Source organism: Podarcis erhardii, assembly GCF_964252035.2.
Source record: "Podarcis erhardii genome assembly, chromosome: 4".
Lineage (NCBI taxonomy): Eukaryota > Metazoa > Chordata > Lepidosauria > Squamata > Lacertidae > Podarcis > Podarcis erhardii.
Genome location: NC_138508.1, coordinates 10830952 through 11114344, shown reverse-complemented (window position 1 = coordinate 11114344; position 283393 = coordinate 10830952). Strand labels below are relative to the sequence as shown.

At 46.0% G+C, this 283393-nt stretch overlaps 11 protein-coding genes, 2 long non-coding RNA genes and 1 pseudogene across 30 annotated transcripts in view; 9 read left to right on the top strand and 5 right to left on the bottom strand.

The window, feature by feature from the left end:
* USP35 (ubiquitin specific peptidase 35) overlaps positions 1 to 28132 on the bottom strand; it is a 46020-nt gene extending 17888 nt beyond the window's left edge. The window contains exons 1-4 of one of the 4 annotated variants that reach the window (XM_081860161.1): positions 18452 to 18610; positions 16990 to 17131; positions 5922 to 6621; positions 1717 to 1852 (exon numbers count right to left, since the gene is read on the bottom strand). In XM_081860161.1, coding sequence (XP_081716287.1) covers positions 1717 to 1852; positions 5922 to 6603 — 818 coding nt within the window. In that variant the 5' untranslated portion in view covers positions 6604 to 6621; positions 16990 to 17131; positions 18452 to 18610. Of the gene's footprint in view, positions 1 to 1716; positions 1853 to 5921; positions 6622 to 16989; positions 17132 to 18451; positions 18611 to 20680; positions 20792 to 27735 lie in introns of those variants that run through there. The other 3 variants (XM_081860159.1, XM_081860158.1, XM_081860160.1) reach the window with 3 other exon arrangements.
* Positions 1 to 63502, bottom strand: part of LOC309341306 — an 89133-nt gene extending 25631 nt beyond the window's left edge. Inside the window, exon 1 of the long non-coding RNA XR_014156189.1 lies at positions 62847 to 63502. This is a non-coding gene — a long non-coding RNA (uncharacterized lncRNA). The remainder of the gene's footprint in view (positions 1 to 62846) is intronic.
* KCTD21 (potassium channel tetramerization domain containing 21) lies at positions 19332 to 31402 on the top strand (the record flags this gene model as incomplete). Its single annotated transcript, XM_081860594.1, is given in 4 exon segments — positions 19332 to 19356; positions 19359 to 19573; positions 19576 to 19699; positions 30122 to 31402. Coding segments are annotated over 4 exon segments (1176 nt in total). The 3' UTR covers positions 30934 to 31402.
* Positions 38187 to 51786, top strand: ALG8 (ALG8 alpha-1,3-glucosyltransferase). 3 transcript variants are annotated; one of them, XM_081860484.1, is made up of 13 exons: positions 38187 to 38296; positions 42126 to 42193; positions 42634 to 42827; positions 43157 to 43266; positions 43522 to 43589; positions 43748 to 43878; positions 44167 to 44248; positions 44990 to 45110; positions 46798 to 46937; positions 48066 to 48205; positions 48802 to 48899; positions 50153 to 50225; positions 51000 to 51786. In XM_081860484.1, exons 3-13 carry the CDS (start codon positions 42724 to 42726, stop codon positions 51229 to 51231), a joined length of 1299 nt encoding a protein of 432 aa, XP_081716610.1. In that variant the 5' UTR covers positions 38187 to 38296; positions 42126 to 42193; positions 42634 to 42723; the 3' UTR covers positions 51232 to 51786. The 3 variants fall into 3 exon arrangements, with proteins under 3 accessions (XP_081716610.1, XP_081716609.1, XP_081716611.1); XM_081860483.1 differs by having other exon boundaries at positions 38188 to 38296; positions 43748 to 43874; positions 44145 to 44248; XM_081860485.1 differs by having other exon boundaries at positions 38190 to 38296; positions 42115 to 42193; positions 43748 to 43874; positions 44145 to 44248.
* On the top strand, positions 59389 to 63725 carry NDUFC2 (NADH:ubiquinone oxidoreductase subunit C2). Its single transcript, XM_081860870.1, has 3 exons — positions 59389 to 59626; positions 60619 to 60762; positions 63516 to 63725. Exons 1-3 carry the CDS (start codon positions 59473 to 59475, stop codon positions 63563 to 63565), a joined length of 348 nt encoding a protein of 115 aa, XP_081716996.1. The 5' UTR covers positions 59389 to 59472; the 3' UTR covers positions 63566 to 63725.
* Positions 63726 to 71633: 7908 nt separating this feature from the next.
* On the bottom strand, positions 71634 to 73120 carry LOC309340273 (mid1-interacting protein 1-B pseudogene; annotated as a pseudogene). The gene is made up of 2 exons (XR_014161669.1): positions 72592 to 73120; positions 71634 to 71838 (listed from the first exon to the last, which is right to left on the bottom strand). The product of XR_014161669.1 is annotated as a mid1-interacting protein 1-B pseudogene (transcript).
* An 18604-nt stretch (positions 73121 to 91724) lies between these two features.
* LOC309340655 (uncharacterized protein) lies at positions 91725 to 99400 on the top strand. Its single transcript, XM_081859539.1, has 2 exons — positions 91725 to 92246; positions 98805 to 99400. The coding sequence occupies exons 1-2, from the start codon at positions 91854 to 91856 to the stop codon at positions 99300 to 99302; spliced, it is 891 nt and encodes a 296-aa protein (XP_081715665.1). The 5' UTR covers positions 91725 to 91853; the 3' UTR covers positions 99303 to 99400.
* An 8748-nt stretch (positions 99401 to 108148) lies between these two features.
* Positions 108149 to 128479, top strand: KCTD14 (potassium channel tetramerization domain containing 14). Of its 4 annotated transcripts, none has more exons than XR_014156161.1 (3): positions 108149 to 108560; positions 110986 to 112177; positions 127880 to 128479. XR_014156161.1 is itself a non-coding variant. In XM_081860793.1 (2 exons), the coding sequence occupies exons 1-2, from the start codon at positions 108501 to 108503 to the stop codon at positions 111658 to 111660; spliced, it is 732 nt and encodes a 243-aa protein (XP_081716919.1). In that variant the 5' UTR covers positions 108149 to 108500; the 3' UTR covers positions 111661 to 113403. The 4 variants fall into 4 exon arrangements, 2 of the variants coding, with proteins under 2 accessions (XP_081716919.1, XP_081716918.1); XR_014156162.1 differs by lacking the exon at positions 127880 to 128479 and adding an exon at positions 127677 to 127698 and having other exon boundaries at positions 110986 to 111988; XM_081860793.1 differs by lacking the exon at positions 127880 to 128479 and having other exon boundaries at positions 110989 to 113403.
* INTS4 (integrator complex subunit 4) lies at positions 119028 to 153405 on the top strand. Its single transcript, XM_081860191.1, has 23 exons — positions 119028 to 119178; positions 121210 to 121407; positions 121674 to 121791; positions 122794 to 122900; positions 124619 to 124804; positions 126982 to 127032; positions 130179 to 130267; positions 131062 to 131182; positions 133645 to 133716; positions 135162 to 135336; positions 135537 to 135742; positions 137755 to 137897; positions 139039 to 139154; positions 140389 to 140522; positions 141096 to 141253; positions 142886 to 142979; positions 145135 to 145215; positions 145744 to 145874; positions 146809 to 146868; positions 147527 to 147686; positions 149484 to 149627; positions 151298 to 151418; positions 152664 to 153405. Exons 1-23 carry the CDS (start codon positions 119122 to 119124, stop codon positions 152855 to 152857), a joined length of 2916 nt encoding a protein of 971 aa, XP_081716317.1. The 5' UTR covers positions 119028 to 119121; the 3' UTR covers positions 152858 to 153405.
* A 554-nt stretch (positions 153406 to 153959) lies between these two features.
* LOC309341349 lies at positions 153960 to 156073 on the top strand. Its single transcript, XR_014156247.1, has 3 exons — positions 153960 to 154753; positions 155242 to 155593; positions 155949 to 156073. It is a non-coding gene; the product is annotated as an uncharacterized lncRNA (long non-coding RNA).
* On the bottom strand, positions 156029 to 169492 carry AAMDC (adipogenesis associated Mth938 domain containing). Of its 5 annotated transcripts, none has more exons than XM_081860861.1 (4): positions 169468 to 169492; positions 162659 to 162811; positions 158409 to 158504; positions 156029 to 156344 (listed from the first exon to the last, which is right to left on the bottom strand). In XM_081860861.1, exons 2-4 carry the CDS (start codon positions 162788 to 162790, stop codon positions 156204 to 156206), a joined length of 369 nt encoding a protein of 122 aa, XP_081716987.1. In that variant the 5' UTR covers positions 162791 to 162811; positions 169468 to 169492; the 3' UTR covers positions 156029 to 156203. The 5 variants fall into 5 exon arrangements, with proteins under 5 accessions (XP_081716987.1, XP_081716986.1, XP_081716985.1 ...); XM_081860860.1 differs by lacking the exon at positions 169468 to 169492 and adding an exon at positions 169288 to 169419; XM_081860859.1 differs by lacking the exon at positions 169468 to 169492 and adding an exon at positions 169244 to 169367.
* A 314-nt stretch (positions 169493 to 169806) lies between these two features.
* RSF1 (remodeling and spacing factor 1) lies at positions 169807 to 212193 on the top strand. Of its 2 annotated transcripts, XM_081860072.1 has the most exons (16): positions 169807 to 170055; positions 185181 to 185272; positions 186242 to 186334; positions 189326 to 189531; positions 191158 to 191309; positions 192000 to 193699; positions 196214 to 196417; positions 198066 to 198170; positions 199532 to 199611; positions 199991 to 200045; positions 200727 to 200836; positions 203686 to 203753; positions 204311 to 204518; positions 206068 to 206297; positions 210431 to 210622; positions 211543 to 212193. In XM_081860072.1, exons 1-16 carry the CDS (start codon positions 169830 to 169832, stop codon positions 212106 to 212108), a joined length of 4287 nt encoding a protein of 1428 aa, XP_081716198.1. In that variant the 5' UTR covers positions 169807 to 169829; the 3' UTR covers positions 212109 to 212193. The 2 variants fall into 2 exon arrangements, with proteins under 2 accessions (XP_081716198.1, XP_081716199.1); XM_081860073.1 differs by lacking the exons at positions 210431 to 210622; positions 211543 to 212193 and adding an exon at positions 206445 to 206578.
* A 12602-nt stretch (positions 212194 to 224795) lies between these two features.
* On the top strand, positions 224796 to 234676 carry CLNS1A (chloride nucleotide-sensitive channel 1A). 3 transcript variants are annotated; one of them, XM_081860790.1, is made up of 7 exons: positions 224796 to 224937; positions 227177 to 227313; positions 228208 to 228333; positions 230246 to 230356; positions 230748 to 230921; positions 232085 to 232173; positions 234076 to 234676. In XM_081860790.1, the coding sequence occupies exons 1-6, from the start codon at positions 224819 to 224821 to the stop codon at positions 232150 to 232152; spliced, it is 735 nt and encodes a 244-aa protein (XP_081716916.1). In that variant the 5' UTR covers positions 224796 to 224818; the 3' UTR covers positions 232153 to 232173; positions 234076 to 234676. The 3 variants fall into 3 exon arrangements, with proteins under 3 accessions (XP_081716916.1, XP_081716915.1, XP_081716914.1); XM_081860789.1 differs by having other exon boundaries at positions 228205 to 228333; positions 232085 to 232168; XM_081860788.1 differs by having other exon boundaries at positions 228205 to 228333.
* A 2093-nt stretch (positions 234677 to 236769) lies between these two features.
* Positions 236770 to 255584, bottom strand: AQP11 (aquaporin 11). 2 transcript variants are annotated; one of them, XM_081860779.1, is made up of 4 exons: positions 249000 to 249376; positions 243135 to 244037; positions 239652 to 239774; positions 236770 to 238731 (listed from the first exon to the last, which is right to left on the bottom strand). In XM_081860779.1, exons 2-4 carry the CDS (start codon positions 243721 to 243723, stop codon positions 238670 to 238672), a joined length of 774 nt encoding a protein of 257 aa, XP_081716905.1. In that variant the 5' UTR covers positions 243724 to 244037; positions 249000 to 249376; the 3' UTR covers positions 236770 to 238669. The 2 variants fall into 2 exon arrangements, with proteins under 2 accessions (XP_081716905.1, XP_081716904.1); XM_081860778.1 differs by lacking the exons at positions 243135 to 244037; positions 249000 to 249376 and adding an exon at positions 254391 to 255584.
* Positions 255585 to 283393: the final 27809 nt, after the last annotated feature.

The following is a 283393-nucleotide window of genomic DNA, read 5'->3' as shown; positions in this document are numbered from 1 at the left end:
GATTGGCCTACAGGAGAATCCCGGAATTAGCCAATCACGTGGGGCCCATTGTGTAAATAATGTATATAAAGCAGACATTCTGGGGGAACTTCCATTCCTCCTCACCACTATGAGTTGAATAAAGAGCATGAAATCCACTCTCGACTACAAGTATATTTCATCAGGGTTGTGGGTTCGAGTCCCACGTTAGGCGAAATCAGTGCTTTTTTTAAAAAAAAAAAGTGTTTAGGGGTACTCTCATTTTGACTCAAGAAAACCACCATTTTATAGTTCTGGCTGGGGCTGATAAGAGCTATAGTTCAAGACACACATACAACACCACATACCGGCTACTCCTGCCCTAGAAGAAGAACAGCCCTCTCCAACCTGGTGGGATCTTACTGAACTACAACTCCCAACATCTCTTACTACAGGTCAAAAGGGTTGGGGGGCTCTCCCTCTGTGCCTGCCGGCTACTGCCTCCCGTATCTGTCCGGCTGCTAGGAAACAACCATTTGCCAGGAACGGGTCGCTTGCTGCGTTGACGTCATTTGGACGACTGCCCAGAGTCTGCGCAGTCTACGCAGGAGGAGGCGAGTGCCTGGAAAGGAGCCCCAGACGCAAGGACGATCTGGCAGGCGCTATCTGGCCTGCCGGCTGGCTCTCAAAGCCTCCTCCAAACCACCCGCCCAGCCCTCGCGTGAGCCTAATTGCATTTCGTGGGCTCTGCTTCATGTCTCTCCCAATTCTGCCCCAGAGCGGGGGCTGTTTTAAAAAGGGAAAGGGAGGCCATCGATCTTCCGAGGGCTAATTATAGAATCCAGATGCCTTTAAGTAGCAACATCACTAGCAAGCATCTGCCATTAGCTGCCCAGGGAAAGAAGAAGGAGAAAGAACAATAATTGAACCAAGTTGAGAGGTGTGCATGTTCTCTGCAGCACTTTTAGCTTTGCTGGACACAGCAAAACAAAGAATTGAGTGTTCCCAGAAAAGAACCGGGAGGAAGAGGAGGACTCCTGTCCTGAGAAAACCAAGAGCATTATGAGTAGAGATGGGTGCATCTACCATATAAGACGCACCAGACCATAAGACGCACCAGGTTTTTAGAGGAGGAAAACAAGAAAAAAAATATTCTGAATCCCAGAAGCCAGAACAGCAAGAGGGATAGCTGCGCAGCGAAAGCAACGATCCCTCTTGCTGTTCTGGCTTCTGGGATAGCTGCGCAGCCTGCATTCACTCCGTAAGATGAACACACATTTCCCCTTACTTTTTAGGAGGGAAAAAGTGTGTCTTATAGAGCGAAAAATGCGGTATTTCCCAAATCCGTGCCGTTTTTGCATGTGTTCAGCCACAAACCCATCCCACTCGGTTCTCACAATCTATTGTTTTTAAAAGAAATCTGCAGGGGAATATGCATCATATTTATAAACGCTTTATAAATACATATTTATATATTTATAAATATATTTATATATTTATAAACGCTTTATAAATACATATTTATAAACGCTTTAGTGACTTCTGTCTGTTGGGACTGGTGGGGTGGAAGGCAGGCTGGCCTAAGCACAAAAACACACAGAGAATTCTACAAGGGGTAACCACTGGCCTTATCCTTGCAGGACCCTCTTCTGTTCCTTTGCACGCACCACAAAAAAAGTATTATTAGTACCATTTGTGAAAGCAACCCACCCTGCAAATACTCTCTGGGGAACACTTCTCTCCCTCGGCATTCCTTACCTGCCAATTGCCATCATCATCTGTACATCCGTTATGCTGTCGTCGTTGGTGAGGTTTCTAAGGATGCCATCCATGAGTTCTAGGGGAACGTACTGGACCACGCTGGCTAAGGCAATCGATGGTGGGTCCTGCTCATCTACAAGACCGTCCAAGGGAGAGGCAGTCCAAAAAACAAGTGGCATCAAGAATTAAGACAGTGTACTTCGCAGGTAAAGGTAAAGGGACCCCTGAAAATTAGGTCCAGTCGCGTACAACTCTAGGGTTGCGGTGCCGTGTGTTTCTACCTATGCAGGGACTTCCAGGCAACTCACAAATCAAACAAACAAACAAACACATACACACACACACACACACACCAGAAAAGGGAAACAGAGGCCAGGGCAAACCTAAATGAGCATACCAGTCTGGATAGCTGGCCTTGGTGAAGATTAGACGTTTTCAACCCCAAAACGTTTTTGATTTGAGTTTCTACTGAAATGAGGCCACATTTTAATGTTGTGTTTTAATCTTGTTTTTAAGTTGTATTTTAACCAATTGTTTTTATACCTGGTGTTAGCCGCCCTGAGCCCAGTCTTGGCTGGGGAGGGCGGGGTATAAATAAAATTTATTCTTATTTTTTATTATTATATCTGAAATGTGTATGGCTCCGCCAGTTATACTGAGAGACAATGGAGTGTGCCTCCGGGGGATGAAGTCAAACTGGGACACAAGCCTGGGCAGTGTGTGTGGAGGTCCTGGGCTGCCCAGGTGACAAGACCCCCCTCTCAGCCTCGCTGATGGGGTCTAAAGGAAAGCAGAGCAATGTGCTTGGCACGAGCTTGGCTGCAGGAATTCCTGGAAGGAGGCGTACAAGGTACCATCCAACCATCATAAGAGACTGCACTTGTGTAGGGTTTATTCCAGGCATAGGCAAACTCAGCCCTCCAGATGTTTTGGGACTACAAATCCCATCATCCCTAGCTAACAGGACCAGTGGTCAGGGATGATGGGAATGGAGAAGAATGGAGAATGAAATTAATGGACTACGCAGAATTAGATAAATTAACAGGAAGGATCCAAAACCGACGAGATCACAAGTTTACCAAGGACTGGAGTAAATTTGTGGACTATATGAAAAGCGTTTGTGATACGCAAATAACATTTGTGGGTTTACAGGAAGCTTTGTGAAGAAATAATATTAGAAACTCTGCAAAAAAGGGAATAAGGGAGTAGGTTTTATTTAAAACAAAAGGCAATGTTAAATTTGGAATTGCAGATAGAAGATTAGAAAACGGAAGATTCGCGGATGAGCTGAAGTCAAAATTATGTATCTGTGATAATACTGAAAATGTATGTTTAAATCTTGTACTGGAAACTGAATAAAAATATTTTTTTATTTTTTTTAAAGGGAAGGCCGAGTTTGCCCTTGCCTGGTTTATTCCTTAGCCAAATATATCCCACAAGGCAGCCAGGTTTTAGTATCAGTGTTTTCCTTCTCCTAGTTGGGCTCCCTACCCAGGTAGACCCATCTGCCCCTCACTTCCCTCTGCAGTATCTACAGAAATCGCCTTCTTGACCGTTGCACCCACTCTTGGTCCTGTCCACTCAATCCGTGGGACCCTGTCTTCTCATGAAGTCCCTAACTCCCTGAGGGTTTAAGACCCATCAGCTACCCTCACCTGGTTTAGCCGGCCAGCTGAAGCTGTTTCCCAGATATGGCCGCTGTTGCACGCTGGCAGCTTCTACAAGCTACAGGTGAAGGGTGAGTGCAGAGTGGGGACCAAAGGTGGACAAACTACCCGAGAAGGAGCATGTCATGTCCTCCAACAGAGGTACTAAAGGTAAAGGTAAAGGACCCCTGACAGTTAAGTCCAGTCGCAGACGACTCTGGGGTTGCGGCGCTCATCTCGCTTTACTGGCCAAGGGAGCTGACGTTTGTCCACAGACAGCTTTTGAGTCATGTGGCCAGCATGACTAAGCCGCTTCTGGCGAAACCAGAGCAGCGCACAGAAATGCTGTTTAGCCACTTCTGCCCTGCAGAGGAGGTGGGGTTGCGGGCTTCACAGCTCAGCCCCCGCGCGATTGGGGGAATCCCTGGCCGTGTCACCCCCTGGCCAGCCAATCGGCTGGCTCTGGGGGCATGGCCTGCCCTATATAAGGCAGGCGCGGCCCCGGGATCTCCCTCTTTGGCCGCCTACAAGCTGTTCTTGAAGGGTAGTCCGATAAAGGATTGGGGGGGGTGGCCCTGTCCGAAGCCTAAGGAGGTGAGGGCCTAAGGCACACCCCCAAGTGGTGACCCCAGGGGAGTTCCTAGATGATGTGCATCAGCAGGATTCCCCCTACGGGTGGTTAACTCTTCCCGGACTTCAAGCGGATGAGCTGAGGCCGGATATAGTCGGTTAGGACCAATGCCTAAGCCAATATCGCTCATCATCAGTCACCAATAAAGTTGTAGCCTTATTTAGCCCATTAACCTTAATAATTGTGTCATGTGTCTTTATTTCCACTGGGGGGGGGCAGGAACTCGCCATGCAAACCTTCCTGCCGGAAGGGTACCTATTTATCTACTTGCACTTTGACGTGCTTTCGAACTGCTAGGTTGGCAGTAGCTGGGACAGAGAAATGGGAGCTCACCCCATCGCGGGGATTCGAACCGCCGACCTTCCGATAGGCAAGCCCTAGGCTCTGTGGTTTAGACCACAGCACCACCCGCGTCCCTGCAACAGAGGTACTATCCCTCCCCAAACACCCCCATCATAATCTATAACACTGGTCAACAACAAATTTGTTGTCTGCATTTTTTCAGCTGATTTAGGACGAATCTGATGCGCTGAACTAAAAAATCACATTGGTTTTGCTCAGTCAGGTCAAGTTTTTGAGCTATGGCCACATGTCTTTTTTTTACATTTTTGTTCACATGTCCGCTTGTGTGGAGCATTTTAGAAGAAGTTGGTGGGGGTAAAATGCCATGTCGAATAATTGTTTTGATTGGAAATGATTATTTTAATGACAAGCAGTATTCAGGTCCGATAGTTCTGGGTGATTATGTCGAAAAGGGATCAGTTTGAAGTCATAAAACCTCGAAATCTTCCATAAATTGGTGCTCAGCATTACACGAAGAAGGACTGGCCTGTGCAGAAGGAATTGGTGCCTTGCAAAGAAAGGAACGTCATCAACGACCCTCTGGTGGACAGAGACAGAATATTCTTCCCACCGCGACACATCAAGCTCGGCTTAATCAAGCAGTTCACCAAGGCTCTGGACAAGGATGGTGACTGCTTCACTTACTTGTGCCAGGCTTTTCCAGGATTGACCATGGAGAAGTTGAAAGCTGGCATCTTTGACGGTCCTCAGATCCGTCAGCTCATCAGAGATCCAGAGTTTGGAAAGTCAATGAACGAAATGGAACTGGAAGAGTGGAAGGCATTTGTTCTGGTAGTGAAGAACTTTCTTGGCAACAATAAGGCCAGAAACTACGCAGAACTTGTCAACAACATGCTGACTGCTTTCAGAAACCTGGGCTGCAACATGAGCGTCAACATGCACTACCTATTTTCACATATGGACCGGTTTCCTGAGAACCTGGGTTCAATGAGTGATGAGCAGGGGGAGAGATTCCATCAGGACATGAAAGAGATGGAGACCAGATATCAGGGTCGCTGGGATGCAGTCATGATGACTGACTACTGTTGGACTCTGAAGAGAGAGCTCCCTGCCGCTGAGCATTCCAGGAGTTCCAAGAAACGGAAGTTCAAGTCCTGAAGTTTGAAAAATGGTGAAGCAACATGCAATTTACGTGTACTTACCATTCAGTTTACAGTAATCGATGTTTCTATCAGATAATCAATATATGTTGTTGGAAAAACATTTTTTTCTCTTAAAAACATATTTAGGATGATATGTGTTGACAAAAATCAGCTGAGAATGCCACAGAAATGTAACAGATTTTGTCACAAGATCTGATTTTTTTCAAATCAACATAGCACAAAAACCTGACCTGATGGAGAGAAACGGATGTCATTTCCTGATTCAGCAGTGCAAAAATACCCTAAATCAGTTGTAGAAATCTAGACAACATTCAAAAAGTAAAAAAAATTTTGCCCAGTGTAATCTAATAATAATAAAATCAAAACTCTCCGAAATAATGAACACACACATCACCACAAACCATGATTGTCACTAGCACTGATGCTACGAAACATGTTCCGCCGGTGCAGCCCCCTCACCTGTCGACGAGATGATAGTGAAGAGCTCTTTCAGGGATGGGAGAATGGAAGACACCTGAGTCTTCCAGATCTTCTGCAGCAAGGTGCTGACTTTGATCACCTGGTCCAGGAAGTCGACAATGGCCTCTTCCCTTCCGGAGGCAGGGCGGAACTGCCCGATGCACCTTACAAGCTGCTGGCAAAAGAGGGCCTGGCGCTTGCCCATGGGGATACATTGCGGGTACTGGGTTAAGAGCTTGCTGATTCGGACACACTGCTTCAAACCCGGCCTCTCGCAGACCTTCCGGAGAACCTCCGTCCTGAGCAGGCTGAAGATGTCGTTGGCCGAGGGGCCGTCCGAGACAAAGGGCAGCCCCAGGTGGATATAATCTAGCACGTAAATGCTCCTCTTCCCAAGAGGCCCATAACCCTCTTGCAAGAGGCTCAGAAGGAAACGGGCGTTGAAGAACTCTTCGAAGGCTTCCCGGTGGTAATGGCCGTAGGCTTCCAGGACCTCTTTGCCGACGGACCTCTTGAACTTTGTGTCGCCCACCAGGAACAGCTTCGTCGAGAGCTCCAGCATCAGCCAGCACTGCTCGCTGTCCATCGACTGCTTCGAAGCCTCGATGACTCGCCGCACCAGCCCTTGTTTCATGTGGTCGGGGTAGGAGGACATCAGAATGGCTTCAAGAATCTTGTCCATGCTGGCGCACCTCGTGTGCTGAAAGAGAATCAAATAACGACAAGTTTAGTTTACGAGTTTGTTTCTCCCTAGGGCAGAAATAAAATCAGAATGCCGTAGGCCAGGGATTGCCAACACAGCACCCGTGGGCACTGTTAGAATTCCTGCTCCATGATTGCAGTCATGGGATTGTTGTCTATCACATGACGGTATACGTTTTGACTCCACCGAGTGGGAAGTGATGGAGACAGGATGTTTGTGTTGCTGTGTTCCATGAAGTGGGACTATTGTCCTTAGTTTTTTTTCCTCTTTGCTGTCTGATGCTAGAGAGAGAGGGAGCCATGTTGCAGTGTTCTGTGTGTGTTTATAAGTAAATAAAGTAGATTAGCCAAAATGCTGAGTTCCTGAGGTCTGTAACGCGGGATGCGCAAACTGTGCGGATCCCTAAGTGTGCCAATGTCGGTTGGCATCGGTCGCTGTGATGTTTGGGCTGAAGAAAGCTTTTGAAGCTCCCGAACGATCGACCAGGAGGGAGGGAACATGTGTCTCTGCCAGGGTCCTAATCAAGTGCAGGCTGATGGGTGTAGGCACCAGATGGGTGGCCCTCGTGTATTTGCTGTTGTAGGGGAGTCAGGATTTATTTATTTTAATAAGAGGGTTGAAACGGCAAGTACTTCCTTCACTGGTAGAGATTTTCTGAATGGGGTGCACAAGTGTGCTCTGTGTGTGTGACTGAGAGAGATGCATTTGGGAATTAGAATCATAGAATTGTAGGGTTGGAAGGGACCCCGAGGGTCATCTAGTCCAACCCCCTGCAATGCAGGAATCTCAGCTCAAGCATCCATGAGAGATGGCCATCCAACCTCCAAAGAGGAAAGTCCACAACCTCCTGAGGGAGACCACTGCTGAACAGCTCTTACAGTCTGAAGGTTCTTCCTGATGTTTAGTCAGAATCTCATTTGTTGCAACTTGAAGCCATTGATTCGAGTCCTGCCATTCACAGCAAGAGAAAACAAGCTTGCTCCATCTCAATGTGACCCTTTAGATCAGGCTTCCTCAACCTCGGCCCTCCAGATGTTTTTGGCCTAAAACTCCCATGATCCCTAGCTAGCAGGACCAGTGGTCAGGGATGGTGGGAATTGTAGTCTCAAAATATCTGGAGGGCCGAGGTTGAGGAAGCCTGCTTTAGTACGCTTCCGAGCACAATTCAGAGTGTTGGTGCTGACCTTTAAAACCCTAAATGGCCTCAGCCCAGTATACCTGAAGCAGCGTTTCCACCTCCATCGTTCTGCCTGGACACTGAGGTCCAGCACCGAGGGCCTTCTGGCCGTTCCCTCATTGCGAGAAGCCAAGTTACAGGGAACCAGGCAGAGGGCCTTCTTGGTAGTGGCACCCGCCCTGTGGAACGCCCTCCCACCAGATGTCAAAGAGATGAACAACTACCAGACTTTTAGAAGACATCTGAAGGCAGCCCTCTTTAGGGAAGCTTTTAATGTTTAACAGACTACTGTATTTTAATACTTTGTTGGAAGCCACCCAGAGTGGCTGGGGAAACCCAGCCAGATGGGCAGGGTATAAATAATAAATTATTATTATTGTTGTTGTTGTTGTTGATGATGATGATGATGATGATGATGATGGCTATCATCTCTCTCTCTCTTCTCACCCTCCTCTTTTCCAGGCTAAACATACCCTTCATTACCGTCTCCTGTGTGGGTGAGCCCGGATGGGTTCACCTGGTAGTGATAACACAGTGTTCCAGTTGACTCTGGGGAGCCGAGAGAAGTTATCTGCATTTCCCATAATGCCCTTGGCCAATTCTCTATCATTGGCATTTGTGGGGAAAGTAAATGGCGGCTCCCATATCGATCCCCACAGTGCTGATGAGAGAACTAGGGAAAACAGTAGATCCCGCTGGGCACTGGCACCAAGGCCGGGCCAAGACACTTTGCTGCCTGAGGCAAAAACAAGATGGCACATAACAGAAGCTAACCAGACAGTCAAACCTTACTTAAAAGTTGAGGGGACAGCACCCTCTTTTGGAGGCCAGCCGGCCATGTAGCACAACACAGTTCTGTCCTTCAAACCCTCTCTGCGTCACTGCCTGTCCCTTGGCACGTGCCACCTGAGGCAGCTGCCTCACTCTGTCTAACGGCAGGGCCGGCCCAGAGCACCGCGGACCTGCTCCCATTTGGCCTGCCAAAATGCCAGCTGCACAGCTCCCTCCCCACCCACATCAAGACCATGAATCCCCAGATGGGCGCTCATGTTTCAAAGGCAATTACTGGCTCCTCGTTAGGAAAGTCTGGGCTTTCTGCTGATCGCGCACCGTCACTCAGATGAGAGGATAATTCTGCTGCATCATGCAGCATGAGCCGCCTGTCCTTGCCAAAATTCATCGGTGCTCCAGGGCTAGGAATGAAACCATTGTGTTTCTTTCCAATTAAAGTATGAAGTGGCGGCGGGGGAGGGAAGTGAAAATGGGGAAACGCTTTCATTAATTAGCAACGAAAGCAGAAGAGGGGGGAGGTAATAAATCTGCTGAAAACGCTGGGATTTCACTAGAACTACTAGTCAGAACGAAGCCCTCGCTTGACGGGGAGTTTGAACTGCGTACAAAAGGCCAAAATATTATTTTTGCCACTGTGAACTTTCCTTTCAGGAAGCCGGTAAATGTGAGCAAGCTTTTTAGGGGAAGGGATGCGGGGCGGCAGCAGCAGCAGAACATCTGCTTTGTATGTCAGAGGTTCCAGGTTCGATTCCCAGCTCCCATCGGAAACCCCGGAAAGCCACTTTCAGTCAAGTTCCATTCACACGGCAGTTTATCCCCTTTTCCTAACGCTTCCCTAGTTGTTGATCTCCACATTCTACTGGAGCTTTAGGTAAAGGTAAAGGGACCCCTGACCATTAGGTCCAGTCGTGACCGACTCTAGGGTTGAGGCGCTCATCTCGCTTTATTGGCCAAGGCAGCCGGCATACAGCTTCCAGGTCATGTGGCCAGCATGACTAAGCCGCTTCTGGCGAACCAGAGCAGCGCATGGGAACGCCGTTTACCTTCCCGCTGGAGCGGTCCCTATTTATCTACTTGCACTTTGATGTGCTTTTGAACTGCTAGGTTGGCAGGAGCAGGGACCGAGCAACGGGAGCTCACCCCGTTGTGGTGATTCGAACCACCGACCTTCTGATCGGCAAGTCCTAGGCTCTGTGGTTTAACCCACAGCGCCACCTGCGCCACCGGAGCTTTAATAGGATGTAAAAACCGCTTTTTGGAAAACAGACGGAATACAGAGAATGCTTAGCGCTCATTTCCATAATAGAAGGAACAACCATTTTGTACACATCCAATGCATGCGCAACCGCTAACATGCACGCCGCTTTTTGCCCCGGATGTGGGCGGGAATGGGGCAGGACTGCCTTACGCATGCTCTGTCGATATGCACGATGACCCAGAACAAGATCCCCACACAAGCAGGGAGTTGCCTGTATTTGATCAGGAAGTTTTTAATGTTTGACGTTTTATTACGTTTTTATACGTGTTGGAAGCCACCCAGAGTGGCTGGGGCAACGCAGCCAGATGGGCGGGGTATAAATAATAAAATTATTGCTGTCGTGTTTTACAGGGGAGATAATCCTCATTTGCAGCCTCCTTAACCCAGAAAATTGCGGGAGAAATGTGAGAAAACATGAGGCAGTATATCAGCATGCAGTCCTTTCCTGCTATTTTCTTTTTTTCTTTTTTCATTCTAGAACACAAAATTTTATCGATACAACTGCAAAAAGGAAAGAAAGCAAAAAAAAATACAAGCAAAAATAACAATAAACACAAAATCTTCTTGACAAAATAATAAAACAAAAATTGGTCTTAGAACTATAGACCCAACCTCCCGTCCATTCCTTATTTCATTTATGTATTACAGTACTTGTTGCCCATACACACTTTTATCATGATTGAACTAATTCTAGATATGTCTTAGGTCTCATATCTAACTTGAAACTATTACTGAAATTCTTCGAATGCTGCAACAGACTTTAAACGACTATAATTATATTGCAAATATACTTTAAAGACCTCCCATTTCGAAACAAATTCATGTTTTGGTTTACTTTTTATTTTTTCTGCTAGACCATCTACTTCCACATATTCAGTCAGCTTTTGAGTCCATTCTTGCTGTTTTCATGGGGGGGGGGGTCACTGAGGGAAGGGAGACACATACTTGCAGAAAGGATTGGGGATTAGTGACCTTGGCCAATGACGTCTGTTGCTATGTCACACCTGTGTCGCTCCACCTGCAAGCCAGGTTTTGAGCATCACGGATGATAAAGCTATCAATGGCTACGGGTCATGGTACCTACGTACTGCCTCCTCCAGGTTCAGAGGCGAAGTGCTTCTGAATACTAATACTAATAATTTATTATTTATACCCCGTCCAACTGACTGGGTTGCCGCAGCAACTCTTGGGTGGCTTCCGACAGAATATTAAAAACACGAAAAAACATCAAACATTAAAAACTTCCCTAAACAGGGCTGCCTTCAGATGTCTTCTAAAAGTCAGAGAGTTGTTTATTTCCCTGACATCTGATGGGAGGGCGTTCCACAGGCGGGCACCACTACCGAGAAGACCCTCTGCCTGGTTCCCTGTAACCTCACTTCTCGCAGTGAGGGAACCACCAGAAGGCCCTCAGAGCTGGACCTCAGTGTCCGGGCTGAACGATGGGGGTGGAGACGCTCCTTCAGGTCTACTGGGCCGAGGCCATTAATCAGAAAATGTGCATAGGATTGTTGATCTTCAGTTTTTGATTCAAATTATAACCTTCCTTCTAGGCACTGGCGGAGGAAGAGGAGTGCAGGCGCCACCACTGAGAAGACCCTGTGCCTGGTTCCATGTAACCTCACTTCTCACAGTGAGGGAACCGCCAGAAGGCCCTCGGAGCTGGACCTCAGTGTCTGGGCTGAACGATGGGGGTGGAGACGCTCCTTCAGGTCTACAGGGCCGAGGCCGTTTAGGGCTTTAAAGGTCAGCACCAACACTTCGACCTTACGGTCTTTCTCTTGTTGATGTACAATTATCCTCTTATTACTGCAAAGCTATTCAGACACATTCAGCCATGTTTATCCCTCCCCCCAAAAAAATTTTACTCATTTGAAAGGTTCGTAGGACACCTTCATGCCAAATGGCATTCAAGCTGGCTTAGTGACATTTCTTTAAAACACACACACAGCTATACAGAAGGCCTTCTCGGTGGTGGCGCCCGCCCTGTGGAACGCCCTCCCACCAGATGTCAAAGAGAGAAACAACTACCAGACTTTTAGAAGACATCCGAAGGCAGCCCTGTTCAGGGAAGCTTTTAATGTTTGATGTATTTCTGTATTTTAATATTTGGTTGGAAGCCGCCCAGAGTGGTTGGGGAAGCCCAGCCAGATGGATGGGGTATAAATATATTATTATTATTATTATTATTATTATTATTATTATTATTATTATTACAGTGGTACCTTGGGTTAAGAACTTAATTCATTCTGGAGGTCCGTTCTTAACCTGAAACTGTTCTTAACCTGAAGCACCACTTTAGCTAATGGGGCCTCCCACTGCCGCTGCGCCACTGCTGCACGATTTCTGTTCTCATCCTGAAGCAAAGTTCTTAACCCGAGGTAATATTTCTGGGTTAGCGGAGTCTGTAACCTGAAGCGTATGTAACCCGAAGTGTCTGTAACCTGAGGAATCACTGTATACAATTGGATCTACAGTAGTCTGGCAGATGTTTTGGACTATGGGTGGCTTCCTACTCAAGAGTAGGCCACACTGAAATTTCAGTGGGTTAAACTTAGTTGGGTTCCCCTTTCATTGCTGGGCTGATCAGAGTTGTGGTTTGAAACAGATGGAGGGTACAAAGTTGGGGATTAGGATCTCAGACAGCCTGGGTTTATGGGGGGGGGTGCCCATAAAATGAACACATGCACAATGACCCAGCAGCCTTGGAATAAAATACTTCTCTGTTTCAACTTTGCTCATCTTTATGGCCTGCCATTATCTCAGCCCAAGTATGCTGTTCCTTTAAGAAGAAAAACCAAATACAGTAAAATCAAAACATATCCTGAAGACAGAAGTGTTTGCTTGCTTCCTTGCTTACATAGTCAATTTTCTGCATGGGGTTGAGGTTGAGGGGGTGTGCGGGGAGAAGAGAGTCTTTTGCTAGCTTTTTCCACCCCCTTCCATTCTGCAGCAGCAAAGAAAAGAGCCAAGAGGAAATTTCAACGTGACCCTCCCTGTCCTTCAATCCTTTTCCAAAGCCACCTCCTGCTCTGCCAGCCAAGCTATTACATCACTGACTTTCTGCATCGTCGAGATTGCTGGGCAATCTGGACTCACTGAGAGAACTGGACTCCCAAGGGAATTATGGGCAGCGCTGCTGGCTTAAACCCTTGGGAACTTTGGGGTGCTGCAAAGGAGGAAGTGAGAAACAGTGTTCATCTCAAGGGCCACATTCCCTTTTGGGCAGCGTTTCGGGGGCCGCATGTCACTGCTGGGTGGGGCCAAAGGAGAAAGTGGGCAGGGCTACGAATGCGAATTCTGACACCGTTCAGTAGGCTCGCTTCTACACAAAATGAGATATGGGAGTCAAAAGCACAAGGTGGGGGAAAGGAATGGGGGATTGTCAAACACACTTCTATACACATTCAGACAACCAAGAAGCATCCTCAGAGTTCAAGGGGACATTCCAGTTGGGCAAAACCCCTTATGGAAGGTCGAAAGCAGGACTGGTGGCTCCAGAGGATGAGCCCTCAGGGACAGATGGTGAGGTCCAGAGTTTCCCCACCCCTGACCTTGCAAGTTGAAGGTGCAGCTATGCAGACATGTTGTCCTTTTTGCCTGGTCAACAATGGTTGCAAATCTGTGGGGTTTTTAGTGCCCTCTCAAGTGGCATGGTCTGGCCACTAAACCTTGGAAACCAGTGTGGGATCAATCAGTCTCATATAATCAAGATGCTTAACTCTAGTTAATGCATGAAGGGGTTAAGACCATAGAGTAAGCTGTCCTACCAGGCTTAGCTAGGTCACTCCTCCTACCAATCTCTTTGTTCCCTCTCTTCCACCATGTGAACCCTATCAGTAAGGGGGTCTAACCAAGATGTGCCAAGCTTAGATTGCATGGCTTAAGCAAGCCATCTTTGTTTTTCTATACAAATCATTTAGAAGCATTTACTATTTTACTGCCGGTCTTTTCTTGCTGCTGTATGGAAAAGCACATGAATCTGACCTTTGAAGAGTTTGTAAGTATACCATTTTTCAACTTGTCGAAAGTGTGGTCTCTTCCTATGCTAAGCGAAGTGGGGGACTTTGGAAGAAGGGAATATTTTAAAGGTTTCAACAGGCTATATTTCCACGCTTTACTTTGCTGCATGTTTTGTGATTTTGATTCTCTGCTGGGGTTCTCTCATCAAAGAGTACTTGCCCCGAACTCGTATCTCGGCATCCAGGAAATTCTATTTTTTATTATTATACCTAGCATTCCCCCCTTTAACCAACAAACAATTTAAACCAACAAACAGCACATCCCAGAGTGGCCATACATTTGCACTCCAAAAGAGGAAACATCTACAGTAGTCTGTGCTTTTCAAATGTGAAGCTTTGAAAGAAGGTTGCATCCAAAATTTATGATCAGGACTGTGGCATCACCATTTCCCCTAGGCCTTATCCTGTGCCACTAACTGCAAAATGATGCACAAAGCTTTCCCTTCATTACCTATCCTTGCCAAGAAAAGAAAAACCTTTATTAATTTCCTCTCTCTTAATACCCTAGTAGAGTGTATGGGTTGTTTGCGGAGGGGTAGTACCTCTGGTGGGGGGTACATTTTGCTCCTTCTGGGTAGTTTGTCCACCTTTGGTCCTCATCCTGAACATAGCTCTCACCTGTGGCTCCTAAAAGCTGTCAGTATGTGACAGCAGCCGCACTCTGGAATGGCTTCGACTGGCCAGCTAAACCAGGTCTCAAACCCTCATTGAGTTAGGGCAGGGGTCAGCAAACGTTTTCAGCAGGGGGCCAGTCCACTGTTCCTCAGACCTTGTGAGGGGCCAGACTATATTTTGAAAGAAAAAATGAACGAATCCCTATGCCCCACAAATAACCCAGAGATGAATTGTAAATAAAAGCACACATTCTACTCATGTAAAAACACCAGGCAGGCCCCACAAATAACCCAGAGATGCATTTTAAATACAGTGGTACCTCGGGTTACAGATGCTTCAGGTTACAGACTCCGCTAACCCAGAAATAGTACCTCGGGTTAAGAACTTTGCTTCAGGATGAGAACAGAAATTGCACGGAGGACCCATTAGCTAAAGTGGTACCTCAGGATAAGAATAGTTTCAGGTTAAGAACAGACCTCCAGAACGAATTAAGTTCTTAACCCGAGGTACCGCTGTAAAAGGACACATTCTACTCATGTAAAAACACGCCGATTCCCGGACCGTCCGCAGGCCGGATTTAGAAGGTGATTGGGCCGGATCAGGACCCCGGGCCTTTGTTTGCCTACCCATGAGTTAGGGGTTTCCCTTGCAAGCAAAGACAAGCTCCAGAGGATTGAGGAGGGAAGACCAATAGTGGTTGGGTCCAACGATCAAGAAAGCAATTTCTGCCTGTGCTGTAGAGAGAAGTGAAGGGCTTGTCAGCCTGGGAAGGGAGCCCATCTAGAAGAAGGAAAACTCTGGCCCTAAACCTCCACTGCCTTGTGGGATATCTCTGGGAGACTAAAAGGCTCAGGAGCAACTGCTGCACAAATTCAGAGTGGCGTTCCACAGGGCGGGTGCCACTACCGAGAAGGCCCTCTGCCTGGTTCCCTGTAACTTGGCTTCTTGCAGTGAGGGAACCGCCAGAAGGCCTTCAGAGCTGGACCTCAGCGTCCGGGCAGAAGGATGGGGATGGAGATGCTCCTTCAGGTATACTGAGCCAAGCCCATTTAGGTCTTTAAAGGTCAACACCAACACTTTGAATTGTGCTCGGAAACACGCATAGGACTGGACTGAAAGAATGCTTAACTCAAGACAGATCGTCCCATGCTTTCAGGATATTTTACTTCACATTCTGTACGATTTCGTTCCCATTACATTCCTTGACTACTGCCAACTTGTATTAAGGATTTTAATTTTTTTTAAATTAGCAGTCTTCACAAAATAAAGTTTTGCAAAAGGCAGACTCTTTCATAATAAGCAAAGGCAGAGACAAGGCGTTCCTGAAAAATGACACCCACTTCCTTTGGGAGAAAGGGCAGGATATAATTGTAATATACGAACAATAAATTAAAAATAAAAGCGATTTCATATCATAACTCTGAGACAAAGAAAGCACCCTAGATCCATTCCCTCCTTTGCATCCTAGAAGCAGTGGCGGACCTTCATGCTCCAGCACCGGAGGGGGGGGCAGGGGGGGCTGGTGCATTTCCTGGGGGCGTGGCATGCATCCTGGGGGCGTGACACGTGCCTGTGGAGTGGGGTGCCCAGTGCAGGGGGGCGGAGCCACGATAGCACCCCACCGGGATCGCACTGCCGGGGTTACTGCGCTCCCCCCACACCCCTCTTTCTCCACCAGTGCCTAGAAGGAAGGTTAGAATTTGAATCAAAAACTGAAGATCAACAATCCTGTTCACATTTTCTGATTAATGGCATTGGCCCAGTAGACCTGAAGGAGCGTCTCCGCCCCCATCGTTCAGCCCGGACACTGAGGTCCAGCTCTGAGGGCCTTCTGGCAGTTCCCTCACTGCAAAAATTGAGGTTACAGGGAACAAGGCAGAGGGCCTTCTCGGTGCTGGCGCCTGCCCTGTGGAACGCCCTCCCATCAGATGTCAAGGAAATAAACAACTGTCTGACTTTTAGAAGACATCTGAAGGCAGCCCTGTTTAGGGAAGTTTTTAATGTTTGATGTTTTATTGTGTTTTAAATATTTTGTTGGGAGCTGCCCAGAGTGGCTGGGGCAACCCAGTCAGATGGACAGGGTACAAATACAAGAAGAAAAAGATGATGATGATGATGATGATGATGATGATGAAGTAGTTAAGTCCCACAGTGGTGGGCTTTTCCCTCCCAAGCAAGTCTGCATATGATCACAAGTTTTTATTGCTACCATTTCTGAATAATCAATTTGCTTTGCCTCACAAAGCCATCATTTTCTTTCATCAAACAGACCTGCAAGAAATCTCTGCGGATTCCACAAACACAACAAATGAGAAGGAGTGAATATGGAACACTTGCACAACTTGAAATGAAAGGATTTTATACCATAATTATATGACACTTCTGGCGAAGAGAAAGTGTGTATCATAAAAAAAGAGGGCGAGTATTTTGTTCAGTATAAAGCTGAGTACCAGATCTCAGAAATACCATAACCGTCATGCTGAATCGGGTCAAAGTCCTACCACTCCCAGATTTATGTCTCCGGCAGTGTGCAGTCAAATGACTCAGAGAAGCCTACAAGTCAGGTATAATGAAAATGGCCAGTCTCAGTCTCTCTCTCTCTTACCCTGCTGGTGCCCAGTAATGACAGGTATACCGATGCCCCTATTTACAGAAACACAATTTTAGTTAATATAGTCAATGGCAGACCTAGCCTTCATGAAAGCACCCAAGTCATCTTAATAACAGCCATAACACCTATGCCAAGACAGTCAATAAGTTCAAAGTGTGGTGGCTTCTTTTCGTTGGCCTACACTCATCTTCCCCAACCTGGTGCTCTCCAGATGTTTGGGACTGCAGCTCCAAGCTGGAGGACGGCCAGTGAACTTAAGAACAGTGGCATAGCGTGGGTTGCTGGTGCCCGGGGCAAGCAAGACACCGATGGCACCAGAAGATACCCCCCACTCTAAGCCAAGCGGGGCCATGTCACACAACCCACCCACCAGTACAGGGAGGAGCCTGGCCAGCCCATGCAGGCCTTGGTGGGAGACTCATCCTGACACCCACGAAGAAGAGTGCTGGGCCGGGCTGCGCTGGGGTTGCCCACTGTTGGCTTGGGCTGCTCTGCTGCCTTTGCCGGGGTAGAGCGAGGATCCCCCAAAAGCTAGCGCCTGCACGGGGGCACCTGGTTGCACCCCCTCAGAATTTTGAACCCAGGGGCATGGCCCCCAGGACCTCCCCGCTCCCCTAAACCATGCCACTGCTTGATCAGACCAGTGGCCATCTAATCCAGCACCCTCACAGGAGACTTGACTTAGAGCTGGTGTTTGTACAGTGGTTAGTATCCCAGAGAGCTCCGGGTTCAAATCCCCACTCGTCACATAGCTCACTGGGGGACCTCGCGCCAATCACTCTCTCTGCCCGACCAACCCAAGAGATTATTGCAAGGATAAAACGTACAAGTGCACATCTATTTCTTATTGCATTGACATCCTGACTGTCCTTCAATTTGCTCAAGGCGACACGCACTTCCCAATTCACAACAACCTTGCCAGGTAGGTTAGACAGAGACTGGAATCCCAGTGAGCTTCAAGGCTGCATGGGGATTTGAACCCGTCTCCCACGTCCTAGTCTGACACACTAACCACTACTAAAGAACCTTTCACAATACTGTGCGCTCCTTAAAGAAATGGCAGAATGTAATAAATAATTGCATCTATTTACTGCACCACAACTGCACTTCTCTGATGGCTCTAATTCTGCAGCAGTTCTTATTACAGAAGTACGTGGCGGTGACAGAATGAAGAGAGCATAAATTTCAGTCTGAGTTAGCAACGAGGCAGCCTCACCACCGGCGTTCCCCCGGGACTTCTTCTTGCATCATGTCAAGAAGCCTGACAACTTTTTTGCTTTTGCCAAGGGTTTGTTCTGCTGCAGGAACAATCCTCCATCTTTCCACACTTGCTATTCCCTTCGCGGACTCACCTGTCTCGCCCAAACCTGACCACACGGTTACTTGGTTCACAAGAGGGCGGCAGCCCCAGGGGAAAGGACAAGTGACCGGAACAAAAAATCAAGAACTGGTGCTCCAAAATCGGTTCCCAAAACCACATCTCGGCCTTGAAAGAGATGAAGTTCCTGCATTGCAGAGCAGCACTGAGCATGTGCAGAGTGCATCTTAAGCAGCTAGGAGACAACACAGAAAGAGCGCAGCTGCATTAACCCAAAGATCGATGGTCACTTTCCCTGCCGGACCCCTCCGGAAAGACCACAAAGTGGGGGCAACAGGGCAACTGCCCTCTTCTGTTATTTGCCACCCAGCCTCAAGCACTCAGGGGTATACTGCCGCTAAACATGGCTAGCAGAGCCGCATCTAACCTCCATGAATTCAGCTGTGATCCCTGCATTGCGCGGGGTTGGTCTAGATGACCCGTCGGCTCCCTTTCCAACTCTACGAAGAAAGAGGGGTCAAAAAGAGGGGTTCGCACGAAGGACCAGATGGGGCCACCCTGCGCCCATTTCCCTGGCAGCAATTTCCCCTCCCGCTTGCAAAACCCAGCGGCGCTTCATCGCAGGGGAACCTTCCGCACTGCACGCGCGCGTTACCATTGCGCAAAACAGGGATGCAAGCAAGCGAGGAAGGGAGGGAGGCGGCCGTTCACTTACTTCTCTCTCCAGGTGCTGAAGACGCCTTTGCAAATAATAATAATAATAATAATAGCAACGCCCCACTTTTCCTCCAGCGCCCCGCTTGCAAAAAAACCAACCAACCCAGATTTGGTGGTGCAGAGGGAAAGCGCCCCAGGAGCTGCTTTGCTGCAGCCGGCGCGCATCACCAGGGAACCACCTCCGGCTGCTTTCGGAGATGGGCTCGCTCTGTGGGTTTGTTTTTCTCCCCCCTCCCTCCCCCCGAGTCACAATTCCAGGGCTGCGTCCCCTTTAACACCAGCTGATCGCCGGCCGCCTTTGCCCCGGAGCCAGCTGGGAGTTGTAGTCCCGTCCCCGGCCCGCGGCGCTGGCACCGGAGGCGCCCAGGAAATACAGTTCCCACGGAGCATTGCGGCCGGCTGGGGTTTCCCTTCGTCTCCTAGGCAGGGCAGATCCACCTCTCTCTCTCTTCCCCCCCTCCCCAGTCCACCCAAGCTTTCCCATCGTGTTTTTTTCCTCTCTCTCCCCTTCCCCACCCCAAAGAAGCATCTGCGACAGCGGTCCAGCAGGTGGGCAGCGCGACAGGTAAGTGATGCGAAAGATCCAGGTGCGCAAAAGAGGGCGGAGGATGCAGGGGGGAAGCCCTCCAATGAATGGGATGCTGGCTGGTCGCAGGAGAGATCAACAGAGGGATCCCAAAGGCTGGGCCCCTCAGATGCATGCCTTTGGCTCAAGGTTCATGATACACCTTGATGGGGTTTTTGGTTTGTTTGTTTGTTTGGGGAGGGGGGGGGCTTTAAAACCCAGCTGGCTCAGAAGTCACATTTCTAATGAAAACTGTTGGAAAGTTCCTCTGGCGCTAGGGAAAGGAGAGCTGCATCTGTTGAGTTTTCGCCTGTCAGGCAGTTAAAGGTGACAAGGTAGCAGACGTGTGCCAGGTCCTTTTCCGGTTTGACACTGTCCTTCTACTTTGGTACCCAAAGGTGCTCCCAAGCCGACCGTGTATACACGCTTACATAAACTGTTGATATCAAGGCAACATGTCCTTATCTAAACGTCTTCCAACATTATGTACAAGTTTGTAAACCGCTCTTAAATTATACAGAGCAACAAGGCCCCTACACAACAGTAAAAGGTATATTCGTATTATTTCCCCCACCGTAAGTTATCTTACAATAGTCAGTAAAAGGACCCAGCTCTATTACAAAGTCTGCTGACATCCCATAATCTTAAAACCTCGTTGTTTTTAGACTTTGTGCTGTCTGATCATTTTTTTTATTCAATCTCTGCATGCAAATGCCTTTACTTTTCTCCAGGTCTTTGCAGTACTTATTTCTGCTCTAAGTTACTGAGATTGTTCAGATGTGTGTTTGCGTAGAGACATAAACATATACCATTTATAACCTAGACTCTCTTCTTTCTTTTTTACTCATTATAGGGAGTTTTGATAGTCCAGTGGCTAAAGAGATGGCCTTGGAAGTTTGAAACACAATTTTATGCCATAGCTTTAGCTGTGAAGGTGACCGGGGGCTTTGGGGTCAGTCACTATTTTTCTGCCTAGCCTACCTCGCAAAGTTGTTGTTGCATGAAAATGCCATCTGTTTTGGAGGAGAGGCAGGCAGGCAGGCATGAATGAGACATAAATATACCCTCTGCAGTAGGCCATATTATTTCTGTTTTGGAGAAGGGAAACCATGTTTAAAAATTGCCCAGAGCCTCTCAGCAATTTCCATTGTCGAGTTGGGACTGAGATCCAGGTCTCTCATTCCGCTCACAACACCATCCTAACTCTAGGGAGAGGCCAGCTCATTTGTACAACACCTGTCTCACATGCAGAAGGCCCTAGGCATCTCCTGTTTTGAAAAAGGAATTGGATAACAGGTAATGTGAAAGAACCTTTTCACACGTACTACTGTCAAGTCAGATGTCTCCCATCTTATATTTGTGCAGCTGGTTACTCCTGCCTAAGTTTAGAACAGGCACCCTCAACCTTTGGCCCTCCAGATGTTTTGGACTACAATTCCCATCATCCCTGACCACTGGTCCTGTTAGCTAGGGATCATGGGAGTTGTAGGCCAAAACATCTGGAGGGATGCAGGTTGGGGATGCCAAAGTTTAGAACCTTAGATTTGTCCCTACTGAAATGCATTTTGTTACTAAGTTTTGGCCTAGTTCACCAATCTTTTCAGGGCATCTTGAATTCAAATTCTGTCTTCTGCGGTGTCATCTGCCAATTGGAAGAGCATCCCCTCAATTCCTGCTTCCAAGTCATTTATAAAGCCGTTGAACAACAACGGGCCCTGGACAAAACACAGCAGCACCTCCATTTGTCACTTTTTCCAGGATGATATGAGGAACCATTAGCGAGCGGTCTTTGGGTTTGGTCAGTAAATCAACTACAAATCAACCTAACAGTTACCTCGTCCAGCCCATATTTTACCAGCTTTAACACGAGTATATCATGGAGGACTTTGTCAAGGTCTGAAATCAAGATACACTATGTCCACAGCATTCCCCTGATCCACCAAGCTTGTATCTCTATCAAAGCTTGTAACTCTATCTTCTGGCATGACTTGTTTTTGAGAAACCCATGCTGGGTCTTAGTAATCAAGGCATCCTTTTATAAGTGCTCACAGACCGACCGACCATTCAATTATCTGTTCTAGGACTTCTCCTAGTATCGACGTCAAGCTGATCTCTCACTAGTTATCAGGATCAACACTGGCCTATCTCTAGTCTCTAGTCTGCAGAAACCTCACCTGTTCTCCAATAATTCTCGAAGATTGTAAACAGAGGCTCTGAGATTATATCCGCAAGTTCCTTTAGTACCCTTGGGTGCAGCTTGGGTGGAGATTTGAATTTTTTAGTAGTATGTTCCCTTCCCTCTTTCACCCAATAGTATTTCTCTGTCTTCTCCATGCAGAGGACCTACTGCTTGCTTGTTCTTCCTCTTGCTTTGAACCTATCCGAAGAAACATCATCATCATTATTATTATTATTTGAAAGTTTGAGCTCATTCTGAGCTTTAGCCCGCCTGACCTTCTCCCTGCGACTGTTTGCTGTTTTCATAGTAGTACAATGAAGTCAGACGTGAGTGGCGCTGTGGGTTAAACCACAGAGCCTAGGGCTTGCCGATCAGAAGGTCGGTGGTTCGAATCCCCGCGACGGGGTGAGCTCCCGTTGCTCGGTTCCTGCTCCTGCCAACCTAGCAGTTCGAAAGCATGTCAAGGTGCAAGTAGATAAATAGGTACCGCTCCGGCGGGAAGGTAAACGGTGTTTCTGTGCGCTGCTCTGGTTCACCAGAAGCAGCTTAGTCATGCTGGCCACATGACCCGGAAGCTGTACGCCGGCTTCCTCGGCCTATACAGCGAGATGAGCGCCGGTCACGACTGGACCTAATGGTCAGGGGTCCCTTTACCTTTACCTTTACAATGAAGTCATAAATGCACTTCTGTGAGGACGGAATTTCATAGTTTAGGGGCCGCCACAGAGAAGACCCTGTCCCTTGCTACACCCACTACCACCACCTCGATCCTGCAAGGGCAGCAAAATTACCAAGAGGATTCTCTCTGCAGATCATAACACACAAGAGGATCTGTAGGGAAGGAGAAGGCCTTTCAGATATTTGGAGCTTAAGTCATTTAGAACTTTTAAACACTAATGGGATACTGCCAGGTTACATGTTACAGGTGAGGGTAAAGATGCTCTGTCTGAGACGATGAAGCGATGTTCCTAGTCAGAGTAGGAAATAGTAGCTAATGGGCAAATAGTCTGACAACTTCTTCTATCTTAGGGAGAAAGAGGGATGCGATACCTTCTGGCAGATCTGTTTCGATATGACTTTTGTCTGCTGGGTCCACATTAGAATTTCTTCTAAATGCGAAGTTGTTGAAAGCCAAGATAATCGCAAGACCTGAGCTGCACGCAAAGCCTTTTGCAGGACCTCAGCTCCTTGGGAAGATGAATGTAGCTAGATCAGGCTTGTTTGAGGCTGCTGTTGTTTAGTCGTTTAGTCGTGTCTGACTCTTTGTGACCCCCTGGACCAGAGCACGCCAGGCACTCCTGCCTTCCACTGCCTAACGCAGCTTGGTCAAACTCATGCTGATAGCTTCAAGAACAGGACCTTTGTCGGCAAGGTGATGTCTCTACTTTTTAAGATGCTGTCTAGGTTTGTCATTGCTTTTCTCCCAAGAAGCAGGCGTCTTTTAATTTTGTGACTGCTGTCACCATCTGCAGTGATCATGGAGCCCAAGAAAGTAAAATCTCTCACTGCCTCCATTTCTTCCCCTTCTATTTGCCAGGAGGTGATGGGCCCAGTGACCATGATCTTCGTTTTTTTGATGTTGAGCTTCAGACCATATTTTGCGCTCTCCTCTTTCACCCTCAATAAAAGGTTATTTAATTCCTCCTCACTTTCTGCCCTCATGGTTGTGTCACCTGCATATCTGAGGTTGTTGATATTTCTTCTGGCAATCTTAATTCTGGCTAAGGATTCATCCCACCCAGCCTTTCGCATGATGAATTCTGCATATAAGTTAAATAAGCAGGGAGACAATATACAGCCTTGTCGTACTCCTTTCCCAATTTTGAACCAATCAGTTGTTCCACATTCAGTTCTAACTGTAGCTTCTTGTCCCATGTAGATATTTCTTGTTAGAGGCAAGGTAAAATTAAATTAAGGTTGCAACGATCTCTGCACTTAATTGAGAGTAAGCTTGGCTGAATTCACGGAAACTTCCTTCTGAGTAATCATGATTGGGATCGGGCCAGGGGGCAGACCCTGATGGCTGAACCAGTTTTTTAGTTTTTGTGTCTGAAGGCAGACGGCAAGCCAGAATTGGTAAATCATCTGTTAATACACGGCTGGTTCCTTTTATCTAAGAGCACCAACCTGGATTACCTATGATCTTATCTTTAAAGGTAGGACTGGTTTTAAGGGATTAAAGGTATAACGAGATGGGGCCAAAAATATCAGACAGGATATGTGCAAATATACCTTGATTAACTGCGCCTTGCCTTACGATACAACCCCAAAGATAAACATGGAAGATATTTTGGAAGGAAGGTTTTTTTTAGGGTGGGTTTTAAAGTGTGGTTGAGGCTGTGGTGGCCTTAATGTTGCTTATGTATTTACATGTCTAACCCTCTTTTGTACACCCCAGGGCTCAGGGGGAACTTACATCAACGTCTGTAGGTTGTTATTGCAGGTGGCACTTCTGTAACAAGGCTTTTGACAATTTGACATCCTCCAGATATATTGGACTGCAACTACAACTCCCATCAGCACCAGACACCATGGCCAGTGGTGGTGTCAGGGATGCTGGGAGTCAGTCCAGCAATATCTGGAGTGCCGCAGGTTACTCACCTGGTCTGCACTGACTGACAATGACTCCAGGGATTTCTGAACATAAGAATATACAGTCGCACCTTGTTTTTCGAGCAGTTAGTTCTCGAACGTTTTGACTCCCAAACCCTGCAAACCCAGAAGTGAGTGTTCTGGTTTGCAAACTATTTTTGGAAGCCAAATATCCGATGCGGCTTCTGATTGGCTACAGGAGCTTCCTGCAGCCAATCAGAAGTTGCGCTTTCGTTTCCGAATGTTTTGGAAGTTGAATGGACTTCCAGAATGGATTCCGTTCGACTTCCAAGGGACGACTGTAGTAAGAGTCTTCTGTATCCAGCCATTCACCCTTACCCTCCAACATTGTCGTCTTCTTCTTCTTCTTCTTCTTCTTCTTCTTCTTCGTCTTCTTCTTCTAAACCTCACCCATCTGACTTGGTTGCCCCAGCCACTCTGGGTGGCTTCCAACATATATAAAAACATACTAAAATGTTAAACTTCAGATAACTATATGCATACAAGTCTCATTCCTTTTTCACTGAGCTATGGCTCTTTCATAGCTTTTCCTATGTAGACAGGCACAAAATCGTCCACCAAGTTAGCCGTCACTCCACACAGAGGTGTATCCTTGCTTCAGGTTAAATATACAACGACTCTGACCAGTTGTTTGACATTTTTTCAAGGTCAGTTAAGCCCCTGCTTTGCAGATAGTTATTTTAAAAACAAAGGGGGTGGAATTTGCGCAGGAGCAAAAGTTCATCAACGCAGCCACTTGTTTCAAAGCTGGGCCGTCGGGTCGGACCACAAGCGCAGAGCAGGTCAAGGAAGCAAATATCCACATAGGACTCAAAGGTCCTTCACCAGCGACTTTTGACTCATATGCACACCAACATTCTTCACCCAAGGAGGCCAGTTTCCTACCTGTGATTCAGTTTTCCTCCAGGTATTATGTAGGCCTCAAGTCAGGGATGGCTAAACTTCAGTATACCTGAAGGAGCATCTCCACCCCCATCGTTCAGCCTGGACACTGAGGTCCAGCGCCGAGGGCCTTCTGGCAGTTCCCTCACTGCGAGAAGTGAAGCCATAGGGAACCAGGCAGAGGGCCTTCTCGGTAGTGGCGCCCGCCCTGTGGAACGCCCTCCCACCAGATGCCAAGGAGATAAACATCTGCAGTCATACCTCGGGTTACAGATGCTTCAGGTTTTGTTTTTTCAGGCTACAGACGTGCCAAAACCCGGAAGTACCGGAACGGGTTACTTCCGGGTTTCGGCGGTCACGCATGTGCAGAAGTGCAATATCGTGCTTTGCGCGTGCGCAGAAGTGCCGAATTGCAATCTGCACGTGCGCAGATGCGGTGCTGCAGGTTACAAATGCTGCAGGTTGCGAACGTGCCTCCCGCACAGATCACGTTCACAACCCGAGCATCTACTGTACCTGACTTTTAGAAGACATCTGAAGACAGCCCTGTATTGTGAAGTTTTTAAACGTTTGACGTTTTATTATGTTTTTATATTTTTCTGGAAGCTGCCCAGAGTGGCTGGGAAACCCAGCCAGATGGGCGGGATATTATTATTATTACAGTGGTACCATAGTTCTTGAACTATGGTTCATGATAGCCATGTTCAAATATATAAAAGGATGTCACATAGAGGAGGGAGAAAGGTTGTTTTCTGCTGCTCCAGAGAAGCGGACACAGAGCAATGGTTCCAAACTACAAGAAAGAAGATTCCACCTAAACATTAGGAAGATCTTCCTGACAGTAAGAGCTGTTTGACAGTGGAATTTGCTGCCAAGGAATGTGGTGGAGTCTCCTTCTTTGGAGGTCTTTAAGCAGAGGCTTGACAACCATATGTCAGGAGTGCTCTGATGGTGTTTCCTGCTTGGCAGGGGGTTGGACTCAATGGCCCTTGTGGTCTCTTCCAACTATAGGATTCTATGATTCTATGATTCAATGAACTTAATCTGTTCCGGGAGTCTGTCCGACACTTGAAACCATTTGAAAACCAAGGCGCGGCTTCCGATTGGGTGCTCCTGCACCCAAGCAGAAGCCGCATCAGACGTTTGGCTTCCAAAAATCATTCACAAACCGGAACATTTATTTTCTGGTTTGCGGCATTCCGGAGCTGATTTGTTTGACAACTAAGCCGCTCAGGAACCAAGGTTCCACTGTATATGCCTCTTAATTATGCACCAGCATAATGGCATTTTGTCCCCTTGGCAATGGGCACCTATTATTTTGCGCTTCAGAGGCTTAACAACAACAACTCAGGTCGTCTCCAGCTGAATTGTTGTTTATCAGTTTACGGCTGATACAACGTACAACGAAGGGTTTTTGTTATTATGATTTCTAATTTTCTTCGATGATTGGTCCTACATATTTTTACATGCCTTTCCTCGCCACTTAGATGCTTTCCTTTGAGCAGTATACGCATTTTTCACATTGTTTTATTTATTTGTTATTTGTTCATTTATTAATCGCTTCCTCTAAAACATTTAGAAGCAATTTAACAATAAAAGCATAAACAAAGCAAAAATCAGACCCAGCTTCCTGACTTCCCATAAGAGGCATCTATCTGTTTGGTCACTGTGAGAATTAGATGGTGGAATACCTTCTTAGGAATATATGGCTGACCACTATTGGACTTAGGACACAGCTACATTAGTTTTTGGGACGCGGATGGCGCTGTGGGTTAAACCACAGAGCCTAGGGCTTGCCGATCAGAAGGTCGGCGGTTCAAATCCCTGTGACGGAGTGAGCTCCCGTTGCTCAGTCCCTGCTCCTGCCAACCTAGCAGTTCGAAAGCACCTTAAAGTGCAAGTAGATAAATAGGTACCACTCCAGTGGGAAGGTAAACGGCGTTTCCGTGCGCTGCTCTGGTTCGCCAGAAGCGGCTTAGTCATGCTGGCCACATGACCTGTACAACGGCTCCCTCGGCCCATAAAGCGAGATGAGCGCCGCAACCCCAGAGTCAGTCACAACTGGACCTAATGGTCACGGGCCCCTTTACCTTTTACATTAGTTTTAAATGTGTTATAACACCATGACACCAGATGGCACTGTAGAGTTCGATCCTTCGCTAATGTGATTTCCCATTATGATCTGTGCAATGTGTTTTCCCAAAACGTTTTTTTTTTTAATGTGTCTAGATCCAGCCTTAGAATGCAGACGGAAATTGCTCATCCAGCAAAACAATTCTTGCATTTCTTATCCCTCATGTTTCCCTTGACACCCTAATTGGCTTACTCCCTCCAAGATCACTCTTTGCCCAAGTGGTCTTACCTCACGGATAGGTCGGTGAAATGGTCTTTCCAGCCTCAGATCTCACCTGACACAGTGAAAAAAGAGTCGTGAGGAAAGGCCCATCCACGCAGCCAACTGTTATTCTTCTCTTCCATAACATGCAAGGGTTCAGCACACCGTGTCATAATGGATTGAAGAGGGCCTGAAAGTTCTGACTCCTAACACACCTTTCCGTAACCTGATACAGTGATGCCTTGGTTCACAAACTTAATCCGTTCCAAAACCAAGGCGCGCTTTCCCATAGAAAGTAATGCAAAACGGATTAATCCGTTCCAGACTTTTAAAAACAACCCCTAAAACAGCAATTCAACATGAATTTTACTAACGAGACCATTGATCCATAAAATGAAAGCAATAATCAATGTGCTGTACTATAAAATAAATAAGTCAGTATTGTAGATGATTAAAAAAAAAAATCTTCCCTGCACTGATGATAGTCATTGTTTGGATGGGGGGCTTTTATGCATTCCCCAGTCACACAATCAATCAATCAATCAATCAGTAGCTGAACTGGGTTCCACACAGTCACAAAAACAGATTAACTGAAAAAGCCTCAAAAACAAAAACACAAAATACATAGCAAAAACAAAAGCACTAAACTTAATCCCTTCCGAAATGTTCAAAAACCAAGGCGCAGCTTCTGATTGGTGCAGCCGCCCCTGAAACAATAGCCGACAGCCACATCGGACGTTAGTCTTTCGAAAAACGTTAGAAAACCGGAACACTTACTTCCTGGTTTTTGGTGTTTGAGAACCAAGGCATTTGAGAACCAAGGCCCCTAAGTAGGGTCCTCAGATTGTCATTGTACTCCAACACCCATCAGATCAGTCCCAGCCAAGAAGGGGTGATGGGAGTTTCGTTAGCAAATTTCTCTTCCTTTCTTCCTGACATGTATACCCCACAAGAGCTCAAGGCGGCACACGTAGTTTTCATTCCTCTGTTTCATCCTCACAATAACCCTGTGAGTGAGGATTTGAACGCAGGTCTCCCAAGTCCTAGTGTGACTTTCTAACTACGCTGGCTTTGTGCCGATTAATAAATTAGCAGACGTTGTAAAGGTACCTTGTCTCCAAATGGTATCTGCTCTCGGCAGAAGACCTAGTGGTAGACTTGAGTGCAGCTTCTTGAATTTACAGCCCTGAGATTTCCAACGGGGAAATTGTCGTTGACTTTGAGGCAAACTGGCGTTCCAGGCTGATGACCAGTTACTACGGGTCTCCATTTCCCTGTACCCAAGAACTCATTCACACAAATTCATACCATCAGATGATTTCCTCTTCACTGCGTTACTCAGAAGTTGGAAGCCTGATGACATCTGAACGTGCAAAGTAGCTATGCTGAAAAGTGTTGTTTTCTGGAGACGTAGAAGTTCTACCTGTAAGAGTTTTGTTCTCACTTGCAAGCCGACGCTGAAAGCTGCAGTTACGATCTTGCACTTGGGAACCAAATACCTAGAAAGTGGGTCCTCAGGTTGTTTGACAGTGGAACGGTCTCCCTCAAGAGGTGATGATCTTTCCTTCCTTGGGAGGTTTTTAAGCAGAGGTTGGGTGGGCATCTGTCCTCGATGCTTTAGCTGAGATTCCCAACTCTACAATTCTATGATTCCATAATGCAACCTTCTAGGTGCTAATACAGGTGTGCGAAGCCCTAATCAGCTTCTAAAATAAGAAGAGTTCGGATTTGATATCCCGCTTTATCACTACCCTAAGGAGTCTCAAAGTGGCTAACATTCTCCTTTCCCCCACAACAAACACTCTGTGAGGTGAGTGAGGCTGAGAGACTTCACAGAAATGTGACTAGCCCAGGGTCACCCAGCAGCTGCATGTGGAGGAGCGGAGAAGCGAACCCGGTTCACCAGATTACGAGTCCACCGCTCTTAACCACCACACCACACTCGGTCTCAAAAGATCATCTCACCCCTTACATACCCAACTAGTTATTGTGCTCTGCAGGAGAAGACTTCCTGCTGATACTGTCAGGGACTGGCTGGAGACTGAGGAGTGGTGGCTAGCGAAACTGAGGAGTGGGGCGCTGGGGAAAAGGGGATTAGAAGCTGAAGGAAGAAGGGATCTGGGAGAGCCTGTAACAGCCAGGAGACAAGAGTCAGGCAGGATCAGCTGAAGGGTTGGAGAGTGAAGACCAGGTCAAGGAGGACAAGAGGGATGGGTCCTTCTGGTGGAGAGTCAAGGGCTTTCACACCACCTTCTCATCCTCATGTTCCTTCACCTTTCCTGCTCCACCAGAAGAGGGTTGAAGAGGGAGGGAAAGAAGAATTTTAATGCACTCGAGTTTCTCCCCCTCCAAAAAACCCCCACCCCTAAACGATGCATGTGCTAATGTCTGATACTCATTCCTTCCATCCCAGATCTGCTCCGGACGTCCCTTCCTCCCACCATGTCAGAGCCTATAACGCTAAACGTTGGTGGGAAGCTGTACACAACATCCCTGTCCACCTTGACCAGCTTCCCAGACTCCATGCTGGGTGCTATGTTCAGTGGCAACCTGCCAACCAAGAGGGACAGCCAAGGCAACTGCTTCATCGACCGGGACGGCAAGGTTTTCCGCTACATCCTCAACTTCCTGAGAACCTCCCACCTGGACCTCCCAGAGGACTTCCAAGAAATGGGCCTGCTCCGCCGAGAAGCAGATTTCTACCAGGTCCAGCCGCTGATCGAGGCCTTGCAAGAGAAGGAGGTGGAGCTCTCTAGGGCGGAGAAGAACGCCATGCTCAACATCAGCTTGGACCAGAGGACTCAGACGGTTCACTTCACTGTCCGGGAAGCTCCCCAGATCTACAGCTTGTCCTCTTCCAACATGGAGGTGTTCAACGCTCACATCTTCAGCACCTCCAGTTTGTTCCTCAAACTTCTGGGCTCCAAGCTCTACTACTGTTTCAACGGCAACCTGTCCTCGATCTCCAGCTACCTGCAGGATCCCTACCACGTGACCTTGGATTGGGTTGCCAGCGTGGAAGGGCTGCCGGAAGAGGAGTACACCAGGCAGAACTTAAAGAGGTTGTGGGTCCTGCCAGCCAAGAAGCAGATCAACAGTTTCCAGGTGTTTGTAGAGGAGGTACTGAAAATCGCCATGAGCGATGGCTTCTGCGTCGACTCCTCTCACCCGCACGCCTCGGATTTTATGAACAATAAAATTATCCGGCTAATACGGTACAAGTAGGCAGGGCCTCTTCGCCCCCCTTTCCACTACACATAGCAACGATGCGCTGAGGTTCGTGTCTGGACACAGGTGTCCTTTTCCGAGCCCGCTTCACAAATCGTGCGCCAATAACCAGAATTACGAAGCTAGATTTCTGCTTAACAGACTAACCAGTGTATGTCGAAACTCCAGATTAGGGATGTGTGACAGATTGGTTTGTGGGCCAGGTGGTAGCAGGGACTGAGGAAGATCTCTGGTTCCGTGTCAACCAATTGCCTTTCTTCTAAGATGCATCATCGGAAAGGGATGAGTCTCTTCCTATGGGCACCGGCAATGACATCAGCACTGGGGGCATTATGTACTGCCCTTGTTTGCCCCCCTTGCATGTTCGATGCTATATTGTGCCCGGTGAGGAAGAGGCAGAAAGGGCGAGGGAGGGGGAATGTTGATGGATAAATCTGTTTCCCAAACGGCACAATGCCAGAATGAAGCTGTTCATCCCTTATCTGTGGGGTTGACAGGGCAAAATAGCAATATTGAACTGTTTACACAGAGACTGGGAGTTGTGAAGAGATCCCACATTTTGTTTAATGACGGGTGACTCATCATTTTAACCTCTCTGCCTCATTTTTCCCACTGGGAAGAGACTTGTGCAATCTTAACTTACTATAAAGGGCAGCCGAGCGGCTAAAGGCGGTTAAGGATGTCTGTGTTTGTGCAAGAGCTGGAGGATTCGGGGCGAGAGAGACTTTCTGACCCGAGCAGGGCATGATAGCCATTGGAGTTGATTCCCTCCTCAGTCACATCACAACGTCTCTGGCACGTAGATAGGAAATTGCCCAAGTTTCCCCAGTGCAGCAGTTTGCCTCCATGCTGTCGCTCTTTCCTTTAATGTGATTGGCCAGTTGTAAGATTCAAACGGTCTGAAGAGGCGGCCTCCGGGATATTTGGGTCTTTTGCCTGTGGTACAAAATGGAGCATGGCTTCATGGTACTAGGCTATTGGGGGGTATCTGTCTCTGCTAGCTGGCTGCTAGGTAGAAGGTTCTGCATGCAGAAGGTTCCAGGTTCAGTCCCCAGCATCTGCAGATAGGACTGGGAATATCCCCAGCTGAAGTGCCACTGCTGGTATGTGTGGATGATACCGCGCTAGGGAAACAAATGGTCTTGGTAAAACGCCAGCTTCCTATGACCCTGTTTGTTCCAAAGGAGAAAGGAAGCATCTGAAAACTGCCTAGTGTCTATGTGGAGAGTGCAGCTAACAGGCACTAGACAAATGCAACATCATGGAATCATAGAATTGCAGAGTTGGAAGGGACTATGTGGGTCATCTAGTCCAACCCCCAACTGTGGGGCTCAAACCCATAATCCTGAGATTAAGAGCTACATGGCTCAGGGCTGAGCTACATGGCTTAGGGCCACGATATCTCCTTCCAGCGTTTCCAGAACCAGCCAGCAAACGGAGCATTTTGCAGCTGGTTACCCCAGCACTCAGAATAATAATAATTTATTACTTACACCCTGCCCATCTGGCTGGGTTTCCCCAGCCACTCTGGGCAGCTCCCAACAAAATATTTAAAACACAATAAAACATCAAACATTAAAAACTTCCCTAAAGAGGGCTGCCTTCAGATGTCTTCTAAAAGTCAGACAGTTGTTTATTTCCTTGACATCTGGTGGGAGGGCGTTCCACAAGGCAGGTGTCACTACCAAAAAGGCCCTCTGCCTGGTTCCCTGTAACTTGGCTTCTCTCAGTGAGGGAATCGCCAGAAGGCCCTCAGCGCTGGACCTCAGTGTCCAGGCTGAACAATGTGGGTGGAGATGCTTCTTCAGATCTACTGGGCCGAGGCCGCATAGGGCTTTGAAGGCCAGCACCCACACTTTGAATTGTGCTCGGAAACGTACTGGGAGCCAATGTAGGTCTTTCAGGACCAGTGTAATATGTTCTCGGCGGCCACTCCCAGTCTAGCTGCCACATTCTGGATTAGTTGTAGTTTCTGGGTCACCTTCAAAGGTAGCCCACGTAGAGCGCATTGCAGTAGTCAGATTGAGAAGGCGTGTTGGACATGGTTTCTCCTCAGAGCAAAAAGAAAAAAGCATAAAGGGGCCTAGGTTTAGATCAGGCCTGCACAACTTGTGATACCCTCACCCCCAAAGAAAACATAGCTCACTAGCCCTGTGCTCCATTTTGGAGTTGATTGCATTCCTGCATTGCAGGGGGTTGGACTGGAGGACCCTCGGTGTCCCTCCCAACTCTGCAATTCTATTATTTATTCATTTGAGGTGGCAATCCCACTCCCACTTATCTGGGAGTGAGCCCACTGAACACAGCGGGGACTTAACTTCCGAATAAACGTGCGTAGGAGGGCGCTGTTAGGAATTTACTGCCCATCTTTTGCATAAGTCTCCAGAGGGCTTAACGAAAAAATAAATATATTGCCTAATGGAAAGCAGTAGAAGCAACAGAGCAGCAGATTGTTTTAAAGCCATAGTGACTAAAATGCACGAAAGCAATTAATAAAAGCAGGAGTGTTTTTAGGGCATGGGTGCCTATGGCCAGGTCATCTCTCTCTAGGAAGGCATGCAACTGACGCCAATAGTGGTAGCTAATAATAATAATAATAATAATAATAATAATAATAATAATAATAATAATATATTATTTATTTGTACCCCATCCATCTTATTGGGTTGCCCCAGCCACCTTGGGCGCCTTCCAGCATATATAAAAACATTTAATAATAATAGCATGGTACCCTACGCTTGTTGTTGGACTACAACTCCCATCATCCCTGGCTATCAGCCATACTTCCTGGGGCTGTAGTCATAGTCCAGCAGTGATCTTGGTCCCCTGGGCAATGGTATAACAGCAGAGTGGGCAGTCAGGATAGAGGGAGCTTGTCTCAGGATGGACCAAAGATGTCTGTAGAAAATTGGTTGCAATCATTGTAAAAACATCTGACTTTTTTGTGCACAGAAACTGGTCCTGTAAAAACTCTTTTGAGATTTCAGCTCACCACTTCTTGGAAAGAATTCAGAGCCAGGTAGAGGGTGACTTTGAAATCTGCTTCATCGGGATGCCAAAGTGACCCTTTGAAAGGTGTCCTTAGACGTTGACACTCGATACTCTGTGGGGGATTATTACGAATGGCGTTCAGTTCTGCAATAAATGCCAAACTCCATGACAGATCCTGTAAAGACATCTTATTGCAGAGTTACAGGGTCTTTGGGACTCTCTCTAAAAGCATATTGGGTTTAACAGATGTTTATAATAAATGTGCTTGTTAACTTTAGAAACATGCCTCTGAGAATTCCGCATGTGTGTCTGGGCTTGGTTTATGACAGATTGCAATATCCCACAAGTAGTTATTGCATGACAAAAGTAGAAGATGGAGCGTGACCTCTGTCCTCAACCCACCCCCAAGTTGCATGGCCCTCGTTGACTAAAAGGGTGATCAGATTTGTTAAAGAGCATTTTTCAGACACACAGACTGGCATGGCAGCCTCTTACAGATAGATTGTGGTTTTCTATGCATCAGGGGCATTGTGATCATGTTGAACAACACTGCCTTTCCGTTAAACTGACATCTAGGATAGATGACTGTAATAAATTGTACATATGGGTCTGTCTTTGGAGAGTCTCCAGAAAACTGAAGTTAATTCCGAATACAGCCCCTGCATCACTAACCGTAAACTGCCCTGTGATTTTTGGAAGAAGGGTGGAATCAGACAACAGGAATATTATCTGGGCATACAATAGTGCTGGCATAGGCAAACTTGGCCCTCCCAATATTTGAGGACTACAATTCCCATCATGCCTGACCACTGGTCCTGTTAGCTAGGGATGGTGGGAGTTGTATTCCAAAAACATCTGGAGGGCCGAGTTTGCCTATGCCTGCAATAGTCTCTGGGTACAAAAAAACAAAGCGATGATTGGTTTTCAAGCCGCTAGGGCACAGGTGGGGAACCTGTGGCCCGCGAGATATTGTTGGACTCCAACTCCCATCTGCTTCAGGCAGATTGGCTCTTTAGTCAAAAATAAACTATGGAGGTTGTACTCCAGAAACAACTGGAGGGCTTCAGGTTCCCCCCACCCCTCTCAATAATCATTTCCCGATATTCAACTGAAACCTACCATCTTATAATTTCACCCATTCTATCTTTCCAGACACTTTATCATCTTGGTCACCTTTGTTGTAGTTCAACAAAAACCTGGAGAGCCAAAGATTCTCCACAGCTGGCTGAAATGAAACCAGGAAGGTTAAAAGAGAAAGCAAGCTAAACACCTGCAGGATAAGTCTTCAAATCATGGGGTGTCAGTTCCAATCACAGCTTTCCAGGACTTGCTCATTCAGACAGACAATAAATTTGTCAGGGTGCTTCCCCATTAGACAGTTGAGACAACTTTGTATATTTCTGGTGTGCAATGTTTCGCACCAATTTTCAGATCCTAGGTTTGCGTGGAATTCAAGCGGCTCTGGCAAAATGAAGAATGATAACAGCAATAATTTATCTAGCACATATGAAGCTGTGAGGGGTTTCGAGCTCACGTTACTATTTATTTGTTTATTATATTTATCAGTCCTTCATGCAATGAGCTTGCAATCAATCCTCAGCGTGAATACAAAAAAAGAATTAAAGCACAAGCATTCTCAATAACAGCTTGCTATGGTCTGCGGGTGGCGCTGTGGTCTAAACCACAGAGCCATGACTTGCCGATCAGAAGGTTGGCGGTTCAAATCCCCACGACGGGGTGAGCTCCCGTTGCTCGGTCCCTGCTCCTGCCAACCTAGCAGTTTGAATGCAAGTCAAAGTGTAAGTAGATAAATAGGGACCGCTCCAGCGGGAAGGTAAATGGCGTTTCCATGTGCTGCTCTGGTTCACCAGAAGCGGCTTAGTCATGCTGGCCACATGACCCAGAAGCTGTACGCCGGCTCCCTCGGCCAGTAAAACGAGATGAGCGCCGCAACCCTAGGGTCACCCGCGACTGGATCTAACGGTCAGGGATCCCTTTACCTTTCTATGGTCTGCATGCAAAGTGTGAAAGTTTCATTCATTCCTCTTATTACAGCTTCTTGTGCCCCAGTGCTGTGCTCTGCCAGTCAAGAAACAGCTTTTTCACGACACAAATTAAGGTGGCAACACTATTCATTTAAATTTAGGAATATGTCCAGTGGGACTGAAGAGTAAACATGCTGCAAGTTCCTTTAACACTTCCAGTTCCAAACCAGTGAGATCCATATAGTAAAAGCCTGCAACCCCATGTTTAACCCGATACACTGTCTGCCAGGAATAACTCCCATAAAATTATTATTATTATTATTAAATGAATTTATATACAGTAATACCTCCGCGAACGTCTACCTCGTCAAGCGTCCGTTCCGGCGAATGTCTGTGGCAAACCCAGAATACCAGAACGGGTTACTTCTGGGTTTGCCACTCGCGCACAGACAGACAGACAGTCTGTGTGTGCACAGACGCGGCGCTTTTTACTGCATCCTTTTTGGCTAGCGGCCGGGGCTCTGGAACGGATCCCGGGTGCAAAACAAGGTACAACTGTACTGCCCTATACCCAGACACTGAGCCTCTTGGGCTTGCTGATCAGAAGCTCAGCGGTTCGAATCCCCGTGACTGGGTGAGCTCCCGTTGCCCGGTCACAGCTCCTGCCAACCTAATAGTTCGAAAGCACGCCAAAAAAGTGCAAGTTGATAAATAGGTACCGGTGCGACGGGAAGGTAAATGGTGTTTCCATGTGCTGCTCTGGTTTCGGTGTTCCGTTGCGCCAGAAGCGGCTTAGTCATGCTGGCCACATGACCCAGAAAAACTGTCTGCAGGCAAACGCCAGCTCCCTTGGCCAGTAAAGTGAGATGAGCGCCGCAACCCGAGTCGTCTGCGACTGGACTTAACTGGACCTTTACCTATACTGTACCTATACAGTGGTACCTTGAGTTAAGAACTTAATTCGTTCTGGAGGTCCCTTCTTAACCTGAAACTGTTCTTAACCTGAAGCACCACTTTAGCTAATGGGGCCTCCTGCTGCCGCTGTGCCATCGCTGCACGATTTCTGTTCTCATCCTGAAGCAAAGTTCTTAACCCGAGGTAATATTTCTGGGTTAGCGGAGTCTGTAACCTGAAGCGTATGTAACCCGAGGTACCACTGTACGTGGGTGGTTTACAGAATACTGTAAAGGTAAAGGTACAGTGGTGCCCCGCAAGACGAACGCCTCGCAAGACGGAAAACCCGCTAGACGAAAGGGTTTTCCGTTTTGGAGGTGCTTCGCAAAACGAATGTCCTATGGGCTTGCTTCGCAAGACAAAAATGTCTTGCGAGTTCCTGCGGGTTTTTTTTCTTCCCCCCCTTTTTCTAAGCCGCTAAGCCATTTATCTGCTTATCCGCTAATCCGCTAATAGCGCTAATCCGCTAAGCTGTCAATGGGCTTGCTTCGCAAGACGAAAAAACCGCTAGACGAAGAGACTCGCGGAATGGATTAATTTCGTCTTGCAAGGCACCACTGTAAAGGGACTCCTGACCGTTAGGTCCAGTCGTGGCCAACTCTGGGGTTGCGGCGCTCATCTCGCTTTATTGGCCGAGGGAGCCGGCGTACAGCTTCCGGGTCATGTGGCCACCATGACTAAGCCTCTTCTGGCAAACCAGAGCAGCGCACGGAAACGCCGTTTACCTTCCCGCCGGAGCAGTACCTATTTATCTACTTGCACTGACGTGCATTCGAACTGCTAGGTTGGCAGGAGCAGGGACTGAGCAACGGGAGCTCAACCCATGGGAACACGGGTGGCGCTGTGGTCTAAACCACAGAGCCTAGGTTCACAGAATAGATCAACATAAAAACACCTCTCTCTCTATATATATATATAATCAAAATAAAAACAGCCCAATAAATTCTACAAGGTCAGGATTTAGACTTTGGAATTACTGCACATTTAGAAGCCTGCAACCCTATCACAGTCTGCCAGGAATAAGCCCCACTGAATTCTACAGGAACTAGACTTGGAACCAACTGCACAGGACAAGCAAAGAATCGATTTGCAAACGGCATTGAAACCATGCCCGCGTCGAGGCGGCTGCGTTGACACACTCCCGCCTGCAGGGGGGTGTGGCGAGCCAGGACGCCGCGAGTAAAGCCAGCGCGCAGGCGCAGTACTTTTCCCGCCCGCCCGTTTTCCCGCGCAGGCGCCTGGATGCTGCGAAGGCGGTTGAAACCGTTGTGGCGCGGCAACGGCTCGCCTCCACCCCCCACGCATGCGCAGTGCCCGCCGGCCCTTTGAGGCAAGCGGGCCGGGATGGCGGCGAGCGGAGGCGCAGGCGGCTGGTTCGCGGCTCTGGCCTTCGGGGTCACGCTACTCAAGCTGCTCCTCATCCCCACGTAGTAAGGAGCCCGGATTCGTTATTATTATTCCCCCTCACATTCTTCTGGCGGGGAAGGGGCGGGCGAGAGGGGGCTTCCGGCGCCGCCATGATGGACGCGGCTGTTCCTCGCAGGGGCCTCTCCGCCCTCCGGCTGCCTGGTCCCTCTCTCTCTCTCTCTCTCTCTCTCTCCGAGTCTGCCTTGGGTTCCCCGCTGCAGGGCTTCCTCATACAGCAGCGTTTCCCAGACTTTGGGCCTCTGGCAGTTTTTGGACTACAACGCCCATCATCCCCGACCGCTGGTTCTGCTCGCTAGGGATGATGGGAGTTGTAGTCCAAAAAAAACTGCCAGAGGCCCACGCGCTTGAGAAACCTCGCTCCGTAACTGGTATCTTATGAAATGAATGCGTGGCACGGAGAAGGTGGGCAGAGGAATGTCGTCGCCCCCCGGCCGCCTCTCTTAATCGTGGAATAATTTTAGGAAGGGATCCCCAGGGGTCATCCAGTCCAACCCCGTGCAATGCAGGGAACTTTTGCCCGAGGTGGCGCTGGAAGCCACGACCCGGAGATTAAGGGCCTCATGGGCTGTTGTACAGGGAAGTTTTTAATGTTTGATGTCTTACCTGTGTTTTAATTTGTTGGTAGCCTCCCAGAGTCCCTGGGGAAACCCAGTCCGGTGGGCAGCAGGCATATAAATGAATTATTATTATTATTCAGGACAGAGGAAAGAAAGTGATTCTTCATGCAGCACATAGACAAACTATGGGACTTGCTCCCCCAGGAGGCAGCAATGGCCACCACCCTAGACAGATTTAAAAGAGGATTAGACAAAGTCAAGGAAGAGGAAAGGGCTACTAGCCAGCTATGCTTTACCTCCACGGAGGCAGCAATGCTTCCGAATGCCACTTGCAGGAAGGGAGAGCGCTTTTGTGCTCAAATCCTGTTCACTGGTTTCTCAGGCATCTAGTTGACCACTGTGAGAACAGGATGCTGGACTATATCCAGTAGGCTATTCTTAATGTTATTCCTAATTCTTCCGACCCTCCTGTAATGTCAAAAAAAGAGGGTGGGAAACCTGAGAGTCACTCTGTAGAACTTACGCTGCAACTTTTAAATGACGACAAAATATACATTTCATAAGCAAAGCTCCAGTAAGTGTAAGGTTAGGAGACATATGTGTGAATTGCACAACAATCAGTGCAGTCCCATGCGAATGTGTGCTTTACAAAGAACAGGTTTGACAGGTCTCTGCCCTGAGGGGATTGTAATATAAAATGGACCCCAGGCCATAGGACCCACAATGGACCCACAGGAAGGGAAGGGAATTCAAGACCTAGGTAGGCGGGAGGAATATGGAATTGTTTCGATCAGGTATACTTCAGCTTGCTTGCAATCAAGCAAGTAGAGAACCCACTCTATTTAACATGCTGCCCTTGGGTGGAAAAAGTTTTCCTTAAAACTCACTTTTTTTCTTTGGATGACACCCCATTCCCTATACCTTATTGGAGGGATGGCCAACATGGTGACCTCATGCTGTCTGGGACAAATGAGAGTTCACAAAATCACAGAATTATAGAGTTGTAAGGGACCATGAGGATCATCTAAGCCAGTTCCCTGCAGTGCAGGAATCTTTCACCCAACATGGGGCTCAAACCCACAACCCTCAGATTCAGAGCCTCGTGCTCTACCAACTGAGCTATCCCTCGAGGCAAAGAGTTATCGACCAAAAGGCAGGGATGGGCCACCAACTTGGATGACTTGAATAGAGGTTTAGACAAATTCATAGAGCATATGACTATCAGTGGCTACCAGCCACGGTGGCCGTGCTCTGCCTCCACAGTTGGGGAGGCAGTAAATGGCTTCTGAATACCAATTGCTGGACGTCACAAGAGGGGAAGGTGCTTTTGTACTTCCATCCTGCTTACAGGTTTTCTACAGACATCTGCTTGGGCACTGTGAGAATCAGATGCTAGACTAGATGGGCCTGATCCAACAGGCTTTTCTTATGTTCATGAAACATATAGTGGGTACCTTGTTAGGTATCCCTACCTTAACCCAAAGTATGTGTGATTAAAATAATAGCATTCTTTCAATGCCTTTGTTTCCTCCCTGGCTTTTGTTCTTTCCCTGTTTCTTTCTATCTATCTATCTATCTATCTATCTATCTATCTATCTATCTATCTTTATTCTAATTCTCTGCCGGAGACCCCTTCAGATTATCTGTCTTCAAGAAATTATACCCTAGTTAGCAGTGGAGTCAAACTCAGAAGTGCAGTAATACCAAGTTTATGAAGAACATGAGGGATTGGATACAGCTCTAACTGAAGAGGAGGAATATTAGTTAGCCCTCTGGGCTTCCAGGTGATAAAATGGAAAAAAGCACTGCATCAATTCCAGTAAATGCCCATTAGGCTTAATAATGCAGGAGATGCAGGTTTTGTCAAAGCACTAAAGTATGTTGCTGTGTCTGGGGAAATGGACACCAATTCTACTGTTGACTATTGCAGGATGTGGTCAGACTAAGAACAAGATTTCCACGGAGCATATTTTGGTAATCAGTGCAATTATGTTTTATAGCAAGTTTAACAAAAAAGAAAGAAAAAGAAAACATCAGCTTACATAGTGAAGGCTGTTATGATTGGCTGCTTTGGCCCAATTGTACATTAAGTACGTTTGAAAACCCCACAAGGTCAGACCAAAGTCTCCGGTATTCCAGCTTTTTGTTCTCATAGCGGCCAATCAGATGCTGTTGGAAAGCCCTGAAGCTGGTCATGAGTACAACAGCCCTCTTCCCCACTTGCAGTTCCCAGCAGCTGATATTTACAGGTGTAGTTCCCCTCCATGCAAGGATTAGCTCCAATGTATTGAGCTGATGAGACTAATAGTGGGTCCAACGGCCCAGAAGGCAGTTTCTGCATGTGCTGTAGAGAGAAGTGAGGGGCAGATGGGGCTCATCAACCTGGGAAGGTAGCCCAAGTAGAAGGAAAAGATCCTAAATCTCTGCTGCCTTGCTGGATATATTCGGGAGATGAAAAGGCTAAGGCATAATCCTGACACAAATCTGGAGTGCAATCCCTAAGATGGTTCGATGGTGCCTTGTATGCCTCCTTTTGGCAACTCTTGCAGCCCAGCCGAGAGGGCTATGTGTTGTCATCTGAGCAGCTCAGGACCTCTATACATACTGCCCAGGCTTGTACCCTTGGGAGGCAACTTCAGTGCTGCTAATGCAGCGGTTTGACTTCACCCCCAGAGATGCACTCCATTGTCTCTCTACATGTTGCAAATTTTGGCAGTTGCAGCTTGTCCTGACATCCAGGGATCAAAATGTCCTCTTCTACGTAACTTTCTATGATTCTGTGTTAATGGTGTATGAGCCCAGTCCACCTTTTTGTCGGTTTGCTCTGTGAGCCCACCGAGTGCCGCTCTGAAAATCCTCCTTACCTTTTGGTCATCCACTGCTGTGTACATTTACATATAAATGGGAATGTGAGTTGTAGATGTAGCAGTAATTGAATTGCTGGAACATAAATTTAAAATTTGGCAGAAGTAATTTCTCACGAAATTAGGAAACAGAATTAACTGTAGGAAAGCTATCATGCACAGATACCTACAGAGATGCATAGACATACATGTTAATGCATGAGCACAACTGCTGAAAGTTTGTCTCTTGTTAACAACCTAGCAGAGAGTTCCTCATCGGTTCTTATTTACCTACTATTGCACTGGAAAATGCAAAGTAGAAATGCTCTGGTTTCTCTTCAGATCATATAAATCTTTTGCCTTTTACAAAGTAGAAAGCTATGTGGTATGATCCAGATACTAATATCTAACTTTTTGTAGTCATTCCACAGATTTTGAAGTGCATAGGAACTGGCTAGCCATCACCCATAGCTTACCAGTCTCTCAGTGGTATTATGAGGTAAGTGTGTCTTTCTGCCTTTCCAGAAGTGTGCTTGGTTCTTAGAACAGTGAGGTGCAGCATCTTGTGGAGTTTTGCAGATGATTAAAGGCTGCCGTCAGATATCCCTTCCTTGTTACTGGAAGCTGAATGGACCTCCAGTGCAGGCAATTGAAATGTCTTTTGCCTGTTTTTCCAGGCTTCCTAGAGTAAAAGTGAAGGTCTCTGTCTGGTTTAGAACAGCCAACTGATCCAGATCGTTCCCCTTTGCACATTTTTTTAAAAGCCACTCTAATGACTGCAAACCATTTGATTTGTGATGGGCTGTTCACGAAACGAGAGATCACTTGATGTTGCACTTGCCAGGCGTTGAATGTGCATATGTGAACTAGCCTACAGTTTAAGGTTGTCCAGTGATTGACACCTGCCTTCTCACTTGCGTTCTTAACCCATGTTTACAGGCAACTTCTGAGTGGACCCTGGACTACCCTCCCTTCTTTGCATGGTTTGAGTATGGGCTTTCACATGCTGCCAAATACTTTGACAAAGAGATGCTAGTCATCCAGAACCTCAACTATTCCAGCTACCCAACCATTCTTTTCCAAAGGCTTTCGGTCATCTTCACAGATGTGCTCTTCATCTACGCAGTTCGCGAGTATGTTGGTGCCCCTTTATTGTTTTTAAATAAGAAGTCTTTATGTTTTGTGTTTGGGGAGAAGGGAAGATAAGCCACTGGAATCTGGAAAGAAATCATTCAGCCTGCCTCTTGTTGAAATCAGTAAATGTGTTGAAGAGTAGAATAGATGGAGTATTTTAGATGGAATAGATGGAGTATTTTTTTTATAAAAAAAAAAACAAAAACCTGTTTGGAGGAGAAAACAGTGTTAACATAACCTATAAACTGCACCTGATCTTTAAGAAATGTGTATGGAAGAACAAAGGGATTTGGATTTTGTCTTGTCACTTTATTTCTCCTCTGCTCAGGTGCTGTAGATGTGTAAATGGAAAGCGAGGTACAAAGGAACCTCTGGAGAACCCTCAGCTTGTCCTTTCAGTTCTCCTCTTATGGAATTTTGGCCTCTTAATTGTGGACCGTATCCTTCCAACTCAGGTGTCAAAAGAAATCTGTTCAGATAACCTAAACCAAACATCAACATTTGGTTGGGTTTGGGGGGAGTGGGGAGATACCTATCAAATTCTAATGAGAATTGGAACTGCTAAATTTGCTACTGGTAAGAATTACAACTGGTCATTCAACATGGAAGTTGAATCGAAGCACTACAGTTTAAAATGTTTCCTGGGTTAGGGCGTCTTTCTGAAGTGGACGTTACTCCTTAACTCAATCACAGACATTCATTTTCAGTACAATGGCTTTCTGTTTGGATTCATGCTGCTTTCCATTGCACGGCTATTCCAGGTAGTGTATTAAGAGGCGGCCATGCCTGTAGAATTCCTGTTCTAGAAGTCTCATCCAGCTCTTAAGTGTACATTCTGTTTATGTGGGCTTTGGATTCTTTGTTCCTTCAAATAACCACCTGACCTTTCTCTTCCCTATTGCCCCACACTCCCTTTCAGAAAAGGCACTTGGAAGGGGCTTTTCTCTTTGCCGTCCTCTTGCACTTCAAGCACATCAACCTCTATGTCGCCCCAGCATATGGTGTGTACCTCCTCCGGTCCTACTGCTTCACTGCAAATAATTCAGGCAAGTTATTGATGATTTCATAGGGGGAACGACCAGGGTTTGGATACACTGCCAGGTGAAAAAGAAGGCTGCCATATTGGCTGGGGTTTTCGTCCACAGTATCTGGTGGGCACCAGGTTGGGAAAGACTGATCTATGGCAATAATTTAACTATCTCAGAGGAGGATCTTGTTTTATAATTGGAAGGAAATTAAAACACATTGCCAAAGCATTTTTGTTTCTTTCACACACACTCTTTTTGTTTTAATCATAATATTTTCGTTTTCTCCAGATGGATCCCTCCGATGGGGCAGTTTCAGTTTTCTTCGCTTAGTTGCCCTGGGATTCATTGTCTGCTTTGTTTCTGCACTTTCACTGGGACCATTTATTGTTTGGGTAAGGACCCTGATCCTCTTTAAAACATGCACCTACTTCCTGAGTGATGACTGTATGCAAGACATTTTTTACTAATTGTTCCCATAAGCGAGTACAGTAGTACCTCTGGTTACGAACTTAATTCGTTCTGGAGGTCCGTTCTTAAGCTGAAACCATTCTTAACCTGAGATGCCACTTTAGCTAATGGGGCCTCCTGCTTCCGCCACACAATTTCTGTTCTCATCCTGGGGCAAAGTTCTTAACCCAAGATACTACTTCCGGGTTAGCAGAGTCTGTAACCCGAAATGTTTGTAACCCAAGGTGTTTGCAACCTGAGGTACCACTGTACAAAGGGTAGCTACTATATGTATGAATAATATGCTTTATAAGCTGATCGGGTGTGGGGAACATTCTTGATTTGGGTATTAGCTCAGGATAGCTCAATCTGTAGAGCATGAGACTCTTAATCTCAGGACCATGGGTTTGAACCCCACATTGGACAAAAAGATACCTGCTTTGCAGGGGGTTGACCCTTGTGGTCCCTTCCAACTCTGCTACTCTGTGATTTCTACTGGATTTATAAGCTGATTTTCTATCCAAAGGCTCTGAAAGCAGCTTGAAATCATTTAAAATTATTTTAACAAAATGCAACAGCATGACCAGTAAAAGCAATAAAGCCACAGCCATAAATGTATTGTTGTGTTACTTAATATAAATGAAAAATCTTTGACTAACTTTCTAACTTCCTTTTTCTTCCATTAGGGCCAGCTGCCTCAGGTCCTCTCTCGTCTCTTCCCTTTCAGAAGAGGCCTATGCCATGCATATTGGGCTCCTAACTTCTGGGCACTGTACAACGCCCTGGACAAAGCGCTCTCCGTTATTGGTAGAGTATCTTAACCCTGCATGTATTAATAGCAAATACTTGTTTGGTGATTCTTGTTCCCTTTTAGAAATCTTCAGTAGGAGAAGCCTGCTGTGCCTGACCAGCACAGTGGCAGTTCCTCTCCTTACATTTTATTATTAATCTTTTGAAAGTATGCAAAAGAATATATAAACATGAGGACTGTTTAACTGGGTTGGGTAAGTGGGATGTCCAGTCCAATCTCTTGCCTTTGACAGTCATCAGATATGACAGCAGCAGAGAGATTTCCATGCAAGTTCTTCATCTTCATAGTCTCCTAAACCACTGTGTTTACTTTTCTTCTTTGGCGATCACTCGTAGCTGAGTAAGATTGGCTTCCATGAACATGGTCTTAATGGTGTGTTCGTAGGTGACACACCATTAGGTGACTGTGGAGGCCAATTCTGGATCCACACGTTGTTCTACAGTGGGAGTTGATCATGTTGAGGGTTTGCCAAGCCTGCCTTCCTCTTAGCACGTTTCTCCCTTTCGTCCTGAGTCCAAGCATCTTCAAAGCTCATGACAGCTTTGGTAAAGGCTATTCTCCAAATGAAGCACTCGCAGGCCAGTGTTTCCCAGTTGTTGGTGTTTATACTACATTTTTTTAGATTTTCCTTGAGAGATCTTTAAACCTCTTTTGTTGACCACTAGTATTATGTTTTCCATTTTTAAGTTTGAAATAGAGTAGTTGCTTTGGAAGACGATAATCAGGCATCCCGAACAACATGACCAGTCCAACGAAGAATCATTGCTTCAGCACTAGTGATCTTTGCTTCTTCCACTACACTGGCATTAGTTCGCCTGTCTTCCCAAAAGATGTGTAAAAAGTTTCGGCAGCACCGTTGATGGAATTTTTTGAGGAGTTGGAAATGGCGTTCATGAGTGTGTGTGCACACTCAGAGGATGACTTCCAAACCATCCTAAATATCTTCTCAGAAGCTTACTGTTTACTAAAGTGGAGTAGGTTATGTGCGTGTGCCTCAGACATCTTGTTATGTCTAAAAGGAGATTTTTAGTAAACTGTTTAAAAAACCATTTGGGCTGTGTAGCGTCCTTGCATGACTGCACATGAGGACAATTAGGCTGCTGGACACTCAGCAGTGGTCCCACAACTGTAGAATTCAGTGCCTTTTGAACTTAAGCGAGCTTCATCCCTTAGTCCTTAAATAGGCCTAGAAGACCCGCTTTTTCCTTGAGACTTAACCCATTCAGTGCAGTTGGTTAGAGCGTGGTACTCATAACGCCCAGGTTGCAGGTTAGATCCCTATACAGAACAGCTGCATATTCTGCATTGCAGGGGGTTGGAGCAGATGATCTTCAGGGTCCCTAACAACCCTACATTTTTATAATCCTATGTAATATAGGTTGTGATTAAAAACTGTTAAACCTGATTTTAGTTTGGTTTTAATGCTGTTTTTTAGCACAAACATAATATTTTAAATTATATTTTATATTATATTCGGCTTTGGGTTTTTACTTGTGCTATGAGACACTTTGGGGCATATGCTCAAAAACTGGTTTATAAACCTTTAAATAAAATTAAAAATTTCTCTGGATGTAAACAAACGTTGAAACAAGCCGTGGGACTTGCTTCCACATATATTTAGGGTGGGTATGGTGTGGCTGACAATGTGCCTGTCCTTCTTACAAACTTCATTATAACTTCCAGGTCTGAAATATAAATTCCTTGACCCTGCAAAGATTCCCAAGGCTGCCATGACTGGAGGGCTAGTCCAGGAATTTCAACATACCATCCTTCCTTCAGTGACTCCATTGGCAACTTTGACCTGTACTGCCATCTCTATGCTGGTAAATCCATATCACTCTACCCCTCTGAGCACATCTTCATCTGCTTGCAAGCATAGCCCACAATAAATTTCTCCCCATTTAAAATGAATGCTCCCCTGTTAAAGCACCAGCTTGCTTGCATTGAATATTCAGCCCACTCTGGTCCCTGCAAGTCTATTATGCCTTTAAAAACAGTGACCACTAATTTTGCTTACTTCTTTTATGCCTTTAAAAGTGGCCTGACATGTGAAAATTCAACAGGTGAAGCTTTTCCTGGGTTAGAAGTACATGGATGGGGAAAGCTTCAAATCTACACACACCTGTGTTAGACTGCTTTTAAAGAGTCAGGAGCAAACTGCTCTTATGTTCTTAGGTGGGGCAAAATGTTGAGACCCAAGAACCACCATTAACTGAAATCTGAAACATGAGTCAAAACAAAATAAAAAAAATTCCTTCCAGTAGCACCTTAAAGACCAACTAAGTTAGTTTTAGGTATGAGCTTTCATGTGCGCGCACACTTCTTCAGATACCATGAGGTCAGCTTCCAATGTTCTGGATTTTGTTTTTACAGAGTCTCTTAAATTTCACTGCTTGTCACCCTTTCTCCACCTCCCCCACCCCTGCTTTTTAAAAGATGGTTGTGGCACCACTGACACACCCATCACTTGAAAAGTATAGGGTACAAGATTGTCTCAGCATTATCCTCAAAACTACAATTCCCAGAGTTCCTTGGCTTGGGACCCACATCAGTTAAACTGGCATGTAATGTAGATGGTACCTAGAATCTCAAAAAGGCAATTTAACACTTTCTGGCAATGCAAAGCAGAATAATGCAGTGGTACTTTGGTTGTCGAACGGCTTGGCTCCTGAACAAATCAACTCCCAGATGCTGCAAACCTGGAAGTAGGTGTCCAGTTTTGCCAATGTTTTCCAAGCTGAACTTGCAACTTTGGAAGCTTCTGCAGCCAATCGGAAGCTGCATCTTGGTTTTCAAACAGTTCTGGGGTTGAACGGATTAAGTTCGACAACCAAGGCACCACTGTAAAAATGCAGAGCTTAGCAACTGCTGAGCTCCCACTGAATGATAAGCCTGTGTTCCCGGCGCTGAAATGCACCACTGAAGCTTTGTTTTCTGCCTGTTGTTTCTAGCCCTCTGTTTTCTGTCTTTGGTTTAAACCCCAAGGGCCCAGAGGCTTTCTACGATGCCTGGTTCTCTGCGCGCTGAGCTCCTTCATGTTTGGGTGGCATGTGCATGAGAAAGCAGTCCTTCTCGCCATTCTTCCTCTGAGGTAAGAGGGATGGAAAGGGGTTCAGGTTGCATTTTTATAAATACCTGTCTTCACACTTGGACCCCTTTCTGGACAAGATATCACAAATATCACACCACACATGACATAATAGAATCCAAAGAGTGTAGTTTTCTTAATTTGATTTTCTCTATAAAAAATCCATGGCTACATAGGACTTCCCTGTGGATCTTGGGCCTGTTCCTGTGATATCTTAGAAACAAGTCAGGGATAAAGCAGCTTCTTGCAGTTGAAGAGCAAAACAAGGAAGCAGCTTTGGAACTTGACTTCCTTGTTCCCCCTGCTGCTGCAGGAAGATCCCAGGTACTTCTGCAAAGGTAGACTCCCAATTCCCTTCAGCCCCAGCCAGCATGGTGTGAACTGTAATTCAAAAACCTTGGGAAGGCTACAAGTTTCTCACCCCCGTTTCACATGGTTAACTAGAGCTGAACTCTGTGAAACATCTGGGTAGACATGCATAGCGTTGTGCCGGGAGCATGGTGGCAGCAGTGAGGGAGGACCTTGAAGAAAATGATCTCCTCCTTGAACAGCTTAACGGCTACTTTCCAAAATCTCCTGTTTTTGGTTTGCGTTTTTAGCTTGCTGGCTGTGGAGAGATCCAGAGACGCTGGCACCTATCTGGTTCTGTCTACTACAGGACATCTTTCCCTTTTTCCTCTACTGTTTACAGCACCAGGTAAGTACCTTCTATGTCTCACCACCTGCCTAAAATATTTCCTGGCTTACACATTTGTTTTCAAAGATTACTGATGTACATGAAGGGCCGTCAACACATTGAGAATATACGTCATTTAGGGCTGCTTCCTTTCATTGACTAAAACTCCTTTTAATTGAATAAAAGGGTTCTCCGATTAGTGGGGGAGTGCCTTATTTTTAATGTACAGTGGTGCCTCGCAAGACGAAAAGAATCCATTCCGCGAGTCTCTTCGTCTTGCGGTTTTTTCGTCTTGCGAAGCAAGCCCATTAGCGGCTTAACGGATCAGCTGATAAGCGGCTTAGCGGCTTAAAAAAAGGGGGGGAGGGAAAAAAACCCGCAGGAACTCGCAAGACATTTTCGTCTTGCGAAGCAAGCCCATAGGAAATTTGTTTTGCGAAGCACCTCCAAAACGGAAAACTCTTTCGTCTAGTGAGTTTTCCGTCTTGCGAGGCATTCGTCTTGCGGGGCACCACTGTAAGTACTTCTGAAACAGCAGGTGCCTCTTCTCAGAAGGTGATGTAGCTCAGTGGAAGAGCATCCTACTATGCACGGAGAAGGTCTCAGGTTTAATCCTTGCCTTCTCCAGGTAAGACTGGGAAAGAACCCTATCTGAAATCCTGAAGAGCCATTGCTAGTCATTGTAGGAAATACTGAACTAGATGGGGCAGTGGTCAGACTCAGTATAAGGCAGCTTCCTATGTGCCTGCTGCTAACGTTTTGTACACGGCTTAGAGAGTTGTATTTTTATTTTAGGTAAAGGTAAAGGGAACCCTGACCAGTAGGTCCAGTCATGACCGATTCTGGGGTTGTGGCACTCATCTCGCTTTATTGGCTGAGGGAACCGGCGTACAGCTTCCGGGTCATGTGACCAGCATGACTAAGCCACTTCTGGCGAACCAGAGCAGCGCATGGAAATGCTGTTTACCTTCCCGCAGGAGCAGTACCTATTTATCTACTTGCACTTTGACGTGCTTTCGAATTGCTAGGTTGGCAGGAGCAGGGACCAAGCAACAGGAGCTTACCCCATTGTGGGATTCGAACCGCCGACCTTCTGATCAGCAAGTCCTAGACTCTGTGGTTTAACCCACAGCCCCACCCACATCCCCATTTTTTTTTAATCAAGTGGTATATGCATTTTGTTAAACAAAATAAATGTCAAAATACAAAGAGTATTCCCCCCCCCTATTATTTTGGCCATATACAACATCTGCCAACTGTTTGTTGTGTTTCAGAACTGCCCATTAAAATCTTGCTCATGCTGCTCTTCACGGTGTATAGCTTCTCCTCACTGAAGGCCATATTCAGGTAATGACCAGCTGCGCAATCTTACCGTGTCTAACCATGAGTTAGTTGTTGGGTTCAGTGGCCCTTACTCCCAGTTACAGATAGGTAGCCGTGTTGGTCTGCCATAGTCAAAACAAAATAAAAAAAATCCTTCCAGTAGCACCTTAAAGACCAACTAAGTTAGTTCTTGGTATGAGCTTTTGTGTGCATGCACACTTCTTCAGATACACTGAAACAGAAGTCACTAGACCCTTCTATATAGTGAGAAGGTGGGGAGGGGTATTACTCAGGTAAACAGGGTTAGGATTACAGGTAAGCAGGGTTAGGATTACAGCCTAAATGTTTTCGCAAAGGTGAGCTTCCATCAGGGCTTGCTTGGCTTGCAAATGTCTCTTTGAGTACCATCACCTGCCACCAACCTTAGTTCATCTTTTGGTTGTCTTTGAGAGGTGGGGCCCACAACCTGCTCACATTTTAGACTGGGGTTCCCAGTCATCCTAGCGAGTCTTTGCCTGCTCTTGCATTTAGACTGGGAATAGCGAACCTGTGGCCTTTTAGTTGCGTTTTTGGACTCCCAGCTCATCAGTCAATGGTCTGGAATGATGGGAGCTGCGGAGCATAAATATTTGGAGGGTCACTTGTTCTCAATCCCCAATTTAGATATTTCCTCCAGAATAAGACATGCTTGCTCTGCTTTGCAAAAGAGAGGTTGATTTTAGATATCAGTAACTATTTCAAAGTGATAATTTGTGAAGTGATTATATTAAAATCCTTTTTTCTGCTTTCTCTCCGCAGAAAAGAAGGGCCTCTGCTTAATTGGTTGGAAACAATCTACCTCATTGGGTTGATACCTCTGGAAATCTTGTGTGAAATTGTGATGCCTTTCACCACCTGGATAGTCAAATTCCCTTTCCTCCCTTTATTGCTCACTTCTGTATATTGTTCTGTAGGTGTCACATACGCTTGGCTCAAACTGTACATCTCTGCCTTCGCAGGACCACCAGCTGTCAGGCGAAAGAAAGAATAGCGATGCTTACAGCATACCTGAGTCAACAACGATACCTCCAGAATAGCCGCCAAATCATGCTAAACGGTGATGGCTCCTGCCACACATAGTGCCATGTGCTGTTCATGCAGGGGTGCTCCAGAAATAGCTGCTGTTTCTTTAAGGATGTGGGAGCAAGAAATTAGTGAGCAAATACCCTTAAATAAGCAGGGGCGATTCCTGGCATGAAAAGAGAATTGCAGGAGAAGCCTTGTTTACAAAAGGATGCTTAATTGGAGGGGTTTTACAAATGGAATTGGACTTTCTTTTTTTTACTTTTACTTTGAGCTGAAACAATCACTGGTTATGTTTAACGGGTCTGTCCTTGCATCTAATGTGTAAGGTTACTTGTATGTATTATGGGACTGTCCTCCAGACAAGAAACTTAGGCTGCATGCCTAACCTCACTTATCTGGGCAGAAGCTCCACTGAATTCAGTGGGACTTGCTTCTGAGTAGATATGGGTAGGATTGCACCGTCCGTTACAAATGCGGGGTGAAAGATGTGAATAAAATATACCATAATTGCTTTTGTAAAGATGATTGCAGCGTTGCCTTTTTTATGTACAATATTTGGGTTCCCGTGAAGCTAAGGGTTCTCAGCCTGTGGTCCTTGGAGGGCCTCAGGAAGTCTGAACCTGGCATAAAAATGATTTTCCCCTCCCCCAAGTTTCCTTCATGTGCTGATATAAGATAACAGAGACACATATGCATACATGTACAGTGGTGCCCCACAAGACGAATGCCTCGTAAGACGAAAAACCCGCTAGACGAAAGGGTTTTCCGTTTTGGAGGCGCTTCGCAAGACGAATTTCCCTATGGGCTTGCTTCGCAAGACGAAAATGTCTTGCGAGTTTTTCCGACTCCCCCACCCCTTTTTCTAAGCCGCTAATGGGCTTGCTTTGCAAGACGAAAAAACCGCTAGACGAAGAGACTCGCGGAATGGATTCTTTTCGTCTTGCGAGGCACCACTGTACTGTAATATAATTGCAGGGGGGAATGAAAGCTTTGGGTGAGAGAAATGCAACCCAAAAAGTGCAGAGAGTGATAGTTTAATTAGAGCTGGAAAGTACAAAAGAAGCATGGTGACCCTTTATAATAGCAACGATCATAGAATCTTAAGTCCAATCCCCTGCAATGTTTCCATTAACTAACAAATGTAATGGAGGGAAAACTATTGTGGTCCCAAGAACTTTGTCACAATTCAGCTGTTTCACAACGGGAAAATCTGAGGGCTCCCTTGGACAAAAACAAAGGCACCAACCAGGATAACTTGGAGCAAAACAGCAGCCTGTAGGCTTGGCCTTTATTGAATACTGTCGCAACAGGACTCCCATCCACAACAAGATGAAGCAAAAGGGAAGCCCAGAATAAAAGAAGACCCCAACTTTTATTAGTTCCTAATCCCCCAACTACACCCCTAGAAATACATTATAACTACATCATGACTACATCAAAAACAGGAGAGGTTAAGGGAGGGGTTGTGGAGGTAACCTGAGTATCATGACACCTGGCCTGTTCCCCTTCTGCCCCTCCCCATAAGTCACTTCCAGAAGACAAAAGGGAAGTTGCAGTTTCCTGCCCCCTGAGGGAAGATCCAATCACTGTTCCTTTGTTGCAGTCCGTGTTGAATCCACTCACACATGCAGTTTGTTGTGTCCTTGATGGTCTTCTGTCTAGGACCATCAGGGTTGGCATAGCAACTGGGCAGGGCGCCTGTGTATGTGCTGGTATGCTGGAGGGATTAATGGCTGCCCTGTATCAAACCTCCCCCATTCTGTAGTCCTTCCTTCATGGAGTAAAATAAAAGTGGAACAGTGCAAATCCGATGTGGTTGATTTTCTAGGAATTTATAACAGAAGCGTAACATATGTAGTGTGTGAGTTTGTGTGAAGTTTGTACAAACTGAATGATGGGGGGGTTTCCTGCGACAACTGCTCCTAGGGCAAAAGGAGAAACGATCTGGAGGTCTACCGACTGATTTGCAGTTAATCTGCAGTTTCTGATTCCCACGTTACGCACAGCCTCTCCTCCTCCTAGAGGAGGTAGTGAGAGCAGGAGCGTATTCGGCCCCCTGCGTCATTTTCCCGACTGCCTCGCCGGTCAAGCCAGCCAATAGGGTTGGCCTGGGGGCGGAGTCTAGCCTCATTCAAGCGGCCACGCGGCAACCCTGCGCCTCATTCATTCTGCTTCCTGGAGACGTCGGATCAAGATCGCTGCGTCTTCCTCGCCAGCTGCGCTCTCCTCCATTCCTCATCAGAGCAGCAACTCTCTTCTCTTTTCTCCTCGAGGTTTGGAGGCTGCTTTGGGTGCGGGGCGGAGGGCTGACCAGGCTCCTGCGGTGTTTGTGCCCGGGTCTGGGAGGTTTGGAGCACAGTAAGAAAAAACGAATTTGTTGGGCTTTCCCCTGCCGGGGCTTGCCCTTCGCAGCCTTAGCGCGTTGTTTTAGCTTCCCCCAGCCCCCCTTTTGTCCACCCCCTTTTTTATTTTCCTAACATATAAAACACATTTACACATACACAACACGCCTTATTTTCCTAACATAAAACATACCTACATTACTCTATATAATACCTACCTATACTATACTATACATATCAACATACCTACACACCTACCCCACACGGACACCCACCCAGCCCTTGCGTCATTTGTTGGGATTTCCCCTGCCGGGGCTTGCCCTTCGCAACCTTAGTGCGTTGTTTTAGCTTCCCCCAGCCCCCCTTTTTTATTTTCCTAACATATAAAACACATACATTTACACATACACAACACACCTTATTTTCCTAACATAAAACATACCTACATTACTCTATATAATACCTACCTATACTATACATATCAACATACCTACACACCTACCCCACACGGACACCCACCCAGCCCTTGCGTCATTTGTGGGGATTTCCCCTGCCGGGGCTTCCCCCTGCCCTTCAGAGGAGGGAGAGCGTGCCTGTTTTCCTTTTTACTTTGCAGGGCTCTCTCTCTAGGTTCCTCTGGGGTTTTATATTAGCTGGCTCCATTCATCCTGGTGGGCTTCGAAACCCCCCATCTCTTTTCTTTCTCAACCCCCCCCCCTCCCCTTTCAGCCTTACCGGTTTTTTATTTGCTAGGGCCTTTCTCCCTCAGCAAAGGGGCTTCTTCCTCCAAACATCCTCTACTTCTGCGGGTCATATTAACAAGGAGCATTGCCTGAACGGGGGTGCTTTTCCCTCCAGCGCCCTTTGCCCCACATCTCATCGGGGCTGCTTTTGTTTGACTCGCTCCTGCATTTTGTCCTTTGTTATCCAAAATTGCTTAATTGCCCTCCGGTTGCCTTGCCAGTAGTCCTAATCGCTTCACTGCCGGTCATAAGAGCCTTGAACTTGGTTAGAGGGCATACGTCTTGTTTCCCTTTGGATCATTTTATTTTGAATTGATTTGGCTACAATTGATCTTGGTTCATTTTAATTTTAAGGTTTACGTACAAACCTTTTGGCTCCAGTTTATTTTCTAGCGGCTTGAAGCTCTATTAAAAGCCACAAGTTTACCTGAAACAGCTGCAAATTTATTTCACTTGGTTTTGAGTTTAAATTAACTAGGGGTTCTAGAATTATTGCATTAGTCGAATTTAAATTGGGATTGGGACCAAGTTAATTAAGGCTTGCGGATAGCTGGCTGTTGTGTGCTGCAGCACATTTGCCAGTTTTACAGGGTTTTTCAAAGCGGTTATTTTGCCTCAATAATTTGGTTTTGCTTTCACAGCTAATTTGTCTAGTTGTTGCTGGCATAGTTTTGCTGCCTTTTCCTTAAAGCTGGCTTATAGGGCTAGCCTTAAGTGATAATAAATAAAAGATATATAATAAAAAAATAAAAATTCACTAAATAGAAATTAATAACAAAATCCAATCGATCAATCAATAAAAAAGAGACAAGTATAATTCACACTACTGCATTTTGCTGTATATAGTGTTGTTTAGCACAGTAACCGTTTCCCAATGGCGCCAAAGAGGAAAGCTCCTGCCAAGAATCCCACTTCTAAAGCAAAGCGTCCTACCTCAAGCAATCGGGAGTCGCGTAAGGAAGATTCTGATCCTAAAACCATGTCTCAATTATTTAATGCTTTGAAGTGTTTTATAGATGATTTTGAACAACGTATTGCTAACCATTCGCCAAGGTTCTCCCCTTCTCCTAGATTTATTCCTGACACGGCGCCTGATGCCTCATCTCTCGATGGTGAGCTGCCTGGCACATCTGCGTCATTATTTAACGAATCCCAATTCGCAAGCGCAAGTACGCAGGCTATGTTGTCAGCTAGTCAACCTCCACAGACTCGTGCGAGGTCCCAAATGGCCCACGCCTTGTCAGCAGCAACACGTGCTTCAGGCCGGTCGGCTTCTGCTCCACCCAATAACATGTCTATGTCTCAGTCTTCTAGTATTCTTCAGAGCTCGCAGCCAGGGGTTCAGCTTCCTGAGTCTGACATCTCTGATGGTGAGGAGTTGCAGCTTCAGGCATCAGACAAGCAACAGCCCACCACAACAGATAAGCCGGCAGGGAAGAGACGCTCCAAGAAGAAACACATTTACGAGAAGTCTAGATCGCGGGATACGGATGAGGAGTCAGATGAACTGCTTCCACTTAGCATCTTCGGCGCAGCAGCTGCCGGAACCTTTCTCGGACCACCTCTGGAGTATTGGAAATGCGAAGTGATCAAGGGAGTATTAGCCTCACTGGAACCTTCTACTCTCAGGTCGTATAAGAAAGCCTGGTGCGATTTCCTGGATTTCAGGTCCAAGGTTTCAGCTCTTGCCCCCAATATCCCGCCCACTACTGATCACGTGTTACAGTACCTAGCGCACCTGCATAATTTGGGATGTGCAGCAGAAACCTTAAGAATCCATTCGGCTGCCATCAGCTTTTTTAGCAAAGTTATATTCTCAGCTGACCCTTGCGATGATTTTATGGTTCGTAGAGCAATTAAGGGCTGGGGCAGACTCCAACTTGCAAATGGCGAGAGCAGAAAGCTGGTAACGTTTGATCTCCTCTGCCTGATACGTCAGAAACTTAGGTCAATATGTTGGTCAAAATATGAAGCACGTTTGTTTTCCGCGGCATTCTCCATTGCCGCCTTTGGAGCCCTGAGTGTTGGGGAGGTTGTGTCTGAGGCCCAACCAGATGGTTCCTCTCGTGGCCTCCACTTAAATGACATACAGTTATCCAACTCCGAGTTAATAATATGCACTCAGCGGTCAAAAACTGACCAACGGGGTGTCGTGATCAAACTTTCTGCTTCCGAAAACCAGGGTCCATGCCCAGTAAAAGACACTAGGCGGTACTTATATCTTAGACCTCCTGGCTGTGGCCCTTTATTCATTCACGAGGATGGTTCCTGCTTGATGAGGCATCAGTTCATAGGAGTATTGCGCAAAGCGATTGATGCCTGTGGTTTCCCTGCAAAGGAATATGTTGCCGACTCTTTCAGGATCGGGGCGCCCGCAGTGGCCGCCCATTTAGGCCACCCAACAGATAGAATCAAGGAACTGGGCCACTAGAAGTCAGGTGCATTCAAAGGGTACATACGAAATAATTTTTAGAACGCAACCACTTACCTATTCTTGTTTTCTTACCCTCAGCTTCTTCTAACATTCAAGTTTGGATCTGCGGTCACAGTATTGTCCACTGGGTTCGGGAACGAGCCAAAGATTGCGGCTTGGGCAACAACCTGGAACTGCCTGCAAGTGAGAGTTTCCTGGATTTCAAGACATCCTGATCATTCAGCTGGGGAGAAACGACTTGGCCTTCAGGAAGAGCTTGGACTTGTTATTGAACATAAAAAAGGACTTAGACGAGCTTGCTGCTCTATTTCCAGAGTCTACCTTGTTTTGGTCCTCCCTTCTGAAGAGGAGAGTTTGGCGTGGCAGTCGTTGCCATCGACAAATCCAGGAATCGTGTGGTGGCCCGCAAATTGTGTTTTATTAACAGCCATGGGATCAAGCATGTTGACATCAGATTCAGCGAGGTGGCCCTGTTGAGAGACGATGGCGTTCATTTGTCTGATCAAGGAAATGATGTGTGGTTGGCCAATATCAGTAGCATTAGGGATTGGTTGCAGCTGTGGGTATTTGGCGGCGAGCCTCTTTGGCTCGGGTGACGGTTAGGCATTGGAATATGTGTCGTGTGGGGTCATATATAGGTTGTTTGATCCAATGCCTAAGCCAATACCACTCACATTCTGTAACCAATAAAGTTGTGGCCTTCTTTAGCCCATTAACCTAAAATACATGTGTCCTTGTGTCTTATTTACCCGTTGCAGCCCTCGACTCACAAAGCCTCCCCTCCCAGAGGGGAGGTGTTGTGAGCGGGAGCTGTTCCCACATCAGCAGCTGGTGGGGGGAAGTGCTGCTTTCCCCCACCGCAGCCTCAAAGATCCCTGAAGCCTTTGGAGAACAGCGGGACCTCGCGCTGCGCTCCAAAGGCTTCGGGTTCCTTTCGCTGAATCCAGGAGAGTCTTGCTCTCCAGGCTTCCAAGGTAGCCACCTGAAGGCTCCAGAGTGCAGCCTCCCGCTGCACTCCCGAGGCATTGGGTGAATGAACCTTGAACGCACCTTGTTTTAGAGGGGGTTGCGGGTCATTGACTCTCAACAACCAAACATTTTCCACCTAAATGCACATCAATCTCTGACTTTTGTCTTCAGGGTTTTTGGGGGTTTTCCTGTTGTTATTCTGTCTCTCACAGCTACAATAAACCTACCATTAAAATTATGGACTGGTCATTTCTTCATCAGAGGGCAAGTGGGCAAATTTAGCAGGGGATCAAATACTCCCCCCCCCACACACACACTGTATTTATCTACTTGCACTGATGTGCTTTTGAACTGCTAGGTTGGCAGGAGCTGGGAGAGAGCAACAAGAGCTCACTACGTTGTGGGGATTCAAATGGCCGACCTTCCAGTTGGCAAGCCCAAGAGGCTCAGTGATACCTGGCTTTGGTTTGTGGACCACTAGGTTCAAGTAAAAAATAAATAAATGTAGAAGGCTGGAATCTGCCCACCTCTGGTGTAAACTACAACCATGTGATGCAGCAGCAAAAAGCTTATGCCATTTTAGGCTGCATCAACATAAGTCTAGTGTCCGGATCAAGGGACGTAATAGTACCACTCTAGTCTGCCTCGGTCAGACCACACCTGGAATACTGTTTCTGGTTCTGGGCACCACAATTTAAGAAGGATGTTGCCAATGTGTGCAGAGGAGGGCAACCAAGATGATCAAGGGGTCTGGAATCCAAGCATTATAGGGAAAAGTTGAAGGAGCTAGGTATGTTTAGCCTGGAAAGGAGGAGACTGAGAGGAGATATAAGGTAAAGGGACCCCTGACCATTAGGTCCAGTCGTTGCTGACTCTGGGGTTGCGGCGCTCATCTCGCTTTATTGGCCAAGGGAGCTGGTGTACAGCTTCCGGGTCATGTGGCCAGCATGACTAAGCCGCTTCTGGCGAAACAGAGCAGCGCATGGAAACGCCGTTTACCTTCCCGCCAGAGCGGTACCTACTTATCTACTTGCACTTGACATGCTTTGGAACTGCTGGGTTGGCAGGAGCAGGGACCGAGCAACGGGAGCTCACCCCGTCGTGGGGATTCGAACCCCCAACCTTCTGATCGGCAAGTCCTAGGCTTTGTGGTTTAACCCACAGCGCCACCCACGTCCTCACTACAATATATGGTACTTCTTAATTGTGTTTTGCTATTAATATACTTCTTAACTGTATTTCAGTCCAGCAATTACTTTGATAAAGTACATATTTTGTTATGTGCAAATGGCTTGAGATACCTATGAGGTCCATAAATTACCATAGAGCATATGTTCCGACACAAAAAACAGCGACCATTTGTTACTGACAAAGGACAGCTGGACATATGACGGGCCCTATTACCTTCAGCAGCTTAGGGCCTCATCAAACCGAAATCCGGCCCTGGGAGGGCGGCTAGGAAGCTGGGAACCAAAGAGCCGCGGAACCTCGCATCGCTGGCCGCGTGCAATGCGGAGCGGGGGAAGACGTCGCTGAGGGACCGCCCTTGCCCTTGGCTCCGCGTCGAGGGGCGAGGGAACCAAAGAGCCGCGGAACCGTGGCGTCGCGGGCCGGGAGTCGCGGGGGACGGTGTTGCGGGGCGGACCTCCCCCTGCCCTTGAAGCCAGGCCCTCCTCCAGCGGCGCTGGGTCTGCGCGCCCTTGTCCCCGGCCTGCGCCATGCCGTCGCCGCTGTACCTCCGGCTGCCAGACGAGGCTCGGTCGATCCCGCCCCCGCGGCTCTTCAACAGGGGCTCGGTCTACCTGGGCTTCCTGGGCTGGATCAGCGTCTTGCTGGAGAACGCCATCAGACAGAGGCCCGTCCTGCGAACGGGTGGGTCGAGGCCGGCGGGCAGGAAGGAGGGTTCCTGAGGAAATGCACTCTGTGCATGCTCAGGGGAGGGGTGGTTGGTGCTGGGGAAACCGCTCTGCGCATGCCCGGGTTTGAGGGGATTCCCCCCCGGGGAAGAACTGTCCCCCTGGGCTGTGCAAAAGGGCACTCTGTGCATGGTCAGAGTCAGCGGGGCCAACCTGCATTAAATATTGGGGCGGGTCGGGGAAGCCCAGGGCCAGATTTAGGTTTGATGCGGCCTTCAACTCCTGAAGGTAACGGGGCCCTTTATATGTGCAGCTGTCCTTTGTCAACAACAAAATGGTCGCTGTTTTTTTGTGTTGAATATATGCCAAATGGCAATGTATAGGTATCTTACGCCATTTGCACATGTTGCCATGGAACCCCTCCATGCAGAATGTAGGCATCCTATATATAGAAAGGAGCAAACCAGTGATATTTTAGGGAGCAGGCTAGCAGGCGGGGCCCATTCCTTACATCCTAGGAGCCTACACAACATAAAACACTGTTGCTGTATGTAGGTTTTATTTTATTTGTTTTTTATCTTATATTTTGGAAATGTAAATCCAGTTTTTTTCCCTTTAATTTTTTTGGGGGCCCCCAAGAGAGTGAGGCCCTAAGTTACAGCTTGTTTAGCGTATACGTAAATCCAGCACTTGGGGAGCCACACACATACACCCCATTTGAATGGCAGTGACCGTTAACTTTGGCGGCCCCCGGCCCCCCTTAAATATTTAATCATGGGGGGGGGGATGGACAAAGACACCTCAGCCCCTTGGAGTTGGTTCCTATGGTCCGAGTGGAGGTGGGTGCACAGGGGGGGTCTCTGCCCTGCCTTGCGCTCACAACTCAGGGTTTGGTGTGAGGGAAATCGCAACTCTGCGCATGCTTCATGGAGGTTTCCGTTCAGCCTGTTAAATTGCTACCCCTGCTCTCCCTTATTTCCCCCCTCTTTTTTCTTTGTCCTGTTCCAGGAGTTCATCGCCAAGTCCTGCTCACATCTCTTGGCTTCTATCTAGGTTATTACCTCAGTAAGCGAGCCAATTACGAATATGCTTTAAAGGATCTACAACTTTCAGAATACATAAGGCACCACCCTGAGGACTTTAAGGAAAAAGGTACATTTGTGATAAGCTGTTGGGTATGTGCCTCCATTGCTCCCATGGATATATGATGTGATGTCAGAGCAACAGTAGCAGAGATTTAAACTTCCTTGTCCCCACACAGTTGTAAGACTTTTTTCAGGTCCACTACAAGCAAGTCTGGCTTGCTGTTCAACGATTAAGCAAGTGGCTTTTATCATCACCGTTCTACTGCACAAAAACGCCACAAGGGGGTGTAGGAAAGCAGTGCTTGCACACATACTGTATATGTTGCATGCACATCCCTACCCGTGGTTCTCAAAGTGTAGGAAAGGCCTCTCCAGGGAAGTAAAGACAGCCATGCTAGAGTGTTCAAAGCTGATCCACCTCTCCCTGGAAAGTAACCAAACACCCCTCTGGGTGAACCATATATCAGAGTTCCAGCCCTTTTCACTGGTTTGTATGGAGTAAAATGTACCTCCCTATGTTTTCTGTATGGGAATGAGGCAGTGGAAGACCACAAATCTCAGAGAGAATGTGTTCTGTGAGGCTGCTGTTCAGATATATGTGAAATAAGGCAGCTTTGGTGAAAGAGAGAGAGTTCTCTGCTGTCCATCTTCCCAAAAAACCCAGGGCTAGTTCATACAACATACGTGTTGAGGGCTGTATTATTTATGCTAAATAAGTTATACTCTGCTTTTCTTCTCCACAATGGTGTAGTAGTAGTAGTAGTAGTACAGTAGTAACAACAGCAACAACAATTTATTATTTATACCCAGCCCACCTGGCTGGGTTTCCCCAGCCACTCGGTGTGGCTCCCAACAGAATAATAATAAAAATAAAAATAAACCGACAAAACATCAAGCATTAAAAACTTCCTTAAACAGGGCTGCCTTCAGATGTCTTTTAAAAGTCAGGTAGTTGTTTATTTCCTTGACATCTGATGGGAGGGCGTTCCACAGGGCAGGCGCCACTACCGAGAAGGCCCTCTGCCTGGTTCCCTGCAACCTCACTTCTCGCAGGGAGGGAACCACCAGAAGTTCCTCAGAGCTGGACCTCAGTGTCCGGGCTGAACGATGGGGGTGGAGATGCTCCTTCAGGTGTTGCTCATAGCGGCTTAAAAATATAAAAAGCAAGCATTGAAACAACAATGATTACCGAACAAAATGACAAGTTGATTGACAACAAATTATCAAACAAAAAGGAGCAAAAAACTAGACCCAGCACTCACAATATAGACATTAAGAGCAACATAATGAAAAGCTTTCTATCAAAAATGAATGTTTTTGAGTTGCCTGCAGAACACAAAACGTAGAGAAAGATAACCAAACTCCTTGTCGGCAGGGTGTGGGTGGGTGGCACCACAGAGAAGGCATGTTGTTTCCCGCTTTGTCCCCAAGTGCAACAGGATGTGCAATGGGGCACAACAGCTAAACCTTTAAGGATAGGTAGATTTACAAAGGGTTTGCTTTCTTTGTATTTCCTGCTTACAAGTAATCAGATCTTCCTGGGTACTTCTGCTGCCACTATTGTGACATACCGTTATTTGATTTTAAAGGATGGGGGGAGGCAGAATAGAGTGACACAGTGACAGCTGCAAGCACAGGCCACAGTTCAACGCAGAGTAAAGTATACTTAAACTCAGTGTAATCGATGGATTTAAGCACATATGACTGTGTCAGGGTTTTAATAGCTGTGACACCTCATCTTAGAAGGCCAGGAGAAGATAATGCACACTCCCATCAGTTCTGTGATATGTGAATGTTTGATGTCATGCAGCCTTAGCGCTGCTGAATACCGCAGAGCCATCTCCTTTGCCGGTTTGGAGCTCAGAGCATTGAGTCAGAGTTCCTTCTTTAAGAAGTGGAGAGAGTGGCTGTGGAATGTGTGGGCTGGAGGAGAAGGAGCAAGAACAAATTTCAATTTGATGGCTTGCCTCGGGGCTCTAACTGTGTGCCCTATATGATATGCGTCCCGACTGCACCCCTGACTTCTAGACTTGCAGTTGGTTGTGTAGAAGCTGTCCTGAATCTCCTGCCAATTAATCACATCAGTGGTCAGCAACCTTTTTTCAGCTATGGACCTGTCCACCATCCCTCAGACCATGTGGTGGGCTGGACTATTTTTTTTTGGGGGGGGGAATTAACGAATTCTTATGCCCCACAAATAACCCAGAGATGCTTTTTAAATAAAATGACACATTCTGCTCATGTAAAAACACCAGGCAGGCCCCACAAATAACCCAGAGATGCATTTTAAATAAAAGGACACATTCTACTCATGTAAAAACACGCTGATTCCCGGACCGTCCACAGGTCGGCTTGAGAAGGCGATTGGGCCGCATCCGGCCCCCTGGCCTTAGTTTGCCTACCCTTGAGTCGCATGATCACTTCAGACCATTGCTTTGGTCAGAGGCGGTGGCCCAGTGGGACCTCCCTGTTCAGAGAGAATATGCCATTAAATGCTAGTTACTAGAGAGGAAGCAACAATAAGGGAGAGTTATTGCCTTCTTCTTCCCAGAGGCATTTGATTGGTCTCCAAAAAGAGGGCCAGACAAGATGAACCTTAGGTCTACTCCAGCAACACTCTCCCTGTGTAGATCCTGATTGCAGAATTTGGGTTCCTAGCACAGAATTCCTGGTCCGTTTTGTCATTCTGCGTGATTTTTGAGGTTTGCATTTGCTTGGGGGCAGGATAGTTCTTGCCTTATTTTCAGGGAAATCTTTTTCTCATTAATTGTAATGTGAACTGGCTTTTTTAAACAGTGTTTCTTCTTCTTCTTTTTATAGAAAAGAAACGCATGGCAGAAGTTCTGGAGAATTTCCATCCAATTCGCTGAAGACCTTGCAAGCAGTTGGTGTCTCACTCGTTGCTTTGTTATCCCACGAGTAATCTGTCGAGCGTGGGATATGTGCAAAACCTATGTCGGTAGTATAGATGAAATACTTGTTTCAGACACTTGGACCTTTAATCTTATCATTAAAGCTATGACTAAGTAATGTGTGTTTTTATTGTCACAAGGTAGTTTGGAATCAGGTTTAATTAACGAATGGGATTGAATGATATGGCAATAGTTGCTGCTTTGGGGCCAAGCTAAGATGTGACACTATATTATTTCTAACAATGGCTACTAGTCATGAGGGGTATTTCCAGGCTCAGAGGCAGTACTATATATTATTTATTAATACCTTTATATCCCATCTTTCCTCTTAAGAAACTCAATTTGGTGTACATGGTTCTCCCTCTTCCCGTTTTTGTGGGTAGGCTGCCCTGCCATGCTAGCTTTCAGTGGCATTAAAAAAAAGTTTTTTCATTTTCATTTTCTTCTTCTTCTTTGGCGATCACTCATAGCTGAGTAAGATTGTCTCCCATAAACATGTGAGTCCACAAGTGGCTGTGGAGACCAGTTCTGGATCCACTCGTCCGTCCACAGTGGGGACATTGGTTTCCAGGCAGGAGTCGATCACGGTGTGGATTTGCCAAGTGTGCTTTCCTCTTAGCACGTTTCTCCCTTGTGTCCTGAGTTCGAGCGTCTTCAAAGCCCCTGACACCTTTGGTAAAGGCTGTTCTCCAACTGGAGCGCTCGCAGGCCAGTGTTTCCCAATTGTTGGTGCTTATACTACATTTTTTAAAAAATTGCCTTGAGACAGTCTAAACCTTTTTTGTTGACCACCAGCATTACACTTTCCATTGTTAAGCTAGGAATAGAGTAGTTGCTTTGGGAGACGATAATCAGGCATCCACACACAACATGACCAGTCCAACAGAGTTGATGTTGAAGAATCATCGCTTCAACACTGGTGATTTTTGCTTCTTCCAGTACACTGGCATTAGTTCGTCTGTCTTCCCAAGTGCTGTGTAAACTTTTTCATATAACCTCATGAACAGATACCCGTACCTGAAGAACTGGACTCTTAAGTTGGGTAGGAATAAAAAATGTAACATACTTGAAAATACTATAGGGAAATAAAGTGCATCTTTAATCCAATGAGCATATATAATTGTTGAGTTTTTCTCAGTTTTGCCCAAAGTTGTTGAGCTGATTTTCCAAGACATTTTCCCACCTGGACACCACTGCCAAGTGCATTATTCCAAAAATGTCTGGGAAAAGCCAGACGTATGGTAACCCTAATATATAATGTTCATTGCACCTGTTCAATCTTGCACTTGTTGTTTAGATTTGGGTGCCATTCCCCCACCCCTGTGCATTTTACACAATGTTCTTGCTGTTTAGTCGTGTCCGACTCTTTGTGACCCCATGGACCAGAGCACGCCAGGCACTCCTGTCTTCCACTGCCTCCCGCAGTTTGGTCAAACTCATGCTGGTAGCTTCGAGAACACTATCCCACCATCTCGTCCTCTGTCGTCCCCTTCTCCTTGTTTCCCAACATCAGGGTCTTTTCCAGGGAGTCTTCTCTTCTCATGAAGTGGCCAAAGTATTGGAGCCTCAGCTTCACGATCTGTCCTTCCAGTGAGCACTCAGGGCTGATTTCCTGAAGAATGGATAGGTTTGATCTTCTTGCAGTCCATGGGACTCAAGAATCTCCTCCAGCACCATAATTCAAAAGCATCAATTCTTCGGTGATCAGCCTTCTTTATGGTCCAGCCTTAACTTCCATACATCACTACTGGGAAAACCATAGCTTTTACTATACAGACCTTTGTTGGCAAGGTGATGTCTCTGCTTTTTAAGATGCTGTCTAGGTTTGTCATTGCTTTTCTCCCAAGAAGCAGGCGTCTTTTAATTTTGTGGCTGCTGTCACCATCTGCAGTGATCATGGAGCCCAAGAAAGTAAAATCTCTCACTGCCTCCATTTTTCCCCCCTTCTATTTGCCAGGAGGTGATGGGACCAGTGGCCATGATCTTTGTTTTTTTGATGTTGAGCTTCAGACCATATTTTGCGCTCTCCTCTTTCACCCTCATTAAAAGGTTCTTTAATTCCTCCTCACTTTCTGCCATTAAGGTTGGGCAATATTACGGTATAAATACACAAAAAAGCACACCACAACGTCAAACAATATCCCCCTCCATGCCCTAGATGGTTTAATTAACCAAAGACCTGGGGAAAGAGGAATGTTTGCATGTCACACCCAAAGAGATGTAATGAAGGTGTATTATAAGGTCTGAGGTTAAATTCCCCACAGGTCCAGCTAAAGGCAATGTGTGTGTCTGCTTCACAGACCCAGGTATAGTTGCCCAGTACAGTTAAAAGACCTGGGCTGGAGATGCATATTCACATTTCTGTCCACGATGAAACTTCAAACTCCATTGTACAACCTGCAGAGCATCTTGCCCGTCAGATGTTTTGCACTACAATTCCCATCATCCTTGATCATGAACCATGTGGGCACCAAGTTGCGGAAGACTCCTCTGGAGCAACTGGGGAGCATATTAGTTGCCTGAACATTGCAGCGTGATATGCATTTGGATATATAGCCAAAACAACCAGTCTACACAGACAGTTCATGATGTTTCAGGGGAATCCATATCCTGAAACCTCCTTATTCAGCCCCCTGTCTTTGCTAGAATAGACGAACCTCTTAAAACATTTCAAAACGGACTAGATTTTATTTACTTAAGGGTTTTTGTACCAGCCTTTCACCCCAAGGTCTGGAAAAAAAAATCACTCAATTTTTAGGTGGTCCACAAGCCCTACTCCAACTTTATGGTTTTATGCAATGTTGACCCAGCATTGCATACCACACATCTGCTGAAGCTGCCTATTCAAACAGACCTCCCATATTTGCAGATTTTGACTGCTCTTTGTTTTGGGTGCCACAAGCCTTTTCAAGAAGCAGAGCGAAGTGACCTGGAAGCCTGTTTGCTTAGCTTTTTCGGCAGCCTGTCCTACCTGCTTTCTGTGAGATTATGAAGGTTAAAAAATAAAAAAAGTTCAATACAATCTATTTCATCTTCTAAGGTTAGAAGATGTCAGCAAGGTGATGTCTCTTAAAAAGCAGAGACATCACCTTGCCAACAAAGTGATGTATAGTTAAAGCTATGGTTTTCCCAGTAGCGATGTATGGAAGCGAGAGCTGGACCACGAAGAAGGCTGATCGCCAAAGAATTGATGCTTTTGAATTATGGTGCTGGAGGAGACTCTTGAGAGTCCCAGGGACTGCAAGAAGATCAAACCTATCCATTCTGAAGGAAGTCAGCCCTGAGTGCTCACTGGAAGGACAGATCCTGAAGCTGAGGCTGCAATACTTTGGCCACCTCATGACAAAAGAAGACTCCCTGGAAAAGACCCTGATGTTGGGAAAGATGGAGGGCACAAGGAGAAGGGGACGCCAGAGGAGGAGATGGTGGGACAGTGTTCTCGAAGCTACCAGCGTGAGTTTGACCAAACTGCGGGAGGCAGTGGAAGACAGGAGTGCCAGGGGGTCACGAAGAGTTGGACACGACTAAATGACTAAACAACAACAAGGTTAGTACAAAAACAAAACCAGCAGACTAAGAAGCTTTAGGATCCCAGGAATGTGCCGTATGCAGAGTCGAACCATTGATGCACCTGGCTAAGCTGCATGGCTCCAGAATACTGCATTTTTCCTCTCTCCCCCTCTAACGCTGTTCCTTGTTCAGGCAAACAAGGGGGTCCCATATTCCAGACCTGCCGGATTTACAGTGGTACCTCGGGTTACAGACACTTCAGGTTACAGACGCTTCAGGTTACAGACTGTGCTAACCCAGAAATAGTACCTCGGGTTAAGAACTTTGCTTCAGGATGAGAACAGAAATCATGCTCCGGCAGCGCAGCGGGAGGCCCCATTAGTTAAAGTGGTACCTCAGGTAAAGAACAGTTTCAGGTTAAGAACGGACCTCCAGAACCAATTAAGTTCCTTACCCGAAGTACCACTGTACATATAAGCTGAACAAGCTATAGCTTATGGTCCCACTCTCTTGGGGGCCCCAAAAAAACATAAAGGGGGAAAAACTGCATATGCATTTCTAAAATATAAGATAAAAAAAACAATAAAATAAAACCTACATACAGCAAGAGTGTTTTGTTTTGTGTTGTGTAGACTCCTATGATGTAAGTCATGGGCCCCGCCTGCTAGCCTGCTCCCTAAAATATCACTGGTTTGCTCATTTCTATATATAGGGTGCCTACATTCTGCACGGACTGCTTGCATGACAACATGTGCAAAAGGCCTGAGATACCTGTTAGGTCCATAAATTACCATATAGCATATATTCAGCACAAAAAAACATGGACAATTTGTTGTTGACAAAGGACAGCTGGACATATAAAGGGCCCCGTTACTTTCAGTAGCTTAGGGTCTCCTCAAACCTAAATCCGGCCCTGAGACCTGCTGCCAGTTTTGGTAGCTATTTCCTGGCTACAGGACAAGTTTGGGGGATCATGCGCTTCTTTCAAAGCAAACAAACATATTTTGGTACCATCAGTTCTTCTTTCGGGACATGGGTTGGTGTCACCTGCCCTGGGAGCTGCTGGCTGAGTCCAAGCATGTGACTGAAGGTTGATCATCTCTCAGCCAGTGCAGATTTATTAAAAACCAATGGGGGCATAAGGTTGGAGCAGTTTGCTGCAGGATAACAGCAGAATTTGACATCGCTGGATGGAGCTGTTTGGCAGCAGATTCAAGAAGGCAACAGGGAATAATGTTATTTCCCAGAATATGTAACTGATGTATGGGATTTGCTGCCACAAGGCATGGCTATTAAAAAATTTTTCCTGCCGTTTAGGCCCATGGGTGTCTTTGGCAACTAAAGCGAGCATCCATGTTCAAGCAAAGTGTACCTCTGTATACCAGCAATTAACTAATGAATTATGTTTATATCCCACGGATAAGGCATACGTAGAACAACTCCCCATTTTATCCTCACAGCAATGCAGCAAAGGAGGTTTGGCTGAGCGTGAGTTGCTGGACAAATAGGGTGCATCATTTCAGAGTGGGTAAAACTTAATTTTTGCAAATTTATTCAGTGAGGGATCTTCAAAATACATTTTTGGCTGTGCAGAATTCAAATCTGCTGTTACTCTTGTGATTGGACAACATTTAGCTTAGTAAGGCTACATTTGGTGAAGAAGCAGATAAACTGCTTTGGGGGGGAGAACCCCCCAAAGAATTTTAATTTTCCTTCTGAAAATGTCAGGTCATGCTAAATAATAATAATGCTAATAGATGAAAAGAATATTAATATGTAACATAACTGGAAATACTTGTCAATCGTTTTTAACCATTTCTATGGAACCTTACACATGTTTCACTTACTGCGCAAAATAAAATTACATTAACTTAACCAAAATGTCTTTTGAATTGAAAAGGTCGTTTGAATTCCACCCCTCGTTTTGGGAATTTGAAAGCTGAAAATTGTTAACACACCCTATTGGCCCAAGGTCACCCAGTGAGCTTTGTGGCCAAGCGGGGATTCGAACCCTGGTCTCTCAGGTTCTAGTGTGACACTTTTAACTTCTGCGCCACACTGGTCCTTGGGTTTCTTTGGCTTAGCCACGATATTGTCCATAACTGTATAACATTGACTTTTGCTGGTTTCACATCATGCTCCGGAGTCCCATGAATTCTTGTGTCTCCTGGAAGGAGCCCAGGTGGCTCAACCTGGAACGTGTTTCGGAGTGCTGGTCACTTTTTAAATACTTCCATAATTCTTAAATGCACACATATCTAAATATATGAACCACGTGTCTGAAATAGTACAGGAGAGCAATCCTGAAGCCATTTCGACTGTCCCAATGAGCTCAAATATTCCTCTGCAGTAAGGGAGGCAAATGGGGAAAACCTTCCCATCATCTTTTTGCTTGCAAATCCTGTCTTAAGGGTGTATTTCTGTATGAATAGGGTGAGCCTGTGACCTGTATTCAGGAACTAAAGTATTAACCATCACCAAAGAATGGCCAGGCTGCCCAGGTCATGCAGTCAGGGACCATTATCAGGTATCCTGGCAGACAGGATTTCTGCTGTAGACCCGCCTCCTTCTGTGATGTATGTATGAGGTTTTGGGGTGGTGGTCTTGGGCTACAGGGTGGGCAATTTCATGAGCCTATATAAGGGCATGCGCACCATTCTTCAGGGTTCTCCTCACTCCTGCGTGTGGTGAGTGGGGACCCTGTTGCAGCAGTTCCTTGAATAAAGACCAGACTTACTAGCCGCTTTGCTTCTCAATATGCTCTGGTTGGCCTCTGTTGTTTTCTCCTACAGATAGGGAACTCACTTAAGGACTGTATATGGGCTCTGGAATACTCCATAAGGGAAAGGGAGAAGTTTTTCTTATAACAAGAGCTTTGGATGATGTGGCGGTGCGTGCAACTGCAAAGTATGTACAAAAGCACACTGGGGGGAAAGACCTTAGAGCATTGCAGAGGACATGTTGGCGCAACAGCTTAAAGCAGTGAAGAAGAAGAAGAAGAAGAAGAAGAAGAAGAGGAGAAGAGTTTGGGTTTGATATCCCGCCTTTCACTCCCTTTAAGGAGTCTCAAAGCGGCTAACATTCTCCTTTCCCTTCCTCTCCCACAACAAACGCTCTGTGAGGTGAGTGGGGCTGAGAGACTTCACAGAAGTGTGACTGGCCCAAGGTCACCCAGCAGCTGCATGTGGAGGAGTGGAGACGTGAACCTGGTTCACCAGATTACGAGACTACCGCTCTTAACCACTACACCACACTGGCTCCTGCCTGCCAGCATTAACAAATGTAGCCCATGGAGGAGAGGAGCAGAGGAGCAGAGGAGACTTCAGCAATGATTATACACATCTTAGGTTCTTCCTGCTAGAAGAGCAGGTATGTCACAAGTCATTTCCTGACAGTAAGAGCTGTTCGACAGTGGAATTTGCTGCCAAGGAGTGTGGTGGAGTCTCCTTCTTTGGAGGTCTTTAAGCAGAGGCTTGACAACCATATGTCAGGAGTGCTCTGATGGTGTTTCCTGCTTGGCAGGGGGTTGGACTCGATGGCCCTTGTGGTCTCTTCCAACTCTATGATTCTATGATTTACATTTGTAAAAGGCTGAAAAGGGTGTTCTTAAAAGAGCAGGAACCCTAACCTGGGAAAGGTGGCAATCCTAGAATCGGTGGGTGAGGAAAATCCCTAACAGGAATTGAGAATTCCTTCTTGGACTCAGCTAAAATCTCAGTTTGATGTTATGGGAAGGTCCGCCAAAATTTCTGGATCATAGAACCACAAGGGACATCTGGTTCAAGCCCCTGTAGATGCAGAAATCTTTTGCCCAACGTGGGGCTCAGACTCTTAACCCTCAAATTAAGAGCCTCATGCTCTACTGACTGAGCTATCCCAGCTTCTGATGCAAGACAGTTCTGTGGTATGGTGTGTGTTTCACATGCAAAAAGTCCCAGCATCAATCCCCAGTATCCCCAGGGCTGGGAAGGGATTCATATCTGAAATCCTGGCCAGTTCCAGGTTGGAAGAATCCCTTAGCAAAATACTATAGTGGGGGGTGGGGCCTCCTAGCAGGGACAGCCAATAGCAGCTCTCGCTTGCAGCTGCCATTCTAATGTATGCCCCTATAATGACATCACTCCATGGAAAATGGCGGCCCCTAGACCCAGTAAACCAACATAGAGGGAGAGAGAGAAAGAGAGAAAGTTGAATTGTGGGTCCTGCCAGGGCACTGATGCCCTTCATTTCCTCACAGGTGCCATGTGGTGGCACAGAGCTTATCTCCAGTGAAAATGATTTTACATAGCAAGCATAATAGGCAAAGAATCTGCATGAGAGCCATTACCTGTCAGGGTTCTTGACAACTACAGGACTAGATGAAACAGTGGTCTAGGGAGCTTCAAACAATGCAAAGTGTTTTATTAGTCTATTGTATTATTAAAAGCAATACTTAAACACCAGAAAGCAATGGAAACCCAAGGCATACGATTGCCATGGAGTTTATAGATATCCATAAATACCGTACAGATAGCTGTTTTGGTCACATATATAATATAGATAGCAATTACGTTCACAAATATCAGTGCTTGGCTTATTCAAGTAAAGTCCATGCTACACAACGTTGTGGGGTAGATGCTGCAGTTAAGGTCTCTAGATTGTCCATTGAGAGCCTTCTTTGCATGGCCTCAGACAGAGGACCCAAGTTGTACACATGTGCAGGTTCAGAAATTCAGGTTGTCCTGTAAAATGGAAAATGGAAAAGGTGTTAACAAGGTGGGTTGTGTCTTAATTTAAACCAAGGGTCCCTGTGACTCAGCTCCAGAACTTTGCTGATAGCCAACATGCAGTTCTCCTGATGTTATTGGGGTACTACAACTCCCATATTCCCGGTCAACATGACCAATGGTCAAGGATGATGGGAGTTCTAGTTCAGCAATATTGGAAAGACATCACATTGGGTACCAGGAGCCTAAAGAAAGATATGTGAGCCCTCAGTGCTATAACATTGTTAACAGTGTCTGGATAGAACCCCACTGAGAGCCCTACTCTAAGCTTTCCATAGAATTAATAGTCTGTGTTCCAAAGCTAAGCCATGCAAGATGAGTGAAGCAATAGAAGAAAGAGTACCTCTGAGAATATGCAGAGGTCCCAACCCCCACCTCTGGGCCTGCCAAATCAGAAAATGCCATTCCATCGGCCAGCCTATCCCAACCTGGTGGCCGCCAAATGTTCAGGACTACAACTCCCATCACTTACAGTCAAGCTGGCCAAGAAATCTCTTCTGTGCAAATGAACCGGGAAGGAAGGAAGGAAGAGTCTGCAAGCATATTTTTAAAAGCTCTTGGACTCTGTTAACAGGCAGTGCAGCAATGGGAGACTACAAACATAGAAGGAAAGGAGAATGTTTGTTGTAGAAAACCAAGCTGTTCCCACCAGATCTTATGGACCATGGCTCCCATAGTCATGGTGGCTGGGCTGAGTCAATAACTCACCTTTGGTGTCCTTGGCGTGTGTCTCACCAGCGGAGAGAGATTTCGTTCTGGTTGATCTGCCCCATGATTTCATTATATTTCGAAGTCACGGCGTTGGCCCTCCTCGTCAGCTGGGTGAGGACGCGGTGCAAGCCAGACACGTGGTAATGGAAGAGATCTTCCAGATCAACCTTCTCTTTGCTCTCCTCTTCCTTGAGGCTGGGATTCTGGAAGTCAAGGGGTGCTAAGCCACCCTCTGCCCTCCCCTTGATGGATTTTAGCAGAGTGTAATCTTCATACAGGTCTCTCTCGCTGGAGTCTCCGTTGCTCAAGTTGGTCTCAAATGTTTCAGCCTGGTCTTCCAAGGAGACTCCGAGGAGGAGGCTGGGAAACATCACCGTTTGCTCCATCTTGCGGACAGCAGAGACGTATCTTTCCATGGCGATGGGTTGAGAGGGATTCTCCGGATCTGAATTTGACTTCTTTTTCAGGGTCCCAATCTGCGCTGTGCAGGAAAGGTGAGCTGTGTTAGGTTTCAGCCTTGCCGGTGGCAATTTATATAGCAATCTTGGTCACTTTCAGAAAGCCTGAGTGGGATAGTTCCATGCCAGTTCCAGACCCTCCTTTCCCAGGGAGCCAATCCCAGCTTCCCGTGAATTGCAATAATTTGGCAGTGACTCTTCTGTGGGTTGCAATGTGATTTTATTTACAGTTTGGATTCTTTCCCAGATTCTTTCCCAAACCCTTTTGCCTCTATCAGCTACTTGCCACCAGGGTCCTTGAACAGATAATTAAACAGTCAGTCTGAGCACACTTCAAAATGGATGCTGTGATTACCAAGACCCAGCACGGGTTTTTCAAAAGCAAGTCATGTCAGACAAATCTCACTTTTTTCTTTGACAGAGTTACAAACTGGTGGATCAGGGGGACGCAGTGGACATAATGTACAGTGGTATCTCAGGTTACATATGCTTCAGATTACATATGCTTCAGGTTACAGACTCTACTAACCCAGAAATATTACCTCAGGTTAAGAATTTTGCTTCAGGATGAGAACAGAAATCGTGCAGCGGCGGCACAGCGGCAGTGGGAGGCCCCATTAGCTAAAGTGGTGCTTCAGGTTAAGAACAGTTTCAGGTTAAGAGCAGACCTCCATAACGAATTAAGTACTTAACCAGAGGTACCACTGTATCTTGATTTCAGTAAGGTCCCCCATGATAACCCAGAGAAGTGGGTAAATTGTGGGCTGGATGAGGTAACTTTTAGGTGGATTTGTAGCTTGTTGACTGACCAAACCCAAAGAGTACTCATTAATGGTTCCTTATCATCCTGGAAATAAGTGGCGAGTGTTATTCAACCTCATTTTAAATTACTTGGACAAAGGAACGGAGGGGATGCTCATCAAATTTGCAGATGACACCAAAATGGGAGGGGTAGCTAATGCTGCAGAAGACAGAATCAGGGTTCAAGGTGACCTTAACAGATTGGAGAATTGGGCTAAAACTAACAAAATGAATTTCTACAGGGACAAATGTAAGGCAGGAATAATCAACTGCAGAAATTTATGATGGGGAACATCTGCCTTGCAAGCAGTACATGTGAAAAGGATCTAGGGGCCTGTAAGACAGAGTTGTTCCGCCTGGCCTTTGGCTTGGAATCAACTTGATCCCCTCCCCCTCTTTCCTTTTTCCTTTCTCCTTCTGTGATGGAACTCCTATTTGGGGACTTCCCTGGCTTTTTTCTGGCCCACGTAGGACCAGTCTGGATAGTTGGCCTTGGTGAAGATTTGAGGTTTTCATCCCCCAAAAGTTTTTTATTTGAGTTTCTACTGAAATGAGGCTGCATCTTAATCTTGTATTTTAATCTTGTTTTTAAGTTGTATTTTAATCAATTGTTTTTATATCTGGTCTTAGCCGCCCTGAGCCCGGTCTTGGCTGGGGAGGGCGGGGTATAAATAAATTATTATTATTATTATTATTATTATTATTATTATTATTATTATTATTATTATCATCATCATCATCATCATCATCATCATCATTATTGGTGGACTACAAGCTTAGCATGAGTCAACAGTGTAATGTAACAGCAAAAAGAGCTAATGCTATTCTAGGCTACATCAAAAGGTCTAGTGTCCTGATCAAGGGAAGTAATAGACCCACTCTATTCTGCCTTGGTCAGACCACACACAGAGTACTGTGTCCATTTCTGGGCACCACAACTTAAGAAGGATGTTGACAAGCTGGAACGTGTGCAGAGGACGGCAACTAAGATGATGAAGGATCTGGAAACCAAGCTTTATGAGGAACGGTTGAAGGAGCTGGGTGTGTTTAGCCTGGAAAAAGAGGAGACTGAGAGGAGATATGACAGCCTTCTTCAAATATCCGAAAGGCTGTCACATGGTAGTTGGAGCAAGCTGGTTTCCTCCTGCTCTGGATGGTGGGACTCGAACCAATGAATTCAGGTTACAAGAACGGAGAGTCCGCTAAACATCAGGAGGAACTTTCTGGTGGTAAGAGCTGGACTAGAAGGTTCTTAAGGTCCCTTCCAGCTCCACAATTCTGTGATTCTATTAGGGCTTTTGAGAGCTCAGATTGACTTTTGACTGACCAATAATCAGAGAGAGGCAGAGAAATCTAAATCAAGCTATCATCTGGGCTTGCACTGAATGGAAATTTCCTAACAACGTTTGGCAAGCCACTTTCCTGGCCTTCAGCAATACAGGAAGGGTGCCAGGAGAATGACTGCATAATTTGGGCTTCGTTTGTGATAGCTGGTTCATACTACCATTTTGCGGGGGTCATGAGAAGCAGAGATTTTGTGGGCAAAGATGTTTGGCAATGGCTTCAGTCTGGAAATCCAGCTCCCCTCTGAACACTGATACGTGGTCAGGGTCAGGGCAAGGGTTGGAAGATGCAATGGAAGATGCCTTAGCCCCAGATCAAGCAACGTGTTCGTCTAGCCCGGTTCCATGTATTCTTACTGGCACGTCCATTGCCTCTTCAGGGTCTGGGGCAGAGGTCACATGCAACATCTTGCCCCTCCCCGAAGATGCCACGGAAACCAGCAGCAGAAAGAAACACCTATATGCAACCTGAGTATAAGATGGAGGACCTCACAGCAACACAAAACAGCTTCCTGGTTTTTGAACCCCTCGTGAATGTCTTCTGCTGACTGCTTCATGGATTTCACCTGCATGTAATATTCATACAGCTCTTGGCCACCATCAGTAAAAGGACCCCTGACCATTAGGTACAGTCGTGACCGACTCTGAGGTTGCACACTAATCTCGCTCTATAGGCCGAGGGAGCTGGCGTTTGTCCACATACAGCTTCCAGGTCATGTGGCCAGCATGACTAAGCCGCTTCTGGCGAACCAGAGCAGCACACGGAAACGCCATTTACCTTCCCGCCAGAGCGGTACCTATTTATCTACTTGCACTTTGACATGCTTTTGAACTGCTAGGTTGGCATGAGCAGGGACTGAGCAATGGGAGTTCACCCGCCGACCTTCTGATCGGCAAGTCCTAGGCTCTGTGGTTTAATCCACAGTGCCACCCGTGTCCCTTTTGGCCACCATCAGAATCAGCTTCAAATGTGCCGTCTGGCTCTTCTGAAGGTACTCCATGTTCTGCACAGCAGAGAAGGAACCTCCCATAGCTAGGTGGTGAGATTTTCCCTGGGTCTACAGCAAGGGCATGGGCCAGATCACTCCCGCGGAGATCCTCTGTGGGCCGGGCTGGCACAGTGTGATGCTGGAAATCACGTCTGCGCATGTCCATGGCACCGGAAATCGCTTCTGTGCATACCCAGATGCTGAAAATTGTGCCTGCACAGAAGCGATTTTCGGTGTCTGGCCATAGCGCAGAAGCGATTTCTGGCACCACGGACATGTGCAGATGCGATTTCTGGCGTCTGGGCATGCGCAGAAGCAATTTCCGGAGCCACAGAAGAGAGTCCTCACACTGCGCTGTGCTGGTTTAGTGCATTGCGCGGGGACTCGCCGAGCGTGAGGCTCAGTTTGGGGGCGGCTCAGGGGCCAGTTACATGGCCTCCATGGGCCGCTTCCGGCCCATGGGCCTTAGGTTGCCGACCCCTGGTCTACAGCTTACAGGTATCTTGAGGTGCCAAATGCAATTCAAGGTGGGCTGTAAGTGGTGAGAGTAGTTAAATCTTCCAGTCTTATTGAGGACAATGTATGCAGCAAGACTGGATAGAAGATAGATTTTGAAATGGCACACAAACAGGTTAAATCTGTAATGATACACTGGGTGAGGGATTTGGGACATAATATCCAACTCTCATCTTGGGAGAGGTTAAAGAATACAGATTTGACATTCTCAGCATGCTGTACGTTGAAAGAAAATTACATGAAAATGATGTACTGTTGGTATTTATGGGGCACGGGTGGCGCTGTGGTCTAAACCACTGAGCCTCTTGGGCTTGCCGATCAGTAGGTTGGCGGTTCAAATCCCCACAATGGGGTGAGCTCCCGTTGCTCGGTCCCTGCTCCTGCCAACCTAGCAGTTTGAAAGCACGCCAAAAAGTGCAAGTAGATAAATAGGTACCGCTCCGGCGGGAAGGTAAACGGCGTTTCCGTGCACTGCTCTGGTTTTGCCAGAAGCAGCTTAGCCATGTTAGCCACATGACCCGGAAAAACAGCCTGCAGACAAACACTGGCTCCCTCTGCCTGTAAAGCGAGATGAGTGCCGCAACCCCAGAGTCGTTCGTGACTGGACTTAACTGTCAGGGGTCCCTTTACTTTTTAAGTTAGCAAAAATGTACAAGACAGGTACAAATATCTGCTGGAAATGTAAAGGGAAAGAAGGTACCTTTTATCCAATGTGGTGGACGTGTAAGGTAATAAAAGCATTCTGGGAAATGATATATAATGAATTGAAAAAAATGTTTAAAATAACTTTTATTCAAAAAAAACCCAGAGGCTTTTCTATTAGGAATTGTAGGTGCTGAAATTCCAAGGGAGCAAAAAAGACTTCTTATGTATGCGACGACAGCTGCATGGATGCTGTTAGCCCAGAGATGGAAAGAAGATAAAGTCCCTATCAGAGAAGAATGGCAGATCATGTTGATGGATTATGACAAAATTGATTGGGAAGCTCAGAAACCAGGAAGACCAAAGCTTTAATAAGGAATGGGGGAAAATTATAATTTACCTGGAAGACCACTATAAACAGCTGAAAACACTAGCAGGACTGCAATAACACATGTAATGTACAGCAGTACCTCAGGTTAAGAACTTAATTTGTTCAAGAGGTCTGTTCTTAACCTGAAACTGTTCTTAACCTGAGGTACCACTTTAGCTAATGGGGCCTCCCACTGCCGTCATGAGATTTCTGTTCTCATCCTGAGGTAAAGTTCTTAACCTGAGGTACTATTTCCGGGTTAGCCGAGTCTGTAACCTGAAGCATCTGTAACCTGAGGTACCACTGTAATGAAAACTAGGGATATAATGGAGTTACAAAAAACTTGGTTTATGAGGAAAAGATGCGGCAGAAAAGGGGTAACAACAGAACCTATGAAGGGGAAGGTGGAAAGTCCAGAGATTCGGAGGAATCTTTTAACTGTGGATTTGATGTGGTATGATTATAATCTTAAATTTGTAGAACCAAATAAAAAATATTTTCAAAAAAGAAAAGAAGACTGGATGGAGCTCAGTCACCCAACGAGTGATCAGGACGGGTTCAGTGCCAATAAAAAGACTCTAGTCTAGCACCGTTTTAGGCAATCGCAACCTTTATCCTTGAACATATGAGGCAACTGTTTCCTTTCCTGGCAGCTAACAATGTGGCTTTATTTACAGATCTCCCCAAAATAGAACTGAACTGTGCCTACTGCTTTGACCCTTTCACTGGGACTCAGCAAGGCCACGCAATTTTGCAAATGCTGGATAATAGACAAGAGCTGGGCGGGGCGTTGGGATGAGCGCTGGCGAAATCTTTTGCCACTTTGGAGCAAGACCCATCTCCAGAGATGGAGAAATTTGTCTCGACAAGTGAAAAGTTGCATGGCGCCCGTTTCCTTTTGACCCATTCGTTTTGGCCGAAGCAGCGCTCAGCACTGAATGGGCCAAACACTTTGGAAACCCTTCTGCCAGAACATGAAGTGTTCAGCTGTGTCTGCAGTTCTTCATTGCCAACAGACCATAGGGCACTGGAAGAGAGCTGATGTAAGGCGAGGAAAATAAGGTGAAGGGAGATTTCATCTCTGCAGGGTTTTTGTTCCTTTTTAAAAAAATATTATAGAATCATAGAATCATAGAGTTGGAAGAGACCACAAGGGCCATCGAGTCCAACCCCCTGCCAAGCAGGAAACACCATCAGAGCACTCCTGACATACGGTTGTCAAGCCTCTGCTTAAAGACCTCCAAAGAAGGAGACTCCACCACACTCCTTGGCAGCAAATTCCACTGGCGAACAGCTCTTACTGTCAGGAAGTTCTTCCTAATGTTTAGGTGGAATCTTCTTTCTTGTAGCTTGGATCCATTGCTCCGTGTCCGCTTCTCTGGAGCAGCAGAAAACAACCTTTATTTATTAAAGTTCTTATGTTACCTCGGTAAACATTCTCATATTACAGTGGTACCTCGGGTTAAGTACTTAATTCGTTCCGGAGGTCCGTTCTTAACCTGAAACTGTTCTTAACCTGAAGCACCACTCAGGCAGGGGAAATCCCCAGTCTTGCCCAGAGATGCCACCGAGGACTGGATTTTGCAGGTGAGGCGTGGGACCTACCACTGAGCTATAATAACAACAATGATAATAATAATAAATTTATTATTTATACCCCAGCCATCTGGCTGGGTTTCCCCAGCCACTCTGGGCAGCTCCTAACAGAATACAGTGGTACCTCGGGGGTCAGGTACTTAATTCGTTCCAGAGGTCCGTTCTTAACTTGAAACTGTTCTTAACCTGAAGCACCACTTTAGCTAATGGGGCCACTTGCTGCTGCCGTGCCGCCAGAGCACGATTTCTGTTCTCATCCTGAAGCAAAGTTCTTAACCTGAAGCACTATTTCTGGGTTAGAGAGCCAGTGTGGTGTAGTGGTTAAGAGTGGTAGTCTCGTAATCTGGGGAACCGGGTTCGCTTCCCTGCTCCTCCGCATGCAGCTGCTGGGTGACCTTGGGCCAGTCACACTTCTCTGAAGTCTCTCAGCCCCACTCACCTTGCAGAGTGTTTGTTGTGGGGGAGGAAGGGAAAGGGGAACGTTAGCCGCATTGAGACTCCTTAAAGGGAGTGAAAGGCGGGATATCAAATACAAACTCTTCTTCTTCTTCTTCTGTAACCTGAAGCGTATGTAACCTGAAGCGTATGTAACCCGAGGTACCACTGTACATCACAAGGCTTATTATGCTATAATTTTCAACATGTATACAAAGTATATATTCTAAAAGAAAAAGAAACGGGGACAAAAAACTATTCCAAAATCTTGCCTATCCCGTTGTATATTCCCTTTTTACAAATGTACAGTGGTACCTCGGGTTACATATACTTCAGGTTACATACACTTCAGGTTACATACTCCGTTAACCCAGAAATAGTACCTCGGGTTAAGAACTTTGCTTCAGGATGAGAACAGAAATCGCTGCGGTGGCAGCAGGAGGCCCCATTAGCTAAAGTGGTGCTTCAGGTTAAGAACAGTTTCAGGTTAAGAACAGACCTCCAGAACGAATTAAGCACTTAACCCGAGGTACCACTGTACTCTTATTATTGTATATTTCTTTACATTTTATCTAATATATTCCTATATCAATATGTACGCTTGGCCTTATTTCTCGACTCAGTCTCTCTCCAACATCAATCGAATACTAGCATAGATAGCGAACCTTTACTGTATTTTTTTAACATATATCTTATATCTATCCCACTTTTCCATAAATTTTTGCTTTGAATTGCCTCTCAGGCTATTTGTCCACTGCGCCATTTCAGCAAATTCTTGTAGCTTGTTATGCCAGTCTGTTATTGTTATTCTCTTTTGTCCGATCTCCCACCTACCCACCCTGAATTTGATTGCTTTTACTGGCATTTTGACTTTTCTATGGACTAACTCGGCCGCGTATTTGGGGCAATGCAGGAATTTTTTCATTTGGCAAATTGGCACTGGCCATCTGGCTTTCACCTAACCCTCTGCAATCCAGCCAGTCCATGACATCTTGTCAACCACACCACACAGCACAATGCTGTTCCTTGCTGCAATAAATGGACACAGTTCCCCTTCTGGAGCTGTCTGGCTCGATTACCTGCCACCAGAGACATGTCTGACAACAACAACAACAACAACAACAATTTATTTGTACCCCACCCATCTGGCTGGGTTTCCCCAGCCACTCTGGGCGGCTTCCAACAAGGATTAAAAATACATCAAAATGTCACACATTAAAAACTTCCCCGAACAGGGCTGTCTTCAAATGTCTTCTAAATGTCAGGTAGTTGTTTATCTCTTTGACATCTGATAGGAGGGCGTTCCACAGGGCGGGCGCCACTACCAAGAAGGCCCTCTGCCTGGTTCCCTGTAACTTGGCTTCTCGCAGTGAGGGAACCGCCAGAAGGCCCTTGGAGCTGGACCTCAGTGTCCGGGCAGAACGATGGGGGTGGAGACGCTCCTTCAGGTATACTGGACCGAGGCCGTTTAGGGATCCCTTCCAGTCGGGATTCAGGCCTCATCATGGGACTGAAACTGCCTTGGTCGCACTGGTTGATGATCTCCGGCGGGCTAGGGACAAAGGTGATAGCTATTTCCTAGTTCTGCTGGATCTCTCAGCGGCGTTTGATCCCATCGACCATAACATCCTTCTGGACCGTCTTGAGGGGCTGGGAGCTGGGGGCACTGCCATACAGTGGTTCCGCTCCTTCCTCCTGGGCCGTGTTCATAAAGTGGTGGTGGGGGATGAGTGTTCAGACCCCTGGGCTCTCACTTGTGGGGTGCCTCAGGGTTCTGTCCTCTCCCCCACGCTTTTCAACATTTACATGCAGCCGCTGGGAGAGATCATCAGGAGGTTTGGGCTGGGTGTTCATCAGTATGCGGATGATACACAGCTCTACCTCTCTTTTAAATCAGAACCAGTGAAGGCGGTGAAGGTCCTGTGTGAGTGTCTGGAGGCGGTTGGAGGATGGATGGCGGCTAACAGATTGAGGTTGAATCCTGACAAGACAGAAGTACTGTTTTGGGGGACAGGAGGCGGGCAGGTGTGGAGGATTCCCTGGTCCTGAATGGGGTAACTGTGCCCCTGAAGGGACCAGGTGCGCAGCCTGGGAGTCATTTTGGACTCACAGCTGTCCATGGAGGGGCAGGTCAAATCTGTGTCCAGGGCAGCTGTTTACCAGCTCCATCTGGTACGTAGGCTGAGACCCTATCTGCCTGCGGACTGTCTCGCCAGAGTGGTGCATGCTCTGGTTATCTCCCGCTTGGACTACTGCAATGCACTCTACATGGGGCTACCTTTGAAGGTGACTCGGAAACTACAACTAATCCAGAATACGGCAGCTAGACTGGTGACTGGGGGCGGCCGCCGAGACCATATAACACCGGTCTTGAAAGACCTACACTGGCTCCCAGTACGTTTCCGAGCACAATTCAAAGTGTTGGTGCTGACCTTTAAAGCCCTAAACGGCCTCGGTCCAGTATACCTGAAGGAGCGTCTCCACCCCCATCATTCTGCCCGGACGCTGAGGTCCAGTGCCGAGGGCCTTCTGGCGGTTCCCTCATTGCGAGAAGCAAAGCTACAGGGAACCAGGCAGAGGGCCTTCTCGGTAGTGGTGCCCGCCCTGTGGAACGCCCTTCCAGCAGATGTCAAAGCGATAAACAACTACCTGACATTCAGAAGACATCTTAAGGCAGCCCTGTTCAGGGAAGTTTTTAACGTGTGATTTTACTGTATTTTTGGTTTCTATGGAAGCCGCCCAGAGTGGCTGGGGAGGCCCAGCCAGATGGGCGGGGTATAAATAATAAATTATTATTATTATTATTATTATTATTATTATTATTATTATTATTATTGGGCTTTAAAGGTCAACACCAAGTATCGTCCCACTGGTCATTACAGGCAAGGTTCTCTTTGGCCTGGTAGCTATTGACTACATGAATTTCTCTAACTCCCTAATAAAACCAGTAAGGCTGTGTAGTCCTTAATTACGCCGGCTCCCTCGGCCTGAAAGTGAGATGAGCGTCGCAACCCCATAGTCGCCTTTGACTGGACTTAACCGTCCAGGGGTCCTTTACCTATCAAGTCTATATTTGATGCCTGAATCTGCTGTTATCCATTCACTAGACAACCCTGAATTCCAGTTCCCAAAAGGCTGGTGTTTGTCTGGTGTAAGAAATGCAACAAAGATCCCTGACCTTTTCCGAAACCTTGTGCTTTTCCTTTGACAATTGGTGTCTGGTTGGGTGATGATCATCCAGCAAACACATGCTCACTCAGTCTGGGGCAGGTGGCACAAACCCATTGCCCAAGTTATCACCCCACTTGTCAGCCCAGGCAATACCCTGTTTGCCTAGACAGCCATGTGTGTACCTGGCCTGCCATGAACTGCTCAGGAGACGCATCCCAAAACAGAAGAACATCCCTTTCTCTCTCTCATTCGTCCGCTGAAAGACAATGTCACTGCTCAAAGACTGTTTTGATGGGGTCAAGCATCCAAAAGTATTTACATTATATTCTGGGTCTATGCTAGTCTGCTTGTTGTTTGCTGCTGACCATTAAGAGGCAGCTGGCTAGAACTGATCAGGCATGCTCCAGCATTGTAAATAAACCCACAAAAATTGAAATACTCAGCAGCAGAGCATCTGCTATACGTGCAGAAGATCTCATGTTCAGTCCTCACCACCTCCAGGTAGGGAGGAAAGAGTTTCCCTGCTTGAAACTCTTTAAAAAAAAAGAAATTACCATATTTAGTTTTTTGGTCTAAAGTTTTACAGTCAATTATCAACAACCAACATCAAAACAAGGTTCCAAAGAATCTCCTGACCTTCACTCTTCCCCTTTGTGGGTCCTTTTGTTGAATATTTCCTCCTGCATCGGCGCTGTGAGTTAAGCCACAGAGCCTAGGACTTGCCAATCAGAAGGTCAGCGGTTCGAATCCCCATGATGGGGTGAGCTCCCGTTGCTCAGTCCCAGCTCCTGCCAACCTAGCAGTTCGAAAGCATGTCAAAGCGCAAGTAGATAAATAGGTACCGCTCCGGCGGGAAGGTAAACGGCATTTCCGTGTGCTGCTCTGGTTCGCCAGAAGCGGCTTAGTCATGCTGGCCACATGACCCGGAAGCTGTACGCTAGCTCCTTTGGGCAATAAAGTGAGATGAGCGCCGCAACCCCAGAGTCGGTCACGACTGGACCTAATGGTCAGGGGTCCCTTTACCTTGCTAATTCTTTTTCATCTCCATTATATCCAAACTTCAACATTAAACTACCAGTGTTATTCCAAGCCTACTAATGATTTTTAGCCATTTACAAAGGCTTTTAAGATAAATTATAAATTTCCCCCATTCCTTACTAAAATTTTGGTCTTCCTGATTTCTGATTCTTCCGGTCAATTTTGCCATTTCAGCATAGTCCATCAAATTAATCTGCCATTCTTCTTTGGCCAGGAATTTGTCTTATTTCCATCTCTGGACCATTAATATCCGAGCAGCTGTGGTCACATACATAAAAAGTCTTTTCTGCTCCATTGGGATTTTGGCACCTAGAATTCCTAAAAGAAAGGCTTTGGTTTTTTTTTAAACATTCCCCCCCCCCCAATTCATTATGTATCATTCCCCTTTTTTTTTACTTCCTTACATTCCACCACATATGATAAAAGGTGCCTTCTTTTTCCTTACATTTCCAGCATATATTTGACCCTGTTTTATACATCTTTTGCTAATTTACTAGGAGTTAAATACCAACATCATTTTCATATAGTTATCTTTCAAAGGGTAACATGCTGTGAATTTCACATCCCAGTTCCATAACTTCTCCGATGCTGTAAGTTGTACAGTGGTACCTCGGTTCTCAAACGCCTTGGTTCTCAAACACTTTGGTTCCCAAACACCAAAAACTCAGAAGTAAGTGTTCCAGTTTTCGAACATTTTTCAGAAGCTAAATGTCCGATGCAGCTGTTGGTTATTGTTTCAGGGGCACCTGCACCAATCAGAAGCCGCGCCTTGGTTTTTGAACATTTTGGAAGTCTTATGGACTTCCGTAATGGATTAAGTTTGGCACTTTTGTTTTTGCTATTTATTTTGTTTTTGAGGCTTTTTCGGTTAATTTGTTTTTGTGACTGTGTGGAACCCAGTTCAGCTACCGACTGATTGATTGTGTGACTGTAGAAATGGATAAAATACCCCCATCCAAACAATGACTATCATCAGTGCAGGTAAGAATTTTTTAAATTTTTTTTTTAATCATTTACAATACTGGCTTATTTATTTTATTGATTATTGCTTTCATTTTATGGATCAATTGTCTCGTTAGAAGTAAAATTCATGTTAAATTGCTGTTTAAGGGGTTGTTTTTAAAAGTCTGGAATGGATTAATCTGTTTTGCATTACTTTCTATGGGAAAGCGTGCCTTTTGAAATGCTTTAGTTTTGGAATGGACTTCTGGAATGGATTAAGTGTGAGAACCAAGGTACCACTGTATATTATACCCAAGGTCTCAACCCTAACCCTAACCCTAACCCTGCTGTGGGAGCTAGATGGACCAATTCAATTACTCTCTATAAGTTAGCTTCCTACATTCCTAAGCAGTTTGTTGGTGTTGACCTTTAAAGCCCTAAACGGCCTTGGCCCAGTAGACCTGAAGGAACGTCTCCACCCCCATCGTTCAGCCCAGACACTGAGGTCCAGCGCCGAGGGCCTTCTGGCGGTTCCCTCCCTGCGAGAAGTGAGGTTACAGGGAACCAGTCAGAGGGCCTTCTCGGTGGTGGCACCCGCCCTGTGGAACGCCCTCCTATCAGATGTCAAAGAGTTAAACAACTATATGACATTTAGAAGACATCTGAAGGCAGTCCTGTTCAGGGAAGTTTTTAATGTGTGACATTTTGACGTATTTTTAATCTTTGTTGGAAGCTGCCCAGAGTGGCTGGGGAAACCCAGACAGATGGGCGGGGTACAAATAATAAATTATTATTGTTGTTGTTGTTTAGTCGTTTAGTCATGTCCGACTCTTCGTGACCCCATGGACCAGAGCATGCCAGGCACTCCTGTCTTCCACTGCCTCCCGCAGTTTGGTCAAACTCATGCTGGTAGCTTCGAGAACACTATCCAACCATCTCATCCTCTGTCGTCCCCTTCTCCTTGTGCCCTCAGTCTTTTCCAGCATCAGGGTCTTTTCCAGGGAGTCTTCTCTTCTCATGAGGTGGCCAAAGTCTTGGAGCCTCAGCTTCAGGATCTGTCCTTCCAGTGAGCACTCAGCGCTGATTTCCTTAAGAATGGAGAGGTTTGATCTTCTTGCAGTCCATGGGTGTTATGTACTGAGTTGAATAGGATCCAAACTGCAGCAGTCTGATTGGTCCTAGAACAATAGGCTCCAAAAGGCAGCAGTCTGATTGGTCCTAGAACAATAGGATTCAGAATGCAGCAGTCTGATTGGTCCTAGAACAATGCAGCAGTATGATTGGTTAGCAGGAACCACCCAATCATGCTCCAGATAGAAGTGAATCCACAACCTGATTGGCCTACAGTAGAATCCTGGAATTAGCCAATCATGTGCAGCCCATTGTGTAAATAATGTATATAAAGCAGATACTTTGAGGGGACATTCATTCATTCCTCCTCACCACTATGAGCTGAATAAAGAGCATGAAATCACTTTGCGACTCTGAGTATATTTCACTGGCGACGAAGGTGGGATCCCGCTGAGCTGACTGCCACACACAGCACCGCAGCACCGCCACCTGCCGCACCGCTGCCTCGCACCGTGTATCCAGGCTTCAGCTCCGGGACACAAGGAACTCAGAATGGCAACTGACAGCAGCTTCTCGCCATTCAACCCAGCATCTGGAGACTGGGAAGCGTACGCCTCCCGTTTCACCTTCCTCCTAGAAGCCAAAGGGGTCACCGATGAAGAAGACGCCAAGAAGAGGGCAATATTCTTCAGCGTCTGCGGAGAGGAGACATTTGAAATCGCCCAGGCTCTCCTTGCGCCTGAAGACGTCGCTACTGTTCCATACAAAACAATAATGGAACAGCTGAAGGGGCACTTTTCGCCACAGCCCTCAGTGGTGGCTTGTCGAAATGCCTTCTACGCAAAGCGGCAAGCCCCTGGGGAAACCATAACTGGGTTTGTGACCTCTCTCCGCCAAGCTGCCCGGTTCTGCAACTTCTCAGAGCTGGAGAACATGCTTCGTGACCGCCTCGTCGGTGGCCTGAAGGATGAGAAGCTGCAACGACGCCTCTACGCTAAGAAGAACCTAACGTTCCAGGTCGCTCTGGAGGAGGCCCTGGCAACGGAAGCTGCTGAGAGGTCGACGCAAGAGGCACGGCTGAGCCAGCCGTCCCAACCGAGGGTCCACCACGAAGACCTCACCAACGACTCGGGATCCGACAGGGAGGAGGTGCACCGAGTACAGCAGCGCACTCAAGCAGCCCACATACCACAGCTGCCTCGACGAGAAGGAGGGAACTGCGCAAGCTGTGGAGAAAGTCACGAGAGGAGGACCTGCCGTTTCCGCAACGCAGAGTGCAGGCAGTGCAGAAAATTGGGACACATCGCCTGGGTGTGTCGGGCTCGGCCCACCCGAAGCCAGGCATCAGATGACCAATCCAAGAGCCCCAGGTCCCGGGGCCCAACGCACCAAGGCAACTCGACGGAGCTCACAGACTTCCAGGTATACCAGTTGCCCCACCCCAACGTAGAGAAAATTTATGTAGAGGTACAGATAGAGGGGGCCCCATGCCGCATGGAGCTTGACACGGGTTCAACTCTATCCATAATCTCGGCAAGGACCTTAAGGAAACTGTGTCCTACTGGGGGTCCCAAACTCAGGCCGGCCCCATTCACCCTCCGGGACTTCCAGAAACGTAAGGTCCCCACAATGGGGGTGGGGACCTTCAGGGTGCAATACCGAGGGCGGACGCGGCAACTGGACCTGCTTGTGGTCAAGGGCCCCTACATTAGCTTACTGGGGTTGGCATGGTTTGGACCACTGGGACTAGACATCACCGGGGTGAACCACATGAGCTTACAAGTGGACGTGGACGCCATATGCAAGGAGTTTCCGGGGGTTTTCGATGGGAAATTGGGACAGTATACGGGCCCCCCCATTGCTCTACAGCTTGACCCCGCAGTACGACCAGTCAGGCTCAAGGCCCGCCGGGTCCCATTCGCCCTGAAACCCCGTATAGACGAGGAATTGGACCGACTCGTGGAGCAAGGAGTGCTGGAGCCGGTGCCTAATGCCCCCTGGGAAACCCCAATCGTCACACCCGTCAAGCCTAATGGTTCGGTCCGCATCTGCGCAGACTACAAATGTACCATAAACAAGGCCCTCATGGCCCATGCATACCCAGTGCCAGTGGTCAGCCATGTCCTTGCCACCCTGGCTGGGTCGAAAATTTTTGGCAAGCTGGACTTGGCCCAAGCATATCAACAGCTGCCAGTAGATGAGGCCACAGCAGAGGCACAGACGATTGTGACGCACAGAGGAGCGTTCAGGGTAAAGCGGCTGCAATTCGGGGTCAGCGTGGCACCAGGCATATTCCAGAATCTAATGGACTCTCTCCTTAAAGGGATTCCTGGTGTCACCCCCTTCTTTGATGATGTGTTGATTGCCGGGCCCACACCAGAGGAGTTTGAGGACCGCCTCCGCACTGTTCTGCACCGTTTCCAGATGGCGGGTCTCAAGGTGAAGCGGGAAAAATGTCTACTAGGAGTGCCTCAAGTGGACTTTCTGGGATTTATGGTGGATGCAGAAGGGGTTCACCCGACTGGGGACAAGGTACGGGCCATTTGTGATGCCCCAGCGCCCAAGAACAAGACTGAACTTCAGGCCTTCTTGGGATTATTGAACTTTTACCATTCCTTCCTTCCCCACAAGGCGGCGGTAGCGGAGCCCCTACACAGACTCCTGGACAAGCGGGCCCCTTGGGTGTGGGGCCAGCGCCAGGAGGCCGCATTCCAGGCAGTCAAGGACTTGCTTGTCTCAAACTCGGTCTTGGCACACTTCGACGAGAGGCTGCCGGTGGTGCTAGCATGCGACGCCTCGCCCTATGGCATCGGCGCTGTCCTGGGACACCAACTCCCGGATGGAAGAGAGGTACCGGTAGCATACTTTTCCCAGACACTCAACGAAACCGAGCGGAACTACTCGCAAATCGACAAGGAGGGTCTGGCAATCGTGAAGGGAGTAAAAAAATTCCATGATTTCTTGTACGGGCGGCCCTTCACCGTGGTGACTGACCACAAGCCGTTGCTTGGCTTGTTTGCCCCCGAAAAGCAGACCCCCCAAGTGCTGTCTCCTCGCGTCCTCAGGTGGTCAATTTTCCTTGCCAGCTACCAGTATGCACTGATTCACCGCCCTGGAAAGGCGATGGGCCATGCAGACGCCCTCAGCAGGCTACCACTACCGGAAACAGGCCCCGACCCAGCACCTGCACAAGAGGTTATGAGCCTGGAGCTGCTTCCTGACCGCCCCATTCAGGCACAAGAAGTTGCACACCATTCCAAGAAAGATAGGGTCATCTCCCGGGTCCTGGACTGGGTGTGGAGGGGATGGCCCAGCCGCAGCCCCGGGCCAGAATTCGCCGGCTACACAACCCGCAAACATGAACTGTCAGCCCACAAGGGGTGCCTGTTATGGGGAAGCAGGGTCGTTGTTCCCCAGCCCCTCCGCAAAAGGGTCCTCACAGCCCTACACGAGACACACCCAGGGGTAGTAAGAATGAAGGCCCTTGCCAGGAGTTATGTGTGGTGGCCGGGGATCGACGGAGAGATAGAGGCCTGGGTCAAACACTGCCAGGCCTGCCAGGAATCCCGCCCAGATCCCCCAAGGGCCCCAGTCCAGTCCTGGGAGTCCGCCCGAGCACCATGGTCACGCCTGCATGTGGACTTCGCTGGCCCCTTTCAGGGGAAAACATTCTTCATAGTGGTGGACTCCTACACCAAATGGCTGGAAGTCGCACTGGTACCGTCCACTTCTACGTCCGCAGCCATCCGGGTACTACGCAGGCTGTTTGCAACCCACGGGCTCCCTGACACTCTCGTCTCAGACAACGGGACTGCATTTACATCAGGAGAATTTCAAACCTTCACAGTGCAGAACGCCATCCGCCACATCCGTTCGGCGCCATTCCACCCTGCCACCAATGGCCAAGCAGAACGCATGGTGCGGACCACCAAGGACACCCTTCGCCGCATGACGCAAGGGGATTGGGAGTACCGCCTTGCCACATTCCTTCTAGCACAGCACAGCACCCCCAGCTCAACGACTGGCCGGAGCCCCGCTGAACTACTAATGGGTCGGCGCCTTGCAATCAGATTGGACCGCCTTCACCCCGATAGAGCTCAGGATGAGGTAGTGGTGGGGGAAGGCAGGAACCCCCGGACCTTCGAGGCCCAGGACCCAGTGTACGCAAAGAATTTTGGGGCAGGCCCTGCATGGGTACCTGCCACAGTCACCAGGGTCACGGGCCCCGTGTCGTACGAGGTGCTAACAGATGGGGGGCAATGCTGGCGCCGCCACTGCGACCAGATACGGCGACGATTCCCGGGAGAAAACCAGGAGGAGGAGGACAGGTCAGAGGAGTCCCAAGGGAACAGTGGGGCAGTGAGGCCCATAGAGCAGCAGGGGCAAGCAGGAGAGGCAGAATCAGTAAATACAGAGAGGACCCGCGAGGCCGAAAGGACACCGGAACCAGAACCACGACTGAGCGAGCCGGTTGCGCCAGACCAAACAGCCCCATCCTTGGAACACGAGCCAGAACCTGAACCCCGGACCAGGGAACACCCCAGGCCGCAACGCACACGTAGGCCACCGGCGTACCTTGAGGACTATGAATGCGACCTTCCGGGCAGGACTGGAACTTAGAGGGGAGGGGTGTTATGTACTGAGTTGAATAGGATCCAAACTGCAGCAGTCTGATTGGTCCTAGAACAATAGGCTCCAAAAGGCAGCAGTCTGATTGGTCCTAGAACAATAGGATTCAGAATGCAGCAGTCTGATTGGTCCTAGAACAATGCAGCAGTATGATTGGTTAGCAGGAACCACCCAATCATGCTCCAGATAGAAGTGAATCCACAACCTGATTGGCCTACAGTAGAATCCTGGAATTAGCCAATCATGTGCAGCCCATTGTGTAAATAATGTATATAAAGCAGATACTTTGAGGGGACATTCATTCATTCCTCCTCACCACTATGAGCTGAATAAAGAGCATGAAATCACTTTGCGACTCTGAGTATATTTCAATGGGACTCTCAAGAGTCTCCTCCAGCTCCATAATTCAAAAGCATCAATTCTTCGGTGATCAGCCTTCTTGATGGTCCAGCTCTCACTTCCGTACATCACTACTGGGATTAGCCAGTAAATATTGCTTCCATCTGGCATCTTCATGTTGCGGGTGGCAAGACAGACCTCTGCCCAAGTCCCTGAAATTGGAAGTCTAAACAGAGAGGAGACTGGGCTAAAGACTCGTGCCCAGCCCTTGACCCTGTATAGATGTTCAGACGGTACATGGATTCCCAGACTTAGGTTGCTTGCCAAACATCTTTTTCTGGCCCTGTGGTTTTAAAACAGTCTGCAAGATCTCTGCTTCACGTGCCCTGCAGCAAGATGGTGGCGTGAACCAGCTATCACAAACTGAGTGCAAATTATGCAATGCCAACCAAGGCAGTCTTTCTGTGGTTTCCCAGCAGTGTGGCTTGCCAAAAGCTGTTTAATTTAGTACCAGTCTTGCTTAATTTAGGTCTCTCTTTCTTTCATTTTGTGGGGGGGGGGGAGAAAAAAGACAACTTGAATACGCAAGCGTCCAACTTTATGCCAAGTCGCTGATATGGGCAAAAGAGTTTGGGAAAGAATCCAGATTGTAAATGAAATCACATTGCAAGCCACAGAGGAGTCAGTGCCAAATTATTGCAATTCACGGGAAGCTGGGATTGGCTCCCAGGGAAAGGAGGGTCTGGAACTGGCATGGAACTATCCCACTCAGGCTTTCTGAAAGTGACCAAGATTGCTATATAAATTGCCACCGGCAAGGCTGAAACCTAACACAGCTCACCTTTCCTGCACAGCGCAGATTGGGACCCTGAAAAAGAAGTCAAATTCAGATCCGGAGAATCCCTCTCAACCCATCGCCATGGAAAGATACGTCTCTGCCGTCCGCAAGATGGAACAAACAGTGATGTTTCCCAGCCTCCTCCTCGGAGTCTCCTTGGAAGACCAGGCTGAAACATTTGAGACCAACTTGAGCAACGGAGACTCCAGCGAGAGAGACCTGTATGAAGATTACACTCTGCTAAAATCCATCAAGGGGAGGGCAGAGGGTGGCTTAGCACCCCTTGACTTCCAGAATCCCAGCCTCAAGGAAGAGGAGAGCAAAGAGAAGGTTGATCTGGAAGATCTCTTCCATTACCACGTGTCTGGCTTGCACCGCGTCCTCACCCAGCTGACGAGGAGGGCCAACGCCGTGACTTCGAAATATAATGAAATCATGGGGCAGATCAACCAGAACGAAATCTCTCTCCGCTGGTGAGACACACGCCAAGGACACCAAAGGTGAGTTATTGACTCAGCCCAGCCACCATGACTATGGGAGCCATGGTCCATAAGATCTGGTGGGAACAGCTTGGTTTTCTACAACAAACATTCTTCTTTCCCTCTACGTTTGTAGTCTCCTGTTGCTGCACTGCCTGTTAACAGAGTCAAAGAGCTTTTAAAAATATGCTTGCAGACTCTTCCTTCCTTCCTTCCCGGTTCATTTGCACAGAAGAGATTTCTTGGCCAGCTTGACTGTAACTGATAGGAGTTGTAGTCCTGAACATTTGGCGGCCACCAGGTTGGGATAGGCAGGCCGATGGAATGGCATTTTCTGACTTGGTAGGCCCAGAGGTGGGGGTTGGGACCTCTGCATATTTTCAGAGGTACTCTTTCTTCTATTGCTTCACTCATCTTGCATGGCTTAGCTTTGGAACACAGACTATTAATTCTATGGAAAGCTTAGAGTAGGGCTCTCAGTGGGGTCATATCCAGGCACTGTTAACAATGTTATAGCACTGAGGGCTCACATATCTTTCTTTAGGCTCCAGGTACCCAACGTGATGTCTTTCCAATGTTGCTGAACTAGAACTCCCATCATCCCTGACCATTGGTCATGTTGACTGGGAATATGGGAGTTGTAGTACCCCAATAACATCAGGAGAACCGCATGTTGGCTATCAGTAAAGTTCTGGAGCTGAGTCACAGGGACCCTTGGTTTAAATTAAGACACAACCCACCTTGTTAACACCTTTTCCATTTTCCATTTTACAGGACAACCTGAATTTCTGAACCTGCACATGTGTACAACTTGGGTCCTCTGTCTGAGGCCATGCAAAGAAGGCTCTCAATGGACAATCTAGAGACCTTAACTGCAGCATCTACCCCACAACGTTGTGTAGCATGGACTTTACTTGAATAAGCCAAGCACTGATATTTGTGAACGTAATTGCTATCTATATTATATTTGTGAACGTAATTGCTATCTATATTATATTTGTGACCAAAAGGCTATCTGTACGGTATTTATGGATATCTATAAACTCCATGGCAATCGTATGCCTTGGGTTTCCATTGCTTTCTAGTGTTTAAGTATCGCTTTTAGTTCAGACTAATAAAGCACTTTGCATCGTTTGAAGCTCCCTAGACCACTGTTTCATCTAGTCCTGTAGTTGTCAACAGGTAATGGCTCTCATCCAGATTCTTTGCCTATTATGCTTGCTATGTGAAATCATTTTCACTGGAGATAAGCTCTGTGCCACCACATGGCACCTGTGAGGAAATGAAGGGCATCAGTGCCCTGGCCCGCATCAGTACCCTGCCCACAATTCAGCCTTTTTGTGTGTGTCTTGCTATGTGATTAAGGGCACATCCACACTTTCTGCTGAAAACAGCGTCCGGGCGCAATTTTCAGAAATCCTTTAAGAAGTTCTGGAAAATCCAGGCATATGGCAGCCTGTATCAGAAGTGGGGTTTTTTTTGGCAAATTTCCTAAAAAAAAAAAAAAATAGCTCAAAAACTATTTTTTTAAAAAAATATATATATTAGAATTTGCCAATAAAACTCAACAACTTTGGCCAATAGAAAACAAACAAACAAACAAACAAACAAAAAAGCTTGCCAACTTTGCCAAAAAAAAAAAATATCGCTTTTGTGTCCAGATTTTCACTTTTTCAAATATTGCAACCCTACCTGGTTTCTAGTCATGGGTCTGAGCAATTTCTCCCCCACCCCACTGTTTTTACTGGGAAAATCTGCTGTTTACTGCTGAATTGGAACAAGCATCAAATGAGTTTTCCCTGCTTAAGTGAAGGGACAAAAACCTTTCAGACCCGTGACTAGAAAAATCCCAAGACAAGGCAAAGAGTGAACGGGCCCTAAGTTAGTGGCAGCCTTTTTAATTTTCCATGGAGCAACTTCATGTTAGGGGCATAAATCAAAATGGCTCCCTCACAGGAAGACTGCTCCTTGCCTGTCAGGAAAGGTCCCCCAAAACGGTATTTTGCCAAGGTGCTCTCCAGGATTTCAGACAGGGAGTTCTTCCCAGCCCTGCCTGGAGATACCGTGGTACCTCGGGTTAAGAACTTAATTCGTTTCGGAGGTCTGTACTTAACCTGAAACTGTTCTTAACCTGAAGCACCACTTTAGCTAATGGGGCCTCCCGCTGCCGCTGCGCGATTTCTGTTCTCATCCTGAAACAAAGTGCTTAACCCGAGGTACTATTTCTGGGTTAGCGGAGTCTGTAACCTGAAGCGTATGTAACCTGAAGCGTATGTAACCTGAAGCGTATGTAACCCGAGGTACCACTGTACTAGGCATCAATTCTGGGACCTCCTGCATGGAAAACACACGTAATACCACAGACCTGTGTGTCTTCCAGAAATGCTTGTACACCTTCCCGTAACATCATGTTGAGTCTGTCCCTGTTCGGGATTCACGTCCAGGGCTCGATTTAGGTTTGATGAGGCCCTAAGCTACTGAAAGGAATGGGGCCCTTTCTATGTCCAGCTGTCCTTTGTCAACAACAAATTGTCACTGTTTTTTGTGCTGAATATATGCTATATGGTAATTTATGGACCTAATAGCTATCTAAAGCCATTTGCACATGCAGAATGTAGGCACCCTATATATAGAAAGGAGCAAACCAGTGATATTTTAGGGAGCAGGCTAGCAGGCGGAACCCATGACTTACATCATAGGAGCCTACATAACACAAAACACTGTTGCTGTATGTAGGTTTTATTTTATTTGTTTATCTTATATTTTGGAAATATACATCCAGTGCTTTATTTTCTTTAAATTTGGGGGGGGGGGGCAAGAGAGTATACCTTGTTTAATTTATATGTAAATCCAGCATTGCTCAAGTCCCTGATTCTAGGATTGCTGCCTTAGCCATGTAGTTGTCCCTGCCCCTTCCAACATTTCACAGTTGGAAATAGCTTGTAACACCCCTGTTTGAACAATAAGCACTGTGCAATGCCCCGATATGCTCTCACTAATTTCTGAAGGCTCCTCTGCTTCATGGGCTATGCTCATTGACTATGGCATAGCTGGATGAACCCTGGCAATCAATGGTGTGACAGATGTCGCAGCCCTCTCACCACCGATTTAGGCTGTGCGCACACAAATCATTTGAAATAAACAGGGGTCCTTTATCTTCCAGTGCACTTTTGCACATAACAATGTGGGTGTTAAGTTGTGGGTGAACATAGCAGACGACACAGCGATTTCTCCAGAGCAGCTCTTTATTTGTAAGCTGGACCAGAACTGAACAGCAAACAGCTCAGCTGGCCTGCTTTTATAGGCAGCCGGCTGTCAACATTGTAGCAACAACCACCCAGGGTTTCCCGCCTAAAATAACTGACGTGGACCTGAGTGAAAACTATCTACAGTATCCCCCTGCTGGCCCAGGGTGAGAACTTCAGTACATAACAGTGGGCATGCAGCGGTGTTCTCTATTCCCTTCCTTCCCATTCCACAACTTTAAAAAATAATAATCACAGTCTTTTGAAAGAGAGGAGGTAGAAACTGATATGCTGATATTCAGAGGTGGCTATCCTACAGCACTGCTTCTAAGGAGCGCTTGAAAGAGCTGGGTATGTTTAGCCTGGAAAAGAGGAGACTGAAAGGAGATAAGATGTTGTTGTTGTTGTTTAGTCGTGTCCGACTCTTCGTGACCCCATGGACCAGAGCACACCAGACACTCCTGTCTTCCACTGCCTCCCACAGTTTGGTCAAACTCATGCTGGTAGCTTTGAGAACACTGTCCCACCATCTCATCCTCTGTCGTCCCCTTCTCCTTGTGCCCTCCATCTTTCCCAACATCAGGGTCTTTTCCAGGGAGTCTTCTCTTCTCATGAGGTGGCCAAAGTATTGGAGCCTCAGCTTCAGGATCTGTCCTTCCAGTGAGCACTCAGCGCTGATTTCCTTAAGAATGGAGAGGTTTGATCTTCTTGCAGTCCATGGGACTCTCAAGAGTCTCCTCCAGCACCTTAATTCAAAAGCATCAATTCTTCGGCGATCAGCCTTCTTTATGGTCCAGCTCTCACTTCCATACATCACTAATGGGAAAACCATAGCTTTAACTATGCGGACCTTTGTTGGCAAGGTGATGTCTCTGCTTTTTAAGAGATATCACCTTGCTGACATCTTCTAACCTTAGAAGATGAAATAGATTGTATTGAACTTTTTTATTTTTTAACCTTCATAATCTCACAGAAAGCAGGTAGGACAGGCTGCCGAAAAAGCTAAGCAAACTTTGTTGGCAAGGTGATGTCTCTGCTTTTTAAGATGCTGTCTAGGTTTGTCATTGCTTTTCTCCCAAGAAGCAGGCGTCTTCTAATTTCGTGGCTGCTGTCACCATCTGCAGAGATAGGATAGCCATCTTCAAATATCTGAAGGGCTGTCACATGGAGGAGGGAGCAAGCTTGTTTTCTCCCGCTCTGGACGGTAGGATTCAAACCTGCTAGGTGTTTATGCAGGAGCCAGGCCCTGTGACCAATAGGACTTTGCAGGACCGGGGCCTTCCTAAGTTTGTTCTGAAGAGGCAAGGCACGGCCACACAGGTGAGGCCGATTGGTAACTCACTGCACCTGGTGGCAAGAGCTGGGAAGGGATATAGGGTCAGCATTTCCCTTCAGCTCTTTGCCACAGCAACATGCTTCCTGCCTTGCTGCGTTTGGCTTCTTGCTTCCTGATCCTTGAACCTCGGCTTCTTAATCCTCAGACTCTTGACTTCTTGACTTCTTGCTTCTTGATCCTTGGACCCCTGATTTCATGGCTCCTTGCTTCCTGACCCTCGAACCCCTGACTTCTTGACTCCTTGCTTCCTGACCCTCGGACCCCTGACTTTGGGACTCCTTGCTTCCTGACCCTTGGACCCCTGACTTTGGGACTCCTTGCTTCCTGACCCTCAGACCCCTGACTTCCTGACCCCTTGCTTCCTGACCCTCAGACCCTTGGCTTCTTGACTCCCAGCTCTCTGACCCTCGGATTCTTGGCTTCCTGACTCCTGGCTTCTAGACCCCCGTTCCTGCTCCCACCCCGCCATCTTGCCCCCGGTCCTGACGTCCCCTGCTGGGACTTCGATCGCCCATGAACCGGACCATGACAGAACCAAGCTGCAAGAAGGGAGATTCTGACTAAACATTTGGAAAAACTTTGACAGTAAGAGCTGTTCAGCAGTGGAACAGAGAAGCTGTTTCATGAGAGGTGGTGGACTGCCCTTCCTTGGAGGTTTTTAAACAGAGGTTGGATGGCCATTTGTCGTGGATGCTTGAGCTGAGATTCCTGCATTGCAGGGGGTTGAACTAGATGACCCTCAGGGTCCCTTCTAACTCTAAGGTTCTATGATTTGGTGAAAGATCAAGCATGGGTTAAGCCAGGCACCCCCAAACTTGGCCCTCCAGATGTTTTGGGACTACAGTTCCCATCATCCCTGACCACTGGTCCTGTTAGCTAGGGATGGTGGGAGTTGGACTCCCAAAACATCTGGCGGGCCGAGTTTGGGGATGTCTGCATTAAGAGCATCCAGGACTTCTCTGTGTGATGGCCTGGGACTCGGGCTCGGACTCGGAACCAGAGGAGTCTCAGTCTGCACCGGATCCTTTGCCTCAGGCATCATCTGAACCAAGTCTGGGGCCTGATTCTGAAGAGCCCCAGTCTGCACAGGTTCCCCTGCAACAAGCACCAGCTGGGCCGAGTCAGGGGCCTGAGCCTGCCCTGGCTCCAGATGTGGGGATTACCTCATTGCCTCCAGCTGGGCCATCACTTACAGCTGCTCCACTACCGGTTGGATCAGGGGAGGCTGAGGCGGCCCCTGGGTCTAGTAACCCACCAACGTCTCCCGAGCTGCAGAGACTAAGGTTTGAGAGAAGGAGAGACCTGAGTACTCGCAGGAGGAGTGCTCGCCTTTGGGCAAAACAGGGTGGTGAGTCGCTGGGGCATCAGGACCGGACGCTACCCTGACAAAGATAAAAGGCTGTCGGACCCCACCCCAGGTTGCGGGAGCAACATTGCTGTATGCCAGACCCTGCCTGAGATCCTGTGCCTGTCCTTGCCTGGTTTCCTGCCTTGTGTCCTGCCTTGGGCCTGTCAGACTGACTCCTAGCAGAACCTTCGGATTCTGGACCGGTCCTGGACCGCGTTTCACGGGTTGCCCCCGAGCCCAGCACACTCTGCCTTCAGGAGTAGGAATGGATCTCCGTGTAGTTATTGCAAGCCTGTTTTTTTTTTTGTCCTCCAATGATTCTGAAACTCTGGGAATAAACATTGCTTGATTTGGCTTGGCGTTTTCCACTCTGCACTTCATGACTTGTCAGTTATTGATCAGCAAGTCCTGGCTTCAAGTGGGGTCAATCAGTCCACCTCTAATTTGGGTTCATTCCAACCTGTAAATAAAGTCACATTGCTAACCACATAGGAGACAACTGATGAGATGCCAGAGGAGGAGAAATGTGATTGGCTGGGGACAGAGGGGTGTTGTCCACCGCTCCAATGGACCTCTTCCTGACCACATGTTCCACGGCTGGTTTCCACCCAGGCTTGCTCATAAATTGCCACCAGCTGGAAGCAAGGAACACTCACATCTAAGGGTCCTCTTTGCAATTCACCTGAGATCCCCCGAGGCTTTAGGCTCAAAGAAGTCTCTCCTCTCGCAACCATGGAAGATTACTTCTCTGCGGTCCGCAAGATGGAGCAAACAGTGATGTTCCCCAGCGTTCTCCAGGGCGTCCCCTTGGAATGGCAGGACAACACGCCTGAGGCTGACTCAGGCGGCAAAGATCTGTATGATTATTACACGCTGCTGAAATCCATCAAGCTGGTGGTGGAAGGTGGCCTGATGCCTCTCAGTAACCAGAACCCTGATGTTGCCAGCCGTCTGAAAGAACAGGAAGAGAAAGAGAGGCAGAACCCTGAAGGCTATTTCTATTACCACGTGTCCAGCTTGTATCGTGTCCTCGCACAGCTGACAGGGAGAGCCAATGCCGTCACTTCCAAATACAATGAAATTATGGGGCAGATTAACCAGGGTGAAATTCATCTCAGCTGATGAGAAATGCATGGTGCAAAGAGCAAAGGTAAGATGTCTTTCGTTGCTCAAATGGGAATTCCCAGCCTACTGACACCAGGAAGACAGATTCGCGGTACCCTTTCTGGTGCCTGCTTAAAACATTTTTGTTTAGGTGAACCTATCTTCCTTGGAGGGACGCGGGTGGCGCTGTGGGTTGAACCACAGAGCCTAGGACTTGCCGATCAGAAGGTCGGCGGTTCGAATCCCCATTACGGGGTGAGCTCCCGTTGCTCGGTCCCTGCTGCTGCCAACCTAGCAGTTTGAAAGCACGTCAAAGTGCAAGTAGATAAATAAGTACCACTGTGGCAGGAAGGTAAACAGTGTTTCTGTGTGCTGCTCTGGTTTGCCAGAAGCGGCTTAGTCATGCTGGCCACATGACCTGGAAGCTGTACGCTGGCTCCCTCGGCCAATAAAGCGAGATGAGCGCCACAACCCCAGTCGGCCACGACTGGATCTAATGGTCAGGAGTCGCTTTACCTTTATCTTCCTTGGAGGTTTTTAAGCAGAGTTTGAATGACCACCTCTCATAGAGGCATTAGTTGAGATTCCTACATTGCAGGGGGTTGGATTAGATGGTTACATGATTCCACTTGGGGCTTCTAGGTGCAAAAATGTTTGAATGCCCAGTTTAGGGTTGCCATATTTTGAAGAGCAAAAAAGAGGACCACCAAACTGTGCCAGCATACCTATTTCCCCAGCTCAGGCTGGCAGCGGCTGCAGCATGCAGAGCAGCCCGAGTATGAACCCCACCCCCGCCGACCCAGACATTTCCTTTAAAATGTAAAAATCCACCTGAATGGGCATGTTGGCCCCCCAAAAGAGGACATGTCTGGGGTTTTCCCGGGCGTATGGCAACCCTAATTAGTTCCAAGTGCAATTGCAATTAGTCCAAGTGCAGTTAGTTCCAAGGGAAATTGTTCAAAGGGTATAGAAAGAGCATTGTTTAGATTTGCTGTTTTATAAAAGGAGATTGAATATTATTTATTTATACATACATACATACATACATACACTGCCCATTTATACCACTCTGGGCGGCTCCCAACAGGATATTAAAAACATGATGAAAGATCAAACATTAAAAACTTCCCTAAACAGGGTTGCCTTCAGATGTCTTCTAAAAATCAGATAGTTGTTTATCTCCTTGACATCTGGTAGGAGGGCATTCCACAGGGCAGGTGCCACTACCCAGAAGGCCCTCTGCCTGGTTCCCTGTAACTTCGCTTCTCACAGTGAAGGAACCGCCAGAAGGCCCTCGGAGCTGGACCTCAGTGTCCAGGCTGGACGATGGGGGTGGTGTCGCTCCTTCGGGTATACTGGGCCGAGGCTGTTTAGGGCTTTCAAGGTCAGCACCAACACTTTGAATTGTGCTCGGAAATGTACTGGGAGCCAACGTAGGTCTTTCAGGACCGGTGTAGTAGCGGCTACACCCAGTCACCGGTCTAGCTGCCACATTCTGGGGTACTTGTGGTTTCCGGGTCACCTTCAAAGGTAGCCCCACGTAGAGCGCATTGCAGTAGTCCAATACAGTGGTAAGGCATTCTGATGAGAAAGAATTCAGAATTACTTTCCAATTAATTCCACAGGTTATTCTGGCACTGTCTCCCAGAGTCCAAATTCACGAAGCAGACATGTCTTGCTGTACATTCTTCCAGAGGACTTTCTGGTGCAACAAGCTCTGTGATACGGAAAATACTTGACGATTTCAATTCCTGATACCTGAATTGATAGGGTATATAGGGTGGGAGGGAAGCTTAAATTATTTTAATGAATATTTAATTTTTTATGTAACCCACTTAGAGGGTTTGATGATTGAGTGGCTTATAAATCTTACAAAGTAAACTAAATGCCAAACATGTCTATGGCCCTATATGATTCAAAGAGGATGTTTATGTCCAGGCTGATAGCAGATGGACTAATGGACAATGGTTTGGGGATCGAAACCAGGAAAGGGAGGGTGGGCTTTGGGAATCCAAAGGGTGTACAAATATATTCTGATTCTTTCTATTGTTTCTTTTTTTGCTTTGTTATTAGTATAAAAATGGGGAATTCGTGGAAGGGAAATTGGGTCGATCTTAGAAAAAGTCTTTAAGTATAACGATCGATGTGTATAAGTTAAAATTTGATATATAAATTGAATTAAATATAATAACAAATTAAGGTTAAAAATTAGGGATAAGAACTTGTTGAACAAATATTTGGACATGGAATACAAGAAGCGGAGGCGAGGGGAAGTCGTGGAAAAAAGTTATTGAAAATAAGGACTGTAAATGTTGAATGTCTTTTAATTCTGTCTTTTCTCTTTTTTTTTTGTCTTGTTGTTTTTTGCCTTGTGCATTATTTGAAATTTCAATAAATAACATTAAAAAAAAAAGAGGATGTTTATGTGTTTTGAAATCGGCTCATGTCCTACTGATTGCATTGTCTCTGCTGGGTAATACTTGCAATCCACTTATGTAAAGGTAAACTTTATTTTATTGTTTTGTACATAAGTGAATTTTGAGCCAATGGGCTTACTGTCAATAAAAAGACTTATTCTGAATAGCGCCTCATTTTGTTTCATTAATTCACACACTGTTCTGTTTGTAGTATTTAGAAGTTAGGCTGAAACTTGTGTTTGTGTGTGTGCACATATGTGTGTGTTATAAAAAATAAAGCATTCAAATATCCAGTGGACTATATATATATATATATATATATATATATATATGCTTACCAGGGATTTTTTTCAGCCGGAACTGACAGGAATTCAGTTCCATCACCTATCAGGTGGCTGCCAAGAGAACAAGGGAGAAGTTCATGGTGAGTTCTGGCACCTCTTTTTCTAGAAAAAAGCACTGATGCTTATCTAATTGTAAAGAGAAGAAAAATAAATTGCACGATGTAACTCCCTTAATTTTATTAATTTTATTCAGTGGTGTTAGTTTGGGGGTTGTTCCCACCCCCCTTAAAAGCATTCAATTTAAAGAGGATGGTGAGCATCTTATATTCGGCAGTATACCTAGGCGGGCCTGAAATGTGTGGCCCTACAGATGTTTTCAGACTCCAGCTCCCATAATTCTGGCTCAACCAGGTGAAGGTCTCAAACCCTCAGTGAGTTAGGAACTTCCCCTATGTAATAATAATAATAATAATAATAATAATAATAATAATAATAATACAGTGGTACCTCGGGTTACATACGCTTCAGGTTACAGACTCCGCTAACCCGTAAATCTTACCTCGGGTTAAGAACTTTGCTTCAGGATGAGAACACGTGCTTCAGTGGTGCGGCGGCAGCAGGAGGCCCCATAAGCTAAAGTGGTGCTTCAGGTTAAGAACAGTTTCAGGTTAAGAACGGACCTCCAAAATGAATTAAGTACTTAACCCAAGGTACCACTGTAATAATAATAATAATTTATTATTTATACCCACCCATCTGGCTGAGTTTCCCCAGCCACTCTGGGCAGCTCCCAATCGAATGTTAAAAACAATACAGCATTAAATATTAAAAACTTCCCTAAACAGGGCTGCCTTCAGATGTCTTTTAAAGATAACTGCTTATTTCCTTCACATCTGAAGGGAGGGCGTTCCACAGGGTGGGCGCCACTACCGAGAAGGCCCTCCGTCTGGTTCCCTGTAACCTCACTTCTCCTAATGAGGGAACCACCAGAAGGCCCTCGGCGCTGGATCTCAGTGTCCGGGCTGAACAATGGGGGTGGAGATGCTCCTTCAGGTCTACTGGACCGAGGCCATTTAGGGTTTTAAATGTCAGCACCAACACTGACCTGTACAAAGACAGGCTCTGGTGGACTGAGCAGACGAAACCAATAGTGGGCTTTGTGGTCAAAAAGGTGGTTTCTGCACATCTGCAGAGGGGAGTAAGGGGCAGATGGGGCTCATCCATCAGGGAAGGGAGCCCACCTAGGAGAAGGAAAACTCTGATCCTAAACCTCCATTGCCTTATGGGATATCGTCAGGAGAAGAAAAGGCTAAGGAGGAAACCCTACACAAATCTGGAGAGGTGTCCCTAAGGCAGTTGGATGGTGCCTTGTACGCCTCCTTCTGGCAACTCCTGCAGCCCAGCTGGTGCCAAACGCCTTGCTCTGCTTTCCTTTGGACCACATCTGTGAGGCCAAGAGGTCTTGTCGTCTGGGCAGCCTAGAACCTCCAGACACACTGCCCAGGCTTGCGCTCTGGAGAGGTACTTTGCTACAGCGAACGGAGTGGTTTGACTTCACCCCTGGAGGAACACTCCATTGTCTTTCGAGGCAGACGGATGCCAACCACAACAACGGGCTCCATCAGTGGAGGGCAAGCCAGTGCGCCATAGTGGTTAGAGTGTCAGGAAAGGACCTGGGAGACCAGGGTTCAACCGTCACCCTGCGCCACAAAGCTCACTTGGGGATGCTTCCTGCCACTCAGCATAACCTACTCTGCAAGGTCATTGTGGGGATTAATTGAGGAGGGGAAGAACTGTGTCCACTACCTTGAGCTCCTTGGAGAAAAAGTTGGTGCAACCAACCAACCAACCAACCAACCAACCAACCAATTGTAGCTAAGAGCTGTTGCTGGGACACGGGTGGTGCTGTGGGCTAAACCATGGAGCTTTTTGGGCTTGCTGGTCGGAAGGTTGGTGGTTCAAATCCCCATGACGGAGTGAGCTCTTGCTGCTCTGTCCCAGCTTTTGCCAACCTAGCAGTTCGAAAGCACACCAGCGCAAGTAGATAAATAGGTACCACTGCAGCGGGAAAGTAAACTGCATTTCCGTGTGCTCTGGTTTCCGTCGCGGTGTCCCGTTGTGCCAGAAGTGGTTCAGTCCGCTGGCCCTCATGACCCAGAAAGCTGTCTGTGGACAAATGCCGGCTCCCTCGGCCTGAAAGCGAGATGAGCGCCACAACCCCATAGTCACCTTTGACTGGACTTAACCATCCAGGGGTCCTTTACCTTTGCCTTACCTTAGCTGTTGCTAGCCTTCTGATTTGTCTAATCTTTTTAAAGCCTTCTGAGTTGGTTGCCATCACCCTTCCTCTTATTAGGGGGAATGCCATAATTTTATACATGAAGAGCAACAGCTGGAGGAGAGGTCAAGTTATGCGTGGGAAACGTAAATGGAGAGAAACGCACGCCGCCTTAAGGTGCGGCAGGAGGGCTGCCAAGTTTGCAGAGTTGGGCAGAAACCTCTGTTTAATTTAGGGGAGGAATGAGGTGTGTGCCAAGGCTGCCAGCCTTGTGGGGCTGGTCCTTGGTTTGCCGGCTTACTATAACCTGTACTTACAACGTGGAACATGGTGGTCCCCCTCAGCTTTGTTTGCCAGGGCAGGGCTGAGTCTTGCTCACCATGCAAGGACCAGATCAAGAGGCATTTCTTTTTTTAAAAAAATGTAATTCAAAATTAAAACAAAACATATTATCCAAAAACATATCATCCTTATTCCCCCCCCCCATTTTTCCTCCCTCCCCCCACAACCCCCCCCCCGGCTTCCCTAAGTTCCAGTTTTTGGTTTCTCTAAGAATGCTGTTTTTTGCATGTTACAAAGTTGTATAGATCCTCAAACTATTTAGCTGATTATTATCAATAAGAAGTTTGTGAATGTTTATTCAAAACCAGCCAAGGAGTCCAGTTCGCTTTGTTGCGTCTTCAAATACTTTGTAAAGGGTTCCCATTCATCTTTAAAGTCATAGTTATCCTTGTCCTTATATGTCAGTTTTGCCAGTTCTGCATAGTTCATCAATTTTTCTTGCCATGGTTCTTTAGTTGGGGTTTCTCCAGTCTTCCATCCTTTTGCTATTAAGACTCTCGCACTGTTGTCGCATACATGAAGATGTTTTTCAGCTTTTTAGCAGATCTTTCCCAACAATCCTTAACAAAAATGCTTCAGGTTTTTAAACAAATGTTAAATGGAACATTTTCTTCAATTCGTTGTATATCATTTCCCAATTTTTTTAATTACCTTACAATCCCACACCACATATGATAAAATGTCCCCTCCTTTTCCTTACACTTCCAACATATATTTGAACTAGTTTTGTACATTTTCCCTAACTGCACTGGCGTTGTGTACCATCTGTACATCATCTTCATGTAATTCTCCTTCAATAGGGAACAATCTGTAAATTTTAAATCAGTTTTCCACAATTTTTCCATCATAGATCAAGAGGCATTTCCACAATGGAAGGAGACGCCCTGGAACCCTGGGGTGGACTGCAGTAGGACAAGGAAAAATCACGGCCACGCCATGCCCAGTCGCAGAGTCAAGGGAAAGGAATGTGCCACAGTCATCATCTGAGCCAAGCCCATGTTTGCATTCACAAACCAAAAACAGCAATAGGACTTTTATATACAGTGGACGCTCGGGTTGCGAAAGTGATCCGTGTGGGATGCACATTCGCAACCCGCAGCGGCACGTCTGCGCACGCGTAGGTTGCGATTTAATGCTTCTGTGCATGCGCAAAGCGCGATTTAGTGCTTCTGCGCATGCGCGACCATCGAAACCTGAAAGTAACCCATTCCGGTACTTCCAGGTTTTGGCAGTCTGTAACCCAAAAAAACGTAACCTGAAGCGTCTGTAACCCGAGGTATGACTGTACAGTGGTACCTTGGGTTAAGTATTTAATTCATTCCGGAGGTCTGTTCTTAACCTGAAACTGTTCTTAACCTGAAGCACCACTTTAGCTAATGGGGCTTCCTGCTGCCGCTGATTGGGAAGTTCAGAAACCAGGAAGACCAAAACTTTAATAAGGAATGGGGGGAAATTATAATTTACCTGGAAGACCACTATAAACAGCTGAAAACACTAGCAGGACTGCAATAACACATGTAATGTACAGAGGTACCTCAGGTTAAGAACTTAATTCGTTCCGGAGGTCCGTTCTTAACCTGAAACTGTTCTTAACCTGAAGCACCACTTTAGCTAATGGGGCTTCCTGCTGCCGCTGCACCGCCGGAGCACGATTTCTGTTCTCATCCTGAAGCAAAGTTCTTAACCTGAAGCACTATTTCTGGGTTAGCGGAGTCTGCAACCTGAAGCGTATGTAACCTGAAGCGTATGTAACCTGAGGTATGACTGTACATGAAAGCAGTGTGGTGTAAGCTGTTAAAGAGTGTTGGACGGGAACCACGGAGACCTGGGTTCAAATCCCCACTCAACCATGAAACTCGCTGGGTGAGCCTTACACAAAGCTGACGCAGTGGTTAGATGATGGCCCCCCATCGAACACACGCAAAATGGTTGGTACCCGTATACATTTGAAGCAGTATCGATCCAATTTAAACAGTCGTGCCTTTGCACAAGGAATCGTGGGAGCTATAGTCTGTTGAGGGTGCTGAGACCCTATTAGGGAGACCTCATAGAACTACAAATCTCAGAGTGGTCCAACGACCAATCCCTTTCCTTACAGAACTCTGGGAACTGTAGCTCTGTGAGGGGAATAGCGACTCTCAGCGCCCTTAACGACCTACAATTCACAGGATTCTTGGGAGATTTTTTTGTTTAAAGTGGTGCGATACTGCTTTGAATACATTGTTATGATGCGGCCTGTGTCCAGTCTTTCTTGAATGTTTGTTGTTCAATAAAGGAGGGTCTACAACAGTGAGAATCCATCAGGCATTCATCTTGATTTGCTTGTGGGATGTTTATACAGCTTCCCATTGTTATAAGAAAAACTGCTCCCTTTCCCTTATGGGGTATTCCGGAGCCCATATAGAGTTCTTAAGTGGGTTCCCTATTGGTAGGAGAAAACAACAGAGGCCAACCAGAGTATAATGAGAAGCAAAGCGGCTAGTAAGCCTGATCTTTATTCAATGAACTGTTGCAACAGGGTCCCCACTCACCACAAGCAGGAGGGAGGAGAACCCTGAACAATGGTGCGCATGCCCTTATATAGGCTCTTGAAATTGCCCACCCTGTAGCCCAAGACCACTCCCCAAAACATCATTCATACATCACAGAAGGAGGCAGGTGTACAGCAGAAATCCTGTCTGCCAGGATACCTGACAATGGTCCCTGATTGCATTACCTGGGCAGCCTGGGCATTCTTTGGTGATGGTTAATACTTTGGTTCCTGAGTCCAGGTCACAGGCTCACCCTATTCATACACAAATACGCCCTTAAGACAGGATTTGCAAGCAAAAAGACGATGGGAAGGTTTTCCCCATTTGCCTCCCTTACTGCAGAGGAATATTTGAGCTCATTGGGAGAATCAAAATGGCTTCAGGATTGCTCTCCTGTACTATTTCTGACACATGATTCATATACTTAGATATGTGCGCATATGCGAATATTTATTCTACACTTGAGACCTTAAAATTCTTATAACACCGTTAATCATTCATTCATTCATTCCTGACTTTTTTGGTGCCTCACTTTCATAGCTCTCAACATTTCCCCTTTTTAAGGGAAATTCCATTATTCCAAATAGGATTCCTCGCAAGAAAAGGGGAAAGTTGACAGCTCTGCTCACTTTCCCGCCATATTAACCAAAGCCGGATACTTTAGCTGAGATTCCTGAAATTGCAGAGGGTTGGACTAGATGACTCTCGGGTCCCTTCCAACTCTATGATTCCTGGCCACAGCAGTCACTTGCGCTTCAAGGGGCAAAGGTGAGTCTAGGAGTTGCAAACCGAGCTGCAAACCTCTTCAGAGAGAGGGCAGCCCTGCCTAGAACAGGCAATTGACCGGTCTCCCAAAAGAGCGGCTAAGCTCTGAATGAGCTTCCTGTGCCTTTAAAAGACAGAGCAGTCGCTCAGGATAAGCTGTGGGAGCAGGGTGTAACCAGTTCACAAGAAGGGAGTGTTTCAGGCTACGCTAACCTGGACGTGAGACCTGAAGAAAGTGGGAGGGTCTGGGCCAGGGCTTCTTATGCAGGTGTCACAGGGAGGAATATATATATAGGCAGTGCTTCTCTCTCTGGGCTGCTCAGCAAAAGTTGGCTGCCAGAAGACAAGCCGGCCTGGAAAAATATTTCCACCTGCGGGTTACCTGCTTTGCACCTGTAACTCACCTGGGAAGTTCTCCAGGGAGCTGTGGCCGCCAAGTGGCAGGCAGGCGGATGTGCCGGAGTCAGCTGCGAGGGGGGAACCTGCTGTGGGAGAGAAAGAGAGAAAGATCAACACCCCTTCACCACATTGGGGTCTTTTGGGGGCTGGCTGCCCTTCCTGCAGATCTGAAGCTTGCAGGTGTGAGTTGAAGGGGAAAGATGAGCATTTCGTCGGAATCAAATTCCCTTCGGAAACAAATTGGGAGCAACCTGCAAACGGTGAGTGAATCACGGGGCCCAGGACTTCCTGGAACAGCTAGCTGGGGAGGGGCTGTGCAGCTCCGAGCTTTGAGAAGGTCGTGGGTTCAATGCCCAGGATCTCCAGGTAACAGAAAGGCCCAGGTAAGTTGGTGACTTCTTTCTCTCTGCCGGAGCCCCTGGAGAGCTCCTCTGAATCAAAGTTAACAATACTGGTCTCAGGGACCAGTGCCAGATTTACGTATAAGCTAAACAAGCTATAGCTTAGGGCCCCCCTCTCTTGGCCCCCCCCCAAAAAAAAATTAAAGGAGAAAAAACCTGGATCTACATTTCCAAAATATATAATAAAAAAACCAAATAAAATAAAACCTACATACAGCAACAGTGTTTTGTGTTGTGCAGGCTCCTATGATGTAAGTCAGGCATGTCCAACAGGTAGATTGCAATCTACTGGTAGATCACGGGGTGTTCCTGGTAGATCCTGGTTGATCTCTGGCCCCTCAGCGATCTCCTTACAAAATAACCAACTCTGGCTTCCTAAAAAAAGCTCCACAACTTTGGGTAGATCACTGCTGCCAGTCTTTTCAGGACAATGGGTAGACCACTGCCAGTTTTTCTATACTGTGAGTAGATCACAGACTATTGGGACTTGGACGTCCCTGATGCAAGCCCCGCCTGCTAGCCTGCTCCCTAAAATATCACTGTTTCGCTCATTTCTATATATAGGGTGCCTCCATTCTGCATGGATTGATTGCATGGCAACATGTGCAAATGGCTTGAGATACCTGTTAGGTCCATAAATTACCATATAGCATATATTCAACACAAAAAAGCAGCAGAAATTTGTTGTTGACAAAGGACAGCTGGACATATGAAGGACCCCATTACCTTCAGGAGCTTAGGGCCTCATCAAAGCTAAATCCAGTCCTGTCAGGGACCATCATCCACACCAACCTTTGCTCCACAGGTATGGGCTTTCCAGGGCTTTCTCGGAGTGTCCCCCCCCATTTGTTATGGTGTTTTCCCTGGGGAAACCCGCAGTTTCCCACTGAATCTGAGCAAAAAGCAATCTGTTCAGTGATAAAAAGTGGGTTTTCCTGCATCTAGAAATGCAGAGCAGAGGTAACTGGGTGAGCCCTCAATGCGACAGTGATACCTCTCAGGGCTCATCTGGTTCTGTTTTATTTATTTATTTCATTTATAAACAGATTTCTGTTTATGCTGTGATTTCCAGGCTCAGGTTTGGGACTTCCAAGCTCAGGTCTGAGAGGGTGGGGGTTTTTTTTGTTCCTGCAGCTTTCCCTGGGAAAACCCTCTGTTTACTCCTGAATCGGAACAAATATCAATGGGGGGTTTCCACAAATTTACGTTTGTTCCCATTCAGCAGAGGATTTTCCCAGGGAAAACGGTGGGACAAAAATTGTGGCACAAATGGAAGTCTGCATGAGCCTTTATTCTGCCATTATTATTATTATTGTTGTTGTTGTTATTATTATTATATTCTATTTATTCTTGCTTTTCACATGAAAGTGTCTCAAAGCGAGTAACAATGTAAGAACAGAAATAGCAAAAAAAACCCCAAACCATAAAAACCAAGTATAAGAACATGAATAAGTAATAATGTTAATAATAATGTTAATAATAAACATGTAATAATGTTAGCTTAATCACTATGATTAAGCTAACATTATTACAAAAATATACCTATTAACCAGCCTAACAGGTTTATCGGGAAATGAGTACAGTATTTCTTTAAAATGTTTTCGAACGTTTCAACGTTAATGCTTTCAACCTGCGGTAACAGTATTACGTAAGGCTCTTCATCCTTGATTTATTTTATTAATAAGATATTTTTTAAAAAACAACAACCCAAGAACGCAAAATGCTCATCCATAAATATTTAGAAAAAGACAGGTCCACCCTGTCAACCCCAGAGTCGGTCACGACTGGACCTAATGGCCAGGGGTCCCTTTACCTTTACCTTTACCTCATGTGCCCAAGAAAGTTGAAAATAAAGAGGGGGACACATTTTCTCTGCTGCTACTATTAGTTCTTGGCGTTCAATATCCCACAACCTAGTTTTTATTATAGCCTTTGCAGATGGTAGGGACATTGATCGCAAAAGTTCCACTGACAGCCCAAGTTGCTGTACCTTCTTGTTAAACTGTTGTAGCCCTGGGGAAAGAAAGGGGGGTATAAATATTAAAATTATTATTATTATGGATTAGGACATCCCTATTTTCATTGGAGAAATGTTGGAGGGTTTGCAAAAGCGGATGTGCAAAAAGAGACACCAAACATATTTGGTTACCCTCCAAAATAAGGGCTAAAAGCCTGCGTTAATGAACTTAAAGATTGGAAAAATGATAAACAGTGAGAAATCAGAGTGGACAGATTCATCCTTCCTTCCCTGGATATCACCTTGTTTCCTTTTCTTTGTTTTCAGCAGTCTCAAATCATAGAGCTCAATGTTGGCGGGGAGATATTCACCACCACCCTAAGCACCATGAAGAAGCACCCTGGTTCCAAGCTGGCTGAGATGTTTGCCAGTGGGCAGACCAAGCTCCGCACGGACCCCGAGGGAAGATATTTCATAGACCGGCCCGGGACTTACTTCAAGTACATCTTGGAATACCTGCGCAGCAACCAGGTGCCCACAAACTGTGTCCAGGAGGTGTACAAGGAAGCCCTCTTTTACGACATCGAGCCTTTGGTCAAGCAGCTGGAGGACTCTCCCCAGATCTTTGGGGAGCTGGTGGCCAGGAAACAGTTCCTCGCCCGCGTGCCCAGCTACAACGAGAACATCGAGCTGATGATCCGCATCGCGAGGGCAGAAGCGGTGGCGGCCCGGCAGTCTAGCGTCATGGTGTGCGTGATGAAGACGGACGAGGATGTCGTCAAGTGCCATGACACCCTCAATGGCTTGGACTCCTACAAGAAATCGGTGGTCAAGTTTGGACCCTGGAAAGCCTCTCCCGGCATTTCTGACCTCCTCGACTGCATCAAGATTGATGTGGAGGCCAAAGGGTACAAAATCTCTCTCCAGGGCTACGTTCCAGAAAAGGGCTTCCGTTTCAAATCCAATGACTACTTCTACAAATTTCTCTTCACTTGGTGGTAGCGGAAAGCCAGCGGGAAGGGCCTCGGCCCAGTATACCTGAAGGAGCCTCTCGACCCCCATTGTCCAGCCCGGACACTGAGGCCCAGCTCTGAGGGCCTTCTGGCGGTTCCCTCACTGCGAGAAGTGAGCTTACAGGGAACCAGGAAGAGGGCCTTCTCGGTGGTGGCGCCCGTCCTGTGGAACCGCCCTCCCATCAGATGTCAAGGAAATAAACAACTACCTGACTTTTAGAAGACATCTGAAGGCAGCTCTGTTTAGGGAAATTTTTAATGTTTGACCTTTCATCATGTTTTTAATACAGTGGTACCTCAGGTTACATACGCTTCAGGTTACAGACTCCGCTAACCCAGAAATAGTGCTTCAGGTTAAGAACTTTGCTTCAGAATGAGAACAGAAATCGTGCTCTGGTGGCACGGCAGCAGCAGGAGGCCCCATTAGCTAAAGTGGTGCTTCAGGTTAAGAACAGTTTCAAGTTAAGAACAGACCTCCGGAACGAATTAAGTACTTAACCCCTGAGGTACCACTGTATTCTGTTAGGAGCTGCCCAGAGTGGCTGGGGAAACCCAGCCAGATGGCTGGGGTATAAATAATAAATTTATTATTATTATCATTGTTGTTATTATAGCTCAGTAGTAGGTCCCACGCCTCACCTGCAAAATCCAGTCCTCGTTGGCATCTCTGGGCAAGACTGGAGATTTCCCCTGCCTGAAACTCCACAAAAACTCCAGTCAGTGTAGACAAATATTGAGCTAGAGGGGCTAGTGGTCTGATTTGGCATAAGGCAGGTTCCTATGTTCTTATATCCAATGGGTTGGTGCTTCAAAGTAAGTGGACTTCAGCTGCTGATAATATTGCCTGCTGGAATGTCCTGAGAGCTTTGCTCCTGTTGGCAGCCCGACAGATCCCCAACACATTTGGCGCAAGGGTGCATTTCCCCGTTCCCGAGTGGAGTTAATTTGTCTTGATTCAGAGGCATGCATCTTGGCTATATCTATCTCACCTGCTCCTCCCGCAATTTCCACCTGGATTCGTACTGTTGCAAGGAAAATACAGGCAACTCCCAGTTTACACGCACTGAAATGGCATATACCTTGGTTCTCGAACTTAATCCTTGGTTCTCGAATTTAATCCATTCCAGGAGGCCTTTCAATTCCCAAAACGGTTCGAAAACCAAGGCACGGCTTCCGATTGGCTGCAGGGGCTTCCTGCACTTAAGCAGAAGCTGTGTTGGACGTTTGGCTTCTGAAAAACATTCGCAAACTGGAACGCTTACTTCCGGGTTTGCAGCGTTTGGGAGCCGATTTGTTCGGCAACTAAGCCGTTCGGGAACCAAGGTTTGACTGTATTTGAAGCACCAGTGAAAAAGCCTGCAAACACCCTGTTCTGCCACCACCCTGCAATGCGTATTTGTGCAAAAAGGTGCGATGCGTATTTGTGCGGTCACACACATATTGAACATGTGTACATGGGGAGTTGCCTGTACTACAGTTCCCAGGGGACAGATTGCCCGTGGTCTTGATTTATGGTGTGCCGTGGTCCGAAGGTTATTTTTTTGTGGGGCTCAGAGCTGATAGACTCCCAGCTCTTTGGCTGTATTGTACCAGGGAGAGGACAAGAGCGCATGGTGCACAAATAGACTTTGTGACTGTGTACATCAGCATACCACAGAGCCTAGGGCTTGCTGATCAGAAGGTTGGTGGTTCGAATCCCCGCGAGGGGGTGAGTTCCCGTTGCTCGGTCCCTGCTCCTTGCCCACCTAGCAGTTTGAAAGCATGTCAAAGTACAAGTAGATAAATAGGTACCGCTCCGGAGTTTCTGTGTGCTGCTCTGGTTCGCCAGAAGCGGCTTAGTCATGCTGGCCACATGACCCAGAAGCTGTATGCCGGCTCCCTTGGCCAATAAGCGAGATGAGCGCAGCAACCCCAGAGTTGTCCGTGACTGGACCTAATTCCTTTACCTTTACATCAGCATATAGCACCTGACACAGAGGAACAGCTTTCTGGTTGTTTGAGGAATGTATTCTTTAGGGGCAGTCTGAACATTTATTTCAAGACTGGAGAGCTGTACAGAGCCCTCATATTGGCTGCACCTGCACCTCTGGATTAAATAAGGTAATAAAGCTGTAATCATATGCAAACTCGGTAGGCAAGAAACACATCCCTCTTGGTAAACATGCTTTTGAAGAATGTCAAATTAGGAACTGAGAACGTATTTCCATCTTCTGGTTTCTCCCAGCTAGTGGATAACTCTTGTGGCAATGAGTTCTGAAGAGTGAGTGATTGTGTGAATAGCACTTCTTTCTGGCTGCCTGAACCAGCCATCACTTTCACTAGTGGCCCCACTAGCGAAACCCAAAACCAATGGCATAAAATTGTTGGTGGGGCAGGGGGAAGGAAAACAAATATTAGTCAGTTAGTTAAGTATTCCTATTGTTTTACTTGATGGGTGGTGGGGCAGCTGCCAGTATGTGACTGAACCCTACCCCAAAATAGCAATAGTTTGGAAATTCTAAGTGTGGTCAGCCAGGTACGTCCTCTTTTTGTGGTCTACAAACATCACCATTCCCCGCCCCCCCATCTGCCACCAGCACTTCTGCTATATTAGCCCTTATGAACACCCTTTGTATTCATTATTGAGATTCAAGGCAGCTTCTCGATTTAGTATCCTTGTTCTTTTTAGGGATATTTGAACAAATCACATGCCTTGGATTACTTCATGTTTATTTTTAAACTCGAGTGCTGTCTTCCGTCATAGCACTGCATGTCTGTTTCGCTTAATTGACATTTATTTGTTCTGCAAAAGGCTGTGTATGCACAGTGCATTTAAAGAGTGTTTTGTTCTCCCAAAGACGCCTGGAAACTGTAGTTTGACCCTCACAAAGCTACGATTCCCAGCACCCTTTAGTTAAAGTTCCCAGAATTCCTGGGTGGCCAGGGGGAGTGCTTTACATAAATGTCTATGCAAAGACTCAGCAGCATGCAGATTTCTGCAGCTGTAAGAGCATAAATACTGCAGAATAGAACACATAAGGACAACAATATATCTAGCAGGTGAGAGGGTGGAATCAGGTGTTTAGGAACTTTTGAAACTTGAATATGGGTTAGGATGCAATATTATCTGTCAGGCTCAGAGACGAGCGAAGACACAAATATTGAAAAAGCAGTGCGGGGAGCATTTTTATAACTTCCCAGTAAACTTTGTAACTGTCCTTAAGGTGGCTCTTCTTGTATGAAGGAACTTGCAACGGAGATTGCAACGTGAAGTTTACAACACACCAAGAGGTTCCATGCTATCACTTGTGGATTGAATTCACTGGTGCTAGGATGTTACCGTCGCAACTGAGATTTTTGGAATATTAAGTGGTCTATAAGTGCAAATAAATAAATAAATAAACTGGCTTATATATATTTTTTTTTGCATGTGTGTGTGTGAATGACCACTATTAAATTCATAATGACCACAGTTCATACTTATCTGCATGGCAATTTCTTCAGGGTTCACGGTTGACAATTTGCTCCTTTTCTCTGCAGCTCCCCCCCCCCAATGTATCCTCGAAACCTGGGGGAGGGCAGAGAGATGAGAGCAAGTGAAGCTCTAATTAAATGTGAAGCCTTCTGTGCTGGACACCGAGCAAGATCTGTTCCGGCTCACCTGGTGTCACATTTAATTTGGGTCAAAGTTTGAGCCACTATGCAAGTTATATAGAATTATGGGATAGTGGAAGAAGGCAGAGTTTATCATTGCAGACAGGTGGAGGTGTGTTTTTCAGTGCTTCAACACATTTTAAAAACACACACAACTTTCTGCATGTAGAAGACTAGCACATCAGGGAGATGCCTGTTCTCAATTTCTCTCTGCCATACCCTTGTTTTCTGCATGTGGGGTCCTTTTTATGCGAAGTACTGTAACAGGGAGTCCTTTGAGCACCCCACATTTGCCTAATGTTGGCTCCCAGTGTGGTGTAGTGGTTAGGAGCGGTAGACTCGTAATCTGGGGAACCGGGTTCGCGTCTCCGCTCCTCCACATGCAGCTGCTGGGTGACCTTGGGCCAGTCACACTTCTCTGAAGTCTCTCATAGAATCATAGAATCATAGAGTTGGAAGAGACCACAAGGGCCATCGAGTCCAACCCCCTGCCAAGCAGGAAACACCATCAGAGCACTCCTGACATATGGTTGTCAAGCCTCTGCTTAAAGACCTCCAAAGAAGGAGACTCCACCACACTCCTTGGCAGCAAATTCCACTGTCAAACAGCTCTTACTGTCAGGAAGTTCTTCCTAATGTTTAGGTGGAATCTTCTTTCTTGTAGTTTGGATCCATTGCTCCGTGTCTGCTTCTCTGGAGCAGCAGAAAACAACCTTTCTCCCTCCTCTATGTGACATCCACAGCCCCACTCACCTCACAGAGTATTTGTTGTGGGGGAGGAAGGGAAAGGAGAATGTTAGCCGCTTTGAGACTCCTTAAAAGGGAGTGAAAGGCGGGATATCAAATCCAAAGTCGTTGTCCTCCTCCTCCTCTTCTTCTTTTTCTTCAGCTTGGGGGTCACAACCAAGAGACTTCAGCCAGGAGATAGAAGCAAAACAGCAGCCAGTAGGCCTGATCTTTATTGTTGCAACAAGACTTCCCACTGACACAGAGACGTAGCAGCCAGAAACCCTGAACAATGGTTACATCAGTATTTTCAAGTTTCCCAAAGTTTCCCATAATACATCATCAAGACATCATATATGTCACAGGGAGGACATGGGTGGCGCTGTGGTCTAAATCACTGAGCCTTGTGGGCTTGCCGATCGGAAGGTTGAGGGTTCGAATCCCTGCAGCGGGGTGAGAAAATTGGTGGTTTGAATCCCCGCGACGGGGTGAGCTCCTGTTGCTCTGTCCCCGCTCCTGCCAACCTAACAGTTTGAAAGCACGCCAGTGCAAGCAGATAAATAGGTACCACTGCAGCAGGAAGGTAAACGGCGTTTCCGTGCACTCTGGTTTCCATCATGGTGTCCCGTTGCGCCAGAAGCGGTTTAGTCATGCTGACTGCACAACCCGGAAAGCTGTCTGTGGATAAACACTGGCTCCTTTGGCCTGAAAGCGAGATGAATGCTGCAACCCTGTCCAGGGGTCCTTTACCTTTTTACCTGGATATGTCACAGAAAAGGTGTGGTCTCAGGTAGAACCTGAGAGCCAGGCATGCCCCTGTCACTCAAATATAGTATTTCACACTTACTCCATCACAGTACAAAGGAAAGTATTTAAAGTTCCCTGGTCCCCGAGTCAAATCAGATATACTCCTTTGTCTTGTCCGGACTTCGTCCCACTGTGGGGTGCGTAGGCGTTGTGATTGAGATGGTTATCTGTCTGACACTCTTGGGGCAGGATATCACCAGACATGACTCCTTGGGAGGGTCCTGCAAACTTGACTGTACATCTATGGGATTATGATGGGCTCAGTAACCCCTCCCCTTAGATCAGGGTTATAGTGGCACTGTGGTCTAAACCACTGAGCCTCTTGGGCTTGCCGATTGGAAGGTTGGCGGTTCAAATCCCCATGACGGAGTGAGCTCCTGTTGCTCTGTCCCAGCTCCTGCCAACCTACCAGTTCGAAAGCACGCCAGTGCAAGGTAAATGGCAGTTCCGTACTCTCTGGCTTCTGTCACGGTGTCCCGTTGTGCCAGAAGCGGTTTAGTCATGCTGGCCACATGACCTGGAAATCTGTCTGTGGACAAACGCCGGCTCTCTTAGCCTGAAAGTGAGATGAGCGCCGCAACCCCATAGTTGCCTTTGACTGGACTTAACCGTCCAGGGGTCCTTTACCTTTTCCTTGCCTTTTGCCCCTTATATCTCACTTCCCTGGGTCCTAATGCCATTGGAACTGAGAAGATTGATGATTTCTTATGAATTTCTAAAGTTTTCCCATAGAATAACATTGAGCCAGTATATAGATACTGCTGCATTTGGTATTGACACTTTCCGTGTTTTCCTTTGTTGGAGACCTGGGGCCCCTGAGCTGAGCTTCCCTTGCAGATGCAATGCCTTTGCAGATATGTTTCTGTATTTTTTCCCTTGACACTAGAGGATTAGGTTTTTCACAGGTGAAAAGGCAGGGAAAGTGATAACAGTCTAGTATTCACTCACTTTAGTTTAACTCTTTATTCTAATTTAAGACCTTTCAGGTGCTGGATTCAAATCCTAACACCCTGACCTTAAATGTCACTCTAAATTGGGGGGCTGGGCTAGAAAGCACCACATGCTAGGAAACTAAAATAAAATACAGAGGCAAAACCTCAAAATGGGACTGAAAAAAAGTTTTATAAAATAGTAAAATGCTGTTATCAGAAGGCCTGGAGAGATTTTTTTCCTGAAGGGGAAAAAAACAGCTGTCTTGTGTTGCTGAAGAATGCCTTTACCAAAACATGCTGACATTTATAACAGCATTTTTTCCCTATTTTATAAAAGTAATTTGTTAATGTTCTCCCTCCACTCGGGTCCTGCTTTTAGGGCTCTAGTTGGGCCACCGTGAGAACAGGTCGAGGTGGGCCACTGACTTGATGAAGGGAAACCCAGCCAGATGGGCGGGGTATAAATATTATTATTATTATTATTATTATTATTATTATTATTATTACTATTATTATTATTAGGCAGGGGCCGTTCTGATGTTCTTATTTCTGTCTCCCTTTAAAAATTTGATCCCTTAAGTAGCAGGATCTAAAAGCAAGCAAGCAAATAAATCAGTGCCTTTGAGCATGTGCAGAGCGCCCTTACATCACAACCAGCTCCATTTCTACCCACGCATAAGGCAGTACAGTATTTCAGGAAAAGCTGGCCCCGCCCCTCTCCGTCCGCCCCGCCCCTTTTTGCGACTTCCGAGCCTACAGTCTATTTGCCCAACAAGGGGCTACAGTCTTAAGTGACATTTCGTTTATAGAGACTTCCGGGTCCTCATCGCATGCATTAAATCCCTTGCGGGGCAAGAGTGGTGGCTGTTAAATAGGAGCCACTAAGCGTATAAAAAACCGAATAGCCAGGCATCCAGAAGGAGCTTAGAGCGCTGCCTGAAACAGTTAAGCAACTGAAGGTTTCTTTGCAAATGATTTTCCAATAATCATGCCCTTCGCCCTAAAAAAAAAGGGTGTGTGAGTTTGGGCAGAGGCAGATTAATTGAGACCTTCACGTCTCTCCTTGGTGCAACAGCCCCTGCGAGCTTTCAAGGCGCCGCAACCTTCTCCGGCTTTTCTCGAATTCTTAACATGGCTATATAAGAATATTCCCCATTTACTTCCTCCCCTCTTCGCCTCCGCACGCGGAGGAGTCTGATGGCTGCGATTGGAAGCCCGAAGTAGAAGGGCGGAAGGCTTAAGAACCTCATCTCTTTGACTTATACTCGGCGCGGGAGGGAGGGAAGGAAAAGGGAGAGGACGGTGGCCGGCGGGGCTCAGCCGGCGCCGGAAAGCGAAATAGCAAGACCATCATGGCGGCGCACCTGAAGAAACGGGTGTACGAAGAGTTCAGCAAAGTGGTGGTCCAGGTAACCGGCGAGGCCTTGGAAGTGGGGTGGGGAGGGGAAGGGAGGGGGATAGGGCGAAACCTGTAAAGCTTCTTCGTCTCCCATCCACGGCAAGGGCAATGTTGCGCAGTGGTTAGAGTGGCGGGCTTAGGGACCTGGGTTCAAATCCTGCCACTCATTGGGTGTGACCTCGGTGCGGGTGGAGGGGGGGGGAGGTAGCTGCTCTCGCCTCTCATCCTGACCCCACCTCACAGGGTTGTTGTAAGGATTAAACTATGGCCTCTTAGAAATGGGAGGGATGTTTTCAGTGCATTTGTTTTTCCTCTTGGCCTTAATGTTTCTACGCGGGGCCTGTTGTTTGTTTGGTTGTAAGTCGGTTTGGGTTACCCTGGGAAGGATGAAAAGTGGCTAACAAATTCATAATAATAATAATAATAATAATAATAAAATAATAAATAATAATAATAATAATAATAATAATAATAGAATTTATTAATTTCGATCACAGACCAGTTCCAGCTCACATACAATATCAGGGAAGTCATAAAACATGATAGGGATACATTTGAGTTTACAATTGGGTTTACACTTGGGTACAGATATAGCAGCAGTTAAAAATACATAAATTTTAATCACTAAAATATACAGTGGTACCTCAGCTTACATACGCTTCAGGTTACAGACTCCGCTAACCCAGAAATAGTACCTCGGGTTAAGAACTTTGCTTCAGGATGAGAACAGAAATTGCGCGGCGGCGGCGGCGGGAGGCCCCATTTAGCTAAAGTGGTTCTTCAGGTTAAGAACAGTTTCAGGTTAAGAACGGACCTCTGGAACGAATTAAGTTCTTAACCCGAGATACCACTGTAAGCCAAAATTGTCATTTAAGGCCTTAGTCATTATGGTAGCACAGCTTGTTCCCTTAGGTTTTATGGCAGTCGCACAGAATTTGGCCTATTAATAATAATAATTAAATGAAGGTGATAGAGAACTGTGCATGCCACTTAGAGCTCCTTGGAGGAGAAAGACAATGCAGTCAGTAATTAAATAATGTTAAGGGGCAATGATTGTGAACCTTATATGCAGAGAAAGGCACTCTTGGTAGGTTGCAGGTTCATTACGCTTGCTTACAATTTTGCCAGCTGATTTCTTGGGTGTTGTGTGATGAGCAGAAAACCTGCGGGCAAAATGATGCTTTTCTGGTAATCACCTCTGTCTACATGTTGGGAAAGCTTTATCTGTTGGATTTCTGCCTGGCAAATGATTTGAGAGCTCATTAAGAAGTGAAATCGGATCTCTCCTCCAAGTTTTGGAATGTGACACTGTAACATTTGGTATTCAGGGTTTTTTTTAAAACCTCTTGTTTTGAGATCTATCTTTGAAAGGCAGCAGCCCTTCTCTGTGGCAGCTCCCCATTCCCCAATTTATTTACCGTATTTTTTGCTCTATAAGACTCACTTTTCCCCTCCTAAAAAGTAAGGGGAAATGTGTGTGTGCGTCTTATGGAGCGAATGCAGGCTGCGCAGCTATCCCAGAAGCCAGAACAGCAAGAGGGATTGCTGCTTTCACTGCGCAGCGATCCCTTTTGCTGTTCTGGCTTCTGAGATTCAGAATATTTTTTTTGTTTGTTTTCCTCCTCCAAAAACTAGGTGCGCCTTATGGTCTGGTGCGTCTTATGGAGCGAAAAATACGGTGATGCTCTTCCCAGAGGGGTTCACCTGGTGCCAGCCTTGTCATTGTTTCAGTACCAGGCAAAGGTAGGGTTAGTGAAAAGTGAAAGTCCAGACAGGTGTGTTGTATTTTTATCGTAAGCCACTTTGGGACTCTTAGTGGGCAGTAAAGTACAAATCTAATGAATATAACCCTTTTCCACATTTCCCCCAATTTGGTGAGCTCCTAAAGGCTCCTAGGATGTTGTAGACAAGTGAAATAGCGTGAAGCTATAATAACAGCAATAAGGAAGTTACTCTGGAACAAGTTGTGGAGAACAAGTTAATACTGCCGCTCTTGCTTGTTTGTGTGTGACTGCAGCCTAACACAGCGTTCGTATTTCAGCAACAGCAGCATGAGGAAATTTCAGCGAAGAAACTCCGACTGACCAAACCAAGTAAGTCGGCCGCACTCCATGTGGATCTGTGCAAGGCAACTTCGCCAGCGGACGCTTTGCAGTACCTCCTTCAGTTTGCTCGGAAGCCAGTAGAAGCCGAAAGTGTGGAAGGAGTGGTCAGAATCTTGCTGGAGCATTATTACAAGGTAGGGCCAAGGGGCAGTATCTCATGGTATCGCAAGGTGTCTTGGGAGCAAAAATCAGTCAATTTATTGGGATTTTAAGAATGAAAATGTAATGGTAAGAAGTTGAAATTTGGGGAGTATTGTTTGCTACTGCACAGGTGACAGTGGTTGAGGAGGACCGTATTGAAAGTCTACTTTTATGTAAATTCTGTGATGGATACTGCGCACCCAGATAGAGTTGGTTTGTTAAGGCTTTAGTCCTCCTTTTTCTCTTATTGTCATCCTAGGAGAATGATCCTTCTGTGAGGTTGAAGGTTGCTTCCTTGCTGGGTTTGCTGACAAAGACTCCAGGCTTTTCTCCTGACTGCATTCTGGATGATGCCATCAACACACTCCAAAATGAGAGTAGGTGATATTTTTCAAACGGAGTCTGGTGAGGTGTATGAATTCTTCCAGATTTCACTTTGTTGGGGGTGAGGGTTGTTGTACATGCACACTGCTTTCATATCATTGCATGAAACTGCTTTAGATTGAGTCATATTATAGGTATCTGCCTAGACCAGGGATAACCGGTGGTTATGGTTGCAGCCTCTCCACCCAGGGATGGGGAGAGTTTTAGACAAAAGCATTTGGAGGGCACCTCATTGATTAGCCCTGAATCTTGTTTGAAAAATGGTTTGGTTTGCACATCATTACCAAGGTTTAGCGTGAATGTGTGAGGATGCGGGCTTCAGGAGAGGAGATTGCAGATGCCGGACTGCTCCCTAGTCCTCCTGCTACTGTGGTGAGCTAAGTCATGGTTTGGCATAGTGTTTGGCTGAACCTGGGCTCGTGGTTTAGCTCTCTCCAGGCTTGCAGCAAGCTTGCAACCAAGGTTTGCCCTGTCACTTATAAAACTGACCGACTGGTACAGAAAAGTGGCAGGACGTACAATCATACCTCAGGTTGCGAACGCTGCGGGTTGTGCGTTTTTGGGTTACAGACTGCGCTGAACCCGGAAGTACTGGAACGGCGCTCGCACATGCGCAGAACCACTAAATCACATCATGCGCATACGCAGAGCTGCGAGTTGCGAACGCTGCGGGTTGTGTACGTGCCTCCTGCACAGATCACGTTTGCAACCCGAGGTATGACTACCGTAAAAAGTGTATGAAACAGAATCGCTGGCGTTTCTCCTTTTGGCAGAGCAGATGGAAAGACTAGAAGGCCGGTCTCCATAGTAATAAAAAGCCGGTGCGATATTTGAGAATGATGTTTGGAAATTCAAGTGAAGAGTTAAAATGATTAAATCAAATGGTTACCTGCTTAGATTCAGCGTAGTTGCTGGGCCATGTGCCTCCAGACCCAAGACATGAGTGAATGCAAGATGAAATAATGACTTTTTTAAAAAAAACTGTTGTTTTTAAGAGTCCCACCAAGTTCTTGCTCAGCTGCTGGATACCTTGTTGGTGATTGGAAAGAAGCTCCAAGAAAGCCCTGCGGTGAGGATGCGCCTGGTGGATGTTGCCTGCAAGGTAATTTGAACTATTAAATACAGTGGTGCCTCACAAGACGAAAAGAATCCGTTCCGCGAGTCTCTTCGTCTAGCGGTTTTTTCGTCTAGCGAAGCAAGCCCATTGACGGCTTAGCGGATTAGCGCTATTTGCGCTATTAGCGGCTTAGCAGATAAGCGGCTTAGCGGCTTAGAAAAAGGGGGGGGGAGGAAAAAAACCCCGCAGGAACTCGCAAGACATAGGAAATTCGTTTTGCGAAGCACCTCCAAAACGGAAAACCCTTTCGTCTAGCGGGTTTTCCGTCTTGCGAGGCATTCATCTTGTGGGGCACCACTGTATCGAAATATTTTTAGGTGGAGCGAAGCTTCCTTCAGCCTGAGAGCTGCATTTCCCCTTCGGGGGTGGTGAGCAGGCTAGAGGCAAAAGCTGCGCAGAGCACTAGATGCAACTCTTACAGTTGGCTACATTCCAGCCAGGCAAAAGTCAGAGGCTCTACATAGCACCCACCCAACACCCCTTTCCGTCCATGCAGCCAAGAGGCATTATTACAGTTCAAGGACACCTGTAGCCAAGCAAAAAATAGGGCCTAGAGCACTGTAGGGAGGGAGCATGACCTAAGGAGGGAGAAAGGTTGTTTTCTGCTGCTCCAGAGAAACAGACACGGAGCAATGGTTCCAAACTACAAGAAAGAAGATTCCACCCAAACATTAGGAAGAACTTCCTGACAGTAAGAGCTCTTCGACAGTGGAATTTGCTGCCAAGGAGTGTGGTGGAGTCTCCTTCTTTGGAGGTCTTTAAGCAAAGGCTTGACAACCATATGTCAGGAGTGCTCTTATGGTGTTTCCTGCTTGGCAGGGGGTTGGACTTGATGGCCCTTGTGGTCTCTGCCAACTCTATGATTCTATGATTCTATGAGATGGAAAAGTGGCTTGGGGAGAGGTTTTTTATTTTTAATAATAATAATAATAATAATAATAATAATAATAATAATAATAGTTTTTTATTCATTTTCTTGCACAGCCATACAACCTCTGACACCAAAATTGTTCCTAAGATAACAAAATCCAAGTAAAGCCAACCTACAAACAATAAACCAGACAGTGTATATATAGATTCACAAGTCTGCATCGTTATTCTCCCGAGGGTATGTCCCCTTTGAACAAATACAACTTAAACGTTGCATAATCCAGATATTTTTAAAGACCATTGGAACATATTTAACAGTATTTTTTTTAAATTGGTCTGCATTAAGAAATCTGCCAAAAATATATCTTTTTCCTTCTCCCTACCCCCTGTGACTGAATGTAACCTTTGCATCAATTTCTCAGTTAATGTGATTTCTCAGGCTTCGCTGTGCTATTTTACTATGCTTAACCATTGAAAGATTTTTGCTAGTATATAGCTGCTGAGATTTATTTATTTTTAATGTAAGATGCCCTGGTTTTCTGCTGGGTGTGTATGGAGATTTAATAAAGCCAACCCAGTTGGTTTTTTGACTCACCGCCCCCAATTATTGCTGAGATTTCATTAAAAAACCCCTTCCCCAAATTTGGCAACATGCTTAAAATTCCACTTCTTATAAGCCCAACGTCCCCAAGAGTGCTGCATCCCCAAACAAACAGGTCCATTAAAAAAAAACCCCAACAAGAACCTAACCTGAGGTTCCTCCGGTGAAGACAAAATGTCGGGAGAAGTTTGGGCTCATCTTTTCATTCATTTACTTCTTCCTTATTCCTCAGCATCTGACTGATTCTTCCCACGGGGTAAGGACCAAGTGCCTCCTCCTGATTGGCTACCTTGGGACTGTGGAAAAAGGCACCTCAAAAGAAGTCGAAGGCCAGCCTCCCAAAGACGTCCAGAAGATCATCGGGGATCACTTCAGTGACCAGGATCCTCGGGTTAGAACTGCGGCTATAAAAGCAATGGTAAGTGTCGGGAGCGTTGAGTTTCGCTTCCCTTAAATCAAAATCCTCCTTGAGTGGCATTGGAGGCTAGCAGGTGTTTTTGGGGTGAATTTAGCCACCATGGGGACTGCGAGTGGCCAGCAGGCATAGCCATGGGATGGCAGTCGTCCCCCTTTGAAGAATTGACCTGTCCTTCCTGTCTCTTACTCCCTTTCTTGGGTAGCCTTCCATGAAAAAGAAGGTGCTGACCAGGAAGTTGTCAGAGGGATTACCGTATTTTTCACTCCATAAGACGCATTTCCCCCCTCCTAAAAAGTAAGGGGAAATGTGTGTGCGTCTTATGGAGCGAATGCAGGCGGGAGGCTCTGCTCAGCGCTCCCTTTAAAGAGCTGCACACATGCTCCGCATGGCTCTTTAAAGGGAGCGTGGCTCTTGGAGGCTTTTCCCCGAGGAGGGAGAAGGGACTGATGGGCTGCCCTTCTCCCTCCTCGGGGAAAAGCCCCCAAGAGTCACACACACGCTCTGCACGGCTCTTTAAAGGGAGCGCTGAGCAGAGCCTCCTGCCTGCATTGGCATCTGGGACGCATACAGGCTTACATACTCTGGGCAGAATATTTTTTTTCTTGCTTTCCCCCTCTAAAACCTTGTTGTTGTTTAGTCGTTTAGTCGTGTCCGACTCTTCGTGACCCCATGGATCAGAACACGCCAGGCACTCCTGTCTTCCACTGCCTCCCACAGTTTGGCCAAACTCATGTTCGTAGCTTCGAGAACACTGTCCAACCATCTCGTCCTCTGGCGTCCCCTTCTCCTTGTGCCCTCCATCTTTCCCAACATCAGGGTCTTTTCCAGGGAGTCTTCTCTTCTCATGAGGTGGCCAAAGTCTTGGAGCCTCAGCTTCAGGATCTGTCCTTCTAGTGAGCACTCAGGGCTGATTTCCTTCAGAATGGATCGGTTTGATCTTCTTGCAATCCATGGGACTCTCAAGAGTCTCCTCCAGCACCAGAATTCAAAAGCATCAATTCTTCGGTGATCAGCCTTCTTCGTGGTCCAGCTTTCACTTCCATACATCACTACTGGGAAAACCATAGCTTTTACTATATGGAGCTTTTTTGGCAAGGTGATGTCTCTGCTTTTTAAGATGCTGTCTAGGTTTGTCATTGCTTTTCTCCCAAGAAGCAGGCGTCTTTAAATTTCATGGCTGCTGTCACCATTTGCAGTGATCATGAAGCCCAAGAAAGTAAAATCTATCAATGCCTCCATTTCTTCCCCTTCCATTTGCCAGGAGGTGATGGGACCAGTGGCCATGATCCTAGTTTGTTTTTTTGATGTTGAGCTTCAGACCATATTTTGCACTCTCCTCTTTCACCCTCATTAAAAGGTTATTTAATTCCTCCTCACTTTCTGCCATCAAGGTTGTGTCATCTGCATATCTGAGGTTGTTGATATAAAAACTCTAAAAACTAGGTGCGTCTTATGGAGCGAAAAATACGGTATAACAGGGGTCAGCAACCTGCCGCCCATGGGCCACAAGCGGCCCACGCGGGTCATTTAAATGGCCCACAAGCTGCCCCCGAACCAAGCCGCTCGCTCGGCGAGTCCCTGCATGCTGCGCTAAACCGGCAGAGTGGGGATCTGCTTCTGCGGTGCCGGAAATCACGTCTGCGCAGACGTGATCCAGCCCACGGAGCAATCTCCGCAGGAGTGTACTGGCCCAGGCAAGGTAAACCTTGCTGACCCCTGGATTATAATATTAAATTGGTTCTCTTTGAGTGATAAGGAGAAGGTGTGGCCGAATCCTGGTGATGGAGTCCCGACAGTTAACACCCATCCAGTCATCATAGGAAATGATGACCAAACAGCAACCTTGCACATGTGGCCTGAGTTCGAGTCCTGCAGTGTTTAATGGGTCTGACTCCTGGGGAAAAGTGTAGCCTTAAGCACATAATGGACTCAGTTGCAGAATTTGGATGTTTGAGACAGAACTCGTAGCAAAGGTGGAAAATAATCTTGTAAGGTTATCTCTGCAACTCAATTTATTTATTTTTTTATCAGTCTCCAGTGCTGATACCCTTAATAGCTAAACTCCAGTAGCAAATCCTTTAAGGACCTGTTCCTCTTGTGATCTTTCCCACCCATCATTTTTTTAAAAAAAAATGTTTTGTTTTGGGTACTATAATCACATTTTTTTTTCCCTACAGTTGCAGCTGCATGAAAGGGGATTAAATTTGCAGCAAACCATTTATAGCCAGGTAATTACTGTGTTCTCTGTGCTTAGTGAGGGGCCCTACCGTTAAGCTGGGCTGTGGAGGATGGCTGTGTCGCAAGTCTCGCTTCAGGATATTTTCGTTTCTTAAATTTTTAAATTGTGGCCAGTGCAGGCCCAGCATGAGCACCCAACATGTTGGGGCAAATGCCAGGAGCCCTGGAGGGCCCACTGCAATTGAAGTTAACTTCTTCTTCTCCTCCTTCTCCTCTTTCCTTTATTTTTAAACCATTCCCATTCTTTTAATAGCCTTCAGCCTGGGTGCCATGCGTGCTCCTCCAGGATTCTTTCTTATTTATTTATTTATGCTGCAATAAACATATGAAATCTTGACATATACATATACATTTATGATACTTATACAGTGGAACCTCGGCTTGCGAATGTGATCCATGCTGGAAGCACGTTCTCAACCCGCAGCGCTGCGTCTGTGCATGCGTGGGTCACGATTTGGCGCTTCTGCGCATGTGCAAAGCTCAATTTAGTGTTTCTGCACATGCACGAGCACCGAAACCCAGAAGTAACCCGTTCCGGTACTTCTGGGTTTGGTGCGGTGCGCAACCCGGAATCGCGTAACCTGAAGTGTCTGTAACCCGAAGTACCACTGTACATTATACAGAGGTACCTCAGGTTACATACGCTTCAGGTTACAGACTCCGCTAACCCAGAAATAGTACCTCGGATTAAGAACTTTGCTTCAGGATGAGAACAGAAATTGTGCTCCGGCGGCACGGCAGCAGCAGCAGGCCCCAATAGCTAAAGTGGTGCTTCAGGTTAAGAACAGTTTCAAGTTAAGTACGGATCTCCGGAACAAATTAAGTACTTAACCCAAGGTACCACTGTATTTGTAAATTCACATTTTCACATTTCATTATGTACCAACATTTATCCATTTCTTATTTCTTGCCCTGTGTCTTCCCTCCACCCGTGCATGACTTCCTGGTTATAATAATAACAAGAAACCTCCTCCAGGATTCTTTATCCAGCGCTTGGGTATCCCCGCTTGCGCGTTTTCTAAAATTAAAGCTGACTGCTTGGCCCTTTGCAAAAATTACGCAATCTGTGCTCTCTAATGACTGCAGCACATTTGCAATCCTCTCCCTGCCACCAAGCAATGGAAAAAAATATTGTGAAATGCAGCGTCCACTGGCTTAGTGCTTGTTTGTTTTGAAACAGGAGAGCTGCTGGGTGTGAGCAAATTGATCATCTTGGGACATCAAGCCCAAAATAGCAAGCTAGCCAACATTATTACCCAGATGATGAAAAGTTTGTCTTCCCCCTGGAGACAAACAAGAATCTAAGTTTTAAGCAGTGCAGGGGGTGGGGCAGCCATTAATAACGATCATTGCATGATCCTTCCATCCCTCTTTCCCTGCTCGGGAGTTTAGCTCAGCATATCTTACGTTTTTACTCCCAACAACCCTGTATGCAAGGCCCTGGCATTATAATTTCGTTTAAAAGTAAGCGGAAAAGATTTTAACCTCCTTTTCTGACTTCCCACCCACAAAGTGAATGCCCATTCTCCTTTTATGCTACTGAATTGCGTATTCAGTAGCATAAAAGCGTATTCAGCTTCCACTCTGAAGAACGCCAAAATTGGTGGGGGTTTTTTCCAGAGTAGTTTGCGGAGACTGAAAAAAATCCTGTACAGTGGTACCTCAGGTTAAGGACGTAATTCGTTCCGGAGGTCCGTTCTTAACCTGAAACTGTTCTTACCCTGAAGCACCACTTTAGCTAATGGGGCCTCCTGCTGCTGCTGCACTGCCAGAGCACGATTTCTGTTCTCATCCTGAAGCAAAGTTCTTAACCTGAAGCACTATTTCTGGGTTAGCGGAGTCTGTAACCTGAAGCGTATGTAACCTGAGGTACCCCTGTACAGTCTTTAGGCTCCCAGTCCCTGCTATACTGGTTTGGAGTTGAACAGAGTCCTTATTCACGTCACACTTAGTTAAATTATGGAACTCACTCCCATAGAAGGCAGTAATGGCCATCAATTTGGATGGCTTTAAAGAGGATCAGACGAATTCGTGGAGGAAAGGGCTATTGCTGCGTCAAGCTGTGGAGGCAGCAATGCTTCTGATTACCAGTTAATGGGAAACAAAGGAGGGGAGAGTGGTCTTGTGTTCAAATCCTGATCCCTTGTTTCCCTCAGGAATCTTTTTGGCCACTGTGAGAACAGGATGCTGGACTAGATGGTCCTTTGGCCTGATCCAGCAGGTTCTAATGAAGTTCCCGTGTTCATCAGGGACTCAGGTTTCTTTTTACAGTGGTACCTTGTTTCTCAAACATAATCTGTTCCAGAAGTCTGTTCCAAAACCAAAAGTTTTCCCAAACCAAGGCGCAATTTCCCATAGAAAGTACAGTGGACGCTTGGGTTTGCGAACGTGATCTGTGCGGGATGCACGTTCACAACCCGCAGCGGTGCGTTTGTGTGCTCGTGGGTTGCAATTCAGCGCTTCTGCGCATGTGCAAAGTGCGATTGAGTGCTTCTGTGCATGTGCAACTGCTGAAACCCGGAAGTAACCCGTTCTGGTACTTCTGGGTTTTGGCAGTCCATAACCCAATAAAACACAACCTCAAGTGTCTGTAACCCGAGTTATGACTGTAATGCACAATGGATTAATCTGTTCCAGACTTTTATTAAAAAACCCCTCAAACAGCAATTTAACATGAATTTACTATCTAACAAGACCACTGATCCATATATGGAAAGCAATAAAGAATGTACTGCAGTCACAAAATCCATCCATCGGTAGCTGAACTGGGTTCCACACAGTCACAAAAACGCAAAATAAATAGCAAAAACAGCCAGACCTCAGCGTAACACTCAAAACGGAGGTGTGGCACTCAAATCAGAAGCGTAATACTCAAAACGGAGCATGTTCGGCTTCTGAAAAAAGTTCGCAAACCGTAACGCTTACTTCTGGGTTTGCAGTGTTTGGGTTCCAAGTTTTTGAGTACCAAGGCATTTGAGAACCAAGGTACCACTGCACTTTTTAATTTGCTAGTTCCTCCAGTTCGTATCGCGCAGATTACAAAACTTATTTAAAGAAACGAAGGGGAGCGTGCAATATAAATATTGGCGGAAGGACTTAGGGCTGACGGTAGCTGACTGGAGATCTTCTTTTTCAGGCATGCAAACTCTTAACCGACGACTACGAACAGGTCCGCAGTGCTGCGGTTCAGCTTACTTGGGTCGTCAGTCAGCTTTATCCAGAAAGGTAAGAATGGAATACCTGGCAGTCCTAAATGAAGGGGTGGGGTTCAGTAATGACCAGTCTTGTAAAGCTAAAAGGCTGCAAAGTTTTCTTTTGCCTGAGTTTCCATGCTGTGTGGGCATGGGTCAGAGAGCGAGAGAGTTGTCCTGCAGTTAATCAAACAAACCATGACTTATTTCTCCAAGGTCTGTTTTGTTTTCCTGTTGTTCTTTGCCTCAAGCCCCTTTTAAGCATTTTCAGTCGGCATCTTGCGTAAGGTAGCGAAACAAACCATGGTTAAGGGAGTGTTCTGGGGTTGCGTGTGTTGTCAAACCACAGTTGAAAGAAACCAAGGTTTGTAATCCAGCACCAAACCATAGCGTCAGGTTGTGGTTTGTTGGCAGTAAATAAACCATAGTTAAACCACTGGGCAGAATGAGGACGCTCAAATGATGGTTTAATAAACTGTGGCTAAGCATAATGTGTAAACCAGGCATATGGTACATGAAGCTTAACTAAATATTATGAAAACCATGGTTTGTTCAAAAGCTTTATTTAAAAGTACATTGGCTGTGGGTTTTTTTCCAGCTTGGAGTCCTGGTTACTTGGTGTTCACTTAATGAAACATGCCTTTTATTTACGCAAGCTGAATTGGGCAAGTGTGTTGGGTAGGATTCTCTCCATTCACAACATTTGTAGGGAAAGATATAGAAGATTTAACTCTCAGCCAAACCTGGCTCAGCAGGTGAGAACAAACCTAGCGATGATACATTGATACAGCACCATGTGTCTCGTTCTCTTCCTCCTCACCCCTTCAGCATTGTCCCAATCCCTTCCTCCAACGAAGAAATCCGCCTAGTGGATGATGCATTCGGGAAGATTTGTCACATGGTCAGTGACGGCTCCTGGGTGGTGAGAGTACAAGCTGCTAAACTCTTGGTGAGTGCCTGTGCTCTCTGTCATCTCCTTGCGCTGTTGGAAAAGAGAGCAAGCTGCCCTTCGGAACATGAAATTCTAGTGGTTTGTGAAACCTCTGGTACATAAGAGCCCGGCTTCTGGATCAGGCCAAAGGCCTGCTTGGTCTAGCACCCTATTCTCACAGTTAGGGAAGCCCTCAAGCAAAACCGGACCACAACAGCACACTCTGCACTCATGAAATTCCTGGCCACTGGTATTCAGAGGCATTCTGTCTCTGATTGTGTAGCAGGATTTCCCCAGCTTGGGTCTCCAGCTGTTTTGGGACTACAACTCCCATCAGCCCTAGCTGGCAGGGCCAGTGGTCAGGGATGTTGGGAATTGTAGTCCCAAAACAGCTGGAGACCCAAGCTTGGGAAACTCTGGTGTAGAGCATAGCCATCATGACTGCTAGACATTAATAGCTTTATCCTCCATGAACTTGTCTGAATGCCTTTAAGAGAATAAGGAGAGCCTGCAGGATCAGGCCTTCAGAGGCATACTGCCCCCCCAGTGGTAGCAGCCATTGCCAACACGGTGCCCTCCAGACTTTTTGGACTACAACTCCCATCAGCCTGAGGTGGCAGCATGGCTGCACATGGCTGTTTTAAGGCTGTGTTGCCTGAGGCTGGTGGGGGTCTGAAACATCTGGAGGGCACCAGGTTGGGAAATGCTGCTCTAGATTTAGCTTAGGCCTCCTCCTCCTCCTTCTGTAAATGGATTGATACAGCCTCTCCCTAAAGCTCAGTTGGGTGGAGTCTGCATTGGCTACAACACTCCCCCACCCAAACCTGCCTTGATGAAGGAAAGAGGTCCTGATTCTGGTATAGCTTGAGTGGCAGTTGTTGGGTCATTTTGTGGGGTGGCTAATGCCAGGAAATATATTGGAGTAAAAAAAGAAAAATTCAAAAAAGTGAAAAGAACCTAGAGATGGGAAGCAGAGAGTTCCCCTTCCCAAAACAACGACAACAATTTATTTCTTATACCCCACCCAGCCGCTCTGGGTGGCTTCCAACAAAATGCAGAGAAGGGGAAAAGAAGTATGAAACCTTAAAAGCTTCCCGAAACAAGGCTACGTGGACCTGCCTATCAAATGGCAGTTTTCAACAGGGAATAAGAAAGGGGGAGGCTGTGTGTCACACGGTCTTTCCTCCGTGCCATGGCTAAAAAGTGAAAGAATAATAATAATTTATTATTTGTACCCCGCCCATATGGCTGGGTTTCCCCAGCCACTCTGGGCGGCTTCCACAAAGACCAAAAATACACTAATATGTCATGCATTAAAAATTTCCCTGAACAGGACTGCCTTAAGATGTCTTCTGAATGTCAGGTAGTTGTTTATCTCTTTGACATCTGGTGGGAGGGTGTTCCACTACCGAGCGGGCGCCACTACCGAGAAGGCCTTCTGCCTGTAGCTTTGCTTCTCGCAATGAGGGAACTGCCAGAAGGCCCTCGGCGCTGGACCTCAGCGTCCGGGCAGAATGATGGGGGTGGAGACGCTCCTTCAGGTATACTGGGCCGAGGCCGTTTAGGGCTTTAAAGGTCAACACCAACACTTTGAATTGTGCTCGGAAACGTATTGGGAGCCAATGTAGGTTTTTCAAGACTGGTGTTATGTGGTCTCAGCGGCCGACCCCAGTCAGCATTCTAGCTGCTGCATTCTGGATTAGTTGTAGTTTCTGGGTCACCTTCAAAGGTAGCCCCACGTAGAGCGCATTGCAGTAGTCCAAGCGGGAGATAACTAGAGCATGCACCACTCTGGCGAGACAGTCTGTGGGCAGGGAGGGTCTCATCCTGCGTACCAGGTGGAGCTGGTAGAGAGCTGCCCTGGATACAGAATTGACCTGCACCTCCATGGACAGCTGTGAGTCCAAAATGAACTCCAGACTGTGCACCTGGTCCTTCAGGGTCACAGTTACCCCATTCAGGACCAGGGAGTCCTCCACACCAGCCCGCCTCCTGTCCCCCCAAAACAGTACTTCTGTCTTGTCAGGATTCAACCTCAATCCATTAGCCGCCATTCATCCTCCAACCGCCTCCAGACACTCACACAGGACCTTCACCGCCTTCACTGGTTCTGATTTGAAAGAGAGGTAGAGCTGGGTATCATCTGCATATTGATGGACACCCAGTCCAAACCCGCTGATGATCTCTCCCAATCGACTTGGGATGGACAGGCCCTAAAGGACTTTGCGCACAAAACAGAACAGGCTTAAGGAATTTCTTTGCCACAAGATGTGGTGACAGCCACTGGCTTGGAAGGCGACAAAACAGATTGGAGAAGGAGAGGTCTTTCAACAGCCATTAGCCCGATAGCTAAATAGTCCCTCCTTCAGAAGCAGTGTATCTCTTATGCTGAGGACTAACAGCCAGGATTTTTACTTTACCAGTGCTTTGTTCAAAATCACCCTGTTGCTAACTTGCCTCTTTCCCCTCCTTCATCCCAGGGCTCTATGCAGCAAGTTAGTTCTCACTTCTTAGAACAGACCCTGGACAAGAAGCTGATGTCAGACCTGAGGGTACAGAAATTTATTTTATTTTATTTTTAATCCTTTCTGCTTTGCATCCTGTGTCCTAACCTCGGCATGCCGGAAAGTTGCACGACAGGTTCCTTTTTGATAGTCCTCGGATCCCTTCTGTGTCGGCAGGAGATCAGAAGCTGGCTTTCTGGCAATTTGAAGCCAGTGAAATTTGAGCCTCGGCTGGCTGCATTTGCTCAGCCTTTGTCAGCTTGCAGTAAATCTCCCCCAGGCCATTCTAGTTTCTTTGGTGAAGGGTGCCCTGCACATCTTAAGTCACAGCAATTTGGCATGCAGAAACTGAACGCTGAACTAATGGCTTTGGATATTTGCAGGAATTTGGCAGCTGTTTCAAATGAGCGCCACAAGAAGGCACTGAAGATTCTGGGTGCCTTTGTGTGTTACTCTTGCTTCTGCTATGGAGTTGTGTTAATGGCCTTGGGTGTGCACTTTATGTTACCATTCATATAACCAACAACAACAAATTTAATTTTTTTGTTCCCTGCCCTCTGATTGGGTTGCCCCGGCCGCTCTGGGCAGCTTCCAACAGAATATACAAAAACACAACAGAACATCACACATTAAAAGCTTCCCGGTAGCTTGGCATTTGAATGTGCTGGCTCTAGTTGGGCATCTAGACAGTTAATGCATATTATATAATAATAATAATAATAATAATAATAATAATTTATTTATACCCTGCCCATCTGGCTGGGTTTCCCCAGCCACTCTGGGCGACTTCCAACAGTATATTAAAATACAATAGTCTATTAAACATTAAAAGCTTCCCTAAACAGCGAGTGGCGCTGTGGTCTAAACCACCGAGCCTCTTGGGCTTGCTGGTCAGAAGGTTGGCGGTTCAAATCCCCACGACGGGGTGAGCTCCCATTGCTTTGTCCCAGCTCCTGCTAACCTAGCAGTTTGAAAGCATGCCAGTGCAAGTGGATAAATAGGTACCACTGCAGTGAGAAGGTAAATGGCATCCATCACGGTGTCCCGTTGTGCCAAAAGTGGTTTAGTCCTGCTGGCCACATGAACCGGAAAGCTGTCAGCAGATAAATGCCGGCTCCCTCGGCAGAAAGCAAGATGAGTGCTGCAACCCCATAGTCGCCTTTGACTGGACTTAACCGTCCAGGGGTCCTTTACCTTTACGTTATTGTTGAACGTAATCCATTCCGGAAGACCATTCGCCTTCCAAAATGTTCAACAACCGAGGTGCAAGGAGCTTGGCTGCAAGTTCAGTTGAGAAAATTGAAAAACGCAGCGAAAGCCATTCGACTTCCAAGGCGCGTTCGAAAACGGAAGCATTTACTTCTGGGTTTTCGGAGTTCGAAAACCAAAATGTTCGGCTTCTGAGGCACTCAAAAACCGAGATACCGCTGTGTAAGAAATTGTCTTTGCATACCATTTCTGGCAAGTGACCTTTACGCTTTTTGCATCTGCAGCGGAAACGCACAGCCCATGAACGAGCCAAAGAGCTTTTCAGCTCCGGGGAGTTCTCAAGCGGCAGAAAATGGGGTGATGACGCTCCCAAAGAAGAAGTAGACACCGGAGCTGTGAACCTAATTGAGTCGGGTGCCTGTGGGGCGTTTGTCCATGGGCTGGAAGACGAGATGTACGGTGCGTGAAGGCTCTGCCGCCAATATCTCCCCTTAAAAAGATCCTTGCTGAATCAAACCGTTAGAAGCGGTGTATGTATGTGTGTATGGACTCCTTAAAGAGGACCTAGTTTCTCTTTCTTCCCTCCCCAGCAAAAATGTGTAGGGGCAGCCCACACCGGATGCTCTGACCTTTTCTTTCTCTCGCTCTGCATTTCTCAGAGGTCCGCATTGCCGCGGTCGAGGCCCTCTGCATGCTGGCCCAGTCCTCGCCCTCTTTTGCAGAGAAGTGTCTCGATTTCCTGGTTGACATGTTCAACGACGAGATCGAGGAGGTGAGGCTCCAGTCCATCCATACCATGAGGAAAATCTCCAACAACATCACTCTCCGGGAGGACCAGCTGGACACCGTCCTCGGGGTCTTGGAGGCAAGTGTTCCCCCTCCCTTACCGGCAGAGCTTCATTTGGTCCACTTTTTGAGTTGTTCTCTACCCAGCTGTTGGGTTTTTTCTCCCTCGGTTGCTCCTGGTTCATGTTTTTCCCATCACTTGCAGATAGGTTCACAGAGGGGCAGCTATCCTTCCCATAACTGTTGGATGAATTGGGAGCTAGCCATGGGCTTGTGCTCACCCTTCACTCTTCTCATGCGTCAGTTCTCCCTCCCTTCACTTATAGGTTGCCCGATTCTGCTGTCCTGCCAAATTGCGGCTAACCCTAACTTCTAAGTGCATGATTCCCAGGGACGTAGAAAGCTGCAAATTTGCTTCCGGGCCCAATTCAAACGTTTGGTTTTGACCTATAAAGCCTGAAATGGCTCAGGGCCACAATAACTCAAGGACCTCCTCTCCCCTAATTATTATTATTATTATTATTATTATTATCGTCTGGGTGGCTTCCAACACAATATTAAAATACAATAACTAACCTATTAAACATTAAAGGCTTCCCTAAACAAGGCTGCCTTCAGATGTCTTCTAAAAGTCTGGTACTTGTTTATCTCTTTGACTTCTGGTGGGAGGGCATTCCACAGGGTGGGTGCCACCACCGAGAAGGCCCTTTGCCTGGTTCCCTGGGGTAACTTGGCTTCTTGCAGCGAGGGAACAGCCAGAAGGCCCTTGGAGCTGGACCTCAGTGTCCGGGCAGAACGATGGGGGTGGAGACGCTCCTTCAGGTATACTGGACTGAGGCTGTTTAGGGCTTTAAATGTCAGCACCAACACTTTGAATTGTGCTTGGAAACCTACTGGGAGCCAATGTAGGTCTTTCAGGACCAGTGTTATATGGTTTCGGCAGCCGAACCGCACTCTGCATTCATCATCTAAGGCCCTTCTTGATGTGCCTCCTCCGTGTGAGGTCCGGAGGGTCACAATACAAGAACGGGCTTTTTCTGCGGCAGCTCCCTGTTTGTAGAATGCTCTACCCATGGAGGTTCGCCTGGTGCCTTCATTATACTCCTTTAAGCACCAGGCAAAACATTCCTCTTCAGCCAGGCCTTTGGCTGATTAATTGTTCACAGCCTTTTAAATGTGGTTGTTGTTTTTTTGGTGGTGGTGGGGAATTGTTTGATTTGGTTTTAATGATTGCTTGTGTTTTAATCTTTTGTTTTATTCTGTGAACTGCCCTGAGATCTTGAATGAAGGGCGGTATATAAAGTTATTAAAATACAGTGGTACTTCTGGTTAAGAACTTAATTTGTTCTGGAGGTCCGTTCTTAAGCTGAAACTGTTCTTAACCTGAGGTACCACTTTAGCTAATGGGGCCTCCCGCTGCCGCTGCGGTGCTAGCACGCGATTTCCCTTCTCATCCTGAAACAAAGGTAATATTTCTGGGTTAGCGGAGTCTGTAACTTGAAGTGTCTGTAACCTGAGGTAAAAAGGTAAAGGTAAAAGGACCCCTGACCATTAGGTCCAGTCATGACCGACTCTGGGGTTGCGGTGCTCATCTCGCTTTACAGGCCGAGGGAGCCGGTGTACAGCTTCTGGGTCATGTGGCCAGCATGACTAAGCCGCTTCTGGCGAACCAGAGCAGCGCACGGAAACGCCGTTTACTTTCCCGCCGGAGCGGTACCTATTTATATACTTGCACTTTGACGTGCTTTCAAACTGCTAGGTTGGCAGGAGTAGGGACCGAGCAATGGGAGCTCACCCCCTCGCGGGGATTCAAATCTCTGACCTTCTGATCGGCAAGTCCTAGGCTCTGTGGCTTAACCCACAGCGCCACCCGCGTCCGTAACCCGCGGTACCACTGTAAGAAAAAAAATCAGGCTTCTGGTCCACCTGGGCTCAGTACTGTCTGCCCAGACACACAGTAGCTCTCCAGGATTTTAGCACCTAAGATGCTCCCTTATGCTCACTCAAAGGAGCTGCCACTCTGGGTGTTATGCGCAGAACCCGCAAGCAAGACCATCTGTAATATTCTGAGCCTTTTCGTGCTGCTTTTAGGATTCTTCCCGAGACATCCGGGAGGCTCTCCACGAGCTGCTGTGTTGCACCAATGTCTCGACGAAAGAAGGCATCCATCTTGCCCTGGTGGAGCTCCTGAAAAACCTCACCAAGTATCCTACCGATAGGGATTCCATCTGGAAGTAAGTGCCTCTTCCTTAGACCAGTGAACTCCCCTTCTGGGGGCCACATTCATTCATTCATTCATTCATTCATTCATTCATTCATTGAACTTGCTAGCCACTTTTTTCTTTACAAAAAGGAGCTCAAAGCAACTTAGAAAAAACAGCACTTGCACGCCGGTCCTGCTCGTTATCCTAAAATTCACTTATCTGAACACAAAGAATTATACCCCAAACTCACAACATGCGTAGCTGATTCAGATATCCAAACAGCTGGAGTTTGCCCACTTTCTTGTTTGTGCTTTGAGTATAGTTAATGCCGTTCATTATTATTTATATGGCGGGTGTGCTGCTTTTGGTTTCTCCCCCATAAATGTTATGTTAGACGACATATTGATCATATGATCCCCCTTTTTCCCCCTTCTCTTATGATATTTTGTGTGTGTGTGTGTGCGTGTGTGCGTGTGTGCGTGTGTGTCGCTCTAAATCACTTGGGCACTGTGGCAATCACACAGGGTCTCCGGATGTTTAACGGTCTATTGATCCCTGTGCCACCACTGTGCTCGCTTCCCCGCTGCCACCAACCCGTTACTCTCTGGTAAAACACTGAGTCCAGACAGATGTTAAAAGTGAACCAAAAAAAAAGTTTATTTTACAAACATTAACAAGTTTATGGTTTCTCAGATAATATTCCTGTCAGTATCTTAACTTTAGTTTCTTTACCGGCCTATACCTTACTAATACTTTCTGACTGATTATCTCAACTTTTTGACTGACTCCTCTTAACAAATTCTCTCCCTCTCTCACACCAGACTAGCCCAACCCACAGACTGATCTTCTCTGTCTCTTCTAACTCCAGACTGTCTTCTCAACCACCCTAACTCTGACTCCTCCCCCCAAAAAACTGTGCTTAAAACCTTATACACAGTTAACTCTGCCCCTTGGGTTTCCCTTGGTTAGTCATTTTACAATTAGCTAACCCTTTCCTTATGAACCCGGTATGATGTCACACACATAGGAGGGCAAACGCCACAGGCACCTTCTGGTGACAAGTGACTAGTAAGTTTCCTAAAAATTCTCAACCATCTTTGTGTTGGGGTTATTGTGAAAGGGAACCTCTGTATCTTTTAGATGTTCACCAGTTTGAATCTCTGTGTTATAGGTGCTTGAAGTTCCTGGGAGGCAGACATCCTACTTTGGTGCTTCCACTTGTTCCTGAACTTCTAGGGACCCATCCTTTCTTCGACACCCCAGAGCCTGACATGGATGACCCAGCTTGTATCCTCTTTTTTTTGCTACCCCCTCTCCTTCCCTCTGAATAATGCTTGGCTGACCAGACCACACCGAGCCGTTGTTAAAGAACCATGGTTGTCACTAGACTGACAAACCAGAACAGGAAACCGTGGCTTGAATTAGGCTTGTAAACTATGGGGTTTGTGCTATGTTTTGGTCTGATATCTTAAATTATAGTTTGGGATCTTGATTTTGGAACACGGTATGGTTTGCTGCAAACCAGAAGCAGAAACCTGTTGTCTGCTATCTTCACAGAGAAAGGAAGGAGCGTGAAAGTCCAAGATTTGATACTGCTCATTCTCACAATGGCAAACCATGGTTAGCCATGACGTCAGAATTTGAATAACTTTTGATTGGGTTTTATAAACAGCGTCAAACAGCGACCTGTAGCTTCAGAACTCTTCAGAAGCTGGAGCACGCTCTAATCAGCAGAGTAATTAACTCTTTGTGACGGAAGGGTGGACAGAGGCATGAGTAAAGCATATTTACAAGCAGTTTATTCAGCATAGGTAAAGGTAAAGGGACCCCTGACCATTAGGTCCAGTTGTGGCTGACTCTGGGGTTGTGGCGCTCATTTCGCTTTATTGGCCAAGGGAGCTGGCGTACAGCTTCCGGGTCATGTGGCCAGCATGACTAAGCCGCTTCTGGTGAACCAGAGCAGCACACGGAAACGCCGTTTACCTTCTCGCCGGAGCGGTACCTATTTATCTACTTGCACGTTGACGTGCTTTCGAACTGCTAGGTTGGCAGGAGCTTGGACCGAGCAACGGGAGCTCATCCCGTCGCAGTGATTCGAACCACCGCTCTTCTGATCGGCAAAGTCCTAGGCTCTGTAGTTTAACCCACAGCGCCACCTGCGTCCCTTATTCAGCATAGATCAAGACAAGGAAAACATATCTGCTCTCCTTCATGTCTAAGAACAGGAAGCAGCAAGCAAAAGCTATACACAAACGGAAGTTCCCAGCAAACTGTGCTGGAATGTAAACAGACATGTGACATGCAACAATCCACATACCTGTTCCTCTTAGCTGAAACTGAACATCAATATCCTAACACTGGATTGGCGGCTCTGGGCCCCTGCTGCTCGCCGCCCCGTGCTCCTCAACCCTTGCTTCATTACCTGTGAGCGTTCCCTTTGCAGCTTCTCTCCACAGAGTTTACCCCTGTGCGTCCAGTTGCTTTGGAATCCTGCTTTTCCCTTAACCTCTGGCGCAAACAGACATTGCGGTCCTGGTTCTCATTTTCAACGCTGCCAAATCGTGCCCAACCATGCCGGCGCTGTTTTCGGATCACACCTTTAGGCACTACGCTTACCTTCGGGACAGTCTCTCTCACCTCGTCCCTCCCTTGCGGGTAAGCCAGTCAGTGGTGTTAATGTGTCTCCTGTTTTGTTTTGTTTTTTGTTTCTGTTCCACTTTCGGAGAATTAACGCTCATAGGAAGACAAAGCAGGCTGCCACTCCGGGTCCAGACAGCTGCAATATGTTGTGTAGTAGTAATAATAATAATAATACTTATAATAATAATAATAATAAAATTTATTTATACCCTGCCCTCCCCAGCCAAAGCTGGGCTCAGGGCGGCTAACAAGCAATAATAAAAACAAGTTGCATGAATACAACTTAAAAACAAGATTAAAATACAACCTTTCTATCGGTGAGCTTCCACATGTCAGGGCCTGCTTGAAGGGGCAAATTCTACTGCAGGCACTCGTTTTCATGGGGCTTCTGGCTCTTGCTTTGCAGCAGTCCTTTTGGAAAAACAACAACATGTCTTGAAGGTGGCCTTCATCTCTGATTGCTCCTTGGGAAGCAGTCACTGAAATGCCATCACTGAAGATGGATAGCAAAAGTGCAGAGGGGAGACTGAAGATTCCAAAGTGGAACGTGATCTGCTGAACTTGGCTCCTCTTTCTCTCTTTGCTTAGTTGCCTGGGAAAAAGCTGGCGTCCTCACCTGTGTCCGCCGGCCTCGCCCTCCAGGAAGACCCTTCCCAGGAATTCCTACAGCAGAGCCTCGAAAGAGTTTTCAACCTTCAGCACCTAGACCCACAGGGCACCCAGGAGCTGCTTGAATTCACAATTCGGTAATAGTTTCTGAAAAAGTAGGAGGCTGCGTTGACCCTTTGCCAATTTGAGGAGCCTTCAGTGATGCTGTGTGTGTGTATTTTTCAGTTTCGGGGTTCCACAGGTTCCTTAAAACGTTGAACAGCGAACCTGTGCAGATATCCTTAGTGCTCTGGTACAACTCTTTCTCTTTGCATTGCATAAATGTTAACTCTGGCGCAGGGTCTGAGAGTGGAATGAAACTTTGGCGGCAGGGAGCCCTCGATTCTGCTGGGTCATCGAGGGCTCTGTTTCCCCAACATGAGCTGTGGTATCTATTATTTATTCTACAGCGGTACCTCTGGTTGTGAACGGAATCCGTTCTGGAGGCCCGTTCGCAACATGAAAAGAGCGCAACCTACAGTGGCGCGTCTGCTCACACGTGGGTTGCGATTCGCTGCTTCTGCGCATGATGTCATTTTGCACATCTGCGCATGCGCGAGCGGCGAAACCCGGATGTAACCCTTTCTGTTACTTCCGGGTCACCACGGGACGTAACCTGGAAGAACGTAACATGAAGCAGACGTAACATGAGGTATAACTGTACAGTGGTACCTCAGGTTAAGTACTTAATTCGTTCCGGAGGTCCGTTCTTAAACTGAAACTGTTCTTAACCTGAAGCACCACTTTAGCTAATGGGGCCTCCTGCTGCCGCCGCGCTGCCGGAGCACAATTTCTGTTCTCATCCTGAACAAAGTTCTTAACCTGAGGTACTATTTCTGGGTTAGCAGAGTCTGTAACCTGAAGCGTATGTAACCCGAGGTACCACTGTATACCTAGGCTCTATCATGTCAGACTCCAGGTGGGAACTCAAAAGGACTATTTCTGGGTTAGCGGAGTCTGTAACCTGAAGCGTATGTAACCTGAAGCGTATGTAACCTGAGGTACCACTGTATTTAAATTTATATCCTGCCCCTCCTCGCAACAGAGACCAGGGCAGCAAACAGCAAGCAGTAAAAGCATCGAAGGCTCTTAAAAACAATTCCAATGCGGATGCAGACCTGACTTCTTCAGGCTTATTTATTTGGTTGTTGTGTTTATGGGATGCCTCGTCAAATAAATTCTCCGGGCACAGCATGCAGATACAAGCTTGTGACGGTAAAACCATGCTGCAATAAAACCCACAGTGAGCTCAAGAGGCAGTTGCAGGTGCTCGTTTTAAATCCTTTTAAAAATTAAACAATATTATACGGCTGCCGACAGGTATGTTTCAGAAGTAAGCAAAAACCACCGTGTTTGACAGTGGAACAGACTCCCACAAGAGGCGGTAGACTCTCCTTCCTTGGAGGTTTTTAAGCTGAGGTTGGGTGGCCATCTGTTGTGGATGATCTAGTGGAGATTCCTGCATTGAAGGGGGTTGGGCTAGATGACCCACGGGACCCCAACTCTACAATTCTGCAGTGTTGGCCACGCCCCGTGACATCCTTGCAGCCCTTGTTGACTCGCTTTTTATTCTCCTCCATTTATTCCTGGGAGCGTATAAGCAAAAGAGATTTCAGAGGTCGTTAACTCACAAAAGCACATTGTGTTAACCGTCTCTCAGTAAACAAAACGGGCTCCTCGCCACCCCATTAAACCAAGCATGTTTTTATCCCTCTTCCTCTTTGCTCTAGGGATCTTCAGAGGTTTGGAGAGCTCCAGTCCGATTTGGCTGGGGTGGCCGACTTCTCGGCCACTTACCTTCGATGCCAGCTGCTTCTCATTAAGGTAGGCCTTCCTCTGGAGCAACCCCTGGTCCCCTTTCCTGAACTTTTCCAGTATGTTGTGGGGTGATGCCCATGCCGCTTAAAAATCAAGCAGACAGCGAACAACACACAGGCAGTTCAAAGCCAGTTAAACCCAGAATGTGTGTGTGAGTTCATGTGTTATTTCCTGCCCAAAGCCCAGAGACCGCCTGCTTTGCTCAGTGTGAAATTGCCAATTTGTACCTCCAAACGACAGCAGAGGAAGTCCAGGAAATCACGGAAGATGTATTAGGTAAACAGAACTGGGATTCAGCACATTAGCTAGGAGCTGACTCGGCAGCCTTTGGAGCTATGGCATTTGCTGGCTTTGCAGGAAAAAAAATTCTAGCTTCCTTCAGCACTCCCCAACCCCCAATCCTGTAAACTGGGTACATGATCTGTTAAGATGTAGAAATAGTTAGTAAGTGGATGGAGACTGCTTGGTGTGAGACGGTCAACATACCCTCCAACATTCCATGATGAAAATAGGAAAATCCTACTGCATAATAGGGGACGCGGGTGGTGCTGTGGGTTAAACCACAGAGCCTAGGACTTGCCGATCAGAAGGTCGGCGGTTCGAATCCCCGCCACAGGGTGAGCTGCCGTTGCTCGGTCCCTCTCCTGCCAACCTAGCAGTTCGAAAGCACGTCAAAGTGCAAGTAGATAAATAGGTACCGCTCCGGTGGGAAGGTAAACAGCGTTTCTGTGCGCTGCTCTGGTTCGCCAGAAGTGACTTAGTCATGCTTGCCCCATGACCCGGAAGCTGTACACCGGCTCCCTCGGCCAATAAAGCGAGATGAGCGCTGCAACCCCAGAGTTGGCCACAACTGGACCTAATGCTCAGGGGTCCCTTTACCTTTACCTTACTGCATAATAATGATATTTTATTTTATTTTTGTTTTATTCATTCATTCCCTGTCCATCTGACTGGGTTGTCCCAGCCACTCAGGGCAGCTTCCAACATACATAAAAACCATTATAAGACATTAAGCATTTGAACATTTAAAAACTTCCCTATACAGGACTGCCATCAGATGTTACTTATATCTTTGGCTTGGGGGTCGGGTCGGGTCGCAGACCTCGGTACCTTCTAACATTTCTACAGTGAAAATGGGGATGTCCTAAGGAAAAGTGGGACATTCCGGGATCAAATTAGAAACCAGGGCGGCTTTTGTAAATTCAGGACTGTCCCTGGAAAATAGGGACACTTGGAGGGTCTGCTATAGCCAGTGAGTTTTGTGCAGCTGTTTAATGTAGGTGAAGTCTCTTCTGTTCAATAAGCATGAGACAAGCCCCATGGGAAGCTAGAAGCTTACCAAGCTGTAAGCTGAGTTTTGGGCTTAGCTGAATGTCATTTTCTGTGTTTACTTCTTCGTTAAACCTTTCGACCATTCAGAGGATCACAGGGTGGGTGGCAAAAGATTTCCGAAGCAAGCATTTAACACGAAGTGGTCAGCGTTAAAATAAAATTTAATGAAACAGCGGCCAAGATTTATAGCCAGCAGCAGACGGAAGTTACTGTGCTCTAGATCAGGAGCAAGAACACTTTTTTCACCCCAAGGCCCACATCCCCTTAGTGACAACCTCTTTTTGGGGTGGGGCATGTCCCAGTGTTGGGTAGAGACAGAGGCAAAAGTGGCTGGAGCAATGAATATCCATTTTGCCTTTTGAGCAGTAGAAGATTTTCTATGCACACTCTCACGCCCCTTGTCTATCCTTCCTCCAGGCAAGCAAGAAGCATTGTCAGAGCTCAAAGACATAGTCCAGTCAGGCAGAAACAGCTCTGCAGGATGCAAAGCAGGGCTAGGGAAGGGTCTGATACCTTGCAAGGGCATCCATGTTCAGGGGCAATGTACCACTCAATGCCACTTGCTGGACAAGCCAACCACGAGAGAGGGCTGCTGGCGTTCCCTTCTTGCTTGGGAGCTTCCTTCAGGCTCCTGTGGGAAGCGACTTGCTCTCCCTTGAAAGGCCTTTCGACTTGATCCAGCAGGGGGATGCCCTCACAACGTCCTGAGAAGGAAGGCAAAATTGCGTTCTTTCCTCCGTTCGCCCTCCAGCCCAAAGAGCCCAGCTTAGGTTTCAACTCCTGGGTTGCACAGGCCATATTGCAGTTAATTCCTGGACGTCTCTTTCAGGCTCTCCAGGAGAAACTGTGGAATGTCGCAGCCCCACTGTATGTGAAGCAGAACGCCCTGGCAGCAACCGCTGCAAAACAGGTAAGGCAGGGTGGAAAAAACAAACACACATTTCACAGAGGCAGAAATCACTGAGCATTTGTAGGCTCCTTGTGTGTGTGGTTTTTTTTACTTAATTATGTGCTATTGGCTTGCAGATTCCAGGAAAGCGAGCGGCCCTGTTGAGAGCTTATTTTTAAAAAGTAAAAATAAAAATCTAATGCTTATACAGCGGTACCTCGGGTTAAGTACTTAATTCGTTCCGGAGGTCCGTTCTTAACCTGAAGCACCACTTTAGCTAATGGGGCCTCCTGCTGCCGCCGTGCCGCCGGAGCACGATTTCTGTTCTCATCTTGAAGCAAAGTTCTTAACCTGAAGCACTATTTCTGGGTTAGTGGAGTATGTAACCTGAAGCGTATGTAACCCGAGGTACCACTGTAGTAGCACAGAAATGCTAGTATTTTTGCCTCAGTCTGCCTTGAACTAGTTCTGCAGATTCCCACCTGTCTGTGCCAGTACCCCGGTGGTAAATCTGTCCAGAATTGAGAAAAGTGCTGTTTCCTTGTCTAGATTATGGAAGAAACGTACAAGATGGAGTTCATGTACAGCGGCGTTGAACACAAGCAAGTGGTCATCATTCACCACATGCGGCTGCAGGCGAAAGCCTTGCAGCTGATAGTCACGGTGCGGACTACGAGAGGGTAAGGGAAATCTCTGAGCTTCGGGATGTTCTGGACTTGAACTGCAAGATTTAAATAGCTGGAGGCAAATGATGTGGTTGGCTGTGGAAGGTCCAGAAAATGTTGGATACTGAGCAGCTAGTGGGGTAAAATAGCAGTGATGTTGGGATTAGGTCCTAGTGCAAAGATAAAGGGACCTCTGACTGTTAGGTCCAGTCGTGGCCAACTCTGGGATTGCAGCGCTCATCTCGCTTTATTGGCCGAGGGAGCCAGCGTACAGCTTCTGGGTCATGTGGCCAGCATGACTAAGCCGCTTCTGGTGAACCAGAGCAGTGCACGGAAATGCCGTTTACCTTCCCGCCGGAGCGGTACCTAATTATCTACTTGCACTTTGACGTGCTTTCAAACTGCTAGGTTGGCAGGAGCTGGGACCGAGCAGCGGGAGCTCACCCCGTCGTGGGGATTTGAACCGCCGACCTTCTGATCGGCTAGCCTTAGGCTCTGTGGTTTAACTCACAACGCCACCCGCGTCCCTAGCATGACTCAAATTCACGAAGGACTCTCTGATAGTAAGAGCTGTTCTAACAGTAGAACTGTAGATGCTTTAGTTGAGATGGCCTTCATTGCAAGGGGCAAGATGACCCTTGGAGCCCTTCCAACTCTACAGTTCTATGATGGCATGATTCTAGGATCTCTGCTATGCTATTTGAATGACATAGGGATGCGGGTGGCACTGTGGTCTAAACCACTGAGCCTCTTGGGCTTGCCAATCGGAAGGTCAGCTGTTCGAATCCCTGCGACAGGGTGAGCTCCCGTTGCTCCGTCCCAGCTTCTGCCAACCTATTTATCTTTTTTTGTGTTTTTAATATTTTGTTGGAAGCTGCCCAGAGTGGCTGGGGCAACCCAGTCAGATGGGCGGCATATAAATAATAAAATTGTTGTTGTTCATTTCCAGAGTGGAACCTCTCTTTGGAATGTGCGAGAAGTTTTTGCAGGAGGTGGACTCTTTTCAGAGGTATGTTTTCTTGTTTAGGGGACTCAGGCTCTACAGTGGTACCTCGAGTTAAGTACTTAATTTGTTCTGGAGGTCTGTTCTTAACCTGAAACTGTTCTTAACCTGAAGCACCACTTTAGCTAAAGGGGCCTCTTACTGCTGCCGCATCACAGGAGCACAATTTATGTTCTCATCCTGAAGCAAAGTTCTTAACCCGAGGTACTATTTCTGGGTTAGCAGAGTCTGTAACCTGAACCGTATGTAACCTGAAGCGTATGTAACCCGAGGTACCACTGCATACCTAGGCTCTATCATTTCAGACTCCAGGTGGGAACTCAAAAGGACGCCGTGCTCCTCTATAAAAAATAGATTAAAAGCCCCCTTTCAGCTCCTTATTGGCAACTGCAGAGGCTTCATCCAAACAAGCATGGTTGCTTTTTCCCTGTAGCTGCGCAGCAAGCAATCAAAGGCCAACCTTTTTCACCATGGGTTCTTTCCAAGTTTTTACTTTGAAAGGCCCAGGCAAACTGTATCGGATTTTCTTGTGGGTGAGACTAAGGTTGCCCCAGATACGAGTCTAGGGATTCCTTGGGTGGGTATCCTCTCTGAGCAGAGGGTAGATCAGCATCTGCTTTCCCTGCACTCCCAAACTTTTCCCCACGCTCTCCCTTTTTCACAGATGCTTCATTTCTGAGCTCCCTCATATGCAAGACAGTTTTGTGGACAAACTCCTGGACTTGATGCCCAGACTAGTGACGTCAAAGCCTTCCGAAGTCGTCAAGATCCTTCAAGCAACGTTGCGGCAGAGTTGCTGCCTTTGCCTTCCTCTCCCTGAGAAGGTGAGTATCTGGTTGGCAGCTGTGCAGCCAACTCTTAACAACTACTGCATTTTTCGCTCCTAAAAAGTAAGGGAAAATGTGAGTGCGTCTAATGGAGTGAATGGCGCTGCACAGAGAGGGAGAGTTGCGCAGCGCCCCTTCAGCGACGCGGGAGGAGGAACAGAGCCCCTTCTGTTCCTCCTTCTGCTTCGCTGAAGGGGCGCTGCACAGCTCTCCCTCTCTGCGCAGCGCCTCTCCTGTGAGAAAACCCATAGGAGAACTTTGGGACCAGAGTCTTGAGAGAATGGAATAAGGGACTATAGGTTTGATGAACCAAGTTTTGGCGGGAAAGTGTGGGGGACTACCAGAAATACATTCTTCAGAGACAGACAAGGGAAATAGGCCATTGTCAAAAGGAGAGGCGCTGCGCAGAAAAAGATAGCTGCGCAGTGCCCCTTCAGCGAAGCGCCTCTCCTGGCTTCTTGCTGTTCTGGCTTCTGGGATTCAGAATTTTCTTTTCTCTTGTTTTCCTCCGCTAAAAACTAGGTGCGCCTTATGGTGTGGTGCGTCTTATGGAGCGAAAAATACGGTACTTGAAGTAATTTTAAAAGGAGCTGTTTAATGGTATCTGCATGTTTCTTATATGAATCGCCATATAAGCGTACTTTATAAATTTATTCATAATGGATGCGATGGAATGACCCTCGGTTATGTACTTTCTGATGTGCCTTATTTATTTTTATGACTGTTTTTTATGCTTGTAATTATATAAATCTTTTCATAGTGTCAGCTGCCTTGAGCATTGTTTTAACTATGGATGATCATATGTATTCCTAATACAGTGGTACCTTGGTTCTCAAACTTAATCCATTCCGGAAGTCCGTTCCAAAACCAAAGCATTCCAAAACCAAGGCGCGCTTTCACATAGAAAGTGATGCAAAATGGATTAATCCGTTCCAGGCTTTTAAAAACAACCTGTAAAACAGCAATTTAACATGGATTTTACTCTCTAACGAGACCATTGATCCATAAAATGAAAGCAATAAACAATGTGCTGCGGTCACACAATCAGTCAATCAGTAGCTGAACTGGGTTCCACATGGTCACAAAAACAAAACAGCAAAATAAATAGCAAAAACAGACAGACCTCAGCGTAACACTCAAAACGGAAGTGTGGAACTCAAAACAGACCATGTTTGGCTTCCGAAAAAAGTTCACAAACCGGAATACTTACGTCCGGGTTTGCGGTGTTTGGGTTCCAAGTTGTTTGAGTACCAAGGCATTTGAGAACCAAGCTACCCCCGTAAGCCAAAATATGAAAGTGGGGGTGGTGGTTTGCCTGTGTAGAACACCTCTTTCCTCCTCCCTTCCCAACTGAGCAATCAAACTAGGAAGGTTCTAACCATGGTTTCCTACTTCATCCAAACCGGGAAACCATGGTTCCCAGCTACAAAACAAAGCAGGATATTAAGATGTGCTTTGAAGTTGCAAAGAGTATCATTTATGGAGGAAGCCTTGCTCATATCTCAGTATACTAAGCGGTGATAATGATTATTCGAACTACATTGTACTACGTTTCTAGAGTCCATTGAAGAAGTTCGAATCGTTTAGGGTCCTGGGCTCCTGCACCTGTTTTGCTTTGGCCAGCCGCATGCACACTGCAGCTCCTTCGTTGCCGCCTCTGTAAATTGACAAACAGCTGAATACATTTTTCCAAGCCCAAATAAAAAAGTGTGTGTGTGTTGGAAATAACAAACAGGAATTTTGAGAAGTATGTGTGGCAGTGTGTATATGTGATTTGGCATCTTCCTTCTGCAGATCCACCGAGCGACTGCCACCATCATTGAGCCGGCCGGAGAATCGGAGAACCCCTTGCGCTTCACGTCGGGATTAGTGGTTGCGCTCGACGTTGATGCAACTCTGGAACACGTCCAGGATCCTCAAGGCACTGTTAAAGTTCAGGTAAGGGGAATAAAAGCATTAAGGATCACCCCAGTGGTCGGAACCAGCTTTTATCAACCTGGGCGCCCTCCAGCTGTTTGGGACTCCAACTCCCATCAGCCCCAGCCATCATGGCCTTTGGTCAGGGATGATGGGAATTGTAGTCCGAAACATCTGGAAGGCAGCAGATTGGGGAAGGCTGCCTTAGTCCTATGCCTGCGCATGGAGTATGATGAAGTAGAGACTGAAGCAGCGCCACGCTTTTAGGTTGGTGGGAATAGGAGAAAAAACTGTGTCTGTCTGCATTTAAAGGCAAACCTGTTTAATTCGCTTTTTCTGAAACAAGAAAGGGACTGAAACATTTGTACTTCTCCAGATTTTGCAATGCAGTTCCGCAGCCAAGTAACATGTACTGGGATAAAGCGTGCCTTAAAAATTCAAATGCTAGTGAAAAATAACATACGCAAATTCAGTATAATGGAGAAAGCAATAATAATAATAATAATAATGATGATGATGATTTATTTATACCCAGCCCATTTGGCTGGGTTTCCCCACCCACTATGGGTGGCTTCCAACAGAATATTAAAATACAATAGTCTATTAAACATTAAAAGCTTCCCTAAACAGGGCTGCCTTCAGATGTCTTCTAAAAGTCTGGTAGTTGTTTATCTCTTTGACATCTGGTGGGAGGGCGTTCCACAGGGCGGGTGCCACCACCGAGAAGGCCCTCTGCCTGGTTCCCTGTAACTTGGCTTCTCGCATGGAGGGAACTGCCAGAAGGCCCTTGGAACTGGACCTCAGTGTCCGGGCAGAACAATGGGAGTGGAGACGCTCCTTCAGGTATACAGCTTTGCAAAAATGAGTATCTTGGGCAAAATTGCACACAGAAATGTGTTCATTAGCAGAAATGCGCCCTGAAATGCTGATTAATTTTCACAAGGACTTTAAAAACAATAATGGAAAACTGATGTAGAAATGTGGAGGAGTGTACTTAAGACGGGAAAAACAAGGAAACGAGAGAAACCGAAAAGGACAGATTTGCCCATCGCTAGATGTGTGTTTCGGGTGTGTGTTTGGGGGGAGGGTCTTCTCGCTTCAGCAACTCTTTTTTGCACATTGTTGTGGGTTAAACCACAGAGCCTAGGACTTGCTGATCAGAAGGTCGGCGGTTTGAATCCCCGCGACGGGGTGAGCTCCCGTTGCTTGGTCCCAGCTCCTGCCAACCTAGCAGTTCGGAAGCATGTCAAAGTGCAAGTAGATAAATAGGTACCGTGCCGACGGGAAGGTAAACGGCGTTTCCATGCGCTGCTCTGGTTCGCCAGAAGCGGCTTAGTCATGCTGGCCACATGACCAGGAAGCTGTACGCCGGCTCCCTCGGCCAATAAAGCGAGAAGAGCGCCGCAACCCTGAGTCGGCCACGACTGGACCTAAAGCTCAGGGGTCCCTTTACCCTTTACCTGCAAAGAAAACCGAATGCAAAAACTCCAGGCAGCCACGAAGAAGCTCATGATGCATTGTTGAAGGAAGAGTCCTTTACCTAGGGGAAGCTGGGCTGAAACTGTGCTGTTGTCCCCCTTTCAGTGTGCACACAATTATGCCCAACATAATGCGAGTAACGTTTGCATAGGGCTTTCGTGTTCCTGACTCCCTGTGCCTCAGCACTGACAAATCCCTCTCTTCCCTTATAGGTTGTATACCCTGATGGGCAGGCACAGCTCATCCATCCTAAACCGGCAGACTTTCGAAACCCCGCTCCCGGAAGGCACCGGTTAATTACTCAGGTTTACCTCTCTCACACTGCCTGGACAGGTAAGGAGGATGCTGGATCCAGTGGATCTTTGGTTCTGCACGGGGAAGTCTTTACGGTGCCGGTTTCGCTTGAGCACTTCCAGAACCTTAGGGGTTCTGTGGCTTCTTTCTGCTGCTGGCGGCAGGCGGAAACCAATGCAGCAAGTCACCAGAAAAGGCACAAGATATATGATGGGTTGAATTAACCGCCCGTCTCCTTGAAAATGCCATGCATTCAGTGCTAGAGAAAGATTTCAACGTGGTTCAAGCTATAGGAGCTCACTCTTGTTGGCTCAACAGGTTATATAGAACAATAGACAATTGCTTGTTAAAAAACAAACCATACTAGGATAATTTAAAGTTTGTGATGCAGTACTTCATGGATGAAGAAGCTACAGTCTTTCAGATATTATTGCACTCCCAATTCCCAGCAGCCTCAGACAGCGTGGCCTAAACAGGGATGATGGGAGGTGGACAACAACAACAACAATTTATACCCCAGCCACTCTGAGCGGCTCCCAACAGAATATTAAAAACATGATAAAAGATCAAATATGAAAAACTTCCCTACACAGGCTGCCTTCAGATGTCTTCTAAAAGTCAGGTATAGTGGTGCCTCGGGTTACATACGCTTCAGGTTAAAGACTCCACTAACCCAGAAATAGTACCTCAGGTTAAGAACTTTGCTTCAGGATGAGAACAGAAATTGTGCGGTGGCGGCGCAGCGGCAGCAGCCAGAGGCCCCATTAGCTAAAGTGGTTCTTCAGGTTAAGAACAGTTTCAGGTTAAGAATGGACCTCTGGAACGAATTAAGTATGTAACCAGAGGTACCACTGTAGTTGTTTATTTCCTTGACATCTGAAGGGCGGGCGTTCCACAGGGTGGGCGCCACCACCAAGAAGGCCCTCTGCCTGGTTCCCTGTAACCTCACTTCTTGCAGTGAGGGAACCGCCAAAAGGCCCTCGGAGCTGGACCTCAGTGGAACTGAACGATAGGGGTGGAGACTCTCCTTCAGGTTCCACAGGTTCCCCCACCCCTGCCATACTGCTTGTTGCACTCAATTTGTAGATTAAGACAGGGTTGCCTAACTTTTGATTTTGACCTTAAGTCTGCCTGCACTGGAGATCAGCTGCCAGAAACCACAGGAGGGGGAGAGCACTGTTGCACCTAGTTAGCCACCATGAAAGCAGGATGCCGGAGTAGGTAGTCTAACCTGACAGGACTCTACTTGGCTTCTTATAACTGGCTCCCTTTTTACACCCCCAGAGCCCTGTCAGATCGAAGTGCGGCTGCTGCTGGCATACGGTTCAGATCGAAACAAAACATCCGCGAGGCTCTCGCGCACCACCTGGGGAGACAGTTTGGATCTGCCCCCCCAGGCCGAGAATGGCATCGAAGGAACCATCCCTTTCAGCAAGCCTGTCAAAGTTTACATCATGCCCAAGCCAGCCAGGCGGTGATGGCTGCCTTTGAAGGACCCTTTTTTTACTGATACGATTCCTGCGGGAGATCTGAGACCCTTCTAAGCTCGGTTGGCACATGCACACGGAAGATCAAGGTGGGACTGCGGTGCAAGGGTGGGAAATCACCCTTAAAATCGAGCGGTTTTGTCTTCGGAATGTTTCCTGGCTGGCAGAAATTGAGACGCCCCCCGGATTGAATCAACCACCAAACCGGCTTCCTATCTGACTAATCGTCGGAGTTGTTGCAAATACACAGAAGGCTTTCTGGGTGCCCCAGTGCTGCTAAGGGGTTCATGAGAAGCATCCTCAGCCATGCCAAGGACATGGCTCTTCTACACTTTCCAAAACTCAGAGGCCACAGGCCGGCCTCCAGTTGAGGAGGAAACACATGGCTGGCAGGATGTTGTGGGCAGTGGCTCAGCAACAGCCAAGGGCTCCTGGCATCCTCCATTGAGAAAAGTCCCGGAGCCGATTATTTCTCTGTGCCTGCTGTATAGATATATATTAAATTAGGAAGGGGCATTTCTTTTCCTATGAGCTGATAACTGTCTACAGCAGTCGTCCTTGAGAACAACTCCCTTATCTTAAAAGTGTGGTTCATAGTCTCTCCTGCCGTTGGGACCACCATTAATTTATTCAAGGCTCTCTGATTTTTTAACATGTGCCACTGTGCCTTGCAATGTACCGTATTTTCCGCTCTATAGGACGCACCCGACCATAGGTCGCACCTTGTTTTAGAGGGGGAGAACAAGAAAAAAAATTCTCCCCCCCTCTGCTCAGAGCCCCTTCAGCGAAGCGGCAGGAGAAATGGACCCGCTTCCATTTCTCCTCCCGCTTTGCTGAAGGGGCGCTGCGCAGCTCTCCCTTTCTGCTGAAGCCGGGAGAGTCTTGCTCCCCCGGCTTCAGCAAAAGGAACCCGAAGCCTTTGGAGCGCAGAGCGAGTTCCTGCTGTGCTCCAAAGGCTTCAGGCGGCTATCCGTGAAGCCTGGAGAGCGAGAGGGGTCAGTGCGCACCGACCCCTCTCACTCTCCAGGCTTCAGCGAAAGCAACGCAAAGCCTCCAGGGCGCGGATGGAGTGCTCCCTCTGTGCTTTGGAGGCTTCGTTTTGCTTTCGCTGAAGCCAAGGAGCCTGCATTCGCTCCATAGGACGCACACACATTTCCCCTTAATTTTTGGAGGGGAAAAAGTGCATCCTATAGAGCAAAAAATACGGTGGCTGGTGCCTGCTGCAACCCACATCCCTTTGGTTAGCCATGCAATTTTGGTTATTTTATAAATGTATTTAAGTAATAATAAACATCTGCATCCAGGTATGGAACGGACTAGCAGTTTAAATAGGGGGGGGCCTCTGGTCATGCATGTTGACCCCGACATCTGAAGGCATAAATGGACTTGTTATTCCCACATCCCCAGAGCAGGCTCCCACTCTACCATTAACTTAAAACAGTGTTTCTCAAACTTGGGTCTCCAGAGGTTGTTGGACTACAACTCCCATCATCCCTGACCACTGGTCTTGCCAGCTAGGGATGATGGGAGTTGGGTCCCCAGCTGTAGTTGGACTACAAATTTGAAACAGACTGACTTAAAACTTCCCCTGCTGGTCAACTGCATGGGTGACTACACTGCAACAAAAAACATGTCCTTAAAACACTTGGAGCGAATGTGTGATGTTGCCTGAAGCCAAATATCCCCAATATTGCAATCCTGCACAGCTCTGCATTAAAGAAACCTCACAATGGGTGGCCAAAGGCAGCTTGCCTATGGCTTGATTAGCTTCCTGATCTTGCCTGTCTGCCCAGAGCTGCAGGACTCTAGACCATTTTTCTAACAGGCGGAAATTCAGCAGGTGGGGAGGATGTGAATCATTGAAATCAATGTCCATTGCTAACTTAGGTCCATAGCTGTCAACTTACAGATTTGAAAATAAGGGACCAGCAGCCAAAATAAGGGATTTTCCAAGCACAGGTATGTTCAACTTCTGAGCCCCTCCGAGCCAAAGGCAGAAAGCCCAGCCAGCAGCCAAACGAAGCCTCAAGCGGTGGCAAAGGGGATGCATCAAGGAAAACCACCATCAACTCTCCGCTGGGAAGCGCTGAGCAAAGGCGAGTCCCCAGCAACGTGGCCGATTTGATCGGCACAAGGCATGCAAGCTCCACCGCCCAGTCGTTCTCAGACTCCTTATTGGGTGAGCAACGCAGCCAAGCAACACAGTTGGAGCCTCCCTCCTCCCTGGCCGGCAGGGAGGGAGGGAGGGAGAGGAGCTGCTTCCTTTGAAACGCAGGAAATTTAAGGGACATCATCAATAAGGGACAGCAGCGGGACACCGCGCTGGGATAAGGGAGTTTCCCACCAAATAAGTGACGGTTGACAGCTATGCTTAGATCCACAAATTTCATTGGGTGTCCTCTATGAGTTATGACCAGCATTGGAAACAGCCCATTGTAATGGACTGCTTTGAAGTCATTTCTGCACCAGGTAAAGCAAATTTTTGCCCCCCAATCCTCCCCACCTGTCCCTTATTTTGCCCGACCAAAGGTGGCAACGCCATGCTTTCCATGGTTTCTCCACGGGCATCTGGTTAGCCACTGTGAAAATGGGATGCTGGACTAGACAGCCGCTGGCCTGATCCAGCAGGACTCTTTAACGTTCAGGAATCCTGAACTGTAATTGCAAGGCACTCTTGGCCGTGTGGCTGCACGACTGCTGCCCACTTTTAAACCTTTTGACTCCTAGGTAAAGGTAAAGGGACCCCTGACCATTAGGTCCAGTCGTGGCCGACTCTGGGGTTGCGGCGCTCATCTCGCTTTATTGGCCGAGGGAGCCGGCGTACAGCTTCCGGGTCATGTGGCCAGCATGACTAAGCCGCTTCTGGCGAACCAGAGCAGCGCACGAAAACGCCGTTTAGCTTCCCACCTATTTATCTACTTGCACTTTGACGTGCTTTCGAACTGCTAGGTTGGCAGGAGCAGGGACCGAGCAACGGGAGCTCACCCCGTCGCGGAGATTCGAACTGCCGACCTTCTGAACGGCAAGCCCTAGGCTCTGTGGTTTAACCCACAGCGCCACCCACGTCCCTTTTGACTCCTAGGCTAGTGAAATTCAGCATTCGTGGTTTCGTTTTGAAAGCTTTCAAGACTTGGAACACACCGACACATACAGGCTGCCTGCTGACCCAAAAGTGCTCTCTTTTATTCACATGAAGGCACAAGAAGGTAGAAAGGGAGATGTGGCTTCATCTCTCCAAGCAGGCTTTGCCAACCTGGTGTCTGCAGACAGCCTCACAGGGGCTCATGGGAGCTGGAACCCAAATCATCTGGGGGATACCAAGTTGGGGACGTTTGCTCTAGCAGGTGGAATGGAAGACCCCACCCACTTTGGCCCCTTTGCTGGCCAAAGCGTTGTACACTTTCACGGCTTTTTCCGTCTGCAGGACCAGCACATCGATCCCGTGGCTCTTCAGGTAGTCCACGGTGGATGACGGCACCTTGAGAAATCGGGAAGAGAAAGGAGTCAGAGAGGAGTCTCTTCTTGCCCACAAGCTGTAACTTCATTGCTAACATGCATGAAACTCAGTTAGCGGCTCCCTTTCTCTTTTTTACACTTTGAAATAGACACAGCGACCGTTTTGCGCTCATCCAATTGATTCACTACTGCTGATGCGCAAGTCCTTTTTAGGGCTGGGCAATGTATCAGTATATTGTCCCAAACCTATCGTAATATCAGTTTCATAATTTTGGACCTGGCAATCTATTGCGAATCATGATGTGTGTGTGTGCTATGCAAAAATCACAATGTGGGGAAAACCGTGAACCCAAGCCGATGCTTCTCTCGATTCCTGCAGCCCCTGTGAACTCAGCTCTCCCCCTGCCTCCTGCAGGGAGCATGAATCACAAGAGCAAGTCTTGGCTGAAATCACGATGCAGGAAAAACCATGAAGCCAGCCAATGCCTCTGCATAGTGCCATCTTTATTTCAGACATCGTGATATACAGTCGTACCTTGGAAGTCAAACAGAATCTGTTCCGGAAGTCCGTTTGACTTCCGAAACGTTAAAAAACCAAAGTGCGGCTTCTGATTGGCTGCAGGAAGCTCCTGCAGCCAATCGGAAGCCCTGTCAGACGTTCAGCTTCTGAAAGAATGTTCAAAAACTGGAACACTTTGCAGGTTTCGATCGTCCGGGAGCTGGAACGTTCGACTCCCAAGGCGTTCAGGAGCCAAGGCATGACTGTATGTACAATGGTACCTCCGGTTGTGAACGGGATCCGTTCCGGAGGTCCGGCTGGATCCCGAGGTTTTCGCAACCCGAGGAGAAGCAGTAGATCGCTTCTGCGCAAGCGCGTGTGGAGAAACAGTTCCATGTTGTATCAGTATACTGTGATGTTTAGCTGATATATTGCGATGCTGAAAACCAGACAGCGCCCAGCCACTAGTCGCTTTGGACCTGGAATGGGGCAGAACCCCCTACCACTGAAATGGTTGCCACCTGTATGCATAAATCACACGTCACATAAATAAATGACTTTCAAGTCTAATGTTTCCAAAATTTGCAAAAAAACAACCACCCAACTTTCAACAGACTTTGTGCCATGGAACATGACGTTCCTCTTAGGAATTAAATCTGTCCAGTCTCTTTATCAGTTTCAGCTAGTTCAAGACATACCCGTAGCCATTCCCACATAGTTGGAACCTGGGCATCGTTTTGAACCCAGGCTAGCTGTCAAGAGTGAGCTGCACTGGTATTAAACACCTCCTGAAAACTCTTGGTTTTATTTACCTATAATATTTTTTATATATACCGCTGTATTGCAGCGACTTAAAACAATATTAAAGCATAAGACCGAACAATAAAATCATAAATCCTGCTGCCAGGTCTTCGTTGACCATCTTAGCTGGTGTTCAAGTAAGAAAGTTCCCTGCATGTCAGCTATACAAGTCCTCCTGCCCCTCTAGGGTGCTCCCAATACATGCGATTTCGGTTACACACAGGGAGACCTGGAACATAATCGGGGTTCCCTGTATTATTCATGAATAAATCTAGAATAATACTTAAAGGTAAAGGTAAAGGGACCCCTGAACATTAGGTCCAGTTGTGGCCGACTCTGGGGTTGCGGCGCTCATCTCGTTTTATTGGCCGAGGGAGCCGGTGTACAGCTATGTGGCCAGCATGACTAAGCCGCTTCTGGCAAACCAGAGCAGCACACGGAAACTCCGTTTACCTTCCCACCGGAGTGGTACCTATTTATCTACTTGCACTTTGACATGCTTTCGAACTGCTAGGTTGGCAGGAGCAGGGACCGAGCGACGGGAGCTCATCCTGTCGCGGGGATTCGAACCGCCAACTGTCTGATCGCAAGTCCTAGACTCTGCGGTTTAGACCACAGCGCCACCCATGTCCCTAGAATAATACTTAGCTACTATCAATTGGCTGGCAATAGAATGCTATGCAGGACCTCCAATAATAGGTGCTGGAATGCCACCAGACCCCCCCCCCCACTGGATTCTGAATTTTGCAACCAGACTCCCAGTCCCACCAAGCTTAGCAAAAATACCTGCAAGGCTTCACTCATGCCACGGCCGATCACTAACGTCTCGGTGCCCTTCCGAACAACTTCTTCCACATCTGTGGGCTGCACGCCTGGAACATGCTGCGTTTGGAAGTAAAGGGAAAGGCATTAAATAATAAGGCTCTGTTCCGCATTAGTTACACCCTGCCTGGAGCCCTGTGTCCAGTTCTGGGCACCACAATTTAAGAAGGATGTTGACAAGCTGGAACATGTGCAGAGGAGGGCAACCAAGATGATCCAGGATCCAGGATCTGGAAACCAAGCTTGATGAGGAACAGTTGAAGGAGTTGTGTATGAAGAGTGGTGCATGCTCTGGTTACCTCTCGCTTGGACTACTGCAATGCGCTCTCTGTGGGGCCACCTTTGAAGGTGACCTGGAAACTACAACTAATCCAGAATGCAGCAGCCAAACTGGTGATTGGGAGCGGCTGCCGAGACCACATAACACCGGTCTTGAAAGACCTACACTGGCTCCCAGTACGTTTCCGAGCACAATTCAAAGTGTTGGTGCTGACCTTGAAAGGCCTAAACGGTCTCAGTCCAGTATACCTGAAGGAGCGTCTCCACCCCCATCGTTCAGCCCAGACACTGTCCAAGTCTCCACTTGGACAGAAGCCAAGGGCCTTCTGGCAGTTTCCTCCCTGTGAGAAGCCAAGTTACAGGGAACCAGGCAGAGGGCTTTCTCGGTGGTGGTGCCCGCCCTGTGGAACACCCTCCCACCAGATGTCAAAGAGAAAAACTACCAGACTGTTAGAAGATATCTGAAGGCAGCTCTGTTTAGGGAAACTTTTAATGTTTAATAGATTATTGTATTTTAATATTCTATTGAAAGCCACCCAGAATGGCTGGGGAAACCCACCCAGAATGGCTGGGGAAACCCAGCCAGATGGGTGGGATATTAATAATATTAATAATAATATTAATAATAATAATAATAATAATAATAATAATAATAATGTTTAGGCCTCTTCAAATATCTAAAGAACTGTCATGTGGAAGATGGAGCAAGCTTATTTTCTGCCCTGGAGGGAAGTTATAAGAGAGATTTTTTTACTTAACATTAAGAACTTTATGAGGGTAAGAGATGTTTTGGTATACTAGGGCAGACATCTGATCACAGCAGATGGTGACAGCAGTCACAAAATTAAAAGACGCCTGCTTCTTGGGAGAAAGCAATGACAAACCTAGACAGCATCTTAAAAAACAGAGACATCACCTTGCCGACAAAGATCCATATAGTTAAAGCTATGGTTTTCCCAGTAGTGATGTATGGAAGTGAGAGCTGGACCATAAAGAAGGCTGATCGCAGAAAAATGGATGCTTTTGAATTATGGTGCTGGAGGAGACTCTTGAGAGTCCCATGGACTGCAAGAAGATCAAACCGATCCATCTGAAGGAAATCAGCCCTGAGTGCTCACTGGAAGGACAGATCCTGAAGCTGAGGCTCCAATACTTTGGCCACCTCATGAGAAGAGAAGACTCCCTGGAAAAGACCCTGATCTTGGGAAAGATGGAGGGCACAAGGAGAAGGGGACGACAGAGGACGAGATGGTTGGACAGGGTTCTCAAAGCAACGAGCATGAGTTTGACCAAGCTGCGGGAGGCAGTGGAAGACAGCAGTGCCTGGCGTGCTCTGGTCCATGGGGTCACGAAGAGTCGGACACCACTAAACGACTAAACAACAACAAAGGCAGACAGACATGTCCTTTTCATTTCAGTTGTTACTTCTGCTAAACTTGACGTTGCAATTCGTAACTTAAATCTGCATAATGAGTGGACGGCTGGCAGCCATCCACGGTCTGTGAAGTTTGCAGACAAGACGTTTGCACACAATGCACAGCTGTTCCAAATAGACTTCCGAGCATTTGCCAGACTATTTTTAGCTTCCGACAGAAGCTTCGCAGCGTTTTTTTGTTTCGTAACTGCCCCGCAGCCTAAGAACTTCTGGCTTCTGTCCAAATGGGCGGTTTCGTTCAAGGTGCAGGTAGGCATCATTGACATTTTACCTGCCTTCCAGATAAGGCCTTTTTGCGGTCAAGTATTTCCCCCTAACCTGCTAAGGCTGGACCGCAGTTGTGAAAGCGGTAAATTCACTTGGTTTAATCCAGCTGGGGACAGATTATCTTTGCAACGGGCAACATGGAATAGGACAGGCATGCAGGATAATTCAAATTGTGATTTGCCTGGCAGACAGAAGGAGGGAGAGAAAGGTTTTTCTTCCCCCTAGCTTTTTTTTTAAAAAAGCCCAGCCCCAAACACTCTGGAACACTTTTAATGGTGGTCACATGACAACCCCAACAAAAGAAAAAGGAGGTCTGGGTTTACTGTAATTACAATAATTGGCTGGTTGAAAGGTTCTGCTGCCAGCAAGGAGCACTCTGGAAACAGCAGTGCCGTGAAAGATGAAGAAAAAGAGGATTTTATTTCCAGGCAGCACAAAAGACCTGATGTTTGTGTGTATGTGGTGTGTGTGTGTGTCATGTTTTAGCAAAACAATATTTTTATTTTCTTTTACAGGGAGAAAGGGGTGGGGGAGAACCCAGATATCAGCCAAAGTCTTTTCGAAAATAGGACCTTGAGGTGAGCTGAAGTGGGCACCCCAAGTTGGAACTGATTAGTCTGGAGTGAAGGGGCAGAAGGAGATAACTGGGTTTATGAGAGCTGCGGCAGCTGAGGCTTCTTTTTAAAAAAATTACTGTATTTAAAGTAAAAAATAGTAGCTGCTGTAAAAACAGGGAGAAAATTCCCTTCCTCTATCCCCCCCACCCCACCGCTGCAAAGGTCTATTCTATTGTTTTAGATGAAACCCACAGCACATTAGGGCGGTTCATAAAAAACTTTTTTTTAAAAAAATGCCTGCTCCAAAGGTCTTATCTTACTAAACTAGGTATTATATAGTTCTATCTGAAATTTCATGCATATCAGTTAATATCTTGACCCTGCTCCACTGAATGGAAATTTCAGCCTTCATGACATAGGAAAACAGCCAAGTAAACAGCTATTTTCACCTGGCTTTCAATTTGAACTTAGCCTGATCTTTCATTCCCCTTCCTTCCTTCCCTCTCCTCTTTTTATGAAGATTACCCGCTCTGGGATCCCACAGCTAATTCTCCCCTGGTCTCCTTACTGGCCCAAATAGGACTAATTTAGCCAGCTAGCCCTGGTGATCATTTAATGCTTATTGGATGGATTGGCTTATTCAAAATTTGATTTTTGAATTTGGAATTTATTGTTATTCATGTTTTATACTGTATTTTAAGCTGTTTTTGTTGCATCAATTGTTTTAAATTTATTGTTAGCCTGGTTTTCTGAACCGGAAAGGGCAGGGTATAACTTTTTTTTTATTATATTATCATTATTTTTGTGGAGGAGGGTCAAGATATTAACTGATATGCATGAAATTTCAGATATAGTTATATAATCCCTAGTGTAGTAAGATAAGACTTTTGGAGCAGGCATTTTCGGGGGGGGGGGGAGTCTTTTTATGAACTGCCCTACAGCACATAGAGCAGATTTCTTCGCTCCCAGCATGAAATATTCAATAGCTATGTAGGTCCCTGAGAATTAGAAAGGAAGATTATTGGGAGGAAGGAAACTGAGGCATGGGAGGCAGGAAATGGAATGAAGTGAGACCGCCCTCCACTACCGAACAGCTCTTAATGTCTGAAAGTCATGAATCTGGTCTAATCTGCTTTTAAAGCCATCCAAGTTTGTGGCCATAGCTGCCTCCTGTGGAAGAGAGTTCCGCAGTCTAACAAGGTGCTGCATAAAGCAGAACTTTCTTTTATCTACTCTGAATCTTCCAACATTCAGCTTCATTGGATATTCACAATTACTAGCACAAAGAGGGGCAAAACCTTCTCTTCCCACTTTCTCCGTGTCATGTTGCAATTTCATAAATTTCAGCCAGGTCGCCAAATACCTGCCTTTTCTCTAAACTCAAAGGCCCAAATGCCTCAACCTTTTCTCATAGGGAGTCACTCTACCCCCTTCGATCACTTTGGGTGCCCTTTTCTGAAACCTCTTCCAAAGACTTGGCTACATTAGCAAAAATAAAGCGTTATAAACGTGTTACAACACTGCGACACCAGATGGCGCTGTAGAGCTGAAATTGGAACTCTATGAAAACAGGGGTTTTTCCAGAGCGTTTTTTATAGCTGTGTAGATGCAGCCCAAGTCTACAATACCCAAGCGGCCCCCAGATAACTAAGAAGAGGGTGAGCAAAGGCACGTACGTCAGTTCCCGTCTCTCTCCAGTCCCAAGTCCGACTGCCCCCAGGCCAGACTTTACAGTCCTTGTAAGTCGTGGAACAGCCTTTGACAGTCATCCGGCCCCAAGAGAGAGAAGCGATTTCAGGAGAGGACATCTTCAGATGGATTTTGACTGCCTGAAAGATAAGAGAGTGAACATGAAAACAGCCTAGTGCTCTAACAGTGGTTTTAGGTATGTGTGTGTGTGTGTGTATACAGTGGTACCTTCAGGTTAAGAACTTTGCTTCAGGATGAGAACAGAAATCATGCTTCAGCAGTGCGGCAGCAGCGGGAGGCCCCATTAGCTAAAGTGGTGCTTCAGGTTAAGAACAGTTTCAGGTTAAGTACGGACCTCCGGAACGAATTAAGTACTTAACCCAAGGTACCACTGTGTGTGTGTGTGTGTGTGTGTATAAAAAAATTTCTGCTTTACAATTTAAAGTGGTCTAAACCACTGAGCCAAGGGCTTGCCGATCAGAAGGTTGGTGGTTTGAATCCCCGCAACGGGGTGAGCTCCCATTGGTCTGTCCCAGCTCCTGCCAACCTAGCATTTCGAAAGCACGTCAAGTGCAAGTAGATAAATAGGTACCGCTTCGGCAGGAAGGTAAACAGCGTTTCTGTGCGCTGCTCTGGTTCACTAGAAGCGGCTTAGTCCTGCTGGCCACATGACCCAGAAGCTGTTTAGGGACAAACTCTGGCTCCAGTGGCCAGTAAAGAGAGATGAGCACCGCAACCCCAGAGTCGTCTGCAACTGGACTTAATGACCAGGGGTCCCTTTACCTTTAAAGGGTGCTAAGAGACATCACCTTGCCAACAAAGGTCCGTATAGTTAAAGCTATGGTTTTCCCAGTAGTGATGTATGGAAGAGAGAGCTGGACCATAAAGAAGGCTGATCGCCGAAGAATTGATGCTTTTGAATTATGGTGCTGGAGGAGACTCTTGAGAGTCCCATGGACTGCAAGAAGATCAAACCTCTCCATTCTTAAGGAAATCAGCCCTGAGTGCTCACTGGAAGGACAGATCCTGAAGCTGAGGCTCCAATGGCCACCTCATGAGAAGAGAAGACTCCCTGGAAAAGACCCTGATGTTGGGAAAGATGGAGGGCACAAGGAGAAGGGGACGACAGAGGACGAGATGGTTGGACAGTGTTCTCGAAGCTACCAGCATGAGTTTGACCAAACTGCGGGAGGCAGTGGAAGACAGGAGTGCCTGGCGTGCTCTGGTCCAGGGGGCCACGAAGAGTCGGACACCACTAAACAACAAGAATAAGAGCTACAATTTTCAGAGTAGTTTGGGAAAACAGATTGATTGTTAAACCACTTAGGGAACTGTAGCCCTGTGAGGGGAATAGGGGTCACCTTGGAACTCTCAGCATCCTTAAACTACAGTTCCCAGGATTCTTTGAGGGGAAGCCATTACTTTTAAAGTGGTACAATACTGCTTTAAGTGCAGATGGGGCCCAACTCTTCCAAGCGCGGCATAACTGTATGCGTAGAACCTTGCCAATTTCTCTGGAACCGACTTCCGCTGAATGTTAACAGTTGCTCGAAGCATCGCCACTTGCTCTTCTGCAATGCTTACATAAATAAAAGCGATTTCTATTCCACGCCAAGTGGCAGGAGCCTCTGACTCCTGGAAAAGCAGCCAAACCCCACTGCTCAAAGCAGCTCAGTGCTCTTGCTTCAGCTAAATCTGGAGTCTCAGTCCAAGATGTGTCTTACTACACACCTCTACGGTTCTTTAAATTGTTCAGGTTTTTCTCCCGATAAATCCTTTGCAAGGAGATCACTGCCGCCATTAAAAAAACAACAACTCACCTCCCTCTCTTCCTTCATATATAAGTGAAGTCTTGGGTTAACAGATATTTTTTTCCTCTGCAGGAATGCCTGCTGACAGGGGCACAAAGGATCAAATAACGCAAGGCTAACCTTTCAACCTCGCTCCCCACCTTATCGCCAAGAGAAGACTCCAACACGCTGCTTCAAAATGCCAAGCCAAGAAGAATCAGCGCTAAGGCTCTGGACACATCAAAGATTGTCTGCCCACCCAGCATGAGAAAAGTGTATTTTCACTCGCTCTTCCCCCCCACGCTGCCAAATTAATGAGCAAGAACCATCAGTGCCCCCATTAGGGTGCATGCTTAATCCTCCTGTGGACACAAAAGCAGAATGTAACAATCATTTTTTTTTAAAAAGACACATGTTTGGTGGCAAAAGAGCAGGGATAACAGCTAAGCTTTAATTCAAAACAACGACAACACTCTTTTTTTTAGTAGAGGTGCAACTGGAAGCTATGGTTTAGTACTGGAAAAGGTCCGGAAACTGCTGCTGGTTCAAACTAGGACTGGAAGAGTATTAAAAGTCCATTTCTTGACCCAGTTGAAAGGCCTGCCTCTCAACCAGCCATTTCAGAAGCAAAGCAAAATTTACATTCATTGCACCACCCACTTTAACCTCACTTTAGCCTCTGCAAGGCTGCTCAGAAAAAAATGCAGCCCTCATTGCTGAAGGCTTCCTGTTCACCCTGTAAGGCCTTAAACGGACCAAGTAATCTGAAATGGTTCCTCTTTCTGCTTATGTCTACCTGAATCTTAAGATCCTCTTTGGAGGAAGTGCTCCAAATGTTGCTCCTGTGTAATGAAGTGTGTTGCTATGAAGAAGGGGGCTGTTGGGTTCCAGCTCCGTTGGTGCACTCTTGATCACCTTTCTGGAGCCAGGTAAAGACTTTTAAATTCACGCAGGGTTTTTAAGCTGCTGTTTTAACGTTCTGTTGTGGTTTAGCGTAGTAGTTTCCTGCTCTGTGAACAAGTCGTTTCAAGCCTAGGATCATGTGTTCCCCACTGCACGGCAGCAAGGAAGAGATTGAAGGTTTCTGCTTGTGATGTCAAACTAACCACAGTTCCCTGTGACATCCAAACTCAGGAAACTGTGGGTTGTTTACAAACCAAGTCCTGAAAGCACCAATCAAATGTGTTTTGTTCTAACCAAATCAGCTTTATACAAAGCAGTTTCCTGTGTTTGGGTGTCATGGGCATTTTTTTTTTTTTTAAGCCAGGCAGCGCCCGCGGGTCTCAAACCGCTGGAAGCAATTAGGCGATCCAAGCAACGCTTTGGTCGATGGAATCACTGGGCTGAGCTGGCTCGTCATGGGCAATTGTGATTTGATTAAAACCAGAATAGGGTTTTAATCCGATGTGCAAAAGAAGAGAAGGACAATAAAGGTAAAGGGACCCCTGACCATTAGGTCCAGTCGTGGCCGACTCTGGGGTTGCGGCGCTCATCTCGCTTTATTGGCCAAGGGAGCAGGTGTACAGCTTCCGGGTCATGTGGCCAGCATGACTAAGCCGCTTCTGGCGAACCGAAGCAGCGCATGGAAGCGCCGTTTACCTTCCCGCCGCAGCGGTACCTATTTATCTACTTGCGCTTTGACACGCTTTCGAACTGCTGGGCTGGCAAGAGCAGGGACCGAGCAACGGGAGCTCACCCCGTCGTGGGGATGCAAACTACCGACCTTCTGATCGGCAAGTCCTAGGCTCTGTGGTTTAACCCACAGCGCCACCCGCCCAAGGTTCACTGCAGGTCACTCACAAAGTAACAAATTGTCATTTCTTGTAGACTGAGAATGGGAAAACCATATCCATAACCAAGAGATAGGATATAAATTAAAATAAGGCTGGCAAATAGACCACACCTTTGGCACCACTGCTGCCCGCCCTTTGCACAGAGTAGCAGAAGCAGTGCAAGAACATTCTACCCTCCTTTTAATCAAACAGACTGAAGGGGCCTTTCTTAAGGACCAGTTCTAAGATATTTATTTACATCAGACCTGGGCCTTTGCAACTTGAGTATCAGAGACAAACATGCCATAGGAGCCAACTCCAGCCAACTGCTTGGGCACCCAAAATAATATAATTGTGGTAGCCGGGCACCCACAGAGTCAATGAGAAAAGCCAGAGTCAATGAGAAAAGGCGGCAGTAGCACTGTGTCTGAGAGAGAAGCCATTCAGTTCCACCCTCTGCAGCCAGCCAGCGAGTCACCCTTTTCTGGGGTGTGTGGTTCACAAGCAGAGGCAGTCTCTCGATGTTGCATATCCGCATTGTGGCAGCAGGCACCTACAACCCTGAGGGTGAGATGGCACCCCTGAAACATGCATAAACACAACTACACGGATAAAACCACCAAATGCAATTAGAACATACTCATTTTGTAGTACAATTGGTACACAAAAAAAAGAAGATAAGAACGCCAATATCCCTATTGTTATCATCAATAATTACCCATCCTTCACCCTAAGGTTCCAGGTTGGGTTAAATAACTTACAATCATAAGAATTTATCTTTTATTTTATTTACTTATTAAATTTATATGCTGCCCTATAACCCGTAGAATAAGGCGGGTCTTAAAAATATACACCTCAAGTGTCAAAAACCAGGGTAAAAAGGTGCATCTCAGCATTCTCTGGAAGCTGCATTATGAAGGTGCCAGACACACCTCAATGGGGAGTTCCACAGCTTAGGGGCCACCACAGAGAAGGCCCTCACCCAGACCACCATCCCCCAAAGCCTCCGAGGGTAGAGGGACTACCAAGAGGGCCCCCTCTGCTGATTTCAGCACCCATGAGGGACTGTAGGGAAGGACGTGGCCTTTTAATCATTTAGGGCTTGAGTCATTTGGGGCTTTAAACACAAACCTGAGCACCTTAAATTGGGCCCGGAAATGAATTAGCAACCAGTACAGCTGTTTTAAAACTGAGGTTACATGAGATCTAAACAGAAAGCCAGCTAGTGATCTGGCTGCTGCATTTTGGACCAACTGAAATTTCTGTGAGGTTTAGGGAAGGCAGCCCTATTTAGGAAAGTTTTTAATGACTAACGCTTTAATATATTTTTAACCTTCTGTTGGAAGCCACCCAGTGGCTGGGGAAAGCCAGCCAGATGGGCAGGGTAGAAATAATAATAAATAATAATTATTATTTATTATTATTATTATTATTTATTATTATTATTATATTTAAACAGATAAAATTGCCGGACTCAAATTAGTGTTTTAAAATTATATGAACGAAAGCTCACCTTATTTCAGGTAGTCCAGTTCCATGGGCCGCTGAGATGTGAAAACCTTTTACAGATTAACCATTATAGTGGTAGAGGTTTCGGATGCACAGAGTGCAGTTTACATATATGCACCTATCGAGGATAACGCTTCTATTGAAGTGGACTCTGGCCGGTGAAAGCTTATACCCCACAATAAAATGTGTTAACCTTTAAGAGGTGCCACAAAGCTTACTATGAAGGCACATAGCGTAACCCTGAGTATGTTTACCCAGAAGTTCAGTAAGACTTACTCCATGGTTATCTATTTCCTGAAGTGTAGCTTGAAGTTTGTTACAGGTAGGTAGCTGTGCTGGTCTGCCGTAGTCGAAACAAAATAAAAAAAATTCCTTCCAGTAGCACCTTAGAGACCAACTAAGTTTGTTATTGGTATGAGCTTTCGTGTGCATGCACGCTTCTTCAGATAATCTGTATTTTATTTTGAAGTTTGTTAGTGATGCAAGCCTCTTTGCCATTTTCTTTTCTGTGTATAAAAGATGGCTTTAAGCAGTTGTGGAGGGGGAAAAGGGCCTTCTCTGTGGCTGTTCCCAGATTTTGGAGCTTCTTCCTTAGCGATAAGACTGGCTATCCTTGCTATACTTCTGCTGGCAGGGGGAGAATTTCTTGTCCCAAAAGGCTTTGGGAAACTGAATGCTTTTAAAGAAAGGGCTTGTGCCATGCTATCTTTGCTGTGACTGTTTGTATGGTTTTGATAGGTTTTTATGTGTATATATGGTTTTAGTCCTATCTAGTGATGTGAGAATATTCTCTGCTAGAAAATTCTCTCTCCATAAACTGTAAATTCTGTATCATCTACACAGCTGCTTTAAATGTACACACCTCATTAACCAAGAATATTCTCAAGAACATTCTCCAAAAGATTATTCTCGAGAATTTAACATCGCTAGTCCTATCAATGTTAAGATTGTTTTTTGCCTACATTTGTAGCATTTCTTATTTTTGTCTGGTTCCCTGTTGTGGGGAGCGGGGAAAGGCAGTGTATAAATATTTATCTAAATTTAAATTTATCTAAACAAATATTTATTTGTTCATTCACAAAATGCATACACCACCTTTAAAAACAATAACTTCAGAGTGGTTTACAAATGAGAAAGCAGACAAAATCAAGAAAAACTCGCAGAAAAATTCAAGAAAATAATAATAATAATAATAATAATAATAATAATAGCACTATATAATAACTCTCTTAAGTCTTATTCATGTTTGTCTCTGAGGTGCCACAAAGCACTTTACAAAGAATTAAGCGAAGTTATGAATTGAGAGGTTTCTCCACGCCCCGCCCCCCCCCCGCGAGATTTCAGGTAAATATCCCATTAAATCCTCCCTCCGAACACCAAAGGGGTGCATGGAAATGAGCCGTCCCATTTATCCCCCCGCAGAACTACTCTCACTGCTGCGCCAGCGGTAATTTCACCCCCCCGCACACAGTGGTCCAGTCCGCTCCCCTCCAAACCTTACCTGCGCTTACCAACAACCTGCCTTTCCTCCCCTCCCCGCCTTACCCTGGCGGGACGCGCCCTCTGCTGCCCGTCATTGGACGCAGCCGCTATACCGACACGGCCCGCGCCCACTGACAAGCTTCCTCGCGCCCACTTCTTCCCTTCGGCCACGCCCCCCTTTTCTGAGGCGCGACAGCCGCTTTCCTCCCCCCTCCTTTTATTATTATTATGGCCGCCACACACCTTTCCCAAGCCTCCGTCGCGATTGGCCGGGGTGGCATTCTATCCCCGCCCCCGCTCCTCTCTCGCCCGCCCGCCCTCCCTCTCCAACCCCGGCAGCCCGCCCCCTCCGCAGCCTCGTTTTGGTTCCTGCGTTCCCTCAGCCACAGGGAAAACAACAAGCGCGGGGTTTCCTAGAAGGGGCCCGGGCCGCTCTTTCCCCCAGCGTCCTCCTTCTCTTTGAGCGCACCGTCTCGTCTCCTCCGCGCGACGCATGCCGGGATGGCGCGCTCCGCCCGCAGCGCCCCCTGCCGGCCTCCTTCGCTCCTCCCCTCTCTCTGTCCCCCCTCCCTTCTCCTTCTCCATCCATCCTCTCAGGTTCCAAGATGGCGGCGGCGGCGGCGGCGGCGGCTCCCCCATCCCCTCCTCCTCCGCCTCCTCCTCCCCCTGCCGCCGCGCCGACGGAGGGCCCGTCCTGCCCCGGCTCGTGGCCCAACTTCGCCGTCGTGTGCTCCTTCCTGGAGAGATACGGAGCCCTCCTCGACCTGCCCGAGCTGCCCTTCCCGGAGCTGGAGCGGGTCCTGCAGGCGCCGCAGGAGCCCGGCGAGCAGGGTGAGGGCCTCCCCTTTCTCCTCAGGGCCGCGGGGGGAGGGGGAAGCGCTCGCTGGGAACCTGGGGGGGGGGCTTCGGGTCCCTGTTTCCCCCCCCCAACAAACTACCCCGGGAGGCCTTTATTTCCGCCCCCTCCCCTTCCACCACAAAGCAGGGCCCGACCCCGTCCATTCCCACAGCAGGGGGAGGCTTCCCCCCTTCTTTAGGGGACCCTACGAGGGAGCGGCCCCCTAACCTTGGGGGCGGGGGGAGAGGCGGCATCTCTCTTCTCCATTAGCCCCCCCACTCCTATTCCTAATCAGGCCCCTCCCACTCGCAATGGGAATCTCCCTCTCCTCCTCCCCCAATTTGGGATGTTATTTGGAGGGGGGGAAGGGGGGGTAGGAGGGATACGGCCCCCCACCCCAGTTCCCAGGTTTGCGTCATGTGTGTGTTTGCGGTGGGAGAGGGAGGGGCGGCCGCCCTTCTTATCCCTGCCCCTTCCCTCCCCTCTCGCGCGAGATTCGTTTGTGCAGCGCCGTGCATAAGCAGAAGCAAAAAAAAAAAGAGGGGAGGTCCCTGCCCGCGAGGGGCTTGCAGTTAAGATTCCTGCAGAGGGAATGTGGGGCAGGATGGAGGGGTGGGCGGGATGGAAGGGGGTGGGACGGTGAGGAGATGAAAAAGAGGGGGCCTTATTGGATTTGATCTTGTTTTTGTTACCTTTTTTATCTCGTATTTTTATGTTGCCCAGAGATCTGCAGGTGAAGGGTGGTATACATAGTAGTGGTAGTAGTTTTGATCATATGCGTGTGCATGAGTGATGTGGGATAGGGTTTGTTTGGTTTGGGAAAAGAGAATAAAGTCCAATTTTCCTTTGGATCTGGGAACTGTCTTGTCTGATCTTAAAGGGAGCCTTGCATGTTCTGTGCTGACCCTAGATAATTTGCAGAATAACCCCTGAATAACTTGATAGTGACAAGGCTAGGGACAAACTAGTCCTGAAATGGAAGTCACACATCACTACGGGTGAAGCTGTCCAGGAGAACTTATTGTGTGTTAAGTGAGAGAGAGAAATGACCAATTCAGGAAGGGGCAAGTCTTTCAAATGGAGAGATGTTTTTTGAGAGATACTGGATGTGGCATGTGGGGAACTGTGGCCCCCCCACCCCCATTTCCTGTCCTCATTATTTCTTCCTGGTTTGTTTGCCATCAGCTCCACCCTTTGTCAGCCAGCCTTCAGTGGTCTACTAAAAAGTCTTGCTGGCTAGTAAGTTTGTGGACTTGTTTATAGGCTGATTTGCAGGGCACTGCTATTCTCAGCCAAGATTTTGCAGATATGTTCTGCAAGACTGAAAATTCTTAGTGGCCAGTTTCTTTGTCGATAGTGCTTTTGGAATGGGTAATCAAAACAATTCAAATCTTAAAGCAGCTCCCCCCCCCCCCGAATAAGTTGTCTGGCACACAGTTCTAATTTCCAGTAGCAGTGTAAATAGCTTTTCATTGCTTCTATAGTCTTTATTTCTAGTATTTTCTTATGTGGTTATGTATATTTTTAAAACGTTTTTACATGATGGGCTGTGTATGTGTTGTCTGTTAGATTTCTATTTAGTAGCTGATTCTTTTGAAAATTTTACATGCAGTTTTGTGTTAATTGTATAGCATCTTTGCTATTTACCTGAACCTTTATTTTGGAAAGGATCCTATTTCCTTTCTCTTCTTCCATTTGCACTTTGTTGTGGAGTTAAAAGTATTGTTTATTCCATTTTGCTTTGAAACATTTTTGTCAGGTGTCAGGAACAAATGCCCGTGTTACCCTGCTGTCTCTGTCCAAGTGGACATAAGTGATTTTTCTCTTATGATTTTTCTCCAGTATGCTAAGGATGTATTTACAGTACAGGCTTTGATTGGTTTAATAGTCCACTCCTTCCTCTAGTTTTGTGAGAGATAGAGTAGACAGACATGTGTAATACAGAACTATGAGTACCTCACCAAACTACAGTTCCCAGGACTCTTTGGAGGAAGTCATTGCAGTTATATAAAAAAATTAACTTACCACTTAGGCTGCAGCCCTATGCACACTTCTGAAAAAGTCCTATGGGAATATGTTGGACTGAGTTCATCTAAATGCTGATGGCTATATATAACCTTCTAGCAGGCATTTTTGTGACAATATATCATTTATTCATTCCTTTATACAAAAAAATCTAAAAAATAATAAGGCTATAATATTTTGTGGTGTATTAGCATGTTAAACTGAACTCAGTTTTACTTTCGGCAGTAGAAGAGTTATCTATATTCTGTCCTCCAGTGGTGTGCCAAAATCTGAAGTGGAATATCTTTCAAGACGCATAGTGGGATCTTTCTCCTTTGGCTGTCATTTAGTGAAGGGTTAGGGTGCTGGAAGGGATTCTGTTCTAGAATGGGACCTAGGTGCTTTCCAGTTCAAATCTCATTTTAACAATGAACTCCTAAGTACATGTCCACTCAGAGCTTTCATTTAGAGATTTCAGCCTATCTAATCTGAAAGTATGCAGTTTAGTCTCGTTTATTGCCCTTTACGGATTTGGAAATGGATTGATTATTCTGTAATGAAAAGCAGGTTGCTTCTATAGATCAGGGATAGTGAAACTGGTCCCTTAAATGTTGGACTCCAGTTTCCTTCATCCCCATCAGTCTTGGCCAGTAGTAAGCAAAAATGATTCACCAGAAACATCTGGAAGGGGTGTGTGATTCCTTAACTCTGAGGTAGATACGTTTTACAAAGGTTGGATGTGCTTCGGTGTTGAGTCTCCAGATGTGGTTGGACTACAACTCTCATCATAAGAACATAAGAAGAGCCTGCTCAATCAGGTCAATGGCCCACCTGGTCCAGCATCCTGTTCTCACAATGAGATGCCTGTGTGGAACCAGCAAGTAGGATACAAGCACAAAAGCAACTCTCCCCTTCTGTGGTTTCCAGCAACTGGCATTCAGAAGCATTGCTGCCTCCGATTGTGGAGGTAGAGCACAGCCGCCATGGCTAGTTGCCATTGATAGCCCTCTCCTCCATGAATTTGTCTAATCCTCTTTTAAAGCCATCCAAGCCGGTGACCATCGCTGCCTTCTGTGGGAGCAAGTTCCACAGTCTAACTAACAATGCGCTGCACAAAGAAGTACTTTCTTTTATCTCTTCTGAATCTTCTGACATTCAGCTTCTTTGAATATTCACAAGTTCTAGTGTAATGGCAGAGGGAGAAAAGCTTTTCTTTTGTCTAGTTTCTCCATGCCGTGCAGAACTTTATAAGTTTCTCTTACCTTTTCTCTAAAACCCCCCCAATACTCCAGTCTTTCCTCATAGATTTTTAGAATTGTTCCATCCCTGTGATCATTTTGGCTGCCCTTTCCTGAACCATTCCCAATCCTACAATAACTTTTCTGAGGTGATGTGACCAGGACTGTAGGCAGTATTCCCATTGTGGTTTCACCATAAATTTGTAAAACAGCATTATTATAATAGCAGATTTAGTTTCAATTCCTTTCCTAATGAGCCATGGCATGGAATTTGTCTTATTTCACAGCTGTCGCACACTGCGTCAACATACTCATCAAGCTACACCCTATGACCCCAAGGTCTCTTATCTAGTCAGTCACCACCAGTCCAGACCCCATGAGCGTATCTGTGAAATTATGAGTGGGTGTTTTTCTTTTTTTGCACAGCCATGCATCACTTTACATTTGTTTACATTGAATTGCATTTACCACCCATTCACTCAGTTTGGAAATATCCCTTCGGACCTCTCCACAATCGCATTTTGTTTTAACAGCCCTGAACAATATTGTCAGCAGTACCTCACTGCTCACTCATAACTCTAGATCGGGGGTCAGCAAACTTTTTCAGCAGGGGGCTGATCCACTGTCCCTCAGACCTTGTGGGGGGCCGGACAATATTTTTTTGGGGAGAAATGAATGAATTCCTATGCCCCACAAATAACCCAGAGATGCATTTTAAATAAAAGCGCACATTCTACTCATGTAAAAACACCAAACAGGCCCCACAAATAACCCAGAGATGCATTTTAAATAAAGGGACACATTCTACTGGACCGTCTGCGGGCTGGATTTAGAAGGCGATTGGGCCGGATCCGGCCCGCAGGCCTTAGTTTGCCTACTCATGTTCTAGATCAGTGTTTCCCAACCTTGTGCCTCCAGCTGTTTTTGAACTACAACTCCCATCATCCCTGACTAGCAAGACCAGTGGCAAGGGATGATGGGAATTGTAGTCCAAAAACAGCTGGAGGCACAAGGTTGGGAAACACTGGTCTAGATCATTTATGGATAAGTTGAACAGCACCTTTCTCATCTATAGCCAACTTTGCCAATGGTGATGGATTATGGGAGTTGTAGTCCAACCACATCTGGGGTCCAAGATCGAAGAACACTGATCTACATAACAACACACTGGAAACTGCAAAGTGTGTGAGAATGTATTAAAAATGATTCCCAGTTATTGCAGTAGTGAATGGCCACTGGACTTGCCATGTAAACATTTTGAGTTTTATATTGAAAGGCCAAAGATATACATATTGCACTTCAAGGCCTTTTGGACAAGTGTTTCTTGACAGCTGTGTGTTTCTAAAACTCTACCAATTGTAGCCAGTATGTACACATCTGATGATGTGGACTTTACTTCATGAAAGCATATGCTGTAATACTTTGTCTTTATGGTGTTGTCCCAAGGCATTCTCTCTCTCTCTCTCTCTCTCTCTCTGTTAAAAAAATTCCTTGATAGTCAAATTTATTGCACTTGCATCATCACTCGCTAACAGGACCAGTGGTCAGGGATGATGGGAGTTGTAGTCCCAAAACATCTGGAAGGCAGAGTTTGCCTATGCCTTGATTATTCTGTAGGATGGCTTTCTAAGCTCTTCACCAATGGAGGAAGTGTTGCAATTTCCCCAAGCCTTTCGTTCCACTGCTTGTGGTAATTCTGATGTGCTCCCCTGAGCAGAAGAAATCTAGTGGGTGTTCTCTCCCCCCCTCCCCCTTAATAACTTTTGTGTTTTAAGAACTAGCTAAGCCAAGAATCCAGAATGCAAATCACTGTATACGCCTTGCTTTTACTAAGTCAAGGGTGATAAGCACATTATCTATTAGCCGCTGCACTCCTTTTGTGCCAGGGGTAGCCAATATACTGTTTTGGACTACAGCTCCTATTATCCCTGACCATTGGCCATGTTGCCTGAGGCTGTTGAGAGTTGTAGTTCAGAACATCTGGGTGGTGCTAGGTTGGCGACAGCTTGCATAGACAATACTGAGCTAGATGGACCAGTCTCTGTATAGGACAGCTTTCTATGGTCTATTTTCTAGCCTATTAACACATGCACACCTCCTGAAATGCACCACTTTGGCTATTCTTTCTTCATGGCTGCCTACTTTTCACTGTTTTTGCTAACAGCATACAAGGTTTACACACACAGAGAGAGTATTTGCTGCAAGTGGTCCATGCTGAGTGGACAGATAGTTGCAGCAGACTGGAAAAACTGGTGCCAACTTCGCCATATGCCTCAAAACCCAAAGAGAAGCTGCAATTACACACTCACTTTTATTTTATTAAATTGGTTATCCCACCCTCTCTCCTATGAGCCCTGGGGCATATGTGAATCTCCCCCATTTTATCTTCACAGCAATCCAGTGAAGTAGTTCAAAACAATGGTTTCGTCGCCCCGGGAAGTTTATGACTGAGCTAGCATTGAACTCAGGCCTTTTAGCTCATCATCTGACATGCCATGCAAATGATTTTGCCATACTGGCCTTTAATTGTTCCCACCAAGAAGAGGTTGTAAATGGTTATTGGGAATTTACCCAGATGATTGCAAATAGGCAGGGATTGGACCACAGTTAACCTGCAGTCCTTACACTGTGTAGGCCTAGGCTAAGTACATTTTATAAACGGTGGCATATACATAATTTTAAATTAATAAAAGTTTTTTTAAAAAAAGCTCTCAGAAGCAAAAGTGTCGTAAGTGGCATTTTTTGTACCGTGACAGTTTTGTTATTGTTGCTTATATGATTTCGTTTGCAAACTATGCATAATACAGTCATACCTCGGGTTGTGAACGTGATCCGTGCAGGAGGCACGTTTGCAACCCGCCGCGTTCGCAGGCTGAAGTGCTGTGTCTGCGCACGTGTGTGACGCAATTCAGTGCTTCTGCGCACGCATGTGACACAATTCAGCGCTTCTGCGCATGCGCGTGACGTCATTTTGTGTTTCTGCGCACGCACGAGCGCCAAAACCCGGAAGTAACCCGTTCCAGTACTTCCGGGTTCGGTGCGGTCTGACTGTAGTAAATATTTAATATTTGTTTCTGCAGTCTGTGGATAAGGCAATCTTGATTGTGCTGTGACCTTCTCTAGTGGCACCAACCATGTGGATTGTTCTTTCTGCCGAGATCAGGCGGGAATGAATTATGGGGTATTTGCACCAGGAGTTGAATACACCGTTGCTGCTAGTTCCAATTTTTCTTGGTCACTTGATGATATTTTATTCTTGATTTTATTGTTGATTGTTTACATTGGATAGGAGGATATTGTTATGGCTTTTTTTTAAATTGTGGGGCATTTCTTTTTGTAACCAAAAAGCTGTTTTAAATCTTTTTTAATAAATAAATAAATAAGCCAGCCTAAATATATGAAAATGCTCACGTTTGTGAGATTAATATAAATGATGAATGCAATTCCATTGTATTTTTTGGTTTTCACATACAAAAGTTGAAGCTGTGAAGTAAAACCCTATGGGCCCCAACCCCTCGCTGAATAGAAAGTGTGTGTTGTGATAATACTGGCAAACTGTTACAGTGTGTATAGACCTATTCCTCCCTCCCTCCCAAAAGGTGATCAGGCCTGTGAGATCAGGCCTTGTTGTGTGGTTGTATACAAGTGGAGCTCACACAGAACATAGCCTCAGAAGTGCTTCTCTTTATACTGACCCCTGTGCCTCAAGGCCTTCCTGAAAGGGGTGGTTCTGTTTGTTTGTTCTTGGTGCTGTCTGTCTGTCTGTGTTGGTTGTTGAGTGTATAGGCTCTAGGCCAGTCTTTCTCAACCTGTGGGTCCCTAGATGTTGTTGGACAACAACTCCCATCACCCCTAGCTATCAAGGCCAGAGCTCAGGGATGATGGGAGTTGTAGTCCAACAACATCTGGGGACCCACAGGTTGAGAACTGCTGCCTAGGCCATGGTGTAGGCAAACTAAGGCCCGGGGGCCGGTTCCGGCCCAGTCGCCTTCTAAATCCAGCCCGTGGACAGTCCGGGAATCAGCATGTTTTTACATGAGTGGAATGTGTCCTTTTCTTTAAAATGCATTTCTGGGTTGTTTGTGGGGCCTGCCTGGTGTTTTTACATGAGTAGAATGTGTGCTCTTACAGTGGTACCTCTGGTTGCGAACAGAATCCGTTCCGGAGGCCCGTTCACAAGATGAAAAGAACGCAACCGCAGTGGCGCGTCTGCCCACGTGCGGGTTGCGATTCGCCGCTTCTGCGCATGCACACGATGTATTTTGTGCTTCTGCGCATGCACGAGCGGCAAAACCCAGAAGTAACCCTTTCCGGTACTTGCGGGTCGCCGCGGGATGTAACATGAAAGAATGTAACATGAAGTGGACGTAACATGAGGTATGACTGTATTTAAAGTGCATCTCTAGGTTATTTGTGGGGCATAGGAATTTGTTCTCCCCCCATATAATCCAGCCCCCCACAAGGCCTGAGGGACAGTGGACTGGCCCCCTGCTGAAAAAGTTTGCTGACCTCCTCTAGGCACAACACTTTAGGGAGGGTGTTCCAAAGCCAGGGCTCCACCTCTGAAAAAGCTCTCTCCTTTATAGCTGCACAGTTATACTATGGAAATTTGCTCCCATCGAAGGCAGCGATGGTCACCAGCTTGGATAGCTTGAAAAGATTATTAGCCAAATTCATGGAGGAGTGGGCTGCTGGAAGCCACAGGACGGGAGAGTAGCTTTGCGCTCGAATCCTGCTTGCTGGTTTCCCAGAGGCAACTGTGAGAATAGAAAGCTGGACTAGGTGTGCCCATTGGCCTGAACTCTAGCAGGCTGTTCCTAACTTTCTTACGTGTGATTCTTCTAATGTGGAAGGCACTTGATGCAGGGCCTTGACAGAAGATCTTAGGACATGGACGGGCTTGAACAGAAAGAGACACTCCTTCAGATTTGTTACTATCTGGCACCTTGAGTGCTGATGAAGGCAGCTCACAATTTTAATAATGATACATTTGTGTTGCTAGTAGCGGAATGCTGTGGAAATTTTCACAATGGCCATATTGTAGGCTCAGCTGGATTTTTATTTATTTACTATTGTATTCTTGATTCACATCATTTGACAATTGTTTAATCTTACTGTATCGTTTTCTGATCTGAACAAACCAAGGTGCTCCTGTTGCTGCTACCAGGAGACTTGTTTCCATAAATATCTCTTTTCAGCTGGAGAATGTAACCTTCATTCACTATCAGCCCAATATATTTTGCTGCTTGAGGTTAAGAATAAATGATGTGTTTCCCCCTTGCAGCAAGCACCAACACTTTAAAAAGCCTTGCAGCCCCATTCAGATATTTTATTCCCTGTTTGTGGTGTCATCTGAAGTAGATTGCTTCATCCTGCCGCATGGCCAGCCTCTCTCTCAGTTCAGTGTTAGAAACTCAGGTATATAAGCTACTTGCCAAATGACTCCTTATACCTGGGTTACGGTCACCACGACAGGGTGTAGGATGTCTAGGCACCTTTTTGCAGTGGAATTTATTATCATTATCATTATTATTTATTTCCTTTCTATACCACATTATATTTTAAGGGGGGAATCTCAAATGGGTTTAAAGCACATTGATACATCAAATAAAACAATCCAGAATAAAACAAATTCAAGCTCCAAGGAAAATATTTCAGATCCTTCTCTTAAGTGACATTTTGCTTTTCCATTATTTTTTACTTATTTAATTTATATACCTGCCCCATAGCGGAAGTATTCTAGGAAGGCTTTGTGATGTAGTGGTTAGAGTGTTGGACTAGGACCTGGTTCAAATCCCCACTTGGTAAAGAAGCTCACTGGGGGGTAACCTTGGAACAGTCACAGCCTCTTAACAGGATCATTGTAGGGATTAACTGAGGAGGGGGGAGAACCATGTATGTGAGATATAAATGTAATAAATAAGGTCTTCTGCTGACCTGCTTAAGAAAGCTGGAGGGGCCAGCCAGATGGAGATGTCCATCGCAAACCTGGCATCCAGAGACCTCCACGTGGTCGCAATTGGACCTGCGCCAGTAGCAAAATGCGCCTGGCTAATTTCTAACACTGCCTCCATTTGTTCAGTATTTTAGTGTGGTGCACTCACAGCGTGGAAAGCTGTAGGAATTCAACCAAGATGTGCAGATCGAACTGGTTGGACATTCATATCTCTCTCTCTCTCTCTCTCTCTCTCTCTCTCTCTCTCTCACACACACACACACACACACACACACACACCCTCTTCCAAACAGCAGCCTCACTTTTTTGCCTTTCCAACTCTTTGTGATGTTGTGGGTGGGGCATCTGCTGCAAGGAGGAAAGGAAAGAAACCACTACCCATTGGGTCATGGTGTTGATCTTTATTTGTTTTGTCCTTTAGCAAAGGGGGCGGGGAATCCTGCAGGAAGACAGAGGAGCCTCTAAGGCTCCTTCTAGCTCTATAGTTGTGTGTTAAGTAGAGTTTGGCTTAACTCTTGCTGTAGTGGTAAACTGAGGACTTGCACTGAGCTGCTTCAGGCTGCAGTTGAAGTCTCACTGGATTATTTGCTGTTTCATACCTCAAAGTGTAGTCCATTTGTAGAATAGTGTGCTGGTGAAAAGCACAGACTAATGTTCTTTTTGTGGTCCTCAAATTTTGTGGAGGATTTGTACAGGCACAAATTCAGTTAGAGAAGCCCCTTATAATTTTTTTTCACACCATGGTGAGAATGAAGCATATAATGTTTAGTAGGGTGTATTTTTTTTACTCCAGATGCAATGAAGGTAGATGATTTAGTGATGTTACTATGTCATGCATTTTTCTGGTTTTATATTGTAAACCAACCTGTGATCCTTGAATGAATGGGCGGCATAGGAATTAAACAAACAAATAAATAAATAAATAAAATTCTTAAAAGTTAAATTTAAATTTAAAAATCTTTACCTCTCACAGATGATTCATTAGTCACTGATATCTAAGGTGAAAAGAGTAGATTGGATTGTTAATTGTTGCATTTTCATATTATGTGATGAGTGCTTTGGGACCGATTTTAGGGGTCAAAAAATGGGAGTGCGGCTATTAAGCAATGTTGATGACTACTCAGTGAAATACAGTATGTTAGGGGAAACTATGTGTGGAAATGTATTGTAAATTGCTTAGAGATTTAAAACTGTGTATATTAGGGAAATGCACACTAAAATGGTGATACATTTTCATGAAGACAGATGAACTGTATGAACAGATGTCAGAATAGGGTAAATTAAAACTTAATTAAGATTGGGAATATGAGAAACCAACATTGAGAGATTTGCCCATTCCTCTTAGTTAGTACCTTTACCTAGCCCCGTGGACAAAGGAGATTTTTAAGCAGGCTGTTTAAAGGTTTGCAGTATTTTGGGTTCCCCAACAATCATTATGTCTTGGGTTTAAAATTCCCTAGAAAACTATATTCATTCACTGCGCAGGCTTTATAGAAAAATATCAGGCACAAAGTGAGGGACTGTGGGTAATTTGCAAAAGCAATACTGTGCAGAGTTTGAGCTTGTGATTGCATGCATCGCATGGGCACTACCTCCCAGCAGGTCCTCCATTTGCAGCATGGGGGCAAGGACTCACATGTAATCTCTACCTAAAGTATCATGTTTTTTGGAAGACAACACAACCAAACAAACACTGTCTCTCTTGTGTTTTGCTAGTAGCTTCCCAGTTGCTATTAATGTTAGTTAAGTGCCGACTCTCCCTCCTGAATGAAGATATTTGTAGTGTGATCCAATTTTGCACATGACTCTGTAAATGACCCACTTGTGTGCCAGGCTGAATGGGCTGAAAGTAGTTCTGAAGCAAATTGTAAGGAGCATGGAAGTTCCTTCTCCTTATGTATACCAGCCATGTAAGCCCTTTTTAGTGCAGCTGTGCTGTTTTTCATTTGGTTTCTTTCTTTTCATTTGTAGATGAGCAGTGTTGATGTTTTATTTCTGTTTTGTAAACTACCTGATAATTTTTGCAGTGGTAAGTGGCATAAAGATACATTTAAATAAAATAAATAAATATTTTCCATCTGTCTAGGGGAAACTGAGACGGTTGTGGGAAATTTTAAGAGCCTCAGTGATTTGGTCAATAACCCGTTGTAGGATATTTTAGAACTGGAAAAGAGGCCATGAAAGGCAACCAAAATGACCAAGAGTCATAAGAAACGCACATAAGTACACCAATAAACAATTGTAAACGGTGGTTTGAAAAGGCTGTGAAATTCTAGATGTAGTTGATGTTTCTTATGCAGAGCACAGAGGTATAGAATTGAGTTGTGTGTTTACAATAGTAATAAATGAGAATTACATCATTCTACTTTACCTCGTTTTATTTGGATGAGTGTATATTTGCAATAAATTTTGCCGTATATTTGTGTTCTGAGCTTACTGTGTTATGCCATTCACCTGCTTCTGAAGCGCCAGCACAATTCTAACTTTCTTAGCAGATGCCCGCTCGGCTTCCCTGTAACTGTCACCAGCACTTGACAGCTCTTTGATTTGTAGTATTCCACTTCACTTCTTCTGTGCTCTGATTTTACCAGTAGTTTCATCTTTGGAAAACAGACTGTAACACTTCAGAGAACATTACCTATTGTATGTTGCTCTCAAGTCATTTTAAATATGGAAACTCAGGCCCGCTAAAGAGCTATCATTTCCCACTCTCTTCACTATATGCAAGAGATGAGGAGTTTGTGGTGAGCACACTTGTTTCCTCCCTTTGCTCTAGGGGTAGGGGACCTCTGGCCCGCAGACAAAGTGTTCACCTGCCGGGTAGTTCAATTTTGCCCTCAAGTTCATTTCTTCAAAACCACACCCAACTGTCAGCTGCTGCCACTGACAGATGGGCAGGGGAAGGTTCAGTCCTGCTGGGATTTGCCTTCCCGGTGTTCCCATGTGGGGTGCACGGATGAAGTAGATCCCTGCAAAGACCAAAATTCCGTCCTCCACTCATCAGCTGGTGAGCATAGGGATTAATCCTACTGTGCCAGCTTGTCCAATTGGCCTGTCAGATGTTGAGGAGTGATGAAGATCCAGCCCACCGGGCTGAAAGGTTTCCCTACTTTTGCTTTGCTCTCTTTCACCGGCATAAAATCCCCCCCCCTCAGTTTCAGCATTAATTCTGCCAGCACCAGTTGGTTGCAAATTGAAGATAAAGACAACCATGGTGTTAACCTTGGTGTGATGAACACTGAAAAAGGAAAAGAGAATTTGTTCAGAAGGGGTGTTTGAGCCTGCCTTGTGCTTCTTATTTTGACTGTGGATAAGAAGGCCACTGAGATTGCATATTTAAAATGATTCTATCTTATCTGGACAGCCACTGTTGATTATTCGTCCCAGTTGGTTTTGGTCCAACCTGAAACCTGTTTTGCACCTAGCAGACCAGACTATTAAGCCTCCCTTAATTCTTCCTTCTCTCCATTTTAAGACTGACAAATTGCTTACTTTGGGACTTTCATTCCAGCCTCCATTTTCTCACCTGCCCCCTTTTCTGTTTTGCTTCACATCTCACCTGAAGAACAGTTCTGTAACTTTCTTACTACTTTTCGACGTGGGCATAACCCTAGTGAGGCTTTTGCATTCTGCATTGTCTTCAGTGTTGGTGTGCCATGGAAAAATAATAATAATGGATGAGCAAGCTTTGAATGTTGCCTCTGCTGCTTTGTTGCTATTTACCCCTCATTTTTCCTCCCTGGCTTTCCTTCTTTGGGATCTGTGCCAGGCACTTGTACTGTCTCTTCTAGTCTTGTTTCCTTTCTTTTTAATTCCTCCCAATTATCCTCTTAAATAGGGCTCACTAAACATAGTGAACCCAATAGCCCCTCCCTTCCTCACCTATTTGGTTTTCTCTCTCTCCATTTTTCTTGCCCTTATTATTCTAATGAAGCCAGCTATTTGACCACTTCCCCCAAATTCCTCCCTTTCTTCCCTCCTCCCAATTGTCTAACTGGCTGTTGTTACCTGCATTCCCACCCTCTCTGACAAGTAAGTACAAGATCAACTAAACTACTAGCTTACTGAAACACCAGCAAATAATGTATTTTGACTAGTGTGCAGCATTCCAGGCTGTTCTTTGGTTGACTTTCTAAGCAAAGACTTCCAAGCAAATAATAATAATAATAATAATAATAATAATAATTTATTTATTTATTTATACCCCGCCCATCTGGCTGGGTTTCCCCAGCCACTCTGGGCGGCTTCCAACAAAATATTAAAAACAATACAGTGTCAGACTTTAAAAACTTCCCTAAACAGGGCCGCCTTCAGTTGTCTTTTAAAAGTAAAATAGTTGTTTATTGCCTTGACATCTGCTGGGAGGGCATTCCACAGGGCAGGCGCTGCTACCGAGAAGGCCCTCTGCCTGGTTCCCTGTAACCTCACTTCTCGCAGCGAGGGAACCGCCAGAAGGCCCTTGGGGCTGGACCTCAGTGTCCGGGCTGGATGATGGGGGTGGAGACGCTCCTTCAGGTATACAGGACCGAGGCCGTTTAGGGATTTAAAGGTCAGCACCAACACTCTGAATTGTGCTCGGAAACGTACTGGGAGCCTATAAAGATCTTTCAGGACCAGTGTTATATGGCCTCGGCGGCTGCTCCCAGTCACCAGTATGGCTGCCGCATTCTGGATTAATTGCAGTTTCCGAGTCACCTTCAAAGGTAGCCCCACGGAGAGCGCATTGCAGTAGTCCAAAGAATTTTGGTTGCTCCAGCACAAATTTCATGAAGCAATGTGTGAACCTCTTTAAGATTATAGAATCTTAGAGCTGGAAGGGACCCAAGGGAGTCCAGCCCCCTGCAGTGCAGGAATCCCAGCCATGACAGATGGCCATCCAACCTCTGCTTAAAAACCTCCAAGGAAGGAGAGCCCACCACCTCTTGTGGGAATCTGTTCCACTGCCGAACAGCTCTTACGATCAGAAAGTTTTGCCGAATGTTTAGTCGGAATCTCCTTTCTTGTAACTTGAAGCCATTGCCTCGAGTCCTACCCTCCAGGGTGGGAGAAAGCAAGCGTGTAGCATTCTAGTTTGAAAGCAGTTCTAAAAGGTTATAAAAATGCTTATGCCGTTTTTTGAAGGTTAAAACATGAGGGATAAATAGCTCCTGTGCAAGGCTGGCTTCCCAAAGGATAGGGCAGCTGTGATATTTTTCCAGGTCTGTATCAGGCTGCCCATCTCAGCACCTTTTCAGATCTGCCTGCATGGGTTCTGCCACTCCGTTCTGCCACTAGGTGCCACTGTAGTTTGCTCCTGGCTCATATGCAATTGAGAGAGAGAGAGACTCTATGAACAAAGGAAAAGATGTTAAGTTCTTTTATAAATCCTTAATAATTAACCCCACCTAAGGTGTAAAATCAAAATTTAGCATATGTCTGATTTTAGTGCTGGAAGGTTGAGCTACCTAGATTCCAAGGTAGATGAGAACCTGCGCCATCTTCTTTTTCTAGAATCTACCTGGTCCAGCAGTGCAAATGGAGAAATAGTAAGATAGCCTCTTAATAGTTATGACATAAGTAATCTTTGTTAAGCTTTTCCAAGTAAGAATATAGCAAGCGCTTTGATAAGAAGTGCCCTGATGCAACAGCTCACCTTGTTTCACATTCTTTGTAAGAATCCTAGCCACCCTGCAGGTGCAAGGTGGTTGACAGGAAATTGGTTAGTAGTCCACTGTTGGGATTATAGTATGCCTTTTGTTACGCCCTGATCTACTACGATGTTCAGACTATGCAGTTTTTACTGTGTGTATGAGCGTGAGCATACTATTTTAATATTTTGGCTCTGTGGATTAGTTAACATTTAACGTTTTTGCGCTTACGTCTAGCATTTAGAACCTAGTTGCTTATTTGTTTTTAAACTCCCTTCCCTTCTTGTTTGTAGTTCCCAGAGAGCTGGTAGAACTTCACCTGAAACTGATGAGGAAGATCGGAAAATCCGTCACAGCAGATCGCTGGGAAAAATACTTGATCAAGGTAAGTTGTTTTTACATTGGATGCTTTGAAACTCTACTATTGGGTGATATGTGATGTTGGGAATCCCCAATACCATGGCCAGAAATAGGAGGTGTCTGCGCCAATTTTTGTTTTTGTATTGTTTAATATTAGATATAGTATGCAGATGTAATCACTACCATCCAGAAATAATTTTAAAGAATTTCCAGAGCACACAAAAATCAACGTCCTTATAATACAATTCATTTAAATGATTGTTATGAAAGACTTCTGTGTATTCCATTTTTTCATATTTGGTCTCTGGGGCGGTGTGTTTATGTTCCCACCCCTGCCAGTGTCTGGTGGTGAAGCCTATCAGGCGGATGGGAACCTTTAATAGGGCCTTCTCAGTGGTGGTGCCGCAATTATGGTAGTCAGTTCTTTCTAAGGTTGGGCAGGTCTCATCCATCACATCCTTTAAATGGGACTAAACACAGGTTGGATGACCATCTGTCAGGGATTCTTTAGTTGTGTTCCAGCATTGCAGAGGGTTGGACTCAGTGAGCCTTGGGGTCCCTTCCAGCTTTACAGGACACTGATTCTATGATTGTTATTTTCTCTGATTAATAGGGCTCTTGCTGTCTGTATCTGGCTGGATTTTATTGTTTCTGTTTCATCTCTGTACTGGTGTTTAGATTTTAGTATTGTTTCTGAATGGATTCTAAAGTGTTTTTTGTGTTTGAATTTGTATTTTTATATGTGTTGTGAACTGCTTTGTAGCGCATGTTCTCAAAAAGCAGACTATAAGTCAAATAAATAAATAAACAAATAAATAAATAAATACCCATCCTAGGTCCCCATATTGTTAGTTTAATAGCAATCCACATCCCTCTTCTTTTTCCACTTCCCGTTTTATTCCTACAAAAACTGAAACTTTAGGTAACACTTCATTGAGTATGGTGCCATGATGGGAGATCACTTCGTACTTAATTTAAACCATTTTCCTTTCAGATGTGTCAAGAATTCAACAGCACCTGGGCATGGGAAATGGAGAAAAAAGGATACTTTGAAATGAGCATGGAATGCAAGTTGGGAATATTGAAGGTACTATTGTCTTCGACTCACGTGATAGTTTTCTGGAATACCTGTGATGATACCTGATAATCCTCCAAACACTATTTATACCATTATGAGTTTATAATGGGCTTATGCATCCCCACCCTTCATAGTTCCCTCGCATTTTCCAATTTCCTGCACTGTTTCTGGGTTGACCTAGCTCCAAACCATGGTTTGAGTGGGTGCAAACTATGGTTTTGAGGTTAACGCTTGTCATAGTTTGGAAGATAGTCCAAACTGAGCCTTTATATAAATACTTACCATGCAAAAATTATGAGAGGCTCTAGAAATATTGTTATTCAGCACTTTGTTTGATTATATTTCAGTTTCTGTATATGCACTGATAACAGAAAATCATTTCCGAATTCTATCTGAGCAAATTGAGTGCAGATTCTCAGTAGATTTTATTTTTGTGGACTGTTGGGTGTTCCAGCTCTCCTATACTTCGCATTTCATTAAAAGAAACAACTACAAGGAAAGATTATATATATATTTATTGTTTACTGGTATATTGAAAAGCTAGTGGATCATTTAATGTATGCAGTGCTTGAGAGTAGAGTGCTTCATAAACATAATCTCAATAATCCTTACACAACAACCCTGTGAGTTAGAACCTTGGTTTAGTGAATTCAATTTAATGTATTTAAAATGTTTTAAGGCTGCCTTTAAGGGCAAAAGCCCTCTCGAGGCAGCTTTCAAGATGAAAATGTACAATGAAACACAATAAATACAGCCACAATAAATAAACAAAACAACAACAAAAACATTAAATGGAATCGAAACTGATAGTAGCTCAATAAGAACAGCTCAGAGGAGAACATATATGCCTTCCAAAAGACATAAACCAACAGCACCTGCCAGACTCCAGATCAGGGGTCAGAAGACTTTTTCAGCAAGGAGCCAGTCCACTGTCCCTCAGACCTTGTGGAGGGCTGGACTATATGGGGGGGGGGGGGAATGAATGAATTCCTATGTCCCACAAATAACCCAGAGATGCATTTTAAATAAAAGCACATATTCTACTCATGTAAAAACACCAGGCAGGCCCCACAAATAACCCAGAGATGCATTTTAAATGAAAGCACACATTCTTTTTTTTTACCTGTTAAGAGATAATACATAATGTTTGTATAGATATGCAGATCTTTTAATCAATAAAGAATTGATAGTTCAAGGGAAAAGAAAAGAAAGCACACATTCTACTCATGTAAAAACACCAGGCAGGCCCCACAAATAACCCAGAGATGCATTTCGAATAAAAGGACACATTCTACTCATGTAAAAACACACAGATTCCCAGACCGTCCACAAGCCGGATTTAGAAGGTGATTGGGCTGGATCTGGCCCCCGGGCCTTAGTTTGCCTACCCATGCCCCAGATGATAAAGCATCCCAGCAATGTGGGACGCAGCAATTAAAGGCCTCATTGGTTTCCACCAGTCTTAACTGCAGGCACTTGAGAATGACCTCCATTGTTTATGTTAAAGTATAAGGAGGTCTGGTATGGTTGTAGGTAGAATGCTATGGGACTTGGCAGTGGCGTAGTGTGGGGGGTGCAGGGGGGGCCGGCCGCACCAGGCGCAACATCTGGGGGGGGGGCCCACGCTCGCACTCGTAGCTCTCTGCCCCTACCTGGCTCTCTCACTCACTCACTCACTCTCACTTCTGTGCTGGCTGTGCGAATCCGATCCGAGCCGCCGGGTCGCCGCCCACTGTGGAGGGGGGGTGCCAGGCGTGTGGGTTAGGGGGCGCAAATTACTTGCCTTGCCCCGGGTGCTAACAACCCACGCTACGCCACTGGGACTTGGTCCCCAACCATTTTGGGCTTGAAAATGCCCTGGTGACCCCTGTGAGAGAGGGCTGTCACAATAACAGGTTGTCTTTCTCCCACCACTGCACAGGTGGCTACATGGTGGGTGGGTATCATTCATTTTAAAAGCTACCTTTATACGCTACTCCAGAACTACAGAAAATGCAGTGGTGGATTCAAAATGTCCCTTTTAAAAAGAGATGGTGAGGCGGAACCATTGAAGACCGCTTGCTTTGGTAAAGGTAAAGGTAAAGGTACCCCTGCCCGTACGGGCCAGTCTTGACAGACTCTAGGGTTGTGCGCTCATCTCACTCTAGAGGCCGGGAGCCAGCGCTGTCCGCAGACACTTCCGGGTCACGTGGCCAGCGTGACAAGCTGCATCTGGCGAGCCAGCGCAGCACACGGAACGCCGTTTACCTTCCCACTATAAAGCGGTACCTATTTATCTACTTGCGCTTTAAGGGTGCTTTCGAACTGCTAGGTGGGCAGGAGCTGGGACCGAACGACGGGAGCTCACCCTGCCACGGGGATTCGAACTGCCGACCATGCGATCGGCAAGTCCTAGGCGCTGAGGTTTTACCCACAGCGCCACCCGCGTCCTGCTTGCTTTGGTACCTACTTATAATTACCTCTGCTTCGTATCAGGTCTCCAAAGTCTCAAGCACAAGACTTTCTCAGCCCTCTCTCATTTATAGCAATGCTAGAGATTACCGTATTTTTTGCTCTATAAGACTCACTTTTTCCCTCCTAAAAAGTAAGGGGAAATGTGTGTGCGTCTTATGGAGTGAATGTAGGCTGCGCAGCTATCCCAAAAGCCAGAACAGCAAGAGGGATCGCTGGTTTCGCTGCTCAGCGATCCCTCTTGCTGTTCTGGCTTCTGGGATTCAGAATATTTTTTTTCTTGTTTTCCTCCTCCAAAAACTAGGCACGTCTTGTCGTCTGGTGCGTCTTATAGAGCGAAAAATATGGTAAATCTGAGTCCTTCTTAATACAGAGCAAGGGCCCTGCCATCTGAGCTGTGGCCCCTCCCCAACAATTTCTTAAATCAAGCCCTTCAATTACTGTTTTTGCAAATTAGTCTCTTGCTGGTGCACCAGCAGAAAGTGTTCCTTTGGTGTTTCCAACATTAGTTTGATGTGCTCTTTCTCTCCCCCCGTCCCATTTCTTTAGTACCTTTGTGAGTGCCAGTTTGATGACAATCTGAAATTTAAGAATATCATTAATGAGGAAGATGCAGATGCTATGCGCCTTCAGCCGATTGGCAGAGACAAAGATGGGCTGACCTACTGGTACCAGCTGGATCAAGACCATAATGTTAGGGTGTATGTTGAAGAGCAAGATGATCAAGATGGGTCTTCATGGAAGTGCATTGTCAGGTATTGTTCTTTTTACCCAGACACAACGCCGTTACGTTGACTTTAGAAGAAACGCCTCTCTCAGGTTCATTTATTAGATTAGATTTTTAAAATGTTCTCTCTGACTCACTGTGCATAAGGAAATATTTACAGCTACACGTACATCTTTGCGATGGTTTAGTGCTGCACCTGAAACAAAGCCAAAAGCTTACAAAGTGGTGGTTCAGAAAAGGGCCGCCAAAATGATCCAAGAGATTGAAGCAATTTCCCTATGAAGAAAAGTTGCAGTACTTGGAACTTTTAGTTTAGAGAAAAAGCTGGAGGTTATTATGATCATATTATAACATTTTGGCAGCGGACAGAGTTGTATGATTTTTTAAATATTCTGTTTGAGATATATTGCTATGACTTGTTTTAATTAATAAAAAGGGGGGAGAAGAGGCAAGTAAGATGTAATATTATAAAGGTAAAGGGACCCCTGACCATTAGGTCCAGTCGTGGCTGACTCTGGGGTTGCGGCGCTCATCTTGCTTTATTGGCCGAGGGAGCCAGCGTACAGCTTCCGGGTCATGTGGCCAGCATGACTAAGCCGCTTCTGGCGAACCAGAGCAGCGCACGGAAACGCCGTTTACCTTCCTGCCAGAGCGGTACCTATTTATCTACTTGCACTTTGATGTGCTTTTGAACTGCTAGGTTGGCAGGAGCAGGGGCCGAGCAACGGGATCTCACCCCATTGCAGGGATTCGAACTGCCAACCTTCTGATCAGCAAGCCTTAGGCTCTGTGGTTTAACCCACAGCGCCACCTGCATCCCTTATGTAACATTATAAAAGTTTATAAAATTATGCATGGCATAACATAACATAACATTAGAGCTCCCTCATAACATTGGAACTCATGGGCACCCAGTGAAGATGAATGTTAGGACAGATAAAATACTTCTTCATGCAGCACGATGTCAAACCATGAAACTGCTCCCCCAGGAGGCAGCGATGGGAGACTTTAAAAAAAGGATTAGGAAATTGACGGCTGCCAGTCAAGATGGCTGTGCTCTACTTCCACAGGCAGTAATGCTAATACAAGTTGCTGGAAACTACAAGAGGAGCGAGGGCCCTTGTGTTCTTGTTTTGTTTTGTTTCCCACAGGCATCTGGTTAGCCACTGTGAGAACAGGATGCTGGACTCAGTGGCCTGATCTAGCAGACTATTCTTAGGTCTGGAGATCTGGCCCTGAATATGGGCTGTGGTGAATATGTGCTGCAGTGCTGGCCATTGCTCCTTTTTGTATGCCTGTGTTCCTTTTGTTCCAGGCTTGCTATGTGTGGCTATTCCTTGGTTCTGCTATGCTTGCAGGTAGGTGTGAGAGGAGGGTGGGAACTGGTGTGCTGACTGCTGAGAGTACAAAAGTGCAAGTGGTTCCCTATAGCAGTGATAGGTGTCTGTGAAATTCCTTAGGGGGAAGGGGCAGTTGCGGGGGCTGCACCCATGGTTTTCCAGACATAGTCCTGTACCATTTACTTACTCTTCATTTTCCTGCTGATGCTGGCAAAGCCGAATGCGTGCAGTCTGGTTTGCACAAGTGTGGGATATTACACAAGGCTGGCAAGGTTATGGGGCTTGATGGGTTTTTTTGTTTTTTGTTTATCCAGAAGCCGAAATGAGCTGGCTGAAACTCTGGAACTCCTCAAAGCACAAATTGATCCCGAACTATTAAAAAAACAGCAACAGGATAATTCGTCACGGGAGAGCCCTAGTATTGAAGGTGAAGAGGCCAAAAAGGGCGAAGAAACGTCAACCCAAGGTTTTGCTGCTATTCTTACCTTGCAAGGGATCTTTTGCATTAATCATGCTCAGTGTTGACTATTTTGAGGGATTTATGTGCTGCAAATGTGGGCGTGATTCAAAATTGGAAGCCATTTAACCTAAAAAAAACTTGAGAAGTTTTTTTAAAAGTATTGCTGCTATTAAAGTGACATTAGGATGGGTACCAGGCAAGCCTCTCTGGGGAAAGCATTCTTCTAAGGAGGTGCCACCATTGGACTTACAAGCCTTTTGGCCCTTCCTAGCTCTCTTCTGCAGACTTCAAATAGTAAAGCAATCATTCACTCTTCCTGGAGGGCCTTGAGAATTGTAATTCCATACAGGGGAAGTGAGATAGTAATGGAGATTTCTCAGAATAGCACAAAACTATAGTTTTCAGGGTTTTCTTGAGGGGATAGCCAGGACAGTTGAATTGGAATGAAACCAGGTTATATTTGTTACATAGATTTGCCCAGTGATTTTTTGCTGTACTGAAACGTTCACTCAGAGTAAAGTACCATTGGAGCCATTTTTGTTTCGACATGAGCTGATATTTAGCATTCATGTGTTCAGTGCCTGGAACAACTAAATGCTTCAAAAATTGTGTAGTACTGAGGGTGGGGAGAATCATTTGGCTTATGGTGATTGTAACATTGCTTTACTTTGCTCTTTTTTCTTTTAAATGAAACAGAAAGTGACTTGAAGGTCAAAGAAGAAAAAGAAGAGATAAAAGAGGAGCTGCCAAAACAGTTGGAAAGCCTTCCACCTCCAGCAGTTTCGGAAGAGGAAAACAAGATAAAATTAGAAAAAGTGCAAGAGAGAGAAATCATAAAGCTGCCAGTTATAGTGAAGTTAGATAAACCTTTGGAAAACAATGGGGAAATGCAAATTACCAAAGAAGAAAGGGACTCTTTTAAAGAAAACGTTAAGCCCATTAAAGTGGAGGTGAAGGAAAATAAGCTAGAGCCAAAAGACTTGAAAGATGTAAATAGCAATGCAGAGGTAACTGTTCACGAGCCCGAGAGGATAGAGTTCTGTGTCAATGTCAAAGCTCCCCAGGAAGTGGTGGAGCGAAGTGTGGAAGAAAGCGAGAAACTAAAAAATGACCAGCAGGCAAAGATTCCACTGAAAAAGCGAGAGATTAAGCTGACTGATGATTACGACAGCCCATTAAAAGGGCCCTTGCGAAAATGTATTACCCCAACGAAGGATGTCTTGAAGGAGGAAGGGAAACAAGAGGAAGAGACGTTTAAGAGAGTCCCTACAATTACCGATGGGAAATGTCTTGTTAATGGGGAGGTTAGTAGTGAGAAAATCATGCCAAATAACAAGTTGGAACGTTCCCCAGGCACAAAGGAAGACGCCTCCAGCCTGCCTAAGGAGGAAAATGGTGTAAGCAGCGAGAAAATACTGGAGACCGTTAGCACGATAGTACGAACAGCTGATGTCGAAAGAAATATTTTGCATACAGGGAAGGAGGTAGCTAGTGTGGTAGCTGAGGTTTCTTATCAGAAAGTGCCTTTAAAGGAGGAGACCAGCCCGAAAGGAAAAGAAAGCTTGCTTGACAGTAAGGTTTCAGAGTCTGTCGTAGAAGCACCTTCAAAAACGGATGATTGTCTCAAGAAGTCAGTGGAACCTATGAAAGCAAAAGATGGCCTGGCACCTCCCAAGGAATGTCTAGATAAATCCTTAACTGCATCTTCCCCAAAGGAGCAGGCAACTCCAGCAGTTGATGAGGATCTGAAAAATAAAGGTCAACCCGGGGAGAAGGCAGAGTTGCTAAGAGCGGCTGTGACTCCACCGCCTGCTCCAGCCCTTCCCTCGGAGAAATTGGTTGCTGAGAAGGAGGAATCTGTCTCTAAAAGCACACTTCCTGATAAATGCAAAGTACAGGCAGGGCAGGATTCTAAGCCGCAGAAGGACACTGAAGTTGAAGGGAAAGAAACGCCCAAATTAGGCAATGCCCAAAGTTCTGCCGAGGAACCTCCTGAGGCTAAAAAAGAGCCTGTGAAAAGCAAGTGTAAATACAAGCTGATTTCTGAAGACGAAGGTTCGCTAACGGAGAATAGGGAAATCACCTCCGAGAGGCAGAAAGATGGGATCAAGCTCACAATCAGGATCTCGAGTAGAAAGAAAACCGACCCTCCTCCCAAGACTCAGAATGCAGCCTCTGAAAAGGAGGAGGAGGCGGCGGCTGTTGGTGTCGGTCGCATTTTAAGGAGGTCTCCCCGGATATCTAAGCCCACTCCCAAAATAGTGGAGACCCGAGATCAGAAGCCCGAGAAAAAACGGAGTGAGGAGGAGGAAGAAAAACCAGCTGCTGTGCAAAAGCCGGAGAAGAAAGAGGACTCAAAAAAGCAAGAGAAGGAAATAAATTCTAAGGCTAGCAAGGTAAAATATTCACATGAGAGCTGTGCGCCTTGAGTCTTTTGAATTTCGCTGGCCACTAATGTTGTTTAGAAACCCAAGTCTATGCTAAGACATTTTGGTTTCTGCCCATCCACCCCCACCCCACCCCCATTATACTAATCTGTACAGTTTGGAAGAGTTTTGCTCAATTGGCAGGCCTTGCTCTGTACCCAGTATTCTAATTTTTACTCTGTTTTGACATTTTTAGCACAAGGCATTATGCCTGGAAGCAGGAGTGATAGAACACAGTATAGAGAGCTTCTGCTTGCCTGTCAGGGTCCCACTAAAGCAGTGGAACTGTTCCCTTTTCCCTTCTCCCCTGTGCACCCTCAAAATCTGCACCAGAGACTTGAGGGATTCTCTGGAGTAGATTTTTGGGGGCACACAAGAGGAGAGGAAGCGGGAGTCCCAATTGTGTGAGCATTGGATAGAGCTCCCTGTCTCCTGAAAAATGATGGCTGCAGAGAAGGTGTGATCATGTGATCCCCACAGTTACTAGCTGGCTCAGAATTATCAAGATAAGAAATTATCAAGCTTATAAGATTATAAGAAAGCTTGATGTAAGGCTTCAGCATTTAGATGTTTAATTGATTCAGTGAATCAGTTGAAAAGTTTTTGGTAGGCTAAAACGATATCTCGTGCCATAGCAGTTATTACTAGCTAGTGTTTTCTACACTGGCTATACAGTTTGCATTTAGTTACAGTGATTATTGCATGGGAAACGTTTGCCCTTCTGCAAAGTTGGAGTAGTTGAGGGTCACGTGTTTGATGATACCTGGAAACGGTACAGAAAATGAGTCTAGAATATATTTTTGCGTGTGAAAGAAATGGAATAGGAAGTTGCAGAGTTAATACAAGAGTCATTAGGGATGCCAGTAAGACAACTAGAAGGAGCACTTGAGTTTGAGAATGGCAAGAATAATGTTCTGGCTGCTACGTCATCACAAGGTCAAAATCTATGGCCAAGAGAGTAAAATTCATCATGATCCCAGTGGTTTACTGTGAGTGGGGAACACCTGGTGAGGGCTGGAAGCTTCAGGAAAAGAGGAAGATTTTGAGACAGGCAGTGTCTTTGTCCTCCTTCAGCTAAGACTTGGTTGGGTTACATGTCCTCTGGCTGGGAATTCTCAGTGGATTCCTGGTGGTGGTGCCCTCATTTGCCTCATTATCCCCATTTGATTTGAAAGCAGAGAGTCATACAGAGGTACTGCTTTCTACTTTGATGTTTCCCTATGTGTGGTTTTAGGATTGTGCCAGGGAGATACTGTCCTTGCTCTGCACAATTTAGTGGTCCAGTCCTGTGTGAGCAATCTGTCCACAAGGTGCAAAATTGTTTTCAGAAGAGAGCCCAGCCTCCAGCTAAATCTGAGGTAGCTCACTGTGAAAACCAAGTCTTTCCACTGTCTCCACGAGAATTCCCACTTTGGTCTCATCAGCTGCGTCAATCCAGCTGAGGGAAGGTTTTCCCTTGTTTGAAGGCCAGACTGAAAAAGAAAGATTTCATATGCAAGGACAGAACTTGTTCTCTTTCTCTTCAAACGCAGTGTTTATATCATTAGATCCTAATTTGCAGCAGCAGGTCATATGATCAGATTTCAGCTCATTTGTGTGTGGAACAGATGATGGGTGCTGGTATAAAGTAGTGTAACTTCAGAAGGGAAGGGAATAAATGAGTTGGGGTTTTTGTTTTTTTAAAGAGTGATATTGGCCTTGTTCAGAAATAACACTAAATCATTGGTTGACATTATGACAACAAGCATTGGTGAGCCTTGGACTCATGTGCTCCTCTTTGTCCTCTGGTATAGGCTTAAGGAGAAGTTTGGAAGCTTTCCCTACAATTTTAGATTAAATGCAGCTTGTTGTGACATCTAAATCTAGACAAATTGGATAATCTTAACCAGGGGTCAGCAAGGTTTATCTAGCCTGGGCCAGATCGGTCCCACGGAGATCCCTCCGTGGGCCCGATCATGCGCATGATTTTCGGTGTCTGCATCTGCGCAGATGTGCCGGTTTAGCGCAGCGCGAGAGCGGACATCTCGGTTTGGGGGTGGCTCATGGCCCGGTCAAACAACCTCCGCAGGCCGCTTTTGGCCCATGGGCCTTAGGTTGCTGACCCCTGATCTTAACTATGCTTAATCTTAAGAATGGTTTGTTTCTTTAAAAAAAAAAGAACATAGTTAAGATCAAGCACTGTTCAGGGTTATGGGGGCATGGTAAACAGTGACTAATCTAAAATAGAAGCAACAGTTTCCTTGCAGCTGCACTGGAGGAGAGGGGGGAGTTTGAACCTGAGGCTTCTGCGGCTTGTTCTTATACTGCTAAACCATTTAGCATTGAATCCCAGTACAACCGTTGTCATGTCCAGAAGGCATTGTATAATCTGCGCATGGCTGTTTTTTATTTGATGCAATGTAAACTGGGGGGAATGTATGATTCAGCATGGAACTGTAACAAGGTGCCGAGACAATGAGGTTTCCCTTGTCACTGGGTTTCTAGGCGTCACAGCGAAGCAAAGTTCGGTGGGCTGGTACTCGAACTCGTGGTAGGTGGAGATATTCGAGCAATGATGAGAGCGATGATTCAGAGAGTGAAGAAGACTCTGAGGATCAGGAGGAAGAGGAGGAGGAAGAGGAAGAACCTGCGCCTGCTGATGACGATGAGCCGTGCAAGAAATGCGGCCTCCCCAATCACCCAGAGCTAGTAGGTTCTTGTCTTCAAGAGCAGTGAAACTTAGCAAAGCCATTCTTAAGCATTCTACAGATATACTGGCTCAATTCAGACATCATGCCAAACCTATGGTTAAAGGAAGTTTAGGTATGACTTGGCATGTTGTCTGAATTGGCAATGCATGGTTCGTGTTTCACCAGTAAAACAGGTTTGGGTGTGCAAATCATGTTTTGGTGTGATGTCTGAATTGACCAGCCACTTCTGCAGGCTGTTGCACCTTGAAGACAGAATGAATTTAAGTGGTGGGGTGCTTCGAAGATGGGAAACGAAAGCAGACAAGCAATTCTAAGTCATGTTGTGCATTTGGAAGTTCAGACCTGGGAGCGGATTCTAAACTATTACGTGTTACATAAATATGGGGCAATAACACTGACAAAAAATAGGTACAGTGGTGCCTCGCAAGACGAAAAGAATCCGTTCCGCGAGTCTCTTCGTCTTGCGGTTTTTTCGTCTTGCGAAGCAACCCTCTTCGCGGATTAGCGCTATTAGCGGCTTAGCGGCTTAGAAAAGGGGGGGGGGAGCGAAAAAAATCGCAAGACTCGCAAGACGTTTTCGTCTTGCAAAGCAAGCCCATAGAGAAATTCGTCTTGCGAAGCGCCTCGAAAAACGGAAAACCCTTTTGTCTAGCGGGTTTTTCGTCTTGCGAGGCATTCATCTTGCGGGGCACCACTGTACCTTAAATTATTCTTGTGCATGTATGTGTGTTCTTTAAAAAAAATCACTCTGCCTGCATTGTCTCTTTTCTGTGGACACAGCTTTGCTGCAAAATTCAGTTGGTTTAATTGCGGTGGCTTTTGTCCCAGGAACACTTGCAATCTGTAGTTTGGCGGGAAGGCTGGGTACTCAACAGAAACCTTGGAGTCCTTGCAAAACCACAGGGCTGTTTGGAGAAGCAGTGACAACCAAAGGCCCATTTGGTCTTTTCTATTTTCTCTCCCTAGTAGGATTTAACAGAAAAATTCTCCTCTCTGAGGATCATATACATTTATGAACTGGAATGTCTTCATATCAAAATAGGCTGTATTGCAGTGTAGTCCTTGACATAGCCAGTTCCCTTAAGAATTGCCCATATTGTCTTTAAAGAGAATAAGAACTTCCCATTTCAGTCTACAACTGCATGAGAAAAGAAGAGACGGAACATGTTTTTGCCTCTACTTTATGACAACAGCGAATTCAGGTTTAATCTAGGAATGTTAGTATACCTGGAGCCTGATCTGGTTAACCCCTTTAATATCCTATCCATGTCAGTGAGAGAATTAATACCTTCCATTGAAGTCAATGGGACTTGAAAGAGTTTAACTTTAATGAATATTGCCCCTGGGCTTTCCAGCAAAAGCAACAGTTTATCTGCATATGGATCTATTGGCCACTTCAATTTCAGAATGTTTACGCCAGCCTTCCTCAATCTGGCCCCCCTCCGAATACCGTCGGACAACAGCTCACATCATCCCTGACCATTGGCCATGGTGGCTGGAACCGGTGGGAGTTGTAGTCCACAACGTCTGGAGTTGCACCAGTTGGTGAAGGCTGATTTATGCAAACATAGGAAAGCAAGGTGCGCCTTGATGTGCTTCACAGTGCAAGTGCAAGGTCCGACTGACTCCTTGGTTTATTTCCACAGATTCTCTTGTGCGACTCTTGTGACAGCGGCTACCATACGGCCTGCCTTCGACCCCCACTGATGATCATTCCTGATGGAGAATGGTTCTGCCCACCTTGCCAACACGTAGGCTTTGTCTTCTTTGCCTTTGTTTTGTTTTGTGCTTCCTCGCATGCAAATCCTGAGTTCCAGTGTGGCTATGGAAAGGAGCCTTCCATTGTTCCCTCCATTCCTTTTGGGACTCTTCACTTTGCCTTTGGCACCCATTATTGTAACAAGAACTGTAAGATGTGGTAATAGGTGGGTGTGAATGTGTAACAAGGGTATTACGTAGTCCCATGAGAATAGCATTCAGTGCACTGCAAACAAATTGCACCATAAAGATATTTGTTTGCAGTCACGTGTAATTTACTTTCTGCAACTTGCCGTAAATGAACAAATTAGTTCATAATTGTAAATGAAATGCAAACCACCCATTATTTGTTTCCATCATCTGATAATATACTTGAGGTAACATCATTCTTATTTTCCACAATTCCTTTTAACGTTTCTATTATGCGCAGCTATATATTCTCCTAGTACTATTTGGGGTTTGGGTATTCTAGCATTTGCACAAAAAACAATGCATGTGCTTCTTCTGTACACACAATTCAACATTTATAAGGGACCTAAAGTTTTCTGTACTATACCTACATTTGTCTCTTTTTGTGTGGCATTTGCCATTTTCACATCAAATAGGCCCTGTGCAGATGTAATATTCTCGATTGCTTACTCGTCGTGAAGCAAATGGGGGAAATTGCTGGCATTTTCTCAGCATCCCTCCATTCTGGAGTTCAAGTTTCTTCCACAGAAGCATTGATCGTTGCTCAAGATATACTTAATTCCCTTGTAAACCAGAGGTCCAGTCTGGTTTAAAGTCAATTGTTGCTGAAAACACGTTATCTTAGTTAAGAGTATGAGGAATTTGCTCTGCTGAAAATGTTTTGGGAGAAGGGGAAGATGAATTAAAGCCTTTATATTGTTAAGCATTAGCAGGCAAGTTCAGGTGGAACCCTTGATGCAGGCTTCTTCCACCCCCTCCCCCCCCCAAAACCCCAATCCCCCGTGACTTAGTGACATTCTCATCCATGTATTGTGAATTGTTTGGTTCTGCCTGTCTACTTTGCCTTGCCCATGGACTAGGTGGCATTTCTATGTGCTTCGACTGCAAGAGCAGATTTAGGAATAAATTTGAACTCCATTCAGTGGAAAGATTGAAATGTAGTCTTGAGATTGTCACCCACCGTTTCCAAAGTAATTTGCTTTTCCTTATCCTGTCTGGAAATCCTTCTCTTACTGCCTGATGTTTGGGCCACTGTTAGGTACTCACTGGCGGTGACGGCGTTCACACCGACAAGGAATGCTTGGGAAGGGGCCTGTTAAGAAATTAGCTGCATGGAGATGTTTGTGGAGCAGGGTAACGCTTTGTTTTTTGTTTATTCCCATAGAAATTGCTCTGTGAGAAGTTGGAAGAACAACTGCAGGACCTGGATGTTGTCTTGAAAAAGAAAGAGCGTGCAGAACGAAGGTACCGAAACATTGACCAATGGCTTAGCAACCCCTGTAACCCCACATAACAAATCACACACAGCAAGTGAGTCAGTACTTTACTCTAGCCTTCCCCAACCTCCTACCCTCTAGCTTGACTACAGTGCCCCCATCAGCCTCAGCCAGTACAATCCCCAATAGCCACCACCTGTTCTGGTGTTTTTATTAACCAGGTTTAGTACCACGCCAGCATGCAAAACCACTTACGACTGTGACTGCAAATTGAAGTTTGGAGCTGGCTGTGGTTGAGCTAGGTAAAGGTCTGGCATTAATGCAAACAGGTGAAATACTGTATAGGACAAATTTAAGCGGTTGCTGTGAAGAAATGTCAGCTTTTTGTTTTGTTTTTTCTCCCTAAGGAAAGAGCGCCTTGTGTATGTGGGCATTAGTATTGAGAATATCATTCCTCCACGAGTAAGTGAAACGAACCCCTTGATATCTCCTTTTCTTTCTTTTGGCATAGAGTCAGACCTGTGTGTTCTTTGCGCTGTAAACACTAAAAATTCTGCCTTAAGAAAAGCTGAGTCGGCAATAACCATAGATTGCCTTAATCAGGCAAATTTGCATGCATCTGCTCATTTTGCCTGATAAATTCTGCTCCTGCTGCTGATGGAGTCAAGGAGCTATGCAGGGCACTAAACATGGATCCTGGACCGCTAGAAACCCAATGCACTCCCTGTGTCTTCTTTCTCTACTGCCTGTGACACATGCATATTACAGCCATGTGGTCTAGAAACTTGCCATTGTTTGAATCTCCATCTTGGCACGTACTGTTAGATCAATCCCATCCTGTCATTTGAAAACTTAGGAGGTATGCATGGTTTAATAATTGCTACGGGTTGTAGCCAATGCTGGTGTTATTCTGAGTTGACTCATTGAAGTTAATGAACATGGCTGACATGTGTTTATGAATCCTCTCAGAGTAGAACTTAGTTGGAAACAACCCTAGGTACTCTGAACAAGAGGAACTGTGTGGCTGTTTGTACAGCAGATTGTTTCTCATGGAAAAGGTGACAAATTAAGGTTGAGTTTGTACACCCTCTATGATTGGCTGCAGCTATTTCTGTGCTTAATGATTGTCTGCCTTTAAACCAGGAGCCTGAAATACCTGAAGTTGTCAATGAAAAGAAGAAAGATTCCAAAAAATCAAAGGCAAAGCTGCTTGAAAGGAGGTCGACTAGGCAACGGAAATGCATCAGCTATAGGCAAGCAACTTCTTTGCTCCTTTTTGAATGGATGTAATAAAAGAAGCTGTGTTTCCAGTTCACAGTGGAAACATGCAAAAAAAATAAAAATGAGAAGGGAGGGCTGTCTGAGCAATGGGGAAAGGGGGTGGTAGAATTGACGGCAACTTACTCTGACTTGTTTGCAAGTCGTTTCGAGGGCAAAATTGCTTGCACCCACTGGGATCTTGACTCTGCTGTTACAGCAGATGACTCTCAAGGGGTGTCTAGAGCACTGTCTTAATCCTGTTGCGTTGGATGAGTTTCAACTAGTAAGGTTTGAGGGTGTAGACAAAGTGCTTGGATCGGTCAGGGCAACCGCCTGGACCCTCTTGGCTGATAAAAACGAGCAGGGAGGGGACAGCTGGCTGGGCCAGGGAGGTGGTCAATGCCTCCTTGTGAGAAGGGTCCATGCCTGCTTGAGGGAAGCAGTGGTAAAACCACTCCTTAAGATTTTGAAAAATCTTAAGTAGCTAACCACCCAGTTGCCAATCTTTCCTTCTTGGGCAGACCAGTTGCAGACCAGATCCTGGTGCTCTAGGAGGAAACTGATTGTGTAGACCCTAAACCGGGTTTAGGCCCAGTTTTGATCGTATACCTTTTATTTTTATTTTATTTCGTTCAATTAAACTGTTCTTTTAAAATAATGATAATGATAATAACGTCAACAACAACAGCAACATAGCAAGTGAGCATTTAAATTTCCTCTTACATTGACTGGCTGTACATTACATGCCAAAACACAGAACAAAGCTCCAGGGTTGTCTCTTCAACAATGGCATAGTTAAACATTGTCTACTACAAGATTGGTGGTAGGCAACCAACTTGGAAGGCTTTAAATGGAGGGTGGACAAAATCATGGAGGGCAAGGCTGTCAGTGGCTACTGGCCATGTTGGCTATGTACTTCTTCTTTGGTGATTACTTCTAGCCGAGTAAGATTGTCTTCCATAAACAGTGAGTCCGTAAGTGACTGTGGAGGCCAATTCTGGATCCACACGTCCTTCCACAGTGGGGACATTGGTTTCCGGGCGGGAGTTGATCACGGTGTGGATTTGCCAAGTGTGCCTTCCTCTTAGCACGTTTCTCCCTTTCATTCTGAGTTTGAACTTCTTCATAGCCCGTGACACCTTTGGTAAAGGATGTTCTCCAGCTGGAGTGCTCGCAGGCCAGTGTTTCCCAGTTGTCAATGTTTATACTACATTTTTAAAAAATTTGCATTGAGAGAGTGTTTAAACCTCTTGTGTACTATCTCTATGTTGTAGACAGCATGCTGGGAATCACGAGTGGGGAGAGTGCTTTGGGGCTCCTGTCCTCCTTGTTGGCGCCCCATAGGCATCTAGATCCTAGATGAGCTAGATGCCGGACTAGGTGAGCCTTTGGTTGCATCCTGAGGGGTCGTCTTATGATATTAAAAAACAGGTTCCTGGGGCCGTGATTCCCAGCAGAGGCGGCGCAGTGCTCACCCTCATAAGTTGCACCATCTAGAACCCTGGGTGGGGTGAAGGGTGCTTGTGGGTGCAGCTCTGATTGTAAAAAGCCGTCATTGGCGAAAGGGTTAAGTGTGCTTCCCCTGCTTCTCTTTCACGCAGAATCACTGGCTCCTTAGGCTCCCTTTCATTAAAAAGGGAGCCGTGGGGTTTCCTCTCATACATTTGTATGCACTGTTGCAGTGGCTGTTGTCTACAATCGATAAAAATCTGGCCCAACTGTATGATACTGCGATGTGCCTCTCAATCTCCTGGGCTGCTTTAATAATTGCGTCTTAAGGGCCCACTCAAATATCCTACTGGTGATGTGTTTGCCAGTGCCCCACACACCAAATCCAAGTCAAAGCAAACCCAGGCTGTTTCTATGATGCTACACGGGACTGTCATTAACTCCAGACACCGTATTGAGCTAGAAAGCCCCACCTCGTGTGCTTAGTAAGAAGGAGGCAGGCTGTATTCTGGGCTTCCTAGATGGAATTGTCACATCCCTGACAGATGAGGCAAACTGATGACCCAGCAGAATCCCCCCTCCCTCGCCCCAGGTTATCCGACTGTCCTCCAGGGGGATTAAGCCGTTCTGCAAGCATAGCAGTTTGAGCGGGTCATCGCTCGTCAGTGAAAATTGCACTCGAAATGTATTATGCTCAACAGCAGGACTGTGAAATGCACTGCCTTTGCAGCTTCTGCCTTTGTGCTCCTGCCTAGTTGGTTTCGGCTGCTTCTAAGCGAAGAAGATTGAGCTATAAAACTTGCAAGACCCTTGATCTTTCCCTCCACCCCCTCAACTATAATCCCCCCCCCCAATTTTTGCATTGCTTTAGAGACTGCAGATTGCTGCTGCAGCATCCGAAAAGCAGTAACAGCTGGTTTTCCTTTTGCAAATGGTAAAGGGAGGAGGGAACATCTTGGTTTAACTGTGTAGTAACATTTCAGATACTTTTGCATAACACCACTTACAAAAACTCATGCAAAGTTAAGAGGAAAACAAGAGTTCCTGATGTTACGCTTAACTTTCTATGAAGAAGGTCAGAATGCTTGTGTGTATTATGAACTGTTCAGACATTTGGAGCCTGATATTGAATTTCAGGAAGGACCACTACAGGGTCTCGGTCTCTCTCTCTCTCTCTCTCTCTCTATCTCTCTTAAATATGTAGGGTTCAGTGTTTGAAAGAAGTCTAAGAACTGTAATTAGGGATTTATTTGTTCTGTGGGCAGCCTCTCCAAGAAAGTGAGACACGTACAAATTGATCTCCTTTCCCCCTCACATATTTGGACTCTTCAGTTACTACAAACTTGCCAGTTTATTCCTCAAAATATAATTGAGCACGTTTTGTCTTCTCTAGGTTTGATGAGTTTGACGAAGCCATTGACGAAGCCATAGAGGATGACATAAAGGAGGCTGATGGAGGAGGTGTGTCTTATTGGACAATGTTAACGGGGAGGAACATATGGATGACTTCAGTAGTGGATGGCAATCCTGGTTTTTGGTACAGCAAGCACTAAATTTATACCGAGGGACTTGGGTGCTTTCCTGTCACTTCCTGCAAGTGCATGAAAACCACATCTGCTACAAAGAACAGAAATCTTTCTCCCTCTTGTCAGACTTCTCAGCTGGCTGGGATGTGTCCAAAGACTATTTGGACGTAGATCGTTGCTTGTGCTATACACTATCACTCAGCCTGACCTTCCTCACAGGGTTGTTGTGGATAAAGGTGGTGTGGAGGGGCCTATGTATGCTCTTGGAGGGGGAAGGTAAAATAAATAAATGTCTCGTTCTCGTATCCCCAGCCTTGTTTAAGCTTTCAGCTTTTCCACAGGGGAGATAAGACATGATCCTCACCTCATCTGTCTGCAAACATGGGGATTTTCAGTCCTGGTTTGGGTGCTTTTTATGGAGGGAAGGTTGATGCTAGCAGCAAGTGAATAAGTGGATTCACAGTCACCGTGGTCCTGGTCTCCCGACTGCAGGTGGTGGAAGAGGGAAAGACATGTCTAACATCACGGGGCATCGTGGCAAGGATATTTCCACCATCCTGGAGGAAGAAAGGAAGGAAACAAAGCGACCTCCGAGGGCTGTTGCAGTTCGCCGGAAGAAACGGCGGCGACTGAACGACCTGGACAGTGACAGCAACCTGGATGAAGAAGAAAGTGAGGATGAGTTCAGAATCAGTGACGGGTAAGGCCTGCTCCAAATTTAGGGTGTGCTCTGTCCCAAGTTGAGCGCTCTTATTTCAGCAGATTTCAATTTGAGCTAAGCATGTACAGTGGTACCTCTGGTTAAGTACGGTACTTAACTCGTTCCGGAGGTCCGTTCTTAACCTGAAACTATTCTTAACCAGAAGCACCACTTTAGCTAATGGGGCCTGCCACTGCAGCCGCCACTGCACGATTTCTGTTCTCATCCTGAAGCAAAGTTCTTAACCCGAGGTACTATTTCTGGGTTAGCGGAGTCTGTAACCTGAAGTGTATGTAACCTGAGGTACCACTGTACTAGCCTCAGATTGAAAGTGTGAGGCAGTAAAATGGGTTCAGCTTTGGATCCCAGAAGCACTCTTGAGGGTGCAGTCTTGCCAAACACTGATACTCAGAACTACCACTTGGAACAACCCTCCCTGTGCTTCTGATTGCGGGTGGAAGATCACTGGTTTGAACGCTTGCTGTGCTTTTGCCTTTGGAAATCTAGGGTGGAATTTGGTGTCGCTCTGTGATGTATTTTCCATCTGCACAAGCATATCAGCTTGCCAAGTGGAGCGATTCCCTCCTTCTAGGAGTTCTCCTGACCCACCTAACCAATTTGGGAAGAGAATGGAAAGCCCCGTTGTGCAAGCAAGAAACCCTTGTGCAGGGTTTCTGCTGACACTGTTTGTTAGGTAAATCACACCCCTGGTAGTAGTAGTAGTAGTAGTAATTTATTATTATTATTGTTGTTGTTGTTGTTGTTATCTCTACCCCGCCCATCTGGCTGGGTTTCCCCAGCCATTCTGGGCAGCTTCTAACAAAAGATTAAAATATTAAACGTTAAATGTTAAATGTTAAACATTAAAATGTTGGAGGGAAATGCTCTAGCCTGTTCCTCTTACATGGCATTGGAAGGAACTATGCCATCTCGTACCTGCATTCCGAAGTGGAGCTCTGCCAGGAACACTGTAGTACCTGGTAGTTCTGGGCCCTCTCTTTTGGGACCTGGAGCTAGAATGTATGTTTGTACTGTTTTGGTCCTGTGAAATGCAGGTGGTGGGGAACCTTAACAGCATCTCAAGATGCTGTTAAGACTTCCATCAGCCCCAGCCAGCATAGCTGATGGTCATGGACAATGGAATTAGTAGTCCAACAATATCTGGAGGGCCACAGGTTCCCCACCTCTGGCTTTTAAAGGATGCTGTCAGCAGCCTTTCTGGTGGGTAAGCTCTGCCTGTGAGGTGCGAGCTTCTCGCAGAGAAAGTTTCAATCAGATGAATTTTTGAGGTTAGAGTTGTGTAAGGACTTACTGCATCAGAAATAGCATATTTGAATTGACCTCAAGGGCCTGTCGCTTGAACGCATAACCATTTGAGCAGAGAGATTGAATTGTTTTCCACTGGAGCAATGAAAACCACCTTAGCTAAACCTTTCTGACGTCTACAGTTTCTCAGTTAAAATGCAGGTCTCAAAGTCGAGCGGGCTTTATTCCTTTGGCATCGTTTCAAAGATCTTTCCAGCTAATCTCTCTCCCCCTCCCCCTTTAGATCTCAGGATGAGTTCGTTGTCTCGGACGAGAACTTAGACGAAAGCGAAGAGGATCAGCCATCGAATGACGACAGCGATGCAGAGTTTTCGAAGCGCAGGTCCAGGCGGCACCACTCCAGGCCGATGAGGCAAAGCAGGCGGCTACGGAGAAAAATAGCCAAGAAAAGATACTCTGAAGATGACGAAGACGAAGATGAGGACTCTGAGGAGAACGTAAGCGGTGAATCTGGTAAGTTGGACTCTTTCACTCTTCGTAGCTTGGCGGTTGGCTCAAAGGACTGAGTGTTGGGAAACTAGGCCAGCAACCGGTTTCCCTGGAGGGTCGACCTTCCTGAGAACTGGATGAGCCAGCTTTCCTCACCTTGGTCTCCTGTAGTGGTGTGCCAGGAAGTCCCGTTGCCACGGAAGCCATCGTTTTCTTCTTAGCTGGCAGCTGAAGAGCCAGCGGCACTCCTCCGGGCTGGATTGGCCCTGTGAAACACACACACACACACGCATCCAGCTGCTTCGCCTCCGAACGACGACCTCCTCATTTGGTGTTTCCTTTTGGATTGCGTTATACGTAAATGGCTTTCCCACCACCAACTGTTTGGAAGCTTCGGCTGCTACGGAAATGCCACAGCTGGATTGTGGACTGAGATTGGGCACCCAGGCTATATCTTGAATATAATACACTGGCTTCTTGTCCACTTCTGAGTACAATTCAAAGTGCTGCTTTTGATATCTATGCGCTAAATGGCTTGGGACCAATGCACCTCAACAGCCACCAGCTCCCAGACCATTGGATCTTAAGAGGCCTTTCTCCACCCACCACCCACTGTCTTTGGTGGCCAGAGAGAGGGCATTCTCTTTAGCAGTACCCCGTCATTGGAATTTGCTTACCAGTGAGACTTGCACAGCACTGGGTTTGTTGTCATGTTAGCGCTGTCCTTTCTATTCTCCCCAGGCTTTTCGGTTGTTAAATGGTGTGGTATCGCAACAAAGTGCTTCCACTTGCGCAAGAGCTTTGGCTGCGCAGTGGAACTTCCCCACAGCCCCGTTTGTTTGTGCGACCCCTAAATCTGTCCCCCATCGCTCAGCAGGGGGAGCTGTGTGCAGGGAGAGGAGAGGGAGGAGAAATTCCATTGTTGCAAGTGGGAATCATTGCGCTAGTCAGATCCAACAAGTTGGAATTGCCTTTTGCCTGTTTTGTGTTTTACTCTCCTGCCTCTTGGTTTATGTGTCTTGTTAAGGACTTTCTCTGCTTTAAATCTTCCATTGTTTTATATTTTAATATTGATGACTGTCTTTTTAATTGTTAAGAGAACCCTTTGGGGCTGAAAGGGGAGGGTGCATGTTAATTAAATATACATTCAGTTTTTGTGTCTGCAATAAAACAAAGCTAATGTCTGTAGTTACAATTTCTATATATATTTTTTTCCTGAATAAGCATGAGCAACAACCAGTTGCTGTAGCAGTTAAAATGTACTGCTTTGCAACTAAATTTAAATTATGATAAGCCTCTCTTAAGAAATAAAAGAGCAAATAAAATTGAACTGTTTTAAAAGGAAATCTGAGTTTAATACAGACATAGGGACCAAAGTCCACACTTACTAAAACTGAATTATAATCCCCAAACCTTGAGTTTGATGGTCATAATTCAACACTTTTATTTATGCAAGAATGAGAACAGTGTGGAAAGAGTGCGCCCCCTGCTGCCCAAGAAGAACTTCGCAACAGAGTGAGGACCGGCCTAGTCCCATCTATCAGCCAGGAAGGAACAGCTGCAGGGAAATTTGCTTTGCCACCAGAAAGAACAAACAACTCCCAACCGCTGGTTGCCCTAGGGCTGCAAAGGTGAAGGCAAGCATGCTCTGGCCTGTGCCAGGAAGCAAAGAGCCGCTTGGAGGTTGCATCCCCTGCCTTCTAGGAACGACGACATGGCAAGGCAAGGAGAAGACCTTTCTGGCCCCATCCGTCAGCCCGCGAAAGAGCAGCTGCAGCAGAGAGCTCACTTCTCCCTTCCCTGCTGGAAAGAATTCTCAGCTCTGGTTGCCTTGAGATATCCCTTGGCCCAAGGGAGGCTGCTGGGTTTTGTGTATGCGTGTGTATTATTTGTTTGCCTTATTGCAGTGTGCTGTAAACGGCCTTGAAGATAATTCCACCGAAAGGAGGAATATAAATCATAATAAATGAATAAACAGATCTGGACTCCCAATGGTTCATGTTATTTCATAACTTTCTTCTAAGGTGTGCTTGGCACCAGCTACCATAGGTGGCACAAGGGCAAGGGGGCGAGTGCCCCTTTAAGACAGCACACCCACCCACCAACCCCAATATCTCTTTATTCCTTGGAGAAATCTAGCATGTTGTTTAAAGATCTCATGAAAAGGTGTACATCAGAATAGGACTGCTCAGACTGGACTGGACCACTCTAGTGGAACAGTGAGGGTTTTGGGCTGGTTTGTTCGAGTCTGCAGTCTCAGTCTGCCCTCAGCCCCCACCTGCATGCCTCGTTACCTACAAGGTTGCTGTCGTCTTCCTCCTGGTTGCTTTCAAAGAACTCAAAAAGGGAAAAAAATTCCTTCCAGTAGCACCTTAAAGACCAACTGAGTTAGTTCTAGGTATGAGCTTTCGTGTGCATGCACACTTCTTCAGATACCAATCTGAAGAAGTGTGCATGCACACGAAAGCTCATACCTAGAACTAACTCAGTTGGTCTTTAAGGTGCTACTGGAAGGAATTTTTTTATTTTGTTTTGACCATGGCAGACCAACACGGCTACCTATCTGTAACTCAAAAAGGGAGGAAACTAGGATGAGCTGGCTCTGCCTGCTATTGCTTTGGCGCCACCTGCTGTTGGGCTCCCTGCCCTTCCACCGTCCATGTCTCACGTGCACTTACCATCTCTGCACAAGATTTTTTTTTTTTTTTTAAAGTACCCCGGCCCTCTGGCTGGGTTTCCCCAACTCCTCTGGGCAGATTCCAACATAATATTAAAAACATCAAACATAAAAACTTCCCTAAACAGGGCTGCCTTCAGATGTCTTCTAAAAGTCAGATAGTAGCTTATTTCCTTGACATCTGATGGGAGGGCGTTCAACGGGGCGGGTGCCACTACCGAGAAGGCCCTCTGCCTGGTTCCCTGTAACCTCACTTCTCGCAGGGAGGGAACTGCCAAAAGGCCCTCAGAGCTGGACCTCAGTGTCCGGGCTGAACAATGAGGGTGGAGACTCTCCTTCAGGTCTACTGGGCCAAGGCCTTTAGGGCTTTAAAGGTCAGCACCAACACTTTGAATTGTGCTTGGAAACGTACTGGTAGCCAGTGTAGGTCTTTCAGGACCGGTGTTATATGGTCTTGGCAGCCACTCCCAGTCACCAGTCCAGCTGCCATATTCCGGATTAGTTGCAGTTTCCAGGTCACCTTCAAAGGTAGCCCCATGTAGAGCACATTGCAGTAGTCCAAGCGGGAGATAACTAGAGCATGCAACACTCCGGAAGAGGCTGGAAATGCCTTGTGGATCATTTACTTCGGACCTGTTGAACCTCTGGTTGGGATGCAGCACGAGGCTTGTTCTACAACCTTCCAGAACACTCTTGCAGCCCTACCTGTTTCAAATGGACATTCAGTCCTCTCTGTTTGGTGTTACACTTGAAGTCATAAAATCAGATTGCAAAGGAGAGACCTGTTAGGTGGGTACTACTAGAGACAAAGCAACATATATATGGATTCATACCCTGTTTCCCCTCCTGCCAACCTAGCAGTTTGAAAGCACGTCAAAGTGCAAGTAGATAAATAGATACTCCTCCAGCGGGAAGGTAAACGGCGTTTCCGTGTGCTGCTCTGGTATCGCCAGAAGCGGCTTAGTCATGCTGGCCACATGACCCGGAAGCTGTACGCCGGCTCCCTCGGCCTGTAAAGCGAGATGAGCGCCGCAACCCCAGAGTCAGCCACGACTGAACCTAATGGTCAGGGGTCCCTTTACCTTTACCTTTTACCCTGTTACCCAGCATGACACCCCAAATGTCAACCTGTCAGTCTGAAGAAGGTTGCCCTCAACAAGCCCTTCTGATTTCCATGGGAAGGATTCAGAAACTAAATTTCCCTGGGAATCATCATCATCATCATCATCATCATCATCATCTTGGAATGCTGCTTCAGTTTGCCAAATTGAGTCACCTGCCTGCCAGTTGCTGCTGCCTATTGGAAAGTTTCTTAAAGAGCGTTTTAAGATGGGAATCAAATGGGAAGGCTGGAGCTGCCCTGAAGCATTTCACTTTCTGGGAAAACCAGACATGTTGTGAATATGACAGGATGTTGCAGTTTGCAGACTAAATTTGCACGGTTCCTTCTCTCCTTCAAACCCCCCCCCCCTTTGCACAGAAACAGAGGCTTCTTCAGAATACAGTGACGAAGACTACCTGGAAACGAGGCGGAGAAGATCTCGGCGCAATCAGAAGAGGCAAGTCAACTACAAAGAGGATTCTGAAAGCGACGGCTCTCAGAAGACCTTCCGATATGGGAAAGAGCTCAGAAGGATCCACAAGCGCAGGCTTTCCAGCTCCGACAGCGAAGGTAAAATAAAAGGGTTGCCTTGTACAAATTTAGTAGAGCTTTTTACCTCCGCAGAGAGGGAGAGAGCTGAGCCCAAAGGCCAGGTTGAAGAGGAACATTTTTGCCGGGTGCCTAAAGGTGTATAATGAAGGCGCCAGGTGGACATCCCTGGGGAGAGCATTCCAGAGACAGGGAGCCACTGCAGAGGAGGCCCCGTTCTTGTGTTGCCACCCTCTGGACCTCTCATGGAGGGGGCACACAAAGAAGGGCCTCAGAAGGTGATCTCAGGGTCTGGGTTGGTTCCTATGGGGAGAAACAGTGCTTGAGGTATTCTTCAGAAGGGCTTCCTTCTGAATAAGCCAAGCTTAGGATCGTGTTTTCATGCAGCCTTAGTAGCCAAAATATTGATCCAGGGCCCTTCAGAAGTGTAAAGATGAGGAAGAGCTTAAGAGTTTTGAACTTCTGAGTATAGCAAAGATTGAAAACTAGTAAAGTCTCTAGCCGATGTTTGGGGCTACAACTCCCACCAGCACTGAAACCATGCAATGGTGGATCCTACATATTCATACCAAACACTGCCTTTGTAAATAACCAATGTACTGAGTCTCATTTTTAAAGGAGATTGGAGAGAGCTACAGAAGGGATATTTGGGGGCAGGTTTTAAGGGAAAGGGACATGGGGTGTATGATAAAAGTATCAGCGCTCCCCCATCAAATAGATGCCATGGAAACACATGGAGGGTGGTTTAACTATTCTACGGCACCATTGATAGGAGCCCACCAGTCTTCTGTGTTGCAGTTTTTATTTTCTGGTGGAAGCCCGCCTCCTTCCGGTTCAAGCAGCTTGCATGCGGAGCGTTCTGTGTAAACACAGGAGAGCAATGATAGCTGTTGCATGCCTTCAGATTTTGCTAACGGCTTTAAGTCTGATGCTTGTTCCAGAGAGCTACGTGTCTAAGAACTCTGAAGACGATAAACCCACCCAGGTGTCAAAGAGATCCCTTCGGAAGCGCAGCCACAGCACGGATGAGTACTCGGAGGACGAGGACGGGGACAAGGAGGAGCGGCCCGTCCGGAAGCGGCTGAATCGCATCGAGACAGATGACGACGACAACTGCAGCAGCGCCAGCGAGGAGGCAAGCAAGCCTGTGCCTGCCGCCAGGTCTTCAGCAACCCACGGCCCGCAAGACGTCACCAAGAAGCCCTACCGGATAGAAAGCGACGACGAGGATGACTTTGATAACGTCGGGAAGGTCGAAAGCCCGTTGGACTACAGCCTGGTGGACTTGCCGTCCACCAACGGACAGAGTCCTGGGAAAACCATTGAGAACTTGATTGGCAAGCCCAGCGAGAAAGCTCCCGCCCCCAAGGACAGCACAGCCAATGCCAGCTTGGCACCCAACGGGACGAGTGGCGGCCAGGAGGCAGGAGGACCAGAAGAAGACGAGGACGAACTTTTGCGAGTGACTGACCTTGTTGATTACGTCTGTAACAGTGAACAGTTATAAGACTTCCATTTTTGTGCTAATTTATTCCACGGTAGCTCATACCAGTGGGCCAGTTATTAAAAGGTGTTTTATTTTTCCTAGAAAACTCTCCACTACAGTATCACTTTTTAGCAGTCAAAAATTTCACCAGTCCTGCAGTTCGGGGTTATTTTTTCTCTCCCCATCCCACCCCCTTCAACCCCCGGTGAAGTGACCAGTCGTCGTTTTCTCGGAACTCTCTCTCCCCCTTTTTTTGTGGTGAAAATGATAATTACTATAATTTCCCTATTCTGATTTGCTGCCTCCTCCACCTTTCACCCACTCCCGCAGTCCAGGTTAACTTCATCCACATGCAGACCTTGTAGTAAATGAGAGATTTGTATATTTTTGACTTTATATTTACTGAGTGCACACAAATTGGGGGGGGACGGGGGGCAGGGAGGCTGAAAGAAAGCATTCCAAGTTGGTCAGGGCCCAAAATCTGAACTGTGGTGGGATGGAGGTGGTGGGAGCCGGGGGGGGGGGGGATGTCAGGGTACAGAAGCACTTGTACTCAAACTTTTTCATAGGAGATATATATTCTATTTAAATGTTCACAACTTAGATTACAATTTAACATGCAGTTTTAAGGGGGAGGGGGGGAAATCTTTACTGTTGCATTTTGTGACTTGTGGGTTAACTTGCCATAGTTCTTTTTAGTAAATCACTTTCCCGAAAAGCAACCTTGGTTAGAGAGAGAGAGAGAGAGAGAGAGAGAGGAAGAAAAAGCTCTCACATAAAATCATTTGATTCAAAGCTTCCCCAACCCATCATAATTTAACTTTTTTAAGTGTTTTGTACAGTAAAAAGTGTAAAGCTATATAATGAGCTTTTGACAATTTGGAGCCATGCTAGCAGTGAGTTGATAACGAGGCTCTTCTTTTTAATGCGTTAAATCTGACTGATGGTCTCCGCGTAGGATAACCTCTTGGGAGGAGATGACGGGGCTCCTGTAAAGAGATAACTGGCCGCTTTTAAAAACCCTTTCTGTGCTCTTAGTATCTACTTCAAATTGAAGTACGCAAATGAAGCAGTTTTCCTTCTGGGAGGCTGTGTGTGTGTGTGTGTGTGTAAGATTAATTTTACTTATCAGTCTGGATGTTCTAGCAGATTTTGACAGTAGTTAACTGGCCTATAGGCTCCTTCGTGTTTTTAATATGCATTTTAATAGTTGCCGCGTGACCAACTGATTTCTAAAGCAGGACCTTTCTGGGGGAAATGCATGCCCCCCCCCTTCCCTGCAAGAAACTCCTGCTGTTGGAACTTGGGCAACATAACTCTGGGTGTGAGTGCCTGCTCTCTACGTCAAGAAAAGGTTTATCTGCCCATTTTATAGCCAGTCAATCAAGAATACGACTGGCCATGGTGTTTGCCACTTCATTCTTTCAGGTGTGTTTCAGGCTCTGTTACGTTCTCTTGTCTTGTGTTTCTTTTTCTTTCTACACGATTTTTCACACAGATGGTTGGAAGAATACTCTGCAAAGCTTTGAAATCCAAAACGGCCATTTTACTCTGGTTTTCTTTTCCTCCTCCCCCTCAAAACAGGGTTTTGTACTTTATTCTGGTGCTGGGTCCATTGCTGGCAATGGCTGCACCAGTCTTGCTGTGGGCATTGAGTTGACAGCTCTCTTTCCCGTGCCTGTCTTGATTTTTTTTTTTTTTTTTTTAGGCGTTCGTCTGTAGCTGAGCACTTCCGTGTTGTTTGTTTGTCTGTTCCATTGTGATTTTAACCGTGGCATTAGGCCTATATAAAATACCTCGCACGAAAACCTTGGCTTCCCCAATTTTATTTTTTTTATGGCCTTTAATCCATCTTTGGTTCTCTCTTTTCTGTCCCCTCCCCCCTGCTCCTGATATCCGCTCTCTGTACATGATAGCCACTCCACCAATTGTATTCTAGCAATGTGTATCTTCCACCTGTAGAATTCTAGAGCCCTTGGACCTTAAAAGAAAAATACTAGCTTCCCCAAGCAGTGTTTTATGTAGTTAACAAAGCAAAGCCTCCCAGGTTGTATCGCATTACTTTGTTAGCAGCCATCTATTTGAATAAGAGAATAAAGTTAAAAAGCCGCACAAACACTGAAATCGTTCTTTAAACTGGTCCATTGTTGTTTCCTTCTGCTTGAGCACCTTTTCGCTCTCTGGGTTTGCAGCAGAGCAGCCCACGGTCGTTAAAATTCCTCAGCTATTGCAATGGCCACTTTCATGTATTATTATTTTTTAAAAAATAATGTTTTTAGAAGATGGAGGTCCTTGAAAACCTCTTCTCTTTCCCAAGAAGCAAGCAAATACTCTGTACCTGCGCTCAGAAAAAGCAAAATGTACATTCCCAGTTCTGGTTGGCGATTAAATTTTTAGATGCCATATCTTGGAACTCTAGATGAGGCTAGGAAGATCACCAGCATTTAACTGCCCGTTGACTGGCTCACACATGACTCAAGATGCAGGCAGAGGGAAGCTTGAACCTCCTTTTTCACTAGTGTGAACTGGTGTGCTATGTGGGATCTCCTCTCGTCACTCCCAGTTGCCTGACGTTTGCCTTGCTATTAGGAGTGAGGACATTATGTAAGGAGACGTCTCTGGTAGAGCATTTGTAACTGTTCACACTGATGAGTGGGAAAGAGAACATTGGAGCCCCCCTTTTTTTTGCAGGATAAAACTTTTGAGGTGCACAAGGGTACTTCACCCCGGGGCCATCTCAGAAGTCTGTGGGGGCAGGATGAAACCCTGGCCTACCCATTCCCAATTGCACATGTGTCTTTTCTTAGAAAAGGACGTCTGCCTTCCTACCTTGCAATTTTCACTGACCTTTAAGAGTGTCGTGTGTGTACCTGCAACTTCTTGAAAACAGAAGCTTCCTCAAGGAGCTCCTTCATCTTATACTTGCACTGTGGTTCTGTAGTTCTTGTCTAACCAAGCCATTTGGCACCATCACCTCTCCAGCCCTGGTGGGTATTAAGTGCTTGGCCAGTAACAAGTAATGGACATTTGTGGTATAGAGGCAACTCTGTTCCTAGCAGTCAAATAGGACCAAGGGTACTAGTTGAAAGCTTGGCTTGTGATGGCTTTGCCGAATGGACTTCAGGAGTTGTGTTTGAGAAAATTGTTCAGAATTCCACCAGGAACCCCTGGAAGCAAGAGCATCGGTTATTGATTTAAGTTTGCAGCGTTAGTGCTTCTGATGTTGGCAATAGTTGGAGGTATCAAACTAGAAAGGCATGCAGAAGGCTTGCAAATAGGACAGTAGAATTGCCCTGGAAGAAAGGAGAGTGTTGGATATGTACTGTTTGTGTTGTATAAGGCACATTGGATGCAAATAAATTCTGGTAGAGTCTCTTGAAAAGGACTTCTGCTTGTTGGCTATTAATTTAGGAAGTTATTCCAGCATAAAGTGCTAGAGGTAATCTTGGTGATCGCATTGACTAGCATCCAGTGCCCTCCAGTGAAAATCAGGACCAAGTAGACTTGGTCTTCTTTGAGCCAATCAGAGCATGGACTTGTTCCCTCTTCTGTCTCCATTTTTCAGATTCTTGCCAAAAGCAAAGTGACAACTCCCCTCCCCATCTGTCTCGTTTTAGGGAACAGCTTTTGGCTGGAGTCATAGGATGGCAGTCAGTTGAGTTTTACTTGGAGTAGACCCGTTGAAATGAGTGAACATGACTAACTTGGGCCCGTCAGTTTCGATAGGTCTGCTGGTTGAATGCCATCCATAGTCTTTTTGTTGCCTGGCCTCGTCCGATTGTCAGAACGTACTCATGGCTTTTGAGTAGAAGACGGCCTCTCTCTTTCCACGCAGCTGCGTTGTTGGAAGACTTGAGCAGCCCTCATGAGGCAAGTAGTGAATTGAGAACGAAAGATGCCCCAATGGACATAGATTGAACTGTAGATTCCACTGTTCTGCAGCATCGTGAGTTTTTAGTAAGAAGGTGAGAGAGCAAGCTCCACGCAGCTTTGTGTAGCAGAGAGGGTACAGTAAAATACTCATTTGACTTCCACGCCAACTACAGTTTCCACGGTAAACATTTTTATAGTGACTAATGTGGCAGGCAAATGGTGCATGGCTGCAGGATTGAGTTCCCTAAGAAGCTAGGAAGGCCACCTTGTTATAGAATCATAGAATCATAGAATCATAGAGTTGGAAGAGACCACAAGGGCCATCGAGTCCAACCCCCTGCCAAGCAGGAAACACCATCAGAGCACTCCTGACATATGGTTGTCAAGCCTCTGCTTAAAGACCTCCAAAGAAGGAGACTCCACCACACTCCTTGGCAGCAAATTCCACTGTCGAACAGCTCTTACTGTCAGGAAGTTCTTCCTAATGTTTAGGTGGAATCTTCTTTCTTGTAGTTTGGAACCATTGCTCTGTGTCCGCTTCTCTGGAGCAGCAGAAAACAACCTTTCTCCCTCCTCTATGTGACATCCTTTTATATATTTGAACATGGCTATCATATCACCCCTTAACCTCCTCTTCTCCAGGCTAAACATGCCCAGCTCCCTTAGCCGTTCTTCATAAGGCATCGTTTCCAGGCCTTTGACCATTTTGGTTGCCCTCCTCTGGACACGTTCCAGTTTGTCAGTGTCCTTCTTGAACTGTGGTGCCCAGAACTGGACACAGTACTCCAGGTGAGGTCTGACCAGAGCAGAATACAGTGGCACTATTACTTCCCTTGATGTAGATGCTATACTCCTATTGATGCAGCCCAGAATTGCATTGGCTTTTTTAGCTGCCGTTATGCTTTTTGTAATTTTATCTCTGCTAAGTTTCGTTTCTTGGACTGCCATTGGTGGACAAACGGTTATCTAATTTATCTCTCCAACTTAGTGTGAAAAGCTGAAATATAGATCTTAAAGGCATATTTGTCCAAAGTCTGGTTCATTATTCTTTTAAAAGAATTAATCATTCAAGTAACAATGGTCACTGGAAGGCCAGTAATTTGAAAGGCAAATCCTGCTACTTTTTAAAGGAGATATTTTGTGTTACTCCGTTGCATTAACACTATTCACTATGCACAGGTGTGTGTGTTACTGTGTTAACAGTAATGTTATACGTGAAACACCCTTCGTATGTTTTGCTAATTCTTTAGGAAGTGGTTCATTCTAGTTGAATTTGGAAAAGGCAGTCCTAGTAGTGTCGCCCCACACCCAGTCTGAAGATCAGAAATATTTCCTCACAAATAAATTCACTTTGAATTGACAGGGATGCACATATCCTGTACGTGTGTATGTTTTCTTGGAAGCAAATCCCACTGAGTTAAAGTGGGACTTAATCACAAATCAGTGTGCATAGGATTGCAGAATAACTTACTGGTAAATAATCATTATCGATTTAAGATCTGTTTCATTTACCTTTTCAACGGGACCTGCAAAGCAAGAATGGGAACTTTCTCCCAGTATATTGATTGAAACCAACCCTTCTTAAACTCCTAAACTTATGCTTCCCTTTGGGAAGAGACCAGAGGATTCAAAATGTTTGGAAAGCTCTTCAGAGTTTACATTATGCCACACCTTACAGCTGATGCATTAAGTTCTGTAGCTTGTTGAGCAAATTTTGATGGTCTCCCTTTAAGGTTTGCCTTTTCGTCCGGCTGTTTGTGGGCTCATTTTTACGTTTGGGTGGACGTACCTCCCTCCCAAATTAATGTGCAATCTCACTTCCTCCATGGAGGTGTGGAGGGGGATGTCCAGCACCACAAGCTTTCTCTATTCTGCACTCACAGTTTCCATCCCAGTTTTATCCCTTCTCCTTGAATAGACTGAACATGTAGTACATAAGTACGGGGGGGGGGGTCGCGAATAGAGAATGGTAGGGAGCCCCAATTCCAGCCCCTTAAACCTGTTGCCCCCAGATCATTGCTTGCTGAACCAGTATCCCAAGTCCTGTTTGATCTAATGCACAATGTAAATGATGGAGACATTCCCACTTGTAATCATGGAACCATAAATACGTTTTGTTTTGCAAACGTAAGCAAGGCAGCGGAAGGAGGAAGCAGAGGTTTGCAAAGGCCAGGGAACTTGGTGTGTGTCTCTCAGCGTTGAATCGCTGCCCATTGAATGCTGGCCCATTGAATGCTGCTATATCCAATGACTGGGATTTGATCGGGGGTGCCTGGCAGAAATAATATTCTAGCCTTGTGATGGTGGCGGACTTGTTGCAAGGCCCTGGGTTCTGTGCATTCAAATACATGGTGTGCAGGTGTTCAGCTTGGGAAATGCTTCTGGGACTTTAAAATGGGGATGACTCTATGTTTGGGGGTATGTGTGTGTTTATATAGATATATATACACATACAGATGTGTACACACTCACAAAGGGCATCAGACACACAGCCCCGATTAAACAGAAGTCACTGATCCAGAAGTTAAAGGGCTTTCCTCTGCCTCCCAGCTAAAAATATGAATGTTACCAAACAATAGGCATGTCATATTGCTACCCTGCGTAAAGTGTTGCCCTGCAAACCGTATTGTTAAACTGAACATGAGAAATCTGTAGTGTGTGTGATTTCTCAGGTACCATATGTGTGTCTTTTAAATTGTTGTACGCCTGTGTCACAGTTTTAATATCTGTGTGTGGGCAAATTTGACTGAATACATGTTCAGGTGTCAGTGAGGTTTCAATGCTTAGCCATGGTTTCTTGGAAAAACCTAGAAATGGATATTTTGATCCCCCCCCCCTTTAAAAATCATGTCTGGGGTACAGCTTTGCTACTATGAAGCAAGCAGAATTTAATCAGTCACCTTTAAACATGCACATTGAAGGGAGCTACCCAAAGGAATTGTGGCTTGAGTCCATCCCTAAAGTGTGATGCAGAAGGAGGTGACAGAAACCTGGACTTGGACCACTTGAGAGACGGCATGCAAGCGAGATGATTTTTAAAGGTTTTCCTACATAACAAGCACCCTCTGCAGAGTAAATGTGCATCCCTGCATGGTGTTTTGTTTTTGTTTTCAGGATGAAGGAACATTCAGAACTCTCACCCATCGCATGCAGTCTGAAGTGGTGCAGTCCAGAATTCTGCCAGCTTAATTCTACATAATTTCAGAACATCTCTTGACTTCTTCCATATCTACACGGTCGGTTAAAAAACCTTTTAAAGGATCTGAGTCTCCCCGCCACCAGTCCTCAATGTGTTAAAGGCATCCTGACAATTGGATGCCTTTAATAAACTAATTTGTTATTGCGTGGTGGGAGAATGTCTGCCTCTATAGGAGTACAGTGGTGCCTCGCAAGACGTAAAGAATCCGTTCTGCGATTCTCTTCGTCTAGCGGTTTTTTCGTCTTGCGAAGCAAGCCCATTGACAGCTTAGCGGATTAGCGCTATTAGCGGTCTAGCGGCTTTTAGTGATCAGCTGTTAAGCGGCTTATCAGCGGAACAGCTGATTAGCGGCTTAGGAAAGGGGGGGAGCGAAAAAAACCCGCGGGAACTCGCAAGATTTTTTCGTCTTGCGAAGCAACCCCATAGAGAAATTTGTTTAGCGAAGCGCCTCCAAAACGGAAAACCCTTTCATCTAGCGGGTTTTCCGTCTTGTGAGGCATTCGTCTTGCGGGGCACCACTGTAATAATCTTTCTTTCTTTCTTTCTTTCTTTCTTTCTTTCTTTCTTTCTTTCTTTCTTTCTTTCTTTCTTTCTTTCTTCTCCCACCTTAAAACTTTGCGACCTATCCAGCATAAATGGCATACTCTATTCTCTTTTGATTTCAACAGGGGAGTGTTCAGGATGGATGTAGCTATCACATTGAACTTTCGCTTGGCTTGATTATGTCAGCCCTCCAAACAAAATAGCCAGTAAACAGCTGCCTTTAGTCTAAAATTTAAATAGCACTGTTTGGAATGTTTCATAAATTGCATACAATTGAAACAGGGCTTTGGGTGGTGTGAAGCAGAGCAGCCGAAGATTGGGATTTCTGCAATGCCGTGTGTATGTGAAAGATTTAAAGGCCTACTTAAAGCTGTGCAACAAGAGAATATCTTAGCAGTTCCTTGATTTGCGAAATCCAAGCTAGCAATTCTGGGGAATTCTACGTGGGTTTTCTTACTTGTTAGATGGAAATTTCTCTCTTTTGAGCAACTGCTGATGGGATAACGGGTTTTGTTCATGTGCTGTGGCGAGGGGGCCTTTAGGAACACTACCATTGCCCTATATTAAACAGCAAACCTGCATTTCCTAGCCAGAAACTTGTTGTTTTGTCTGCTGTATATTTGTGCCTGTTGTTGATGCAGCCAGAACAGAAACAGTCAAGCATTTAATTGTCTCTCTCTCTCTCCCACCTGCACTGTCCAGCATTGTGAGCAAGAGTTAATTTTCACACCCCTTCTAGTTACAGCCAGAGAAATATTTCCCCATGCTTGTGTAGGTGTTGCCCATATTTGTGCACTTGCCCAATGTTCCCATTCTTCCTCCTGTTCCTAGAACTTAAGTTCACTTTTTAAAAAAATTAAATCACCATCTTATCTGGAATTAGGTTCTATCTTTACAGTCAAGATCTGCTGAAATATTATTTGGTCAGTCCATAACCCATACATCAAGTTTCGTGATCCTGCACTCTTCCTTTGCGCAGTCACCCTCTCCGTCTCTCCTCTCCTCACCCAGCCCAATTTAATCAACTAGTGACCCCTTTCATTTAAGTCAGTTGACAGCCAGGGTAGGGGAGCCTGTTCTGTTTTGTCGGCTTCTCCAGGGACTTCAGCAGCGGTGACGAAATGCAAAATTCCCGAGAGAGCTCAAGCTAGGAACAAAGGTAACACACACCTGCAAGGATACCTCGTGCTTGGCTCCCATGGTGAATTCAGGTATATACCGTGAGCTGGGTTCTGCCTGCCTGCCTGCCTTTGCCCGCTTGTGTGCGTGTTTGCTTGTACTTGATTGCGCTTCCTGCGTTGTCAGGTTTCACGGAGGAGAGGAAGGGATGCCTCTTGCAGGCTGATTTTTAGTTCTCAAATGGCAGTGTCCCCATCTGTAGCTTAACATTTCATTCTCTGTTACCATAAGACAATTGCATGCATTTTTGTGGATCCTCTCCCCCAGCAAGATTATTGGGTACATATAATGGCCGAAAGGGCAGTGAGGCAGCATTGGTGGGGCCTCACTCTGGCACACTTTGGCAGACTAACTTCACCACTAATGTGTTCTAAGGGAGTGAAGTTTCTCCCTTAGACAGGGGACAGTAAGCCTTAGCTGTTGGCTTGTCGTGTAACAGTGAGATACTTGTCTTCCTAACCAGGACTAAAGTTTTGACATGATAGCAAGGCCAAGCCCCCATAGAAAAGCTCTGCCTTTTTTTGTTTCCCCTTTTGCTACGATACACCAACTGTGCAAATCTTGCCCGGCATGTAATGCAACGTCAATTAAAGCGTTGCATCTTTCCCTTGCATAGATACGACTTTTGTTTCAGGGGGTGGGCAGTGAGCCGTCGGCCCGTTTCTTAGCTCTGCTCTACAGAAATTTGCTCTTTTGTTCCACGAGGAAAAGCCATGTCAGGTGGCTGGTTGGTGGCATAGCTTTCACCTGCTGCTCATTGTCTTGTACACGATTCAGTAGATCTTGTGCAGATATCTGCTAGGCCAGGGGTGGAGAACATCTTGTTGGACACAAATCCCCATCTTTGTTTTTCAGCCTGGATGGCCAGTGGTCAAGGATGATGGGAGCTGTAGTCTAGTTGTCTCTGCTGGGCCACTGGTTCCCCATTATTGCGCTAGTGAACTGTTGTTTCAATTCTCTTTATTTTTTGGGGGGAAATAAAATTAAAAACTAGGTGACGATTTTCAGAGAAGTCTTGCAAACTACTCTATATTATTTGTGCTCTGTCTGTACCCCAGGGGACGGCGTCTCATACTTCCCATCCCTGCACCTTTTCCTGCTTGGCAGGGGGTTGGACCCGATGGCCTTGTGGTCTCTTCCAACTCTATGATTCTATGATCCTTGTGGAGAAAGGAGTGTGCTCCTTTGTACAGTGGAGGAGGTTCAATTTATGCAGTCCCTTGTCTTCTTTTGTACCGATTGCTCTTCTGCAAATGTTACAAGGTGTGTGTGGTGGTGCAGCTCACAGGTCTGACTTGGAGCCATGTGTGCACTGATCAGCCTGGCAAAGTAATTTTACAGCGCAGGGCCGTTTCATTGTATTTTTTAATTGGAGCTTTCTCAATCTTGACCTTCGCCATTGAAACGGAGCCTCTTTCTTCTTTGCACCTGCCCGGCCCAAATGCTTACATCTTGGGTTAAATGCAATCTGCCAAGGCTCCTCTCTGATGTCTCCCTTAATTTAGGAGAACTGCACTGAAGCTGAGCAATGGAGACAGCATCCTTTGGGAGCAGAAAGCAACTCTAGCACTAATGCATGACCAGAATTTTTTCACCTTTCACCTTTTTCCTTCCCATACCCCATTCACTATAAAAGTAATATTGGTAAATCTGACTGCTTTGGCCAGTCTCTGCTAAAACAAATTATTGTACGCGGTGTTTAGTAAAAAAAAGAAAAATCATGAATTGCTTGCATTTTGAAAGGACACCGGGGTTTTTATGTGTGGCCTGTGCGTTTTAAGGCTGCTTCATGACAAAGCCTGCATAGTTGCTGCAGAAGTTGATGCCTCTTTGTTTGGTCTGAGAAGACAGATCAGGAAGCACATTTTCCAGCCCAGTGCATTATTGGCAGAATCTGCATTGCGCTTGAGAAGTGATGGTGCACATGTATTTTCCCTTGTGAAGATCATTTCCATGCTTTTTGTTCCTTTAAAGAATGTTGCAAGTGGCCGTTCAGAGGGGGAAGTGAATACCTTGGGGAAAGAACTGGAAGTGTCTTCATTGTTGTACATAAATCCTGGGTTGCTTTCTCTATTTCCTCTTTCCATTTCCAACTCCCCCCCCCAACCCCAACCCCCAGTAAACTCACTTGCATGGAAAAACTTAACTTGAAATGGAGAGTCCCCCCGTGCCCTCAACGCTCAAAAGTGGTTAACTGCAGTTGACTAACAGCTGGTGTTTTTAGCTTTGCAGTACATGACTGTTTAAATACTGTATTCCTTGTAAATGAAGTTTAAAAAAAAATGTTACGGCTGGTGCCAATATTTTTGTTATTGAAATGTTCAATGTCGTCTCACTACGGTCTGGTCAGAGCTCTTTGTGTATAAGCCGGGCCTGCAGCCTTTTTCTAGCTCGGAGGCCTAGTTGTGTAACTTTTTTCTTTCTTTCATAATGTTTTTGTTTTGTTTATAATATCTACTGTCATTTCTTTCATATAAATATGACATGTAAATTGTCATAATAAAAAAAAACATTTAAATAAGTTGACGTACAGAGAAAGTGTCATGGCATCGTGGAAGATGGCAGGTACCACGAGAATAACCGTTAAATCAGTAATTTTACTCCAGACGGACAGATTGATCAATGGCTTTTGAAAATCAAAATCAAGAGAGCTGAACAGAGATCAACAGAAAGACGTCGAAAAAGGGAAATGTAAAGAATGTAATGTGTTGGTAAGAACTAAAATGTGGAGAGATCCAGGTGAGGGGTTGGGGGGCTTCCAATGGATTTTAAAGTTATATAAACCAGTGTTCGTTTATTGAAGGCAACCCTGCAGAGGGAAGTTTTTTTAAATGTTTTATTATGTTTTCATATATGTTTTATTATTATCATCATTGACCATTTGTAAGCCAGGTGGAGGTACAGCAGTTTTACCCAATTTTAATTTAGCTGCAGTAGGAAGTGGTGTGAGAACCTGAAATGAATACTATTTTCTTTTAAAAGAGAGAGAACTGGTAATGTAGGAAAGGTCTAGATTAGGTCCTGAGAATTTCATTTTTCACTTTTTTATTTTATATTTTGTTATGTTTTGTCGCAACTTATACTGGGATGCCCTGTGCCTTGAATTGGCTTTCGAAAAGCCCAACTTCCTTGAGCCCCTATGTTACCTGCCACCCCAAACCGCCCTAAACTGCAAAGTTGGTTTGCAGCAGGCAGTGAATGCGCCCTTCCAGCGAAATAACTGCGTCAACCCCACACAATTAGGCGTCTGCGATTCCTGGCGGCCATGACCCTTCAGGCCAGGAATCCCCAAACTCTGCCCTCCAGATGTTTTGAGACTACAAGTCCCATCATCATTGACCACTGGTCCTGTTAGCTAGGGATGATGGGAGCTGTAGTCCCAAAACATCTGGAGAACCCTTTGGGGATGCCTGCTTCAGGCACGGCGGGACTACAGTTCCCGTCATCCCTGGCGGCCGGCTGCATTCGCTGAGGATGACGGGAGTCAAGAGTCCAACGCCGCTCCCGAGAGGCCCCGCCCAGGTGCGGCCTTCCCTCAGTTCTCAGCCTGGGAGGGCGGCCAGTCTCTTAAGCATCGGCGGCAGGCAAATGGGGACGGGCCTTCCCTTCCACCTTCGTCACCGTGTGGTTTATTTATCCTCTTTTTTAAAAATATATTTTCTGAGGTGTTTATTGGATTCCAAGATGGCGCCCGCCGCCGCCTCCTCCCCCCTGCGTGAGGCGAGCGGGGACGGTCACGTGACGGCAACCATAGAGACGCGGAGGCGGTGCTTCGCGTCTCTATGGTGACGCGACGGTTGAGAGTGGAGAGCGCTTCCGGGTCGATTCGGGGGCAGCTGCGCGTGCGCTTCCGGTTTCGTTGCTTTTTTTCCCCCCCCCCTCCCCCTTCGCTTTCCAGGCGCGGTAAGCGCGAAGAGGCGTCGGGAGGATCTCCGCCATGAGCTTCCTGCAGCCTCTCGCGGCGCCTACCGAGGGGGTCCGGCTTCGGCAGCCCGACACGGAGGCCGTGCTGGGGGGACGAGGCCTGGGCACCGGGAGCCTCTACATCGCCGAGAGGTGAGAGAGAGAGAGAGAGAGGCCGGCCTCTGCGAGGAGGCTTCAGGGGCTTCGCCTGCGGAACTCCCTGCCACAGGGCGCGGGGGTAACAGAGAAAGGCGGCTGGAGAAATTCACGGGGGCGGAAGAGAGAGGAGGCCCGTTATTCTTGACGGAGGCTCCCCGCTCAGAAACGGCCTACCTTCGAGGCCCTGCCGTGACGGGCAAGCCATGGGGGAGCTTTCATGCTCCGGGGTTGCTGTTTTTTTTTTTTTTTTGGCGGGGGAGCCTTCCTGGATTTAGCTGGCCAGGGAACGTGGACCAAGTGCCCTCTTGGGGCTCTTTATTACGCCGAGGGCGCTTGCTTAAATCTAGCAATATTGTTGCGATTAATGCATGTGGTTCTTATTTATACCCCGCCTTTTTCCCTGACGGGGAGTCAGTGCTGCTTACAGACGAAAATAAGAACAGCTAAAAAAAAAAACTGGGGGTGGGGGAGCAACAGTAATAATGCCACAAGCAGTTAGAAGTCAATAGAAATAGAATTATATATAAATACAACATATTTATTGCAAACAAAATGGTTTTTGGAAACACACCATGTTGGGGGGGGGTTCAAAATAGCTGGACAATATATACCAGAAAATGAGACACAAACAATAAAAGATGAGTGCCCTTCACACCCTGGTTTTGAATCTCCTAGTTCCCCACCTAGACTTTGGGTTTGGTCCAGTAGGGCTCATCCTTCAGTAATGGTGCAGAGTTAAAAATATGCTGATACCCATGCCTAGGATTTGGCAGGTCCAAGGAGGCTGGTAGGGGAATACTGGATGCTAGATCACAGGGCATACATGGTCTGGGGTACTTGATGAAGCATCCTTGGTGGACACAAAATTAGTTTGTTCCTGTTGGGGTTTGGGTGGTCAGTGGCCTTGGAAAATAATGAATACAGTGGTGCCTCGCAAGACGAAAAGAATCCGTTCCGCGAGTCTCTTCGTCTAGCGGTTTTTTCGTCTTGCGAAGTAAGCCCATTGACGGCTTAGCAGATTAGTGCTATTAGCGGTTTAGCGGCTTTTAGCGGATTAGCGGCTTAGAAAAAGGGGGGGGGGAGGAAAAAACCCCCGCAGGAACTCGCAATACATTTTCGTCTTGCGAAGCAAGCCCATAGGAAATTCATTTTGCGAAGCACCTCCAAAACGGAAAACTCTTTCGTCTAGCGGGTTTTCCGTCTTGCGGGGCACCACTGTACTGCTATTTTCATCTTAACCAACCTGGTGCCCTTCAGAAGTTTTAGACCACAGCTCCCATCAGCCCCAGCCAGTGCAGCTGAGATGTTACCAGTGTTAGAGACAGCAGCTGGGGGTGTGCAACAGAATGTCTTCCCTATCCTCCTTAAACCTTTACCTGTTGTGCTCTTTTGGGATGGCGGTGGGTGTCATCTCTGAACCTGAGTGTTCATTGCTAGTGTATGGGAGAGGGAATAGTGTGGGATAGGTTTATTAACCAGGATACAGTCATACCTCAGGTTAATTGGGCTTCAGGTTGAGCGTTTTCAGGTTATGCTCCACGGCGACCCGGAAGTAACAGAGCATGTTACTTCCAGGTTTCGCCGCTCGCGCATGTGCAGATGCTCAATATGATGTCATGCGCGGAAGCGGCAAATCGCAACGCGCAGACATGGGTTGCGCTTGCTTCAGGATGCGAACGGGGCTCCGGAACGGATCCTGTTCGCATCCAGAGGCACCACTGTACCATAAACTGTCAGACATATGCTGTGACCTTTTTCCTTCACTAACACTTTCAACATTTTATAGTTCGGCTGCCCCCTGCAGTAGACTGAATTTCAGCATCTGTCTGACTTCTGATTCCTTAAGTTTAAGCCCTCCCTTCTGCACCCATGTGGGAACTGCTTGTATAGGACAATGGAGAAATCCAGGATTTTAGGACAGCTGTAATTGGGCAGCAATGATATCTTACACATCCCTTTGTCCTCCACCCTGACAAGGAACAGACCTTATCAGTATTCACAGCAAGAAGTCTTGGGTGGCAAAGCGGAGGGGGTGTGGGCTGGGGAGAGCTCCAAGGGCCAGAGAGAGAGATGATTTGGCCCTCGTGGCTGAGGTTTCCCACCCCTGCTTAATTCCTCATTCTCCTGGGACACTGGTGGTCCATAGTAGGGACCTGGCTTGGAAGAAGGATGGAGCTCCTCTGTGACATAACTAAAACTAATTTTGTTTTCTTTGGGTTTCCTCCCCCACCAGCCGCCTGTCATGGATAGAGACTTCAGGCCTCGGGTTCTCGTTGGACTATCCCATCATAAGCTTGCATGCCATCTCCAGGGATCTGAATGCCTATCCGTGGGAGCATTTGTACGTCATGGTAAATGCCAAGTTTGAAGGTACGGAAGAGAGAGACGGTCTAGTGAAGTGGCCAAGGCATTGGGTTCAAATCTCTGCTGCATCATGAAGTTCGCTGGGTGGCCATGGGCAAGCCATGAGGTTTCAGCCTAGCTTACCTTGCAAGGTTGTCGTGAGAGTAAAATGGCACCATGTCGTCTTTTGATGAAACCAGCTTGATGGCAGATAAATATAACTAAAAGGAAGGAAAGTAAGGAGCATAGGCCTTAACATTTATTAGTTTATTATCAAAACCTATGTACCACTTGATTGTAGTAAAACTGCTAAGCTGTTTACAAGCGCCCAGCTATTCCAGGCTTTTCTTGGCTTGGTGTTAAAAGGTCTTCATCTTTTTTTAAAGCAGCTCTGGACACTTGAGGAAATAACCCATGAAAAACAACACCCCCTTCCCCTTGTGAGTGTTCAGTAGTATTTCTTCTGGTGCTTATGACAACTCATAGAAAAATCACTCACTTCCCATCCTGCAGCTCAGAAGTAGAGGATTCTTATCACTTCCCATCCTGCAGCTCAGAAGTAGAGTGTGGCATTTGCTTCAGAATTCAGTTTCCTGGGGTGAATTAGTTTCTATTTAAAAAACAAAACAAGCAAGTTTCTAGACCTCATAGTTCTTGTCACGTTCGCAGTGCCTTGTGAAATCTCACAAGCCCAGGGCTGCTAAATCATGTTTCCAGTGTTCTTGGTCAAGAATTTCATAGTTCCATGTTCTTCATGGTAACCAGCAGAAAGAAGCAGGCTGTGAAAATTTCCAGGCCTGTGCAGCTGATCTTTATACTCTGATGAACTGCTTTCAAATGTTTAAAATGATATGGATCATTTTTCAGTTAGCATTATTTCAGATAACGTTATAACACAACTGTGTTTGAATTCCTTAGCAGAAGAATCAAAAGAAGATGGCATGGGAGAAAAAGAGGAAGAGGAGGAGGAGGAGGAGGAGGATGGCAGCAATGATGATCTTGAGCCCATTTCAGAATTCAGATTTGTACCCAGCGACAAATCAGCCTGTGAGTAGGAAGAACAGCACAGCTTCCATGGCTAGGATAATGGTGCCCAGGTTGCTGTTGTGAAGTGGGATTGCCTCTGCACTCGACCTGGGATTACCAGGACCTGGGATTACCAATTTACTTCCAGAGGAAACCTTGCTCTGCACAGCAATCGTTGGAATGTGGCACCTGGGAATGTGAGCACCATCCCTTATTCCAGCATAACTTGCTTCTATAAGGAGTATCTCAACAGATGCTTAGTCCAGAGGGGGCAACTCCCATCTCTTGCGGGGGCGCAATTAGTGCCAGCACCGTCCGTTAAGAGTTTGGGTGTAATCTACCTCCCTCTCCATGGAGGCGCAGATTGCAGCTATAACAAAGGCGGCATTTTTTCATCTCCGCCAAGCTAAGCAGTTGGCTCCTTACCTCTCTCGCCCTGACCTAGCCACTGTGATCCACGCGACGGTCACCTCCAGACTGGATTATTGTAACTCACTCTACGTGGGGCTGCCCTTGAGACTGACCCAGAAACTCCAGCGGGTGCAGAATGCCGCGGCGAGACTACTTACTGGGTCTTCGCTTAGAGATCACATTCATCCGGTACTATACCAGCTGCACTGGCTCCCGGTGGAGTACAGGATCAGGTTTAAGGTGCTGGTTTTAACCTTCAAAGCCCTGTACAGCCTAGGACCCTCGTACCTACGGGACTGCCTCTCCTGGTGTGCCCCACAGAGGAACTTACGGTCTTCAAATAAAAACATCTTAAAGGTCCCAGGCCACAGAGAGGTTAGGCTGGCCTCAACTAGAGCCAGGGCTTTTTTGGCTGCGGCTCCAACCTGGTGGAACGCTCTGTCACAAGAGACAAGGGCCCTGCAGGACTTGACATCTTTCCGCAGGGCCTGCAAGACAGAGTTGTTCCACTAGGCCTTTGGCCAGGGTGCAGCCTGAACCACTCCTTTGGCAATCTTTACAAAACTTTAGTTTATGGTTGCCATCAGTTTGAATTTTAATTAACTTTTATAATGTTTTTATAATGTTGCACTGTTTTGGTGTTGTTAGCCGCCCTGAGCCCGGCTTCGGCTGGGGAGGGCGGGATATAAATAAAATTTATTATTATTATTATTATTATTATTATTATTATTATTATTATGTACAACATCCGTCGTTGATTTGTGGCTGCGGCCAGCTGAACGAATCTCGAGTAGTTCCTTCAGATTGTTTGCTAGCTGTTCTGTTTTGTTTGTGCTTGCAAGGTTCTGCTTACGAGCTTCCCATTGAGGCATGTGGTTGGCCACTGTGAGAACAGGATGCTGGACAAAATAATAATAATAATAATAATAGTAGTAGTAGTAGTAATAAAAATTTTATTTATACCCCGCCCTCCCCAGCCAAGACCGGGCTCAGGGCGGCTAACAAGCAATAATAAAAACATGTTGATTAAAATACAATTTTAAAAACAAGATTAAAATACAACATTAAAACATTAGGATGCAGCCTCTCCACAGGAGGAGAAAGGAAAAAGAAAGGGGGAGGGAATCAAACTGATTCTAAGCCAAAGGCCAAGTGGAACAACTCTGTCTTACAGGCCCTGCGGAAAGAAATCAGATCCCGCAGTGCCCTGGTCTCATGAGACAGAACGTTCCACCAGGCCGGAGCCAGTGCTGAAAAGGCCCTGGCTCCGGTTGAGGCTAATCTGACTTCCTTAGCGCCTGGGACCTCTAGGGTGTTGCTATTTATGGACCTTGAGGCTCTCCGTGGGGCATACCGGGAGAGGTGGTCCCGTAGGTACGAGGGTACTAGGCCGTGAAGGGGTTTAAAGGTGGGCCATTGTTCTGATTCAGCAGGGCTCTTATGTTCTTATTCGTCCATGTCCATTTGATTTGATTGCCAGTGAACAAATTGTGCATTTCTCGGTGTGTGTGTTTTTCCCCAGTGGAAGCCATGTTCTCTGCCATGTGTGAATGCCAAGCCCTGCACCCTGATCCCGAAGACGAAGACTCTGACAACGATTACGAGGGTGAGGAATACGACGTGGAAGCCCACGGTAAGAGGGCTGTGGTGGGTTCCCTTAATTTTCAGAGAACGTCCAAATGGCATAGAATAGGCCACAATTTTGGTCAGCTTTGTGTGCCTCCAAAGATGAAAAATTAGGCAAAACTAGCTTTGAACCAGTAGACTTACATGCTGCTGGACTCCCTACAGCACAAAGTGGTTTATAACAGTTGCAGAACTAATTTAGCATGAGGAATGGGAATTTCAGTAAATACGCATACATAATGCAAACAGTTGGACATTTGACACTTAGCATTAATTATAACACTGAAGTAGCTGTTGGGAAGATTTTTTTCTCCAAGATAAATTAATGGCAGCTATATCTTATGCACCTATCTGCTCTAGTGTTAGCTAGCAATTTGGGTTTTATTTGTTTGTTGCAGAAATTGGCCAAGGTGACATCCCATCCTTCTACACTTATGAAGAAGGTCTGTCGCGTTTAACTGCTGAGGGTCAAGCTACCCTGGAGAGGCTGGAGGGCATGTTGGCACAATCTATAAGCACTCAGTACCACATGGCTGGGGTACGGACAGAAGATTCCATCAGAGACTTCGAAGGTGAGTTTTAATCGTCCACTGCTCTGTGAACGCTCAGTTGGATGTGCAGTTTATTCCTCTCCCTGCAGCCTGGTATTATTACAAGGTAAAGTAAGCTCCTTATAACCACATTGGAGCCAATGGGTTGGATTTTGCCATATTTTGCCTCGGTCCAGCACCGCGGGCCTTCTGGTGGTTCCCTCACTGTGAGAAGTGAGGTTAGAAGGAACCAGGCAGAGGCCTTCTTGGTGGTGGCGCCTGCCCTGTGGAACGCCCTCCCATCAGATGTCAAGGAAATAAACAACTACAGTATCTGATTTTTAGAAGAAGGCAGCCGGGTTTAGGGAAGTTTTTTTAATGTTGAATGCTGTATTGTGTTTTTAATATTCAGTTGGAAGCTGCCCAGAGTGGCTGGGGAAACCCAGCCAGATGGGTGAGGTATAAATAATTTATTTATTTATTTATTTATTTATTATTATTATTATTATTATTATTATTATTATTATTATTAAGGAGCTTGTTGTGGCTTGAGCTCAGAGTTGGCTAAGCTATCCGTGCACCATGGCTGTGTAGAGGGGCTGTTGCCTGTATCGGCTCCAGTTAATGGACTGGCTGCCTTCAGGTTTTGCTGCATCCCAGGCTGCCTCTGTTAGCATTTTTAAAAGCGCAGAGTCTGAATCCCACCTGTTCATCCTTCATCCTCCCGCACACAGACTTATTTGAAAAAACACTCTTAGGTAAATCTGACCGGACACGACAATAGTGTGTGAGATTTATGGTGTATTACAAAGAATCTCCTTATTTTAATGACATGAAGCACTTTCTTTATCCGATTGGGTATGTTCGCTTGTTTGTAGTATTTTTGTAAGTTTTTAAAATAAAGAAATGGTTACTTTGAGCTCCCGGGGACTGGATCTGATCATGCTTTAGAGGAGTGAAGTCTCTTATGTAGGTACTTTATAGCTTCTCCTCTCTCTATTGCTTTTATTGATTGTTTTGATCTGTGGGCAGGTTTTGTGCCAAGGTGGTGGAGGGCAGGCTTGGATAATATCCTTTCCGGTTCTTCCTTCGATTTTATGATGCTCAAGCCAGCCTTGTCTTGCAGCAGAGGACACTAGTTGCTTTGTAGTCTCCCTTCATTCATGTCTCCAAAGGTTTCAATCCGTTTCTTCCTTTGATTCTAGATGGAATGGAGGTGGATTCATCCCCAGCAGTTGCTGGGCAGTTTGAAGACGCAGATGTTGATCACTGAGAGGGTGTGGGCTGCTGTAAGGTTTGCCACCTTAATTTCCTCTCCCTTCCATATAAGGCAGTTCGGTTTTCCTGATCCTTCTAATTCATTAACTTGCTGAAAAATACCCAGCTTGCTTAGATTTCGCCCCACCAGTTCACCCTATGCTCAAACAGCATATAAAGCAGACTTAGTTTTATAAAAAACCTCCTTTTAACTAATAAAAGTTTTCATGTGTTAAATACAGTGGTGCCCCGCAAGACGAATGCCTCGCAAGACGGAAAACCCGCTAGACGAAAGGGTTTTCCGTTTTGGAGGCACTTCGCAAAACGAATTTCCCTATGGGCTTGCTTCGCAAGACGAAAATGTCTTGCGAGTTCCTGCGGTTCCCCCCTTTCCCCCCCTTTTTCTAAGCCGCTTATCAGCTGATCTGCTAAGCCGCTAAAAGCCGCTAAGCCGCTAATAGCGCTAAGCCGATAAGCCGTCAATGGGCTTGCTTTGCAAGACAAAAAAACCGCTAGACGAAGAGACTCGCGGAACGGATTAATTTCGTCTTGCAAGGCACCACTGTACTACGTTATAAGGGCAATGTGACTTTTGAGCTAATTCTTTCTGTGCGATATCTGAGATAGCCGGTCTCAGAATTTAGATCCCTGAGAATGGTTTGTTGGTTTTATCTAGGTGATGTGTACCCCACATTATCACAAAACTATCACAGGTTACAGTGCAAAAGTAAAAACCATAATAAAGCAAAAATGTGCCATGCAGCTCACCAGGTGACCTTGGCCTAGTTGTTGTCTCTCTGCCTCGCCTGTCTCACGGGGAGGTTCACAACAGATGTATGAGGACAAAACAAGAAAGGTGAAACCTTTAAATACACTGTGCCGTATTTCACCACGTAATCGTCACAGATTTTATGGCAGATGCACTTTTCCAAAAAGTGGGGTGTGACTGTTATGTGAAGCCTGCGGCAGAGCGCCAGCTTTCCAAGAGGGGTTTGGGGACCGCGTGAGCAGCTCAGCCTCCTGTCCTGTCGAGGCCCCTACCCCAGGCCACGTGCCCTCTGCTGGGGCCGAGATGGAGGAGGGGGTCGTTCTCAGCCACTGCCTCCATTAACTTGGCTGAGCCAGGGCTGCCTGTTGCTGCCGCCGAGTGCTGAGAGCGGAGGGACTGACTTCTTCTGCTTCCAGCATCTGGCAGCAACATCAGGCAGTCGCAGCTCCACAAGGTGCACGGTGCAAGCCACCCCATTTTTGCAAAGTGGGGCTGCCTGGGGCTGCTGCTGAGCACTGGGTTCGGCAGCAGCATCAGGCAGCCCTGGCACTGCTCTGTGCCTGTTGGCAATGGTGGACCGTTCCCTGCGAGTTGGCCAAGCCCAGGGAAGAGGCTAAGACAGCCTGGGAGCTCATGGCCAAGTTTGCGAGGGGAGCAGGAGTGCCTATGACTGGAAGAGGAAAGGAAGGGGGGCCTGAGTCCTAGCAGAGCCTCCAAATGTTCCATGTGACAATTATGCGATGAAAGATAATTTTTGGGTGCGACTACTATGCGATGGCGATGATTGTGTGGTGAAAGACGTTAACACCAACTCATAAAATATCATTTGTGGCATTGTTTCTCCCACTCCGGCTGTGTTCCATTGTCTTCCCCGCACTGTGCTACACACATATACCTTTGTTACTGATTTTTGTCCTCCTGCTACTCCCTGCCAAGTCTATAAAGCCAGTTAAAATAAACACTGGCCATCACATAGCCTAGTATTTAAGTTCTCTTTGTACATAATTGTGGGTTTTCCGCTGCTCACCAGAACAGCTCTGGCTCAAAACCATGCCAAGAGGTCCCTGATGTGTTGTAGCAGCTTTGCTCTCTGCCCTATGCTTGCTTCTTTCTGTAAACCAAAACAAAGTCCCCACTGCTGAACCCATCCATGTCTTGTCTGTTTTCCAGATTCTTCTCTCAGCATTTTCAGAACAGGCTCTCCAAGCTTGAAGATGTTATATCAGGAATTGCCCTTTCGGTATTATTGACCTAAATATGGGTATTTAGGTCTGTAAATGCTTTTATAGATGTGCTGATATAAAACAGGATTTGACACTGTGGGGCTGGCTTTTTTTAAAAACATAAGAACTTGAGAAAAGTATAATACCTTGGGTTTGAAAGGAGGGATTAATCATGGGTTATTACTGGAAAGCCTTTACAGAAATGATAGAGATTAAAGAATAAAGTTGTACTTAGAACAGAATTCTAGATTGTCCTAGAATTTCCCCCATATTTTTGTGCCTGTTTATCCACAGCTGACGATGTCTGACATGAGCGTTACTTTGGTTTAGCTAAAGAGGCAAGAGGTACAGTGGGGCCGCAGAGACAAACAAATTGTAAAAACCCTTCAAGGGATTGGCTCATTCCATTGGACGCTCTTGCTTTCTCATGGTTTTAGTGGCCCGGTTTGGCGTCGGGATGGCATCTGTATTGCCCCCAGGTGGTAAACTTATTACGTTTTTGTTATAAATAAAATGGTTCAATAAATATAATTTTTGTATCTTACAAACTAGCTTTTTGTACATTCTTTCTGTGTCACAGGAAACTTTTTCTTTCATATTCAAGGTCTGGCTAATTCTCCTTTCTAGTGCTTCATGTGTCTTCCTGGGCTCAAGGGTTCTAGTGCTTCATGTGTCTTCCTGGGCTCAAGGGTTCCTGGGCTCAAGGGTCATCTTCTGCAACAGTGTTTATCTTCTGTTGCAGAAGATGACAAGCAGACGCGATGTAGGTACAGTGGTGCCTCGCAAGACGAAAATAATCCGTTCCGCGAGTCTCTTCGTCTAGCGGTTTTTTCGTCTTGCGAAGCATCCCGATTAGCGGATTAGAAAAAAGGGGGGGGGAGGGGAAAAACTCGCAAGAACTCGCAAGACGTTTTTGTCTTGCAAAGCAAGCCCATAAGGAAATTCGTCTTGTGAAGCGCCTCAAAAAACGGAAAACCCTTTCGTCTAGCGGGTTTTTCGTCTTGCGAGGCATTCGTCTTGTGGGGCACCACTGTATATAAAATGATGCACAGTGTGGAGAATTTGGGGCCAGCCAATGAAGCTGAATGTTTGAAGATGCAGCACAGACAAAAGGAAGTACTGCTTCACACAGCACATAGCTGAACTGTCGAATTTGCTTCCACAAGGTGTAGTGGTAGATTAGACTAATTCCTAGAAGATGACACTTGGCTCTGCTTCCATTGGCAGTCGCTGTGTCTCTAAATGCCAGCTGCTGCAAATCACAAATAAGGAGTGTTCTTGTACTCGGATCCTGAATACCGGCTTCCCATTGGGCCATCTGGTTGGCCACTGCGAGAACAGAATGCTGGACTAGATGGGCCTTTGCACTGATCTAGCAATGCTCCTCTTACGTTGTACTTAGCCCTCCTGATGAACACATCTGCCTGGGGGCTTGCAAACATGGAGCTCTATTTGCGTAATTTATACTTCTTGAATTGCGTGGCGTACAGTTCACACATATTGGACTCTATCTGTGGGAATATGGTCATTTGTCCATAAGAGCATGGGCAAAAGATTATTATTGCAAGGATGATTTCATAGCAGAAAGCATTGCTTGGAAGCATGATCAACGCGTGGAGAGCTCATGCTGCCCAATGATTGGTCCACGTAGCATAGCATGATCAACTGCGTGGTCTGGTGTGAGAACATGAGACTAATGTATTGTATTGTCTTTTATCTGCTGACTGAGGCAAAGCTCTCTCCTTGAATTTGTATCTTTTCGTGGACACACAATAAAGGTTGGGGCAGCAGCAGCTTCTAGAGAGAGCTGCGGCCAGACTTCTTCAACCCATCTTGGCATGAGACTGATTATTTACGGATGGCGAGCGGGTTCTCGTCATCTATCCGAGTTATCCTATATGCAAATGTGAAGTTCCTCATACTGAATGACAGGCAGGCATGGGGAAGGGCAATTTTAATTCCCTTACACACTAGTCTTCAATTGGAGGATCGGGACCCACTAGCAGCAGTTCTCAACCTGTGGCTCCCCAGATGTTGTTGGACTACAACTCCCATCATCCCTGAGCTCTGGCCTTGGTAGCTAGGGGTGATGGGAGTTGTAGTTCAACAACACCTGGGGAGCCACAGGTTGAGAAACATCACAACCTGATCCCAAGTGGGTAGCAACAGGAGCACCACCACCAGGCATATACCGGTATATGGTAAAAGATTAAGAACTGGGTTCCCAAATGCATGTTTGGGTTAAAAGTGAAAAAGGTGAAAATACCTGCATGAGAATTTGAATGTCAGCACAGGGCTTTTGGTTATTAATGTCCCCTTGGTTTCTGACAGCTTACTTGCATTTCATATTGGCTCTGTCTCTCCTCATGATTTGACACTGAGTTTCAAGAACTAGAGCAGTTTCTTCATTTTTTAAAAAAAAGTTTCACTTCGCTATAATGATGGTTGAGCTTCTCAACTTCAGAGCAATCCTTTTTGAACTGCATAGAAAATGTTTCTTAGCTCTGTTTCTCCTGGAGCAGTAGTTAGAAATGCCTTCTAAATAAGATTCACTTTTGATTTGGAAACAAGGAAAATAGGATTATGAAGTTTGCTCTAAATTATGGAATTAAAGACTCAGAAAAACAAACATACAGCAGGAGAAAGAATAAAAGGCTTTTCTTTTATTGTGAAGAAAATATACCCATTTCCTACAATTTCAAAAAGACGTCAACATTTTGTCCTTAAGTAGCAGCTACTTAATTAGGCTCCAGTTATTTTCCAGGCAGCATTTCCACGGTGCCCAAATTCCATTCAATACGGTTGTGTAACTCAGTTGAGTTCAGTGGACTGAGATTCAGGGTCACAGGTTCTGAGCCAACTAATGTAGGGCTTAGAACTGAAGACACTGAGATCTTTTGTGTTTCTTTTGCCATAGAGGCAACCTGGTACCTTATTTCCACAGTTTCTTTCTACAGCACAGCTGTTAAACAGTGTCAGTTTCACAAGTTATTGCAGAACAGGGAGGTTTAATACTTTACAGGAAAAACTGATAAATACCAAATCTGTAAAGGCTTGACACATGAACTCCGCCATTCTTCCTAAGGCTTCACCTTACATCATCGCAAAGCTTTCGTTTGAGATTAGAGATCAGCTAAGAACAAAGTCCATTTCAACATAAAAGTGGACCCTCCAGAATAACAGTCCCTCCCACCAAACATAGTTACACTTAATTTTTTAAAAGGGTATTCCTCACAGCTGTCATTTCAGATGAGTTTGGGATTTTTATAGCATGCTTCTGTGAGCTGAGAATAGGTCAGGACTGTAGTGTTTATTGACATAAGTCCTTCAAGATTCCTAAATGTGAGCACCGACTTAAGAACCGGATGGTGGGGAAAGACTGTCATGGGTAAGGGGAAACATGGATCTTGATTGTTGGCAAAACAGCAGCATGCAGCAAAGGTTGGCTGCTGAAATGATTTTTTAAAAAACGTTGGATGTGAATTAATATAGCAGATTTGTGTTGCTAATCAAAAACCTAGTGTTCGCTACCTTCAGTTCTGTTCCAGAATTTTATGCAAATTCCTCATTAAAGGTTTTTATTGAAGCGCAAAATCCTGGCTACATTTGTGAAACCAATTAACTGATAAAATGTCTGAATGTCTTTTGTGATGCATAGCCACCTTCAGAGATGCACTACATTAATTTCCAAATAACTTCATTCTTAAAAAATGGAAATATAAAGAGATTACCAAGAGACGTAAACTTTCTGCCCTCGGCCTGCTTTCTGCGTTTTTGGTCCTTTCCTGCTGAGTCTGTGCCATTAGAACAATTAATTCTGTTACCGTGGCACACGAGATGCCTTAAACGTATGGTGCTCTAAATGGCTTTTGTAAACGGGTATCAGTGAATGTTGGCTAGGGTTAGCATTGCTTGCTTCCTAACAGACATCTTAAAATTGTAGCAACTTAAATTATTTGTCTGGCACATACAGGAATTTCCCTGTTACAGATCCAGAACTACTTGACATGAGCCTTAGTAAAACATTTTGTACTGTGTCCACCTCTCCCTTTGCACACTTGCCTTGCCTTAATATTGAAAGTGTGTCAAGTTTTGGATACTGTTTTCCCCCTCCTTCCCTTAAAGTGCACTTCTGTGGCTGTAGATGCAGGCTTGAATTGGAATGGAGGCTGGATAATAAAAGGTGCAGGGTAAGTCACTTGAGGCAGGTTCAAGTGAGGTGAATTTTTGTAAAAGAAGCTTGCCTAAATTATACAAGTAGAAGTGAAGCAGGCATCCGGTTACCAGAAGTGTCCTCTATTTTTCTTAACTATTTTGATGCAGAAGACTTTTTTAAAAAACAACAACATACGTTAACAAATTCTTCCAGTTTTGAAATACATGGCTCTGCTTTTGACAATTCAGATAAATACTGTGTTGTAGAGTCCTGTAATGATACTCCCCAAAGAATCACGTGAAAGTTGCCAAAGTGATTCTAATGTCCAGTCTCTTCACATCCATTTTTAACAGAATCTTTTGAACATCACCTTGCTTTACCATTTTTACCGTTGTCGGTGTAGCAAAGGAAGGATTTCATCCCACACCAAAAACACCAACACGGACCCTGAAATGATGAAAACATAAACATGCTTTAAGGTAGTGTCTGAAAACTGCATAAGGGAAGAGGGCAAACTGGAAAGCATGCAGTGGAGAGTGGTGTCAGGCTATCAACCTTCCTCTTTTGTGTAAAAATATATTATTGAACCTCAGAAGTGTCTGTGCATACGGCCATGACAATAGCCTTTCTGGAAGTAAAATGTTGCTGGCATTTTGGCGCACTTGCATAACAGTTTGAAGGGTGTGTTGGAAATAGCTGGTGGTTATGTTTAATTTTTTACATGAACTCACATGCTGGAAACCAAGCTAATCTACTCACATATGTCTGCCCATGAGGGGGAATTGTGTAATGTTTAAATAGTCTTATGTGAACACAGTTTACCACTTATGTACACAATCCACAACTGTCTTGGCAACAACAGAGCTGATTGAATTGCTCATCACACACTTAAAAGGCAAACGCCACTGTGCCCTAATTTAAAAGATGGTAGCCCCAAACAATACATATGGCCAACTATTTCCAAGGGCTCCCGGGGAAGAGTAGGATCATTGACCAGCCTTTCTCTAACACCAAACATGCTGTTAATCATTTATTAACAACAGATCACTGATGTGCCTATAGGACTTCCTAAAGCAAGGGTTGGGAAGCTGTTTTTTCAGGCAGCAGACAGAAAAAGTATAAGAGGCTGCCATACTTAACCAAAGCTGTATTCTAGTGAAGGCCATATCAGGCATAGGCAAACTCAGCCCTCCAGATGTTTTGGGACTACAACTCCCATGATCCCTAGCTAACAGGACCAGTAGTCAGGGATGATGGGAATTGTAATCTGAAAAACATCTGGAGGGCTGAGTTTGAATATGCCTGCTCTATTTCCCTAGTTAGGAGTACTAGTTCATCCTAATAAAATAAAATATAAAGATACTTACCTATGCACGGTGCAACCCAGTATACCAATAAATAATTCCAAAATTTCTCAGGCTCAGCGAAACAACTTATGTGCAAAGAAAAAGCCAGAGCTGGGTTAAATATGGCTCCTGTGAGATGTCCTCCTGTGAAAGAAAAAGCAGAAAGTTATTTCCTTCCTGTAAAGATTTGTTTCCTGTAACTTTTAGTGTCTAGTGTTAGAATTGAGAGTAAGGGATATCTTTGTACTCATAATGTCAGATAGAATTAAATTCCTGATAGTGTGATCAGCTACTGTTAATAGTACTAATATTCATCATTACAGTGGTGCCTCGCAAGATGAAAATAATCTGTTCCGCGAGTCTCTTCGTCTAGCGATTTTTTTGTCTTGTGAAGCACGGCCATTAGCAGATTAGCGCTATTAGCGGCTATTAGCGGCTTAGAAAAAGGGGGGGGAAAGGGGAAAAAAGTTGGAAAAACTCGCAAGACGTTTTCGTCTTGCGAAGCAAGCCCATAGGGAAATTCGTCTTGCGAAGCACCTCCAAAACGGAAAACCCTTTTGTCTAGCGAGTTTTTCGTCTTGCGAGGCATTCGTCTTGCGGGGCACCACTGTACTCAATATCTGGTCCAAACAATCATTTATTCCAGCCCAGTATTAATGGTGTCTCTCCAGCCTTGTTTATCTTAACTGGATGAACTGTGAGTTGAACCTAGGACCTTCCATGGATGGTAGAAGTATTTCAGTGTTCAGTGGCCTAAACTAAACGGATGCTGCAAAACCAGATCAGTATCTCAAGATCAGGACAATTGTTCTTGCATACATTAGCTACCACGAGGTTTCTGAACCATCTCCTGAAAGAAGCAGAGCCTCTGAAATTCCAAAGGTTGGCTTTTTGTTTTGCTAACAATATCCTCAGTAACGTTTGCTTTTTTTTTTTTTTACTTCTGAACTTTGTATGGGGAAGGTTAATAATAAATGAGAATACTTCTATGCTGTACAAATCCTCTCATTAACCCTTAGATAGTATCTGTGTGAGATATGGAGTTGCTTAACCTGTACAGTGGTACCTCGGGTTAAGAACTTCATTCATTCTGGAGGTCTGTTCTTAACCTGAAACTGTTCTTATCCTGAAGCACCATTTTAGCTAATGAGGCCTCCTGCTGCCGCTGTGCCGCCGCTGCACAATTTCTGTTCTCATCCTGAAGCAAAGTTCTTAACCCGAGGTGATATTTCTGGGTTAGCGGAGTCTGTAACTTGAAGCGTATGTAACATGACGTGTATGTAACCCGAGGTACCACTGTATTATAAATGGGAAATTGACCTTAGAAACTACCTTAATAAGGGCCACTCAGTGAATATGGGATTTGACCTATGGTTTCCCAGGTCCAAAGCCAACACTCCAAAGAATGAAGCTAGACAGTTACTGGTCCAAATTTTCTTTTAGTTGGGAATGCCTAAGGCAAACCTCTATCGCTCAGACTCAGCTTTAACCCACTCCATGCTGCTAATATACATGCATGCAACATGAGACTGATATACGGGCCTTTCTTGCAAGACTGTTGCAAGAGCTACTGAGATAATGGATGTTAAACACTTGTAAGTGCTCAGTAAGAAAATTTCAAAGCCGGTAATGAAACTAGAATATTGCTCTCTCATGATATTGGCCCCAATCCAGGGAAGATCTGGAGTCATTTTTGTTATATAAAATCTGTAGCCACCTTTATTTCTGATCTCTAGTACATCACAAAAATGTTTCCAGCTGCTCCTGAGTCAGCTGTGTAGTGCACAGATCATTACTTCTATCATTTTGCCATATTCATTGCATAACAGAGAGCAAAAGGCTCTAGCAAACTGAACGATTCAGCAAAAGTGGCTGCCAGAAAGAAAACAGCTTTGTGTCTGTTGTGAGAGATGACAGTCTTCAATTAATGCTTTGTCACATTAAAATGCATGTGCTGCACAGAGCAGTGGCAGTCTCCCAGGGTATAAATAAGGAATTTGGATCAATTCCTTGAGAATGTCACTGTAATTTGTATTGTTCTTGGGTCTTTCACAGGACCATGCACCTGCATGTGCTGCTGATGTGTTTTGCCTCTGCTGTTTTTGTATGCCTGTTTCCCGAAAGGCTTGGGTCAGGACCCCAACCTACAATTCAGACTGTAAGGTTACTACCAGTCAGTCTATTCAGTAGACAAAGCTGGACTAGATGAAACAAATTGTACCCCAATACTATAAACTATTCTTAATGAAATGTTGTATTTATAAATAAAATTGGAATCTTGGTGAAATAGATTAAATTTAGATTCCCATTAAAGTAACTTTAACGGGAAAGTCTCAACCAAAGCCAAAACTCCATTCTCCTGTTAGGGAAGAGGCTGCTAGCCAATAACAGAACCTGAAACCAAATAATAATGCTAAAGCAACCAAAGAGAATGTACTGTCTGCTTCATGCAAGGAAATAATAGCATGAAAGCAAGGAGAAAGAGCAAAATGTACAGTTACCTTGGAAGCATTACAGTCATAGGCTAAACTCCATTCTCCTAGGTAAGAGATCTCTGTCCTTATTTTAGGGGAAATGTGCAAGCACACAGGAAGCATTGCAGCGAAACACCTGGCCTCTCGGCATACAACTGTCTACTTGAATAAAATATGTGGGGCTTAGCTGCCCCACATAATCAATTACATGATGCAGCACAACACACACCATTTGAATGGCAATGCCCATCAACTTTGGGAGGCCCACCCCCCTCAAATATGTTACGGGGGGGGGGGGAAGAGTCATTGGCCCCTAGGAATTGGCTCTTGTGACTCTAGTTAGTAGCCCTTCAGTCTTTCAAGTGAACACTGTAGATTTTGAAGTACATTCCTAGCAACTCTGGATTCATATGAAAGATAAAAGTTTACATGCACACTGTACCTTTAAAACACATTTGGAGCACATTTCTCTTCCAAAGAACTGTGGGCACTGTAGTTTAAGGGTTGCTGGGAGTTGTAACTCTGAAGGGTAAAGCTACAGTGCTCAGAATTCTTCAAGGAAAAGAATGTGCTTTAAACATATTAAATGACAGTATTAGTAATGGCAGGCAAACTGACCAGAAAGACAGCTTGTGCACCACTACTGAACCTTCCATGCACTGTTAAGGAAAGTCCTCTATGTGTTTTGCATCATAAGCTCAGTTCACACTTAGCACCCATGAAGCCCAACAGGCTTAACTAGCACCCTGGTATATAGTAAGAATGCATTCCAAGAATACCCTTCTGGTTCTATGCAACGTGCAGACATTCTGTGGTTCAATTTAGACAACATTCCCACAAGGGAGACAAAAGTTTTTAAATTAGATATAGAACGACTTTAGGTGGGCATAAAGCCTTAGTAGAGATTATTAGAGGCAATAAAGTCTAATGTAGATAAGCAGTATAAAACCAATTGTGTAAGGCAATACTTAACATTCACAGTCTATTTACAGCCTGAGATAATAACAAAAGAGGGAAGAGGATAACAAACCTTCATATACCATAATGGTAATCAGCATGGCGATTAGATGGACCTTCGTGTTGGGATTCATTGATTCAAAGGTCTGTAAGGTCAGATGCAGCAATAAAGAGAATAGGAGTTCTAGGACAAAAGCTTTTGCTAAGGTAGTTTGAATTGGGGTACTACAATTCTCCGCTGCTGTCTTTAAGTGCACTGATGTCATCCCCAACATCCAGATTAATTTGATGTAAAGATGAGCCAATACTGCTCCAGCGAACTGAGCTGAAGTCTGTAGCCACCAAGTCTTGGCCGTGATCCTACCCTTGCAGAAAAGTTGAAAGCTGCTGGAGGGGTTGTTGATGCTGCCAGGCAAAGTCAAACCATGAAGAGCAGTGATAACGTAAGTGAGGGCAAGTGCCACATGAGGTTTGGGTGGCAAATCAGCCAGTAAACAAATCTCATGGGTACAGGCACAGATCTGGAAGATGCCGGTTAACTCAAGGAAGAAGCAGAGGATATTTGACTTATGAGACTGCCTGACCAGTCGCCTGCAGCCAGCTGTGACCATCATTGTAACTGCCATCACAAACAGTGAGATGCAGGCTTCACTGACATCCATGATAAAAAGATCTGAAGTTCCTGCAGCAGAAATCAATAAAGTCTCTTCTCCCTGTTCTGTTCCACCTCCTTAGGGACAACCACAGCTTTCTGTCCTACTCACCTCTCCTCACTTCAACTCCCTTTTGGCTCTGAGGACTTGACAGTGCCTCCTGCCTCCTCAGCCCTGTTGGGGTTTCAATTCCCCTGCAGATATCCATACAATGTCAGCAGATACCAGTGCTCCACTTTGCCTGTCCCCACAGCAGGGTCAACTTTCTCCTAGCCCTGCCAAGATTTCTCCATTGATTGCCCAGTCTTGCTGTTGCCAAAGCCCTTTCCGAGCCTGCAGAGGAGAGGGTGTTGCGGGCAGGACCCTCCCACATTCGCGGGGGCTTGAGCGGTTTTGGTTGTTGCAGCTGTAGGTTTTTTCAATATTTTTTGTTTGTTTGCTTGTTTTATTTGCCGAGCAGTCTTATTCTAGCGTGCCTGTTCGCAGCTTAGTTAGGTGAGGACCCGCATTGTTTTCCTTCCCTGTTGGCCAGGCGCCTGTGCAGTTTACCCAAAATCGGGGTGAGGAAACTCAGGGGTCTAAAATAAAAGGAGCTTACCTGGTTCATAGCAGCGGATTCGGCGCAAGCACAACGTCCAGCAGAAGGATCGTGGGGCAGAGGCTGGGATCGGGTGCCGCCAAGAAAAGGGGTAACGTTTACGCAAAAAGCGTGCGCTTTTTCCCGGGGGTTCTGCCGTCGGCGGCTGGTCCTCTCCGCCTAAAGCTCTCCTTAGCCCTTCCCCCCCTTCCCCCTTTCCTGCGCAATCCTGCCTGTTACGCTGGTTTGCTTTCAGCCGTTATCCCAGTATTTTTCTTTGTTGCTTCCTGCATCCTTTCCCTCCCAGCCTTTCCTTCTCGGTCCTCCTGTTGTGCCGGCGTTCATTCCAATTGTAATCCCAGCATACCGCTTGCAGCCCGTCTGTTGTGCCTTGCGGGGAGGGTCTCTTTCCATTGCCGGTTGCTAGAGAAGCCACCGGGCGTCTCTGTTGCGACGCCACATGGTGAAGGCAGGGAGGCCATTTTGAGTAAGGGCAGAGTAGTGTTCCTTGTTCCCCTGCCAGTCGCCATCTTGGGAGGCCACATGTGAGGCTAGGGAAGCCATTTTGTTTAAGGGAAAGGGGCCTGGCAACCGCATTTAAAAACTTTTAAATATTCTTGCCTTGGTTTTGTTTTGAGTTATTTTATATTTCCCGTGGTTCTAGGTTTTTATATACTTGGGTCTCATAACTGCGCGCCTCTAAGCCCCCAGCAGGGGAGCCCCTGCCAGCGCGGTTAGCTGGGAGTTGTGCAGCCTTATACTTACGCTCCTAACTGATCATTAGTATTAATCTAGTAGACAATTCAAATTACATCGCTTCTGCATTTGGCAGCTACTGTTTATTTAGCGTTTGGTGAGCATCAAATTTTTAATTTTAAGTTACGTTGTTTGATCTAGGCTCCCGTTTTCTGCAGCGGGTTTTAGTGAACTCCTGGCGAACACTGCCATCTAGCGGCAAGTAATATAATTGCAGCGCTTTTGTGTAGTGCATTTTAGATCCCTTATTTTCAGCAGCAGCCAGTGATCGCTGGCAGATGTGTTTGCCTAATTCCCATTGCGGTTGCCTGATTATATAATATATAATTACCAGGTATTATGTATTAAATTAATAAAAACAAACGTATAATAATAATAATAATAATAATAAATATAAATACATAATAATAATAAAATTCTAATTTTAATTGAATATATAAACAAGTAGATAAGCAATAAATAAATAAATAAATATTTGAATACATATATAACTATATAACTAAATTCATTTTAAAATAATAAATAAATAAATAAATATTATAAAATAAATAAAATAAAACAACTTTAAATAAGTAAAAAAAAAAAAGAAAGAATAAAGGAAAAGCGTATTCACCGTCAGTGTAGCCCATACTGAACTGTCCTTGTGCCGTGGGTTTTTGCCTTGGATTTAAGAATGGCTTCAGGCGGTGACCAGCAGCCATCTACTTCTGGCACCCAGCCAGCATCCAATAGCTCTGGGGGTGCACAGTTAACAGCCATGCCATGCGACCCTCAGGCTTTCGCCCATTTTTTTATGGCGTTTGAAACCTTTTACAGACAATGCAGGTCGAGGGGTGCGCTAGCGCTTCCAGCACCCGAGCCATCGCAAGACGTGATTCCTGATACGCCCCCGAATATCCAAGGGCAGCAGGGCGCTGAGGCAAATCTGGGGGACAGCGCGCATCCCGGGCCCTCAGTAGCAAGCCGCCCTAATACTCGTGCCCAGGCAGCTATTGCTAGGAAGGCAAGCCATTGCACAGGTAGAGCGAAGGCGCCAGCGAGGGGTCCCAGTAAGGGGAAGGCGCCTACCAAGGGAACCAGCGGTAACACCCTCTCACAGGCTACAGACATCCCTAGTGTATTTCAGGAACAGCAACCTCATCACAGCTCAACAGAGGACAGTGCGTGTTCCGGCTCGGAGGGGGAGCAGCCTGATCCGTCAAGTGCTCAGCTGGTGGCCAGTGGGAGTACGCCAGCCAGTGACGCACAAGGGGGTAAGAGGAAAGCTAAGAAGAAACATACGTCGGCAAAGAGGAAGCGGAACAAGCAGTCAGAAACGGAGGATGACTCAGGTACGTCTTCTTCAGGGTCAGATTCTGAGGATCAGATGGATGGGTACTGGGGTTTAGGCAAGAGCAATCATGGGATCCCACTCTGGGCACATGAAACGAGGGCCAACTCCCACCGCAAAACTTTCAGTGGAGTGCTGGAATGGAGGGATGGGGCGTTGGTCGAGGAAGTCTCCACCAACCAGGCAACTGATTTCATATTGGGGAATCATCTGTCCCAGAGGAAGAGGAATAAGATCCTCAACGGGGACTATGTCGATATCTTCACCCTTCTCCCCCAGGCCAAGTTAACGGGAAAGGGCGAAAAGAGGCGCTCCTAAAAACGGAGGGCCCAGCCACTTCCCTGGTTTACTTAGGCATTGAATTGGACACAGTGGCGCAAACATCTCGACTGCCTGAGGAGAAGCTGTCCGCCCTTAGAGCGGTGATCCAGCAGCTTCTGCCCCTTAAGAAGATCACCCTTAGACAAATCCAATCTCTGCTTGGCCATCTAAACTTTGCCGGTAGAGTTGTTGCGCCAGGTCGCCCCTTTTCCATACGCCTGGCTAGATTGGCTGCAGGACTTAGGGCTCCCCAGCATAGAGTCCGTCTTTCCAAGGAAGTCAAAGCGGATTTGGGCATGTGGCTCCAATTCCTCGACAGGTTCAACGGCATATCCTTATGGCAGGACTCACTGTCTCTAAAGGCCGACTTCCAAGTACAGTCGGACGCTGCTGGATCGCTGGGCTTCGGGGTTTACTTCCGGGGACAGTGGTGCACCCAAAGGTGGCCTCCAGAGTGGCAGGGCCAGCCCATCACCCAGGATCTCACATTCCTGGAATTCTTCCCTATCGTAGTAGCAGTACATCTTTGGGTGGAGCAGTTCCGCAATCATAGGGTTTGCTTCAACACGGATAATCAAGCTGTAGTTGCAGTTCTATCTAGACAATCTGCGCGTTCCAACAGGGTCGGGAATCTCCTGCGGTCATTTGTCCTTCTGTGTTTAGAGCATAATATATACTTTTCAGCCAAATTCGTACCTGGCATTAACAATGACATCGCGGATGCTTTATCTCGCTTTCAGATGGAGCGCTTCCGCTTGTTAGCGCCAGACGCAGAGCAATCATCGATGCCTTTCCCGGAGCATCTCTGGAGTATTGGGAGCAAGAAGTGATGGAAGGGTTGTTCGGTGCCGTGGCCCCTTCCACAATGAGATCATACAAGAAGGCCTGGGCCGACTTCTTAAAATTTCGCAGCAGCAGGCCCAACGCAGGGCTGTATTCCATTCCCTCAACGAGGGAGGTTCTCTGCTACTTGGCCCACCTGAGGGAGTTGGGCAGGGCCCCAAAAACACTCAACATTCAGTTTGCAGGGATTGCATATTTTTGTAAAGCCTTTTTCAACACGGACCCATGTTCAGCTTTTATCGTCCGTAAGACGTTGAGGGTTGGCGTCGGCAGCACCCCCCAGTGTGTATAGGAGGAGGCCCATAACATTTGACATTTTGACTCAGATTCTCAAGAAGTTACGCGAAATTTGTTGGTCAAAATATGAAGCGCGCCTTTTTTTGGCCGCCTATTCCATTGCATTCTTTGGCGCCCTGCACATTGGGGAGGTAGTCTGCGAGCGCGGGACGGCTCACTCCCAGAGAGGTATATTATTAAGTGATCTGTCCCTGTCCAAGTCCGAGCTAATCGTACAGGTGCGGAGTTCTAAGACAGACCAGCTCGGTAAGGGCGCGCTCCTACGTTTAGTGGCTGTGCAGGGTAGTAGACCCTGTCCCGTAAGAGATACACGGCGTTTCCTCTATTTGAGACCCAGCGGCCCCGGCCCATTGTTGATACATGCAGACGGGTCTCTCTTGGCCAGACACCAGTTCACGCGCATGCTTCGCTCTGCACTGGCAGCTTGCGGTTTTCCCGCGGCGGAATTTGCAGCCCACTCCTTTCGCATCGGGGCCGCTACCACCGCAGTGCATTTAGGGCTCTCTACTGAGAGGATCAAGGATCTGGGGAGGTGGAAATCTAATGCGTACAGAGCTTACGTTAGAAAGAACCTATGACTCGCAGTGATAATCCTGACCTTGGTTTCTCCGTCTACTTTCCTTTCAGAATCCAAGAAGGTGCGCATCTGGCTGGTGGGCCACAGCATAGTGTATTGGGCCAGGAACCGAGCTATGAGTTCCGGAATCGGGCATAATTTGAATCTGCCTTCGAACGTTGAGCTGGCTTGGATTGCGCGTAGAGGGATGCGCTGGAGCGAATTTAAACCAGCCGTTATGGCAAGAGCTGCTGCTGATGGGCCGCCCAACGCATTAATAATTCAGTTGGGGGGGAATGATCTGGCGTACCGCAAAGCTATCGATTTGAGATGGAGCATTTTTGACGATTTGACAGATTTGTTAGCGGTTTATCCAAACATTACCATCTTGTGGTCCTCGCTGCTTGAGAGGAGGACATGGAGAGATTGTGTGAGCCTGGCAGGAATCAATAAAGCAAGAAAGGTCTTGGAGTGGGCTGTTGCGCGTAGAGTGGCGGATCTGGGCGGGTGCGTCATCGGACACCCAGGCATCCAATACAACAATGAGGCCCTCTACAGATGGGATGGCATGCATCTGTCAGATGCAGGAAATGACTGTTGCCAACCCAATTCTTCCGCCACCATCACTGGTTTCATTCCCAGTGCTTAGTTTTCCCACTCTCTCTGACTCTAGGCAAAAATCGTTGTGATTCCAAGTTTGATTGCAGGGGTAGGGGAGAATTTGGCTCCTTGTCCTGCTTTGCTGGAGTCCTAAATGGGCGGGGACGGGCCCCACAGCTCCTTCAATGCTGATAACAGATTCTAAATCACATTCCTTCTCTATGAATCTCAGAGCTCCCCGCTCTATTCCCCCCAATTCTTCTCTTTTGTGCTCATGATCCCCAGGCAACTGAACTGGTCCAAGGGCACGTTAGTCCCATGCCACTTCTCCGTTGCACCTCCGCTCAGCTTTTTCCCAGCCCGCTGCCAGAGGGCTGCATTCTGCTACCTGCCCACAAGCTTCTCCCGGGTCGCCGCAGCTGGGGCGACAGATGGAGCACCGCCGACGCCGCTCCGCAGTCAGCACCAGCCGAGTGAAACAGCAGCTTCCAGCTTTGCAAGAGCAGCAGCAGCAGCAGCAGCAACCGCTGCTGAGAAGGCCGGATTGTGCCTGCAAAGCGGCTCGCTCGAAGCCTAGCCGCTGCCTCCTGGCGGGATGGGCAGGGTCACGCCAGGCGTGCGTGAGACTCTGGTCCCCTATAGGGTCGCGGGAAGGCTGGGGGAGGAGGTGGGCCCGTCTCCCCGAGAAGGAGGGGCAACAGGTGGCCCGGGCCCGTCCGCGCTCGTAGCTTTCTCCATATAGGGACGACGCGTCGCGGAATCCTCCGGGCGGAGGAGCCGGGCAGCGCTTCCTCTGATCCCTCGGAGTGAACACCTTGTGCGATCTAATACAATTAACCTGCATAGGCTAACACAGAAAGAAGCAAGGCCGACTAGAAGCTTAGTTTAGTACATAAATCCCAGAGGGGAAGCCTTGTTAGTCTGTTGCAGCAGAAACACGAGAGTGTATTGCGCTTGTTTTAGAAACATCGGAAATGCGCCTCTGTGGAGCAGGCGTTAAAATTTCACCTCTTATTTTCCTTTCCTGCTCCTCCTTACTTCAGAACAGCACTGCCCTATAAATCCTAGATTATGTCCCTTTTTCAGATAGCAAAACGAAATTTCTGTTATATTATGTTTCCTTTTATCCAGATGTTACATATGACAAGGCTGGATGACATCAGAGGTGTTCTATGATCTGAGCAAACGCTCAGGGCTAGTTTTGCACTCCTGGGCATAGTGCCAGGGCTGGTTCTTTGCCCTGGTTGGGCCACAGAGTGGTAGCACTCACATTCTTCCTCTGCCACCTGGTTGCTGGATATGCTTCAGCCGTGGCACTTTGGAATGGGAGGTTTAATAATAATAATAATAATAATAATAATAATAATAATAGAATTTATATATCCGGAGGTCTCAGCACAGTTCACATAACAAAATCAAAATATAAAACTACAAAATATATAATCAAAATAAAAACAACAACTCAATAACCCCCCCAACCCCCACATTTTAAAAGGGTATAGGATGCCAATCAGGTCAACCAAAGGCCAAGTTAAAAAGGAATGTTTTTGCCTGGCACCCAAGAGTGTATAATGAAGACGCCAGGCAAACTTTCCTGGGGAGAGTATTCCACAGATGGGGAGCCACTGCAGAGAAGGCCCGTTCTTGTGTTGCCACCCTCCAGACCTCTCAAGGAGGAGGCACACGAAGAAGGGCATCAGAAGATTATCTCAGGGTCCGGGGAGGTTCATATTAAAAGAGGCAGTCCTTGAGGTATTGTGGTCCTGAGCCGTTTAAGGCGTTATAGGTCAAAAGCAGCACTTTGAATCGGGCCCAGAAACGCCTGGCTCCTATCTATAGTGGTCAGTGACCACTGGTCACCTGCCATCTTACTGGGAACCAGGCGTGGGCATAGCCATGATTTATTTTAAGGGGGCAAGCTTTCAGGAGACAGAACCGAGTTATCTACAATGCAATTGGTCACTTAGTTAAGCATTTTTATTTATTTACTTTTTTGGGGGAGCAGCTGCCCCCCCCCCGCCTCCCCATAGCTACCCCCAATGGTGCCTGGGCATGGCATTTTGGATAACTTAAATTGGTGGACAGACACTGCAGATGGAAACAGCATCCCCACCAACAGCAGAGGGTCAACTGCAAAGCAGGCAAAACTTTTGTTGCCATCTTTTTGCTTTGTTGCTCCTTTCCCCTAGAGGGAGAGGGGAGATGCTGGACCATCCCTGGGGGACAATGGACCCACTCACCATGAATTTGTAACAGCTGGAGGTTAAATGGGGTGGGGAATGTTGCTTCAATGTGAATGCTTTTTGGAGAAGGGGGAGGTTAAAATTTTATTTATTTGCTAATCAGTGGGTTAGAGTATTGTTTTATTATTTGAGTATTGGTAATGTTGTTCACCTCTATACGGCTGGTGGTGTGGTCCCCCCCCCCAAGATGTTATATGAAATACTAAGGTATTATATGAGCCTCACCCCTGGTTTTCCCCTATGTTATTATGTATTGCATATCTTTTTTATGCTGTGAGGCACTTGGAGACCACTTTTGGGTGACAAGCGACTAATAAGTGTAATAAATGAAAATAAATGAAATGAAACTGGACTTGGCTCCCATTCAAAAGTGGTGTTACTGAAAAGCATTGGACGCCTGGCAGAAAAGGTGGTGAAAGGCAGTGTGGTTGGTTCAGGACAGTGAGAGACCCTTCCGAGTCCCTGGGGCACTTGGCCAGTGCCTGAACTGGCTGGCTGCTGGCATAGGGCTTCGTCCCATTGAGTTAAATGGAGCTTACTGCCCATTAAGCAGGTATAAGATTGCGGCCTCAGTCCCTAATAAATCAACCAGCTTTGTAGTTCCTTCCCCACCCCATTAAAATTAACAATAATTGTGGTGTAAGTTTTTTCATACAACTTCTGACCATTTGAGATTCACCCATTTCACTATTTACAGGATTTTCCATCGAAGTGACAGAGACTTCATATTTTCATGATACATTTTTGATGATGAGAGGTCTCCACCATCACTGGGTATTCAATTCATACATCATAAAAAAAGATAAAGGTAAAGGACCCAACAGTTAAGTTCAGTCGTGGATGACTCTGGGGTTGCGGCACTCATCTTGCTTACTGGCCGAGGGAGCCAGTGTTTGTCCGCAGTTTTTCCGGGTCATGTGGTTAGCATGACTAAGCCGCTTCTGAAACCAGAGCAGCACACAGAAACATTGTTTACCTTCCCGCCAGAGCGGTAACTATCTACTTGCACTTTTTTCTTTTCTTTTTTTGGTGTGCTTTCGAACTGCTAGGTTGGCAGGAGCTGTGACTGAGCAATGGGCGCTCACCCTATCGTGGGGATTTGAACAGCTGACCTTTTCATCAGCAAGCCCAAGAGGCTCAGTGGTTTAGACCATGTATGAACTAGCAATCACAGATATGGACAATTCCCTTAATTATAGTGGCTAGGAGAAATGTCTCAGTGACAATAATTTTTCTGAACATATTAATGATTGCCCAGTTCATTCATTAAATTGTGTCATGATCTTGAAGACAATTAAGATTGTTCACACCAACAGAAAATATGTTGTATGAATTGGTCCCTTAATTTAAACTAATAGCAGTATGTTTCTATCAGCCTTCTGACCTGTTAAAAGAAATTAGATTCTTCAAGAACCATGATAAAAACATTTGTCGCTCTTGCTACAAATACAAAGTTGCAAAAAGTTACAATATGTCAGTTTTTTTCAACATTCAAAATACATTTAAAAAGCTAAATGAAGCCAAGCCACTTTGAGTGTGTGGGGGGTTTCCCATCCCTATACTATATATGATTTTCCATGCCTAGCTAGATTCATTCTGCTTTGGCGATCCCACTATCTATGACACTTTCCCAGAGACATGTGCAAACCACTATGGAAACAGGAGAACATGGAAAAACATGTAGGAAAGAGCCACTCAAATTATCATGAGGCTGCCGGAACAGCTCCCCTATGATAAAAGGTTACAACATTTGGGTCTTTTTAGTTTAGAAAAAAAGGAATCATAGAATCATAGAATCATAGAGTTGGAAGAGACCACAAGGGCCATCGAGTCCAACCCCCTGCCAAATGGTCCCTTGGTAAATGGTCCCTTGGTAAGAGGTGTATAAAATTATACACGGCATGGAGAAAGTGGATATAAAAAGCGTTCCTCATGCTCTCATAATGCTAGAACTCAGGAACATCAAACCAAGTTGAATGCTGGAATATTCGGGAGAAAGGAATACAGTGGTACCTCTGGTTACATTCGCTTCAGGTTACATACGCTTCAGGTTATAGACTCCGCTAACCCAGAAATAGTACCTCGGGTTAAGAACTTTGCTTCAGGATGAGAATAGAAATCGCGCGGTGGCAGCGGGAGGCCCCATTAGCTAAAGTGGTGCTTCAGGTTAAGAACAGTTTCAGGTTAAGAACGGACCTCTGGAACGAATTAAGTACTTAACCCGAGGTACCACTGTACTTCTTCATACAGCACAAACTATGAAATTCACTACCATAAGATGTAGTGATGGGTGGGTAACTTTAAAGTGGGGTTCAGTTTTATCAGATGACCACAGGTTTCAATATTATGAGAGGGAGAAAAGCACCTCTGTCCACTTTTTCCACACCTTGCCTCATTATTTACATGTCTATCATGTCTGCCCTTAATTGCTTCCCCCAGAGCCCTAAATGTTGTAACTTTTCTCCATAGGGCAATAGCTTCAACCTCATGATCACATGAGCATATAGAGGTGAACAACAAACACACAACAGAGTGGCTGTATGGGACTAGGATTGGACCCTTGGTCCCGTCCAACTCTAAGAGTCCATGACTTGAGGAAGCAGGGGACATGTGAAAGAAGATTAGGGGTAGCACTTGCCACAGGCCATCTTTTTATGGTGATTGTTCAGACATATTCCCACCTTGACAACTCATTTGTTGGTAAGTGGCCAAAGTATTGGAGTCTCAGCTTCAGGATCTGTCCTTCCAGTGAGCACTCAGGGCTGATTTCTTCCAAACCTCACCATTCTGAAGGAAATCAGCTTTGAGTGCTCACTGGAAGGACAGATTCTGAAGCTGAGACTCCAATACTTTAGCCACCTCATGAGAAGAGAAGACTCCCTGGAAAAGACCCTGATGTTGGGAAAGATTGAGGGCACAAGGAGAAGGGGACTACAGAGGACGAGGTTGGATAGTGTTCTCTAAGCTACCAGCATGAGTTTGACCAAACTGCGGGAGACAGTGGAAGACAGGAGTGCCTGGCGTGCTCTGGTCCATGGGGTCACAAAGAGTTGGACATGACTAAATGACTAAACATTAACAACACTGTATATGTTTCACACATATAACCTTGGCAGCCGTTCTTGCAGACAAGAGACAGAAGGGGCAACAGACCTGCATACACCAGCGAGGTGATGGCGAGGGAAAGCACATTAGCTCTGACACGGATCTCTTGCGATTGCGACTCCAGCACAGTAAACTGGAATGTGATGGAGGTTACAAGCTCTGTGCAAAGGGCCTTTAAAAAATATGTCTTGAGAGGATTGCTACATTCCTGGGGATGAGGGAATAAATTGCTGATCCCTACAAACCAGACAGCGTTTTGGTACAGTTTGGCTAGAAAGGCCCCAATGAACTGGGCCACAATCTTCAGCCCACCTTGCTTCATTGAGATGCCCTTCTGCAAGATGTCTAGCAGGATGCAGGTGGGATTGCTTACGCTCTCACTTAAGGTCAAGAGGAAATGCATAGTGAGGAAAGAATAAAGGTGGCCAAGATAGAGCTGGGCATGGTTCTCCATCTGAGCCAGAGGATGCAGCATACCAAAGCAAGCACACAGCTGGAAAGTGGCCAACATCTCCAGCAGGAAGAGCTGTAGCTCCAGATGGCTCACAAGGTTGCGAGTCACTGCCCTGACCTCAGTTGCCAGCAACAAGGTGCCACCTCCCATAATCAGAAACAGCATGGTGGTGTGGTCATTCTCCATGATGAAACACCACTGTCTCCAAGGAGTATCATATATTCACTTAGGCCCTCTTTTAACGCTGGGCTTCTCTTGTGGCCAGATTCCCTCTTTATTATCCTTTGCTTCTCATGTAGTCATATTAGTCCCAGTTATCATGGGTTTTTTTACAGCTCTCTCCCTCTTGGCACGGGTTGGGTCAAATGGCCTATCCATCTGTATCTGTGGCACTCTTTCATCAGGAGTCCTGTTTTGTGCTGTTCTTGGTCATGTGTGTCCGTGGCCAAACTTTTCCCTATGAACTCCACTCTTATAAAAGGACCACAGCTGCATCTTCATGTCGTGGGACCCATAATCTGTGCTCGCCCTCTCGCCACAGAAAACTACGTCCTATTCTAATAAACGGGTCACAGTTTTTATTCCCCTCTTGATATGGGGGTCAGAGTACTTCTTGTGTGGGGTGTGTGAGCAATGGCTCTCCGCTTTAACTCTTGCTTTATCTTCTGGATATTACCATCCAAACTTCTGTCCAGGGCCCCTCTTCCTTTGGGGATGTGACCAGAAAATGAAGTATCCTTTCCCTCAGGCTTCCTTCCTTCCTTCTTTCTTTCTTTCTTTCTTTCTTTCTTTCTCTCTCTCTCTCTCTCTCTCTCTCTTTCTTTCTTTCTTTCTTTTCCTTCCTTCCTTCCTTCTTTTTTGTGCGTCCCTTTTTATTTTCAGGAGGGCTCAGCAAATTACTCTAGCGCAACCCACCCACATCCCTTTGTGTCAATGAGTCGCTTCTTAAACAGAAAGTTAATCATCCCTCTCTCCTTCTCTTGATGGGATAAGCAGGTTGGTTAATTTCTTCTTCTCATTGTCACTAAAACAAAAAAGCTGCTTTTTGTGTTAGGAAGGGGTCAAAAGCACCCTCTGGTATTTTGAGGGGGGACCTAAAGCACCCCTTTTCTCTCAGAAGTCGACCCCCGCTCAACGTCCTCAAGTCTCTACGAGGGTACCAAGCCCTGCTCTGGCTGCCCCTCGCCCCAAAATTCCTCCACGCACTTTCCCCGCCTCAAACCCAAATCCCAAAACAAAGCCGACCAAAGGAGACTGTGAAAAAAGCAGTTTCTGGTGGCGACTGAGGCAAAGCCAAGGACGCGCAGGCGCAGTCCACCTCTGTCCTCGCGCCCCGAGTTCAAACATTTAAAAGGGGGACGGTTTCTTCCCGAGGGTTCCGAGCGCGCGCGCGCACGCCGCCAGCCGGAGACCGTTGGAAAGCCAGTCACGTGGTAGGGAGCCGAGCGGAGCCGCCGAAGCCCTTTTCAAATAGGGAGAAATTGCCGGCATCGCTTTCTTCCTCCCCCCCCCCCCTATTCAGCGTTCTCATGGAAGCGTCCACTGATGTGTCCTTCTCAGAGCAGAGACGTTACCATTAGAAAAATAGGGGGGGGGGAGTATCGTCGCTGGCTTCCCCCTCCTTTTTTTTTTAAACCACACCTGAACTTGCCAGTAGTCCCCCCTAAAAAAAATACTGCATGGAAACATTTTTGTATAAAACACAGCATTTAAAAAAAGGAAAGAAAGCAAATCAATTATAAGATAAATAGAAACCGCTTAGAGATCCGCCCCCTCTACAATCAAGCGGTATACAAAGTTTATGAAATAAATGAAATAGACACCGCTGTGCTTTTTAAAAGTTGCCTGATATGCAGCAGTTTTTTTTAAAAAAAAAATTATTAAGATTTTATATAATAAAACAAACATACAACAGAAAAATGATACATCAAAAAGAAAAGATACATCACAAAGAAACAGAAAAAGACAATAAGAACATAAACAAGAAAAAATCCGATTTTTAACTTAATATCTATGTAACCCTCTTTCTTGACTTCCTCGCATCTCCCTTTTTTGTGTTCCCCTTTACACAATGGAGTTCAGCAAATTCTAACCCTCTTTCAAACCTCATTTAAAATTATATATTTCAACCTATTATATCTCCAATTTTTCTTCTCTTTTCAAAATCAATTTTTACCTATTCTTTATAACTTAATCCCTTGTGCCAATTTGTTTAAATTCGACATAATATTACTCTGGTCTTTTCCCCCTTTTCTTTTTGAAAATTTTTTGCATACTCCTTTTAACTATATCACTGATGCCATATTCTCTTTAACTGATATGCAGCAGTTTGGCAGGGATTTTTTTTTTTTTTCCTGACGTGGAGAAATGCTATGGTGGAGCAAGCTTCACCTGTTGCATTTCTGCCTGTCCTATAGGCTAGTAAAGGCCCAGCGAGCCGCCTGTCATGGGGTGGCAGTTGCTCAAATGCATTAGTCCCAGACCAGGGTCCATGAGGCAAAATGGCTCCGCCAGCAGGATCCACAGGGGCAGTAGATCCCAATCCAGATTTCTGTTCCGCCTTTCCCAGATCTTCGCAGGCGGGTGACTGGGGTGGGGTCACCATTTTGTGTTTCGCCTCAGGCGCCGCAATGTCTTGCTCTGGCCCCTGGTTAGTGCAATTTCTGGCAAGGCTCCTAATGAAACCTTAATAGCATCAGGAGGAGTGGAAATCCAACAGGTGAATCTCTACCACAGAATTGCCCTGCTGGAGAAAGCTACGTTTGCTGAACGCCTTCTTTCTGCCCAGCTTCCTATAAGCATAATGCAGAGGTAAAAAGGACAAATGGATTGTCCTGATTTGCTTGCACAAAGCTTATGCAGAGGTTAGATCCAGTCTTTGCTGAGCATTCTTTATGATCTGTTTACAGGGCAATTAATAGACAACTATCATTAATCCTGATTTACTTGCAGGATGTTTACTCCTGTTAATCAGCCCACACTTCTGAATGCAAACCATAAGAAAAACAAAACAAAATCCAGCTTTAGTTGTTTTTTTTAAAAAAGTGTGCTAAGAACACAGAATGCTTTAACCCACTTTTAATGGCATAAACCTAAAGTTTCTGTATTTTGAAGGCCGCCCCCCCCCCCCCCGCAAAATACTGACAGTCTGGAGGAATACTTAGCATGCTTAGCAGGAAAAGCGTTTTCTTTCCACCCACAAAGAAGACCAAAGGAAGGAGAAACTTTGGACTACAATTCACATCATCTCTGGTCCTGCTAGCTAGGGATGATGGGATTTGTAGTAAAAAAAGCAACCGAGCTGTAGACCCAACTTTGGGAAACCCTGGTTTAGATGGTGTCATCCCTCACACAGAAGAAGATGGACAAGCTCCAAGGAGCTTGCAATATATACATAATTCTACACATGTTGATTGATAGCTAATGCCATGCAAATACTTTTCCACAAGAGGGTGCTAAAGATTCAAGAATGTTGATGGATGTTTCTCTATGTTTCTGACTGCCTTGTCCAAACCTGAAGAATAACCTTTTCTGCCTGCTAAGGATAGAATCATAGCAGAAACAACAGTCATGTCAAAGATGTGAATATGTCAGCATGAGAAATGACGACTTTATGTTTCAGCGGAATCAAGTGGTAAAAGTCTTCTAAGACTGTACCACTTCAAGCTGCTGGGTTGGTTTTTGCACCTTTGAATGCTTTGCCATACCAGAACAAAAACAAAAAACCCAATCCCAAAATAAAATATCCTGGACATGGGAAAGGAGCACGCTAGGAGAAATATGCTCCTTACATAATCATAGAGCTGGAACAGGCCTGGAAAGCCATCTGGTCTAACCTGCTGTTCGATGCAGGAAATCCAGAGTTAGATATCTCCTGGCATATGGCTATCAAGCAACTTTGTTTGAAGATCTCCAAAAAGTAAAAGCCCACGCTATGGCAGGACTATAGCTCAGTGGTAGAGCATCTTCTCTGCATGCTGAAGGTCAGTCCCTAACATCACCCTGAGCTGCTGTCAGTCAATGTAGACAATAGTGAGATAGGCAGTGCTTTTTTTCTATATATATATAAAATGTTTAGGAGTACTTTCATTTTCTTACTTATATTGAAATACTGCCCCTCAATGAGGCCAAACTTCGATACACAAAATGTTTAGGGGTATGCGTCCCCCTGCATCCCCTCCAGAAAAAAAGCACTGGATATAGGTAAAGGTAAAGGACCCCTGGATGGTTAAGTCCAGTCAAAGGCGACTATGGGGTTGCAGCGCTCATCTCGCTTTCAGGCCGAGGGAGCCGGCATATGTCCACAGACGGCTTTCCGGGTCATGTGGCCAGCAGGACTAAACTGCTTCTGGCACAACGGAACACTGTTGACGGAAATGCTGTTTACCTTCCCGCTGCAGTGGTACCTATTTACTTGCGCTTTTGTGCTTTTGAACTGCTAGGTTGGCAGGAGCTGGGACAGAGCAACAGGAGCTAACCCCGTTGCAGGGATTCGAACCCTCAACCTTCTGATCGGCAAGCCCAAGAGGCTCAGTGGTTTAGGCCACAGTGCCACCCATGTCCCTATGATATGGCTGAACCAATTGTGTAATTTGGTATCCCTCCACTTTCTGTGCCCATGTTTTACATGCAGAAAATCCCAGGTTCAGTTCTCAGCATTTCCAGTAAAAAAAATGCTAGGTGGCAATGGCAGAGCAAAACCCCCGCTTGTTTGCTGCTGCTAGATTGAGTAGACAACAGGACTGGACTAGAATCAGTATGGTGTAGTGTCATATGTGTCATATGTGTGGGATGTGAAACACAAGAGCAGTCAAGTACAACATCTCAGCTAGTTGTAATTTCCTGTTTCTCCTAAGCTGGGACAGACTTCCTCTGCATGTGACTAGAGGTGGGCATGACCTCACCTGTGCAGGTAACAAAAGCATAGGACTGACCGCCATCTCTCTCTCTGTGACTACTTTCATCAAAGAAGCAACATCTCCTTAGCCAAAGATGCTCTCTTGGCCTCTCCTTATGAGATAGTTTCCAGGTGTATGTTACTTTTCTAAGCTAAGTCTGCCTTCTGGGATCCAGTTGTGAACAGAATGTGAGTGAGTAAACTCTTTTTATACTTTTATAGAAGACTGTGTCGTGTCTTATCTTTTTCTTTTTTTTTTTTTATTAATTTTTTAGAAAAGTTTTTCTTTTACAAAATTAAATAACACATACTTTCCAATATAATACATAAATTCTTTTAGACTTCCCCCAGCTCCCTCCACAATCCTCATAATTTTAAAATTAAATTCACATTTCCTTTATAATTGTATTGCTAGTTAGTAAATCTTTACAGCTCTTTCCCCTCTTACAACACCCTTTCTCCTCACAAAGCCTCTTTAAAACCGACTAGCGTTGTCTGTTCATCACATATATTTTCCAGATAAATCGTAAACTTTCTCCAGTCCTGTATGAACTTGTGATCCTTTTGGTATCTGATTTTTCCTGTCAGTTTGTCTAATTCAACAAAGTCCATCAATTTCCGTCTCCATTTTTCCAATGTTGGTAAATCTTCTTGTTTCCATTTTTGAGCCATTAAAATTCTTGCCGCAGTCACTGCATATTGAAAAAGTTTATAATCACTTCTATTGATCTCGCTTCCTGTAATTCCTAACAAAAAGGCTTCTGGTTTCTTCACAAACGTATATTTAAACATCTTTTTCAACTCATTATATATCATTTCCCAGAAGCCTTTTACTTTCTTACACTCCCACCACATATGGTAAAACGACCCTTCCTTCTCCTTACATTTCCAACATTTATTACATGTCTTATACATTTTTGCAAGTTTAACGGGAGTGATATACCATCTATATACCATTTTCATGATATTTTCCTTTATCGTCATACATGCAGTGAATTTCATATTTTCCTTCCATACCTTCTCCCAATCTGTCAGCTGTATATTATAACCAAAATCCTTGGCCCAATGTATCATAACCGATTTAACTTCTTCGTCTTTTGTTTGCCATTCCAATAGCATTTTATACATTTTTGACAAAACCTTATAATCATTATTTATTATCTCTTTCTGAAATCTAGACTCTCCTTCAATATATTTCCTCTCTTTACAATCCTTTTTAAACATTTCATTTGTTTGGAAGTAGTGCAACCAATCATATACATATTTTTTAACTTGTTCATATGGCTTCAATTTCCATTTCCCCCCCTCTTTAATTACAATATCTCCATAAGTCATCCAATCCTCTCTCATGTTTGTCTTTTTAACACTCATGACCTCCAGTGGGGATAACCAATGAGGTACATTTGGTTCCAAAATATTTTGGTACCTGTCCCATATTTCTATTAGAGCACCTCTAAAAATATGATTGGCAAAACTTTTGTGAGCTTTCTTCTTTCCCAACCATAAGTAGGCGTGCCAACCGAACCTGTTGTCAAACCCTTCCAAGTCCAATAACTTATTATTTTTTAGTATTATCCAGTCCTTTAACCAACAGAGACAAGATGCTTCATAATAAAGTTTCAAATCTGGCAGGGCGAAGCCACCTCTTTCTTTCGCATCAGTTAGTAACTTAAATTGTATTCGTGGCTTTTTGCCCTGCCAGATATATTTGGAAATCATTCTTTGCCACTCTCTGAAGATCTTTGTCCCCTTGATTATTGGAATCATTTGAAATAAAAACAACATCTTTGGAAGCACGCTCATCTTAATTGAAGAGATTCTGCCCCAAAAAGATAATTTCATCCTACTCCACACTTCGAGGTCTCTCTTAATAATGTTCCAAGTTGTCACATAATTGTTTTGATATAAATCAATATTTTTTTGAGTTAACCATATTCCTAAATATTTTACTTTTTTCGCCACTTCCATCTCTGTTTCTCTTTGCACTTCTTCCATCAGACTTTGGTCCAAATTCTTCACCATAAGTTTAGTTTTCCTCTTATTTAGTACAAATCCGGCTACTCTTCCAAATTGGTCAATTTCTTTTATAACTTCTTTTAAACTTCTTGTCGGATCTTCCACTGTAATTACCAGATCATCGGCAAAGGCTTTAACTTTATATTGATTTTGACCTACTGTTACCCCCTTTATTAGTTCATTTTGCCTAATAGAACTCAACAGGACCTCCAGAACCGTAATGAATAACAGTGGCGAAAGAGGGCATCCCTGTCTTGTACCTTTCTTTATATTCACATCTTCTGTAATTACATTGTTTACAATCAATTTTGCTCTCTGTTCTGAATATATTGCCTTTATACCATTATAAAAGTCTTCTCCCACTTCCATCATTTCCAAGTTTTTCAACATAAATTCCCATGAAACATTATCAAACGCTTTCTCTGCATCCACAAACATTAGAACGGCCTGTCTCTCATTACTGGCAGTCAGATATTCCAGAATATTTATTATATTTCTTACATTATCCTTCATGTGTCTGCCAGGAAGGAAACCTGCCTGATCTCCATGGATGTGCTGTTGCAATATCTTCTTAAGTCTTGTTGCCAAAATACCCGAGAAAATCTTGTAATCCATATTTAGCAGAGATATCGGTCTATAATTCCTCACTTGTGTGAGATCGGAGTCTTGTTTTGGTATGAGTGTTATAAAGGCTTCTTTCCATGTTTCTGGTATGTCCTGATGTTTCAAAATATTATTCATAACTTCTTTGAGTGGTACCGTCAGGGAGCCCTTCATTTCTTTGTAATAAGTTGCTGTAAATCCATCTGGTCCTGGTGCCTTCCCTTTTTTCATCTGTTTTATAGTTTCCACAATTTCCTCATTCTCTATTGGGGCATTCAGTCTGTCTTTCATTTCTGTCGGGATCTTTTGCACCTTTTTTTCTTTCAAAAATTTCTCTATCTTCTTTATATTGTTTTTCTCTCGCCTTGCATATAAATGCTTATAGAAATCCAAGAATCCTTTTCTGATGCCTTTTGGGTTCTCAATTTCCTCGCCATCCACAATAATTTTGTTTATTATACTTTGCTCTTTCCTTTTTTTGATTTGCCATGCAAGCCATTTTCCAGGTTTGTTTGCGAATTCAAAGTTCCTTTGTCTCAGTCTTTTAATATTCCATTCAACTTCTTTGTTTATGATCATGGCAAACTGTGTCTGCAAGACTTTAATGTTTTGTTTTATCTTAATGTTATTTGGCTTTTTGATTAGCTTTTGTTCATTGTCCATTATTTGTTTTAGGATGTCTTTCTTCCCTTTCTCTCTATTCTTGTTTTTAATCGCATTCTGTTGGATAAAAAATCCCCTCATTACCGCCTTGCTTGCATCCCAAACTGTACTGATCTTTGTGCCTTTGTTCATATTATCTACAAAGTAATCCATCAATTTTTTGCGAGCATCTTGAATGATTCTTTCATCTTCCAAAAGGTAATCTTTCAATCTCCATCTAAATGTTCTTTCTTCATACGCCTTTATCTCCATTTTTATCGGATTGTGATCCGAAATTACTTTAGGTTGGATTTCTATTTGTTGGATTCTGGTAGTTAATTCATTCGAGATCCAAATTTGATCTATTCTTGACATGGACTGATTCGGTTCCGAATAAAATGTAAACTCTTTTTCTAATGGGTGTCTAAGTCTCCAAATGTCAATTAAATTGAGATTTTGCACCAATGCAAAAAAGGTCTTCGGTAATTTCCCTTCTTTACTGTCACTTTTTTCTCTTAATCTGTCCATTTCCGTTGATACAACTCCGTTCATATCTCCCATTATTATAATTTTTTGATCCATGTATTCAAACAATCTTTCTTCCAATTTCTTGTAAAAATCAGTCTTGTTTCCATTTGGTGCGTAGATCCCGACAATTATTAATTTTTCGCCCTGCCAATTGATCTGTATTGCAATTATTCTTCCTTCTTCATCTTTAAAGATCTGTTGAGCTTCTATATTTTTTCTTACGTAAAGGACTATGCCTCTCTTCTTTTCTTTATCCGCTCCGGCGGAAAGGTAAACGGCGTTTCCGTGCGCTGCTCTGGTTCGCCAGAAGCGGCTTAGTCATGCTGGGCACATGACCCGGAAGCTGTATGCTGGCTCCCTCGGCCAATAAAGCGAGATGAGCACCGCAACCCCAGAGTCGGCCACGACTGGACCTAATGGTCAGGGGTCCCTTTACCTTTAATGTTACACCAGGTTCAAACCCCATCCAGCAGCAGGGCTGCTACTGCTGCTCTGCATAGGCAGAGGGAAAACGAGCCTTTAAAATATTGTTCTGAGGTGGGTTGCCAGGTCCGTTGACAAAGCAGAATGCACTTAGGATCCAACATAAGTCCCTTCCCTCTCGCCCCAACCCCAGAATGCCCCTTTAGGGGGAGGTACACCAGCTTTGGCTCAGCCAGTTGAGTCTGAGCAAGTTATGCCAGCATACTTTCAGCTGAGCCAGGGTTGGCAACATAATGCTGGCTGCACCAGGAATCAGCTGGAAATCTATTGCATCCTAAACTGCTCACCCCAGCAGATCTTACCTTAGGATTGCCCCCTTAGTCAGTCAAAGGGTTGTTTATTTATTTGTTGCTTTCTGTACTGCTTTGCATTTCCAGAAAAAGCTTTAAGCTATTTACAACCTTTCTTAAAACATAAAATAGAACATTACAAAACAGCAAAATAAAATATTACAGATGGAACTCCAATATAAAGCACAACAAGGACCCATATTTAAGGAAGCGTAATTAACAGAAAAACAAAATATTCTCTCTCCCCCTATATATATATAGCAAAAAAAGTTCTACATACAAAGCATCATTAGCAACTGAAAAAAGAACTGACAGAAGCTTCACCCACACTCCTCTACCACCACACTAGCATATCCCAAACCCATCCTTAATAATCTATGTACAAACCTCAGTCTCAATCTTTCCCACCAACCAAACCAGCTAACCATTTGTTGCAAAGCAAATTCTGAGGTATTAAAAAAACAACACTTGGTATCAAATAACCAGCTTATTCACCCAGTTCCATCAAGGGCAACACAGCAACATAACCATAATATGGGTGGAATCTACACACATATAAAAACCGTTCTGAAAATGCTTTTTTTAAAAGCAGTTTTTTAAAAATTGAATTTTCCATAAGGCTCAGCATCGCCATCTAGTGTCACATTTTACACTTAAAACACACTTCAAACATTTTATTTGCAGCTGTATAGCTGAGTCCTGGGTTGCGAGAGAAAATTCAGGGTTCCCAGAAGTATGGCATACCAAGTTTTTGAATACAAGGTGTGGTGAAATTATTTGTGTTACTATCCTCTTGCCTTGCAGGAATGTCAGGTTTGTAGACACACACTCCATACGGGTGGGCGAGTCTGTTCCCATCTACGGAGGTGAATTCAGGGGGGAAGCTACATTCTCACCCCCTGTTCCCCCTTCTGCTACCTCCTAGTCCTTCTGTCAAGCCATGCCCAGACCCGATGGGGCTGCAGGGCTCATGACATCATCCCCGGTTCTAAAATCTGTGAAGCGAAAGGAAAGTCCAATGCTGTAAAGAAAAAGATTGCATAGGAACCTGGAATGTAAGAACCATGATCCTGGGTAAGTTGGATGTGGTCAAAAATGAGATGGCAAGAATAAATATTGACATCCTGGGCATCAGTGAACTAAAATGCACGGGAATGGGCAAATTCAGTTCGGATGACCATCATATCTACTACTGCGAGCAAGAATCCCATAAAAGAAATACGCCTGCTTCATGGGAGAAAAGCAATGACAAACCTAGACAGCATCTTAAAAAGCAGAGACATCACCTTGCCAACAAGGGTCCATATAGTTAAAGCTATGGTTTTCCCAGTAGTGATGTATGGAAGCGAGAGCTGGACCATAAAGAAGGCTGATCGCCGAAGAATTGATGCTTTTGAATTATGGTGCTGGAGGAGACTCTTGAGAGTCCCATGGACTGCAAGAAGAACAAACCTATCCATTCTGAAGGAAATCAGCCCTGAGTGCTCACTGGAAGGACAGATCCTGAAGCTGAGGCTCCAATACTTTGGCCACCTCATGAGAAGAGAAGACTCCCTGGAAAAGACCCTGATGTTGGGAAAGATGGAGGGCACAAGGAGAAGGGGACGACAGAGGACGAGATGGTTGGACAGTGTTCTCGAAGCTACCAGCATGAGTTTGACCAAACTGCGGGAGGCAGTGGAAGACAGGAGTGCCTGGCGTGCTCTGGTCCAGGGGGTCACGAAGAGTCAGACACGACTAAACAACAAAAATTGATATTATTTATTGTGTCCTAAAAAGTGATACAGATGTCTTTTAAGTACATTTTTAAAAGGGATCTTTTGAACTTACACATTTCTCCCCAAAAAACAATCTTTTTTTTTTAATTAAAAACCCCTGTATTTTTAATATTTTAGGGGATACGTTATTAAAGACAACCCCCAGGACTTATTGCCGACATGGTCAGCCGCCAGCCTGGTCCCAAAGCAATATTCTCCGGTCACTGGTGATCACTCCATAGAGACCAGAAGTGACCCAAAAAAAGCAAAGCAAAGAAGAAGGAATGTTTTCCACTGTGACCTTAACCAATGGCTGTGGCAACTGGTCACGTAAACCCTTCTTGCAGTAGTTTAATTTTAAAAAAGAAAGCACTGCAGATCAACAACAGTATAGCTGTTGTCAGGCAAGAGTCACACGCCGGAGACCTATCAATTGCTCAGAGAGAAACTTTTCTGCTGTAAATGAAGAGACAAATCACGTTCCCTCTCACTCACAGACAAACTTATTCCCCCCATTCTGCCCACTCGCTCTGCACTTCATATAACACTTCACATCACAGCTTTGTTATGTAAGGCCCCGTGTGAGCAGCTGACAATTTCTGACGGGAGGAAGGCCATGAGAAATTCTTCTACCTCATATAAAAATAGCGGGCTGAGCAAACAAAGTGCTCCTTTCACAACCACAGTGTTAAATCACACTTTGGATGACTAACTGCTGAGTCAAGCTCCCGCAAGGAGAGCTTGGCAAACAAGGAGGCTGGCTTGCTTAGGAGCAAAGCTGCAACAAAGGTAAATGGGCTGGGGGGGTAACCCACCCACCCCCATTTTAAAAAACAGCATAGATACAGATGGATGGAGGAATCCTATACTTGCATAGTCCTGGAAGTGGGAGGGTACACTGCAGTGCCGGGTTTACGTATAAGCTAAACAAGCTATAGGGACGCGGGTGGCGCTGTGGGTTAAACCACAGAGCCTAGGACTTGCAGATCAGAAGGTCGGCGGTTCAAATCCCCGCGACAGAGTGAGCTCCCGTTGCTCGGTCCCTGCTCCTGCCAACCTAGCAGTTCGAAAGCACATCAAAAGTGCAAGTAGATAAATAGGTATCGCTCCGGCGGGAAGGTAAACGGCATTTCCGTGTGCTGCTCTGGTTCACCAGAAGCGGCTTAGTCATGCTGGCCACATGAGCCAGAAGCTGTACGCTGGTTCCCTCGGCCAATAAAGCGAGATGAGCACTGCAACCCCAGAGTTGGCCACGACTGGACCTAATGGTCAGGGGACCCTTTACCTTTAAACAAGCTATAGCTTAGGGCCCCACTCTCTTGGTGGCCCCCCCAAAAATTTAATGAATTTTTTAAAATATACATTTCCAAAATATAAGATATAAAACAAAACCTACATACAGCAACAGTGTTTTGTGTTTTTAGGCTCCTATGATGTAAGTCATAGGCCCCACCTGCTAGCCTGCTCCCTAAAATATCACTGGTTTGCTCATTCCGCATGTGCCTACATTCTGCATGTGCAAATGGCATGAAATAGCTGTTAGGTCCATAAATTACCATATAGCATATATTCAACACAAAAAACAGTGGCAATTTGTTGTTGACAAAGGTCAGCTGGACATATGAAGGGCCCCATTAACTTCAGTAGCTTACTGCCTCATCAAACCACTCACTCAGGAAGAGAAGAAAAAGAGTTTGGATTTGATATCCCGCTTTATCACTACCCTAAGGAGTCTCAATGCAGCTAACATTCTCCTTTCCCTTCCTCCCCCACAACAAACACTCTGTGAGGTGAGTGGGGCTGAGAGACTTCAAAGAAGTGTGACTGGCCCAAGATCACCCAGCAGCTGCATGGGGAGGAGCGGAGACGCGAACCCGGTTCCCCAGATTACGAGACTACCACTCTTAACCACTACACCATACTGGCTCTCTCAGGAATATTTAATGAAGCTGAATGATGGAACAGGGGTCAGCAACCTTTTTTAGCCATGGGCCGGTCCACCGTCCCTCAGACCATGTGGTGGGCTGGACTATATTTTTTTGGGGGGGGTGAAATGAATGAATTCCTATGCCCCACAAATAACCCAGAGATGCGTTTTAAATAAAAGCACACATTCTACTCATGTAAAAACACCAGGCAGGCCCCACAAATAACCCAGAGATGCATTTTAAATAAAAGGACACATTCCACTCATGTAAAAACATGCTGATTCCTGGACCGTCCGCAGGCCAGATTGAGAAGGCGATTGGGCCGCATCCGGCCCACAGGCCTTAGGGTGCCTACCCCTGTAATGGAAGAAGATTCAGAAGGCATTCAATGACACAACAGCTCATCGTTAAACTACAGAGCGGCTTTAAAAGAGGATTAGACAAATCCATGGAAGATAAGGCTAACAATGACTACTGACCAGGGCGGCTAAGTTGTACCTCCACTGTTGGAGGCAGTATGCCTCCAAGTCTGAGTCGCTGGGAATCTCAGCTGGGGAAAACGCTGCCCACTGGTATATGTCTGGCCACTGTGAGAGCAGGATGCTGAACTCGATGGGTCTCTTGCCTCACCCAGCAGGGTAGCAAAACGACTTACACATCAGGGTTTGGGTGCCCTTTTCAGCACTGAAGTGCTGCATTCCTCTGTGGGAAACCATGTGAGGGTGGAGACATGTCAGCAATCAGTGGGGCCCATGCCCAATACCACTGAGCCTCTTGGGCTTGCCGATCAGAAGGGCGGCGGTTCGAATCCCCACAACGGGATGAGCTCCCTCTGCTCTGTCCCAGCTCCTGCCAACCTAGCAGTTCGAAAGCACACCAGTGCAAGTAGATAAATATGTACCACTGCAGCAGGAAGGTAAACACTGTTTCTGTGCCCTCTGGTTTCCATAATGGTTTTCCGTTGCACCAGAAGCGGTTTAGTCCTTCTGGCCGCATGACCCGGAAAGCTGTCTGTGGACAAATGCCGGCTCCCTCGGCCTGAAAGCGAGATGAGCGCCGCAACCCCATAGTCGCCTTTGACTGGACTTAACCGTCCAGGGGTCCTTTACTTTTAACCTTTTTATCCATGAACACCCCACTCCTACCCATCTATGTACCTCCTTACCCTGGCTTTAGACAACTGACATGTGTGTTTCCAGGAACACACACACACACACACACACACACACACACACACAAACACACACGCCAATTCCTGTGACTAACTTTCTTTAACTAGCCATGATGTCTTATGCTCTAAATACCAGCAATGTTTCCAAATACCAGTTGCTGAAAACTGCAGAAGGGGAGAGGGCTCTTGTGCTCAAATCCTATGTGCTGATTTCCCAGAGACTATTGTTCAAATATATCTAAAGGGCTGTCACACGGAAGATGGAGCAAGATTCTTTTCTGCTACTCCGGAGGCTAGGACCTGAACTAATGGCTAGCAGCTACAAGAAAGGAGATTGCGGCTAAACATCAGGAAGAACTTTCTGATGGTAAGAGCTGTCCGACAGTGGAATGGTGGTGGACTCTTCTTCCTTGGAGGTTTTTAAGCAGAGATTGGATGATCTGTCTTGTATGATCTAGCTGAGATTCCTGCATTGCAGGGGGTTGGACTAGATGACCCTGGGTCCCTTCCAACTTTACAATTCTATGATTCTGTGTTATGCTCAGGCCAGGAAAACACAGCATTGAGAACATATTTTGTCTGAAGGCAGACTCAGAAACAGATTTAACTGGGGAGTCAATTTGCCAGAGCCCTTTAGTGTTCAGTTACATCAAATCCTTTTGGTTACCCCATGCTGATCCTTAATATATTGACAGTCATATTACTCCTGGTCTGCATCCTACAGTTCTCATGCTAGGAACTCTTAATGACATTGCTTTCCTTTCTGCAAGCAAGGATTCTGCTACCCTACTTCTAGCCTTTGGCTGTTTGTCTCACCCCCAGATCCCAGAAGATGCTTCTGTCGCAATGGACTCCTGCCTACTAGAAGCTCATTCTGCAATAAATCCATTGGTCTTCAAGATGTCAAGGACTCATTGTCCTCTGTTAGAGTCAGCTTTAGGTAGGCTTGGCCTTCGTTTTTAATGCTTATCTTCACAACAACAAGGACATCAAACAAAGCTGGAACTCTTGGAAACCTGTACGATTTACTGAATCCAGTGGAAAGAGCCGGACATTAAATGGTTGGCCTACTTTTTGATTTCCTTGAGCTGGAGGTTTTCTGCAGGATAGGAAAAGAGCTAAAGCAGAAGGTGGCATCAATTTTATCTTTCTCTAGGCAGCTGTTACCATGGTATTTTTAGGAGCACTTGGAGAAGTGCTAATGGATGCAAGCACAGAGGCTGCAGATTTTGGGGACTAAGAGAAAAGGTAATTGAGCCACACCCCATTGGGAAGAACCAGTGATGCTCACAACCTTCAAGTCGTCTTCTTTGGTGATCACTCATAACCGAGTAAGATTGTCTTCCATAAACATGGTTTTAACAGTGAGTCCATAAGTGATTGTGGAGGCCAATTCTGGATCCATGCGTCCTTCCACAGTGGGGACATAGGTTTCTGGGCGGGAGTTGATCATGCTGAGGGTTTGTCAAGTGTGCCTTCCTCATAGCCCGTTTCTCCCTTTCATCCTGTTCGAAGTCCAGGACACCTTTGGTAAAGGCTGTTCTCCAACTGGAGTGCTCGCAGGTCAGTGTTTCCCAATTGTCGGTGTTTATACTACATTTTTAAAGATTTGCCTTGAGAGAATATTTAAACCTCTTTTGTTGACCACCAGCATTACACTTTCCATTTTTAAGTTCGGAATAGAGTAGTTGCTCTGGAAGACGATAATCAGGCATCCGCACAACATGACCAGTTCATCGAAGTTGATGTTGGAGAATCATTGCTTCGACACTAGTGATCTTTGCTTCTTCCAGTACACTGGCATTAGTTCGTCTGTCTTCCCAAGCGACGTGTCAAATTTTTCGGAGACACTGTTAGTCTATAAGGACTCTAAAGCAGCAACTTGGGCCCAATTTGGAATTACACATATCCTTAAAAACTCAGACAAGAAAGATAAAGAAATTCTTTGCACTGGTCTTTTCTGCAGAGGGTGTCTGAGAGAGACCTTCACCTGAACCATTGTTCCCAGGGAGTGAAGGTTAAGAATTTGAAGGCTGCCCTTGAACATCATTTGTAAACCTTTACTTGTTGAGAATTCTGTGGCTTTGCTTTTAATGAGTCTATCAGATAACTATGTGAAGTTAAGCATAACCAGTGTCCCACCTACTTTATCCTATAACCCTGCCATGTGGCCTTCAGGCTGACCGACGTTTCCCACCCTTGTGCTAGGGGAAGGGGGAGTGCAGGGTCTTCTCAGTGGTGGTGCCCATAGTTCAGAATGCCCTAGAGGAATGGCAATGGTGTGGAAGAAACCATGCTAGCCACATGCACCTGATCACCCCAAATCTGACATTACTGGATCGGCACGAGAAGAAACCACATGAAAGTAGTGCCCACATCAATGAAGAAAAATGAGAGCATGGGCCACAGGCAGTGCTCTCTGTAGATTTCTCAGGCCTTAATCATCTCTGTATTTCATTGCACAAAACCTCCAATGATTTCAATGAGGCTTACTCTCAGGTAAGCGCATGCGCAGGACTGCAGTCTCCGTTTCCCCTCTGCTCTCCTTTCCCCACTGACCCCCTGTAGGCTTGATTGAGGAAGTGTATTACTTAATTTGAAAATGAAGCCTATTAATTATTTCCCCAACCCCCACCCTGCTCCCCCTCCCCCACAAGGCTTCCAGGCTACTTGGCAAAAACGAAAGAAGCATCTATTTGCATCTCTTAATATTCTGCTTGTCTGGACTTCGCTATTCATAGTGGCTGATCCCCTGAAAAGCCTTTCCCTCTGGCTGTCTGATGCCTTCATGGGAATCCATTTTGCCACTTTAAGGATTATAACTGCATTGTCCTGGAATTTCAGCCTGCCCTTATTAGATGCAAAAAAAATAAAAAATAAAAAATAAAAAAATAAAGACAACAGCAACCCAACAACAACCGTGGGGTTTCTCACCCCACCCCCCTCCATTTTCTTTTTTCCTATAATATTTGGTGAAATGCCTAGCACCGAGAATGTGGAAGGATAACTTCTTCAGACACTCACACCATAGCTAAGAACCCCTTTGGACAAGGGTAATAATAATAATAATTTATATATATACCCCGCCCTCCCCAGCCAAGGCCGGGCTCAGGGTGGCTAACAAGCAATAATAAAAACAAGTTGAATGAATACAACTTAAAAACAAGATTAAAATACAACATTAAAATATTGAAATATTAAAATATTAAAATGCAGCCCCATCATAGGAGGAGAAAAGGAAAAAGAAAAAAGAAAGAGGGTGAGGGAATCAAATTGGCTCCAAGCCAAAGGCCAGGCAGAACAACTCTGTCTTACAGGCCCTGCAGAAAGAAATCAGATCCTGCAGGGCCCTGGTCTCATGAGGCAGAGTGTTCCACCGGGCCGGAGCCAGTGCTAAAAAGGCCCTGGCTCTGGTTGAGGCTAATCTGACTTCCTTAGGGCCCAGGACCACTAGGGTGTTGCTATTTATGGACCTTAAGATCCTCCGTGGGGCATACCGGGAAAGGCGGTCCCATAGGTACGAGGGTCCTAGGCTTGGTCCTAGACCAGCAAAGTGCCGCCAGATGCTGTTGCTGGACATAAACTCCCACCAGTCCCACCAGTCAACACTATCAATTCTCAAGGATGATGTTACCATAGCCACCTGGAAGGTCTTTTCCACCAGTGACTCCTGCAGAGAGTAGGTCATGTCAAAATGACCCAGCTGTTTGGGAGGAGACCAAACATATGGCTTTTGGAGGGAGACCATCATGGTTCATTGAAAAAGTAGGTGATGGAAAATGCCTCCCTGCCACTCTGGGTCTGGAAAGCTGCTGTTGTTCTGAGTACAGTGGTGCCTCGCAAGACGAAAAGAATCCGTTCCGCGAGTCTCTTCGTCTAGCGGTTTTTTCGTCTTGCGAAGCAAGCCCATTGATGGCTTAGCAGATTAGCGCTATTAGCGGTTTAGCGGCTTTTAGCGGCTTAGCGGATAAGCGGCTTGGCGGCTTAGAAAAGGGGGGGGAGGGGAAAAAACCGGCAGGAACTCGCAAGACATTTTTGTCTTGTGAAGCAAGCCCATAGGAAATTCGTTTTGCGAAGCACCTCCAAAATGGAAAACTCTTTCATAGAATCATAGAATCATAGAGTTGGAAGAGACCACAAGGGCCATCGAGTCCAACCCCCTGCCAAGCAGGAAACACCATCAGAGCACTCCTGACATATGGTTGTCAAGCCTCTGCTTAAAGACCTCCAAAGAAGGAGACTCCACCACACTCCTTGGCAGCAAATTCCACTGTCGAACAGCTCTTACTGTCAGGAAGTTCTTCCTAATGTTTAGGTGGAATCTTTTTTCTTGTAGTTTTTCGTCTAGCGAGTTTTCCGTCTTGCGAGGCATTCGTCTTGCGGGGCACCACTGTACCATATTTTTCGCTCTGTAGGACGCACCCGACCATAGGACGCACCTTGTTTTAGAGGGGGAGAACAAGAAAAAAAATTCTCCTCCTCTCAGCTCAGCGCCACTTCAGCGAAGCCGCAGGAGAAACGGAGCTCCTTCCATTTCTCCTCCCGCTTGGCAGAAGGGGCGCTGCACAGCTCTCCCTCTCTGCTGAAGCCAGGAGAGTCTTGCTCCCCCGGCTTCAGCAAAAGGAACCTGAAGCCTCCGGAGCGCAGCGCGAGTTCCCGCTGCGCTCCGGAGGCTTCAGGCGGCTATCCCTGAAGCCTGGAGAGCGAGAGGGGTCGGTGCGCACCGACCCCTCTCACTCTCCAGGCTTCAGCGAAAGCAACGCGAACCCTCCAGAGTGTGGAGGGAGCTCTCCCTCTGTGCTTCGCAGGCTTCGAGCTTCTATCGCTGAAGCCAGGGAGCCTGCATTTGCTCCATAGGACGCACATACATTTACCCTTAATTTTTGGAGGGAAAAAGTGCGTCCTATAGAGCAAAAAATACGGTGGATGGTACTAGGCTAGATGGATTAAGCCTGAGAAAAATATCATTCAGGTTTATCTATACAGCCATACCTTGGCTCACAAACACCTTGGGAGTCGAACATTCCGGCTCCTGAACAATCAAAAACCAGAAGTGAGTGTTCTGGTTTTTGAATGGTCTTTTGGAAGCTGAACGTCCGACGGGGCTTCTGCGGCTTCCAATTGGCTGCAGAAGCTTCCTACAGCCACAAAGGGAAACGGTAAAGGGACGGTATCCGCAATATACAAAATACTACTCCAAAATCCCGCAAACCCCCTAGACGCAATCAAAAAACAATGGGAGGATGACATAGGCTATGAGATTAACCCCACTCAATGGACCAGAATGTGGTCTAAACCCCCCTTTAAATCCAGATTAATGAAAAGAAAAGAACTCACACTGAAACTCACCTACAGGTGGTAACTAACACCAAGGAAACTAGCGCTAATACACCCAGGAACCTCACCAAAATGCTGGAGAGGGTGCACCTCCACAGGCACATACCTTCACATGTGGTGGGAGTGTCCCAAAATCCAACTATTCTGGACAACAGCCATACAAGAAATATGTAAAATAACTAAGCAAGTATTAGACTTCACCCCAGAATTGGCCCTACTAAACATCTTCCAAGACAACAATGCCCATTTACACCACAAAGAACTCATAACCCACCTACTTTCAGCAGCCAGAAACACCATAACCAGACACTGGAGAGACCTGTCAGGAGTAAGCATGGACCAATGGTACCAAATAGTATGGGAAACAGCCCTACTAGAAAAATTAACTAATAAACTGAAACTGACACGGGGACAAACAGAAGAAGACACCTTCACCCCGGTATGGCTCCCCTTTATCACATACACAGCCCAACAGGACAATGACAATAATCCACCAACAGCATACAAATCAATATGGCTAACCTGATCCAAAACACCCACCCACCTCACTCACACACGAAAACAAAGATCACCACAGCCAATCACAAACAAACAATCACATCCTAGGCCAACCCCAACCTCTCTCACCACCAAAGGAACACAAGTGAACAACACAAGCACGCTGACACCAAACTACATACATTAAGCATAATAGAAACACCGCTACCCGACCCCACCCCCACCCCCATCCATCTCCCCTCCCTCCACCCCGCCTTTCTTTTTTTTTTCTTTTTTCTTCTCCCCCTAATGCCTCAACAAATGAAATGGATTTGTAAAAATGTTACATGGGGGGAAAAAAATACGAGGCATTACACTTACACTGTAAAACAAGAAAACCCTTAATAATTTTTTATAATTTTTTTTTTAAAAAGAAGCTTCCTACAGCCAATTGGAAGCTGCAATTTGGAAGTCGAGCATTTTGGAAGTCGAACGGACTTCCAGAATGGATTCTGTTTGACTTCCGGGGCACAACTGTATATCCATGAGGACCAGAAACACTAAATGTCACGCTAATTAGAGATGCACTACAAATCCTGGGTGTTCAGATTTTCAGGTCCCTTCTGAAGGATGCCTTCGGCCAGTTAGGTACCTCCAGGCATTTGGAATATCTCTTCCCTGAGAGTGTTGTTTGTGGCTTCTTAACAGCAAACCTCACACGGTTCTGCTGGCACTTAGGAGCTTCTGGCGCAGCGTTTTAAAAACAGAAGAGTCCTGTTTCCTACCAGGAGGATTCGGTTTAACGCAACAGCTTTGCAACTGGATATCCCTGAGAACAGAAGATCTGAAGGGAGGGGGACTAACTAGCTCAGTGTGCTGTAAAAATCTGAATGCTTCAGGGGTGTTTTGTTCCCTTGAAGACGAAGGGGAGTTCCTTTGTACCTTGCCGAAACCAGACGTTAATTTGCCTGCATTTTATTTCTGTGACGCAATCTATACTTTAGCCACCAGCTCCAAACAGATACAAGCACAACAGAATCTTGTTGACGGAAAAGTGATACCTCTCCAGAGGTCATCAGGTAAAATTGCCGGAGGCTGGAGACAGTATTTTTTCTGTGAGCGAGAGAGAGGGGAAAGTGTTGTGACAAAAGTTATTGTCACAAATTCTCTCATCAAACAGGCTTTGCAGATTTTGAAGGGTTAGAAAACCCAGTGGTGATGGCAGAAAGAGCATGAGCATCATACAATGTGCTGTGCCTATCATACTTCTGACTCCCTGGAGGAAAAACAATCATTAATAATAATAATAATAATAATAATAATTTTTTTTTAAAAAAAGATATTTATTAAGATTTTGTATAATAAAGCAAGCATCACAATCGAACAAAAAAGAGAAAGACAATAAAAAACAGCACAATCCAACAGAACAAAAAAGTACAATAAAAAACATCAGAAAAAATAAGAAAAAAACAAAACACAAAAACAAAAAAATAATCTGGTTTTTTACTTATTATCTTTATAGCCCTCTTTCCTGACTTCCTCGCATCTCCCTTTTCTGTGTTCCCCTTTACACAATCAAGTTCAGCAATTCCTTACCCTCTTTCAAATCTTATTCAATATTATACATTTCAACCTATTATGTCTCCGGTTTTTCCTTTCTTTTTAAATCCATTTTTACATGTTCTTTATAACTTAATCCCTTGTATCATTTTGTTTAAATTTGACATAATATTAATAATAATAATTTTTTATACCCAGCCCATCTGGGCAGCTTCCAACAAAACACTAAAATACAATAACATATTTGTCAGAGCTCTGACAATATTAAACATTAAAAGCTTCCCTAAACAGGGCTGCCTTTATGGACTTAAATTCTGGAAAGGTAGATTTTGGTTGACCATTGGGAGAAATGCCTTCATTGACCGTCCCCAGGCGGCGGCTGTGTTGAGCTCCAAGCCCCATCAGTCACACCAAGCATGGCCTCTTGGAAACCACCAGGTTGAGGAGGTCTTATCTTGATCCCTAGAGCAGATCAAGCAATGGGACTTGGGAGAGGCGTAGCTTCTCCCTTGTTGGAGGCCTTCAAGCAGAGGCCAAGCAGATAGCCATCTATTTGGCAAGCTCTAGTTCTGGATTCCCTCTATGGTGCAAGGGGCAGAGACAGATGACTACAAGCTCCCCTTCAGCACCAGTTCCATTGTCTTAGTTTGGAATAGTTCGAACCAGTTGCTTTTCCACTGGGTGCCATATCTCTGGGTGACCTCACCAAGGGTGAAAACCGAGATGGGTTTGGGAGGCCATGTGCTATGTTTGAGCTTTTCTTGTGAGGCAGAACTGTATACGTGTGTGTCCCAGGTGTTGTTAGGTGTTCTTCCTCTTGTCACTAATGTGCGCGTTGTTAAGTTATTCTTCCAAGTATCTCACAATTAGCTCTCCCAGGGACAAGGGAGTAGCTGCAGAATATGATTTGCCTTTATGGCACAAATATATGTTTGCCAGCTTAAAAACAACAACAAGTGCCGGAACAGCACAGGAATATCTGTCTGTGAGCATCTGTAAATATCAACAATATTAGGAGAACGAATACCTTATTGTTTTCATTTTTAAAAAACTTCCTTGGAATCATAGGAGCGGACTCCTAGGGCCTGTGAGGACCTCAGCAATAAAATAAAATATTTGAGGGGGCTGGGCCCCCACAAAGTTGATGGGCATTTGTGTGTGCATTACATCTTGTGACCGATTATTCAGGGCAGGGCTTACGTGGGCCCCCACAATATTTTATTCAAGTTGGCACCCCTGCTTGGAACAAAATATTGCCCATTAGACTTGGTAAATCCAGGTTTGTATATAGCCATTCACAGGGCTTCTTTTCAGCCAAAATTTGCCGGAACTCAGTTCTGGCACCTCTCACATCTGTAGGCGAGGGCCTCCTGCAAACACCATCTTATCAGGAAGCTTGTTCTGCACAATACAGTGGAACCTTGGTTTAAGAACAGCTTAGTTTATGAACAACTTGCATTAAGAACGCTGCAAACCCAGAAGTAGGTATTTTGGTTTGTGAACTTTGCCTTGGAAGTGGAACATGTTCCGCTTCCTGTTGAGTGTAAATTGAGGCCCCCGGTGCTATGGGAAAGTATGCCTTGGTTTAAGAACGCTTTGGTTTAAGAACGGACTTCCGGAATGGATTAAGTTCGTAAACCAAGGCACCACTGTATAAGGGGGAAACACTTACTAGAGCTATCGTGCAAGAGTTTAACAAACCAGCTGAGCCACTGGCCAAGTGTGTGTGTGTGTGTGTGTGTGTGTGCTGGTCCCGGGGGCTAACTGAGAGGTGAGGTCAGAGTCCAGACTGAAATCGATGGTGCAAATGAAGGCAGTCTGTAGAAGTCGAAGCTGGGTGCAGGGCAGGGTGTCGGGTGAGGTCAGGAGCTCTGGCAGGGAAGCAGGTCAGGGATAGATAGATAGATAGATTCTTTATTGTCATTACACAAGTGCAACATTGCACAAGTGCAACGAAATTGGATGCCATCCCTTAAAAACAACAAAAGCAAAACAACAACAACAACCAAACAAACCACATTCCAGCCACACCCACACCCACACTCATCAAACTCCCAGGTCACACTATCGAGTTACAGCATTTAAGAAGGCCACAGCTCTTGGGTAGAAACTATTTTTCAGTCTGTTTGTCCTTGACTTGATGTTTCTGGATCAGGCTGGAACCGACAAACAAAGATGTTGCTCCTGCAATTTGGGACTGGGGCTGGCTGGCTTTTATCTGCCCCAAGGCATAGGGCGGCCCCGGTCCACAGGTGACTCACCTCTCCTGGCCTGGAGGCGAGCACTCCTCCTGCGGGAACTTAGTTCCCTCCGCCTCTCTGCCCTGAGCCTCTGCAGCTCAGGAGAGGCTGGAGGGTTACCGGACCCAGAGGCAACCTCAGCTTCCCCTGACGGGGCTGAGAGTGGAGCACCTGCAGGCAATGGGTCCTCCATCACCTCAGGAGCCAGAGCAGACTCAGCTGATGCCTGCACCTGAGGATCCAGCACAGGCTCAGCTGGTTCTGAAGGCAGGGAATCCTGTGCAGGCTGGGATCCCACAGGTTCAGCATCTGAGTCCGAATCCCAGGCCATCACAGTGTGTTCCACATGCTCATTTTGTCCTGTGAAATGAACACCCGCATAGGCTTGCAACTCCCCTCCCCCCAGTTAAATTATTGAACTCTGAGCAACGGTTTCAAAAGAAGGGTGGCAGGTGGCACTTCTGCCAGCAATTTTCTAAACATCACCTGCTAAGTCTCTTTACGAAGGTGCTGCTAAAAGGAGAGCTGGGAAGTTTGAGGCTCAGGGTCCAAATGCGGCCCTCTAGTTCTCTTTACCTGGCCTCTGAGACTCTCCCAGTCCACTCCTAGCAAGTATAAAGCAAAAGGTAGGGGTGGGTCCAGTTTGGAGAGCAAAACCTGCCTATATACACGCCCAACTTTTAAATATCAGATTTATGCCTGTGTGTTCTGTTATTCAGAATGTGAACACCCCGAGTGGTTCACATAATATTCAAAAGGACACGGTTGGCAGATGATGGGCACCGGTGCCATTTTGGAATCCAGAGGAAGTCTAACCCCATCATAGCTGTCTTCCAATTAATTAGAAAGAGGTATATCGGTGTATATTTGATAGGGTTGCAGCTTTGTGGTAGGGGATCTGCTAACATGTAGGAGGTCTTCGGTTCAATCCCTGGCATTTCCAGGTAGAATTTAGAAAGGTGCTTCCTTCTAACACATTAGTGTCAAAATTTCTGAGCCAGTACCTATTCCCTCTAGCACTTAAGATTTTCCTTCTTAAGATTTTCCACGGGCACCATCAGCTTATCCTCTTGCCGCTGCTAAAAGGTCAAGGTACATAACATCCAAGGCTGTTCAAAACATCTCAGAAGCGTTTCTCTACCTCCTTGGCAATAAACATTGCTGGAACGACTCTTGGGTTGGGGCAACTGGCTAAAATGTTTTGCTGTTGTTGTTTAGTCATTTAGTCATGTCCGACTCTTCATGACCCCCTGGACCAGAGCACACCAGGCACTCCTGTCTTCCACTGCCTCCCGCAGTTTGGTCAAACTCATGCTGGTAGCTTCGAGAACACTGTCCAACCATCTCGTCCTCTGTCGTCCCCTTCTCCTTGTGCCCTCCATCTTTCCCAACATCAGGGTCTTTTCCAGGGAGTCTTCTCTTCTCATGAGGTGGCCAAAGTCTTGGAGCCTCAGCTTCAGGATCTGTCCTTCCAGTGAGCACTCAGGGCTGATTTCCTTCAGAATGAATAGGTTTGATCTTCTTGCAGTCCATGGGACTCTCAAGAGTCTCCTCCAGCACCATAATTCAAAAGCATCCATTCTTCGGCGATCAGCCTTCTTTATGGTCCAGCTCTCACTTCCATACATCACTACTGGGAAAACCATAGCTTTAACTATACGGACCTTTGTTTTAAATGTTTTTAATGTTTTAAACGGTTTTAATTTTGGTTCCTCTGTTATATTTTTGTTGGGTTGGGGTTGGATAAATGTTTAGTTGGGGCTGGTGGTTATTTTAATTTGGCCATAACTTTAAACTTCTTCTTCTTAATTCATTTATTGGTTTATTTAATGTTTGTATAAGATACAGTCATACCTCGGGTTGCGAACATGATCCGTGCAAGAGGCACACGATCACAACTCGCAGCACTGCGTCTGCGCACGCGTGTGACGCGATTCGGTGCTTCTGCACATGCATGTGACATCATTTTGTGATTCTATGCATGCGCAAGTGCCGAAACCTGGAAGTAACCCATTCCGGGTCTGCAACCCGAAAACACGCAACCTGCAGCGTTCGCAACACGAGGTATGACTGTATTCTGTTTTTTAATGTCTGATGTTTTATTATGTTTTTATATATGCTGTCAGCCACCCAGAGGACTGGGGAAACCTAGCCAGATGGGCGGGAGATAAACATAATAAACATAAAAATAATAATAAATATTATATTATTAAACACGCACTTTAATTAATCAACTAATGCACAATTTGCTACTTTTTTGAGACAGCCAGCTCTGCTGCCTGAGGCAGCTGTCATACTCTGCCTAATGCCTGGGCCAGCCCTCCATTCACTTGCAGAATGAATAAGCCGTGCATACAGTTTACTAGAAGAGAATTTCTGAAAAGGAGCTGATGTAGCTGAGGATCCCAGTGTGTGCTTTATGACTTGGAAAGCAACAAAGGAATTGCAAACAAGGGGAGGGGTGTTCTGTCTCTATGTGGCATGCTCGCTGTCCCGCTACTTCTCTAAGACAGCCTTTGGTGTCTTTTGTTCCACCCAAGACAAAAAGCTGTTAATGAAACCCCAAGCACTCCTTTGGAATCTCAATGGGGCAAGCATTCCAAGGAAGCCAGCCGGTTTCTTGCATAACCCGAACCAAGGAGAAAAACAGCTATTTAGGAAATAATGCAATGACCCCTGGAGGCATATTAGCAAGGAAAGCTGTCAGAAGCAGTGGACTGCTGTGCTTAGGTGATGAATCAACATTCTCAGCAGGCCTGTGGCCTCCACCTTCCTCAAGCCTGGGGGGGGGGGTGATTTAGAAGTTGTCACAAAAGGTTTGCTTCCAAGTAGTAGCCAAAGATGGGGATGGGGTGGATATTTGAGGTCAGTAAGCAGCAGCAGGGAACCGCATGCCGCACTGAAGCCCCCCACATCACAAAGGAAGTCCTCTCTCCCTTCCACTTTAGAAAAGAGACGAGCTCTTGTACTTTTCCAGAAGACCACTTTGCTGATGTGCAAAAGGGAGGACAATTTCAGAGGGAGCGGCGGTGTGATAACCTGCTGTTGCAGCAACACACACACTTGTGAGGCTAGCAGTACCTTAGAGATTGATCACTTCTCCTACCTAGGCAGTTATCTTTCCACAAGGGCCAACATTGATGCCGAAATCCAGCATTGCCTGAGCTCTGCGAGTGCGGCTTTCTCCCGATTGAAGTGCGGAGTGTTTAAGGACTGGGACATTCGCAGGGAAACCAAAATGCTTGTTTACAAAGCTATTATACTACCAACCTTACTGCATGCCTGTGAAACATGGACCACTTATGAATGCCATCTCCAACGCCTCAAAAGATTCCTTCAACGGTGTCTCCGTAAAATTTTACACATTACTTGGGAAGACAGGTGAACTAATATCTGGAAGAAGCAAAGATTCTTCAACATCAACTTTATTGGACTGGTCATGTTGTGCGGATGCCTGATGATCGTCTTCCAAAGCAACTACTCTATTCCGAACTTGAAAATGGAAAGCGCAATGCTGGTGGTCAGCAAAAGAGGTTTCAAGACTCTCTCAAGGCAAATCTAAAAAAATGTAGTATAAACACTGACAACTGGGAAACATTGGTCTACGAGTGCTCCATTTGGAGAACAGCCTTTGCCAAAGGTGTCATGGGCTTTGAAGACACTCAAACCCAGGACACAAGGGAGAAACATGCTAAGAGGAAGGCACGCTTGGCAAATCCACACTGTGATCAACTCCCGTCCAGAAACCAATGTCCCCACTGTGGAAGGACGTGTGGATCCAGAACTGGCCTCCACAATCGCTTATGGACTCATTGTTGAAACCATGTTTATCAAAGACAATCTTATTTGGCTATGAGTGATCGCCAAAGAAGTAGAAGTATCACCAGCCAAACATTGTGGTCTGGCGATATACCACAATGTTGAGAAAACAAGCTGTGTTGGCCTCACTCCACAAGGTGCTAGTGAAACTACCACAGCTCTCACCATGGGAGCCTTTGTGCAGCCAGTGTGGTGTAGTGGTTAAGAGTGGTAGACTTGTAATCTGTGGGTTCGCTTCACCGCTCCTCCACATGCAGTTGCTGGGTGACCATGGGCTAGTCACACATCTCTGAAGTCTCTCAGCTCCACTCACCTCACAGTGTCTCTGTTGTGGGGGAAGAAGGGAAAGGAGAATGTTAGCCGCTTTGAGACTCCTTAAAGGTAAAGGTAAAGGGACCCCTGCCCATTAAGTCCAGTCGTGGTGGACTCTGGGGTTGCGGCGCTCATCTTGCTTTATTGGCCGAGGGAGCCAGCGTACAGCTTCCGGGTCATGTGGCTAGCATGACTAAGCTGCTTCTGGCGAACCAGAGCAGCGCACGGAAACACCGTTTACCTTCCCGTCGGAGTGGTACCTATTTATCTACTTGCACTTTGATGTGCTTTCGAACTGCTAGGTTGGCAGGAGCAGGGACTGAGCAACAGGAGCTCACCCCGTCGGGGGGATTCGAATCACCGACCTTCTGATCGGCAAGTCCCAGGCTCTGTGGTTTAACCCACAGCGCCACCCGCGTCCCATTGAGACTCCGTAGGGGAGTGATAAAGCAGGATATCAAATCCAAACTCTTCTTCTCAGCTGGGGGGCAGGAAAGCTTCTGCCCCCCCTGAGCATTAAACTGCTTGCGCCCCCCA

Coding starts and splice junctions, on each gene's coding strand:
- ALG8 (XM_081860485.1), top strand. CDS start 38,211: ATGGCGGCGAGCGGAGGCGCAGGCGGCTGGTTCGCGGCTCTGGCCTTC. Junction 48,206..48,801: donor CTCGCCATTCTTCCTCTGAG/GTAAGAGGGATG, acceptor TTGCGTTTTTAG/CTTGCTGGCTGTGGAGAGAT. Junction 48,900..50,152: donor TCTACTGTTTACAGCACCAG/GTAAGTACCTTC, acceptor GTTGTGTTTCAG/AACTGCCCATTAAAATCTTG.
- KCTD14 (XM_081860792.1), top strand. CDS start 108,501: ATGAGCATTTCGTCGGAATCAAATTCCCTTCGGAAACAAATTGGGAGC. Junction 108,561..110,985: donor TTGGGAGCAACCTGCAAACG/GTGAGTGAATCA, acceptor CTTTGTTTTCAG/CAGTCTCAAATCATAGAGCT.
- NDUFC2 (XM_081860870.1), top strand. CDS start 59,473: ATGCCGTCGCCGCTGTACCTCCGGCTGCCAGACGAGGCTCGGTCGATC. Junction 59,627..60,618: donor GAGGCCCGTCCTGCGAACGG/GTGGGTCGAGGC, acceptor GTCCTGTTCCAG/GAGTTCATCGCCAAGTCCTG. Junction 60,763..63,515: donor TGAGGACTTTAAGGAAAAAG/GTACATTTGTGA, acceptor TTCTTTTTATAG/AAAAGAAACGCATGGCAGAA.
- AQP11 (XM_081860778.1), bottom strand. CDS start 254,982: ATGGAGAATGACCACACCACCATGCTGTTTCTGATTATGGGAGGTGGC. Junction 239,775..254,390: donor CACCTCGCTGGTGTATGCAG/GTCTGTTGCCCC, acceptor TTTCTTTCACAG/GAGGACATCTCACAGGAGCC. Junction 238,732..239,651: donor CTGGGTTGCACCGTGCATAG/GTAAGTATCTTT, acceptor TCATCATTTCAG/GGTCCGTGTTGGTGTTTTTG.
- CLNS1A (XM_081860789.1), top strand. CDS start 224,819: ATGAGCTTCCTGCAGCCTCTCGCGGCGCCTACCGAGGGGGTCCGGCTT. Junction 227,314..228,204: donor GGTAAATGCCAAGTTTGAAG/GTACGGAAGAGA, acceptor TGAATTCCTTAG/CAGAAGAATCAAAAGAAGAT. Junction 230,357..230,747: donor ATACGACGTGGAAGCCCACG/GTAAGAGGGCTG, acceptor TGTTTGTTGCAG/AAATTGGCCAAGGTGACATC.
- AAMDC (XM_081860858.1), bottom strand. Junction 158,505..162,658: donor GGAGAGAGACGGGAACTGAC/GTACGTGCCTTT, acceptor TTCCAAACGCAG/CATGTTCCAGGCGTGCAGCC. Junction 156,345..158,408: donor GCATGAGTGAAGCCTTGCAG/GTATTTTTGCTA, acceptor CGATTTCTCAAG/GTGCCGTCATCCACCGTGGA.
- RSF1 (XM_081860072.1), top strand. CDS start 169,830: ATGGCGGCGGCGGCGGCGGCGGCGGCTCCCCCATCCCCTCCTCCTCCG. Junction 189,532..191,157: donor TCATGGAAGTGCATTGTCAG/GTATTGTTCTTT, acceptor TTGTTTATCCAG/AAGCCGAAATGAGCTGGCTG. Junction 203,754..204,310: donor AAAGGAGGCTGATGGAGGAG/GTGTGTCTTATT, acceptor TCCCGACTGCAG/GTGGTGGAAGAGGGAAAGAC.
- LOC309340655 (XM_081859539.1), top strand. CDS start 91,854: ATGGAAAGATACGTCTCTGCCGTCCGCAAGATGGAACAAACAGTGATG. Junction 92,247..98,804: donor ACGAAATCTCTCTCCGCTGG/TGAGACACACGC, acceptor GCTTGCTCATAA/ATTGCCACCAGCTGGAAGCA.
- INTS4 (XM_081860191.1), top strand. CDS start 119,122: ATGGCGGCGCACCTGAAGAAACGGGTGTACGAAGAGTTCAGCAAAGTG. Junction 135,337..135,536: donor GCTGGAAGACGAGATGTACG/GTGCGTGAAGGC, acceptor TGCATTTCTCAG/AGGTCCGCATTGCCGCGGTC. Junction 137,898..139,038: donor GATAGGGATTCCATCTGGAA/GTAAGTGCCTCT, acceptor TCTGTGTTATAG/GTGCTTGAAGTTCCTGGGAG.